We start from the raw sequence: 288,358 nt of genomic DNA on the forward strand, positions 1-288,358 counted from the left end.
TGACAGAGAAAGAACATGAGGAAACTTTCATGAGTGAAAGAAGTGTTACATGTCCTTTCTTCTTCCCCTCGCTCTTTGCCTTCTTTTTTATTGGATTTGACTTTTTCTAATTGTTTCTTTGTGTATTCTGGATACAATCCTTTGTCAGCTATCATGTTGAAAATGTAAAAATATCGTCTCTATGTTAACTAACTAGAATTTATTTATTTATTTTTTAAGGTTTTATTGGAACATCTTTACACTCGTCTGCTTACATCTTGTCTGTGGCTGCTTTTGAGTTACCCTTTTTTAAGATTTTATTTATTTATTTGAGAGGGAGAAAAAGAGCTTGAGCAGGGAGAGGGAGAAGCAGACTCCGCACTGAGCAGGGAGCCTGATGCAGGGCTCAATCCCAGGACCCTGAGATCATGACCTGAGCCAAAGGCAGACACTTAACTGGCTGAGCCACCCAGGTGCCTCACTAACAAGAATTCAAATAAAAATTTGAAGGAAAAAAAATATTGTCTCCTTATTTGTGGCTTATGGTTTCACTTTTTCCTATGTCTTTTGATTAACATTGGGTCTTAGTTTAAGTGTATTCAAATGTGTAAGCTTTTCTTTACAGTTTGTACTTTTTTTCATCTTACTTAAGAATTTCCCACTATCACAAGATCATAAAGACAATTCTCTTACATTATGTCCTAAAAAGTTTTCCAGACGTTTTTTTCTCTGCAGGTATATAATTTGTGTAGTAAGAAAACAGGCTGACATCATGGGTACTGCTTCATGATTTTTAGCAATATATTTTCAACATACTTTCATGTGAATAAATGTATCAGTAGTGTTGTGGGTGGGGTTTCCCAGGAAACAGACTCAGATAGAGATTTGGGTACAGGAAGTTTATTAGGTAAGGCTTTTGGGATCAACATGTATGGGGGAAGGGAGCGAAGCGGGATCAGAGGGAAGAGCAAGGGTGCAGAGGCAACAAGGGCTCCAACTTCATAGTTGAGAGGGCCTCGAAAGTCCCAAATTGAAGAGGGTTGCCCTTTATACTCCCATGTTGTTAGATGTGGCTGCCTCCAGCGAGGCTGTTTTGACAGTGGCTAAGGCAGCTGACTTCAACGGATTACAATTCCTGGAGATGGCTGCCAGATGAGGGCTGTCAGCCGGTAGTATTTCCCATAGCCGGTCCCATCCTGAAGGAGTATCAGAGCAGCACATCACAGAATCCACCATAGCTAGGGACAGTTCTGACTCAGACTAGCAGAAAACCCGGACAACCCTTGCTTAATAAACAGGAGTCTGTCTTGCTTAACAGAAGGTCTCCGGTAGATAATCGCTGCCATCAACAGCATCTGTCCTTTTTATCTGGAAAGCAAAAAACGTTCTCAGAAGTCCCCAGAAGACTTTCCCTGCAAATTAATTAGCCAGAGCTGGATCACAAGTACATCTCTAGGTGCAGGGGAAGTTGGGAAAGTGGGAACAGGATTGTCATGAGTTTGTGCTTGGATCCCTGGACATTGCTGCCCTGAATAGTCTCCAGGTTCTGTTAGCATCAAGGAAAAACGGAAAGGATTTTAGTCTGGCACTTAACAAAGCCTGCCACAAACAGAACTCTACAAAGTTATCTGGAATAACTGTATATGGATATAACTTACTGAAAGTCTCTGTTTTGCTACACATTTGGTTGTTTTCAGCTTTTTGCTATTATTCACTGTGCTGCAGTAAACATCCTTGTAATTTTTCTCTGCCCATATCCTCAATTATCTCTCCGGAATGAAATGCAACGTACGTAACTGTTCGGAGGAGGGAATGTGCTTTTAAAGAATCTTGATGCAGATTACCAAGGTGTACCTTTGAAAGGCCTCCAAGTCTTTCAGAAAGCCATTCGTTGTACCTTTACAATTTTATGTCTTCTGTCAGCAGTGAAGGAAGAGGCCTATCCTTACCGACACTGGATATTAACATTCTCGTTAATTTGCATCAGTTTTATATTTTTAAAAAGTACCTCATTTTAGTTTGCATTTTCTATTGATTTTTATTGTCCATATTTGCTAATTTTTGCATTGTGGTCCAAAAACCGTGCTTTGGGCCTCTTGGGGTTTTTTGGAAAGTATTGAGATGTAATTGGTGTTTGGCTCTTGTGCTGTGGGGGTTAATTCCAGAATGCCTGAGCTTTTTGCTGGTCAAGGCATGAATATACTGATTAAAAGTGTTTCCATTTAACGCTGCTGAGGAAGGATTTCAACCTAGTTTGTTAGAATTATATATTGATAACAATGAGAGTGGTAATTTGCAGGTGGTCTTGGTGTTAGGGACCACCCCCCCCCACCCCGCCCGGGCTCTGCTGCTGAGTCTGGGTACATTTCAGGAAAATGGCTACGTGTTAGGAATAACTAAATATATATTCATAATTAGTATTCACAGCAGCAGCAGAAGAGCTACGCAAGAGTACTTTGTAACATGAATATTTTTATGACCTATAAATTGTACTCTGTATAAATGCCAAAAGTATTTTTAAAATATCACCCAGAAAGGTAAAAGGAGAAAAAAATCATTTTGCTAATTAATCCAATGAAGAATGATGACATATGAATTTAGAAACATATGCCATAGCTATCTTAATGAGAAACATGGCATGGCTGTTTTAAAAACATTTACTGAATATATAGTTCATGAATAATAGATCTCTTACTCCAGTAGATATTTTCTTAGTGAAAAAGGGTTAACAGCTATTTTTATAGCAAAAATAAAACCAGAGTGCTACAGATCCAACAAAATGACTTGAATATTTTATTATCTCTAAATATATAAATATATTGTACTAAAAATTTCTGGGATAATTTTTATTGCATTTTTTATGACTTGTGTAATCATTATTGCACTTTATAATTTTTGCATACATTATAGTTCTTGTATGTAAGTAATAAATATTTACTAGCTCAGAAAAATATCCTGTAAGTCCACATGCACTTCAGGTTAAAGATACAGAAAAATAAATTTAAATCGTCAAAAATGATATTTACTATCACTTCTAAATTAGTAAGAATTGTCTTTGAAATACAAAGTAATGACGTAAGCTAACTTAGTAAGCATTATGTGAAAATACATGGCCACTACAAGAATATACTTAAGTACATCTGTCAAAATAGTACAGATGAAAAAGAATTAGACTACCCAGTTCCGATAAGAATACAGAAAAAACTCTATACTTACTAGGTAGAAATATCATGCAGTGTAGTTCTTTTGTGAACGAATTTAGCAGTACATAAACAGCGCATAAAAATTATTCATAACTTTGACTTAATAAATATGTGAGTCTAGTAGTCTAAGATAATAATCCTACCCCCAGGGGCACCTGGGTAGTGCAGTCTGTTGAGTTTGACTCTGGGTTTTGGCTCAGGTCATGATCTCCCGGTCATGGGATCCAGCCCCGCATCAGGCTCCGTGCTTGGGACTCTGTCTCCTTCTCCCTCTGCCCCTCCCATCCCCCCTATCTCTCTAAAAAACAGTAAAGAAATAAGTCTTCAAAAAAAATCCTACATCAATGGCACCTGGGTGGCTCGGTTAGGTGACTGCCTTCGGCTCAGATCATGATCCCAGGGTCTTGGGATCGAGCCCTGCATCTGGCTTTTTGCTTGGCAGGGAGCCTGCTTCTCCCTCTACCTGCTACTCCACCTGCTTGTGCTCTCTCTCTCTCTGTCAACTAACTAAATAAATAAATCTTTAAAAAAAATCCTACGTCAAGAGAAACCTGTATACACAAAGATATTTGTTGCAGTGTTATTTATAATAATGAAGATGATAAACAATGTAGACATCCAAAAATTGGAGAATTAATAATTAATGAAGCCATTAAAATGTTATTTAAACTATAGTATATGTATATAATGAAGTTTGATGAATCTGTAAAATGGAGTGAGGAAGATCTCTGTGTGTTGCTTTTAGGTGATCTGTACAATATGGTGTTGACTGAAAGAAAGCAAGGTGCAGAAAAGTTGTAGTGTAGGGAATATATTTTGGGACTATAAATATAGGTATGTATTTTCTGATAGTTTTGAAAAGAAAAACAATGGAAAGATAAAGCAAGGACAAATGAAAGTGGTTTCCTAAAGGAGAAGGCAGCGAGTATAGAAAGCACAAAGATGGCAGCTAGACCTCTCTGAATAGATCTTGTTTTATAATTTTGTTTTGAGTAAAAGATGGCCCCCAAAGATTCCCACCTCCTAGTATTTACATTCTTGTGAAGTTCCCTTGCCATTGCAGCAGGGTTGGTCTGTGTGACCAGTAGAATTTGGCAGAAGTGATAGTATGTAACTTCCAAGATTAGACTTTAAAGGACAATGTGGCTTCTGTTTTATTCTTTTTCTCTTGGATCACTTGTTCTGGGGGAAGCCAGTTGCCTGGTTGAGCAGTCCCACATGGTGAGGATCTGAGCTCTGCCAACAGTCACGTGAGTGAACCATCTTGGAAGCAGATGTCCAGTCCCAGTTAAACCCTGAGATGACTGCAACCCTAGCTGACATCTTGACTGTATTTCATGAGAAACCCTGAACTAGAACCACCCAGCTAAAGCCATTCCAGATTTCTGACACTCAGAATCTGTGAGATAATAAATACTTGTTATTTTAAGTTCGATTTTATTTGCCAGGCAGCAACTATAAAATTGTTTAAAATGACCGTAAAGTTGTTTAAAATAATTTAAAAACTGAGTATCATTCTTACAAATTGAAGACAAACTGAAACAAATGAACCCAAGCATATATCAAGTTGGTGGCAAAACTACACAGAGAATAATTATTCCACGGGGCTTGCAAACACAGTATTTTTACAGTACATCCCTAGTGAACTAGCTCCCAAGGACAATAAGAACTGCAAATAAATCTGAAATGGCATTCAATGGTCTAATTGTCAGCAATAACATTGATATTGTTACTCTGACACTCCTCTATACAGTAGAATCAACCGAATAAGTCATCATGTTAATGTCATTAAGAACCAAGATTTTACACATAGGAGAAAAGAGATACAAACACAGAATTAAAGAAATTAAGTAAAACTCCTTTAATCTTTCGTTTGGATTGGAAATAGCAGTATGAATGTATAGTTTATTTTTCTTTTTCTAAGAAATATGTCTTTCCTAGCTCGGTGTACTGAAAAGGCCTAAAAGAAATGACAACATAATAGCAATAAATACCCAGCATCCAGATTATGGTGACTAAATATAATTTAAAACAAACAAACAAACAAACAAAAAAACACAGAGCTTCTTAGGGAAGAGCTAATTTCAGTTCTGAGGCTGGAAATATAGAAAAGATGAACCTAGAATATCCTCACTAGAAATTAAGGACTACAGGGTTGTATTAAAGGATTAGGGAACCAACTTTTTAAGGGGTTCTCACTGGCCCGAGATAGAACACTTTAAGCATGAAAAAGCATAATGACTACAAAGTAGTGCATGTATTTATACATCAAATATTTTAGAACTCCATGAGTTCACCCTGATACTAAAAAATAAAACCTTGGACGGCCTGGGTGATTCAGTCGTGATCCCAGAGTCCTGGGTCAGGCTCCCTGCTCTGGGAGGAGTCTGTTTCTCCCTCACCGTCTGCCCCTCTCCCGCCTTGTGCTCTCTCTCTTTCTCAAAAAATAAATAAAATCTTAAAAAAAAAAAACCAAAACACCTCACTGGTCACTTTTTGGAGGCTGCTAGGACACCAACTTATTAATCATAAAATTGAGAAAGGAAAAAAAATTAAACACCTATTCTGCCTGCCTGTATTTCAGAGCATTCAGAATTGATGAGAAAGTTTAAAAAGTTTTAAAAAAAGTTAAAATTAAAAAAAGAATAAAAAAAAAGAATTCAAGCTCTGTAAGGAAAATCACCATTTATGAAGGAATAGCCCAGGTTATAGAAAGGCTTCAATATGTTGATCTGAGTGGTGGTTACATGGATGCATAATATATAAATATTCCTCAAGCTGTTTACTTAGTTTTTGTGCATTTTATTGTTGGTAAAGTACAGCTCAGTTTAATAATTTTAGCTCAATTTTAAAAAATGACCATAGTGCCTTCCAATGAAGGGTAATAGATGTACACGGCTCACTATGAAATATCCTTGCCAAAAAAATTGAACCTGAATCTAGCCATGGCTCCAGATGTAACTGTGGGCTTCCAGAAAGTAAAGGGAACAGAGGAGCATGTTAAATCATACCAACAGGATTCAACCAGACAAACTGAGAATGTGGGACATTCTACAGGGCAAATGATATTGTTCCTCTGGTGAATAAAAATGATATACAGGAATGGGGAAAGGGGAAGAAAGGATTCTAGATGGAGAGAGAATTAAGAGCTATGTTAACAAAAACAATACTTGGCCATTGTTTGGGTCTTGATTCAGACAAACCACCTGTAAAAAGCAATTTTTGAGACAACCAGGAAAACTTGAACCCAGACTAGGTATTCGATTATATTAAGGAATCAATGTTAATTATATTAGGTGTGATAATGGTACTGTGTTCATAAAGTCTGTATCCTGCTAGACATTTAAGTATTTATGGGTGAAATTATGTCATTTCCTTTAAAATAAGTCCCGGGAGGGGGCGGGGGTAACTACGGAGGGAAATAAATGAAGCAAGAAAGCCAAAGTAGGGCGCCTGGGTGGCTCAGTTGGTTAAGCAACTGCCTTCGGCTCAGTTCATGATCCCAGAGAGCCAGGGCTGAGTCCCCCATTGAGCTCCGAGCTCCATGGGGAGTCTCGTTCTCCCTCTGACCTTCTCCCCTCTCATGCTCTCTCACTGTCTCTATCTCTCAAATAAATAAATAAAATCTTAAAAAAAAAAAAAGAAAGCCAAAGTAGTAGTAACTCTTACAGCTGAGTGACAGATGAACTGGGATTTATTAAACTATTCTCTATTTTTCCGCATGTTATTAAGTTACTGAGCTTCAAACTCACCCTTCTATACTCTGCCCTTTGATGGGCGGGTGGGGGTGGGAAGCGAGTGTTCCCATTTCAGCTTGGCGCACGGCTTCCTGCTAGACTCCGCCTATAGGGGGCGATAGAGGGAGACTGCAAGGCGGGAGGAGGACGTAGCAACTTAAACTCCTTTCTGTTCTTCCTTGTTCCCTCCTGTCAGCTTCCTGCTGCTGTCAGCATTCCCTCAGAACATTTCTTCACCGCCGCCCCAGCAGCGCCTTTCGTTGTCTGCAGCTGAATCCGGTTTGTCGTTTTCCAGGATTCACAGAACCAGACTCATCCCACCCCCATCAGCAACACCAGCATGAGGTGAGTAGCACCCCCTCCTCAGGGGTCTGGGTCCCAGTTCCACAGAGCCCTTCCTCCAAGCTTCAAAGTTGTAACAATTCCATTCTCTCTCCTTTGTACCCCAGCCCTGGGGCTGGTAGCCGCTTTCTGCGCTGACTTTCTTGACGATCCCTCAGACCTTTCATTTCACCGCTCGAGTTAGCTCCTTAACAACTTTAAGCCTAGTTAACGTTTTGTTTGTTCTGCTTTTTAAATAGTAAATCCCGTCTGTTCAAATTAACTAATGCGCTTTCTACCTCCCGACTGGTCCCTGACGAGAGGTACCCGGACTCCCATCAGTCATGGGTTGAGGGCTGCGTTCGGGGGGCTCATCCCCCAGCATTCCTGGTCTGCCACATAGGTAGCAAAGCCAACTTCAGCAGCTGAGCAGGTTCCAGTGGCAAGTAATACAGGCGCCACGAATTGGAAGTTGCGCCAGTGTGCACTAAAGTGATAAAGAAGGTGGGGGCGGCTCGGCGATTTTGCCACACAGCCAGATGCCCTTTATAAAACATTAATTTCTAATTACGGAAGCGTTAATTGTCCTTGAAGGACAGTTAGGAAGAAAAAACTGAAGTCCTCTCGGTCACCAGCCCCAGTTCTGATTCCCTTCTCTTCCCTCCTACCCAGAGGCAGCCAGTGTTACCGCTTATCATTTACATGTGTTTTTCTACATATATATGCTTATTAAAACATATATGGCATTATGTGTAGGTTTGTTTAATTTTTTTTTGTGTAGTAATACGTATCTTTTTGCAAGTTGCTTTATTCACTAAACAATTTGTCTTGTATGTCACTCCATATGATGACGTATAGACCCACCTCATTCTTTTCTTTCTTTTGTTTTTAAGATTTTTATTTATTAGAGCACCTGAGTGGCTCAGCTGGTTAATGGGCTTCCTTCAGCCGAGGTCATGATCTCAGGGCCCTGGGATGGAGCTCTGCATCAGGCTCCCTGCTCAGCAGGAGCCTGCTTCTCCCTCTCCCTGTTTTCTCTCTCTCTACCTGTCTCTGTCAAAAAAAGACATAAAATCTCAAAAAAAAACCCCTCTTATTAAAAAAAAAAAGATTTTTATTTATTTGAGAGGGGGAGGGGCAGAGGGAAAAGCCGACTCCCCTCTGAGCAAGGAGTCTGAGGCAAGGCTCCATCGCAGGATCCAGAAATCATGACCTGAGCCGAAAGTCAGGAGGTTAACTGTCTGAGCCACCCAGGCGCCCCATCTCATTCTTTTCACCTGCTTCGTAATATTCCTTATTAAGGGTGCATATGCCCTTGTTTATTTCCCTCTTGCCCTATGTTCACTCTTACCCACATTCTATGACTAATGTTCATGTCCCTGCATCTTTGTACCTGTTCAGGAGTGTTTATTTCTAGAGTCAAGACAGTAGAAGAAATGTTGGGTCTGACAGAATGCGTATTTGCAACTTGCATTAGATGTTAAAAATATGTCCTCCAAAAGGTAGTTGCAGTTTACAGGCTGTGATATTGTGATTGGTAATAAGAAATATAAATTTGGCCTCCCTTTCGTTTCTCGAATACAGCTCCTAAAACCCTTGGAATTTCCGAAGTGATGAGAGCAACAAAGGTGTCTTTTGTTATGTTAATGAGTGACATTTGGGCTGCACCTAAGGATGGGGGCTGGTTGCCAGGGGAACCAAGTATGAATAAGGGGTTGGAACTTTCAGTCCCACCCCCTGACCTCCCCCGAGGGGAGAGGGGCTGGAGGTTGAATCAATCACCAATGGCCAATGATTAAATCAATCATGACTTTGTAATGAAGCCTCCATAAAACCCCAAAGGACGGGGTTCGTAGAGCTTTCAGGTTGTTGAACACGTGGAGTTTTGGGCACAGTGGCAGGCCTGGAGAGGGCATGGAAGCCCCTCGTCCTTTCCCCATACCTTGCCCTGTGGATCTCTTCCATCTAGCTGTTTCTGGGTTATATCCTTTTATAACAAACCGGTGATCTAGTAAGTAAGATGTTTATCCGAGTTCTGTGAGCCGCTCTAACAAATTAATCGAACCCCAGGAGATGGTCATTGGAACCTCCAGTCTATAGCTGGTCAGTCAGAAGCAGGGGAACAGCCTGCCTTGCGACTGGCATTTGAAGTTGGTGTAGGGTGGCTGGGGGCAGGGGAACAGCCTTGTAGGACTGAACTCTTTAACCTGGGCAGTCTGGTGCCATCTCTGGGTAGGTGGTGTTGGAATTGAGTTGAATTCTTGGGACTCACTGCTGGTGTCAGGAATTGCTTGCTATTGTGTGGAAAGTCCTTCCCCCAGCCTTGGATTTGGGTCCGGGAACCCAAAAGGGTTGGTGTTCAGTGAATTGGGATTTGCTAGACCATCCCTGGCTCACAGAAGCATGTGGTTTGGGAAAAGAAAGGATGAAGGGAAGGAGGGTGGTGGTGAAGCTCTTGATTCCTGGGTGTCCATGTGGTCACCTAAGGAACGGAGCAGCAAGTGTGCTGCGTTCAGTTACTAAACACGGACCCAGCTCCTGGGCAGTTGGAATAAGGAAGTGCATACTAATGAGAAAAAGGCAAAATATTCAATCCCTTGGTCATTGTTATCTGTAATAGCTAAACTAAAAGGGAGCGCTCAGTTGGACTTTGATGTTAGTCCAGATTCCGATTTCAGTGAGTCTGAGCTTTGGCCATTAGCCTCAAAGCCGCCCCCCAAGGTAAAAGTCACTGTGGGGGAAGGGTAAAACCAGGAAACTTTTGAAACTAGGGGGCTGTAGTGTGAAAGAGTTGTTTTCATTTTGTCTGTCAGTATCCTTGGCTTCCTGAGGAAGCTTCACTGAACGGGTTTGGGGGAGTAACTGATTGGGGGCGGTGTCTCTGGTCTGAATTCCTCTGGGTGGAAGAGCGTGTTTGGGTGGCTGTGGGACCCACCGGTCACTATGGAACAATCCCAGGTGTCTGTTAGTGACCAGACATTCCCGAGGTGGTGGACTGCATGAAAGCCACCCTAAACCTTGTTAATCCTTAGAAAGGGGACTGTCCTTAACCTGCATCAATGCCAAGTGGAACCCGGATGAAGCCAGCTGATAGGCTTCCTATGCAAGGCATCTGGGACTGGCTTTATGATGACAGAGATATTAACCCGGCCAGTATGCCCATTACCCAGGTCTGGGTAAATGCTGTGGCTGAGGGCGTCCCTTTCAGAGGAGTGCCCCGTGTAACCTCATTGTTGCAAAACCAAAAAACAGCTCGGGAAGCCTCATCAAATTTCTTGTCTCAGTTTCTCTTCAGGTACCTTACAGATGCTAATAGAAACCGTAGGTTAATTAACAAGCCAATGGGGAAAGTCAGGGGATGCTGCCCAACTAGGTGGAAAATTTTGAAGTTATTAAGAAATATGGTGAATAAAGTGAATATTGATAGGAGCGAAACAAAGAGGAAACATAAAGGGGACTCGTCCCAGCCGGGTGGAAATTTTTAGATGATTAGTAAGAAATGGGTGAACTGGGCTTTTTTTGTTTTTTTGTTTAGTATATATAAATTGCATAAGTTTTTAAAAAAAGAAATAGGATGAATAAAACACTGATGGGATAAAGACAAAGGCTTTAATACAGCACTACCTAATGTTGGTCAGGCCAAATGGACCCCTGTTGCTCCCCCAACATTAAAGGGCCCCAAACAATTCTGCTTTATTTACCCCTGTTTAGAGAAATTTTACAAGCCGGAAGGCAAAAATTACAATCAAGTACCAGACCAGCAAACTGTGTGGGTGAGCAGTTAGGCAGATTAATCAAGATAAATATTGACAAAAGGGTTAGGGTCCCTTGGCTTGACCCTCTCACTGGGGACCCAGAGCCTTTGTAGCACAAGAGTGCGCAAAGTGGTCAGAGAAGAGAAGTTTCCCTGAGTCCTTGATCTGGGAGTCCCATAAACTATGGTACCAAAACCCATTGGTAAAGCCCTGACTCCTGCCACAGTTAGATTGACAGAATGTAAAAACATAGGATTGATAGGATTATGAAAGTTGGAATGCTGAAGCCAATACTCTGTAAAGAAATCATGTTGACTTTACCTGAATGCTTTATGGGGATGGATATTAAATGTGGCTGAGGAACACTTCCCTTACCCTATATAACCTGATGATGAAGTCCTAACAGAGGCTACAGCTAGGAACCCGTGAGTTGATGGAATCATGGTACAAGTTTGTAGGAGGATTTGTATGTTTGAATAGACCTTATGGGAAAGGGTTGCATTTCTTTTACCTGATGGTTAAAAGGCAAAATATTAGGGATTGACAAGGGGTGGACATTGTATCTGATGGGAATCCTTCCCCTACCTAGTAACAGAAGGCATATACATATGCCCTTCGAGCAATAAATATTAAGTAAACCTGCTAAATGGGAACCAGTAAGATGCCTGAGCCCACGCAGTGGAGGGTGTAAACTGGAATGCTGGTCGAGACCAATTCTTGGCGATAGCGCTTCCTAGAGTGTAGATTGGAGCTTATGGCAAGAGCCTGTGAGCGCCTCCCAGTGACCACTACTGGGACTTTGGGGAAGGGAGTTTTTTTGAAAGACATTTGCTACCTTGCTGTGGGGTATTAATTGAAGGTGAGGGACATACGTGATCTTGAAACCTGAAATACCCACAATGTCTAGAGTGATGTTGGAAAAACACCTTAACGGGGCTGGCAGTGCCTGGGGAATGCCAGCAGAAGCTTCCTCAGGAGTAGGGAGCCCCTTTTCCCCTGGGACTGACTCGGGAATGGTGTGGGGAGCTTGCTGGGTTCTCTCATCACTTAGTCAGTACCTATAAACAGCTCCCGACTGACAGATAAAGAGCTGCTTGAAATGTGGACAGAAGTTCCACGGTTGGGGGCAGGGGGTAGAATGGACATCATCTTGCTTGGAAGGCCTCCATTCTGACTGAAAAAGGTAAAAAACCCATCAGCTCAGTGGTCTGAACTGCATGCTGTTTCACTAGCCGTGATGGAAGAACTGAACGGTGATAAAAAGCCTGTATGTTTGACTTTTTACTGACTAATGGGCAGTGGCCAGTGGGCTCGGCTTCTGGTCAGCAGAAGGGCGGCAGAAACGTGGCCCATGAAATAGATGCCCACGCAGGGACTAGCCCTATGGAAATTTCAGGGGTGCATTAAGGTAGGACATGTCAACGTTCATCAGAAGAACTCCCTTTTGGGTTTGGAAGGTGGTTTGAACAAACACATCCCCACGTGATCCCTGGAGGTGGCTGCCTAGGTCCATGAGATGAGTGGACACTGGGGGTCTGTAGTCATGCAGAGATCGGCTGGTTCCAGACCTGTTCCTCTGGCACCTTCTGAGGCACAGAATGTTAGTAAGAATTGTTCTGTTTTGGCAAAGGAGACAGAGACTGCAGATGGCCTTGTGGCAGATTTTTTGGTGGGAGTGACCTTAACATAGCTAGCTAGTGATCCTGATGCTGGCAGCAGGGAGTGGGGGGGCACCATGAATGGGTCCTGACAGCAGGAGTCACTGACTCTAGACTGGCTTTGCTTTCCTGGTGGGAGGGGCGGACACTCCAGTGCTGGGAAAGAACCAGAACTGAGGATAGCGCACTACTTTGTACAGGCCATCCACACTTCTTCAGACCGAGGAATGTACTTTACAGCTGATAATGACCAACACTTGTCAGGGATATCCTCCTCAGAGTACTAGTTAGACAGAGAATGAAGGGGGCAATTAAACAGTGGTTGTCGGGGAGCCTGGGTGGCTCAGTGGGTTAAGCCTCTGCCTTCGGCTCAGGTCATGATCTCGGGGTTCTGGGATCAAGCCCCGCATGGGGCTCTCTGCTCAGCGGGGAGCCTGCTTCCCTCTCTCTCTCTGCCTGCCTCTCTGCCTACTTGTGATCTCTCTCTCTGTGTCAAATAAATAAATAAAAAATCTTGAAGAAAAAAAGAGCAGTGGTTGTCTAAAAGTGGGCGGTCAGGGTGGAGGAGGGGGCTCTCTGCTCAGCGGGGAGCCTGCTTCCCTCTCTCTCTCTGCCTGCCTCTCTGCCTACTTGTGATCTCTCTCTCTGTGTCAAATAAATAAATAAAAAATCTTGAAGAAAAAAAGAGCAGTGGTTGTCTAAAAGTGGGCGGTCAGGGTGGACCAGGGGGAGAGATGCATGAAGGGGACTGGCTTACAGGCCTTCACCAGCGTGTTCCCACACATAGCGCGAACACGAGGAGTCTAACCCACTGGATAGAATCCTCTGTTTTTCTGGTGGATGTGGGGAAGGGGGGGTGTGGAAGGTGCTAGTATTCTTTTCCACGTCGCCTCAACTTTTTTTTTCTTTACTCGATGCAGTTGTCACAGGACTACAGGGCCGAATTGATTCCTAAGCAAGAAACTGCAACTGTGTATTTTTAACCTTTGTGTCCGAATTCCTAAGGGCCCAATGGGGCAGGATGGGCCTTCACCCCTTCTGGTGAAATTAGGGCTAACAGTGAACTCAGCTGGCTGTAAAGATAGCCCACCAGTTCTGCACGTGGGTAACCTCACCTTATCTGACTAGAACTGCACTGAGGGGGAGGGACTTGCTAGACTAGTTTTGCTGCCTGCAGTCTACACCAGCGCAGTGACCAAACCTGATGTCCCTTCCAGAGGTGGGAAGGTTTGGGTATAAATGAAGGGGAAGAAAAATAGTAGCTGAGGGGTAAAGGAATGAATACGGGGGTTATATAATGAGGGAAATCCAATATTACATTGACATCGCCAAAGAGGCTTCGAACAGGTGCTGTTCCTTCTTAGCTTGAGTATACCAGATGCCTGAGAGAGTGAAGCCATGTAGTGCTGAGAGCACTCTTGTTTTTGGAACCTGGCATGGAAGCCTACAAACCTGAGTGGCCAGCCGTCTGCGAGGAGGACTGCTTGTCCTCCATATGATGCTGGACTGGATAGTTATTAATGACTGGATGATATCTCTTTGACTTATATGATTGTTTTGCTATGAGGGATCCATATTCGAAGACCAGGGTGGACTGTGATATTGTGTTTTATAATAAGACATATATTAGGTCTTCCTTTTGGGAGTAAGGAAACTCCTAAAACCTTTGGAATTTCCTCAGTGTTGAGAGCCTTGAAGGTGTCTTTTGTTATGTTCATGAGTGAGTTGGACTGCACCTAAGGAATGGGGCTGGTTGCCTTGGGAACCAACCTTGTGATTAGAAGGTTGGAAATTTCAGTCCCACCCCTCTGATGGGTGTGGGGGGGTTATTGAATCAATCACCGTTGGCCATTGATTTAAACTAAAAGGATGGGGTTCAGAGAGCTTTGGGGTTGGTGAGCAGGTGGAGATGTGGGTAGAGTGGAGATGTGGGTAGAGTGGCGCACCTGGAGAGGGCATGGAAACTTCTCATCCTTTTCCCATACCTCCCCCTGTGCATCTCTTCCGAATGGCTGTTCTGAATTATATCGTTCTATAATAAACCAATGATCTGGTAAGTAAAATGTTTCTCTGAATTCTGTGACCCACTCGAGCAGATGAATTGAACCCAAGGAGTAGGTTGTTGGAACCTAGCTGGTCAGTCCGAAGGACAGGTCAACATAGACTTGCAACTGGTGTTTGAATTGAGTTACCAAGAAGGTGATCATTGGAACCTCCTATCTATCTATAGCCATTGGTCAGAAGCATAAGTAACAACCGGCTTTTGTGACTGGTGTCTGAGGAGAGGTGTGTGTGGGGTTGAGGGCGGAGGAGGGCTGGTGGCAGTCTTGTAGGACTGAATCCTTAACCTGTAGAATCTGATACTCGTTTCCGGGTGTAGTTAGTGCCAGAATTGAGTTGAATTCTCAGGTACCCTGTTGGTGTCTGAGAATCGTTCGTCAGTGTGGGGAACACTGCCCCCCACACATTGGAAATTGTGTTTCAGAATATCTTGAAGACAAGTGACCTAGGAGGGTGCCAGTGCTCTTACTACAGGATGTAACATAGCTGCCTTATCCTACATTTCCCATCTGGCCCTGCTCTCTGCTCCTCTAGCAGAAGATAACATGGGTGAGAGAGCTGTTCGCCCTAACCACGCCACAAAGCAGCAGACACCTTCTGCACCCTACTCCCTAAGGGGCCACCAAGGTGGAACTACGGTCCTCAAGCTGGAGGTACCAATACCCTCAGGGAGTCCGAATTCAGAGTGGCTGCAGTGTCTGCTATCCAGCTGAGAGTAGAGTCTCATGGAGACTATTGGATGGGACTTGTTCCCGAGCCCAAGTGACAACCCCTAGCGACTCTTGGAAATAACTAAGTGCATTTTGTGGGGGCTCTGAGGGCCTTGGATGAGCAAGGTGGGGCGGCAGTAAGGTTATGCCTAGCTTTTCTTTTGTGCAACCAACAGTGGACCTGGTGCCTGTGGGTGTGGGAGTTAGGGAAAGAAAGCTACATAGAATCTCTCTCAGTTATCCGCCTGTATCTAGGGCTGGGATCCCATGATGCGCTTTCTAAAGATGTGAAATCTGCAAATATGAACTACCTCATAGATATCTGAAAAGAAACTTTTTTCAGGGATAGGAAGGAATCAGCAAGGCCAAGGATCTGAGGTGGGAATGTGCTTTATCATGTTCAAGGAACGATAAGGAGGCTGGTTGGTACAGAGAGTGTGAGGGGGGCAAGAAGGAAAGGATGTGAGAGAGATAATGATGGGGACTGGAGACTCGCTCTGCTTTTCCAGATCGCTTCCTGCCCAAGGGTTGTTTTAAACCTCATAGCTTTTTCAGGCCAGGTCTTGATTTCTTTGGTGATTCAGTTCCCTCAAAACCTCAGTAGTCCTCTGATCTTTTTGTTTTAGACGTTGCCCACGTTCTCTTCCTAGACATGGTTGTGGCGTCTACCTTATGTATCTGTCTCCTTGTTCCTGCGCTGCTCCCTTTTGAAACTTAACACAGCAGGCTTAGATGAGAAGGGTACCACCACCTTCTGTCTGATTGTCACTTTAGGGCAGAGTGCCCCTGTTTAAGGAGTTTTATAAGCCTTTGTGTCAAGAGCTCAGGCGGTCCCACAGGGTAACACTGAACATGAGGAACCAAATGACAGACCACCAGAGTGGTCGGTCACTGCTGTGGAAAAGCCACTTTTTTTTTTTTTTAAGATTTTATTTATTTGACGGAGATCACAAGTAGGCAGAGAGGCAGGCAGAGAGAGAGAGGAAGGGAAGCAGGCTCCCCGCTGAGCAGAGAGCGGATGCGGGGCTTGATCCCAGGACCCTGAGATCATGACCTGAGCCGAAGGCAGAGGCTTTAACCCACTGAGCCACCCAGGCGCCCCTGGAAAAGCCACTTCTAAACTACAGGTAAGCAGTTTTAGAGAAAGCCATGGAAGCTGGCGGCTGGATCCTAGCGGGGAAGCTACAAAGGGTCGCCCTCCCCCAGACCATGGAGATGGATAAGAAATGGCCTTGTGGCAGTCTCCCATAAGATAGGGGCAAGAAGCAACACTATAACAGCTCCCTGTGCTTAACTCCCTTTATTCCAGGAGGCATCACAGAGGATTCGGCCATGAGTTGGGTCAGACTGCAGATCCATTGTTTATGGGGCCTAGGTGGAGACATGCAGGGGCACCAGATGTCATGAGGGAGCTGTTCCCCCCTTTGTCACACAAAGCCCTTTTCAGTCTTATCTTATTATTTGGGATACAGAAGCAGCCAGCTCTCCCTGCCTTTCTCCCTTCCTCCCTTTTTTCAAGATACTGAGATAGAGCAGAGGGAAAGAGAGAATCTCAAGTAGACTCCATGCCCAGCAGGGAGCCGGACGTGGGGCTCAATCTCACAAACCTGAAATCACGACCTGAGCCAAAATCAAGAGTCGGAGGCTCAAGAGCCACCCAAGCTCTCTAGCAGTCAGATTTTCTAGTCTTGCATCCCCAAATTTTTTATTTTGTGTCTGCAACTTAACCAGCCCATTCTTGCCTGACCTTTTGTCTTTCTTGTAACACCTTGCTGACTTTAGCAAGTAACCATCAATTCACACTCCTGACATCGCATACCATCCTCCTTTCTAAAAGCTGTAGGCTCTGGAGGCACTTAGTGCGACTTTCTTTTATTACAGGTAACATCTGCTGTTTAACAAGACAAGACTTTCCATCTTTCTATCCTCCAATATCATTTTCCTCCTTGTGCACTGGTGCAAACAACAAAACTTTCGTTATTGCTGATCTTACCCGACTGGGTGGGTGAACAGGTCACTGGGACAGCCTCCCTGCTGTCATTCAGAAACCTGGGCTGACTGAGGCTTTGCTTGCTTCTACATGTGGCTACCAAGGTCATCCTTAGGACTAAGGTGTGGAGCTGTCTCTGTTATAGCTAGCTGCAAGGGGAGAAAAGCATACATTAGTATGTTTGCAAGGTTTATATGGACAGGCTGGAAATGGTATATGAAATTCATGCTCTCATTCTTGCATGTGGCCACACCTGACTGCAAGGGAGGCTGGGAAATGTGTGCCAGGAAGAAGAGGAGAGCATGGAGTAGGTGAGCAGCTAGCAGTCTCTATGGAATAGTTGTATTGGCAGTGTGGGTGGTGAGAAGTGGCTGAGTTCTGGATTTATATAGAATGTAGAGACCTCAGGGTCATCTGGGTGGCTCAGTCAGTTAAGCATCTGCTTTCGGCTCAAGTCAGGGCCCAGGGTCTTGGGATTGAGCCCCACGTCAGGCTCCCTGCTCAGTAGAGAGTCTGCTCTTCCCTCTCCCCCGCCTACCGCTCCCCCTGCTTGTGCTCTCTCTCTGTCACATAAATAAAAATAAAACATTTAAAAAAAAAAAGATAGACACCTCAGAATTTGTTGACACCATGGTTTTGGGCCTGAAACGTTGGAAGAATAGAGTTGCTGTATGCCAGGATGGGAAAGGCTATTGAGAACTCCGTTTTAGACCTGTGATTTTTGAGGTACCCACATGGAGACATTAAATAGGCAGTTGGAGATGCGGGTTTATAGTTCAGAGGAGTAGCCAGGACTGAATATATAAACGTGAGGGGGAGGGCTTGGTACATATATGGTATTTAAAGCTATTAAACAGCACTAACTACAAAACTATATACAGCAATACTGAATTTCATTGATTCTACAAAGTACATTTTTTTACATCTTAAGATCTTTGAAGTTGGAATGCATCTTACAACACTAAATATAGTCTTCAATTATTATGATTGACAGTGTTTTCTTTGTTAGTATCATTTAAAATAATGATGTCTTGCAACTGATGACACCCCAGATTCAATGAAACCACAATAATAAGAGTGAAAACGATGATGCTATTGAATATTTACTGTGCATCAGACACTGTGCTAAGCTACTTCCATGATTATCTTTACATGTAGTTACAGGAATGTTAAGCGCTCAGGTGCTGGGACATGACTGCATGGATCTGTATTCTGGCTCCAAGTTTATAGACCATATGACCTTGTGAAATGCTTACTCTGTGCCCTACTTTCCTCATCTCTAAAATGGGATGATAACAGTACCTAACTTACAGGTTTATTATGAGGATTGAAGGAATTAGTACACGTGTAGTTCTTAGAAGAGTGCTTAACACAGTAACTGCTAAATTGTTCACATTATTAACAAAATTAACATTGTTAAAACTGTGGAAAATATATGTATGTATGTAAAAATTCAAACACGAAATTTTGCCATTTATAACGACATGGATGGAGCTAGAGAGTATTATGCTGAGCGGAATAAGTCAGAGAAAGACAAATACCATATGATTTCACTCGTATGTGTAATTTAAGAAACAAAACAAACGAGCAAAGGGAAAAAGAGAGGCAAACCAAGAAATAGACTCTTAACTATAGAGAACACACTGATGGATACCAGAAGGGAGGGGAAGGGTGACATGGTTATGGGGATTAAGGAGGGCCCTTGTGATGAGCACTGGGTATTGTATGGAAGTATGGGATCACTGTATTGTATACCTGAAAGTAATATAACACCACATTAAGTAACTGGAATTTAAATTAAAAAAAAAAAAAAAAGAAAAGAGGGCGCCTGGGTGGCTCAGTGGATTAAGCCGCTGCCTTTGGCTCAGGTCATGATCTCAGGGTCTTGGGATCGAGTCCCATATCTGGCTCTCTGCTCAGTAGGGAGCCTGCTTCCCCCTCTCTCTCCACCTGCTTCTCTGCCTACTTGTGATCTCTCTCTGTCAAATAAACAAAATCTTTAAAAAAAAAATGTTTCAAGCAAAAAAAAAATTCATCAAGCTATACCCTTTAATGCATTCTACCCACATTACTGTGAATATTGTATACCTCGATAAAAGAAGAAAACAAACCAAAACAGAAGAGTTTGAAGAAAAAGATCATCTGTCTTCTAAATAAGAAAAAAAAGTTACATGTATTCATTGAAGTATTTTTGTCTGAAATTAATATAGTTGCTCTAGCTTTCTTTACATTATTGTCAGCATAGCACATTTTTTATGGTCCCTTTTCTTTTAATTTATTTGTGTCTTTCTATTTAAATTGGGTTTCTTGGGACGCCTGGGTGGCTCAGTTGGTTAAGCGGCTGCCTTTGGCTCAGGTCATGATCCCAGCATCCTGGGATCGAGTCCACATCGGGCTCCTTGTTTGGCGGGGAGCCTGCTTCTCCCTCTGCCTCTGCCTACCACTCTGCCTGTGCTTGCTCGCTCACTCTCTAACAAATAAATAAATTAAAAAAAATTTTTTTTAAATTGGGTTTCTTGGGGCACCTGGGTAGCTCAGTCAGTTGTGTTCGACTCTTGATCTTAGCTCAGTTCTTGATCTCAGGATCGTGAATCCCTAAGTCCTGCTTTGGGCCCCACGCTGGGTGTGGAAGCTACTTTAAAAAAGAAAAAAGGGGGGCACCTGGGTGGCTCAGTGGGTTAAAGCCTCTGCCTTCGGCTCAGGTCATGACCCCAGGGTCCTGGGATCGAGCCCCACACTGGGCTCTCTGCTCAGCGGGGTGCCTGCTTCTCCCTCTCTCTCTGCCTGCCTCTCTGCCTACTTGTGATCTCTGTCTGTCCAAATAAATAAATAAATAAAAAGAAAAAAGGTGGGTTTCTTATAGACTACAAATAGTTGGGTCTTATTTTTTTAGTCCACTCTGACAGTTTCTTTTACTTGGTGTATTTAAACCATTGATAACGATCTAGTTGGATTAATATTTGCCATATTTGTTCCTGTTTTCCATTCATTGTCCTCATTCTTTGGTTTTTGGTTTTTGTCTTCCACTCATTTTCTTTCTTTCTTTCTTTTTTTTTTTTTGGAATGAGCTATAATTGATATACTATATTATTCTCAGGTGTGCAACATGATTTGCTATTTGTGTATATTGTGAAATGATCACCACGATGCATCTAGCCAACATCCATCACTATATATAGTTAATTTTTTCTTGTGATGAGAACTTTTAAGATTTACTCTACCAACCTTCAAATATCCAACATAGTATTATTAACTATAATATCTATGCTGTAAGCTATGTCCCCATGACATTTATTTTATAATTGGAAGTTTATACCTTTTGATACCCTTCACCTATTTTGTCCGGACCCTCCAGCCCCCAACCTCCCAACAGTCACTAATCTATTCTCTATATCTATGGGTTTGTGGGTTTTTTGTTTGTTTTTTAAGATTCTACGTAGAAGTAAGATCATATGGTATTTATCTTTTTCTGTCTGACTTGTTTCATTTATGCCATCAAGGTCCATCCATGATGTTGTCATAAAATGGCAAGATTTCATTTTTTTTTAAGATTTTATTTATTTGAGAGAGAGGGTATGAGAAGAGGGAGAGAGGGAGGAGCAGACTCCCTGCTGAGCAGGGAGCCTGATGCGGACTCTATCCCAGGACCCTAGGATCATGACCTGAACTGAAGGCAGACACTTAACCGACTGAGCTACCCAGGCGCCCCAATTCCATTCTTTTTTTTTTTTTTTTTAAGATTTTATTTATTTATTTGACAGAGATCACAAGTAGGCAGAGAAGCAGGCAGAGAGAGAGAGGAGGAAGCAGGCTCCCTGCTGAGCAGAGAACCCGATGCGGGGCTCGATTCCAGGACCCTGGGATCGTGACCTGAGCTGAAGGCAGAGGCTTTAACCCACTGAGCCATCCAGGCGCCCCCTCCATTCTTTTTTATGGCTGAATAATACTCCTGTGTATGTGTATCACGTTTTCTTTTATTCGTCCATTGATGGATACTTAGGTTGTTTCCATATCTTTGCTTCAGGGAACGTGGGAATGCTGTATTCTCTGGTTTTAAGAGAACATTTTGTGTTAGTCTGTTCTCTTTCCTCTCTTTGCAAATCAGTTATACTTCTTTTTTTAGTGGTTGCCCTAGAGTGTGCAGTATACTTTTGCCACTAGTCCATATCCACTTTCAAGTAATACTCTATCACTTCATGGAGAGTACAAATACCTTTTAACAGAGTATTTCCAGTTCCTCCCTTCTGTTCCTTATAACATTGCTGTCATTTATATCACTTACAGCTTATTAAGTATTGTTATTGCTAACATTGTCGCTGTTGCTATTTTGAACAAACTTATCTGTTAGATCCATTAAGAATAAAAAATAAAATATTTTATTTGACCTTCATTTATTTCTTCTCTAGTGTTCTTCCTTTCTTTGTGTCAGTCTGAGTTTCTGACCTGGGTTATTTTCCTTTTTTCTGAAGCACTTCTTCTAACATTTCTTGCAAGTCAGTCTACTGGCAACAAATCCCCTTGATTTTTGTCTGAGAATGTCCTTCTCTTTGGTAGGATAATTGGCTGGATATAAAATTCTATGTTGGTGGTTTCTCTCAACACTTTAAATATTTCACTCTTCACTCTTTTCTCTTCTTGTTTGCTTGGTTTCTGAAGGGAAATCCAGTGTCATTCTTAACTGTTGCTCCTCTGTAGGTAGGGTGTTTTCTCCCCTCTGGGTTCTTTCAAGATTTTTTTCTTTATCTTTGGTTTTCTACACTTTGAGTAGGCCATGTCTAGTACTATATTTATTGACATTTATCATGCACAGTATTCTCTAAGCTTCCTGGATCTGTGGTTTGTGTCATTAATATTGGAAAATTCTCAGCCATTATTACTTCAAATATTCCTTCTGTTCCCTCCCCCTGCCTTTCTGTTATTCCTATTATGCATATGTTACATCTTTTGTAATTGCCCCACAATTCTTGGATATTCTGTTCTTTTTCATTCTTCTTTTTTTTCTCTTTGGATTTCGGTTTTGGAAGCTTAGGTTAACATATATTCAAGTTCATTTATTCTTTCCTTGGCCATGTCTGATCTACAAATAAGCCTATCAAAGGCATTCTTCATTTCTCTTATAATGTCTTTGTTTCTAGCATTTTCTGTCGATTCTTTATTTCCAGCTCTATGCTTATTATTACTTACCTGTTCTTACATGTCCACTTTTCCCACTAGAGCTCTTAGCATATTAATCATAGACTTTTAAAATTCCTGGTTTTATAATTCCCACATCTCTTCCATATCTGAGTTTGGTTCTGATGCTTGCTCTGTCTCCTCTTTTGGTATGTCTTGTAATTTTTGGTTGAAAGTTGGGCATGGTGTGCTGGGGAAAGGAGCTGTGATAAATGGCCCTTAGTGATATGGTCACATGGTGGGGAGGAGAAACAGTCTGTAGCCCTATGATTGGGTCTCATTCTTTAGTGAGCCTGGGCCCCTGAACTGTAACCTTCACAAGTGCTTCTCATTTCTTTCTTTGCCCTCCAATTTAGGTGAGACAGAAAGGCTAGAGGGGGCTGGGGCTGGAGCTGAGTATTCCCCCCCAAAAGGCTAGAGAGACCCTCCCCCTACCCCCTTAGGCTTACTTTCTCCTACCCCTAATGACAAACAAGAGGGCTATTTCTCTTGAAAACATGGTGGAACTCCTAGAGGTAAAATTGAGCTGGACCTTCCTGAACACATGTGTGTACATGCGTACACACACACACACACATTCATTCATTCCCGGAGTCCTGAACTCTAGCTTGTCCACATGGAGCTTCTGGTGATTCATCATTACAGTTTATGTTTTTTTTTTTTTTACCCAGGACTGGCTCCAGCTTTAGGCTTCCATTCTTTTTTTTTTTTTTTTTTTTTTTTTTTTTTTTTTTTTTAAAGATTTTATTTATTTATTTGACAGAGAGAGATCACAAGTAGGCAGAGAGGCAGGCAGAGAGAGAGGGGGAAGCAGGCTCCCTGCAGCGCAGAGAGCCCGATGTGGGGCTCGATCCCAGGACCCTGGGATCATGACCTGAGCCGAAGGCAGAGGCTTAACCCACTGAGCCACCCAGGCGCCCCTTTAGGCTTCCATTCTAAGGCTTCTGCTATAATAAACTGTGACTGTCTGTATTTACCTGTCTCTTGATTTGGGGGGTCAGCAGTTAGCTCTGTGACCTCAAATTTCTGATTATCTCATAGGAATTATTGATTTTCAATCTGTTCAACTTCCCTTGTAAGGATGGCACTGATGAATTTCAAGAGCCTTACATGTTGGACCAGAACTGGAAGTCAGCATTTTCTTAAAACAACAAAGGCTTTAAAAAAAAAAAAAAATGGCAAATGCACATCATGCATCAGTAAAGGACTGGCTGTTGATTTGTTTATTTATTTTTAAGGTTTATTATTTACTTTAGAGAGAAAAGGCATGAGCAGGAGGGGCACAGGGATAGAGCAAGAGAATTTCAAGCGGACTCCACACCCAGCACAGATCTTGACGTGGGGCTCCATCTCACAACCCTGAGATCATGACCTGAGCTGAAACCAAGAGTTGGATGCTTAACCAACTGCATCACCCAGGTGCCCCAAGGACTGGGTATTTAAATTACACTGCATCCACTCAGCAGAATACTGTGTACTCAAAAAGGTCAGCTCTAAGATGTCCTGATACAGAAAGATTTGCAAGATACATTTTTTAAAGATTTTATTTATTTTAGAGGGAGAGAGAGAGAGCGAGTTGGGGGTCAGAGCGGAGGAAGAGGGACAAGCAGACTCAGTACTAAATGCAGAGCCTGATGCTAGGCTTGATCTCAAGACTTGGAGATCATGACCTCAGCTGAAACCAGGAGTTGGCTACTCACCTAACTGAGCCACCCACATGCCCCATTTGCAAGATATCTTAAGTGACAGAATGCAAGGTACAGAAAATAAATAGCATGAATGAATGTTCTCTGAAGTGATTAAATGTTTGTTTTTAAAAAAGGATATGTATCTATATCTAGTATTCTTCAAAATAAGTAAAGGAAATACAATTTTTAAAGATGAGTGGAAAATATACCAAAATTACAACAGTCACATTTTAGCATTATAAGGGTTGTTTTTGTTTCTCAATTTTCCAAACTTCCTAAATTCGTTTACATTATTTCTCTAAAAATTTTTAAAAGATTTTTATTTATTTATTTGATGTATGATCTGTGTTTTCTTTCTCTTGGTTTTCTCATCTAGAAGGGATTACATTTCAACTAATTTTTTTTTAAAGATTTTATTTATTTATTTGACACAGAGAGAGATCACAAGTAGGCAGAGAGGCAGGCAGAGAGAGAGGGGGAAGCAGGCTCCCAGCCGAGCAGAGGGCCTGATGCGGGGCTTGACCCAGAACCCCGAGATCATGACCTGAGCAAAGGCAGAGGCTTCACCCACTGAGCCACCCAGGTGCCCCTATTTCTCTAATTTTTTGAAGGAGTATTCATATGAAAAAATCTGGAGGGTAATATACCAAAATGATACTGGTCATTGGTTTTGGTAATGGAAGTAAGGAAAATTTTTCCCATTTGCCAGACGTTTTGTAATGTTATATCACATATACAATAATGTTTTCTGTTTGTGATACACATGCAGATTTTATTTTGTTTAAGCATCTGGTGTCCATGTTAGGCTTGAAACAGGCTGATTATACCACCTGTTACATTAGCATTCCTAGCACACATTGAAAAGCTATTATAAATCACTATTTTGATACATAGTCCCATGTTTGTTGAAGGACTTGATAAAGCAGAAAAGAGTGGCTGATTTGGAAACAGTATAGTTTTTCTCCAAGTCCTTGAGCAAACCAAGTGAACAATGCAGCCACAAACAGCACATTCTGTAAACCTCTACTTGAGTCTGCAAACCCAAAAACAGAGCAGGAACAGTGATGTCCTCTGCATTACCTAGATCAACCCAAGAAGAAGCAAGAAGTCCTGAAATGAGCCCAAAAATAAAAAGAAGGGAGAAATTGATGCGATATAGTTGACAAATCATTTGCATTTTTTATTTAAAAAAAAGTAAATTTTATCTAAAAAAATAAAGGATGCAAAATGCATACCTAAGAGCCAAGAAAGAATAGCTGTTTCTAGCAGACAAAAATGCAGTGCTTAGAAGACAAATATAAATGAAAACAAAAAACTGGAAACCTTACCAAATTTGGTTGAAAGAAAGCCTCTTCGTGTTTGTGAAGAGTTTGAATTGCAGAGTATATTTAGAGAAATAACACTTTATTATATCTTACATGTATAAAGTAATTATATGTATAGATTAGATTATATGTATAGAACATATACAGGGGCACCTGGGTGGCTCAGTAGGTTGAGGATCCCACTTGAGATTTCCGCTCAGGTCATGATCTCATGGATGGTGGGGTGGAGCCTTGTGTTGGGCTTCCTGCTCAGTGATTGACCAAGCCTACATTTCTCCTGTCTTTAGTCTTCGTCCAAGGTTCTTGGCTTATAGCTAGCTCCCCAAATCCTTGGAATTTCCTGAGCAGTAGAGCAGTGGGAACATCTTTTGTCATAATATTTGGACTTTGTCCATAGTTCCTGAAACTTTATGACTTCAGACCCATAAAGTGGAATGGGTGTCTTCTTGTGCATAACAAGCTCCTCTTCTGCCACCACTGGGTATATGTTAATGAGGTGACTTCTGGAGAGCACCTAAGGATGGGGGCTGGTTGCCAGGAGAACCAACTGCATGATTGGAGGGTTAGAACTTTCAGTTACTCCCACCCCCTAATCTCCAGGGAGTAGAGATGGACCAGAAATTGAACAGATCACCAGTGGTCATTGATTAAGTTAATCAATCCCATCTGTACAGTGAAGCCTCCATAAAAACCCAAAAGGGAGAGGCTTTAGAGAGCTCCCAGGCTGGTGAACAAATGGAGATATGGGAGGATGGCACACTTAGATATGGCATGGACTCTCCATACCTCTTACCCATACCGGTCCCTATGCATCTCTTCATCTAGCTGTTCTTGAGTTTTTTGTCTTTTTATAATGAGTCAATAATCTAGTAAGTAAAATGTTTCTCTGAGTTTTGCGACTTGCTCTAGCAAATTAATCGAACCCATGGCTGGTGTCATGGAAACCTTTGATTTAAAGCCATTTGGACAGAAGCACCAGTGACATCGTGGATTTGTAGTTGACATCTGAAGTGGGGTGAGGGGGGACAGTCTTGTAGGACTGAGCCCTTAATCTGTAACCCAAGGTGGGGGAGGGGGTCATTGGACCCTCTAGTCTATAGCTGGTTTGTCAGAAGCACAGGTAACAACCTGGAATTGTGATTGCCATCTGAAGCAAAGGGCACTTTTGGTGGGACTGGTCCCTTAACCTGTAGAATGTGATGCTATCTCTGGGTGGATCGTGTCAGAATTAAGTTGAATTGTAGGATACCCAGCTGGTGTCAAAGAATCATTAATTGGTGATGTGGGGGGAAACCACCTCCTTCCCACAAACATGTTGAAATTGGTGATCAGAACCTTGGACTGAATAGTGATTACTTTTTTTCTGGCATAAGCAGTAAATAGTTCCACATTAGAGTGGACTTTGAAGAAACTCTAACAAAAGGAAAAATTGGTTGAAAATTTGCGTTATTACAAAATTTCCAGGCTGGCCAAGAAAAAATAGGGAGAGTGTGCTAAGGCAGAAAGCAAGATGGAACTGAGGTTTTACCAGGCTGCAACCATGTGGAGAGAATGTAGTAAGACTTTGACTTGGTGTTTGAATTACCAAATGGTTGGTCTGGGTGACTGCAGTGCAATTTTTTTTTTTAAGATTTTATTTACTTATTTATTTGTCAGAGAGAGAGAGGAAGAGAGAGCACAAGCAGGCTGAGTGGCAGGCAGAGGCAGAGAGAGAAGCAGGCTCCCCGCCGAGCAAGGAGCCCGATGCGGAACTCCAGGACCCTGGGATCATGACCTGAGCTGAAGGCAACAGCTTAACCCACTGAGTCACCCAGGCATCCCTGCAGTGCAGTTTTGATTATAAAAATGGTTGAAGGGGCGCCTGGGTGGCTCAGTGGGTTGAGCCTCTGCTTTCGGCTCAGGTCATGATCTCAGGGTCCTGGGATCGAGCCCGACATCGGGCTGTCTGCTGAACAGGGAGTCTGCTTCCCCCCCTCTCTCTACCTGTCTCTCTGCCTACTTGTGATCTTTTTCTCTGTTAAGTAAATAAATAAAATTTTAAAAAATGGTTGAGATAATCTGGTGGACTTTGCAGGTTCACATTTTAAATCATGAGGCTTATATTTTAGCTAGGTAAGACCTGGAACATTTGGACTCCTTGGGACAGACACACAGAGCTGAGCTATACCACTCTTAAAGGAGCTCTGAGTTCAAGAGAACTAGCAGTGGGCCATGAGTGAGGCATAATCAGCAGCCCTAGTTCATGCTGAGGTTATTTGCTTATGCCATAAACATAACAGGATGATCCATGCTTCTAAGGAGGCATAGTTGTCATTCTCCAACTGGGAAAGTGAGTATTTCTTAAACCTAGATGACATAAGTCAGACTAGTAGTAAAAATAAAAGGATCAGATTATTTTGTCCCATGGTAGTTTATATAAAATACGTAAAACACAACCCTTCGAATTTTAAATAAAACCTGGGAGATTCTAAAACCCTAGAATAAAAGCAGTGAGAAATCCCCTGGAGTCTGCATACAGGTCCTTGCCTGGGAATAGGTAAGTTTCAGAGAGATTCTCCCACAGCAGGACAGACTACTTTTCTTTTTTTAGAAAGATGTATTTACCCATTTATTTTTTGGAGAGAGAGAGCACATTTTCATGAGTTGGGGAAAGGGCAGAGGAAGAGTGAGAATCTTAAGCAGACTCCCGCTGAGTGGAACGCAGGGCTGGATTTCACATTGCTGTGATCATGACCTGCCGGAAAACAAGTCAGTCTCTTAAACGACTGAGCCACCTAGGCGACCCTTACCACATTTTTATATGAAAGATAGTAAGTCACTGGGGACTTTTCCTCATTCCATTCAAATCACAAAGCCTTCTCTAGGAGACATATAACCAATTTTATATTAGCTTAGCCATTAACCCAGAAGACCTTTTAACAAGTATGAAGTAGTCAATCCCTTGTCTCTAGAATTTGGGAATGTGTGGCCCTGAAAGTATTAACTAGTTATCAGTTTATCCAAGAAGTTCTCTGTTCCTTTTTTGTTCTAATTGAAGTACAGTTGGTATACAGTGTTCTTTTAGTTTCGGGTGTACAACACAGTGATTGGACAACTCTATAGATGTGCTGTGCTCACTACAAGTGTAGCTATAATCCGTCACCATACAACACAATATCGTTGACTGTATTCCCTATGCTGTACCTTTCCTCCCGTACTTTCTACTTTTTCCTTCCATAACTGGAAGCCTGTACCTCTCACTCCCTTTCACCTTTTTTCCCCCCACCCTCAACCCCCTCCCCTCTGGCAACCACCAGTTTGTTCTCCATATTTATGGGTCAGTTTCTGCTTTGTTTTGGTTTTTAGGTAACATATAAGTGAAATCCTATGGCATTTGTCTTTCTCTGACTTATTTTCACTTTGTGTCTGTTCCTTAAGATAAGTGTCCTAGTAAACAATGAGTATACTTATTAAGCATTTCTGGTTGGACAAATAAGAGTGCAGTGGGAAATTTTATGAGGAAATGTAATATGATAAGGCTTTGCTCTACCAAGATAGAACCAGGAAGTAAAACATTACAGTTTTAAAGCTAAAGGAGGACGGGTGTTAGAAACGAGAAACCAAGGGGTGCATGGGTAGCTCAGTCAGTTAAGGGTTGGACTCTTAATGTTTGCTCAGGTCTTGACCTCAGGGTCTTGAGATTGAACCCCACCTGGGGCTCCTCGCTCCGTGGGGACTCTGCTTGGGATTCTCTCTCCCTCTTCCTTAGACCCTCCCCCTGCCCTTGTGCAGGCGCAGTTCTCTCTCAAATAAATAAATCCTTTTTAAAAAGAGTAAGAAACCAAAACGAAGGAAGTAAGAAGGAAGGCCTGGATCATATGGACTTTAAGGAGCTTGCACTATGGCATTGAACCTATTCTTTCAACATGAAACTGTTCAGTGCCTAGCCCATTAACTGAGTGGAAGGTGTCAAAAGTGGGCCGTCCTGTAGGCCACACCCACCTTGGGAGCCACAGTACTCAGGGTAGCTTCACAGAGCATAGGAAAGAGTGAGTTGCTGGTGAGTTTGACCTGATAGATGAATTTCCCCCTAGAACTGCTGGTGGGAGTGTCATTTATAGGCTAAACCATATAAAAGTGAATTTTTTCCCACTCTTTAAAGCTTTATGGTAGAATATATATATAATCTAAAAGTAATCATTTTAACCATTCTTAAGGGTACCGGTCATTGGCTTTGAGCGCATTTCACAGTGTTGTGCAGCCATCAGCAGTTTTCACTTCCAGAACTAAATTTTCATCATCCCCAACAGAAACACTTTACCTTACCCTGTAAATAATGACTCCCCATTCCATCCTCCCCCAGCCCCTGGTAGCCTCTTTTCTGCTGGCTGTCCATGAATTTGTCTGTTTTAGGTACGTTATGAAGTGGAATTATGCAATATGTGACCTTTTGTGTCTGGCTTCTTTCATTTAGCATAATGTTTCAGGGTCCATTCACGTTATAGCCTGTGTTGGAATTTCATTCCTTTTGAAGTCTGAATAATATTCCATTGTGTACTACATCTTATTTTTCCACTCATCTGTTAATGAACATTTCAACTGTTTCCACATTATGGCTGTTGTGAATAGTGCTGCCATGAACGAGGATGAACAAGTATCTGAGTCCCTGCTTTCAATTCTTGTTCTATATTGGGTCTATAGTTAGGAGTGGAATTGCTGGTCCATAGGGTGATTTTATGTTTAGGTTGTGGGGAACTGCCAAACTTTTCTATAGCAGCTGCCTCATTTTACATTCCCACTAGCAGAACACAAGTGTTCAAATTTCTCCATATCCTTGCCAGCACTTTCTATTTTCCCTTTTCTTTTTTTTAATTATAGCCATTCTAATGGGTGTGAAGTGGTATCTCATTGTGGTTTTGATTTGCATTTCCCTCAAGACTGGTGATGTTGAGCATGTTTTCATGTGCTTATTGCAAAAAGAGCCTGCTGGGATTTTGATAGGGATTGGGTTGATTCTGAAGATCAATTTGGGGGGTGTGCTGCTATCTTAACAAAATCAAGTCTTCTAATCCTTGAACATGGGCTGTTTTTCAGTTTACTTTGGTCATCTTTAATTTCTTTTAATGTTGTTTTGTTGTTTTCATTGTACAAATCTTGGATTTCTTTTGTTAAATTCTTTTGTTAAATTCATTCATTACTGTTTTATGCTTTTTGATGTCGTGATGTAATAGAATTGTTTTCTTAACTTCATTTTCAGATTGTTTATTGCTAGTATATAAAAATACATGGGGGCATCTGGGTGGCTCAGTGGGTTCAGCCTCTGCCTTCGGCTCAGGTCATGGTCTCAGGGTCCTGGGATTGAGCCCCACATCGGGCTCTCTGCTCAGCAGGGAGCCTGCTTCTGTCTGCTTCTCTGCCTACTTGTGATTTCTCTTTCTCTGTCAAATAAATAAGTAAAATCTTTAAAAAAATAAAAATCTAATCTTTTTTATTATTGATCTTAAATCCTGCAAACTTTGCCAAACTCATTTATTAGCTCTAATAGTTTTCTATAGTAGATTTCCCAGGAGTTTATATATATAAGACCATGTCATCTGCAAATAGAGGATAGAGGTGATTTAATTGTTTTCTTACCTGTGTGCCTTTTCTTTTTCTTGCTGTGGTTTGAACCACAAGTGCAGTGTTGAACAGAATTGGTGAGGGTGGACATCCTTATTTTTTTTTCTTTAAATATTCTTTATTCATTTATTTGACACAGAGAGAAATCACAAGTAGTCAGATGTAGGCAGAGAGGCAGGCAGAGAAAGAGGGAGAAGCAGGCTCCCCGCCGAGCAGAGAGCCCGATGCAGGGCTCGATCCCATCGGGACCAGGACCTGAGCCGAAGGCAGAGGCTCAACCCACTTAGCCACCCAGGTGCCCCAACATCCTTATTAAAGGTGCACTTTTGATAGGGTTAAAAGACCGGTTGTTCAACACTTTCCAATCCTGTCTGGTGATCATGGGCAAATCACTTATCCTTTCTGTTTATCTAAAATTAGTGATAGCAATATATGTTTTGGCTACCTCACAGGGTTCTGAGGATTAAGTAAAATCATGCGGTTAACAAACCTACAGTGTACACAGATGGTAGTGTCTGCTATTTAGGGGCTCATAAGCTAATGGAGAAGAAAAGCCATTCATGGGAATACTTATAAAAACAAGGTAAAATGTGCTATGAATTATTAGGGCTATGAATTTTTTCTTGGATACCTTATTAGATAATTTGGGGCGAAAACATGAGTTTAGTAACACATAGAGAAATGATTTTAAAATTTAAGATACTAGTAATGTACTGTCATGCCCAATTAGTTTGGATTCCATTTTAACAACTGTTACAGATTAACATAGCATAACTAAATCTAACTCTCTTCCATACAAAATATAACAATCTTATTTTATAAGGGTTTGCTACAATTTTGCATTTAGTGTCCAAAAGCATTTTTTTTAAGTCAAAAGGAAATGTGGTAAATTAGGAACCGCATTTCTTTTCTCATTTGGTCTCAGAAGTAGACTATATAGAATTGATCGAAGCACACCATTTATTTGAAATTAGCCTGATAACCTTCACTTTGGAATATAAACATGTAGAAAATAGTCCATGACACACATGGTGCACGTCGTGGGTTCTTAAGGCCTTTGTCGATTCTAACACTTTTTAAAAAAAATTGTGTTATGTTAGTTGTATTGATTTGGCAAAAGAACCTAATCTTGCTGTTCAGTACTGTTTTGTCGCTGTGCCTTCCATGGCACTTTATAGTACTTTCTTTGCTGTTCAAAGGGTGGTCGGTCACAGTAAGGTTGTGAGGAAGCCCAGGCGCTTTCAGGTTCTGATGCTGCAGGATCAAGTGAATGAATTTCTCAGAGCACTTGTTTTATTGGGGGGGGGAGGTTCCGCCAAACCCCCACGTAACCCCCCCCAAACCCCGCAGGAGATAGCCACACCTTCCCTCTATCGGAAAGGAGCAGGTGGCCAGGCCCTGGAGACCTGGCACTGCTGCCACCCCCAAGGTACCCGCCCAACGGGCCTGGCTGGCTCACGGGCCAAATGACGCGGGTCAGCTCTGCCCCTGGGACCCTCACGCACCGCGGGTGAGACCGCCCAGCGCGTGGTCTCAAGATCTTGTCTTTCCGCTACCCCTCCCCCCACAATCCCGGAAAAGGGGGGAGACTGGTGACGTCATCATCCGGGCACTAGCCGCCGGGGCCACGGTTCACAATGGAACAAAAACAAGCGGCCCAAGTCAAACTCTGAGCGACGCAGCTGCGGTTTGCGCGATTAACCCTTTCCTGGCCACACACTGCCAAATCTCCCAGCTCCTTCTCCGCCGTGGTATGCCAGATCCTTCCGGATCTCCCTTCCCCCACTTTTCCTTGTCCTCGTGTCACCTCTGTTCTCACATCGCTCCTGATATGAGGGGTTTGGAACGTAGCGCGACCCCCGAGGGGCCGACGGAAAGACACCGTACTGCGTGAACAATCTGTACCGCATTGTGTTCCCCTCCCCCACTCCAGTTCTCCGGGTTCGAAGCGCCTTGCGCCTGGCCCGGCTTCCCTGGTAGCACACGCAACTCTCCCTGGCTTGACGGCCCGGGGTGTCGGAGAAGGGAGCAGAAGGAGCAGCTGAGCGAGGAGCGGGGGTAGGGGGGAGGAGGAGACGAAGGAGGAGGGCCAGGGGGCGGGCCCTGTGAGGGGCGGGGCTAGATGGGGGCGGAGGATCCTCACGGCTTTGGGCGGCGCTGGGGTTAGTGGGAGTCTGCGCCGCCGCGCTGCTGCCTTCGCCGCCACCAGTGCTGCTGCCGCCGCCGCTACCGCCGCCGCCAGTGGCCGAGCGTTTTTTTTTCTTTTTTTTTTTTCTTTTCTTTTTTTTTTTTTTTTTTTTTTTTTTTGGTTTGCCGGATCCGCCATATTGGCGAGGACGGGCGTCCGCGGCTGCGGAAGCTAGTCTCCGCCGTTGCCGGAGCCGCAACCTCACAGCACCGGGCCCGTGCGGGCCTCTGCCGCGCGGAGCCCCTCCCCGCGTTGCTCAGCTCACAGGCCTCGCGGGAGCCCGCCGCTGCCGCCTCTCTCCCGGGAGGCGGCCGCCTCAGCACTCGGTGCTCCGGTCGGCGCCGGGAGCGAGGAGCGAGCCGCAGCAAAGCGACCAGGCCCGGAGCGGGGACAGAGGCGGTGACCACGGGAAGGTGAAGCCGCCACTGCAGGAGGAGGAGCGGGAGGAGGTGACGCAGGAGAAACGCACCGCCCGGAGCCCGTCTGAGCTCAGCTAGAGCCCCGGCCCGAGGGGAGAAGAGGGAAGAGGCCGCCGCCGCCGGCTGAGGAGGAGGAGGCGGCCGCGGCCACCGCTGCTGCAGGGCGGGCGCGGCGAGCAGCGAATTCCGGCGCCCCCGTGCAGCTTCCTGGTCTTCACGCCCGCAGCGTCTCGACACACTTTGTCGCCAGTCACCCCCGGGCCTGGGATGCACCCAGGGTCGGCCTTGTCCTGGGACTGAGTCTTGCAGCTGCCTGCTGCCTCCGCGTGCCCTGCTTCTGAGGAGAAAACGCCCGGGTCGTGCGGTGAGTAGCCGGCCGCGCCGGGACGAGGCGCTTCTCCGGGGCCAACAGCTGGATCTGAGGGGAGGAGGGCGAGGGGGGTGTGCGAGCCCACGGTTCCTCTCTCGGCCGGCCGCTGACTAGGCCGGGGGCTCCCCGGCCCCCCTCCCCACCCCACCCCCCGCGGCGGGGTGGGCGAGCGCGCGCGGCGCGGGTGGGGGCGCGGGGCGCCGCTCGGTGTCGAGCCGGCGTCCCGGGAGCGTGGCTGTGTGTTTTGGACTGTAAGGGAAAATGGCTGACGGCTTCGTCCCTCCCCCTCCTCCCCCTTCCAGTCCTGTCTGGGGCCGAGTAGGAGGATGGAGTCTCGGCGCCCGGCGTGCAGCCCCCGCATCGGCGCCCCGGGGCCGGGTCGGTGGCGGGGGCTAGTCGCCCCCGGCCCTCGGCCTTGCAGCGGGGCTCTCGGGGGACTCGAGGCCGCTCTCCTCCCCAGTCTCGTTCCACTTGACACCAAACGCCATTACTGAGGTGGAGTGATTTGGAGCAGCAGAGCTAGGCCTCCGCTCGGCTACGCCTGGCTATCAGGCCCGACGACTTGTCCGCCTCCCCCCCCCCCACCCTCCCGCGATAACCGTCAGCTTCTTCTCGGCCCTCTAGACCGAGAGCCTGAGCCGGGTTATCGGCCCCCTACACCTCCGTCGTCCCCTTTCGTTTGCTGAGGGCCAAAGCCGCGAAAGCTGTTTTGATGCAGAAATCGCCTCCCACCTAGCTTGGACCCACCACCTTTCTATTTTTAACTGTTTATCTGCAAAAATATTAGCCTCTGCGAGCTTGGTGATAATGAACCCTCCAGGTTCCTGTGGTACGAGGCTTCGGGTTCCAGAAATTGTTTATTTTTCATTCATTGTGAAATACTAAGAGTTACGGAGCAGGTGTATACGTTGTTTTGTAATCTTTGTAGGGACTTCTGTGGGGACTAGAACTTAAATGGGAATTTTTAAAGATTTCCAATGGAACCTGCTTAAACTATGCATATTTTTTTGAAAGTTACATAGTTAAAACCTTAATTGGATTTTCCACCGTGCAGTTTACAGGTGTGTGTAATTTCTTCGGATTGTCTTAGAATTGAACTGAGCGAGTTGCGGTTTTAAATATTCGTGCCTCATTTTGGGTGAGGGAAATATTTGTACCCGTCTTTTATACCTGGAAACTAACGAGCCTCCTAAATCTACATAACGTTTGTATACCTTCACTTCTGAGGAAGAATCTGGGCTGTATTTATTGATTAGGAAACTTTTCAGCAGGTACTTAACCCTCTCTTGGAGCTCATTATCTACTCTTAGTGATTATATAGTAAGGACTCGTTGGCTTTCTTAATCCGTACACTTGAATTTAAAAATAGAGACTGCAAACTCTCCTTTAGATCTCCCTGGTCTACTGATTCAGTGGGCTGCCATTTTGGTTTCAGCAAATGCCTCTCAAGTTCTTAAAGATTAAGCTTTATTGTTCCAATGTCTGCATAGAGGGGAAAAATAGAAGTATTTGAAATTGGTGTTCCCAAAGGTGAACTCAAAATGTTTGTTAAGTTTTGTTTTCTTTATTTTAAAAATAAGACATTTGGAGTATACGGATATTTTCCCTCTACCCTTTTTCCTGTATCTTTTTGTACGGACATTTAACTTGGAATTTTTAATGTGTTATTTTAATGTTCTCATGCCATTTCTTCCTTTTGTTTGCTGACCTTGGTAGTTTCTGAGAGGAAAAATTTCTGGAGGGATTGAATAACGGCAAGAACAGTACATGTGAGAATCTAAATTCTTCAGAAAGTTCCTTTGAAGGGCAGAGTTTACCTTTCACCAAATTATTGTAATCCCCTGTTGGTGTTCCATACTTCTCTTGTTTTATTGATGGAATGCGCAAGTAGGATTTACTCTGGATCTTTTTTTCTTCCAGGATCTTGAAATAAGTATTCTGACATCTCAAGAAGATGAGGGATTTCGTCGATGTCTCTTCAAAGATAATTTTTTTTCAGATGGTATTAATAATGCTGTTTATAGCTTTTGAAAATGGATATTTGTCATGAATTTGTTAGTCAAGTTCTTGATTAGTTGGACACAAGCAAGCATTCTTTTAGTTTACTTTTATAAGGTTAACTTTAATGAAGTTTTTATGTTTCATTTCTAGAATTTTTAATATTGAAACCAATCTTTGTTTAAATTAGGTTAAGGAAGGTTGTTCGAAATATATGGGGGATGTGTTACAGATCAGTCTTCTTGTAACTCTTTTGGGCACTTTGGGAAAGGATCTTATTCTGTGGTTCTTGAGCTAGTTGGGTTTGTTTTTTGGTGGGGTTGTTTTGTTTTGTTCTGTTTTGTTTGTTTTGCTTTTGAATTCTAAAATAATGTGATGGTTTTATAATAGCCTGCATTATATATCCCCTCTTGCTGGTACGTTTTCCGAATCTTGATACTTTCTTTTTTCCCCCTAAAAATTGAGGGGGGGGGAGATTTTAGTTTCCCCTCCTTTTTTTGTTTTTGTTTTTGTGTTTTTTTGAGTTGTATTTTTGAAAGCTGCCCTATTTGTTGCTAAGTTCTTGTCTTAGTATAGGGTCTAACGTTAATGTTTGGGACAGGGGTTAATGCGTTGACCCTCAAACCTGACTGCCCGTTAGAATCATTTAAGGGAAATGGCTGGATCTCACTCTCTGATACTGATTAGGTCTGATAGGGGTCCTGGGCAAAGGTTTATGTTAAAACCACTGTGGATGGTTTTCATGCAGTCAGGGTTGAATACCACTGTTAATGCTGTTAGCATGTTCTTATTGAACTTTCAGGCATTTAAATAAGAAGATGGATTTTTTTTCCTCAAATGTTTTCAGTTATCAGCATAAATAATGTTGTCTTCATCATATAGGTGAGAGATTGAGGTCTGTCAACCAGTGGTGTTTCAGCTACGGTGCCACATTAAGGAAATGAGACTGATCACTATTTTTAAAAAACATTTGGAACTTTCGTCTGTTTCCTGAACCAAAGTAGCTTTAGATGAAAATTTTAATAAAAGTATGACAATTGTCTGCAACTTGGGAAATAAGTTAGTTAGCCAGGGAGGTGCTAAAAGCTTTGCAGCAAGTAGGTTCTTTCTCTTCCATATGTCTCCCAACATGTTCTGGTTGATGGGTGTGTTTGGTGGGTGTGTTTATGACTAAAATAATGTTAGGCAACATAACGTTCCTAAAAGATGTAAAATCTAGGCATTTGTCTCCCAGTAATTTATTTAAATCGTCTCATAAATGAACATTTAGTATCATGTGAGCTTCTATTCTCTCAGTTTGAAAATACTGAGTTTTATTTAGCTTGGTTTAAAATCAGTGTAATTTTTACAAAACATTTTCAAAACTAGAGGTCTCATTTTGCGTTTTCATAGTATCAGTTTAATGGAATAAAGGAAATAGCATTAAACGCCTTTATTTGGTGTTTATTTCTCTTAATTCTCTTGGTCCGTTGTGTTAAATTCTGTATTGAGGCTGGGGAGAAAGCCTGCTAATGCGGAATCTAGGAGCTTTCTTAATGCGGCACAAGATCTCAAAGATCTTTCTATTAATGGTCATTGCAATCTTATTTTCTATGGTATAAAGTATGAAAAGGAAAAGAAGACTTTATGGAACTTTTGATATTTACATTTATTGGTGTTTGAATTAATCATTCAATTATTACTGTTGAATATAAAGTAATGACCAATGTAATAACTTTTAAGGAATAAGAATTGAAAAAGTACACTGTTAAGATACTTTTTCTAAATTTATTCTTCATACGTGCATGTTCTGGTCTTGTGGGCTTCGGTATGCATGTACACACTACACGTGTATTCTACAGGGGTTTTTAGTTCTATTTCCAGCTACTGTCTAACAATGATTTTCTACCTCAGCTGTGTATCAGAATCACCTGTAGAGCTTTTCCAAAAATTTTTTCCCAAAAAACAAAGGGTATTTTCCTAGGTCTTACGCTCTGGAAATTATGATTGAGTTATTTTGGGGTAGAAACTAGGCATTTAAAAAACTCAAAAAATATTTCTGATGTCCAGCTGGGGGTTCTTTGCACTTCATTTGAGGAAAAGGGAAGATCTGAGATTTTTTGAGTTTTGTGTCCTATCATTAGGCAGTAATATTCTCACTTGAGTTTAGTTTTGCCACTCACACTGTCAAAAATTCCAGGGGCGCCTGGGTGGCTCAGTCGTTTAAGTGGCTGCTTTCCGCTCAGGTCATGATCCCAGAGTGTCCCCACATCTGGCTCCCTGCTCAGTGGAGAGCCTGCTTCTCCATTTCCCTCTGCCTGCTTCTCTGTCTACTTGTGCTTCTCTTTCTATCTCTGTCAAATAAATAAAAATAAAATAAAAAAATTCCAGACACAAGGTAGCAAAAAGTTTAGAAGCTAGATTAATAGTTGGGAGAGACCAGGATTCCAGAGTTTCATGTATACATACAGACACAAACACCCAAAAATTCATTATCTCTTACTGAGCACCTTCTTGGGAGTCAAAGTTCCAGCTCTAATACTAGCTTATTAATACCTGTTTTAAGACATTAGTTTGCTTTTAATCCTTCAGCAAATATTTATTGGGCATCTGCTATATGCCAGGTCCTTTTCTAGAGATTGCTATTGTATAGAAGCTTATGTTGTATGAAGTGAGGAGCATTGGACTGGCTGATTGTCTAAAGTCTTTCTTAGCTCTGATTTTGTCTTTCTTTAATGCGCCTCATAGATGGGGAGACTGAATTTTGTTATAAAAATATACCTAACTATGGTATAATCCAATGGAATTTTCCTTTTATCTTTCAGTTTCTTTTACATAGAATTTCATTCTGATCTCCAGTCTTCTCCAGTGAATACAAATGTCAAGTACAGTATGCGAATTCTTAGATATTGAGTTTAAGAATAGCTGTACTTGTAATGCTTTTAGTTTTTGGCCAGGAATTACATACTGTGCTGTTCAACCCTTCCTCCTGCCATTCCTTTTTTGTATTGGTGGTCTGTCAGTTACCTCTATGCTATTGGTGTTTTTTGTTTGTTTGTCTCACTTATTTTGTTCAGATGCTTTGGTTTTTGTCCTCCAAACTTTAGATTTGTGGTATTCATCTTATCAGACTCAAGATCCTGTCACTGATATATCTCTAGTACCTAGAAAGTGCCTGGCACATAGGTATTCAGTAATTATTTGTTGGATGAATAGTCATTTCACCATATTACATTCTTCATGAGTATGATTTCTCTATTTTTTTCTTTTTTTCTAATTCTCTTTATTACTTGGAGTTACTTAACTTGACCTGATAATTGTCTTTTATTTTTATTCATTTTATTTATTTATTTATTTTTAAAGATTTTATCTATTTGAGAGAGAGCATGAGCAGGGAGGAGGGGGAGAGGGTGAGGGAGAAGCAGACTCCCCGCTGAGTAGGGAGCCTTATGTGGGACTCCATCCCAGGACCCTAGGATCATGACCTGATCCGAAGGCAGAAGCTTAACTGACTGAGCCACCTAGGCGCCCTGATAGTTGTTTTATGATGAGCAGTCCTGGAGGGAGTCTTAGACCTCAAACTCCTTGTTTTTCAGATGAAGAACATGGCTTAAAAACTGCTGAAGTGGGGCGCCTGGGTGGCTCAGTGGGTTAAAGCCACTGCTTTCGGCTCAGGTCATGATCCCAGGGTCCCAGGATCGAGCCCCGCATCAGGCTCTCTGCTCAGCAGGAGGCCTGCTTCTCTTCCTCTCTCTCTCTCTGCCTGCCTCTCTGCCTACTTGTGATCTCTGTCAAATAAATAAATAAAATCTTTAAAAAAAAAAAAACTGCTGAAGTAACGTGACTAAGGTGGTGTGCATAGACTGCGTTCTGCATGAAGCTCTTTCCATATTTAATAAAGCACAGTAACTCTTCTTTGATTTCTGTTATCTTTGTAGTCACTGTCCTAAAATTCACGCTTAAATTTCTCTCTAATGGATAATGGGTAATAAGGTCAGCAGTTCTGTCCTTTACCTTTGTGTATTACAGAGCGTATAGAATAATACTCTTTACAATAACTGCCTGAATGGCAAAATCTGGAGGAATATCTGACTCCCAATACCTAGAACTGCATACAAAATTGATGTATCATCACGTTTGGGCTTCTTTCAGTTTATCCTTCTGTAACTGATCAATCATAGAAGTTTTGAACACTTTAGACCCATATTGATTGGCCAGCCATTATTAGAGGAATTGTTTTCCTTGGCATGAGTTTGAGCTGGTTGTCTTGGATCCCATCCTTGGTTGCAGAGCCTATGAAGTAGGAAGAGAAGAAAATTTAGATAGAAAAAAAAAAGGAGTAGGAGAAGACGACTCCCTTTCCTATCCTATTTATGCCAATTTCCTTCCTACTGACTTTGGTGTTTTTATTCTGAGTTTAGGTTGTTAGATCTCTCTTGTGGTCTTTTCTCAGTTGGTTACTTCTAAGAACTGAGTATGTCTACTCAGTTAGATAGCAGAAAGCATGGAAAATATTACATGGCATTAGACCCATGTTGTATCTAACAGTATTTTGCCCCTGATCAAGGTAGTGTATAAAGATTTGGTTGTTTTCCTTGATAATACCTCCCGAATTCAAATCAGGGATCAGCAAACTTCTCGGTAAAAAGCCAAATCAGAAATGTTTTAGGTTTTGTGTGCTAAGAGGAGAAATTAAGGATATTGTGTCAATTTTCTGTGGGTGAAATTCAAAATATGATAGCGCAATTATTTGTAATTTGGGTCTAATGAGAATAGAATGGGAGGGCTCATAAATACTTTTTTTTTTTTTTGGCCTAATGGGAGATTTAAAGTTCGTGTTCCCTGTCATTAATTGGTTGTAAATATTCCTGTGTGAAATGCATTCTCAGCTTGTGGGCTATATAAAAACAGGAGGTTGGATTTGGTCTGTGAACATAATTTGCCAGCCCTGGTTTAGGGCAAGGTTCTAAAACCTGGAGGGTTTGTTAAAACAGATTTCTAGGCCCTGCCCCCTGAGTTTGGTTCAGTAAGTATGGGATGGGGCTCAAGAGTGTATATTTCTAACAAGTTCCCAAGTATGGAACTACCTTTGGAGAATTACTGGCTTAGAGATGAATTCCAGCATATTTTACCTTTGTTCGGGCTTATCATTTTGTCTAATTTTACTTGAATCCTTTGTATTTCATACTTGATTTTAAATTCTGCACTTACATGTTAAATGGTTATTATGTTCTAGGTATTTTACCAGATAACAGAGATATAAGGTGGGCAAAACACAATTGTTCCTGTCATATATACTGGTTAGAGTGAGTTTAAAAATCAGTTTCTGGGGCACCTGGGTGACCCAGGTGGTTAAGTGTCTGATTTTGGCTTAGGTCATGATCCCGGGGGGCCTAGAATTGAGCCTTGAGTTGGGCTCCCCACTCAGCGGGGATTTGGCTTGTCCCTCTGCCCCTCCCTCTGCTCACATTCAGACACACATACTCTCTCTCAAATAGATAAATAAAATCTTTTTTTTTTTTTTAAGATTTTATTTGTTTATTTGACAGAGATCACAAATAGGCAGAGAGGCAAGCAGATAGAGAGGGGCAGGGAAGCAGGCTCCCTGCAGAGCAGAGAGCCTGATGTGGGTCTCGATATGGGGCTCGATCCCAGGACCCTGGGATCATGACCTGAGCTGAAGGCAGAGGCTTTAACCCACTGAGCCACCCGGGTGCCCCTAAATAAAATCTTTTTTTAAAAATCAGTTTCCACAAACCCTTTAGAGCTAGAGTCTATGAAACAAAAAGCACCATTTTGAAAGCAGGGCAGTGGTATTTGATACTCATTAAAGGAAAGCTAAATTGGAAGGAAACATTACAAAATATTTCATTAATTTGACGTTTTAGGGGATAATGTTTTGTATAAATGAATTTTTCAGATTATCAAAGCTTATTTGTTTTTTTAAAGATTGTATTTATTTATTTGACAGAGATCACAAGTACGCAGAGAGGCAGGCAGAGAGAGAGAGAGAGAGAGAGGAAGGGAAGCTGGCTCCCTGCTGAGTAGAGAGCCTGATGCGGGTCTCAATCCCAGGACCCTGGGATCATGACTTGAGCCAAAGGCAGAGGCTTTAACCCACTGAGCCACCCAGGCGCCCCAAAGCATATTTTTATTTTTTAAAGATTTTATTTATTTATTTGATGGAGAGAGGGAGAGAGAAAAAGAGAGCACGAGCAGGGGGAGTGGCAGAGGGAAAAGCAGCCACCTTGCTGAGCAGGGAGCCCGATGTGGGGCTCGATCTCAGACCATTGGGATCATGACCTGAGCCAAAGGCAGATGCTTCACTGACTGAGCCACCCAGACACCCCTCCCCCCCCAAGCTTACTTTTAAATACTTAAACCAATTTGTTAGTTTTTGACTTTGAGTGTGTTGAGCTGGGGTGAAAGGGATTGTAAGTCCAGGCTGAGGGTGGGAGGAGGAACCTAATGTATTCCCTGCAGGTATATTCCTTGTCTGACTGGATGTCATTATCTGAGCCATATAAATGTCAGCTGTCTCAAATTGCTCCTACTCAGGCATTACCTGAGTTACTCTCAGTGCATCATGGGAAGAAGAATCATCAGTGAAAGGAGAAATGGCAAGATTCTTTGGCTTCTGTTCATCTACACAGCCACAGGAATCGTGTCCCTCATCTCTTCCAGCTTTCTCCAAATACTCCTCAGAATTGGGGCACCTGACTGGCTCAGTCGTGGAACATGCAACTCTTGATCTCAGGGTCGTTAGTTCAAGCCCCATGTTGCATGTAGAACTTACTTAAAAATTAAAAAATACTGCCCAGAGTATACCATGGAAGCTCTATCCAAACGAGGTCATTCTGACATAATTCCAGGCTGCTTTTCCAAGGTGATTTCTTGTTCTCCCATCTAATCAATCCATACTTGATGTGGATGCCCCAGCCTTTCCTATTCCCATGGTTTTTACTTCTTTGAGCTCCATCTCCCCTTTATGGCTAGCCTCCAGTGTCTAGCTCACAAGCTGTATTCATGAAATATTTTCTTTTCTTTTTTTTTAAGATCTTATTTATTTGACAGAGATCACAAGTAGGCAGAGAGACAGGTGGGTTGAGGGGGAAGCAGGCTCCCCACTGAGCAGAGAGTCCCATGTGGGGCTCCATCCCAGGACCCTGAGATCATGACCTGAGCTGAAGGCAGAGGCTTAACCCACTGAGCCACCCAGGCACCCCTGAAGTACTTTCTTTAGTTGGAAATTGGTCTTTACTTTCTCTGAATTCTGGAAGCATTTTTCCTGTGCTTTTCTTTTGGTCTTAACTTACTTTACTATTTGTTTGTGTTTCTTCAGATAAAGCCCCTGGAAGGTGGCTCTGGAAGTTCCGGAGGCTCAGTTAAGTCTGAACTGTCTTTTGTAGGTGGTCCGAACCTCCCTCAGCCTGACCGAGAGAGTGGTATAGTAGGTAGTAAAGAGCTATAATCTTAGTCAAAGGCGTGGATTACAGTTGTAATTTCTTTACCAACTAGTGAGCAAGTTACTTAACCTCCATGAAATCGTAAAGTGAAGGCTTTGGATTGGGTGATTGCTTTCTTAAAACAATTGAATTCATTAATTTAATACCATACTGGCGCAAGGGATACAAAGGTGATTAATTCTTACTTACAAGCTTTATTGTCTAGCAAGTTAGGCAATTAATTATACATGTGGTAAGTGCTATGTTACATAGAGGTGTGAAAAATGGAATAGTAGAAGAGATGAAGAAATCATTGTAATTTGAGGTTGAGTGAGGTTTGCTGATCTTTAGAAGTGTGCTCTTTTGGTGGCCATGTGAATTAAAGCAGGGACTTCTGGGCAGAGGGAGCAACTTGAGATCAGGGTTGGTTTGTTGGTTTTTGTTTTGTTTTAGGGCATGTATGTGCACACACAGGGAGGGAAAGGGGAATGGGAGTTGGGGGGAAGGGCAGAGAGAAGGGGAGAGAGTATCAAGCAGGCTCTGCAGAGTGTGGAGCCCTATGTGGGGCTCCATCTCAAGACCCTGAGATCACAACCTGAGCTGAAACCGAGAGTCAGATGCTTAATCAGCTGAGCCACCCAGGCGCCCCAAGATCAGGGTTTTTAATCTTAACAGTATTGACACTTGGAGCCAGATGATTCTTTGTGATATGGGGTGCTGTCCTATTCCTTTCTGGCCTCTACCAGCAAGATGCCAGTAGTACCTCCTCCCCTCTCCCCATTTTGATAACTAAAAATATTTCCAGACATTGCCAGCTGTGTCCTGGAAACAAAATTTGAGAACCACTACTTGAAATGGAGGAATGGAAGTGAAACTGCAGTGTTTTAGAGAAAAGTTAGTAGTAGACTATAGAAGGAGCATTGGAGATAATTGGGAGGGAAGGGATTGTGGGAGGTGAGGCTAGATCACAAGGGACGAACTTGGGTGCCACATTAGGGCACTTCTGTTTTGTTTTTAGGGTAATGAGATGGACCTTTAAGTTAAGTGAGAGATGATTGGGTTTGTGTTTTTGAAAGATAATTCTGATGGCACTGTGGCAGACATGTCAGAGGAGAGTTGGGGAGTGGAGAGAATTTGAGGCAGTATTTTTAACAGTGGCTGAGAGAATGTAAGAGAATGGTTAAGGGAATGGAGTAAAGGAAGTGAGCTACCTGGGACTCCCTTGAATGAGGAAGTTCTTGCTAATTTGACTTTGGCTTCCATCACTGAAGGGAGTGTTGAGCTGGAAAGCAAAGCACCTTTATTGTCTTTCCCTTCTTCAGCTCTTCCCCCATTCCCAATTTCATCTCTCCACTTGAGAGCTTCTGACTGTTGATATGTCTTGAAAGGTCATAGAGAGGAATCTGGGTTATAGAATGACTGTTTTCCCAGTGTGGCTCTGTTACTTAAACAGTGGATTATCAGAGCACATGGCTTTCTTACCTCCTCCCTCCCTTAAAATATGGGGGACTAGAATCTGGTATCCAGAGACTGTTAACTGTTGGCTCACCGTGGTTTGTATAGGCATTATTTTACAGCTTTTAAATTAGATTGATACACAAAGGTAGAATAATAATCTTACTGTTTAAATAATTGCATTAATTCCATCCCTCCTAGTTCGGAGGTTTTTTTTGTGTTTCAAAACAGCATTCGTATTTGAATTGAAAATGGTGTAGTCAGTGGAAGGGTACTGGACTTCAATTAGAAGGGCTGTGTTTTAGTTCCAGTTATCCTGCTGTTAATCACTTAATTCTTGGGTCCTCATTACTCTTACCTTTAAAAGAGATGACTTAAGCTACCACTTTTTTTTTGAGTTAATAAATTTTATCTTTATCCCTAGAGATGTATAGATTCCAGAGAAGAAAAATTTTCAAGTAAAGGAAAATGGGAAAGGTAAAAAAAGAGTTAATAGATTTAGGAGTTGTTGGATTTGGGTTGACAAGTAAAGGGAGGGATAAGAAAATAATTTGAATGTTACCTTTAACTTGTTTTTCCTTTCTGTGTCTGTGTGTCTGGATTTTTCTGGAGGGCTTTGTTTTACTTAGATCCTTATGGGCTAATTGTGCTTGGCCGAAAGCTTATAGTGTGAATTTAGGGAGCACAGAGTTGGTAGCCAGGATATAATTTCTTTGCTGGCAGAGCAGCCTAAAGTTTGGTTAAGTTTTCATCTGAAGTCTAGCTTAAGCTTTAAGGACAAACTGCTGTTAAAAAATGATGTAGCCAGCCAGGGAAAATAATATTTGGGAGAAGTTTTTTTTTGAATGGAGAATGAAGTATGCAGATAAATATAGTAGCAGTGGTTTGTCTGGTGCAGATGGTTTCAGAGAAAATGTTGATACCTTATTTTTCATCACTACAAGAGAAGTAGCAAAAGAAATTTATCATTTTTTTAAATTCATTATTTTCATTGTATATCCTAATGATAATTAGGCCAGTCATTCTCAAACTTACTGCTCTTAGGACCCCTTTATAATTATTGAGGCCTCAAAGAGCTTTTGTTTATGTCAGGTTAATGTCCTTTGATGTTTACTATTTTGGAAGGTAAAATGGGAAATTTTTTTTTAAGATTTTATTTATTTATTTGACAGATAGAGATCACAAGTAGGCAGAGAGGCAGGCGGAGAGAGAGGGGAGGAGGAAGCAGGCTCCCTGGCGAGCAGAGAGCCCGATGCAGGGCTTGATGCAGGGCTCGATCCCAGGACCCTGGGATCATGACCTGAGCCGAAGGCAGAGGCTTGAACCCACTGAGCCACCCAGGCGCCCCCAAAATGGGAAAAAATTTTAAACCTGTGTATGTGTTTGAAAGTAAAACTACTTGCATGGTTTTTTTAAAAAAGATTTTACTTATTTGAGAGAAGCAGGTGAGAACAAGAGGTGTGCTGCAGAGGTAGAGAGAAGCAGGCTCTGCACTGAGCAGGGAGCCCAACATGGGGCTCCATCCCAGGACCTCAAGATCATGACCAGAGCTAAAGGCAGATGCTTGACCAACTAGGCCACCCAGGCGCCCCAAACCCATTGTATATTAATGTAAATAATACTTTTATGAAAAATAGCTTTTCCAAGAAAACAAAAATCAGTAAGCAGCATTGCGTTCTCCTACATTTTTGCAAGCATCTCATGTTTGGTGTAATAGAAGGAAGCTAGTTTCTACCTTTAATCTCTTGTGATAGCATACATCATGTAGCCTTTGCCAGAACTCCACTATACGCTGAAGAGAGAATGACCCTAACAGTAGCAAATGAAGTCTTATTATGAAAACAGTTTTTACTTTTTGGATCTCCTGAAAGGGTCTCAGTGGACCACACTTTGAGAACCAGTGCCTTAGACTCCCAAAGGAAGTTTGACATTATTTTTTGAGTGGCTTGCATAGTACAAATTTTTATTTTTTTAAAATTTTATTTATTTATTTATTCGTTCGTTCTTTTTCCCTTTTTTTTTTTTTTTTTAAGATTTTATTTATTTATTTAACAGACACAGAGAGAGGGAACACAGCAGGGGGAGCTGGAGAGGGAGAAGCAGGCTTCCTGCTGGGCAGGGAGTCTGATGCCTTGATCCCAGGACCCTGAGATCATGACCTGAGCTGAAGGTAGCCGCCTAACGACTGAGCCACCCAGGTGTCCTAAATTTATATTTTTTAAATTGAGGTATAGGTTGCATATAGTGAAGACCACAAGTCTTAAATGTGTAGCTTGATAGATTTTTTTTTTTAACAAATGTACACATCTGTGCAACAACCACTTAGATCAGTCTATCATTTTTAGCATCCCAGAAGACTCCTTTATGCCCCTCCCGAAAAGAAACCCCAATACTCTCTCTTTATTTTACTTTATTTTTCATTTTGCGGGGGGTGAACTCACGATGTTGTGGGGCTTGAACTCAACAATGTTGTGATCAAGACCTGAGCTGAGATCAAGTCAGATGCTCAACCAGCTGAGCCACCCAGGTGCCCCCTTATTCTGTCTTTCAGTGAATTAATTATGCCTGTTTCTGAGCTTCATATAAATGGAATAATATAATAAACCCTTTTGTGTTTGGCTTCTTTTGCCCCACATGATTAATTTGTTTTTCATTACTGTATAGTTACTGTGTGAAAGACACCATGATTGACTTATCCATTCTACTGTTTGTGGACATTTAGATTGTTTATAAGGTTTTCCCTGATTATAAAGAAAGTTGTCATGATCCTTTTAATACGTGTCTTTCGGTATACACCCAGAAGTGGAATTGCTAGGTTACGGTATATGCAGATACATATACTATATACATCGGTTTTGGTAGATACTGCCAAACAGATTTCCCAAGTTGTTGGTATACCAGGTTACAATCCCACCACTGTAGTTCCTATTGCTCTAACTTTCTTTCTTTTTTTTTTTTTCTATTGCTCTAACTTAATAACACTTAGTATTGTCAGACCTTTTAATGTTAGCTGGTTTAGTAGAGGTTTAGGAATTTCCAGTTGTCTAAATATTCATTTGCTTTTATCTAATGATGTTTAGAACCTTTTCATATGTGTACTGGTTTTTCGGCTATTTAACTCTTGCTTACCTGTAAAATCTGAAGTTTGGCTAGTAGACAGCTTGAAGCCTCTTGTGGCTCAAAATCACTAGTCAAGTGAATTCTTGAAAATACGAGGTATTTTTTAATGAACTTAATTGATACTGAAAATGAGGTTAAGCATTGCCCTTAATTGAAAGAAAGTTATGCATGTTTGGCTTTAGAGTATGTCTGGAAAGATCTTTGCTTTTAAGAGAGTCAATACTTTAGATTAAAATATGGCCTTTAGAAATACCAAGAAGATAGGAAATAACAGGTATTGGTGAGGACGTGGAGAAAAGGGAACTGTTGTGCACTGTTGGGAATGTAAATTGGTGCAGCCACTATGGAAAACAGTATGGAGTTTCCTCAAAAGATTAAAAATAGAAATGCCATATGACCCAATAAGTCCACTACTGGGTATTAATCTGAGAAAAATGAAAATGCTAACTCAAGTACATTTATGCACCTCCATGTTTCTTGCAGCACTATTTACAATAGCCAAAATACAGAAAGACTCTAAAATGTCCATCAGTGAAGAAATGGATAAAGAAATTGTGTATTACATTGTGTGTGTATATACAATGGGATGTTACTCAGGCATAAGAATGAATCTTGGGGCGCCTAGGTGGCTAAGTGGGTTAAGCTTCTGCCTTCGGCTCAGGTCATGATCTCGGGGTCTTGGGATCGAGCCCTTCATCGGGCTCTCTGCTCAGCAGGGAGCCTGCTTCCCCCACTCTCTCTGCCTGCCTCTCTGCCTACTTGTGATCTCTGTCAAACAAATAAATAAAATCTTAAAAAAAAAAAGAATCTTGCCATTGGTGACCGTGTGTATGGACCTGGAGGGCGTTATGCCAACTGAAATCAGTCAAGGACAAATACTGTATGATCTCATATATGGAATCAGAAAAACAAAAATCAGCCTCAGAGAAATGGAGAAAAGGTTGATGGCTGCCAGAAGTCGGGGGTGGGGAAGAGATTAATGGATGAAATGGGGGTCAAAGAGAAAAAAGTGGGGGGTTCTTGGCTGGCTCAGTCAGTAGAGCATGTGACTCCTGATCTTGGGGTTGTGTGAGTTCAAACCCCACGTTGGGCCTGGAGCCTAGCCCCCCAAAAATAAGTAAATAAAAACAAAATCAAATGTGTTCAATGTCCATAGAGAAAATAATAAACCAGGAAGCTTACTCGATTCTGCATTGGTTCCACTGTTCAGGAATTCTGTGCATTCCAATAAATGTCTAAGCTTAGCTATGGTTCTTTTTTGTGTGAAATTCACACTTGTGAGATGCATTTTAAAGCATTTACTTGCTGTCCTTCTTTGGTAAATTCTGGAAGAGCTAAAACAGTTGTTATGATTCTGTCTTAAGGGTCTGGTAGGGAGTTAGGTATCAGTAATGTCACCAGGGAAAATTGTCTTTTTCATAGATTTTTCCCCCCCATCCTGGTTTTAATAATTTAACCAGATTTCACCTGTATAAACATGTCTTAAGGAATAGGCAAGGATATAGATAATCCTTGAATACCCGTAAGAGTATACGATTTATTTTAACATGATTGCAATTAAAAAAACAAACAAAAAACAAAAACATGATTGCATATGTTTTACTTATCAGTGAGCTTTTTGTATAGGCCAAATTTTCTTTGTCGAAATGTAACACCTAATGCCAGAGATGGGAGAAATGAGGTTATGAAGGCCACTCAGCGGTACTTGAGGTGATTGGTGCTAGTCTTTTGATCCACTTATTCTGAACTACTGTTAACATTGGCTACATTATCCTATTCCATAATGCTACTTTTGCCTTTTCTTCTCTGTCCCTATATACACTTAGTTGACTTGCTACTCATGTTACTCTTCAAGATGCAGATCAAATGTTGTTCTTCTGAGAAGCTTTTGTTGATCTTCTCTGCCCTTGGATACCTTATTTCCCCATTTTCCAAACTTATTTTTTAAATTTTTATTTCTTAAAGATTTTATTTATTTTAGAGAAAGAGAGTGGGTGCACGAATGAAGGGAGGGGCAGAGGGATAGAATCTTCACACGGACCCCAAGATAGGCACGGAGTCCAACATGGGGCTGGATCTCACAACCCTGAGATCATGATCTGAGCCGAAACCAAGAGTCGGATGCTTAACTGACTGAGCCACCCAGGTGCCCCTTAGGTTTTTATTTAAATTCCAGTTGGTGAACATACAGTGTAATATGAGTTCCAGGCGTACAGTATAGTTATTCAGCACTTCCTTATAACACCTGGTGCCCATCACAAGAAATGCACTGCTTAATCCCCATCACCTATTTCACCCATCCCCCTACCCAAACTTTTTATTTAGGAAAATTCAAATATACAAAGATGCAGATAAACTCCCATCACCTGGCTTCATTTTATGGCTATTCTTTTTTGTAAAACTGTCTGTATATTAGGAAACCAAGACACAGATATTAAGGAATTTGTCCAGCTTGGATGTGTAGGTAAGTGGCAGAACAGGAATTCAAACTGAGGTGGTTTATCTTCAGTCTGTGTGCTCTTAACCACTACAGTATATAATGTCTGAGTGAATGAGCTCTGTTATCTGTTAGCACTTGTTCCTTATTAATCTGGCCACCTTTTGACTTGCATTTGCCAACAGCACCCAGGCACTATTTGTTCTTTCATAAAATATAGCCAGAAGGGACCTTAGCATGCAGCTTTCCCATTTTAAAGATGAGGTTCCTTTGCTTGTAGCCCTTCTGCTTTTCATTTCATTTGTAATATGTCAAAAAATAATTGCTGGCCTCTGGCCTCTTTGTTTAATAGTAGTGTCTGAATATAGTAAGGGGGATGAGGGCCAAAATTGAATTGTAATGTTTTATATTCTGTATACTACATTTAAAATGTTTATGTTGAGTTTGCATTTTTGCTTCAACATTATAGACTTAAAATTTTCATTTTCGGTAACTTGGTATTGTGGCTTCCACTTTCGATACTTTCTTTTGATTTGAGTATTGGCCTTCATGGTGTACTGCAGTGCTTCTTTGAACCTTTAAGATTGTACATACAGACTTTAAAGGTTACTTTTCCTGTTAGATATCTTTTAATGGCATCTACATGTATAAAACTATCACAAAAACGCCAGTGTCCATCAATTAATGAATGCATAAATGTGTATTATACAGTGGAATATTTTTCAACAATAAAAGGAAATGGAGTACGGATACATGCTACAACTTAGTTGAACCTTGAAAAACAATTACGGTAACTGAAAGAAGCTAGTCACGAAAGACTCCATATTGTATGGGTACCCTTTATATGAAATGTCAGGAATAGGCACTTCTAGGGACCCCTGGGTGGCTTAGTCAGTTGAATGTCTGCCTTCCGCTCCGATGATGGTCCCGGGGTCCTGGCATCGGGCTCCCTGCTCCGTGGGGAGCCTACTTCTCCTTCTGCCTCTCCACCTGACTTGTGCTCGCTCTCTTTCTCTCTAATAAATGAAATAAATTGTTAGAAAGAAAAGAATAGGCCAGTTCTATAAAGACAAAAAGTAGATTAGCTTGGGGCTGGGGGTGAGGAGAGAATGGGGAATGACTGCTACTAATGGGTATGGGTTTCTTTTTGGGGTGATGAAAGTGTTCTAAAATTGATTGTGGTGATAGGTGTACAGTCTGAATAAACTGAAAAGAATTGAATTGGAACACTTTAGATGGGTGATTTATATGGTATATGTGGATTAGATCTTGTGGCTGTTCTTTAAAAAACCATTCTGTGTAACTTAAAATATAGTGAAGATCATCTGATTGAAAGGAATTCCAAATTCCTTCGTTTCCTTTTCAAATTCTTTATATTTGTGACTTAATCTAGTTGTGCAAGATTCAGACAAAAAGAATACCCACAGGATGCACATTGAATATGGTAATTATTTATAATCTATTTGCCTTTCTTAAAATGTTGACCAAATGAAATGCGGTCCTTACTTCTGATGTGATAGATTAGCATTTCATGATTGAATTAGTAACTTTCAGGTATTAACTAGTTTTGATAAAGATTTGTTAAAAGCTATTAATAGATAACTTTGAGTTGTTGATCTTGTAATTTAACAGAGTAGACTGATAAGTAGTTATACTGTCTGTGACATTTGGTATGTGACTTTGTCTAATATTTCAAGTCAACATTGCTCACTTAGTAATAGGTTGTTGATTTGTTTAGGGACTAGAATTTAATGGGACCTCACACCCTTTTGTGTAAGGATTTAGTAAATAAAAGAGTATGTAAGTAAAAGTATTTCTTCCTCTTGAAAAGCAGTCTGGGTGATAGCACTGTAAGTCTCAGTATTTTGAAGGATTGTAATATTAATTTTCTGTTTTAGTAGGCAGAACCATAACCAGTAGGTAGGTATGAGTGACAAGGGAAATGGAGTTTGATAGAAGGGAGACCTTCCTGCTGACAGCAGTGGGCTTAACAATGTTGTAACAGGAAATCTTCAAGGGCAGATAAGAGGTTGAATTTTCTACATTTGGAGCAGTTAATTTCTGAATCTTAATGGTCTTCCAAGCCACTCCTCCCCTATTCCCTGCAAAGTTCTAGCCTTCAAAGTATGTTTGGTGCCCTTTTTGTGCTCAAGTTAAAACAGATGTTTTCTTGTTAAAGAAAGCAGACTTGTTTTAAAATTAGTACATGTATTTTGAACTGCTTCCTAATTGAAAACTGCCATACCATTTTTTACTTTTTAATTTTTTAAAAGATTTTACTTACTTATGAGAGAGTGTGTGCATGAACCAGGAAGAGAGGCAAGGGAAGGAGGGGGACAAGCAGACTTCCACTGAGCAGGGAGCCCAACCTGGGGGCTCAGTCCCAGGACCCGAGAACATGAATTGAGCCGAAGGCAACCACTTAACCAACCCAACTGAGCCACCCAGGTACCCAAGAACTGTCACACTGTTTCAGTACTTACGTTAGCTTTGTATTTTTCACACATTGTTGCTTAATTGTACCATTTGATTTGTGGGACAGTGAGAACAACAGAAGCCGACTTGTTGGTGCCAAGGACAAATGATGTCATAGCACACCATGTATACACAGTGATGTAATTAAGTAGGAGGGCTGAGTCCCCCACATGGCATATGACGGTGGTAAAATAGCTGTGCAAAGTTCACAAGAACTCATGCCTTAGCAGTCAGTAATATGCTGCCATCTGTCACTTTATATTATTATTAATAGTTTTGTTTGTAGTTTGTTTTGTAGGAGGGCAAGAAGCATAAGGAGTTTAATTCTTAATTTCATATGTAAATATGTTTAAACAGTGCTAAAATAGAAAGTAGTTTTTAAAAATGCTGTTAAGGTAGAACCAAAATTGGCGAACTTGAGCCAGCTTGGTATTGTTGATAGAAATCTAGTGCTTGGAGTCAGGTGACTGGAACTGGGACTCCAATCCATACTTACTAGGTTATTTATTGAATGAAAAATGTGCTTATGTTTCTCCCTAAAAGTGTGGTTCTTTTGTTCATTCTTTCATTCAACAGATAATTTGTAAGTCGTGTAGCACCACATGATTTTGATGTCTTATTACTGGTTTCTTTATTCTCCCTGTTGTAAAATTTTCTTTAGAGCCAGCACAAATTCTGATAGAAATACTGTGCTATGAGTTGTCTTACAAATATTAAGATAATCTTCGATTTGAAACTTTTTGAAAAGTAGGACAAAATTTTCAATATGGTAGGATTCTGTGTTGAAGCAACAGAATAATAAAAGCAGCTGTATTTGTATAAAACAGTTGAGGCTGTCCATTTATTTTAAAAATCAACCTGAGCAATTGTGATACATATATCAGGAGCATAGAATCCTGGTAATTTATAGTTGGGAGAATGCTTTCCCCCTGAACTGATCTAGAGATCATATTTGCCGGGAGTCTGGGAAGGTTCAAAAATAAGAATTGTCAGGGGTACATAATGATCTAGTTGGCATTTCAGGGGAGAAGAGATTGGCACTTGTTAGAACACTTAGTATTTATTGGGTACCTCCTCTTTCGAAGGTACTTCACATACATTCTCCCATTCAAGCTTCCCAATAATCTCTGAAGGTGTTAGCCAATTTGGGGGGGAGTGATAACTTTGAGATTAAACACTACCTGTTACAGGCATGTCTGTTACATTGTAGTTGCTGAAAGACTTCATGGTCTGCAAAATCAGGCACCAAAACTGGATTTATAGGGGAAAAACAGGGCTAAGAGTAAAGGGATCACTCAAAAGCTATGTAACTTTGTAATTAGAGCACTAATAGAAACAATAAAAATTCTAATAAAATAAATAGCACAGTTAAAAACATTTTGAATTCCTGACAAGCTATAGTAAATATAGGACTTATTAAAAACTGGTAACCTAATGGAACCCTTCCATATAGGGAACGGTTGAGGTTATGGAGTTAGCACATGAGGGAAATAAAATGCACAAAGATCAGAGAGAACAGTGTAAGTAGAAGGCAGAGCATGTAGCCAGCCTCAGTCAAGAGGAATATGGGGTATGACCCACCATCATACTGCTGCTGTTCCTTGGTGCAAGGCATCAGTGTATTGAGGGGAAAATTGCTTCTGAATTAACATGACTTGCAAGTGTGTTTGCTGGCATTTGCCAGTGAGCTAAATCCCATTAACATTAGCTGCATGTTTCGTAGCAAAAAAGACCAGGTCTTTTTCACTTCAAAACCCATACTCATGTTCCACCTTCAGTACTGCATTGTAAATAGTTGTCTTTAAAATGTCTTCTCTCCAATGGAATGTTGTTAGGAAAAGGAACTAATTAATACTTCACTGGATACCTTCTGGCATTTAAAGATGATCATTACCTCATTTAATCACCACAACTGTAGCCTTGATGTTTGGGAAGTTTGCTCAAGATCACACAGTAGGTATCAGAGTAGAAATTTAAATTCAGTGTTTCTGCTTATACATTTGCTTTTGTATACTATATTGCTGCTGGCAAAATAATTTTATTTTGGCCTTTAACAAGTTTGTCTAACACAATAGTATTGGTGAAGTCATTCTATTCCTCCCCTCTGGTGTCTTACAGCACTGAAATAGGCACCAATAGTGATGGAGCATAGCAAAGGGATGAGCAGAGGCAATGGTACCAATTTGTCTGGATTTGAAATCCAGATTTGCTAACTTTGTTCTCCCTATTAACTATTTCGAATTAGTAAATGATAACCTGGCTCATGGTAAATGCTTAGTAAATGTTCACTTACTTGTCCATCACCCCTACCCCATTGCTTCTCTAATGTTCTGGTTCTTTTTCTGCTTTTAATCCGCGCTATTCTATTTCTCCCCTTCTTCCTCATCTATTCGTATCATTGATTTGAAATAGATTATAGATTGTATTTAACTAAATATTGATGTTTTTAACGCTTCCTAAGTTTTCATTGATGTTTTGGGAATATTTGTAACTTTTTTTTAAAAAAGATTCTATTTATTTATATGAGAGAGAGTGAGCAAGAGAGAGCACAAGCTCGGGAAGGGGCAGAGGGAGAGGAAAAAGCAGACTTCCCCCTGAGCAGGGAGCTGGGTATGGGTCTAGATCCCAGGACCCTAGGATCATGACCTGAGCTGAAGGCAGACGCTTAACTGACTGAGCCACCCAGGCGTGAGATGTTTTGGGTGTGGGTGGCTTATTGTTTATGCAGGGCTGGACAGTTTTAAAAACTAGGGATGTGTGTGGATTTGTAATGTTTTAGTTTTCAAGGTACAAGCTATGGATCTGAATACTTGGGTTTGCTGTTTTAGTCTCATTTTGTGTGCCTAAGTTTCTTGCATTTATTAATGTGTAAGTATAATGTATAAATATACTCATTAAGAAAAAATGCAAAAAAAAAAAACCCTGTGGTATATTTCAGTGACATGATCGTGCCTTTGTTTTCTTTTTTTTTTTTAAGATTTTATTTATTTATTTGTCAGAGAGAGAGAGCGCGCGCACGCACAGGCAGACAGAGCGGCAGGCAGAGGGAGAAGCAGGCTCCCTGCCGAGCAAGGAGCCCGATATGGGACTCGATCCCAGGACCCTGGGATCATGACCTGAGCTGAAGGCAACCGCTTAACCAACTGAGCCACCCAAGCGTCCCGTTTTATTTTGTCTTTAAGGAGAATTCAGAATTTTTATTATTTGTAGATGACACAATTATATAGGAAAATCATTTGAGGAACTAGTAAATGCTTTGAATATGATCACTATCCCCAAATAAATTAATTTACTTTTGGTTGAGTTCTAGTTTTATTTCTCTGTGTTCTCCTTTAAATTTATTGAGACTTGATTTACAGCCTAGTTAGTATATGGTCCATTCTGGAGAATGTTCATGTGCACTCAAGAAGAGTATGTATTCTATTGTTGGTAGTGTGTTCTACTTATGTCTGTGTTGTGTAGTTGTTTTGTAGTGTTACTAAAATCGTTTCTATCCTTGATCTTTTCTTAGTTCCATCCATTATTGAAAGTGGGGAATTGGAAGTTTTAATTATTGTTGTATTGTCTATTTCCCTCTCCTTTTGTCATTTTTTGCTTCATATATTTTGGGGCTTGTAGTTTGCGTATATGTATTTATAGTTGATAAATCTTGATGAATGGACCCTTTTATTGTAAAATGTTCTTTTTATCTTTAGTAATAATATTTTTGTATGAAAGTCTATTTTTTGTGATAAATGTATAGACACTTCACCTTTCTTATAATTGCTGTCTTGCGTGATACATATTTTTCCATTCTTTTACTTTTTTTTTTTTTAAGATTTTATTTATTTATTTGACAGACAGAGATCACAAGTAGGCAGAGGCAGGCAGAGAGAGAGAGAGAGAGAGAGAGAGAGGAGGAAGCAGGCTCCCCGCTGAGCAGAGAGCCCGATGCGGGGCTCGATCCCAGGACTCTGAGATCATGACCCGAGCCGAAGGCAAAGGCTTGAACCCACTGAGCCACCCAGGCACCCCCATTCTTTTACTTTTTTATTAAAGTAACGTCTCTGCCCAACGTGGGGCTCAAACTCATGATGCCGAGATCAAGAGTTGCACATGCTACCAACTGGCCTAGCCAGGTGCTCCTCCATCCTTTTGCTTTTAACCAATTTGTATCCTTGGATCTAAAATTCTCCTATTGATGATATGTGGTTGGATCTTCCTTTTTAAATCCAGTCTGTCTCTGTGATTTGATTGAATTTTATTTTTATTGAATTTTATGACATTTAATGTCATTGATCTAGCTGGATTTACATCTGCCATTTTGCTTTATTTTCTGTATCTCATGTCTTGTTTTTCTTTTATGATTTCTTTTGCTGTAAGTGGATACTTTCTAATGTATTTTAATTCCTTTTAATGATTTTTTTCACTATATTTTTTTACATTTTCTTTTAGTAGATTTATTGAGATACATATCTTACAGTTCATCCATCTAAAGTATACAATTAAGTGTTTTTGGTGTATCATTTTAAAAAATGTGTTACAATACATCACAAAATTTGCAATTTTAACCCTTTTAAGTGCATAGCTTAGTGGCATCAGTTATAGTCACAGTGGTGTACAACCATCACCACTATCTATTTCCAAAACTTCCAATAATTCTCTATCCTTCCTTTCCTTCTGCTCAACCCCAGGTAACCTCTGCTTTCTGTCACTGAATTTACCTATTCTAAATAGACTAGTGGAATCAGCTTATTTGTCCTTTTGTAACTGCCTTATTTCGCTTAGCATAGTGTTTTCAAGGCTCATCCATATTGTAGCATGCATCAGAACTATATTCTTTTTTATGAAGACAATCTGTTGTATGGGTATAACATTTTGTTACTTTATCTGTTGACAGACATTTGGGTGTTTCCTGCATTTTGGCTAATGCAGCTATAAACATTTGTGTACAAGTTTTTGGTGTGGGCCTGTTTTTTTTCTCATTTATATACCTAGGAGTTAAACTACTGGGTCATGTGTTAATTGTGTATTTAACTTCTTGAGGAACTGCCAGACTTTTTCAAAGACTGTACCATTTTGTATTACTGCTAGCAGTGTGTGAAGTTTCCACTTTCTCCACATTCTCGCCAACACTTTCCTGTACCCCCACCCTTCTTTTGTTGGTAAAATATACATAATGTAAAATTTACCATTTTAACCATTTTTAAGTGTACAGTTCTGTGGTTATAAACGCATGTATGTTGTTGTGCAGCTGTCACCAGCATCCGTCTCCGTTTCATTTGCCCCAACTGAAACTGTGTCCATTAAATACTAACTCCTCAAATTCCTTTCCCCCAAGTTCTTGATAACCACCATCTTACTTTAAATATTTACAAAATATTTACAATATTTGCCCTTTTGTGACAGGCTTATTTCACTCAGTGTAGTGTCTTCAGGGTTCATGCATGTTATAATATGTCTCAACTTCCTTTTTGTTTTTATTATTTTTAAAAATTTATATGAAAGGGAGAATGAGCACAATGGGTAGAGGGGCAGGTGAAGATGGGGAGGGACAGGTGGGCTCCTTGCTGAGTACGGAGCCCGAGATCATGACCTGAGCTAAAGTTGGGGGCTTAATTGACTGGGCCACCCAGGTGCTCCTTGATTTCCTTTTTAAAACTGCATAATACTCCATTGTATATACCACATTTTATTCATCTGTAGATGGGCACTTGAATAACTTCGACCTTTTGGCTGCTGTGAATAGTGCTGCTATGAAAATGTACAAATAATCTGCTTGAACCTCTGCTTTCAACCCTTTCGGGTATATACGCAAAAGTGGAATTGCTGCCTAATATACTAATTCTATGTTTAGTTTTTTGGGAAACTGCCATACTATTTTCCACAGAGCCTGCACCATTTTACACTACCACTAGCAGTGCACAAGGATTCTCCGCCCTCCACATCCTCACCAAAACTTACTATCTTCCATTTTTTTAATTATAATCATCCTAGTCGGTGGGAGGAATCTCTCTCACTGGGGCTTTAATTTGCATTTTCCTGGTGGCTATGATGTGTTGAGCGTCTTTTGCTTACTGGCTGTTTATACATCTTCTTTGGAGAAATGCCTATTCAGATGCTTTTCTCATTTTTAGATTGGTTGTCTTTCTTATTACTGAGTTATAGGGTTTTTTTTTTGGTGTATCCTAAATATAGATCCCTTATTAGATTAATGATTTGGGGATGCCTGGGTGGCTCAGTTGGTTAAGCGGCTGCCTTCGGCTCAGGTCATGATCCCAGCGTCCTGGGATCGAGTCCCATCTCTGGCTCCTTGCTCTGCAGGGAGCCTGCTTCTCCCTCTGCCACTCTGTCTGCCTGTGCTCGCTCTCGCTCGCTCGCTCTCTCTCTGACAAATAAATAAATAAAATCTTTAAAAAATAATTAGATTAATGATTTGTAGTGGGTGTTTTCTCCCCTCTCATTCTCTGGGTTGTCTTTTCACTGTCTTGTATTAAATGCCTTTTGGAGCACAAAAGTTTTTAATTTTGGTGAAGTCCATTTTATCTGTTTGTTGCTCCTGCTGTCATACCTGTTAAGAATCCATTGCTGAAATGCTAGGTCATGAAGATTTATCCCTGTTTCTTTGAAGAGTTTTTAAAGATGTTGATTTTATGTTTAGGTCATTTCATTTTGTGTTAATTCATTCTGTTATAGGGAAATATTTCTGTATACAATAGACCCAATTACGCATTACATACATTTGGTTTTATACAATACTTTTTAAATCAGTTAAGAGCAGAAAGGAGAAAAATGGATTTATACTGTTTTTATAATTATATTTATCAGTTCTCTTTCATTGGGGATTGGGTCTGCCAGCCTCTTTATGCTCTTATGCTGGAAGTGGATCTCTGACTTCAGTTTTGCAACAATTTTGGTTAACAAGTTTTTTTTCTTTCACTACTGTGAATATGTCATCCCACTGCTTTCTGGCCTCCGTATTGTCTGATGAGAAATCAGCCGGCAGTGTTACTGAGGAACCTTTCTATGTGATGATTTGCTTCTTCCTGCTTTCTCATTTCTTTTTGTATTTGGCTTTTGACATTTTGATTATGTTTCTCAATCTGGTCTCTCTGAATTTATCCTATTTGGATTTTGCTGAAATTCTTGGATGTATAGATTAATGTTTTTCATTGAGTTTGGGGGAAGTTTGGGCCATAATTTCTTCAAATATCTTTTCCTTTCTCTTTCTGGACTCCATTATGCATATGTTGGTATGCTTAATTATGTTCCACATGTCTCTGAAACTCATTTTTTTCTCTCTCTGTTCTACAACTTGCTTAATCTATTGATCTTTTAGTTTGCTGATTCTTTTTTCTGATAGCTTGTATCTTCTGCTGAACCACTTCATTTAATTTTTTGATTTCAGTTATTGACTAAAAATTCTGACTCTGGAATTTTCATTTGGTTCTCTTTTTAAAAATTTCTCTTTCATCTCTTTATAGTCTCTTTTTAAGCGTCATCTTTTCCTTTACTTTTTTTGTTTTGGTTTGTTCTAAGATTTTATTTATTTATTTGGGAGAGAGTGCGTGCATACATAGAGCAGAGGGGCAGAGGCAGGGAGAAAGGCAGACTCCCTGCTGAGCAGGGTGCCCAACATGGGGATTGATCCCAGAACCTGGAGATCATGACCTGAGCCGAGCTGAAGGCAGATGCTTAACCGACTAAGCCACGCAGACACTCATTTGGTATTTACTACTTTTATTTATTTACTACTTTTAAGCCCGCTTTTCTTTAGTTCTTTGAACATACTCGTAATAGCTGTTTTGAAGCCTTTGCTAAGTCTGACATGTGGACCCTCTCAAAGCCAGTTTCTTTTGCCTGCCCCTTCCCCTGTGTATAGGCCATAGTCTCCCATCATTGCACATCTTGTAAATTTTGGGGGGATCACTGGATCTTTAATCTACCATAGCAGTTTTGGATACTGATTCCCCACTACCATACCTAGGGACTTGTTAATTGCTTGTCTGTCTAGCAGCTGGCTATAATGGAATCATTTTCCTTGCAACGTGCAGCCTGTGATTTTACTCTTCAGGGGGTAGAGGCTTAGCATAACTGTTAAGCTGTCTCCCTCTGTTGGTATCACATGCAAATGTTAGTCTCTCCTAATTGTTGGCTGATGGCTTGATTGTTTTAGGTGATACCCTGGGATTTAATTGCCACACAGACTGATCCAATTCAGTTTTTCTCCTTTGTAGGGGATAATCCTGGAGTTCAGTCTTTGAGGTCTGTTTTGACCTCCCTCAAGGGAGGCCTTTAGCTGTCTCTTTACCTGATTCTTCTTCTTAGGTAAACTGCTAGCTGGTTTCAAGTTTAGCTTCTTGCTCTCAAGAGATAAACGAGCCTCTTTTTTTTTTTTTTTTTAAGATTTTATTTTTATTTGAGAGAGAGCAAGCATAAGCAGGGAGAGGGGCAGAGAGAGCCCGATGTGTGCTCGATCCCAGGACTCTGGAATCATGGCCTGAGCTGAAGGCAGATGCTTAACCAGCTGAGCCACCCAGGTGCCCAGCCAGGCTCTTGATTGGTTACTGCCTTGGTTTACATTGTTTTTAGTGCACGCTCAGATTTGAACTTTCCTGTACTCTCTTCCAAATGAAGTCAATTCCCTTTGAGAGAAATTTGAAACTTTCTTATGGCCTGCCTCTCCCCCTGGGCAAATCCTTTACAACATTGCTTCAGAATGGGGCTGGAGTGGGTGTGGGAGGGTGAAGCAATGGCTTACTTCTGTCAGTGACACCCTCCCTTCATGAGTAGAGTAGGATGCTAGGTAGGAACAGTGGCCTCTGGTGCTCTCACCTTGTGTCTCCCAGTATGGAACTTCCATCCTATGTGTGACATGGAATGAGGGCTATTAGGAGCCTGCAGAACCTGGGGTCAAACTTCTGCTCCACAAGTACGGCTTGGGTAGAAGAAAGGAGCCCCAGGCATCTCAGCTGCTTGGGCATATGAGAGAGCCCTGCAAGTCAAAGTTGGGGATGATGAGAAATGCTAGCTGCTTTCCCTCTCCTGGGGAGATAACCTTGACTGGGAGGTTGGAGGAGAGAGCCCTGTGTCCTTGGCTGCACCCACCTGGAATGGAGCTTCTGTCCTGCTGAGCTGGCCCAAGATGCCACAGGCTGACTGTTCTTACTGAGATACAGAAGATTTTCTTTTTCCTTTTTCTTTCTTTGGTAGATCTTCTTTAATAAGTGTTTCTTGATTTACTGTATACCCTTAGGACAATTTCTGGGTACTTCAAAAAATTTTTTTAAGTAATTTTCACTGGTTACTGTTGTTTCACTGGAGAGCCTATCCCCAGAGCTTCTGATGCCAGCATTCCAGAAGTCATTTTTAACTTAAAATTGCCTTTTAACTTAAGTTGCCTACAGCCATGTAAAAACTCATGTTTGAGAATGCCTTGGAAAAGATGCTGGAGTTTATTGAAGCTTTAATGTGTGTGTACAAGCTTCCAGTACGCTAATTGTGTACATAGGACTTGACAGACAACTTAGTATGAAGAAGTTTTGAATAAGCGTGTTTAACCAGTTACGGAGCATTTCTAAATGAATACATTTTTGTTGCAATAAAAAAACTTAGAATGCAGGGTCCAGTTCTGTTGTGAAGACCTAATAGGAAATTATCCATTGGAAGAAGTAGTGAGTGTATATGGTGACTTTATTTTAAAAAATTTTCAAAATGTATTTTTATTGAAGTATAGTTGATCCACAGTGTTACATTCGCATATGGTGTTTTAGTGACAAAAATTAAGGCCTGTATGTGTTTAATAGTGGTTGGTAATAGAATATGAGTATTTAGCTATTTGTGTTTTGGATTTAACAAAGATTAATTAGACATCTTTAGTTGCATTAGCCTGAGTTAGTGATTGGCTGTGAAGCTGTCTAGAGCTAGCGTCACATTTGGGGTCTGGGGAACCTGTGCTTAATGTAGCTGCCTTGATGGGTTTTGTGTCTAATGTAACATAATTGTGAGAAGAATGAGCCCTGTGTCAATGATAATGGCAGTGCTGGTGGAGCTAGGAAAAGAAAAGTCCTTTGCTCTTGAGCAAGGACTACATTGTAAAATTGCCTAGGGATATTTAGGTTTGTAGCTGTAGACTCAGCTATTGAAATAACTTAACTGAATTTTAAACTCCTGAAACCTGAAATCTCATGTCACACTGAACAATCGTTTTTTATAATGTGTTTTTTTATTATGCTGTATTTCTTAGGAATATAGTGATAGCATTTTAGAAGTAAATTCTGTGGTATGTAGCTATAAACAATGAAGAATGACATGGGAAATTTTTAAATGAAGCTAAAAAAAACCCAGTTTTATAAAATGTTTTTGGATCGAAAACATTTTGATGGAGTTTATCTTGGAGTTGGGGATATGGTGAGATTAATGGTAGATTTTTTTCCTTATTTTCTAACATTAATACATGGCATGGTTAAAACCGTAGAATCCTGGAGCTTGTGCTACCTGGGGTGGAATCCTGGCTCTCCCATTTTCACTGCCTATTTATTCACTCTGCCCTAGTTTCTTTACTCCTGAAATGGGGCTAATAATAGGCTTGTTCTGAGGATTAAATAAGTTATACGTATAACTTGCTTAGAATAGTGCCTGACACAAAGTAAACACTCAAACGGTAACTCTTATCATCGCTACTAATAAGAGAATTTTTATTTAAAATCTGAGGTATGTCAGCCCGGCTGTAGTAGTGTTGAAGTTGGGAAATTAGAGACGAAAAATAATTAGGGCTGATTGAGAATGACCTTGAATAGTGCTTATGTAAAATGTGGAGAGGAGGAAGCCACTAAAAATTTCAGAGACTGAAAGTGTTGGATTAATTTACCATTGATACACTAAACAGATTGGTATTGTGGAGATCAGCCAGTATGCTGTTAAAATTGGAGTCTCTTAATGTGCAGTGGGAGTGGAAAAGATAATTTGGGACGCATTAGAAAAGAGGAATTGTTGGAGACAAGAAGGGAGAGGGTTTGACTTTGATGTTATTTTTATTGCCCCCCCCACCTCATTTTTGTTTTGAGTACCTACCTGTTGTGTGCCAATGAATCCTTGGGATATAAGGATGACCAGAGTTCATAAAACTTCTACCCTTAGGGAACTTTTGTTTTTGTAGGGAGAGTGATCATCATACAGATGCTTTAAGAAAAGTGCAGCTGGCCCTCAGAGCCTCAGGGTTATTTGATGAGTTCTGAGTCAGGTGAGTTGAGCGCTGGTGAATCAGTATGGGAAAACTAAGCCGACTGCTCTTTCAGAGACTCGACTCCACGTGGAGGAGGAGTACATTCGAAGGAACAAGAAGGCATATTGAACTGAAGTTAGAACGGGGTGGAGTGGGGAGGGTAGTTGCAAGATGAGACTGGAGTTGGGTATTCACGGACCTTGTTAGTATTTTGGTCTTCATCCTGGTCTTTGAAGATTTTTAAGCAGGGCCATGATATGATATAGTTCGCATTTTAATAAGAGTCATAGTGTTCATTTCTAATGCCAAAAAGATAAAACATAATTGGAGGCTTGACAATAACCATGATTTTAGAAGAAAGATCATAATCCCTTATCCTTGTCCCCCCAACCCTTTTTTCCCCCCATCTTAATTCTCCCCCTTCAGAGAAAACATCTTGAAAGCTTTGGAGAACCTTCATGATTTTATGGAGGAGCCCAATGGCTTTAGAGTCTAACACATGTTAGTAACTGCCATGTTGGACAAGCTCAAGTTACTTAATGTTTTAGCTTCTATTCATGTCTGTTAAATTGGATTAATAGTCATATGGAGTAAGTGTCATGGTGATGGCATGAGGTTATACATATAAAGCACCCACTGTTGTGCCTGATACATAAGTACTCATAAGTTTGGTAGAGTAATATAGAAATTAGGATTGAACTGTAAGGGATCCTGTGATATTGTGACTTAAAATATATATTTAGTCTTTATTCCAGTTTCTGGCACAGAGCTCAGAAACCCTAGGAATTAACTAAGTGGTAAGAGCCAAAGGGGACATCTTACATTTTGTTAATGAGGTGACTTTTGGAAAGCCCCTAAGGATGGAGGCTGGTTGCCAGGGGGAACCAAACACGTGATTAGAGTGTTGGAATTTTCAGCCCCTTCCCTTCCCCTTCCTGGGGTGTTTGGAGAGACTAGAGATTGACTTTAACCTTCAGTAGCCAATAATTTAATCAGTCATGCTTATGTAATAAAGCCTCCATAAAACTCCAAAAAGACGGGGTTCTGAGGGCTTCTGGATTGGTAAACACATGGAGATTTGGGGACAATGGTGAGCCCAGAAAGAACATGGAAGCTTCTTGCCCTTTCCCCATATGTTGTCTCATGCATCTCCTCCATCTAGCCGTTTCTGTGTTACATCCTTTAATAATAAACCATAATGTAATAAGTAAAATGATTTTCTGAATTCTGTGAATCACTCTCACAAATTAATCATACCCAAGGCACAGGGGTCATTGGAGCCTCCAGTCTATAGCCAGTTAGTGAGAAGCATAGGTGACAGCTTGGACTGGTGACTGAGGAGGGGGAGAGGGCCATCTTGTAGGACTGGCTGAGCCCTTAACCTGTGGGATCTGGTGGTATCTCCAGGTAGATAATGTCAGAATTCAGAATGTCAGGACACCCAGCTAGAGTCTGAGAATTGCTTGTGAGGGAAAAAACGCATGTTGTAACTGGGTGTAGAACTGTAGAGTCACAGATAAACTTTTAATGGAATGGAATCAAGTCTACAAAAGAAAATATTTCTTGGATCTTATGACTACTGAAACCTATTTTACCTTTACCCACTTGAGTGGTTCTAAGTCTAGTGTCTGAATATAATTGGTTGTGAGGTTGTGTGACAAGAAATAATCATACATAGTTAAATAATTCTTAAAGCAAATAAAATAGCAATGATTGCAAGTAAGGTTACCTAAAAATTAGAATCTGGATTATTCCCAGTAACTATTTTTACTCACATTTCAGTGTTTTCTTAGAAGGGTTATTAAAAATCCTGTAAGTCCAGCTATTAGTGCAGGTAATGAACTCCACATACTGTTTTTCTTTTGTGTCTTTTTTTTTTTTAATAGTTTTTGGGTTTTCCAGTTTCTGTGTGTCCTTGGAAGTGTCTAAAACCTGCAATAGCTGTATGTGTCTCTTCTCCTGTAGTAGGAAAACTTCTATGTAGGACAGGATACTTTTTCTTCCAGATAACAGTGCATAAGAATTTTGCCTTTAAGCATATTGAATCTGTCATAGTGATAGAAATCCCAGTTTAAAATTCAAAAAGGTCAGGGTGCCTGGGTGGCTCAGTGGGTTAAGTGCCGGACTCTTGATCTCTGCTTGGGTTATGATCTCAAGGTTGTGAAGTTGAGCCCTTTGTCAGGCTCCACACTTGGGATCCTGTCTCCCTCTTTCCCCTCCCTACCTCGTGCATGCTCTCTCAAATAAATCTTTTTAAAAAAAAAAAAAAAGGGAAAGATCTTATTAAAATAAAATTCAGGGGGCGCCTGTGTGGCTCAGTTGGTTGGGCATCTGCCTTCCGCTCAGGTTATGATCCCGAGATCTTGTGGTCCCAGGGTCCTGCTCAGCAGGAAGCCTGCTTCTCCCTCTCCCTCTGCCTGCCACTCCCCCTGCTGTGCTATCTCTCTCTGTCAAATAAATAAAATCTTTTTAAAAAAATAAAATTCAGAAAAGTCTAAAATACTCTTGGCCTAAAAAAGAATTATTTTCATACTCTAAAATCTTTAATTAAAAAAATTTTTTTGGAGAAATTCAGTTCTGCAGACTTTAAAGTGAATATAAATGGTTGCCGCTTATGGAATACTGGGTTATTTAAAACAAAACAAAACAAAACACAATGCTAGCCTTTAACCAGGTAAAGGTGATGCTTCTCCCATCTTGGAAGATACTGAGATGCTAAGTTTGAGTACAAAAAATGCTGTCCTCTAAAAAACCATCTAATGTTGCCATTGTGATTACGTGTTGTATTGCAGAAAATCCAACATAATTTCTGGTAAAACCTGAGAGAAAGGGAGAACAGTGACCTGCAGTACCCCCCCCCCCAAAATAAAACTTGATGCTTTTTATGCAAAGCTTAAAACTTCATACAGTAAATTCTCACACTGGATTTGTTGAATTTGAGCATTCCTTTAGGAAATGGTTATTTGTTAAATTTTAAATGATTTGAATAATTTTTTAGTTGAGTATATTGCAGCTTTGACTGGGTAGAAAGCTTGTTCTAGCCTTGCTGAGTATGCCTAAATGTCTCCTGGAAAACAAGCTCTGTAGAGTCTTGAGACTGCTTCTTGAAATCAAGTGAAACAGTGTAATTCCCATCTGTTTCCTCCACTTGAATGGGATTTATTAAGAAAGGTAGCAGTGTTATTCTTGGATAACTTAGTTGTAGCATAACTTTGATAAACTTTTTCCCATTCAAAGCTTTCCAAATTATATCTGAAAACGTTATTTTTCCGATTATTACCTCAGATACTCAAGAACCCTACATAGTACATTATAGAAAGGGAAAAGAAAACATATTCTGAGAATTACTGTGTGTTTGGTATTTGCAAAACACCTTTGTTAAAATAATCCTCATGGGATTTTTGTAGGTGGCATTATCTCAGTTTTAAACACCTGTGAAAATAGAGTGGCCATTAACTGACCTTTAAGAAAGGCAGCTTGTTAAATGGCAGAGGTGGGATTTTGAAATAAAAGTTAAGTTTTAAAAATCCAGGAAGTATTTTTAATTGTTCCATACCTTTTTCTTGCTCTTAATCTTTCAGTCCTAGTGTACCAAGGAAAAGGTATCAGTTCTTATGTGGTGGGAGAGAGACGGCTGTTAAAAATAACAGAATAGAGGGGTACCTGTGTGGCTCAGTGCCTTAAAGCCTTTGCTCAGGTCATGATCCCAGAGTCCTGGGATCGAGCCCCGCATTGGGCTCTCTGCTCAGCAGGGAGCCTGCTTCCTCCTCTCTCTCTGCCTGCTTGTGATCTCTGTCTGTCGAATAAATAAATAAAATCTTAAAAAAAAAAATAACAGAATAGAGCAGACTGTACTATGCTAAGACCTGACATACCTGCTCAGCAGTGCTGGAAATCTTGAAGTGTGGAGAACTTGACAGAGTTAGAAGAAAGCTAGAAACCAAGGGACAGAAAGGTGAGAATCACAGTAAGAGGAGATAGGGATGGCAGGCAGCTTGAGGCCTTGTTAATGGGATATTCTGCAAGAAGCAAAGGATGATTTAGTTCTGTGGTCAGAGTAAAAGGTGTATTGCTTGGCAGAGAGGTTGCTTTTCCATTTACCTTATAGTTATTTTTATTTTTTTTTAAGATTTTGTTTATTCATTTGGCAGAGAGAGATCACAAGCAGGCAGAGAGGCAGGCAGAGAGAGAGGGGCGGGGAAGCAGGCTCCCCACTGAGCAGAGAGCCCGATGCAGGGCTTGATCCCAGGACCCTGAGACCATGACCTGAGCCAAAGGCAGAGGCGCAACCCACTGAGCCACCCAGGTGCCCCTTGAAGTTATTTTGTTTAAAGGGATAGTTCTTAGTAACCTGCAGAATAGTTTCGTTTAGAATAATTTATTTCCAGACTTTTGCCAGATAGTTTTGATTTGTCTATAGATGGAGGGTTTTGGGGGATACATACAGATGGGAGGATGTTGAGTATAAAACAACATGAGGATATAATTTTAAGATATTTTAACTGAAATGGTCTCCAAATGTTAAAGGACTATAAAGCAAGAAAGCAGTCAGTGCTATATATATACAATTTTATTGTGAGAAAATATATACAACCTTAAATTTAATCATTTTAACCATTTTTAAGTGTACAGTTCATCGGCCATTAAGTACATTCACATTTGTGCAACCATCACCGTCATCCATCACCATTCATCTTCAGCACTTTTTTTTATCTTCCCTGGCTGAAACTGTGCCTGTTGTTAACCCCCTATTCTTCCCTCCCTGTAACCTCTATAACCACCTTTCTACTTTCTGTATTAGTGTAGGCACCTCATATTAAGTGTAATCATAGAATATTTGTTTTTTGTGACTGGCTTATTTTACTTAGCGCAGTGTCCTCAAGGTTTATCCATGTTGTAGCATGTGCTACAACACTAGAGAATATCTCATTGTATGTGCGTACCACATTTTGTTTATTCATTCTTTCGTCCTTGGATTGCTTCCTGGAAAGACTTTTTAAAGAGAGATAGTATTGGTGTAGTGGACCAGGTAATTGTTAACTTTCTGCTTGTGCTTTGGTCAAGTTACTTTTTATTTTATTTTTTCTTTAGATTATTTATTTATTTGTCAGAGAGAGAGAGAGATTGAGTGTGCACACAAGCAGGCAGAGTGGCAGGCAGAGGGAGAGAGAGAAGCAGGCTCCCTGCTGACCAGGGAGATGGATGTGGGCTTAAAGCAGCTTAACTGACTGGAGCCACCCAGGTGTCCCTCAAGTTACTTTTTAGATGCTTGGTTTTTAATTTTAGAAAAACACCACATTTTGTGTAAACGGTAAAAATTTACTTAGAAAGAAAAAAAAAACCTGGCTTTAATTTTTTGGTGTGCTACAGGATTTGTCTTCTTTCCTAGATTTTCCCCATACTTGGGAATATATTATGCTACTACTTCTACTGCCCCATAAGATTGTGACTCACTTCCTCTCAGTAGGTGGTAGCCAGGTGGAGGTTGTGTTTAAGGGAGGGTGGGAGGCTCTGAGGTTATACTACTGAGTACATGTCCGTTGACTTCTTTGTGAATAACTGGCTCTAAGTTCAAGATCCGTAAGTTTTGCTTCAATTCCAGACTTGGAGAGTGAACTATTTAGTGGATGTTTTCACCTGTTTCAGTATTCAAAACTAGTCCTCACTGACATCACTACTACCTGCCACCATCCCCTTTGAAAAGAAGTAGAAAGGAAAGGAAACCTGGTGTCATCCAGGATTGTATAAACCAAGGAAGCTCAGAGGTTCAAGTAGTGGTGGCCACTTGTATCTCATGCTGAGAAGAGGGCACACAATAGGGAGAAGCAGTTACTCGATTTGCCATAGTAGAGCTTCAGTGATCTATGAATCAAACATTCTCCCTGCCAAATGTACATATTCACAAAGCTTTGTAGTTTCAGGGGAGTTACTCTTGAAATCCATCCGTAGTCCTCAGTTAAGACCCACTGGCTTAAAGCAATTTTGGTAGCTTAGACCCAGCCAGATGATGAGGGAAAATGGAAAAGGTGAAAGGGGAGGTAGAGATATTCTTCAGATTTTTGGGAAAAGGGAAGGATAGAGATTGGTGGTTTTTCAGTAAGGGAGACTAAAGCATATTTATAGACAAATAACAAGGCATCCAGGAAAAGAGCGAGGGGATCATCCCTTGAGGGGAGCATACAAGTGGATCGTGAACCCAGGTTGGGAAACAAAGGGAAGAAATGGAACTAATTTGAAGTGGAGAAAAATCGGGCTGAATTGATCAGCTGATAAATTTAAGTGGCAGGGAAAGAAAGGTACTCAAATAATTTGCCAACAGACCCAGGATGACTAAAGGAAATTATTAGCTAGTTTCTCCAGGTTTTTAAAATTGTTTACTTCATGTGGATTTTTTTTGTAATGTAGCGTGTATGAAACTGGAAAACAAAAGTGGAAGAGAGGCTGCTCAATCATGTTCTCTTGTGTATTTTCACTTTATGTATTAAACATTTTTCTGTGTGTGTTTTTAGCCTCACCAGTACTTGATATTATCAGTCTTAAACTTTGTTGTTGTTATACAAATCTAATAAGTGAAACAAAATCTTGTTAGGGACCTATTTCGGTTAAGCGATTTTTAAATTTTATTTATTTATTTATTTATTTTTAAAGATGTATTTATTTTAGGGGTGCCTGGGTAGCTCAGTCAGTTAAGTGTCTGACTTCAGCTCAGGGTCTGATCTTAGAGTTGTGGCATCGAGCCCCTTGACCCCGAAATCATGACCTGAGCCAAAGTCAAGAGTCAGACATTTAACTGACTGAGCCACCCAGCTGCCCCAAGTGATTATGTTTAAATTGGAGGTAAACATGGACTGTTCTGGACTAAATGGAAAGTATGCTCGCCTTATAATGAAATACTGTAACTCATCAGCTATGGCTCTCAATCTCATGGCACAATTCTCAATCACCAGGGAGAATTTATGGAAAGTACTGATACCTAGACTTCATGCGCAGATGCAGTAATTTGTTCAGTCTGGAGAGGGGTGTGCACATCAGCATTTTTCCAAGCATCTCAGATGATTTTAGTATGCAGCTAAGGTTGAGAGCCACTGGTAAAATGAATATATAGAATTGAGGGCTTGCTGGCATTCCCCTGTGCACCTTTGCTGGTCCAGGTAACAAAGAATTCCATTGTTAAACAGTTGTGGTCTGTGGCCCTGTCATGCCTCTGGGAATGCCTGTGACCAAAACCTTGCCAAAAGTGAAGAGTCAGGGCCACTTGACAGAATAGGTTGTTTTAAGAATAGTAGTATATAGTTTGAACTTTTTCCAACGAAAAATTCCCCCAAAGATTTAAAGTTTCATTTAAACCTGTTATAAGCTTGTTAAAAAGCGTTTTATAATGCCCTTGTACAGTAGTGATACACATTAGTTGTAAAGTCTTTCCTGAAATGTTTTAAAAAATAATATTTTGTTACCTGGCTTATGTCTTGAATATAATATTTTTACAGTGTATTGAAGGTATTAGCAAATCCAAGACAGTTTTTGCCATTCCATGATTGAATCAAAATGGCTACTATAAATACCTTGATATAATGTCTTTGGAATCCCAAAAGAAAGCTGAAACATAAGGCTCTGGTTTGGTACAAGCTGATCTATGGTTACCAGTTTAAGTTGAATATGGTATTAATGAGGCTTTAGCTTTTCACTTTATGCTCTCATTATATAGCCACCTTCTCTTGACTAGATTCACTGGTACTACTAGGATTGAACAGTTTCTTAATTTAAATCTAAAACAAATGTACTTTTTTTTTTCTTGTAGGTTATGCAATGGTCTCTGCAAGATGGTTTATTCTTGAATTGGAGCTTTTTAAGACTGACAAATGCTGGTACTTCATCTTCTATAAGTGGACTATAATTTCTTTTCTCAAGACAACTACATAAGCAGACAAAATTGCAAAGATCTGCCCTGTGTCGAGTATGACAGCCACGACTCGTGGCTCTCCGGTAGGAGGGAATGACAGCCAGGGCCAGGCTCCTGATGGACAGTCTCAGCCCCCCCTCCAACAGAATCAGGTAGGATGTTTAAGATACTAGTTAAAGCTACGTTGGTATGTCTACTATGATATCAAATAATGGAGCATGTTCTGGGGTGTGCCTGGGTGGCTCTGTCGGTTCGGTGTCTACTTTGGGCTCAGGTTATGATCACAGAGGCCATGGGATCACACCCTGCATCATTGAATTCCCTGCTCAGAGGGGAGCCTGCTTCTCCCTCTCTTTCTGCCTGACATTCTGCCTACTTGTGCTCTCTCTTTCTGACATATAAATAAAATCTTTATTTGTTTAAAGATTTTATTTATTTATTTGACAGATCACAAGTAGGCAGAGAGGCAGGCAGAAGGGGAGAGGGAAGCAGGCTCCCTGCTGAGCAGAGAGCCCGTTGTGGGCCTCCATCCCAGGACCCTGAGATCGTGACCTGAGCCAAAGGCAGAGGCTTAATCCACTGAGCCACCCAGGCGCCCCTTTCACCTACTTTTTAAAAAAAGATTTTATTTATTCATTAGATAGAGCAAGAGAGCACACAAGCAGAGGGAGATGGTCTCGTTCCTAAAACCGAGATCATGTCCTGAGCCAAAGGCAGACGTTCAACTGACTGAGCCACCCAGGTGCCCCTCAGCTACTTTTTCTAATATATACACTTGTATTGGGTAATACCCAAATAAGACAGACACACTTAAATTTGTGATGTGCAGCTCAAACAACATTTAAAGGTGAATTTATAGCTGAGGGGCAGGCACATGAATCACAGACATGCTGCTTACAGTTGGTGCATGTTTATGTGGAACTCCTTATGGATAAGTTTTAGGCAGAAATACTGTTATTGTAGGGTACTTAAGTTTGTCACTTGGGGATAAGTTCTTATTGTCCAGTTACTATAGATTAGACAGTATATTACAGGAATGGTAGAAAAGAGATGTGCATGTGTGCTCTCTCCCCCTTTGCCCTCTCTTCTCCTTCTGCCATTTTAAAGAAGTGAGCAAGTCAGGTTTTAATTTTGTTTTTCCAAATAAATGTGTCACCTTTATTCGTTTTCCTCTCCAGTTCCCACATTTAAGCCATAAAATACTGAAGTAGTAGTCACAAGTACCATACAGAATCATTAAGTCTTAGTGTCATAAATTTGTTACCTAGTATTCAGGTTTCGTTAAACATAGAGATTAGTGTTGGATGCCAAAGAATCTATTTTTAAATCAGGAGCTAGAAGAGTTTCAGTATATTTCATTCTCTATTTATTTTAATTTTTAAAATATTTTTAATTTGAATTCAATTAACATATAATGTAATACTGGTGTCAGAGGTAGAGGCCAGTGATTCATCAGTCTTAAATTTTACTTACTTTTAAGATTCAAGTATAATTAACATACAGTATTATGTTAGTTTCACATGTACAGTATAATTTAACAGTTCTGTACCTTACTCGGTGCTCATCTGTTTCACCTATCCCCTACCTACCTTCTCTCTGGCAGCTACCAGTTTTCTATATTGGAGAGTCCACTGTATGTTAACTATACTGAAATTAAAATTTTTTTAAAGTGTTTTTTGGGGGATGCCTGGGTGGCTCAGTTGGTTAAGCATCTGCCTTTGGCTCAGGTCATGATTCCAGGGTCCTGGGATGGAGTTCCACATTGGGCTTCTTGCTCAGGGGAGAGCCTGCTTCTCTGTCTACCTTGCGCTGCCCCTGCTCGTATTCTCTCTCTAGCAAATAAAAAAAAAGAAAGTGGTTTTTGTTTGTCTCCATTTGTCCTTATTTGTTTCTCAAATTCCACATAGGAGTGAAATCATGGTATTTGTCTTTCTCTAACTTATTTCACTTAGCATTACACCCTCTCGAAACATCCCTGTTGTTGAAAATAGCAAGATTTCATTCTTTTTATGGCTGAATAATATTCCATTGTATTTTCTGTTTTAAACCTGTATTGTGCATGGAGTTCTGAGTTCTTTTTCAGTGTTTTGCTGCTTGCATGGCTTTAAACAAATATTAAACATTTGCTCTAATGTCACTTTTAAGGTACACTTGATAATTTTTAGAGCTCTTGGGTTTGTGATATCCACCTGTTAATGCATCTGCATTACATTCTCTTCCTTCTAATAGCAGTTGAGTGTTTGTTGTTGTTGTTGTTGTTTTTTCTTTTTTTGAGAACACTGATGATTAAAACAAAACAAACTACATTCTTAGCTATCTGTAGAATCCTTCACTTTTGCCTTCTTATTCTCTACTTTTTAAAATTAGGATTTTGGTTACTTCACAAGATTTGACCCTTTGAACCAAGGAGTAATAACCATAACATTAATCATTATCCAATTTATGGATCCATTTTGGAATATACTTTTTACATATTGGCATAAAGGGAATTTCTAAGATCAATATAAAATTTCACTTGATGTATAATTTTTAAAGGAGAAAGGATATATAATTTCCACAGGAGGAAAATTGCCTCTGGTATGTAGTAGAACTTGGTCTTGAATGAAACAGCCTTGGCAAAGGTACTGTGGGCTGAAAACTCTTGGGTGCGGTTGTTAGGAGGGTGTAAACTTCCTGGAATGTATTTTGGCAATATATATGTCAGTACCCCTAAAAGAGTTTATATTGTTTTTGTAATTGTATTTCCAGGAACCTACCCTACAGAAAAACCAAAGTTCAACACAAAGATTTATATATTTTAGAAAAACTTTTTTGGGGTGCCTGGGTGACTCAGTTTTTTGGGCGACTGCTTTCGGCTCAGGTCATGATCCCAGAGTCCCAGGATCAAGCCCCACATCAGGCTCCAAGCTCCATGGGGAGTCTTTTTCTCCCTCCCACCTTCTCCCCTCTCATGCTCTCTCTCTCTCTCTCTCTCTCTCAAATAAATAAAGAAAACCTTAAAAAAAAAAACCCTCTTTACAGCTCTGGGTTTGTTTTGTTTTGTTATCTTTTGTTTTTTTAAGATTTTATTGTCAGAGCACAAGCAGTAGAGGAAGAGGGAACAGCAGACTTCCTGCTGAGCAGGGAGCCTGATGTAGGGCTCAGTCCTAGGACCCTGAGATCATGACCTGAGCCAAAGGCAGAGGCTTAACCCACTGAGCCACCCAGGTGCCCCACAGCTCTGTTTATGTTGGCGATAAAAGTGGCAAAATACTAAATATCCCTTAATTAACTTATTTAATACTATGTGACCATTAGTCAGTTTTTGTTTTTTTTTTTTTTAAAGATTGTATTTATTTATTTGACAGACAGAGATCACAAGTAGGCAGAGAGGCAGGCAGAGAGAGAGGAGGAAGCAGACTCCCTGCTGAGCAGAGAGCCCGATGCCGGGCTTGATCCCAGGACCCTGGGATCATGACCTGAGCCGAAAGCAGAGGCTTTAACCCACTGAGCCACCCAGGCGCCCCTATTAGTCAGTTTTTAAAAAAAGATTCTCAATGATGTGGGAAAATACTCAAATGTTGAATGGAAAAGGGCATAGACTTAAGCAGATATAATCCCAGTTTTAAAATTTCAATGGGATTTTTGGCTCATAGAACAAAGGTTGCAAGAAAATAATTGAAAGTGTCAGCAGTGCTTGTCTGTTGTTGTGGTATTACAGATGTTTTCATTACTGTATCTTTATTATTTCTAAATATATACCAGGGGAAAGGGTTTTTTAAAACCTTACATATTTTTTTAAAGATTTTATTTATTTATTTGATAGATCACAAGTAGGTAGAGAGGCAGGCAGATAGAGGAGGAAGCAGGCTCCCCGCTGAGCAGAGAGCCCTACATGGGACTCGATCCCAGGACCCGGAGATCATGACCTGTGCTGAAGGCAGAGGCTTAACCCACTGAGCCACCCAGGCGCCCCCTGAGTTACATATTTTAAGTGCTAATATTTCTGTTGGGCTTCTAACACTTGAATTCTGTGCTATAGATTTCATTATTTTTCTTGAGACTAGCTCTGTTCTGGATGATGTTCACCATCTTAAATTAAAAGTTCACCATTTGGTTGCAAATTAGCTCTATGAGTTCATGTATAAATTTTGTGAATAGGGGCACCTGGGTGGCTCAGTGGATTAAGCCTCTGCCTTTGGCTCAGGTCATGATCATGGTCCTGGGATCGAGCCCCGAGTCGGGCTCTTGCTCCACAGGGAGCCTGCTTCTCCGTCTCTCTCTGCCTGCCTCTCTGCCTACTTGTGACCTCTCTCTGTCAAATAAATAAATAAAATCTTAAAAAAAAAATTGTGAGTAGAACATATTAATGGTGATATACCCAGCTGTCTTGAGTACAAGCATTTACTGATGCTGAAGTGATAGGAGAGGATCCCTCATCTTCTATAAGGGCCATCAACCTACAATGGGTAGAAAATTCAAGAACACATGAATAAAAATCAGGTTAAAATTTAGGTCAGTTTCAATTTAAAAGAGACAGTACCATCTGCTCTCGAAAGAAGAATGTGAGAATCATAAAGTTCATTTACTTAGTTGCAGAAATATTATGTGCATCTAAAGGGGGAAAGAGAAGGATATGCTAAAAATGAAGAATGAAGTGAAAGTGAGTAAAATTAGACCTATTAGTTGAAAATGACGTGGCTTAGGGGTACCTGTGTGGCTCAGTCAGTTAAATATCTGCCTTTGACTAGGTCATGATCCCAGAGTTCTGGGATTGAGCCCCACATTGGGCTCCCTGCACACTGGGGAGCCTGCTTCTCCCTCTTCCTGCCACTCCCCCTGCTTGTGCCCTCATCTCTCCCTCTTTCTCTGTCAAATAAATAAAATCTTAAAAAAAAAAAAAATGAAGTGGCTTACTTAGAAACCACAACCATGAAGTTTTAATATTTGTTTGGGTAGTGGTTTGAGACAAGGGAAATTGCTGAATAGAATAAAATTTGTTTTTCCCCTTCAAATTAAAAAATGAAAGTTATAATTCAGATCCTTCCATCTGTGAAATGTGAAATGCATTGTTTTATATTTGTACAACAATTCCTATTGTGGCAGGGCTCGTATAATGGGAAACCTGGATTCAGATCCTGACCATAGAGTTGGATCTGTGTGACCTTGGGCTAATTACTGACTGTCTGAATTTGTTTAAATGGCTGTTCAATACTTCTTAGGGTGTTAAAGATTAAATAAAATTATTTTAAAACATAGCACAGAGAATACCTGAAACATTTTAAGTTTACAATGATTTTATCTTTAAAATTTTATTCTTTTACCCTAATCTGTGTTGGTGTTTGAATTATTAGATATTATACATATGTTATAGAAACCTAAATCTGGAATATCTAATTTTTAATTAAGACTTCATCGCCTGATTCTTCCAATGAAAATTCCCCGGCAACTCCCCCAGATGAACAAGGTCAAGGTGATGCCCCACCACAGCTTGAAGATGAGGAACCTGCATTTCCGCATACTGACCTGGCAAAGTTGGATGATATGATCAATAGGTGAGTTTTATTTGTTTTGTTTTCTTAAAGTGTGTAATACACAGGAAATCCAACAATTCTGCAGCATATTAATTAGTAGTAAGAAAAGAGAGTGGGCAGAAATACCAAAGTAGCCACATTGCCTCCTTAAAGCCTTAACATCTTAGTGCTTACTAAGTGCTTTGTAACCCATGATTCTTAATCAGAGAGTAACAGTGTCAATAAAAGTTTTAAGATTAATGATGATGACCCAAGCTGGTGTGTTTCTGAAGTAGAACCATATATGTGATTTCCCTCTTTCAGAGTTTATGAAGATTTCTTTTTCCTTTTTTGGTATGTTGGTTGCTACCGTAGTTGGATGATTTTCTTAATTTTTGCATGGTCTTCAGGTAAGCCAGGTCATTAGAACATTGAGTTCCTCAGAGCCTGCCTCTTGTGAACCCTTGACTACTAGTCTAAGGCATTTAACCATCACAGCCCTTTGTTTTTCTTGATCTCCACCTCAGGGGCAAGTTCAGAGTGTAATTTTTTATACTTGTAGTGGAAGACTCAGAGAGTGAAAGTTTAAGCTTGTGTACAGGGGAAGATAAAGATTTAAAGAAGATAAGGAAAAATTGTGTAGGGGAATCCCCACATGGCTGTGGTCTCCACCAGGCTGTGGGCTCAACAAGTGAGTGCTAGGGAGGTGTGACAAATCCCCTCCCCCACCCTAAAAAGGAAAGTAGGAAAATACACACACATATAAGCATTTGCCTTATTAAATTTTCTTGTTTTTCACTTTCTAAAAATCACTTAACACTGTTAATGTATATAATAGAAGGGAAATAGAAACTCCTTATATTTTTTTCCCAAAGAATTCGATTACGTAAATAATAAAATTATGTACTATTAAACATGGAAATACTATGTTGATAAATTTCTGTAATATCCTTCTTCTGTACACACATCCCAACAAAAAATTACCTACAATAAGAAGTATGCTCTTCACATTATGTTTACTATCATTTGTATTGATTTTTTCTACAGATAGATTTTTACTACATCATTTGTAACTAGCTTTCCTTACTTCATTTATCTTAAAAATTTTCCTGTTATTTTTAACTCACTGTTTTTAATAGTATATTTGAAAGAACATATTAACTGTGATTCCAGTAGATGCCTGTAATAATGGTATACAATGAATTCTGGTAAAAAAAACAGAAATCCTGTAAAGTTAATGTCCCTGACTATTCTTTCTCTATACAGAGACATAGCAAAAGGTTTTACTGTTGCTTTTTCTTTCTGTCTGGTGACTGGAGGTTGTTAGTAAAGGGTACTTCTTATGCAGACTTGAGGACAAAGTTGCATATTAGCAAATTCTCAGGGGAGGAAAAATACAAATTATATTTTAATGTGAATAGAAACAATGACAAAGGTGGTATGCATTTGTTTTTAATAGATTACATAGTCATGGAGCACTTTTTCCTCAAAACCAGAGTTTTGGGAGCAGTGAGGAGGAAGGGATATAGGGAAGGATGGCCTCAGGTGGTTCGGCTGCCATTGGGGCCAGAGAAAGCACCACTTGGGTGCATGTTGCATCCTTGTTAGAGGGAGAAGGGTACCTGTGGAGGCAGAGAGACCTGGAGAGCCGCGTCTCACTTAACTTCCAGGAAAAATTGACAAATTATGAATTGAGGCAGAATTCTGTTATTTTCCACCTAAATTTTTCTCCTTTGTGAGGACATGGAAGACCGCTGAGAGGTTCATTATTATAAATCCTGAAAGAGCACTTTTCTATGAACAATAGGTATCTATTTAATTGATACTTGATTATTATAGTTTTATGTTCTATGATATTAAAATAATTTCCCCCCACCACTATCTTTTGTTTGACAGTTCTTTAAAAGAAAATTGTAGAGATGACAGATGGAGCTTAGTTTCACAAAGCAGCTATTCTGCCAAACTTGTTGTTTTAATATTTTAATGTTTTTAAATACTAATATTTAATATTTTCATGCTGAGGTAATTATAATCGGTAACTCATTTATAGTGCTTTAGAGTACAACCAATAAACAGTTTTTTATATTATTAAAACTCTTAGGCCTCGATGGGTGGTTCCAGTTTTGCCGAAAGGGGAATTAGAAGTGCTTTTAGAAGCTGCTATTGATCTTAGTAAAAAAGGTAAGTTTAGATATTCTTAACGCTTTTCATAATATATGCTACTAATAGAGTTTCACTTCATCCCTGAAGCCTTCGTTCTCTGTCATAAGCACTTACTGGATATTCCTGGACTAGAACACCTCACCAAGTTTTGCTGTGGCTTATCATACATCCCTGGAGCAAGGGTTCATGTTCGTGAACTCGCTGAAGTTCCACATAAAATTTGTGTATATTCATTTTTAAATTAAACTGTCTAGTTTACATGTTGATTAATTTTTTTAATTAAAAAATTTTTTTCCCAAAAGATAAAAAGACTTGAAAGATGAGGTCTAGTGTTTTACCTTGTCTAGAAGTGAAAGCTTGATGTTAGAATTGATCATATTTTCTAATTACTTTGGTCTGCTCTAGGTATAGTTGAATTCTCTTAGCAAAGGACAACTATTATGATATTCTCTTCGTTTTTGAGGCATTGGAGATTAAGATAAATGGCAATAACATTTCAGTTTCTATAATAGGGTAGCCATGGATGTATTCTAACTATCATTAGGATTATCACAGTTGAAGTTGATTATTATAAAAATTAATCTGCTTACGTCTGTCTCACTCCGTGGCAAGGGTGATATTTCCTTTGTCTTAGAATAATTACCTTCCTTCATTTAAAGAAAGTCTCCAGACCTTTTTAATCTTGTAAAAATACATTTCCAGATTGCAATTACTTACCACCAAATTTCTTTTGTTTGTTTGCACATTTTTTTTTGTTTGCACATTTATTGAGCAAATTTTTGAAGACTTTTATACTAGGCATGTTCTAGGTCCTGACTGCATAATGATATGTAAGAACACGTAATGGTATTTCATTTAATATTCATTGACATTCTCTGGACATGTAGCCACCCACCCCCATCTTTCTTTTCTGGGACGGTGGTTTATTTTGGGCAAGGTTCAGATTTTTAAATACAATACTGAGTTTAAAAGTCCTCTCTTCTGCACAGTTCAGAATCACAGAACACTTTATATACAAACTGAATAACTTTTCACTTTGTTCTCAAACGTTAAAGATTTTCAAGGGGCACCTGGGTGGCTCAGTTGGTTTAGCGTCTGACTTTTGATTTTGGCTCAGATCATGATGTCAGGGTGGTGAACTCAAGCCCTGATGAGTTGGGCTCTACACTAAGTGTGGAATCTGCTGAAGATTCTCTTTCTCCCTCTGCACCCCTTGTACAACCCCGTGCTCGCTCACACTCTAAGACCAAAAAATAATACTTATAAAAAAAGTTTTCTCTGTGTTTGGCCAGGGAGGGCATGTGGCTCAGTTGCCTTTCTGAAATCAGATGAAATGAAGCAAATCTATAAAGAAGCATAGATGGCTGGGGCAGTGAAAGACACTGAGACAAAACAATTTATCTTACTCAGTGAAACACTTAGGTAGAATAGTGTAAGGGTATTAGTGTCTAATGGATCATTTACAGCCAAAATAAGATTTTAAAAATACTTGTGAAACATCATTTTCTAAGTTTTTATTTTCAGAGAGTAAAATGCAATGAAGCATTTAGATTCCCTCTCAGTGGTACTGGTAACCATTTTATTACATTTAAGGTCTAGTGTCCTAATATTGAAATGTTTTCAATTCACCTTATTTGGTTTGATGTACTTTTATACAATTAAGTAGTTTTAAAATTCATTTAAGATTTTGTTTCTGAATCAGTTACCTTTTAGACACATAGGAACTTTGATAATACTTGTCTATTTATCTTTTTGCCCTCTTAACAATAGATAATGGTGTAAGTTTTTTCCAAAGCTAGTCTGAACTTCTTAGCTATTAGTGAAAAGTTTATTTTTATCATGTAATTGGGCATTTTGAGACAATCAGAAAAATGCTTTCTTTACATTAATTTTTCTTCCCTTTTCTTAGGCCTTGATGTTAAAAGTGAAGCATGTCAGCGGTTTTTCCGAGATGGGCTAACAATATCATTCACTAAAATCCTTACAGATGAGGCAGTGAGTGGCTGGAAGTTTGAAATTCATGTGAGTCTTGCATTTGACTTTAATCAGATTTTCATAGTAATGCCTGTGAATGTTTTCTCATATATCTGTAAAATATATATTTGGTTGTATATTTGATAAATTAATTGAATTAAAGGGTATAATACTGAGGCACTTTAAATATACTTGTTATAAATAATAATTTCTATCGAAGGAAGCATAATCTTTTGGAGTGTGAGGTTTAGAGTTAGAGCTCTCCTGGATTCTCAAATATCTTGTGACCTTAGCCAAGTCACCACGTTTCATTAATTGTGAGATGCACCACAGACTCATTTTATGTACCAGTAAGGAAGGAGAACACCCAAGATGGGCAATCTAGTATCTGGGACACAAAGGGTCAGTGTAGAGAAATAAACTTAACCATACAGAAAGAGATGTGAAAGAAACCTGTATGTCTCAACCATGGCATCTTAGAGGGGTAAAAAGTCTCCTGAGAATTTAAACAATAGGCCACTATTCAAAGAGTTTTTGGTAATTTGAAATCAAATTATACTTTCAAAACAAAAAAATCCTTAAATGGTCTGAAGTTCATGGTATGCCCAAGTGATTGGCAGAAGCAGACACAGTTTTTCTTTACTACACCTTCAGTTGAAGAAACTACTATGCATTGATTATAAGATAAAATGAAATTTGAGAGAAAAAGTAAAACATGCATCTTAGATTGATGAAATGCTGTAAGTACTCCAAGTCTCTGTTCGCTATTCTACTCTGGAAATCTGGTCATAAGTTGTGAGGCAGATATTTTTGTGCTCTGTGGATTATTTTTCAAATACAACCATAGCACAAAAATCCCGTCATCTTACTAACTTTGTAAGTGAAGAAATGGAAACTTTGGAGATGCTGTCAGACAATAACAAATCTATTCCATCTTGGATAATTAATATATTGTGTAGATTTTAGAATTGCTGCCTCTTGTGTACAAATTCCAAAGAGGGGGAAAAATAGTAATTTGGATCTTGTCTGTAGACACAGGGCAGTGCCTACTTCATTTCATAAGCCGTTGCAAATGGCTTTTTAAAGTAAGTACTGTATAAAGGATAGTAAATGTTAATTTGTCATTGTGGTATATCAGTTTGATCCCAGTATTAAACATTTGATCAGTATAAAAATATGGAGAGATCATAGTTAAAATACAGTTAAGATGGGAAGATACTTCTATTTGGAGTTGCAGTGTTTTGATCTTACAAATGCCCTTTCCTCCTCATGTAACAGAGGTGTATTATCAACAATACTCATCGCCTGGTGGAGCTATGTGTGGCCAAGTTGTCCCAAGACTGGTTTCCACTTCTAGAACTTCTCTCCATGGCCTTAAATCCTCATTGCAAATTCCATATCTACAATGGTACACGTCCCTGTGAATCTGTTTCCTCAAGTGTTCAGTTGCCTGAAGATGAACTCTTTGCTCGTTCTCCAGACCCTCGATCACCAAAAGTGTGTTGGTTTGTTACTTTCATAATTAATACAGTTTTGCTCTGCCACAGAGCAATAAAAGATCTGACATGAAGAAGGGATTTTGCATTATTTTGTGTTTTGGATTCTGTTTTCTTCCCCAGCTTTACTGAAGCATAACTGTGAAAATTGTTTTGAATTGTGTTTTTTTGTTTGTTTGTTTGTTTCTTTCTTTCTTTCTTTTAGCTTTCTCCATGTAGTTAGTTCCTGTTGTCTTCTGCTTAGCCCTTTGGGAAATAGTCATAAATTAGGTTATATGAAGCAGGCCATAATTTTCCTCATTAATAAGAATAGAATAGGAGGTGACTTTGACCCAAGGCCATGATCACTGTGACATTCTAATGTTTTGACTTCAGGATCAAGTATATATCCTTCAAATGCCTGATAATGTGGCATTAAAGTAAAATTATAAAAATTCTAAATGAAAGCAAAATAGTAATGAAATATATATGTGTGTGTATGTGTATATATATGTACACACACACACCAATGTAAAAGTTCTTGAATGTAAATTATCTATATTGGCATAAATAGTATTCAGAATAAAAAACTATCCCTAAACTGTTCATCTTTTAATAAATATTAGATAATATATAGTTTTTAATTTTTAGAATTTAGGGAGAGTTTTTCTTTCAGTTTTTTAAGATTTTTATTTATTTGAGAGGAAGAGTGAGCAAGAGAGAGCACAAGCAGAAAGAGGGAGAAGCAGACTCTGCACTGAGTAGAGAACCCAACCCAGGGCTCAATCCCGGGACTCCAGGTTTGTGACCTGAGCTGAAGGCATACACTTAACCAGCTGAGCCACCCAGGTGCACCTTTAGGGAGACTTTTTAATATTGTGGGCCTTAAAGGAAGGAAAACCCAGCCAGGAAAATTTGAATTTATACATAAAACTTTAGGTTTATTCTGTTAAAAGTGGAAATCCTCAAAATGTGTTAAACGATACATTATAGCTGAAAACATAGGAAGATTAGCTTTAGACTTTTAAAAAAAATTTTGTGCACATATACGTATACATAACTATTGAGTATATTGGGCTGTTAGTCTCACTCCAGTTACTTGAGAAATGGAAATACAGAATTGCTAAATGCCATAAGGGACTGGGAATTTAAATGCTCAGATTTTTAATTGTTTTGAATTAGCTTCTTAAGACCAAAGAAAAATGTAGGAAAATACCATAATGAACTTACATAGAAAAGTGTTGTTCTTTTAGTGGAGAATTTAATTGATTTCGACATAAAATCCTATCAAAACTACCTTTAGCTTACATATTATCTGTTTGAAAACAGTTACCTTATACTTCCATTTTCCCTTTGTCCTAGACATGTTTTATTGTTTTTGTTCTTGAGTAGCTGTAAAAGTTATTTTTGCTTAAGGACTTAGTAGCAAAATTACCTTTTTTTCTCCCCTTGGTTTTCCCTCAGTGGACTCTGAAATGTGGTCTTTTAGAAGAAACCAAGGTATAAAAGGTTGTCTTGGGTACGATACATTTGATTCTAGATCTGTATATAATCTCTTCATTTGTTTTTACATGTAAGCATGCATTAACGCCACACACCATTGGCTATTTCAATTGCATTGTACCATTAGTTACTGCTGTCCCTTAGGGAAGAGTTTGAAAGACGATCCATACTTACTGCATTGTGTTTACCTCTGAGCTGAGAACTGGGGCACTCATGTGAGCCAGCAAAAGCATCAACCAGTAGGTTCTAGTTAAGAGCAACAGATATAATACCAGTGGTTAGCTTTTAATTAATAGTTTGCTCTCAGGCTTTCAGATTATTGTATTTACAGGGAACGTTTAATTATTTACAACATTACAATAAAAAATGAATTCAAGAGGCGCCTGGGTGGCTCAGTGGGTTAAGCGTCTGCCTTCGGCTCAGGTCATGATCCCAGGGTCCTGGGTTGGAGCCCCGTATTGGGCTCCCTGCTCAGCAAAGAACCTGCTTCTCCCTCTCCCTCTGTCTGCTGTTCTGCCTACTTGTGCTCTCTATCTATCTCTCCATCAAATAAATAAATAAAATCTTTTTTTTTTTAAAAATGAATTCAAACATTATCTTAGGTTACCAAATACCCTTTTCTTATTTTTCAAAGAGTTTTTTTTTTAATCCCCCTAAACTTTAAAAAATAACTTTCAGATAATAAGATATTCTATAATGGGATCTCTGAAATAGAAACATGGCTTCTTATTTCTGTTCACCAGCTCTTTTGGTAAAACCAGCTGTGCCCTACTGATCTGATCTGTACTGCTACTTATGCTTTTTTCTCACAGACAGGATTACTGTGAATAATATGTAATATTTTATTTCAAAGATGATTTTACATAATTTTCTTTTATTGAATTTCCTATTTCTAGTTTGTTTCAATCAAGAAATTACTTCAGATGGTGTTTTTTTTCCCTTAAAAGTAGGAAGTCAGTCTTTTTCTTTAACTCTATTACAGGGTTGGCTCGTGGATCTTCTCAATAAGTTCGGCACTTTAAATGGGTTCCAGATTTTGCATGATCGTTTTATTAATGGATCAGCATTAAATGTTCAAATAATCGCAGCCCTTATAAAGTAAGTTATGTTTTCAAATGAATCTTCAGTGTGTTCTAGGAATTGCTACTTAATTCCTTGGTAAAAATTTTCTTTTTTCAAGTACGGTTTCCTCTTTAACTGATAACTTGGATTTTTTAAAAAGTAATGTAAGTAAGTCTGAGTTTAGTCCTAGTTGATTGTAAGAAAGTGAGTATTACAAGAGTTTTTTTTTCTTTCTTCTTTCAGACCATTTGGGCAATGCTATGAGTTTCTCACTCTTCATACAGTGAAAAAGTACTTTCTTCCAGTAATAGAAATGGTTCCACAGTTTTTAGAAAACTTAACTGATGAAGAGCTGAAAAAAGAAGCAAAGAATGAAGCCAAAAATGATGCCCTTTCAATGATTATTAAATCTTTGAAGAATTTGGCTTCAAGGGTTCCAGGACAAGAAGAAACTGTAAAAAATTTAGAAATATTTAGGTTAAAAATGATACTTAGGTAAGATGTTTTCCTCTTGAAATAAACTGTGAATATTTAGAATCCTATTTAACACTGAGTTTCTCTTCTAGATTACTGCAAATTTCGTCTTTCAATGGAAAGATGAATGCACTGAATGAGGTTAATAAGGTGATATCCAGTGTGTCTTACTACACTCATCGACATGGTAACCCTGAGGAGGAGGAGTGGCTCACAGCTGAACGAATGGCAGTAAGTCCTTTGGTTCTTCTTTCATGAATAAAAATCTGCCTAATCAAAAATTAGAATGGCTTTACTTAACGTAGTAATAGTAACATTTTAAAGAAAACCTTGAGACTGGGAGGTGTTGGGATTTATGAGTCTTAATCCTCAGAACTTTTTGTAATAACATAGCTTATTTGGTAGTGATATAGGTAGCTTCGCACATCTTTGATAAACTTACTGCTGAATGTAGGTATTCCAAAGTAATTATAAGCTTGTTGGGAGGGTTTGGTTGAAGTGGAGTAGATAAAGGTGATCTTGGGGATAGATTGGATAGTATCTGGTACCTGATGAATGAAGTGGCCTATTATTCATTTCACTGATGCCACTTACGGATCTTAAAACAGGAAATACAATTACTGGAATAAGGTGTACATGAATTAATGTTTTATTATTTTAAGAACCTCACTTAAGCACTTCTGTTCATACTATTCTAATGTTGAATGTTTAGGAAACTTTACCATAGATCCTGCCTTTTTTTTTTTTTTTTTGAAGATGTCATTTATTTTAGAGTTACACAAGTGGGGGTAGGGGCAGAAGGAGAAAGAGCGAGGGAGAGAGAGAATATCTCCAGCAGACTCCCCAATGAGTGTAGAGCCTGGCATGGGGATCAGTCCCACAATCCATAAGAACATGACCTGAGCCAAGACCCAGCTGAACCACCCATGCGCCCCTTACCAGAGATACTTCTCTATTTTGTAGTTTTAAAATATATAAGTATGCCACTTAAAAAATATTGGAGGACTAACTTAGTGCATAGTGTCTGATGGTACTGAACAGACATCTGTAACTGAACTGACCTTGCTCTCATGGCAGCCTCTGTTTAATAGGGGAAACAACGATTAGGATGTGATAAAGAGTATGTGGAAGATGCATAGATATTGGCCCTGTGTTAGGGGTTAGGTGTTGAACATCCGATTTTGTATATGTGATTTGTGTGTCTAGTTTGTTGGGAGGCTGAACACTGCTTCTCAGAGTATGGTCTGTGGTCGACTTCTGGTCCTTGAACCATTACCAGTGCTAGAGGAGTACAGAAAATGGCATCAAGTGTTTAGAAACTTCTGTAGCAATTGACATTGCCACATACTTCCTGTGTTTTACAAACGTACCTGTAACAGATTAGAAATAAAAATGGACCTTTACCACCTGAGAAGTGTGCTTATCCAGCACATTTGGGGGCTTAATACTTTATTATTCTCATTAAGTTGAATACTGTAAAATTACACAATATGGGCTGTTACCTTTTTGTATCATGAGTCAGTTTTCTTCTATTGGTATAGAAAATAAATGCCAGTCAGCAACATAGCGTAGTGTTACAGAAACACAGGCTCGGGAAGCATGTAGCCTTATTTTCAATTCTACTTCTAACACTTCTGAGCCTGTTTACTCTTCCATAATAGGATAATATTTCCCTCATTGGGATTGTTTGAAAGATTAAAGTGCTACTGGATAAGCAATAGTAGCATAATTGGTTAATAAATAAAGCAAAAAATTAAAAGGGCGTGTTTTCACCAAAATCACAACCAGTGTAAGGAAACCAAAAATCTTGAAATGGATCTTGTTGCCCACTCTGCCTAAACCATGGTGCTTGCTGTACTTAAATAACACTTTTCTGTGTAAGTGCTGGAGTAGAATCTTTTTTTTTTAAGATTCTATTTATTTGACAGAGAGACAGTGAGAGAGGAACTCAAGCAAGGAGAGTGGGGGAGGGAGAAGCGGGAACCCAATGTGGGGCTCAATCCCAGGACCTAGGGATCATAACCTGAGCCAAAGGCAGATGCTTAATGACTGAGCTGCCCAGGCACCCCTGGAGTAGAATCTTTTTAATAATTGCACTATTTCTGTATGTGCAAAATTAAGTTCTGTGAAATTATTGGTTTTTTTCATAGTTTGAATTAAAACAGCACATAAACCTATTACATTAGTCTATTTGTTTTTTTTAAATTCCTACTGTTTATAGTGTGAATGATATTTCATACATATTTTTTAAAAAGCTCCTGTGTTTCAGTTTCTTCTTTAAAAGAAGTTTTTGAATTATGTTTAGGAATGGATACAGCAGAACAATATCTTATCCATAGTATTGCGAGATAGTCTGCATCAACCACAGTATGTAGAAAAGCTAGAGAAGATTCTTCGTTTTGTCATTAAAGAAAAAGCTCTGACTTTACAAGATCTTGATAATATCTGGGCAGCACAGGTAAGAAGTTTCAGATGGTGACTCTTTGCTTTTTTACAAGAAAGATACTAAAAACTAAATATAGTAGTTGTGAAACAGGATGAAAGCTTATATTGTTCGACTTCTGGTACATTTAAATGCTCATGATTTATGGAAATCTTATCAAGAATCTTTTTAAAATAGCCAGTAATACATATTTTTAAAGATTTGTGAAAGAAAAAAGATCTATGTAGTTATTTTAGAGAGAGCATGGGGAGGGACAGCAAGAGGAAAAGAGAGTCTTCAGCAGACTCCATGCTGAGTGCAGAGCCCGACACAGGGCTCAACCTCACAACCTGAGCCGAAACCAGCAGTCGGATGCTTAACTGACTGTGCCATCTAGGCACCCCAAAACAGCTAATAATATTTTAAATATATTCATCAGTTGTGTATGTTTGGTACAGGTTAGCAATTTATAGATGTCTTTTTTGTTGTTGCTTTTTAGTATTCATTACAAATTTTTGACCGAAGTATTTTATTCACACAGTGTTTTATTAGTTTCTTCATAAACTTAATTCGAAAAAAAAACTTCAGTTCCAGTAGAGTTAAATCACTAGATTTATTTATGTAGACTTGTAATAATCCAAAGGATTTATAGCTTTTCTGAAAGAAAAGTAAAATTTTTGGTTTCAGAGCTAGAAGCTAGGTGATTCCTTTGATAACCTCAATGATAGGTTTCTGCTGGGATCACTTGGAAGTATTATTGAGTTTTAGATTACAAAGCTCCGTGTTTTGAGTCTGTAGAAACCAAGCAAACATTCAGTTTTCCTTTTGAGTGCTTAAGGTTCCAGTTTTGGAACAGTACCATTGGTGTGCCTTATTGTTCTCCTACTTGCAATGTTAAAATTGGCCCGTTTAAATTCAGTAAATTCGGATAAAGGCTCACATGAATTCCCAAGTACACATTAACCATGTATATCAAGGAATTAATTTGTCAGGTTTTAAAGGCCAGTTCTAAAGCATTTTTTAAATGTATGAATTTTGTTATGTTCTACCCTTAGATGAAGCTGGTGGGAATAGTTTAATTAATAGCTGTCAGCAGTCAATATACACAACTTTATCTGCTGTTCAAATTCTAATATGCTATGTTTTCTTTGGTTTTTCAATAGGCAGGGAAGCATGAAGCCATTGTGAAGAATGTACATGATCTGCTGGCAAAGTTAGCATGGGATTTTTCTCCTGAACAACTTGATCATCTTTTTGATTGCTTCAAGGTAATAGCATAGTAAAGTAGTGCCACTTCGTTTTAATAAAATTACCAAAGTTACCTTATTAGATCTATGAGTTGCTCTTAGTCAATAAATACTTCAGTGGAAATTATTGAACAATTCCTGGTGTGAAGGAATTGGGTCTTTTTTATTTATTTGACAGACACAGCCAGAGAGGGAACACAAGCAGGCGGCAGTGAAAGAGAGAGAAGCAGGCTCCCTGCTGATCAGGGAGCCCGATACGGGGCTCAGTCACAGAACCCTGGGATCATGACCCAAACTGAAGGCAGCCACCTAATGACGGAGCATCCAGGCTCCTTCCAATGAGAACTTAATGTTCATTTTTATAAAAGCCCTCATAAATACAGAATATTTTAAACTCAGGTTGTGAGTTTGGATTCCTTTCCCCTAGCAGTTTGAATTTGTATTAATAGGTTCAGGTGCTCTGTAGGACTTCAGGGAAGGACGATTGGTTGCAATAAAAAACAAAGTGTCAATAACGGGATTACCAATAGCTTGGTATCCTGGGGTGATGTGCATAGGCAAATGGAAGTGTAATTTATAAGGTAGCCCAAGAGTGCCCCTATAGCGATACCTGCATTGGTATCATTTTAAGGCCATATTGTGTTGTGGTCTCTCTACGGTTGCTAGTATTGGGTTTGTAAAAACCGTATGATTGGTGAATATGTGGATTAAGAACATAAGACTTTATGGCAATAGCAGTGTTCACAAGGGTTAAGGGGTGTTGTATTAACAACTGGCATTGGATGATAAAGGTATCTTGTTTAAAATAACAGTTATACTGACTTCTGGTGGGAACATAAGTTGCCAAAACCATCTTGGAAATAGACTGGTATTTCTTGAAAAGTATAGAATTCTCATGACTCATCAGTTTGACTTCTCAATATATCCTCTAGAGAAACTCATGCATATGTGTGCCAGGATAACACTTTAACATTTGCAGCAGAATTATTTGTAATAGCAAGCAAGAAAATGGCTATATAGAATGGATAAATTGTGAAATGTTCCTACAGTGAAATAGTTCACAACAGTGAGAAGGAGCAGATTTGAGCAATTCAACCACATGGCTGAGTCTAATAAAATTGAAGAAAGGAATAAAATCACAATTCATATACCTTGATTGCATTAACATAAACTTCAGATTAAGACCCCAGCTAGCTTCTGGAATGTTGCTTACCATGTTATTTTTTGACCTGGGTAATTGTTACACAGGTGTTTACATTATGTAGTGTAGTAATGGTATATATTTATACCTTTCTTGATGGGTATTTCCCAGTAGAAGAAAAAAATGTGAATTACTGGCTTATACCTCAGACCAGTTAAATCTGCATTGCTTGGTATGGGGCCTGGGAGTCTGTATTTTAAGCAACATTCTCAGATGAATCTCAAGTATATTAAAGTTGTAAATAATTGCCTTATGGAAAAATTCAGTTTGAAATCTATCAAAGGCAGCTTAGGAAATAATAGAATCCATTATCATGGGTACTCTAAAGTTAATTGCCATTCGGTTTTAATCTTGAGATGACTTCTAAATTGGCACAGTACATGATCAAGATGGCCATGATAGAAATAGAAAAGAAGAAGGAGGTCAATTGCTGTTAGAGCCCCCGAACCCTCCTCTTCTAAGGATACTTTAAATATAATAACAGTCTAAGTACAAACATGGACTGCATTCTTTTTTTTTCCCTTCCTTTGGCTAAGCAGGTGTTTACTAAGCACTTGTTATTTGGTAACAAGCACTGTTTTCTGAAATACTGAAACTTTCTCCTAAAGATGATTCAGAGGAAGCATGAAGTCCAGGTCACTTTGTAGTTCTTTATGGACTGGAACCAAATGATTTCAGACATGTTGATTAGTTTTTATACAGGTATTTGCATAGTCTAGTTTTAAGTAAGTCTTTGTTCTTCAAAGTAGTTATACCATTGTACAGTCCCATCAAGGTTTTCACATCCTTGCAGCAGTTGTTTTTGTCAGAATTTTGGATTTGTGACAACCTGCTTGGCGTGAAATGTCTCATTGTGGTATTGGTTCTTAGATCCTTGATCACTAATGAGGTTGAACACGTTTTTGTATGTTGCTTTTCTTTATTTTTTTGTGAAAACCCTAATGAAGTTTTGTTCCTAATTTTTCCCTATTGGCTTGTTTTTTTCTTAGTGGTTTGTAGGAGTTCTTGGCATTCTCAGTGGTAGTCCTTATCAGTTCAAGTGTTGCAAAGAATTTCCTCCAGTCTGTCTTTGGTCTTTTTCACTCTCCGTGTGGTGGCTTTGGTTGAATAGGTGTTCTTAACTGATTTTTTCCTTAGTCGATTTTGTGTGTAATTATTTTAGTATATATCCCTTAGAGATGAGTACATGAAGAAAAAAGTTGTATTATCATTATCGTACCTAAAAAAACCTAATAGTTCTGTAGTACTGTCAAATAGTGTTAAACTTCAGTTGTCTCAGATCATTATTTTTGACGTTTGTTTGAATCAGGATCCATACTTTGTAATTGGTTGTATCCGTCATTTAACTCTCTTTGCATCTACAGTTTCCCCCTTTTTCTTTTTCATTCTCCCTGCAATCTATTTGTTGAAGAAGCTGTAATTAATGATTGTTATGTTGTTTTATATCAATAGTATAAAATACAGGCTTGTGGAGTTTTTTTTCCCTTTTGCGAGAATACATCATAGGTGGTCATGTGCTCTTAATTCAGGAGGCATGTAATGCCTAGTTACTTTTCAGTTACCTTTCTTAAGATCTTTTTTTTTTTTTTAAGATTTTATTTATTTACTTGACAGAGATCACAAGTAGGCAGAGAGGCAGGCAGAGAGAGAGAGGAGGAAGCTGGCTCCCTGCTGAGCAGAGAGCCCGATGCGGGGCTCGATCCCAGGGCCCTGAGATCATGACCTGAGCCGAAGGCAGAGGCTTTAACCCACTGAGACACCCAGCAGCCCCACTTAAGATCTTCTTAATTGTAATATCTAATATTTCAGTTTTTTCCTGTATCCTTAAATGTTTTTATATTTTTCGTAATTTTGAGGGGTCTATGAGGAATTATAAGTATGCACTAAAGTTGTCTTCCAAGATAGCCCTTATTTATCAAATTGTAAATGTGTAATAAATCCCATTGAAAGGATCTCCTGTAATTAACATAGTCATCCTTCTTTTGTTTGCTATTAGGTTGATTTCACTTTATTTTCTAATAAACACTCATTAGCAGCTTTATACCTACATTTCTCATATTGTTTAGCAAAACATCCCTGGCCTTTACCCGTTGCATGCCACCATCAGACACAGCCCACCCCAGGTGCATTGTATAAACTGGACATTTGTAAAAATAGCATTTTCAGAGGTTTTTTTCCCCATTGTGGAGATTTTAAATGAGTGTTGTATCTTTTTCTAAATTGAAATGTAATAGCACCATATCATTTCTGCATATTAGAAATTATTTTTATTGGTTAAGAACAGACTTTGTTAGACTATCTTGTTTTCATATGATTAGTGCACAGTGTTCTCTCATCAGCTTTTTAAATTTATTATGAAAATCTTTGTATATATCAGGTTGTCATTGCCATCTTTTAATATAATTTTTCTTTTTCTTTTTTTTTTTTTTAAGATTTTATTGATTTGAGAGAGATCACAAGAGCAGGGTGGGGTAGGGGCAGAGGGACATTGGGGCTGGATGCCATGACCCTGGGATCATGACCTGAGTAGAAGTCAGATGCTTAACTGACTGAGCCACCTAGGCACCCCTTAGTATAATTTTAAAGTCACAAATAACAGACTGAATCTCAGGCAGTGGTTTTCAGCAAGTCAGTTCTGCACCTCTCACCGCCACTGTCAGAGATAATTTGGCAGGAAATGGACATAGTTTTTGTTGTCAGAGCTGGGAGGAAGAGTTGCTACTAGCTTCTACTGGGTAGGGGCTAGGGATGCCGCTAAACATCCTACTGTGCATGGGACAGCCCCAACAACAAAAATTTCTCCATCCTAAAATGTCAGTACCAAGGTTGAAAAACCCTGATGTTACGTATTTAACTATAAAATACAGAGGGTTTTTTGTTTTGTTTTGTTTTGGTTTTGGTCCTCATGTTTAATTCTGCCCTATCTTATCTCTCAGTTATCACTAGAATAATTCTGTGCTCAGGTGTGTTTTTCCCATGAATATCGTTAATTCCATGATGCCTGATTTAATCACTGATGGGTAAATTTGTTGTTTTCATGTCATTTTAATTTTTTTTCTAGGCCAGTTGGACAAATGCAAGTAAAAAGCAGCGTGAAAAGCTACTTGAGCTTATACGTCGCCTTGCAGAAGATGATAAAGATGGTGTGATGGCACACAAAGTGTTGAACCTACTGTGGAATCTGGCCCACAGTGATGATGTACCTGTAGACATCATGGACCTGGCTCTCAGTGCCCACATAAAAATACTAGATTATAGTTGCTCACAGGTAGGGTTAACCTTCATTCTTAGGATGGCTTAAATCTAGAATAGTTCTACATCTTTTGATGTTAGTTTTGAAATGATCTTCGAGAATTGACTCACTTCCTTCGTGTAAGTCTGCCTTCCTCATGTTAGGTCTCTATGTCAAAATTTTGTGTATCATCTGAAAAGCATTTTAGTCTCCTTGGGAGAAAGACAGTATTAAAAAAAAGAAAACCAGGTTATATAGTAATAATATTGTCAAATGCGTGGTGCTAAAATTACCAGTTTCAAATAGATCATAAGATACTAAAGCTGATGAGGGGCTTAAGAGGTAAGAGATTTGAGTTTTCTTTGCTCACAGGGAAATTAAGAAAAATTAATAGAATTTTCTAAATAGTAAAACATTTTGAGCCTTGCCTGTGAGCAAATCACACAACAGCTTCCCTGCATTCTAACTTGTATCATGTTAACTATTAACTTATGGTAAAATGAAAATTGTTGACTAAATAATTTTCCACTTGTTAAAACTGTTTGCTACACTGATGAACTGAAATTTAGGTGAGAGCTAATAAGCTCAAGTAGGTGTATGTGATTCAGATCCCATTCAGATTTTTTTTAAACTACATTTGCTTGTGACAGACAATTCATTAAATATTTAGTATATCAAATACTAATAAGAACCTTCAGTTTAAATTATTTCATTAAACAGAGACATACACACACACAAAAAGTAATCCAAACTTAAAACTTCTTAGGTGCAGAAACCTGCATTTCTGATTACTGTTGATTTAGGGGATGGAGTAAATAAGGTATGAGGAGTGATCATATTTGAAATAATTTTGAGTTTGTAATACTTCTGTGTCCATCTTTTTGTGTATATGTCCATATGTCCTTAGTTTTATTTTCAGTGAAACTCTTTTTAGCTTAGTTGCCATACCATTATTTTCTTGGTTAAATAGAAATTTTGGTATCCCTCACTATGCTAAAACAGTCCCATGTAGAATAACAGTTGGGGTTTTGTGTTATTGCTGAATTTTATTATATGATAAAATTCTTTAAAACATTGGATAGTGCTGTTTTACTTTTTGTCGTTTTTGGCAGTAAATGTGAAATAAAAATGTATTCACTGCTTTTTAACACTGCTAAGCTCTTTTCTGCCATTATTACATGCTTGTGATAATCTTATAAGAAGCCCTATTTTATCATTGGAGATGGAGTTTTCCTGTGTATGACCTATCTAAAACATTTTTTTTGTTTAAGGACCGTGACACACAGAAGATCCAGTGGATAGATCGCTTTATAGAAGAACTTCGTACAAATGACAAATGGGTAATTCCTGCACTGAAACAAATTAGAGAAATTTGTAGTTTGTTCGGTGAAGCCCCTCAAAATTTGAGGTAAGGCTTTTAACAGAAAGTTTGAATATTTCTGTTTTTACATTTTATGGGAAAAAAAATAGCATTGTAACTTGGTAAAAGCAGATTTTTCAAAAGAAAGTGGCAAGTTGATAGGCTAAGAGAAAGGTTAATTTAGAACAAAAGACATATCCACATCCTTGATTTTATTGATGAGAAAGTAAGCCACAATTAAGTGATAAATACCAGAATCAGCAATATTCTGTATTACTCATGAAAGATGGTATGATATGATTTAAAATATTTGATTGATTTTAGTTAAATTTCTGTTAGTGGTATGTATGTATATATTTATAAATAGTGGTCTTTAAATATAATCATCTTACATGCCAAATTCTGGTTACTAGGATAATTTGTCCTGGTATTTTCTAAGAGTTGGAATAGTTAATGTGGAAAGTTAAAAATAATGTTCAGAGAGAGAGAGCAAGAGAGCGCTAGGTGTAGTACCAAGAATATTTATAGTGCAGTCAGGATTCCTGGGTATGACCATTGTGTCTAAATAGTCGTATCTTGTAAAGATTTACTAATTGAAAGAAACATGTTTTTCTTATGTGTAAAATTAGATGGTTGACAAAGATCCTTTGCAGCTCTAGATTATTGTGATTATGCCTAAGACAGAAAAGGCCATACATATTTTGGTTTCAGTGGTTGAACTTTGTCTCAGTTTTTTCCAAAGGCTTGAAAAAATATGAAATTAGAAAAGCTATAGGGATAAACAGTGGAGAAAATCCAGACACATATCTTACTAATAGTAACATTTATTTGAGAGACATATTTTTATTTTTGGGCCACTGTACATAATGCCTTTTTGCCTTTCTCAAATGAATTAATTTGTCTCTTGTAGAAAGAGTAGTTTACTTACTCTTTCACAGTGCAGTGGCCTCATCTCCACTAGAATAGTAATGGCTCTGAGAGGTTAATTGCTTTCAGTGAAGGTAGCAGAACAGGTTGGAAAGGAACTAGATGTCTTTCTGGTGATACCTGTTGGCAAATACATGTACAAACCAAGTGTCCCAGAATGTACCTTGAAAGGCTAATAAATAAAATTTTACAGGAAGCATTTTCTTTGATCAAATTCTTCACTATTATGGCATAATGTTTGTGATGCTAGTCGTGTAAGAGAATTATGTTCCTGTTTTATAATTCTGGACGTAATCATGTTAACATACACAAGTGCTTTAGTATTTCTGTGGTATAGGAGTAGAGATTAGTCATTGAAGTAGATGCCCAAGTTGAGATTGGGGAATATTAATGTATAGTTTCCATGTAAATAAGAATAATGGAATAAATGTCTGATTTTTGAGGTATTATTTTCTTTTAAATTACTTGATATTGTTATTAAAGTAATGGCCAAGAGTATAATTCTATCATGAGGAAAACCATTTAAACATTTTAAGTAATAGCTAAGAATTTAGATTGTATAGGCTCTTTTGAATGCAACGGAGTTTAATTGCCTAATTATATTGTTAAGTTCTTCTCGTTTCAGTCAAACTCAGCGAAGTCCCCATGTATTTTACCGTCATGACTTAATCAATCAACTTCAGCACAATCATGCCCTAGTTACTTTGGTAGCAGAAAACCTTGCAACCTATATGGAAAGCATGAGGCTGTATGCTAGAGGTATGTATTATAAGCTCACATGAAATAAGGGAAATAACAGCAACTTCCCAGCATTTTTTTCATCAGTTACCTCACAATGGACACCACAAGTATTTGAAAGATGGACGATAATGGGTCTTATTAACTGCATCTTTGTGAGTTTATGTTCCATTTTTTACTCTGAATTTTTACCCACCGTAAATTCCAAGCCAGCATTTCACAGCTCTTTAGTGCTTGCCTTCCCCACTCTCCTAGTTAAATTGATTTCTTTTTCTTCTCTGGGAGTTCTGCCTGCCTATACTGTGTCGTTGCTTGTTACCTTCTTTGGAATGTACTTGATTTATTCTCAACCTTTGCTTCCTTACTACCATCGTCTTTTTTTTTTTTTTTTTTTTTCATGAAAACTTGTGTTGTCTAAGTCTGTTCTTGTTTATGTTATAGTCCCTTTATAATCCTAAATCCTTATTTCATAAGTCTTTGAGACTTTGTGTATTAGAAAATTCACATGAACAATGATGTGAAACTACAAGAATCCATATGTTTATGTTGGTTTTCAAAGTGTGAATTTGTTTAAACATGTTAGGGTAGAGTTTCCTGAGGTTTCAGCAGGCAGTTTTTAAGTTCCTACTGTATGTAGAGCTCTGTTTCAATACTCCTTTTTGCCCTCTGGCATTTGAGTTTATCTGTGCCTAGGGTAAGGATGGGTTTTCAGTGCAGATTTCATCTTGTAGGCCCAGCTTTGTTGCTATAGCCATAGAAAGAAAACTTTCTACTACCACTGCTAGAAATAGAATTGAACATAATGGTTCCTGAACATATACTACTCATTTTAACATTTTATAGTAGGTAAGAATGTGGAGGAGCCAATAGTTATAGATTTAAAATAGTATTTCTAACACTCATTATTTGAAGAGTAGATTAGGCTCCTGGCATTCTTGAATAAAATCCCGAGATGCTTATAAATCATAGGATTTGTTTAACACAGGGATAAATAGCTATCTTTATATATAGATATATCTCTGTATATATATATTCCCATCTAAAATTTACATAAACATAAAGGAAAAATTAAGCAGCTCTTCAGATATGCCTCCTAATTGTATTGACTCCTTGGTTCTTCCATTTACCACCTCTGGGCCAGCTGAGTCCTCCAGATTGTAGAGCTAGGTAAGCAGTCTAAGCATCAGGTGGCTGATAAGCACCAGGCAGTGGTCTTGTACTGTTTCAGGCCTGAGTTCCTTCTGAGCAGCATGACAAGACAATTGGAGCAATACAGGAACATAATCATGTAATTTATGTTCTGTACCAAATGCAACCAAAATCTAAGAGAAGTATAGGAGGTTTCTGTGTAATACACCAAGTCATTCCAGCATCGGGGCTCAGTTTAACATAATGCAGATTCTTTGTTATGGTCTCATCTCTTGCTGATACAAAGTCCTTACAAATGCCATTGCAGGCCTTCCCCCCAAAATGGGGCCATATAAATCATATGTGCTGCATTGCTGATTTTTATTTACTTCATTTGTATGTGATGTTTCAATTCTTTTCATTGCCAGAAATTGAGTACTATGCTGTTGGGGTGGTTGGGAGTTGATGGTGCATGTGCAGTTCAGCCTCACTAGGGTCAGAAGCTTTGTTTTAGTCCAATTCTACATGGATCATTCCCTCCTCTCAATTTTACTGTCAAAAGAAGTCTTCAGGTTTCCCTCCTTAACATCTGAGCCACCCAGGCAGCCCCAGTTTTCCCTCCTTAAATTTTCTGTAGCTCCAAAAAGTGAGAGGTACGACTCTCCATACAAGTAAGATTGTCTAGATTTGAAAATGACTACGAAGGTATTAGGTCAAGTTAACATATGCTGGGACAATGCCTGGCACATAGTAGTAAGCTCTTGGATTTTTGGTACTGATGGTTCCCTAAATTCGTTGACACACCTTCTTTTTCTCCCAACTTTGCTAACTTTTCCTCCTTTAATACAGTACTCTTCAGATTAATACCAAACGGTCAGTCCTCAGATCCTTAAATATGGGGAGAGGGGGTTGAGTACTTTTTAAGACTATTAAAATCCTTCTGTTATAATGAACTTTCCGGAGTATTAAGTCACTTCTGTGGTAACATCAGCCACCAGTTTCTGAACTTGAAATTCTAAAGTAAATTACAGCTTTTGTCTCTGTATAATAGAAATAGTTCATAGATCTCATTAGGTATGAGACATTTGCAGGATGACATCAAGCTTTCATAATTTTCCGATACTCTTAATTTCTGTTAACTATTCTATCAGTATTACATATTTGTCCTGCCCATATTTCATCTCCACCAGCATCTTTAGTTTTGTAATAAAACGTTTTTACAGTAGTGTGGTCAGCTGATTTACCTCCTCTTTTAATATTACTTAGATAAAGTAATGAATTTATTAAAATTCTCTCTAATATTTATTCATATGTTCATACTAGTAGTGCTTTCAGGTACTAGTGCATACAGGGATCCTTTAAAAGTTTCTTCATGCATACAACAAAGTAGAAGACCACTTTTAATTTTCACTCACATTTGCCTTATTGGTAGGGTAGTCATTGTATTATTGACTTGAACACTTATTGATAGCTTTATTTACCATTTTTCCTGGTTTCTGAATAGAGTTGTAGGACTCATTTTCATTATATATCATATGTTTGCATTCTGTTCTCTAAGGACTACCACTTCCAGTGACCTCTTCCCAATCTCTTAGATCCAATACTGGACATTTTTAGGAACATTTTTTCACATAAAAGATTTCTTCCTGAGCATCATTAACCAACAGTGCTGTCTGTGTTAGGATCAAATCCTGGTCTGACTTTCTCAGCTTTGAGTCATTCCTACATATCAGTCATGAAAAACAGTTAAATCTGTGTGGGCTCTTTGTGATTTAAAAAAAATTTGAGTATTCATTTTATAAATAGCTTACAGTTCTCTAGAGTAATGGTTATTTTCTAAGGCCTGGTGTAAGGAAAGTACATAAGATGGTACTCCAACATCTTATTTTAGAAAGTTAGAAAGGGCTTAAGGAATTTTGTTAAGGGGTGCCTGGATGGCTTAGTTGGATGAGTATCCGAATCCTGATTTCGACTCAGATCATTATCTCAGGGTCATGAGATAAAGCCCCAAATCAGGCTCTGCACTCAGCAGGGAGTCTGCTTGCCATTCTCTTATCTTTGCCACACACACCCCCTCCTCGCCCTGCCAAAGGTGTGCTTATTCTCTCTCTCTCTCTCTCTCTCTCTCTCTCTCGGATCTTTAAAAAAAAAAAGAATCTTGTTGACATGTCAAAACTAAACAGGAGTTGGCTCTCACTGGCCAAAATTAGGTCAAAATAAATAAAAATAACTAAACCCATTGAATAAAATACAGACCCCTTAGTCCATGCTGAAAGAAAGGGAAGTGTACCAACTAATACATGCAGAACATGTGATGATAATTTAAAAAAAAAAATGGGATGAGGGGTTTAATTTTTTGAATGGTGGGAGTAAGATGCTCAGTTGACCTTATTTATTTTTTTTAAGACTTTTTTTTTTTTAAAAATTATTTGTTTTAGAGAGAGGGTCCAAGGGGGTGGTGGGAGAGAGCAAGAATCTCAAGCAGACTGTCCTGAATCTCAGAACCCTGAGATCATGACCTGAACCGAATTCAAGTTGGACACTTGTCCAACTGGGCCACCCAAGTGCCCCTCAGTGGACCTTTTCCTTAACAAAACCATTTCACTGAAATTTTAAATAATCATTGAAAGTACCTGGGAATTATTCTACAGGATACAGGAAATAGGGAAACAATTATTCAAGAAAATCTCTTGAGAAGAGCAGCAGGAGTTTGTAGCAGTGGAGCCACAACTTTTACTCCCTTCCCACAGCTGCCAGTCTAGGTCTGTGGTTACACTATATGGCATTTCTTATCTTGCCCAGTTAAGTTTTGCAGAAGTTCTCTTCTAAGGCAGTCATGGCAAAACAGAGACTCCGTTATCCTGAAGTATCTACTCATAGGGCTGAAGCTTTACTTCAGGCATGGTAGGCTGAGAATACTGAAGCTCCTATTACTTCCTTTGCAGCTAGCTATGTCATAAGATGGAAATTCTGTGCCTAGAGGGACAAACTGAGAAAATCAGGGGCTATTACTGTTTCCCACACACTAATACCACTCATAGAGGCAGAGGTATCACGCTGGGAGAAGCTGCTTGCTATGTTGTTACCGGGTCCTGTGCAGTGGCATAGAAGTTCTGCCCAGAGGGAGAGACAGGCTGTGAGGACAAAGAGCCCAGCAGTTAGGCTTGAAGGGGTTGACCTTATTTGGACCAGAGCATACCATTCCTAAGAGTATTATTAAAAGCAGTGGAAGTTTTGGTGAAGAGCAATTAAGAGGAAGCTTGTAGTTCTCTGCACTCATATTAACCCACGAAACAACCGAGCAACCAAAAGTTGAAGAGAGAGATCTGGATAAAGAGAGCCAAGATGAGCCCTCCTAGGAACACAGTCAACCCTAGGGGTCACAAATGTTCTGTACATGCATTAGATTGCTCCCACTCAGAAGCAATCAGAGCAAGACATGGACAAGTTGAAAACATTCTTCAGTCCACACACCAATCCATCAACAAAGGTTGTAAGCTTCACTGGCTCAAGGACTTAAATTTAGCTTCTGACCAAACACTGGATGAATTACAAGCAACATGACCCAAGGGCAACTATTAAGAAGCCAGGCTTAAAAGTAAAATATAAAATATATTCTTTATAGTCAACAAGACTGTGTTTCATAGCTAAGACTACCCTTGTGAGTGTTGAGGAAGAAAAAAACATCTCCGGTACTACTACTCCTTGACTGAATGTGGGACAAAAACTACTTGAACTGTGATGGTAGCCTCCAAGCCACACTCATACCCAGTGGTAACAGGTAATCTAACTAGTCAAGGGGACTTAATTAACAGCCTTTGACCAGTAAGGGGCTAATGCTGAACCAGTAACAATCTGCAGGTAGCAAGGCTGAAAGGTAAAAACAAGGAAGAAAAATACTGTGGGTGAAATAGACTTGACTGAGTTAGTTCAGCCTAGTCCATAAACAACCCAACAAATACCACCAACCCAGGGAGTGAGTGGGTGGTATCAGTATTCAGGTTGCTACAATACATTTAAATACTGAGATTTCAAACCCCCCCCCCCGCAAAAAGTGTCATCCATACGTACACAGACCACAGAAACTGCCTCTGAAAGGGCCCAGATTGTAGACTTTGTAGACAAAAACTTGAAAGCAGTTACTACAAATACACTCAAGGTCCTGTTGGAAATTTTGTCTGAAGAACTAAAAGGTAGTATTGTGACAGTTGTAGTTGATAATGGCAATAACAAGATAGAGTTTTTTCTAAAAAAGAGAATCAAATGGAAATTCTCAAGTTGAAAAATGCAGTACCTAAAATGAAAAATTTGCCACGGGGGCTGAACAGTAGATTTGAGCTGGTGGAAGAATCACTCTGTGAAGATTGATCAGTAGAAATTATGTAACCTGAAGAACAATGAAGAAGGGATGAAGAAAAACAAAGAGAATCTTAGGGAAATATAGGACACCATTAAGATTACCAACTTACATGTAATAGGAGTACTGGAAGGATATGTGGGGGAGAGAAGGGAGCAGAAAAAGACATAATCACTGAAGACTTCTAGATTTCATTGAGAGACATTAACCTATACAAGAAGCTTAAAGAACTCCAAGTAAGTTAAAGTTAGACCTAGATGCAGGCACATCGTAGTTGTAAGAAAATTTGAAGGATGTAAAAAAAACAAAAAACAAAAAACTTCACAAGGAAACAAGAGTAAAATTAACAATTGTGTCTTAGAACTTCAGAGACCAGAAGGCATTAAGATAATGTATGCAAAGTGCTGGGGCAGTGGAGGGACCTAACAGCTAAGAATCTTATATTCAGCAGAACTATTTTTTAAAAATCAAGGCAAAATAAAGACCTTCCCAGATAAATACTGAGAATTTATTGCAAGCAGATTTGCCATGCAAGACATACTGAAGAACATAATTAGGCTGACAGTAAGTGACATGAGATAGTAATTCAAAACTTCAGGGGAGGAATAAAAGAACTACAGGCATACCTTGTTTTATTACTCTCTGAAGATAATTGCATATTTTACAAATTGAAAGTTTGTGACAAGTCTGCATCAAGCAGTTCTATCAGTGCTATTTTTCCAGTAACATTTGCTCACTTCACATCTCTGTCACATCTTGGTAATTCTCACAGTATTTCAAATTCTTTCGTTGTACTTGTTAAGGTGATCTATGATTGGTGATTATGACTTGACGAATGCTCGGATGATCAGCATTTTTTTTGAAAGATCTTATTTATTTGAGAGAGAGAGAGAGATCGCAAGCTAGGGGGAGGGGGATAGAGGAAGAATCAGACTCCCCACTGAGCGGGGAACCTGATAAGGGACTCAATCCAAGGGCCTTAGGATCATGACCTGAGCTGAAGGCAGAGGCTTAACTGCCAGCCAGGTGCCCTGATTAGCATTCTTTAGCAATAAAGTATTTTTAAATTAAGGTATTACATTGTTTTTTAAGACATAATACTATTTCCTGCTTAGTAGAATATGATACAATGTAAATCTAAGTTTCATGTGCACTATAAAGCCAAAGACTTCATTTGACTCACTTTATTGCAATACTTGTTTTGTTTTGGGGTCCTGGACCCAAACTTGCAGTATCTCCAAGGTATCCCTATGGAAGTTTTGAACACTATAAACCCATAGTGCATACCTAACAGGTTTCTATGGAATACTCCAACCAGCAACAGCAGAGTGTACATTCTTAAGTGTAAATAGAATATTCTGCAGGACAGACCATATTCTAGGTCATCAGCAGACCTCATTAACCTAAAATACTGAAATCCTATAAGGTAGTGGTTTTATCCATAATTGAATTAAATTATAAATCAAAAGGGAAATTTGGGGATTTCACAAGTATATGTTAGGTATATGCTTCTGGCTACCCAATGGGTCAAAGAAGAAATGACAACTGTGAAATGAGAGTAAACTGAGATGAGTAAAAACAAAATACCAAAACTTACGGAGAGTTGCTAAGTCAGTGCTCAGGGAAATTTATACCTCCAAATGTTTATTGTAAAGAAGAAAGCAGATCAGTAACCTTCAGAAACTAGAAAAGAGCAAACTAAATGCAAAGTAGGGAGGAAGGAAATAATGAATGTTGGAAGTGTAATCAAGTAAGTTAAGGGAGGAAAAAGAGTATCAATGAAACTGAAAGGTTTTTTTGTTTACTTTCTTTTCTTTTTTTTTTTTAAGATCGGCAAAATTGACAAACCTTTAGCTAGGCTAAGAAAATGACTCAATTATGAAAATCAGAAGTGAGAGGGCACCACTACTGATCTTACGAAAAAGTACGAGAATACCAAATTACGGAAATTGGAGAAGCAATAAAAAAGTTGTATAGACTTATATCAAGTAAAAAGATTGAATTAGTAACCAAGAAACTTACTACAGAGAAGTTCCAGGACCAAATGGTTTCATTAGTGAATTTTGCTAAACATTTAAAGAATTATCACCAGTCTTTCAGAAATTGTTTCAAAAAAAATTAAGGAATGCTCCTATGAAGTTGTTAACTACCCTGATAGCAAAATAATACGACATCAGAAGAAAACTGTAGATCAATATTCCTTATGAGTATAGATTCAGAATCATCAAAAATAAACCAAATTGGTGGGGCGCCTGGGTGGCTCAGTGGGTTAAAGCCTCTGCCTTCGGCTCAGGTCATGATCCCAGGGTCTTGGGATCGAGCCCCATGTCGGGCTCTCTGCTCAGCAGGGAGCCTGCTTCCTCCTCTCTCTCTCTGCCTGCTTCTCTGCCTGCTTGTGATTTCTGACTGTCAAATAAATAAATAAAATCTTAAAAAAATAAAAATAAAAATAAAAAAATAAACCAAATTGGGCAACATAAAAAGTATTGTGGGGTACCTGGCTGGCTCAGTCAAAAGAGCATGCAACTCTTGATCTTGGGGTTGTGAGTTCAACCCCCACATTGGGCGTGGAGATTACTTAAAATCTTAGAAAAAAGGATTATGTATTGTTACTAATTGGAATGTATCTCTGGAACACAAAGTTGATTTGACACCTCAAAGTCCATTGTGATGCACCATATTAATCCAGTAAAGGAACAAAACTATGTGATCTTCTCAGTAGGTGAAAGGTATTTGACAAAATCTAACACCTTTCATTTTAAAATCATTCAACAAACTAGGAATAGAATGTAATTTTATCAACCTGATAAAGGGCATCTCAAAGATCTCACAGCTAAGAACCTCGTACTTAATGGTGAAAGTGGCTGCTTTCCCCTTTGAAACAGGTATAAGACAAGGATGTCCATCCTAGTCACTTCTAATTTAATCTTCTGTTGTAGGTGCTAGCCTGAGCAACTAGGCAAGAAAAATCCTCATTGGAAAAGAAGCAAAACTATTACCACAGAAAACAACATCTGTATATAGAAGTCCCTAAAATCTATTAAACCTAATAAATGAGTTGAGCTAGATTGCAGGAATTAAGATTACAATGTCAGTTGTATTTCTGTATGCTCAGCAATGTGCAACCTTAAAAATTTTATAATTTTATTTACAGTAGCTTTATAAAGAATAAAATGCTTAGGAATGAATTGAACAAAAGGAGTATCAAACATAAACTTCTTTCTGCTTTTTTAAAGATCTTATTTTTTTGAGTACTCGCTATACCCAGTGCGGGCCTCAAACACAAAACCCTGAGATCAAGAGTCTCAGGCCCCACTGACTAAGCCAGCCAGGCACCACCAAAACTTGTACATTTTAAACTACAGGACAATATTGTTGAGAGAAGTTAAAGATCTAAATAAAGGGAAAGACATTCCATATCCACTGAATGGAACACTTAATATTGTTAAGGTCATAGTACTCTGCAAGTTGATCTACAGATTCAACACAATCCCTATAAAAATCCAAACTTCTTTCTCTTTATGGAAATTGACAAGCAGATCCTAAGAATTATGGAAATGCAAGGGACCCTAGGACCCTAATAGCCAAAACAGTCTTGATGGTAAAAACCAAAATTGGCTGGCCTGTAATACTTCCTGATTTCAAAACTTAATGCAAAATAACCATAATCAAGACAGTATGGTACTTACGTAAGAATAGATGTGTGTATCAGTGAAATATTGATAATCTAGAAATAAATTGTAAAATTTGTGCTTGACTTTTTTAAAGATTTTATTTATGACAGAGAGCAAGAGAGGGAATACAACAAGCACAGGGGAGCTGAAAAGGGAGAAGCAAGGGAGCCCGGTATGGCACTCCATCCCAGGACGCTGGGATCATTACCTGATCTGAAGGCAGATGCTTAACGACTGAGCCACCCAGGCACCCCTAAATTTTTTTAAGGTTTTATTTATTTATTTGACAGAGAAATCACAAGCAGGCAGAGGGGGAGGGGGAAACAGGCTCCCTGCTGAGTAGAGAGCCCAGTGTGGGGCCCCAGGACCCTGAGATCATGACCTGAGCCGAAGGTAGAGGCTTAACCCACTGAGCCACCCAGGCGCCCTTAAATTTATGCTTGATTTCTTAAAAGGGTGTCAGGAATGTTCAGTGGAAAGAAGTCTTTTTGGTAAGTGTTGCTGAAAAATTTGTGTATGTACATCTGAAAGAATAGTTTGATCCCCTGCCTCTTACCATCCACTAAAACATATCATAGACCTAAAAGTATGAAACTGTTAGAAAAAAAATAGAAATAAATTTTTGTGGTTTTGGTTTAGGGGAAAATAACATTCTAAGAAGGGGAAAAAGTAATATTTTGGACTTACCTACTTGCAAATGGTACAACCAAGAAAGTAAAATGACAAAAGAACAGGACAAAATAACTGTAAATCATATCTGATACAAAGGACTTAAATCCAGAATATATAAGAACTCTTTCAACTCAAAAGACAGCCCAGTTAGGAAATGGACAGAGGATCTGTATAAACATTTATCCTGAGATAACAAATGGCTAAGGCACACAAGAAGACACTCAGTATCATTAGTTATTAAGTTAATGGAAATCAAAAGTACATTGAGATCCTATTTCACACCTAAGGATGACCCAAAAAATTGACAAAAATGTTTACATGGCCTTGCCTATACTAAAAACCATTGAATTGTACATTTTAAATGTGTGAATTTTAGGGTATTTGAATCTCAAATAGGGTATTTAGGGTATTTGAGTCTCAAGATAGATGCTTTTTCAAATGTGAACTTTTTCCCCATAATGGGTTACAAAATAGACTCTAAACAACTTGCATTCTATAATGACAGGAACCAGTTTGTTAGCCTTAGCCATAGACACTTGAATTTAATTTACTCTCATCTCAGATTTCTTACTAATTGAGGGTTTGTTTTTTTTCTTAAGATTTTATTTATTTGACACAGAGCGAAAGGGAGGGAGAGAGCACAAGCAGGGGTAGTGGCAGGCAGAGGGAGAAGCAGACTCCCCATTGAGCAAGGAGCCCATTGCAGGCTCATGACCCTGGGATCACTGTAAGCAGAAGGCAGACAGTCAACCGACTGAGCCATCCAGGTGTCCCTGAAGAATTGTTTTTGGCAGCACATTTAACAGATCGCTTTTTTTTTTTTTTTGGTTAAGTAGAAGAAAAGTTTTTGTTTTTGTTTTTTGAAGATTTTATTTATTTATTTGACAGAGAGAGCTCACAAGTAGGCAGAGAGGCTGAGCAGAGAGCCCGATGCGGGACTCGATCCCAAGACCCTGAGATCATGACCTGAGCCGAAGGCAGCGGCTTAACACACTGAGCCACCCAGGCGCCCCGAAAAGTTTGTTTTTGTAGGGAAAATAAGAGATAGGTAGAAACGGTGAATAAACTTTAGGTTGCCTTTTAATAAAGAATTAATGACTTTTTGACTGACTTAATTTCCTTTGGTTAAAGTCAGCAGTGTTGCAGATATCCATGTGTATAATGCATGATTTTTCTTAATTTGCAGATCATGAAGACTATGACCCCCAAACTGTGAGGCTGGGAAGTAGATACAGTCATGTTCAAGAAGTCCAAGAACGGCTTAACTTCCTTAGGTTTGTTTTAAATCATCAGTGTTGTTCTCTTTACGACAGATAAAGAATGCTTAGTTAATGTGCTGTATAGTTAGGTCCTGTTTGCCTGCCACCTTTTATATTCCCACATGGAAATGATTACCTAAAATTCGAAGGACATTTCCCTAACTGTTTATGATTAAATACTTTTAAATTATTGGTTGAGTTTTTTCTTCTTTGCAGTATTTGAAGAGAGCACATTTTAAGATTTTGGAGAGACTTCTGTCCTCCTTCATACTTGTTTTCGCTAAAAATAAGTTTATTTTTGAAGAATAAATTCCCATATTTTGATAAAACCAGCTGGAGAACTATACTCACCTTAATGGTATTCTAGTCAATAAGGAAATGGAGAGAAGGGGCTGCTGGCTCAACACTTAAAGAGTGGTTTTTGTCCACTGCTGCCTTGTTTATCCTTGCAGTGTCTGACAAAGGTGGTCCTGAATGTGTCAATAACATTGTTCTGCTGGTGATGAGGCAAAGAGGCTTATCCCCTTGAGCCATAGCTAAATGTAGTCCAAGGCTAAATTTGAATTTCCTCAGTGATAATTAGCCTTTAATGATTATACACTTAAAGATTTGAAATTGTTTAAGAATTTTTGATGAGCGGTTTCATGTAAATTTAGAAACCACATACTGCAGAAATGCTTATTCAGTTCGTAAGTGTGCTAAGAGAAATGCTCAGATTGTCAGTGCTTTGGGAAATCTGTTCCATTTATTATTTTGACATATTGGGGGATTTTTTTCTCCTGAGCTAAGTTAATTATGGACTTGTTTATTATTACTAAACTATGTGTTTATCTACTGGAAAACATTTATGTAAATAGTTACATGATTTTAACTTTGGGAAAAACTCTCACCACCAGATTTTAAGAAATTCGGCATTTGTTGAAAATGAAATTTTTTTTCTGTGTGTGTTTTGATTTTCAAGCACCCAAATAGAAGGACTTGCCTGTCTAGATAAAAAAATCACTGCCATAGTGAGCCACTGTTATTGATTGGTATGTGTTGTATCCCTTAGGTTACATAGAACAGAAAAATGGTTACGATTCCTACTATCTTTAAGTTTGGAGTCGCAGGACCTATTTTACTCCATGGCCTGTTAAACCTGTTTACATGACCTGTAGCAACACACTCAAGGGGAAAACACCTGACTTACTGCATTACTTGTCCTGTATTAAATGGTTTACATTTAATCCTCATAGCCATGCAGAAGGCAGGTATTCTCCCCCATTTGATTAAAAAGCAAGTGGAGGGAGCGCCTGGGTGGCTCGGGGTTAAAGCCTCTGTCTTCGGCTCAGGTCATGATCTCAGGGTCCTGGGATTGAGCCCCGCATAGGGCTCTCTGCTCCCTGCTCCGCGGGGAGCCTGCTTCCCTCTCACTCTCTGCCTGCCTCTCTGCCTACTTGTTTATTTCTTTGACAGAGATCACAAGTAGGCAGAGAGGCAGGCAGAGAGTGAGAGGGAAGCAGGCTCCCCGCTGAGCAAGGAGCCTGATGCGGGGCTCGATCCCAGGACATTGAGATCATGACCTGAGCTGAAGGCAGAGGCTTTAACCCACTGAGCCACCCAGGCTCCCCATCTCTCTGCCTACTTGTGATCTCTGTCTGTCAAATAAATAAATAAACTCTTAAAAAAAAAAAAAAAGTGGAGATCAGCATGGTTTAAACCAGCTTCTTTGAAATTTGGCAGCCAATATGGACACCAGTTGTACCGCTCAACTAGATCTATCTGACTCAAGGTCTATGCTTTTTATAGTAGACAGTGATTTTTGCAAATCTGTTTTGGAGCCTTAAGGCTTCTAAGGAGCTTCCTCTGAGATTTCTAAAGAAGCAGTGGAGATTTGATTTCTCATTTCTTCTTTCTTTCCTCCTCCTCCCAACACTGGGACAGCCCCACTTGTATTTTATACATTGGACTTCCAAATGGAATTTTTGCTTGAAGAAAGTTTTTTGCCATTTTATTAAAAAACAACAACAAGACTTTGAAAAACAAATGTATGTCACCACAGAGGACATTTCATATTGTATCTCTAAATGAGAGGTAGCAGGGTTAGGTGGGACTAGGTGCTAGAAAGCCTCCCATAGCTCCACAGTTCTATTAAAATATCAAAAACCCTAGGATTGAGATCCCAAAATGCTTGGAAGTAATGAGGGAACCCATTGACATGAAATACATGCACCTTACTCCATAACTGGGCGTGGAGCCATCGTTATGTTAGCTAGAAGTTCTGTGCTAATTCCGAATAAAGTGAGGTGTTCTCTTTTCCTGTCATTCGCAGATAGGTAGGTGGAGGAATGCTAAAAGAAATACAGAGTTAACAGAAGAGATAGCTGTAATGAAATTCACCTTCATTGTCTTAATAACCAACATTCACAAAACTAAAAAGAGCATCACTGAATAATTGATAAGCATCCTGCTAAATATGAACAGAAAAAGTTTAAGTCATATAGCAGTTACTCTGTTTAATGTGTCCAGGTACTGAGTGATGTGTATTTGACCATCAGAAAGCATTAAACTTAAGGAATTTTGACTTAAATTAGTTAATGAAATGTTTATGTGTGAAAGTCACTTGGAAACTACCTCATTTTCCAATGATGCCGTAGAAGCAGAATGGTAAAACTCAACCCATTAAACAGTAGTTTTGCAGTGGCTGGTTTCAAAGACCAAACTGTTTAAGTTCAGTAAACAAATCTTTTATTCAGTTTAGGCCCAGTTCCTGTCACATTGTAGGCATCCAATATATGCTTGTTAAATGAATGAATTAGTACCTAGTTGATTTTTCTTATTATTATTACTATTTTTAATTTTTACTACAACATAAAAATTAAGTTTGGTAAGATATTAATAAGCACTGACATCTTTTTAACTGTAGTTAAAATACAGTTGTGATAGATGGATTACTATTACATATATTGATAGATTACCTTTCACCATAAAAATTAGGTAGATCTAATTGCTCATTTTTTGTTTTTCCAAGATTTTTATTGAAGGATGGCCAACTGTGGCTATGTGCTCCTCAGGCAAAACAAATATGGAAATGCTTAGCAGAGAATGCAGTTTACCTTTGTGATCGTGAAGCCTGCTTTAAGTGGTATTCCAAGTTGATGGGGGATGAACCAGACTTGGATCCCGATATAAATAAAGACTTCTTTGAAAGTAATGTGCTTCAGCTTGATCCATCCCTATTAACTGAGAATGGAATGAAATGTTTTGAGCGATTCTTCAAAGCTGTGAATTGTCGAGAAGGAAAACTAGTAGCCAAAAGGAGAGCATATATGATGGATGATTTGGAGTTAATAGGATTAGACTATCTTTGGAGGGTAAGTGAAAAGTAGGAACTTGATAAACATTCTTTCCGATGAAATTTTTCAAATAGCAAAAGGGTTACAATTTTGCATCTAAATTATGTGTGTATGCTGCTCTGACGCTTGTCCCAGAAGGTAGTGATAGTTCATCTTATTGGGTCATTCGTCATTGGGTTTGTTTTTCTTCTCTCCCTTCCCTTCCCCCTCTGTCACTGATGATCCTTTTGTCTTGGCTTAGAATATGTCCTTGTGGGTGTGTTTAGAAATACACTGACCGTACACATTTTTCATGCCTCTCCATGGAAGTTACTGTTCTTCTCTTTATTCATTTAGTGTAGATCCATTCTCCTTCCGTGTTAATGTTGTTACACATGCAATGCTAAAACAGAACAGGAGAAGACTATTTAGAATGAACTACAAATGTATATTTCATTGGCAGTGTTTCAACTTGGGATGTTTTTAAACACCTGAGGGAGCGAAATACCATCTGTTTATTTTTTCACCTTTTTAGTTTCAATATATATGTTTTTTAATTGAGATAAAATTGACACATTGTATTAGTTTCAGGTGCACAACATAATGATTGTTATTTGTATCTGTTGTAAAATGATCGCCCCATCCATCACCACATGCCGTTACAAATTTTCTTTTTTCTTGTGATGAAAACTTTGAAGATTAACCGATGGCAACTTCCAAGCATGTAGTATAGTATTATTAACTATAATTACCGTGGTGTACTTTACATCCTCTGTATTTAACTTATTTTATAAATGGCAAGTTTGTGCCTTTTAATCACCCTCACCCATTTTGTCCATCCCCTGCCTCTGGTAACCACCAGTCTGTTCTCTGTACCTATGAGATCAGTTTTTTAATTTGTTTGTTTTTTAGATACCACATACAAATGAAATCATACAGTATTTGTCTTTCCCTAAATTTATTTCACTTAGCATAGTGCCCTCCGGGCCTGTCCATGTTGTGGCAATATAGTATCAGTATATTGTTTCTGTCTTCAAAAGTCTGACCTGTTCACAGCAGTTCATATTTTTTTAATATATTTTTCTGCTGACCATGGACCGTTTACTGTGTCATTCAGTTATTCAGACTTTTTCATTAAGTACTCCAAAATGTAAAAGTAGTTGGAGGAGAGAGAGCCTGTTGTTTTTTTCTTTGGGTTTTTGTGTTTTCTGCTCATTCCCCCTATGCTTCACAGCCTTCCCTCTTCCCAGGCCTACAGAGGGTTTAGCCTTAAAACATTTCCTCAACCCCCTAGAGTTCTGCACATAGTTTGAAAACCACCAGTATAATTATAGATAAGTGATAAAGATCTATAGAACTGGAGGGGAGTGTAGTGTAGCTCTTTGTCCTAAACTGTATTTCATGCATATTTTGTTTCTTTTTAAGTAATTTGAATTCCTCCTTCAGTGTCTTACAGCTTGGTTCCAAGGTGTTGGTTTGCAGGGTTAATACTGGTCAAAGCATATTTTGTTCTTAGTAGTATGTGCCTTCCGTTCTTAAATTACTTTATTCAAAGACTTGAGTTTTATATTTTACTACTTTCTGTGGTCTTTTTTTTTCACTTAATTTTACTTGATTTACTTGAATATCAAATATAGTCTCAGATTATTACCGAGTAATACATTGAAAATAGCCAAGGGTGTGGTTTGAGTTGAAGTGTCCAGCTAAAATATTTCATGAAAGTTGTTTATACTTGAATCTTTTGAACCTAGGTTGTGATTCAAAGTAATGACGATATTGCCAGCAGAGCTATAGATCTTCTTAAAGAAATATATACCAACCTTGGTCCTAGGCTACAGGTCAATCAGGTGAGGATTGACATTCACTAAAACTTCCACAAATTAGAATTCTGATTAAATAACTCTTCACTGATGAGAATTTTTTCTTCATTTCTGAATTAACTTAAATTGTTCTGTTTCAACTCCTGTTAAAAATACACCTAAAAGAGGAATACCTGGGTGGCTCAGTCAGTTGAGCATCTGACTCTTAATTTCAGGTCAGATCTTGACTTCAGGGTTGTGACTTTTAAAAATATATCTATCGGGGCGCCTGGGTGGCTCAGTGGGTTAAAGCCTCTGCCTTTGGCTGAGGTCATGATCCCAGGGTCCTGGAATCTAGCCCCATATCGGGCTCTTTGCTCAGCAGGTAGCCTGCTCCCTCCCCCCCCCGCCCCCCCCCCGCCCCAACCTCTGCCTGCCTCTGCCTCCTTGTGATCTCTGCCTGTCAAATAAATAAATAAAATCTTTAAAAATATATATATATATATCTGTCAAAAATATTTAGTGTCTCTATTATGCTATCTAAATTAATCTTGTCTTGATAATTATGTGAGGTGATTATTTTGAGTATAATTGTGGCATGAATTTTAAATGAATTTCTTCTCTTGATTCTGCCACCTACTCCAAAGTCCATTTTTTAAATATCTAGTTCATACTTCTTAACATACATAACTCTAGCTTCCTTTGACAAAACATAGTATGTTTTATTATCAGTATAGACTTTGGTTAAATAACTTGGCTGTCTTTTTTTTTTTTTTAACTTTTTTTTTTTTTTTAAAGATTTTATTTATTTACTTGTCAGAGAGAGAGAGAGAGAGAGAGTGAGCACAGGCAGACAGAGTGGCAGAGGGAGAAGCAGGCTCCCTGCAGAGCAAGGAGCCCGATGTGGGACTCGATCCCAGGACGCCGGGATCATGACCTGAGCCAGAGGCAGCCGCTTAACCAACTGAGCCACCCAGGCGTCCCTTGGCTGTCTTTAAATAATTAGTTGTTGCCATCTTTAATTGAATTGATGTTTTTATATGTATTTTTTTGTTTTTGTTTTTACATTTTAAAGCATCTTTTGACTGTCTTTATTTGGCCCATTATTTGTAGGTGGTAATCCATGAAGACTTCATTCAGTCTTGCTTTGATCGTTTGAAAGCCTCTTACGACACACTATGTGTTTTGGATGGTGACAAAGACAGTATTAATTGTGCAAGGCAGGAGGCTGTTCGAATGGTTCGTGTATTAACTGTGTTAAGGGAGTACATAAATGAATGTGACAGTGATTATCACGAGGAAAGAACAATTCTACCTATGTCAAGGTTTGTGAATAACAGATCTTCTAATTAACTATTTGGTATTTTCCTAGACCTTTTTTTCCAGGATCTAGTTTTTGTTTGTTTGTTGTTGTTTTGATAGGGCCTTAAGTCTAGTTTCCTCTTTGTATTTTTTGTTGTTGCTCTTGCCATGACTTCAGTACCTGTTAAGTGTTGCTAAGGGTAATATGGAGTTGAAGTATTTTGATGCCATTCATTTATACAGTTAATTGCATAGTAAGATTGGAGAATAATTGGAAAAACTCTTAAAGACTGCTTTTGACAGGTAGCTGATACAGCAGGAAATACTTCGAAATTGTCTACTAACATTTCTTTTAAGGTCTCACCATTGAGTAATTCAAGAATATAATTTAGATATGTTTGTAGACTGAATGCAATCAGTATTTTAAAAGAGTTCTCGTTGCTAACCATGAAATTATATAAAGTTGCTTCTTGAATATATTTTTATTTGTTGTATCTTACCTGTGAGAAGATGTTATCAGGGGCGCCTGGGTGGCTCAGTCAGTTAAGCATCTGCCTGTGGCTCAGGTCATGATCTCCGGGTCCTGAGATAAAGCCCCATGTTGAGCTCCCTGCTCAACTGGGAGTCTGCTTCTCCCTTTGGCCCTCTCCCCACCCCCCCACTCTGGCTCTCTCTCACTCGCTTGCTTGCTCTCATCTCAAATAAATAAACTTTTTTTTAAAAAAAGATACTATCAATATAAATATTATTTGGTTGTGAACTTTGATACTAATATTTTTTCAGAAAAAATTTACATATTTGGATTTTTGTTAATATTCTCAAGCTATTTTTTTTTTCCACATTTAAAAATAGTCATAGTGGGACACCTGGGTGGCTCAGTCGGTTAAGTGGCTGCCTTTGGCTCAGGTCATGATCTAAAATAAGTCTCATTTTCTTCATGCATCGGTACAAAAATAACAGTGGAAAATGATTGTTGTATTTTCAAGATCACTTAAAATATTTTTAATTTAAAGGCAATAAATTTATTTTCAAGATCCTAAAAATAACAAGTATCCTTAGCTCATTTTTCTCTTGTTAAATAAGAAAATATTCAATATTAAGTTCATAGAAGATAAGAAATTCTGCTGACTAGAATGTTTTTTCCTTTTTCTTTTTTTTCCCCCAGAGCTTTCCGTGGTAAACACCTCTCTTTTATAGTTCGATTTCCAAACCAGGGCAGACAAGTTGATGACTTGGACGTATGGTCTCATACAAATGATACGATCGGTTCAGTAAGACGATATATTCTCAACCGTATTAAAGCCAATGTAGCTCATACAAAAATTGAGCTCTTTGTGGGCGGTGAACTGATAGATCCTGCAGATGACAGAAAGTTGATTGGACAATTAAACTTGAAAGATAAATCAGTAAGTATCTGTAATTACTAAACTTTTCAAGGTCAAACCTGCGGCACCTGGGTGGTTCAGTGTGTTAAGCTGTCAAATAAATGAATAAAATGTTGGTGCCTTTTTTTTTTTTTTTTTTTTTTTTTTTTAAGGAATAAAAGTCAAACCTGAGATTATTTTTCATTTCACTAGTTAACATTTTATTCAGTAAATGTTAATTGAGCATTTGTTATTTGTGAGGCTCTTTATTAGGTATCTGGGTTGTAACAGTAAGACGGGCATTATGGTACTTAAAATATAGTAGAAGTTTTGTGAAAACAACTATTTGGTTGTTAGGCAGCACCTACAAATGGTATTTCTGGAAGTATTGCCTCTAGTTTGTTTTTTGGTATGTTACTAACTTCTGTTTTGAATATTTTTTCTTGTCTTTGATACTAACTTAGTATATTATTTTCAGCTAATTACAGCCAAACTTACACAGATAAGTTCCAATATGCCTTCAAGCCCTGATAGTTCTTCTGATTCCTCAACTGGGTCTCCTGGAAACCATGGTAATCATTATAGTGATGGTCCCAATCCAGAAGTGGAAAGCTGTTTACCTGGAGTGGTAAGTAGATGGTTTGAGCTACTATATGCAAGGCATTAAGAGACTATACAGTTTGAGAATAAAGAATAAGAAATCGAGTTTGACCTCATATTGACCACCTGCCCTTCATTCCTCCCACCCAGCCCCCGGATGAAGTAGAAAGTTCATGTATATATTTTAACTCCCCCAAAACTTAACTACTTATAGCTTAGTGTTGACCAGAAGCCTTACTAATAACACAAGTTGATGAACACATATTTTTATGTTATATATATACTTATATTTTTACTGTATTATATAGTATGTATAATATACTGTATTTTTATAATAAAGCTACAGAAAAGAAAATGTTAAAATCATAAGGAAGAGAAAATACATTTATAGTACTGTCTTGTATTTGTGGGAAAAATGTGTGTAAGTGAATCTGTGCAGTTCAAACTCCTGTTGTTGAAGGGCCGGCTATATATAATAGGTTTTGTTGTTGTTGTTAATATTAAACTTCTCAAGGAAAAACTTCTCAAGGAAAAACAAATGAGAAGTTTACATTTAATATGGCAAAATATCATAACTATATAGTTAACCATCAACTTCAGAATAGATCTGAAAGGTGATCGTATTTTGGTTGAAATTTAAAACATTTCCCTCTAGATACAGTATGGTTAGGTTTATATAAAATGAATCTGTTATGCAGCTGAATTAAAACTCCTGACTATATAAACTTAGAAAAACAGCACCGTATCTTGATTCATACCACAGAAGTGAATCCTTTCTTCACAGCTGTTTCTGTAGGATGTACAGTCTTTCTCAAGTTGTCCTTAACATATCTTGTACCTAAAGGAACAGTGATTCCTCCCCTCCTTACCCTCTCCTTCCACCCCTCCCCAAAAGAATTTTAATGGCTATGATAATAACCAGCCACTCCAGTGTCAGAAGAACTGGCTCCTTACAACAGTTGGATTAGGAATTTAACTGTTAGCAGGCATGACAGCTTTTGGCATATATGGAGTCTAACTTATATGTATGAGAGAAATAATTAAACAAAATAATAAAAGAGCTGCCTCAGAAATTACTGGAGATAGCTTGGGTAATATATTTGGTCTGTATCATGAAGGCTTTCTACAGGTGGGATGATGGGTAAGGGAGGCCATTTTAGAGAGAGTAGCAATGACAGAAGCAGAAGTGTAGAAATTACTTATTTAGCTGTTTTGGCGGGGGGAGGGGCATGTAATTTATAGTTAAGTATGTTGTATATTTTGTATTCTAGATAATGTCACTGCATCCCAGATACATCTCTTTCCTTTGGCAAGTTGCAGACTTAGGCAGCAGCCTAAATATGCCTCCTCTTAGAGATGGAGCAAGAGTACTTATGAAGCTTATGCCACCAGGTAAGTTTTTTATATCTCTAATGTTCATTAAATACACGCTGGACCATAAAAGGGTATATTAACAAATTCTGTGTCTAGATGGAATATGCTTTGTTATGTAGACCACATCAGGAGTTGGCAAACTACAGCTCACCGGCCAAATTCAGCCCACTGCCTGATTTTGTATAGCCCAGGAGCCAAGGATGGCTTTTACATTCTTAAATGGGGAGAGGGGGCAAATCGAGAGAATATTTTGTGCCTCATGAAAATTACATGAATATTTTTTTAAAGTTTTATTTATTTATTTGACAGATCACAAGTAGGCAGAGAGGAAGGGAAACAGGCTCCCTGCAGAGCAGGGAGCCCGATGCGGGGCTCGATCCCAGAACCCTGGGATCATGACCTGAGCCGAAGGCAGAGGCTTTAACCCACTGAGCCACCCAGGCACCCCTGAAATTTTTATTTTAGTGTCCTAAACTTTTATTAGTGTGCAGACATGCTCATTCACTTACATACTAACTGTGGCTGGTTTTGTTTTAAAATAGCAGAGCTCAGTGGTTGTGGCCGACACCCTATGGCCCGCAAAGCCTTAAATATTTACTGTCTGACCTCTCTGCACTGTATTATGGGCCATGTGTCATCTGTGGCACTGTTCCTCTTTTATTCCTTAGAAACAACCACTTCAACGTTCAGCTTTTTTCTTATATGTGTCTATACCATTATATCTGTAAATAAACCTTGTCCAGCTGTGTCTGTCAATTTTAGATACCTACTGAGTTTCTATCATGGGATGAAAACTTAAGTCTTATTCTCAAATTCTCCCCATTTTTGCTTCAATTCTTATCTAAAATTGACACTAAAATGTAAATTTACATTTCAGGAGTGTGAAAAGTAGTTTGCCTGGATTACTGACAACTTTTTTTTACTGGATATAATAATGTCTCCTTTTCATTCTCTTAGTTTTCTGTACACCTAACAGATTCATCCCATGTATCTTCTAATAACTTCTCAAAATAATTTCCCACTGTTATTTGTATTATATAATCTGTCAGATTTCACTGTTTTCTGAAGCTTTTCTTCTTTCTCTCATCTGTTTGTTCTTTGCCTTCTGTACAGCTACTGTTGTAGGACTTCTTTCTTCACCTTTTCCGTAGCAGAGTCCCTGTTCTCGGGTTCTTACGTCTTGGGCCTTTCTTGACATTTTTTCTCCCCTCCTCCCACAAGGATGTCCTCCTTACCCTGCTTGGGCTGTAATACCCTAGTCTAGGCAGCCCTTTCACATAGAGTTTAAACAGCACTAATAAAAATAATTGGACTCTTCAGAAAGAGCTTGAACAGCCCACCAGGTAGTTGAGTGTGGCTGAAGGCTGCCTTAGCAGATAATGAAAAGGCATGAGACCAATAGAAAATGCTGACTTGGTAGTGCTGGGATAACACAGGGAGAAGTGGAGCTCTGAGACAAGATGGGCTGCCATGAAAGTGGGCCCAGAACAAACACCCGCCAAGAGTCCTAAAAGGCTGGGAGTGCACCTCTCAGGATGAGCTCTGCATGCAGGTGCTCACTTTTCATTTTCCTAAGAAGTTAAAAGGGCCCCTTGCTGTACAGCTGCCAGGCCAAGGGGTTTTCGTTAGGTTGGTTTTGGTTTTGGTTTTCGAAAGTTGCACATCTGCTGCTGTACTGGCACTTTCTACATTATACTGACACTCTCTTATTTGCCACTTGAATATGAGCTAATTGGGGTTTTAGAAACGTGTAACAGCTTAATAGACTTTACTTATTTCCCTGAAGGTTAATACTGATAGGTGCTTTATTTTCTTCTGTTTCCTGCTTGGTCTCTTATTTTTGAAGAGTACCTTTTTTCCTGTTAAAAACTTAATTTCTGGACACCTGAGTGGCTCAGTCAGTTGGGTGTCTGCCTCTGGCTTAGGTCATGATCCCCGGGGTCCTGGAATCGAGTTGCACATCAGGCTTCCCGCTCTGTGGGCAGTCTCCCTCTCCCTCTGCCTGCCACTTACCCTGCTTGTGCTCTCACTTTTTCTCTGTCAAAATAAATAAACTCTTATGAAAAATAGATAAAATAAAAACTTAATTTCTTATGAAATAATTTGAAACTTAGAGCAGTACAATCTCATTTACCCTTCCCCATATTCACTAGTTGTTAACATTTTGCTATATTTGTTATGTCATTCTGTGGTAAGATTTTTTTTCTGACCTTTGGAGAACAAGTTGTAGGTACCCTATCTTTTTATCCCTAAATACCTATTGCTTTATAGGAACAAGGACATTCTCTTCAAATTGCCACAGTATTAATCAAAATCAGAAAATACAGCATTGGGCACCTGGGTGGCTCAGTTGGTTAAGCAACTGCCTTCAGCTCAGGTCATGATCCCCAGAGACCTGGGATAGAGTCCCACATTGGGCTTCCAGCTCCGTGGGCAGTCTGCTTCTCCCTCTGACCTCCCCTCTCATGCTCTCTCTCTCTCTCTCTCTCTCTCTCAAATAAATAAATAAATTTTTTTAAAAAGAAAATATAGCATTGATAATTTATAGACCTTATACATAATTACTAATTTTCCCCATAATAAACCTTAAAACAATGTTTTCTGGTTGAGAATCCAGTTCCACTTCTTATATTGCATGATTCATGTGGTGTCTTTAATCTGGAACAGTTCCTCAGTCTTTCACTGTTATGAGTTTGATGGTTTTGAAAAGCACGGATCAGTTGTGGTGTGAATGTGTCTCCTTGGGTTTTGTCTGTTCCTGATGTTACATACAGATGGTACATTTCTCTCAGAATACCACTTACATGATGCTCTTTCTCAGCATTATACCAGGAGGCATACGTCCATTTGTCCTTCATTGGTGACATTATCCCAGATCACTTAACTGATGTCTGCAGGTTTCTCCTCTGTAAAGTTACTTTTCCTTTTTTGGAGAGATGTTTTGAGACTCTAACTTTTTTCTCATCAGACTTTTACTTACTGGTTTAACCATTCCTTGTGATTATTGCTTGAATCAGTTTTTCCTATAATGGTTGCAAAATGGTGATTTTACTTAACTTAATCATTCTTTCTACATTTACTGGTTGGCAACCTTATTTGTGATGTGTTTTATATATATATAGCCCAAGATGTTTAAAGCTCATCTAGTACTTTAATCCTAGCCCTGGAATCAGCCATTACTCCTTTCTGTGAGAGAGAGGGTATTTAGAAACCAGAAACTTAGTACTACTGGGGTGTCTTGTTTCCAGGCCTTTTCATTAAACTGAGGAAGTAATACACATCTATATATATATGTATTTTTAAGATTTTATTTATTTAAGAGAGAGCAGGACCAGGGGAGAGGGAGAAGCAGACTCCCTGCTGAGCAGGGAGCCTCATGGAAGGTTTAATCCCAGGACCCTGGGATCATGACCTGAGTCAAAAGCCCAACCGACTAAGCCACCCAGGTGTCCCTACTTAGAATATTTTTTAAATTCAGCAAGACATTCTCAGATACAGCCTATGAATAGGTTTATTTTTAGAGACTAATTTGGTTTATATGTTAGAAGTTAGAACCTTAGTGGTTCTTTCTGCTTGCGGGATTTTTTTCCTGATGAAATAAATAATTGTGAAGATTTACCTGCTAGAATTCTCAGTGTTAAAAAAAAAAATACTGGGAAGAAACCTAAATGCCCAATAATAGAGATTAAACTCATAAAGTGACATAATGTTATTTTAACCACAAAAATAATACAGGGGATGAATATTTAATGACCTGAGAAGCTATTCACAAATGTTTGATTATGAGAAATTTATATTTTATTTAGTTACATTATGTGTCACTATCCCTTCAGAATAGGGAAAACCAATAGTTTTAATATAAACTGAAATTTTTTTTTTAAGATTTTTTTCATTTTGTTTTTCAGTAATCTCTATACTCAGCGTTGCTGCTCGAACTAATAACCCTAAGGTAAAGAGCCACATGCTCCACTGAGTCAGTCAGACAGCCCACAAACTAAAGATTTTTTGATAAGATAGTTCTAGGCTGTTTCCAGGCCTATATAATTAGCTTGCCATATGGCAATTACAGTAATTTTCAGTTACCTTTATTCTTCAAAAAAAAGCTTTTAATTTTTTTTAAAGCCATCTTATTTATCAAGTGGTATTTTAATCATAGCACATTTACCTTGGAAATAATTTGATGGTAATAAAGTACTTTCTAAAGTTGATTGACTATTCTTAAGTTCGAGTGTTTGGTAACACTGAATTGTATCATGTGGTTTTCATTTTCAAATTATTTATTTTCACTGTGATTTAAAAGGAAGATGGGGGTGCCTGGGTGACTCAGTCAGTTAAGCATCCAGCTCTTGGTTTTGGCTCCGGTCATGAGATTGAGTTCCTGAGTTCCACATGGGCTCTACATTCAGCATGGTGTCTGCTTGAGATTCTCCCTCTACCTCCCCCTCTCCATATAAATAAAATCTTTAAAGAAAGAAACTGGGTGGGGCACCTGGGTGGCTCAGTGGGTTAAAGCCTCTGCCTTCGGCTCAGGTCATGATCCCAAGGTCCTGGGATCAAGCCCTGCATCGGGCTCTCTGCTCAGCAGGGAGCCTGCTTCCCTGCTTCGTCTCTCTCTGCCTGCCTCTCTGCCTACTTGTGATCTCTCTGTCAAATAAATAAATAAAAATCTTTTTAAAAAGAAAAGAAAGAAAGAAAGAAACTGGTGTTTTAATACTGGGGGGGGGATAAAAAGGAAAAAACCCTGTGCTTACTTTGAGGTAAACATTAATGACTGTAGGTTTCTCCTACTCAAAACTAGAGTGTTCTTATGAAAACTTTTGTAAGCCAAAATGGTGTAAAACCTTTAAAGAAGCAGTTACCACTAGTTTATGTGGAAATTTTTTTAGAGTGTTCCCACACTCAGAAAGTAACCTCTTAGGCTTTTCTGGTACCTTAGGACACATCTTATTCTAATGGATGCACAAAATAAGAAAAAGCACAGAAACTCACAGAGGCAGCCCGAAGCTCTGGTGGCTTGATGCTGAATGTCATTCCCAGGGAAGGAGCTTCACAGGACCACTTTCTCTGCTTGGGGGTGCACACTGCCTCTTGAACAGCTTTCTGCAAAACAAACACTGAATGCTATTTTTGCTTTTTGCCTCTTTTCATAAAAGCAAGAATCCTCTTTGGATTTCTTGTGGCTAATGGAAAACAGGTGCTATTATAGGTCTTTCATAATGGTGAAGTGGTGTTAGGCGAGGTGTCTGTATTCCTTCTTTTTTTTTCCGTCTGCGTCTTTCCTTTTACAATTCAGTTTCTAAGGTACCACTAAGCTCCTTTCAATAAAATAGAGCAGTTAATGCGTAGTGTCATGAGGGTGAACAATAGAGAAGTTGGAAGGAAGAGCTTCTGATTTTTTATCTTTTGTTATCTCCATAAGGATGACTTCCTTTTGAAGTGTACTGTATTTTTTAGGTTTCCAGTGGTCGTGGAGGCATGTTGATTTGAGGTCTCTGACTGGGTGAAGACCGCCTCCTTCATGTTTGGGTTGACTGATAAGAAAGTCCTAGTTCGTAGTGATTTTTTTTTTTTTTTTTTTAAATCCAGATCCAGCTATTTCTTGTGAGGTATGAGCCTATAACTCAAATGAATTGATGGTTATGCCATACTGAAGTAATCTTCAAAATACCAAAAGTGAAATTCTATGAATGCATGGATTATGTTGTGTTTTAGACTGTGTCTCCTGTTTTCTTACAGATAGCACAACAATAGAAAAGTTAAGAGCTATTTGTTTAGATCACGCCAAACTTGGAGAAAGCAGCCTTAGTCCATCTCTTGACTCGCTTTTCTTTGGTCCTTCAGCCTCACAAGTGCTATACCTAACAGAGGTTGGTTTTTTCCCTTTTGAATGTATTTCATGTTCTTTGACTTGACCTTTTTATGTGGTAATCTGAAGAACATGGATAACACTTACAATTATAATGAAATATTTTTTAAATGGTCAAGAATTTCTTAGCAATGATGATAGGGAAAATGGAAGTTAACTTTTTAAACCCTTTTAATACAGTCCTTTTCTTCTTCCAGGTAGTCTATGCCTTGTTAATGCCTGCTGGTGCACCTCTGGCTGATGATTCCTCTGATTTTCAATTTCACTTCTTGAAAAGTGGTGGCCTGCCCCTCGTCCTGAGCATGCTAACCAGAAATAACTTCCTACCAAATGCAGATATGGAAACTCGAAGGGGTGCTTACCTCAATGCTCTTAAAATAGCCAAACTGTTGCTAACTGCCATTGGCTATGGCCACGTTCGAGCTGTGGCAGAAGCTTGTCAGCCAGGTGTAGAAGGCGTGAATCCCATGACATCGGTAATACACTTTATGGTAATTTTTTAAAGTTTGAGTTCACAGTTGATGCAGAATGTTTCGAGTGCCTTTCCAGTGGTATCTTATTTTAGAGGTTTCTGTCTCTTAAATTTGTATCAAAAGTCAAAATGCTTTTTACTGGCTATACTCTTAATTTAAGAGGACAATTCCTCCCTACACCTTTAAACCCTGTTTGGCTTTCGATTACTTTAAACCTGATAAAAACTCTGTATGCATCTCTTACTAACTTGTACCTGACAGATATATGAAGATACAGGTGGTAATAAGAAAGTTGTAATTGACTTAGCCTGTTGCCACTCTCTTCCCACCTTGATAGGCCTAACCTCCAGTTCTGAGCTTATTCCAACTCTGGACTCTGTCTTTGCCTTGGTGGCATCCTTGATCCATCTCACCAAAAGTTCTCAAGACATGCCATAATTCAGTGTCTACTTATGAGAGGTCAAACTATGCACTTAATTCTGACTAAAATTTGAGGTCTTCTGTATTCATCACAAGTGATGGTTTACTAAGTTTACAGATAGAAGAGAAGAGCTCTAGGAATTCTGTTTTTTATAAATAGCTTAGGTCTTAATCTGGAAATTGGAATGTTGATTAGATACATAATGTTATATTAAATATGTGATATGGAATAATACCGCATATAGTCATAATAGCAAATGTCAGTAGCTGTGACTGAAATTCCTTAACGTTTCTCCCTTTCAAAGAAGAAAATGATGAGCAGGGGAAATGGGAACAGGGTCTGCCCAGAAGCACGCATGTAAGAGGTGTGGAGTAATTTATTGAGTCTTTAGGTAGGGATTGGTGTCATCACTTCAGTTTATCACTTATGTCCACAAGTTATACTGTGCCCACATGTAGAGACACAAGTTGAATTAATCTAGAATGGGTATTTGCAGAGGGACGTGTAGCACCTTGTTGCATAAGAAAAAGTGGAGGCCCACAATGTTGGCAATATGGGCTGCTTTTTGTTTAAGTCACTGCAGTTCTACCATGTGTATATATGGAAGGGAGGTCATTTGGAGGGAGTGGCGATGGGTGGGGAGCATGTGGTTGGGTCTGGTTCTGTACAAATTACTTACTTCAAGCAAAATGGTTGTTTTTTCAGGTCAACCAAGTTACTCATGATCAAGCCGTGGTGCTACAAAGTGCCCTTCAGAGCATTCCTAATCCATCATCTGAATGCATGCTTAGAAATGTGTCCATTCGTCTTGCTCAGCAAATATCTGATGAGGTTAGTATTAAACTTTCTAAGCTGTGAAATCCTGCTGTGTCTATTTCTATGTTTGACCCTCTGTTTAATTAAGAAATAACCCTTATCACAGCTCAAGGCTGAATTTTCCTAGGCCTACTCACTCTAATAAATGTCTCAGTCTAGAGTTCCCTTAACACGAATTTTGCCTGATACTAACGTTAGTACTTTCCGGTTTGAATCCTCTATGTACAGTAAACAACATCCTCTAAAAGTATATAATTCAGTCTTCACAAATGCAGGTATTTGTGAAACCACCATCATAATCAAGACACAGAACATTTCCATCATTCTGTATGTCCCTTTGCAGTCCCTTCCCTCTACCCCCAGGTAACCAGTGATCTTTTGCCACTGTAGAATAGTTTTCATTTTCTAGAATTTTATACAGGTGGAATTCTACCGTGTGTGTTCCTATATGTCTAGTTTCTCCCACTCTGAATAGCGATGTTGAGAATTATCTGTGTTTTGTAAACCATTAGTCCATTCCTTTTTGCTGCCGAGTATCCTATTATGAATACTCCACATTGTACACTTGGCAAAGGACATGTGGATTGTTTTCTTCTTCTGACTGTGAATGAAGCTGCTGTGACTTCTGTACAAGTGTTTGTGTGGACTTGGTTTTCATTTTTTATGGGTTAAAAAAATGAGTAGAATGATGGTGGGATCATCTTTGTAGTCTTTTTAAGATGCTTCTGAAAGTAATACAGGGCCAGATAATAACTTGGAGAGCATGCTTTGTGGTATTGCTGTTAAATGAAAAAAAAGGGACAAAAGCAGTTTTACAAGGAGAAACATTTTTTCTTTTCCAGTTATTATTTTACTCTTATACGCTATCATATCATTTTTATTATGCATTGTCTTGCAGGCTTCAAGATATATGCCTGATATCTGTGTAATTAGAGCTATTCAGAAAATCATCTGGGCATCAGGATGTGGGGCATTACAGCTAGTATTTAGCCCAAATGAAGAAATCACTAAAATTTATGAGAAGGTAAGAGTTACCTTAAAAATATTTTCCTTTTAAATTAATGTTAATTGTGTGTGAGGCTGAATCATTACATCTGCTATCTTTACCAATCATTTGCATCTTCATGGCTGACAATTAAATGGTAGCTATAGGTAAGATGAGAATACAGTAAAATTTTACTTTTGAAATAAAATACTTCAGAATCCTGCCGTAAAGCTGCTTTTTAAAATATGAAACGATGTTTTTCTACTTCTCACTAGACTCAAATATGATCTCCTATTGAATTTGCTTTTTCCTATTCTCTCCATTTTTCTTCTTTCATTATCTTTCTGTCATATGTAAATTTTAGTTTAGTTAACTGTCAGCTGTGGTGTCCTAACATTTTAAATATTTTTGTCTGTTAAAGCAGTCAAAGTAGGGGCGCCTGGGTGGCTCAGTGGGTTAAAGCCTCTGCCTTCAGCTCAGGTCATGATCTCGGGGTCCTGGGATCGAGCCTCACCTCAGACTCTCTGCTCAGCGGAGAACCTGCTTCCTCCTCTCTCTCCCTCCCTCCCTCTCTCTCTCTCTCTCTCTCTGCCTGCCTCTCTGCCTACTTGTGATCTCTGTCTGTCAAATAAATAAATAAAATCTTTTAAAAAAAATAAAAAATAAAGCAGTCAAAGGTAGAAAGAGTGTGAGCCAGTTAGGTATCAACTCTGACCTTCCCTTAGATGAAGCAAATTATTTACAGAAGTGAGGCTGTGTTTGACTCCTTCATTTCCTATTACATGTACTTACCCCTCATAATCACTGCTGAATATTTAGAAGAGGAAATTAAATTTATAGGAACTTTTGGGCTTGGTAGACCTTCCTTTTTATGGCCAACATAACCCTGTTTTTCCTTGGATACATTTTAGAATCTGTCTGGTACAGTTCCTGGGCATTCAACTAAGTTTTTTTGTTTGTTTGTTTGTTTTAAGATTTTATTTATTAGAGAGCATGAGTTGGGGGAGGGATAGAGGGAGGGGGAGAAGTAGGCTCCCCGCCAAGCACGGAGCTTGATACAGGGCTTAATCCCAGGAGCCGAAAATCTTGACCTGAGCTGAAATCAGACACTTAACTGAGCCACCCAGGTGCCCCCATTCAGCTAGTATTTGAATGCTTCTTGTTTTTTAGGCATGTATTGTAATCATCACTTTTTTATAAAGTCAGATCATAATTTATTAGCTACCTACCCAAGCATATTTTAGGTTGTAAAACCTTCCTGAACAATTGTCTAAGAAATTTGCTTTAGAATACAATGGCACTGTAGGTACACTACCTTGTGGAACTAGTCATAAGTTCCTAACTCTGCAGTGCTAGAGTGTGCCTTAAGAAAGGAGTGATTGGGACGCCTGGGTGGCTCAGTTGGTTAAGCAGCTGCCTTCGGCTCAGGTCATGATCCCGGCGTCCTGGGATCGAGTCCCATATCGGGCTCCTTGCTCAGCAGGGAGCCTGCTTCTCCCTCTGCCTCTGCCTACCTCTCTGTCTGCCTGTGCTCACTCTCTCCGACAAATAAATAAAAATAAAATCTTTAAAAAAAAAAGAAAAGGAGTGATTGTTAGTTTCAGAAGATCGCTAGGAGCCTGAAGGATAGAGAAACAAGTGATATTCTCAGTGTGTTCCTTCATTGTTCCTTGGGATATAGCAAAATACTGGAATTAGACATCACTATTCATTTCCATACTATCTCCGTACTATAATCATTTCCATACTATTCTTAAATGGGTCTCAAGTTGCAGGTAGAGAGGCTGAGGCCAAATGGTTTAAGTGAGTCTGTAAGTTTTAACTTACAACTTGAAGTTGTGTGAGATTTTTCTTAAATGCAACTCTAGGTAACTTGCCTCTGACCATAATTTTACAGACCAACGCGGGCAATGAGCCAGACTTGGAAGATGAACAGGTTTGCTGTGAAGCATTGGAAGTGATGACGTTGTGTTTTGCCTTGATTCCGACAGCCTTGGATGCTCTTAGTAAAGAAAAGGCTTGGCAGACATTCATTATTGACTTACTATTACACTGTCACAGCAAGTAAGTATCTTTATAATTGTAAGAAACTTGATCTTTGTTACACAGAAATGAATTTATGCTGGCAGAATTTGTCCCAGAAATCAAGTGGTTTTTGTCTCTATAGCATGATAGTGTTTAAGAAGATTTTTTTTAACCACATTTTGCATAGACCTGACTTTGGTTTTAGTCTCTGCAAAATGGCAACATCAAATCTCAAAGTAAAATTAATTTTTTTCCCTAATTTCAGAACTTAGTTTCACTCAAGAGATATATATTTTAGCCCATTTTAAAAATTTGGTTGGTAAGATTTCACTTAAACAGGACATTCACCTCCTGTCTTGGATATGTAGATGCCAGGTTTTTTGGTTTGTTTGCTTCGAGAGAAATTGTTAATTCACTATGAAATTCACAAGTCAGGGTTATGGTAAGAACTTGTTGCATTTTATAATGAGACCAAAGAGCAAGTAATTAAAGCCCTTGTTTTCAATTCAAGATCATTTAATCAGTGGCATAAGCTTTGTTTTGGACTTTTTTGTGCAAGTCAATCAGATTTGTAGAAAATGTTGGTTTCCATCCTCATGTCATTCTAATCCTGACCTTCATGGGCTAACTCTTTAAACTGGAGCTCTAATTAGTGTCACTGTTACATGTAATTAATCTGTCTTCCATATATCATGTGAAAAGAAAGAAGGTGTTCACTTTGGTTATTTTTTCAGATGCCATTCAGCAATGACAGAAATCACTGATGAAATTAATGTAACGTCAAAATAAAGTTTGCTGAAATAAAACCTAGTGATAAAGCCTTTTTTAAAAAAAAAAAGTACATTGATGGAATAGGTATAACATGCTCATTCCAGAGGATGCTGTAAAGTGACATAGTGGGAATGTCTACTATTTTAGAAGTTCCTTGGTAATTTCCTTGAAATTCAGAAAGTCCTTTGACAGGATTCCCCTCCCCCAGTAGGTTGTGCTTGTTACCTCCTTGAAAAGACGTGATCATCATGAGATAACCCAGTATGTGAAGATAAATAAACAGGTTGAGTGAGTCTGGTTCTATTTGATAACAAGTCAGGGGGAAGGAGGACAGGAAAGATGATTATCCGAAGAGTTTTAGTGAAGTCAAACCCAGAGGTAGCAAATGTTTTATTCTATATTGATTCTCAAATCTTAAATTAGGAACTTACTTCACTTTCTTGGCTGCACTTGGTTTTACGGGTTTTCTGCCCTCTAAAGACCTTTATGAACATTCCCCCTACAGGAAATTAGACCCAGTTCCCTCCTCCTTCCCCTGAAACTTCACACAATGAAGTAAAGATCTGTAGACAGTACTTTATCTCAGTATGCCTCTGTTCCCTTGTAGTCAACAACAGATAGAGTCTTCTAAGAGCAAGATCTTTTTGAGTTTTAGGTAGTTTTAGGTGACTGGCCGTCACCCTGCCCTGCAGGTTCAAAGGCCCTTATTTCCAGGTTGTAAGAATTTGACAGCAAACCTGACTTGAACATAATTTGTTGGCATTACCTTTCTGAAGTCTGAGTCCCCAAACACATCCAGCCCCAACAGTTTCAGGTGCAGGATTGTGGCCCTGTGTACATGAGGCTGTCCCTCAGGTAGAGTTTATACTTGCATAATATTACTAACCAGTATACCTATGTACAGTGCATATCCCGTGTTTGCTTTCTCCCTTAATTCTGTAGCAACTCAGTAGACCGCTGCTGGCCGAACTAAGGCTGAAGTTACAGGACAGTGTCCTACCTCTTGAGTTCTGACTTTCTGCCACATGATTATACTCTGTGTAATTATACTCTATGAGCAAATTAATGTGAGTCTCTACCATGTGCTTGACAAAGTCCAAAGTCAAATAAGATAGTTCTTGCACTCAAAGAGCTTGGAGAGAGAAATCTGTGTCATAAGAGGCAAAGTACTCTAGGAATTAGAAGAGGAATAAGTTACTTTCTACCCAGAAAGAGCAGAAGTGAAGGTACTTTGCCGAATGTAACATGAGCTCAGGTTCCGGTAAGATTTATATGTGCATACAAGTGGAAGGTGGGCATTGGCGATGCTCCCCCTCAACCTCAGTTCCTATTATGGTATTTTTACTTCTGTGTTGTTGGACTCCGTTCTTCCTCCTCCATACTGCTACCCTCGTCTAAACAACCAGCATCCATTGCCCAGACAACTGCAGTATCCTTAATCTTCCCACCCCAGTGCTTCACCACTAAGGTATTTTACTCTCATCCTGTGACCACACTGCAGACAGCATGATCTTTGCCAAGCATGATCCCATTGTTTTCCTGGTAACAAGTCTTTACATGCCTTCCCATTGCCTTTGAGTTAAGTCTAAACATTTAAATTTGGTTTATAAACACTCCACAATTTGACACTTGCTGCTGCTTACAAGTTTCAACTTCAGTGCCACATTTTCTGTTAAGTTTTCTGAAAAGTCTCCCAGACCTTTGTTTAGGTGAGGTCTGTTTCCATATCGTATCACTAAACTTACTATAATCACTCACAGTTTGATCGAAATTCCTTTAGGTGGCTGTGTTTTTTTTCCAGCCCGTCTAGCACCTTTTGCCTTATACTCTACCTAGTTATTCAACTCCTTTATGTTACCTGACATTGATGAAGACATTTGAGTTTGCCACCCCTGGCATAGTGCTTTCAGGGAAAAGCTGAGTAGTCTGGTTTCATGTGTGAAAGAGGAGTACAGGATAATACTGTAAAGGAGATTAGTGGGAGTCAGTTTGCAGAAGGCTTTTGATGCTCAGACCTAAGTACTCGATTTTAATATGGTAGTCAGTCTTGGCAAATAATTTAGCGAGTACCTATTATGTATCAGCAGGCACTATCCCAGCTACTAGGAATATAGCAGTAAACAAAAAAGAAAGTCAGCCTTCTTGGAGTCTACAAACTAAAGGAGATGGGAGTATGAAGGAGCAAACGTGGGAAAATACATAGGATGTTAGTGATAAATGCTATAGAGAGAAATGGAGGTGATAAGGAATAGTGGGGAGTCATTAGAGTTTGATTTTGACTTTAAACAAACCTCTGAAAGAGGAGGGTAGTAATCCATGTAGATAATGGAGGAAGCATGTTTTAAGCAGAAGGAACAACAGATGTAAATGTCCTGAGGCATGAACATGCCTGATGTGTTAACAGCAAGGAGACGAGTGTGGCTGGAGCAGTGAGTGCAGGATAGGCAGCTGTAGGAGATGAGGTCAGAAAGTTAATAGGCAGCCTGCTTGGATTTTATGGATCATTCTAACAACATGGATTGTTTTTTTACCGGGAGATGGGCATCCCATTGTAGGGTTTTGAGCAGAGGAATGGTGTGCTCTGAGTTACATTTTGAGTTTATTCTGGTTGTTTTGTTGAGAATAAGTTCTAGAGTGTCAGGAAAAACTGACAGTCCAAATAAAAGATGACAGTGGCTGGAAGTATGGTAGTATTAGAAGTGGTAAGAAGTGAGATTTTGAGTATGTCATAAAGATACAGGCCATACGATTTGTTGATGATAGGCACGTGTTTCTTTGAAAGCATTACGGAAGTCTACATTTATGAGAGAGATTTCATCAGGAAATGACAAATACTAACTTTTTATAGATCCCTACTTTATTTGAGCTGCATACCTGAGTTTTAAAAAAATAAACCAGGACAATGTGAATGACATATACCTATGAAAATCTAATTAAAGTTACAGACTTTCTCCCCAAGAAACTTAGGTACTCCTGACTTCAGTTTACTTGGGTTCCTTCAGATTTTACCCACCAGCTTCTAAAGTCCTGGTTTATAAGACCATGTATGGGTTTCCAGAAACCTACACAAAATGTAGCCTGTCGAGTCCTTTATACTGAGCCAGAAATTTGGTTCTAAGCTCTCTGTCAGCTAGCACAAAGACAGAAACATAGTAGTTTCCCATGAAATGTAGTTTGCAATGTCCGTAAGATACACAGGTGCTTAACAGGTACTTGTTAAGCATCTCCCCGTATGTCAGGCATTGTTCCAGGTGTCAGAAACCCTGGCGTCACCAAGGCCCTGCCCTGAAAGAGTTTACTTTCTAATGGAGTCGTAGATCACTGTTTATGAACAAACAGCATCTGTGCATGTGGTAACGGAACTGATTGTTAGCACCTGTTATACGTGGGTCACTATTCTAGGTTCTTGAGGCACAGCAGTAAATAGGTGATCTCTCTACCCTCTTGGACATTTGTTCTGGTCACATGTATATAGTATATAATTTTTTTTAAAGGGTTCATAGTCATCAGGTAAAGTTCTCACTACTGGACCAGAGATAAGTTCTTCCCGTGGGTCATCATAGAATATTGTATAATACAGTGGTTTTCAATCTTTAGTGCACGTTCAAGTCACCTGAAGGATTCATTAAAACCCAGGTTGCTGGGTAGCACTCCCAGTATTTCTAATTCAGTAGGTCCAGAATGGGGCCTGATAATTTGCATTTTTAACAAGTTCCCAAATGATGCTAATGCTACTGATCTGGGGACCATGCTTTGGGAGCCACTAGAATAATAAAAGGGACATTGCAGCATTATCCTTACTATAATTGCAACAGAATTCCTACAGAGTTGTGTGCTCCAAAACACAGTGAGTAAAAATTCTGTGGACAGCCCAAAAGATGTGTAAGGCTCACTGTAAGGCATCTTGTATTCAATAGAGCATTTCCAGCCTGTTCCAAGAAAGGGATGTTACAGGGTATCCCTCAAACTCTTCTAGGACAATTTGAGGTTCCTGCTGTACAGCCTATATTCATGCGTTCCAGGTTGTGGGCTTCAGGGGGCGTTACCTTATATCCTTGTGTTTTTACTTTTAATTCACCTTTATTCCACCCCATCCCTCCCCCCCCCAAAGACAGGCTGGTGTTGGAATATTTATGGGTTTTGTTTTTGGGGGGTTTTTTTGTTTTGTTTTGTTTTTGTTTTTTCTTTTCTTTTTTTTTTACTTCGTGCAAATAATATGTTAAATGTGAAACGCTTTTATTTCAGAACTGTTCGCCAGGTCGCACAAGAGCAGTTCTTTTTGATGTGCACCAGATGTTGCATGGGACACAGGCCTCTACTTTTCTTCATTACTCTGCTCTTCACCGTGTTGGGGGTGAGACATTTTTTAATGTGCTTCTCAATGTGATTAATTCTTTAAACAAGGCATTCAGGAATGTATGGATTTAGCTTATATTTAAGTTAGAACAGCCCGCATTTATTAAGTAAATATTCTTAACTTCCCATGTTATTTTAGTTCTCTGCTCTAGTTATCTCTAGGTTTTTAAAAAGTGGCTTCTGTGCATGGCCATGTGAATTCATATTATTTTACTTTATTGTTTCAGAGCACAGCCAGAGAGAGAGCTAAGCATTCAGGCGACTACTTCACCCTTTTAAGACACCTTCTTAATTACGCTTACAATAGTAATATTAACATACCCAATGCTGAAGTTCTTCTCAATAATGAAATTGATTGGCTTAAGAGAATTAGGGTAAGTTACCTTTAATACTATGTTTATTGTATCGATAAATAGAGTGTTTTATTAATTATAGTTTGTAGTTTTGAGCATTTTGGTTAAGTGAAAAACACCAAAGAGTAATAAAAAGGACCAAAGAATATACTCTGTGATGGTGGGTCTTAGTAACTCATGATTCACGGAATGAATGCAAAACAAAATGCTTTGTTCTACTTGGAGCTTGAAATACTGATTTTTCAGCCTCTTCCATTTTAGAATCTTGGGACTTTTTGCAAATTTTCATCTTGTAAAACCTTTGAATTGTTCTCATCAAAAATCAGTGTGTATGGGTCACCTGGGTGGCTCAGTGGATTGAGCCTCTGCCTTTGGCTCAGGTCATGATCTCAGGGTCCTTGGACCAAGTTCGGCATCTGGCTCTCTGGTCAGTGGGGATCCTGCTTCCCCTCCCTTCCTCCACCCCGCCCCACCCGCCTCTGCCTGCTTGTGGTCTCTCTCTGTCAAATAAATAAGTAAAATCTTTAACCAAAAAAAAAAAAAAAAGTGTGTACAGACTAGCACTTAAGTCTTGATGTTAACACCGAATACTCTTTACTTAGAATTGTATGAGAATTTATTTCTGAAGAGATACGTAGCTTCTGTAGCCCTAAAAGTTCTGAAGATGATTTCATCTTGCTTAGAAGGGAAAGCTTTGGCAAGAAAAAGAGTCTTAACGATAGAGAACTAACAGATGGTTACCAGAGGGGAGGTGGGGGGAATAGGTGATGGGGGTAGTAAAGAGGGCCCTTGTCATGACAAGCATTGCATGATGTACGGAAGTGGTGAATCACTATATTGTACACCTGGAACTAATACTACAGTGTATGTTAACTATACTGGATGATTAATTGATTGATTTTTTAAAATAAAATTTTAAAAAAGAATGGAAAGGTTTGGGGGAATTACTTCATGTGTTTCTAGTTCTATCATTGTGGCTTCTCTCTCCCTCCTTACCTCCCTTCCATAAATTAGACATTTGTTATTTTTTCTTTGGCAGGATGATGTTAAAAGAACAGGTGAAACAGGTGTTGAAGAGACAATCTTAGAAGGTCACCTTGGGGTAACAAAAGAATTACTGGCCTTTCAAACCCCTGAGAAAAAGTATCATATTGGTTGTGAAAAAGGAGGTGCTAATCTCATTAAAGTAAGTTTTGTCCAAAACTAGATATCCTGACCTCCTCGATGTTTGTTACCAAATCTGTCTGGCTGGTTTATAACACCATGTCTTTGGTGTATTATCTTGACCTTTTCTGCCTTCTTTTTAAGAATCTTCATAGAGGTTACAGTGATTTTTTTTAAATATACTTTGTGAATTTTGTATGTAAATAAAATATACCATGTATTTAATAAAGTAAATACACACTTGAATTTTTTTTTTTTAGAAAATCTGAATTTTTCACTTCAGTCTTTTTTAAACAACACATATTTGTGAGATTGCATCATGTTTATCCTATTTCTTTAATGACTTTATTCACATGTGTGGTAACTCAAAGAAACAAAAAGTATCATTTTAGTACATGTTATTTTTATTCAAAATTAGTTTTGGCACACATATGATTAAAGGAGTAAACATGGGGCACCTGGGTGCCCAGTCAACTGAGCATCTGCCTTCAGCTCAGCTCATGATCTCAGGGTCCTAGGATCGAGCCAAGCCCCGTATCAGGCTCCCTGCTCAGCCAGGATCCTGCTTCTCCTTCTCCCTCTGCCCCGCCTCCCCACTTGTACTTTCTCTCCTGCTCTGCTCTCTTTCAAATAAATAAAATCTCTAAAGAAAACAAAAGAGTAAACTTACTTAAAATGTTAAGTGCTATAGTCAACTTGCTCTTAATACTTAATCAGAGAAACTTGGTATATTTGTTAGTTGTAGTAAATAGTGTTTTGAAGTAGAATTTTTTTATTAGAGAATCCAAGTAAGTTTTCTCAGATGTAATGATAGCTTTAATTCTGACAAGTAATTTAACGTTATTTCCTTCCAAGAGACGTTTCTTTCTTTCCTTAAAAAAGATAAATGTATACACACAACTTTGTCATAAACATTATAGAAATAGAACTATATATAACATATACATATGTAATTGCTAATACGTAATCTTTTTTTCAACTTTTGTAGGAATTAATTGATGATTTCATCTTCCCTGCATCCAATGTTTACCTGCAATATATGAGAAATGGAGAGCTGCCCGCTGAACAGGCAATTCCAGTCTGTAGCTCCCCAGCTACCATTAACGCTGGTTTTGAGTTACTTGTAGCATTAGCTGTTGGCTGCGTGAGGAATCTCAAACAGATAGTAGATTCTTTGACTGAAATGTATTATATTGGCACAGCAATAACTAGTAAGTATACGAAAATGCAGTGTTTTGATGACAGATAATTCTCTAATTTCAAATTCTATTTTCCTAATTTTTTTTAAGTAAACATCTTCAGCTCGTGTTTTTCTTTCAGCAACTACTTAACATTTGTAGGAGATAGATATATAATTTCACACCATTACAAGCAAAGAGTCTTGATGCAGAAAAATTTTCAAGTGTTTTTTAAATGTCTTCTGTAAGGGGTCTGAGTATTTAGCAAAATAAATTTCTTCTCCATCAAACCTGGAATAAAACCCAAACCACAGTAATAAGTAGTCAAAATAAATGCCAGAGTTCAAATTTAAAACTCAAGTTGCATTCCTTGGAATACCTTTCAGGCCCTTACTTAGAAGCTCTTTAATATTATTTTCATATGAGCCCAAAGAAAATCTGGTTTTAAAAGATGAGAATGTGAGAAGATAACATTCTAATGCAGTTTAAGTCCTCAGGTAATGCTCACACAAAAGCCCTTGAGATAGACTGTAGACTCCAGATCGTAGAGATCTGGAACTGAAGCTCCAAAAGGATGGGGGGGCGGTATTAAATGACTGGAAAAGCAGAAATAAGGAATCTAACAAATAATTAAAGAGAAAACCATGTTTATCCTCAAAGCTTAAGGATATAATTGATTACAGTAAACATTTAAAAACATGAAATTTTTTGATATGTTGTATTTCAGAAGATAAGGACATTTTTAATAACATTTTAGGAGATTCTGATTAAACTGCTTAAAAGTTTAGACCATTAAAAAAAAAAAGGTTTTACCATTAGCTATTTATTCTACCAAATCTGTGTATAATAAGGTGGAGGTTAAAAAGAGTCTTTTGTTTGTTCAGCGTTCTTTGTTTTGTTTGTTTTTTAACAAATCCACACATTTATTCATTTAATTTTCAATAAGCTTAACCACTCTCCAGGGGTATGGTATCACACAGATTCTGTGTCCCTTGGCCTTGCAGGAAGCTTGCTTTGAAATTTGGCATGAACCATGCCACTGCTTCCATGGACATGGGTAACCTCTCCCCAGATTCATCCAGTTTTGTTCAGTCTGCCACCAGGAGTCACCGTGTTGTCCTTTGCTTTGTATATGGGAGCACATCTCTTGCCTATATAGAATTGTTTTATCTTGGGCAGTCATCACCTTCAATTTTAAGATGAGTTGTGTGCTCTGGTTTTGGAGGACCCTGCTACTAGCCAGCAAAAAGTGGCCTTGGACCACAGCCCTCTAGATATATTTGCTGTTTCAGAAGTCTTATTCTGAGTATGCCTTTATAGGCTTGAAGATGGCAGAAACAGGCTGCTTGTTTTTGAGTAGAACATGGTAAAAATTTGAAGTACCAAAGAAGCTACATACTAGAAACGTTTCCTGCCCATTTTAGTCCGCGGCTCCCCTTTAATAGCTGTAATAACTATTATTGTCAGTTTGTGTCTGTCCTTTGAGCATTACTATATGGAAAATCCACATGCAAAGTCTTTTTTGGTATAGTTTTTATTTTTAACCACAGATTGGCATATGGTATACACAGTGTCTTCACTTTGTTTTCCCCTTAATATATCTGCAGTTGTTCCCTATCGACACATACATATCTGCCTAATTCCATTTTTTGGCTATATACTTTTTAATTCAGTATACTATAATTTATTTAACCAGCCCTGTAGACAGTGATAATATTTACACTGTTTCCTGGTTTATACTACCAGGTAGAGGGAGGCATACGGTGATTTACAATTCTAAAAGACTTCTCAAATCCACTATTTCATCAGCTCCTCAAAATAACATTGCAGTTATAGGCAGAGCAAGTGTCACTGTTATTACATTTATTACAAAGGAAACAGAAGCTTACCTGAAGGTGAAAAGAGTTGGTAAACAACAGAACCTGGATAAGAACCCAGGTGGGCCTAGGATGCTTTAAAACTGAGCAAGCTATATAATACATCGGTGTATTTATATTAACATTACATGTCAGAATGAATTTGAAGACACTTTAAGAAACCTACAAAAGTTGAAAAAAATTAAAGTTCATAATGACTAAACAGTAAAACTAAAAGTAAAAGGAGCACATAGAGGGGCGTCTGGGTGGCTTAGTAGGTTAAGTGTCTGCCTTCAGCTCAGGTCAGAATCCCAGAGTCCCAGGATTGAGTCCACTATCAGGCTCCCTGCTTCTCACTCCTCATCACCCCCCCAACTTGTGCTCGCTCGCTTGCCCTCTAATAAAATCTTTAAAGAGTAAAAATTAAAAAAATAAAGTGAGCGCATAAAAATTAGCATTATTAGCATAGAAATTAGCAAGGAGATTGCTTCTGACATTTCCATAGAAGCAGTGCTAGGTAAGACACGGGGTTTCAAATGGTGGGGTAAGAAACCCTATAGTGGTACAAGTTGCTGCATCCCTTCAGTTTGTTGAGGGGTAAACTTGTACTCAATGTACTGCTTCATCTGGCTGGGAAAGTAGTGGAATTGTTGGTAATGTTCACTTACCAGCTTACTAGAGCTAAAAGTGGACAAAATGGTTATGTTTGTACTACAAGAACCTTTTCCCTTCTCTCAGCTTGTGAAGCACTTACAGAGTGGGAATATCTGCCACCTGTTGGACCCCGCCCACCTAAAGGATTTGTGGGCCTGAAAAATGCTGGTGCTACTTGCTACATGAATTCTGTGATTCAGCAACTCTACATGATTCCCTCCATCAGGAACGGTATTCTTGCAATTGAAGGCACAGGTAGTGATGTAGATGATGATATGTCTGGGGATGAGAAGCAGGACAATGAGGTAAATTTTATTTAGCATTTCTGTTTTCTGTTTGAAATTCTGCTACCAGATACTATCATTCTCTCTTACAGAGTCTTGTACTTTTGCTGGACTTGTTGATACATATTTGAAAATAAAGCTGGAGTCTCCCAGCGTGGACTGCTGTGTCTTGACATAATCTGGTGCTCACTAGCTGCCAGACTTTACACTGCAGTTCATTTTCATGGTGGTATATATGTTTGAAAGCAGCAGTTCACATACTCAGTTTTTTTGTGTTAAGTGTTTAATATAATTTGGAGTTTGCATAATCATAAGGATCTTCATTTTTATAATTTAAATTATATTTTCACTTTTCTACCTGATATTTTTAAATATATCTCCATTAATTTATGCTGTTATACTCTGTGCCAGTTTCATTATCTGTGCTTGCTTTTAGGTTACTTTTACATTTGCCTCAGATCAAAGCTCTTCTTGCTTAAGCAACAAACCTCTCTCTACCTCAGACATCATGTAGTCTTTTGACAAAATTTAGGCTCCTTACTGAGTATGCATTGCACAGTAAAGCTATGGAAAAGTTTGGTTATAGTGGCGGACCAGATTTGACATAATTATGGCACAGCTCTTTCAAGAAGAGAATATTGCAAGACTTAGTCGTGGTCATGTTTATATCCATCCTGTATTTCTTTGTTTTTATTTTATCTTTTCCTGTTTATGGTGTTGGTGAGAACTGCAGAGAAAAGCCAGAATGTGTTCTAATTGTAAATATCTTCAGTGGTTCTTTCCTCCTTCCCTCTCTTCAGTCACCACAGCGATTTGCTCTGAGGTAGTTTAATACTTACAGGGCTTCTGAAACATACCTGTCCCAGTTCTTCCCCAGATCTACTGAACCACATCATCACAGGGGTTAGGGTCTGAGCATTGTTTACCTTGTTAAAAGCTTCATAGTGGGGATGCTTTGCACCTATACCCGGTTAAGAATCCCTCTTTGGAGTGGAAATTGAAATGCTAGTCCTATAGCCCATCACATCTCTGGGATGTTGAGAGTAAGCACAAGGAGAGATAGCTAATTGTACTGCAAGGCAGACCAAATATGATGTAATTTCAAATAAGGTGTCTCATCTTCGCTTTCATGGTACCTTCTGCTCTGTGTTGTTTTGGCATGCCACTGCACTTGCAGGGTTTTGTTGGTTCTTTGCTTTTGCCTGTGTTCTTGTTTCCATCCCTGGACAGAGTTTCTCATGGACAGGGACTAGATATTCTCTGTTTCTGTATCAAAGGCCCTGGTACCGCAATTCTCTTTCCATCTCTATGAATTTGACTCTTCTAGGTACCTCATATAAGTGGAATCATCCCATATTTGTCTTTCTGTGACTGGCTTATTTCACTCAACATAATGTCCGTGGTTTAGCCATGTTGTAGCATATGTCCGAATTTTCTTCCTTTTTAAGGCTGAGTAATATTCCACTGTGTGGACAGACCATGTTTTGTTCATTGATCATCAGTGGGCACTTGGGTGGCTGCCACATTTTGGCGATTGTGAATAGTACTCCTATGAAGGTGGGTATACAAACCTCTCTCTTCAAGACCTTTCTTTCATTTCTTGGCATATATCCAGAAATGGAATTGCTGGATCATATGGTTTTTAATTTTTAAGGAACTGATCCACAGTGATTGCACTGTTTCACATTTCTACCAACAGTGTGCAGGGGTTCCAGTTTCCATTTTCCTGAGGTCCATTATGTCTCATTTTTCTTTTGTTAGCTGTGCCTTTGCTGTCCTAGCCAACAAATTACCACCTAATTCAATGTTGTGACATTTTTACCCTATGTTCTCTTCTAAGAATGTCATAATTTTACCTCTTGCTTTCAGGTGTTTGATCAGTATTGAGTTAATTTTTGTATATGGTGTTAGGGAGGAGTCCAACTTTATTCTTTTGCATGAGGATATCTAGTTTTTCCAGCATCATTTTTTGAAGAGTACTACTCTTAATATGCATATTTTATTGACTATTCGAAGTTCTGAGCACCTCCTAATCCTCCCCACAGCCACACATCCCCATGAGGAAACACTGAAGCTTAGAAACATGAAGGTTAAGCCTGGGTGGCTCAGTTAGCTCTGAGGTAGTTTAATGCTTACAGGGCTTCTGAAACCTTAAAAAGGTTAAGCATCTGGGGCGCCTGGGTGGCTCAGAGGGTTAAAGCCTCTGCCTTCGGCTCAGGTCATGATCCCGGGGTCCTGGATCTAGTCCCGCATCAGGCTCCCTGCTCAGCTGGGAGTCTGCTTTTCCCCCTGCTTGTGTGTGTGCGTGCTCTCTCTCTAGCTCACTCTCTCTCTGACTGAAATAAATAAGTAAATCTTGAAAAAAAAGAAAGAAAGAAAAAGAAACATAAAGTAGCTGACCTGCTCAAGGTTAGCCAGCTTCTCAGTGGCAGCACCTGCCCTGGGGTCCAGTTCAGTCTGCGTTAAATACCTCAACTCTACTATGTTGCCTTAATTACCTACCTTTCTAGTATACAGGCAGGGTTATTTCTTTATGACAACTCTTCTGTGAAATGGTGGGGATAAACACTTATATTGTAAATTAAAATTTATAAATTGGAAGTTAAGTGCTTTGGAAATAAGAAATAGAAGTACAAACGATAAATCATTTGTTCACTAACTGGCGTTTGTCTCAAAATACTTTCTTGTACTTTAAAGTTGGATTAACTTATTAATATTTTTTCATATCTAGAGCAATGTTGATCCCAGAGATGATGTGTTTGGATATCCTCAACAATTTGAAGACAAACCAGCATTAAGTAAAACAGAAGATAGGAAGGAGTATAATATCGGTGTCCTAAGACACCTTCAAGTCATCTTTGGTCATTTAGCTGCTTCTCGTCTACAGTACTATGTGCCCAGAGGATTTTGGAAACAGTTCAGGTAATTTGGGAATAGACGGTAATAGGGATACTGCTTAAACCTTTATGAACATCTCCATACACTAATATTAAACTTCTATAATACATGTTGGAGAGCATCTTTATGTTTAATGTTTAAACAGTAGTAAAAAAAAAAAAAAGTAAAAACAGTAGTACAGTTGACCCTGAAGAAAACATGGGTTTGAATTGCTTGAGTCCACTTGTACACGGAATTTCTTTTTCCCCGATGAATACAGTAAAGTACTTTAAATGGATTTTTTTCCCCCTGTGGTTTCTTAATAACATTTCCTTTTCCCCAGCTTACTTTATTGTGAGGATACAGAATATAATACATAACACATACAAAATATGTGTTAATTGCTTGTTTATAGGTAAAACCTGCAGCCAACAGTAGGCTCCTAGTAGTTAAGTTTTGGAGCGCCAGAAGTTATAGGCAGGTTTTCTACCGCATGGGGGTCAGCACCCCTCATTATTCAGGAGTCTGCTGTAATAAACTTTACTTCTTAGTGTTTTACTCTCATTGTCCTCAGAGTCAGAGGTAGAAAGTGTTGTAATTTGGAGATGCAGCATTCTTTAGTTTTTTAAGATGTTAATAATTTTTTGTTTTGGGGCACCTCGGTGGTTCCGTCAGTTAAATGTCTGCCTTCAGCTCAGGTCACAATCCCGGGGTCCTGGGATCCAGCCCTGCATTGGGCTCCCTGCTCTGAGGGGAGTCTACTTCTCCCTCTCCCACTCCCATGCCCCCTGCTTGTGCTCTCTCACTGCCTATCACATAAATTTTTAAAAAATAATTTTTATTTTGAAAATTTCTCAAATTCAGAGAAGTAGGGAGAACCATGTATATTCATCCCCCAGCCTCAGCAGTTGTTGACTCTTGCCCAGTCTTGTTTAATCTACATTCCCATCTACTTTCCAGTTGTTTTGAATCAAATCTCACACATTGTCATCTATAAATATTGTAGTGTGTATCTTTGGTGCCTTTTTTTTTTTTTTTTAACCTAACCATGGTACTATTACAGTGTCTTTTAAAAATTCTTAATATCCTGGGGCACCTGGGTGGCTCAGTGGGTTAAAGCCTCTGCCTTCGGCTCAGGTCATGATCCCAGGGTCCTGGGATCGAGCCCCGCATCGGGCTTTCTGCTCGGCGGGGAACCTGCTTCCCTTCCTCTCTCTCTCTGCGTGCCTCTCTGCCTACTTGTGATCTCTGTCTCTCAAATAAATAAATAAAATCTTTTTAAAATTAAAAAAAAAATAAAAATCCTTAATATCCTTATTAGTGTTCATATTTACTCAGTTTTCTCACAGTTGATTTTTACTATGTACTTTTTTGAAATCAGGATCCAAATGAAGTCCATATACCTCAAATGTTGCTATGACTCTCCTTGTAGTCTCCTCATTTTTCTTGATGGGGCCTACCATTAAAAACAACATTCTTGCTGTTTTTTGGGGAAAAGTAGGTAGTTTACAATGTAAAGTTTCCAACCATCTGGATTTTATTGATAGGATCCCTGTGGTATTTTTGTATTTTCTGTTTTCCTCAGTCTGCTGTATTTCCTATAAATAAGGAGTGAGATCTAGAGACTTGATGAGATTGAGGTGTTTTTCTTTTTTCTTTTTTTGAAATGATAGGCAAAGCTACTTTATAGACGGTAATGTTTACATCAGTGGGGAGAAGTATGTAATGTCTGTATCCCATGACCACAGCCATTGATCATCACTGGCTAGAGTATTTCATCAGGATTACAGAATGGTGGTAGTCTCATTTTTTTTTTTTCCTTAAATCATTCTTGCATTTACTAGCCAGAATAGATTTTACCTACAACTTTGCTATCCTAATATATAATTTTCTAGGAAAGATGGGATAAATAACCTTTTTTTTTTTTTTTTTTTTTTTAATTTGACAGAGATCACAAGTAGACAGAGAGGCAGGCAGAGAGAGAGAGGGAAGCAGGCTCCCTGCTGAGCAGAGAGCCCGATGTGGGACTCGATCCCAGGACCCTGAGATCATGACCCGAGCTGAAGGCAGAGGCTTAACCCACTGAGCCACCCAGGCGCCCCTAACCTTTTTTTTTTAATTAAAATTCTCAATTATATCTTGATCTTGTTTTTTATTTTACCTTTTTTTTTTTTTAAGATTTTATTTATTTATTTGACAGAGAGGGACACAGCAAGAGAGGGAACACAAGCAAGGGGAGTGGGAGAGGGAGAAGCAGGCTTCCCGCCGAGCAGGGAGCTCGATGCGGGGCTCAATCTCAGGACCCCAGGATCATGACCTGAGCCGAAGGCAGATGCTTAACAACTGAGCCACCCAGGCGCCCCTCTTTTACTTTTTTAAATCATTGCCTGTTACGTGTCATGCACTAAATACCACAGTACAACCACTTAACTCTTTTTACTGTGTATGAAAAAGGCTCTAATCCTTCATAGCCGCGGGTTTTTAAATAAAACTCCGGGGAATTTCAAGGCCTCACCCTGTCAGCTGAGAGTTGGGGAAGCAGACACTGCCACCTGGGGCTACCTTCCCTGCTTCTGTCAGAGCAGCTTTCCTTTTCCCTACAAGGATACTATTTAGATTGCTTTTGAAACCACTGTTTTATAGTATAATGGCATTCCTGTGACTCACCATATAAATTCCTCTGATTCCCCTAACCAGGCCCCTGCTTAATCCATACTACTGGCTTGCATGCACCACCCTCCTTCCCAGCTCTGCTTTTTACTCTTGCTATCCCATCACCTGACACACCCGTCACTCTCCTCTCTGTTGCAGTTCTTTCTTTCCCCAGTTTGTCACATCTCTGCCATAAGGCTTTTATAACATTTCTGTTCTTCCTCTTCCAAATTACTCTCATACTTTTTGTGTTTCTAGCTTAAAATTTGTTATTCAGTTATAGTTTTCTCTCACGATACATTCGGGTTTTTTATTTCAAAATGACTTCCTATGCTACTGGAGCTTCTAGTTTATCTAGACTAGCACCTCTGGATGATTCTCACTTTAGACACACAATATACTCCTGATATGTGTGGGTTAGTTGACCACATTCCCTACCACATGTCCAATTTTTTATTTTGATAAATTTGAAACCAGCGGAAAAGGTGACAAATTAGTACAGTGTGATCACCTTTTATGTTATACTCTAAAAAGTTTTAACAGTTAACATTTTGCCAGTCTTGCTTATATGTATATAGTTGGCCCTTGAACAGTGTGGGGGTTAAGGGCATTGATTCCCCTCACAGTTGAAAATCCATGTGTAACTTTTGTTGCCCTCGAAACTGAGGAGCCTGCTACTCTTGACTGGAAGCCTTACCAATAACATAACAGTTAACATTTTGTATGTTATATGTATTATATGCATATATTATATGTAAGAATATGTTCTTAAAATCAGGTAAACTGGAGAAAAGAAAATGTTATAAAAATCTTAAGAAGGGCACCTGGGTGGATCAGTCGTTAAGTGTTTGCCTTCAGCTCAGGTCATGATCCCAGCGTCCTGGGATCAAGCCCCATCTTGGGCTCCCTGCTCAGTTGGAAGCCTGCTTCTCCCTCTCCCAGTCTCCCTGCTTGTGTTCCCTCTCTTGCTGTCTCTCTCTCTCTGTGTCAAATAAATAAAGATCTTGGAAAAAAAATAAAAATCATAAGAGAAAATACATTTACGGTACTGTACTGTATGGCGGGAATATCCATGTGTAAGTGGATCCATATAGTTCAAACCTGTGTTCAATTGTCAACTGTACTTTTTTTTTTTAATTTTTTTTTATTCTTCTAAACCAGTTGATTATAAGTTATAAACATGATATTTTACCCCCACACACCTACATGTGCTTCAGTATGTATCCTCTAAGAATAAAGACACTTTCCTACTTACATATAATACCATTATCACACTCAGTGAAATTTAATGGTGATTTAATGCCTAATATGGGGGCACCTGGCTGCCTCAGTAGAGCATGCGACTCTTGATTTCAGGGTCCTGAGTTTGAGCCCCCACATTGGGTGTACAGATTACTTAGAAAAGGAGCGGAAAATAAATTATCTATCTTTGAATATTTTTTAAAAATAATAATGTCTAATACTCATCAGTGTATATTCTGATTTCCCAAAAATATTCTTTGTGACTTTTTTTTCCAATCCCAGACTGGTATCCTGAAAGGAATCAAAATAATTTGGTTGTTACCTCTTTAGTTTTCTTTAAAATAATCTCCCTAACTTGTCATGACTTATATGGCACTGAAATTTAAGAGTCTAGATTGGTTGTCTTGCAGAACGTCTCTCATTTTGATTTGTCTGGTTATTTCCTCATGATAAGATTCAGGTTAAATGTTTTCAGCAAGAAAGCCCACAGTAGGTGATGTTACATGCTTCTCATTGCATTGCATTGGGAAAATACACTCTATCAGTTTGTCTGATATTGGTGATATTAACTTGGTGTCTTACAGATCTGTTCATCTTTTCTCTTTTGTAATTAATGGTTGACTCCATGTTTGAAAGTATGGGGAATCAACCATAATTTGAAAATTAATAGAATGGATTGGTGTCATTTCCAGTAATGAACCAACATTGTTAACAAACAAGGACATGTGTTTTATTTTTAACTCACTATATCAAGTTAAGTTTGAAATATAATTGGAGGAGCACCTGGATGGCTCAGTCCGTTAAGTGTCTGAGTCTTGATCTCAGCTCAGGTCTTGATCCCAGGGTCATGAGTTGAAGCCCCACATTGGTCACCCCGCTATTTATGGAGCCTACTTAAAAAAACAAGTTAAAAAATATTATATGATTGGAATGAGATTATTTCCTACATAGAAAAAGTGTTTTAAAAATTGATGTATGTCACTGTAAATACAAAATTAGATGTCATTGATAGTTTCCAGGAGTGCCTAGGATTTTAGTAGTCAGTCCTCATTTTTGTGGTATACACAATTGAAAGTTTATTTTCTAGAGATTTGTCTAACTTAAGTCCTCAGATTACTGAAAAGAGATCAACTCTAAAACAAGTCATAGCTTTTTCCTTTCACTTGGAAAAAGCGATTAAATTAAGAGTAAATAAATCATTGCACTGTAGCTGTAACCTGAAATTTAAGCAACACGAAACAAAAAGTGATTATAACATTTACGTAAGAGTAAGATCCACTATATAAAGCAGGCGCAGGTGCTGGAGCCATAGTATCCATCAACCACACCAGCAGTTTCATAGTGACTCATGGCACGGAGCTCCACTTGCACTATGAGCCTCACTGTGTCTCTCACCACGCTCTACACATAAAGAGCATTTGCTTTTTTTCTACTAAAAAAAAAAACTCAGTTTATATATGGCCATTTGTGGTTGTATTGCTTTATTTCCTGAGAAAATACTGTATTTTTTCCCATTCATTTCTTAGGCTTTGGGGTGAGCCAGTTAATCTGCGTGAACAGCATGATGCTTTAGAATTTTTTAATTCACTGGTGGATAGTTTAGATGAAGCTTTGAAAGCCTTGGGACATCCAGCTATGCTAAGTAAAGTCTTAGGAGGTTCCTTTGCTGATCAGAAGATTTGCCAGGGCTGCCCACATAGGTAAGTGCTGATTATATATTTAAAGTTATATTGTTTATTTACTAAAAAAAAATACTTATTAGTAGTTATGTACTAAAGTGGAGTATACCACCAATTTAACTATATACCTGAGACTAGATGAATTATATACTGTGTACCTTACTGTTGTGGGTTTGGGTTTTGTGTGTGGTGGTGGTGGTGATGGTTGGTGGTGTTTTCAAGGAGGTTTTGTTTTCTGGTTTGGGGGGTTTGATTTGGTCACATAACCTTTGGCTCCTTCTCTTTCTTTTATGTATGATCATTACTGGGGAAATGAAGTGGCATTTTGCATATATAACTTATAGGTGTTACTCATAAATTTGCCCTTTATCTTAGAGCTAAAGTAATTAAAATATTAAAAATACATTAAGCTTAGAAGATGATAGACATGGAATACAATTTCCTTATATAAGAGAAATACTAATTTTTAAAACAGCATTAATTGTCATTATCCTTAAAGTATGTTTTCAACACAAAACATAGCAAGAGTTGACTGAACAAATTGTTTTTTACTTAAAAGAGAAATTGTTTGATTAAGAACTCTTAATTGAAAATAGTTAAGTGACTATTAAATTTCAATACTAGTAGATAACATGTTTATGCCTAGTACATGGAAGTTTTACTTTGGAACTTCTCTTGCATGTTACTGATGACTGTTGGTTTGAAATCACTTTTCGCCAAAATATCACAGTATGATGCTATTTTCTATAAGCCCAAACAGTATTACATAGTCATGAGGTTTGTGGCTGGTGGGAGTGCTTCATTTTTGATCAAAGGGAAATGATTGACAGAGAGATAATGCTATATAAATGAGAAATTACCGTGAGGTTAAACCATTCATTCAGAACAAGACCATGAAATTATTCATGTAGCCTGTACAGTAACTTTTGGTTGTTTTAAAAGACCCTTTGCATTAGGTGGACAATTAAACTGTCATTTTAACCTTTTGATTTTAATTACTGATAAAATAAGCCAACTTTTTGGTCATTTATTCTAATCAGTCCTTCTTGGTTTGTTTTAGACAATTTTCAGTCATTTGGAAATTACTGCTTTTCTTTGCTAATAAGTGAAAATGTCTGGAGAGCATGATTATAATTAAGATCCCAGAAGTTCAAATACTTTCTCCACAACTAAACGAGGCCTGTTCTCATTACATGCCAGAAGGTTACATAGAGTCCCAAGTCTGTGTGTTCTACAGGATTATTTGCTAGATCAGGAGTTCGCAAACAATGCAGCACAGGTCAAATCCAGCCACATATTGGTTTTTATTTAAAAAAAAAAAAAAAAAAAGTGTTACTGAAACATACTCTGGCTGCTTTCCCTATAACAGCAGAGTCACAGAGACATCATGGCCCACAAAAAAGCTTGCAGTAGGTACTATCTGGCTTTTTATAGAAAAAATTTTGCTGACTTGCTCTCATCTTCGAATGTCCTATTTTTTTCTTTTTTTAGGCGAAGTCATAAGTTCTGACTTCTTTTTTCTCTTTTATGGGTTGTTCCCAGATCATAGTAGCAATAGTCTTAATACCTACTTCATATTCCATTCATACCACTTACAAATACCTTTGTATACCTTTTTTTCCCATAACTAAACTGAAAAGCCCCAAATACAAGGAACTTGTCTTCAACATTGACTATCCCAGAGTACTTTCACACATGGAAGGCCCTCCGAATGTATTTGTTGAATGAATAAATTTGATGGTTGAGAGTATATTCCCCACATCCCATGTTCTGAGTTTACGCATGTGTCTCATAAGAAATCTGAAATTTCCCTTGGTAGAAAATTGCCACAAGGTGGGATTCTGGCTCCTACTCAAATTGGTTATCTCCTGTTGACTGGTTGTTCAAACTTGTGCTATACTGAGGTTTCCTTACAGAAAAGAATGACCATTTAAAAATTCAGCCTATTAATAGTTTAAAATACCATTTTCAGAAGTTGATGAATTCATGCTTTGGCCTTGGCATGAATTAGCCTAACTATATGACAATGGAAGCAGCACAGTAGATGGTAAAGAGCTTAAGCCATGAAGCAAGACAGACCTGGCTTCAAAATGTGATTGTGCCTAGTAATCTTGACCAAATTAACCTTTCCAAGTCCCAGTTCCCTTATCTCTGAAGTGGAGGTGGTGCTAGTTCTCTAGCAGGTTTGTCATGAAGACAGAGAAACTGGTATATATATGGGCGTAAACAGCCTAATGTAGTGCCCAGCACTAGGTAAGTGGCCAAATAAATGTGTCAGAATTTATTGGTGACATTCTGTTTCTTACAGGTTTCATGTCATATTATAAATATTGCAGATATAGCTTTCATTAAGTCTATAAAAATGTTGCAAAAACTAAGAAATCCTTTTTGATGATTTCTTAATATCTTTAGATATGAGTGTGAAGAATCTTTTACGACTTTGAATGTAGACATTAGAAATCACCAAAATCTTCTTGATTCTTTGGAACAATATGTCAAAGGAGATTTATTAGAAGGTGCAAATGCATATCATTGTGAAAAATGCAATAAAAAGGTATGAATTATCCAGGTTTTTTTAATAACTATAGTTACATTTAATGGGTTTGAAAGTTCATTGCTTTTGTTTATGTGTTTATCTATTTTTATTCCCTACCCTGCTTTGTTACAGTGGTAGCAGAAGGTAGTTAAGGTAACTGGTACAAAGGTTTCTCAGGGCAAGAAGATTGAGAGAAAGTAGTGACAGCAGGGCTAGGGAAACCCGTAAATAAGAGCAAACATCTTAGAAGTCACAATAGTTCACTATCACCTTCTGTTGTCTGAGCTCCACAGTCACTTGCCATCCATGCCCAACCAAACTGCTGTTGAACCCCAAAGCTATAGTGCTGACAAGAAAATGTTTTCTCCTGTCCTTTTAAGGACCAAGAAGTTTACTGAAACCTGCATTACTCAGTTTGGTGCCATAAGATTTCTTCTACCACCGTGTTTTTAAACTAATGGGATCAGGTTTTTAGGCCCACTTGATAAAGTTTTATCTCTGGGCACTTAACAGCTCTTAGGGAGAGACCGTCTACATAGACAATAAATAACATCTGTCTTCCTGGGCTCCCAAATTCTCTCACCTCCAAGTCACCTGTATCGTTTTGACATTCACACACCACCTGAAGAGGTATTAAAGTCTAGAGACTGAGATGTGAGCTGTAAAGCTGGACTGCCCCCCCCCAGCCCCGCCACCAGCTCTGAGACTTGAGGCAAGTGACTCAGTCTCTCTGCTGCTCCTGCTTCTCCTCATTACTCCTCAGGCAGTACTTCGCATATTACTTGGCACCTAATGGCCCAATAAATATTAGCTGCTATTGTATTTCTTCAGCTTGCTCCAAACAGAGCATACCTTCTTTAGCCTAACAGTAAATGTCAAACAAGTAACAGTGGTGAGATAGCAATGACGATACAGAATCCAGGAAGTGAGTAATGTCAGTGTCACTAATATTCGCAATTTGTAACAAATGTCATCCGCTTTTTCCATATTGTTAGTTTTAGTTAGCATTTTTTGAAATGCCCACTGTGACAGAATTACCTTGATTATATTCATTGCGGTGTGTTTGTTTACACTTAGAACCTCCAATTAGTCTTCATGAGAATTTAATAATACAGGTTTATAGTTTGTTTTGTGCAGTGGATTATAGAAGAACATCTAGTAACTTGCTCTGTTTATTTTAGGTTGATACCGTAAAGCGCTTGCTAATTAAAAAATTACCTCCCGTTCTTGCTATCCAACTGAAAAGATTCGATTATGACTGGGAAAGAGAATGTGCGATCAAATTCAATGATTATTTTGAATTTCCTCGAGAGCTGGACATGGAACCTTACACAGTCGCAGGTGTTGCAAAGCTGGAAGGAGATAACGTAAACCCAGAGAGTCAGTTGATACAGCAGAATGAGCAGTCTGAAAGTGAGACGGCAGGAAGCACGAAATACAGACTCGTGGGCGTGCTGGTACACAGTGGCCAAGCAAGTGGTGGACATTATTATTCTTACATCATTCAAAGGAATGGTGGAGATGGTGAGAGAAATCGCTGGTATAAATTTGACGATGGAGATGTAACAGAGTGTAAAATGGATGACGACGAAGAAATGAAAAACCAGTGTTTTGGCGGAGAGTATATGGGAGAGGTATTTGATCACATGATGAAGCGCATGTCCTACAGGCGCCAGAAAAGGTGGTGGAATGCTTACATACTTTTTTATGAACGATTGGATACTATAGACCAGGGTGATGAGTTGATAAGATACATATCTGAGCTTGCTATCACCACAAGACCCCATCAGATTATTATGCCATCAGCCATCGAGAGAAGTGTACGGAAGCAGAATGTGCAATTCATGCATAACCGAATGCAGTACAGTCTGGAATATTTTCAGTTCATGAAAAAACTGCTTACGTGTAACGGTGTTTACTTAAATCCTCCACCAGGTAAGTATCAAGAATTTAGCTTCTTAGTAAAAGCGTAACTCTTAGTTTACTTGCAAGATTTCTTAGAAGCATCAACATATTTGCATTTTTACTTTGGGCTTTTTTTTTTTTTTAAGATTTTATTTATTTATTTGACAGACAGAGATCACAAGTAGGCAGAGAGGCAGGCAGGGTGGGAGGGAAGCAGGCTCCCTGCCGAGCAGAGAACCCAATGTGGGGCTCAATCCCAGGACCCCGAGACCATGACCTGAGCTGGAGGCAGAGGCTTTAACCCACTGAACCACCCAGGCGCCCCTACTTTGGGCTGTTTCAGAGCCATATTTCAGATAACTGTTACTGTTGAGCAGTATATATTGTCTTGCTGTTTGGAAACAGAGGAGCTTTTGTTTATTATAACTGTTTTTGACTCACGCATTAGTTTGAAACATGCTTTACTGAACTAAGAATTATTTCATAAGTAGCTGGTCGGGGAGGTAGTTAGCAAGTTAGGACTTCTAGAAATCAGTGGAAATGTAGACTTGTTTGAAAATGGAGCTTAGACATAGAAAAAAAAATTTTTTTAATGTATCTGCCTTTTTTTTATAGGGCAAGATCACCTGTTGCCTGAAGCAGAAGAAATCACTATGATTAGTATTCAGCTTGCTGCTAGGTTCCTTTTTACCACAGGATTTCACACCAAGAAAATCGTCCGTGGCTCTGCCAGTGATTGGTACATTGCTTTGGGTTTTCATTCCTGTTATCCTAGCATTTAGTTTGATTCTTTAATATATTGCTTTATTTTTTTCCAACTCAATGACCATCTTGTTTCGGATCTGGAATGCAGAAAACAAAAACTTTGTTTTGTTTTGTTTTTAAGATTTTATTTATTTATTTATTTATTTGAGAGAAAGAGCATGAGAGGAGAAAAGTCAGCAGAAGAAGCAGACTCCCTGCCAAGCAGGGAGCCTTATGGGGTACTTGATCCTGGGACTCTAGGATCATGACCTGAAGGTGGTCACTTAACCAATTGAGCCACCCAGGCATCCCCAAAAACTCTTGATAGTAATAGTGAGAGAGATCATATTAAAATAATTAACATAGGTTAAACATGACCTTTCATTGTTCTGAAGCTGGCTTCTGTTTCTCTTACCTTGTATCCTATCTTTGATATCCCTGTACAAAAGATTATAGGATAATACTTTAAAAGTCTGAGCTACTTAATCCAGAAATTAGTAGTTTTAACTTCCCTAGATTAAATTTTGCCATAGATTTAAAAATGTGACAGATAAAATGAGTGTCTTAAATTTCAGACTGTGAGAATATAGAGACCATTATAATACCTTGATTGAACAATTTTTATGTACTCATCCAGTGGTAAGATGTTCAAGGAAGGTTAGGGGAGGGATTGTCTTGTCATTGAATCTAGAAAGAGTTCAGTAATGAGTTTGTAGAGGATTAGACAAGCTATCATCTCTGTGTTGTCAGTCTTTGAGAAGAGCCCCAAGTTGTAGTCATCTGTCCTTTTAATGTTGGTACTAGAAGCAACCATTGGTGGTTCTTTCCCTCCAGAAGTAAAAGAAGGTCTTTGATTTTTATTTGGTTCATAGAGGCTCATATTTGTTTTACATACAAAACACAATAAATTGACATTCGAAAATTTTTTTTGTTTTGTCTTAGGTATGATGCATTGTGTATTCTCCTTCGTCACAGCAAGAATGTCCGTTTTTGGTTTGCTCACAATGTCCTTTTTAATGTTTCAAATCGCTTTTCTGAATACCTTCTGGAGTGCCCCAGTGCAGAAGTAAGGGGTGCATTTGCAAAACTTATAGTTTTTATTGCACATTTTTCCTTGCAAGATGGGCCATGTCCTTCACCTTTTGCATCTCCCGGACCTTCTAGTCAGGTAATTGCCTGGTTCTTTTTAGTGATTAAATGCTTACAGATCTCTTCCCTGGAAGTTGAAGTCACAAATACATGTACATCTGTTTGATATGTTTATTGAACAAATGTTTGTGCACACACACCCACACCATCTGTTATCTAGGAGTTCGGTAAAAGTACTTCGCAGCAATGAATAGCAATTATTAGCTCTTTAAGAACCACAGAATTTTCTGTGTTCATTCAGTTACAAGCAGTGGCTTAATTGTACATATGATTATATAGATTATTTGTAAAGGTTTTTTTTTTAAATGGGCTTCCATTTATTAAGAATTAAAACATCATAATGAAGTCTCTAGATGAAATCTACCTCAGATCTTCATTCCCTTTTCTAAAAAGCAACCCTTTTAATTGTTCATTGTGTGATTAGTCCTTCCAAAAATTTCCGCCTTATATTTATCGTGGGTGTGTGTCCCCTTTTTATGTATTATACTGTACCTATATCTTGTCACTGGAAAATAGCCAATGTTTTATCCTTTACAGGCTTATGACAACTTAAGCCTAAGCGATCACCTACTAAGGGCAGTTCTCAATCTCCTGAGAAGGGAAGTTTCAGAGCATGGGCGTCATTTGCAGCAGTATTTCAATCTGTTTGTAATGTATGCCAATTTAGGTAAGAATTTAAATCGCTAAAATTCTGTTTTAATGTATTAAGTGGCAAAGTCTTTTTTTTTTTTTTTAAGATTTTATTTATTTATTTGACAGAGAGCACAAGTAGGCAGAGAGGCAGGCAGAGAGAGAGGAGGAAGCAGGCTCCCTGCGGAGCAGAGAGCCTGATGGGGGGCTCAATCCCAGGACCCTGAGATCATGACCTGAGCCGAAGGCAGAGGCTTTCACCCACTGAGCCACCCAGGCGCCCATGGCAAAGTCTTCTAAGTCGAATGATGAAATATTTTTTACTGCACTTTTCACCTTGTACTTTATGCATATCTTTGCAGTACATAGAGGCCAGAATCTGTCTAAGAGAGAGAGGAAGTAGGGGAAAGGGCAGAAGGAGAGAGAGACCCATGAGATCACCACCTGAGCCACAATCAAAGAGTTGGACATTTAACAGAGCCGCCCAGTCACCCCCAGAATCTGTGTCTTAATCATGTTTTTTTATCTCCTAAAACAATAGTGCCAAATCTGTCTGGATTTGGAAATACTGACTCTTAGGCCCCATCCCACACCAACTGAATCAGAATTCTCAGAGCTAGCACAAGGAATCCACATTTTCAAAAAGTCCCTGAGTGATTGTGATACTCACCCAAGTTTGAGTTAAGGACTTGGTCTGAACTAAGTTTTTATTGAAGTCAACTAAGTTAAAATTACAGATAATATACATACTCAGTTACCCTATTATTATTACCTCTGTTTAACATGTTCCTTCTCTAACCTTTCTAACATCATCTGATCAGTGATCCCAGAATACTTAAAAATACGTTGTCTTCTACTTCTGTTGTTTTGTATTATGTTCACATTTTTGTGTTGCTACCCAATGAGATTGCAGAGATCAGAGTTTTTTGCACAGTGACACTCAATAAATGTTTGTCGAATGAAAAGATGGTATTATCAAAAATCCTTCCATTGTCATTTGGTGTCTGTTCATTGGCTTTGTATGGGGTGGTAAATTTCCTATGGTTACAATTATTAAATTTCTTTTTCTGTTTTTTTTTTTCTTTATGTTTTATTTAAGTAATCTCTGTGTCCAGTGTAGGACTACGAACTCATAACCCTGAGATAAGGGTTGCATGCTCTTCCAACTGAGCCAACCAAGCACCCCTCAAATTATAAAAATTTCTTACTAATCAGGTATCAGTGCACTGTTCCCAAAATGATTAATTTATTGAGGCATTCCATTTAAAATCTTAAGTGCTAATGAGTATTTGGCCAGATTTGAGTAACTTCTTTAAAAGTTTAAAAGAGGGGCACCTTGGGCACCTGGGTGGCTCAGTTGTTAAGCATCTGCCTTTGGCTCAGGTCATTATCCCCAGCGTCCTGGGATCGAGCCACATATTGGGCTCCCTGCTCAGCGGGGAGCCTGCTTCTCCCTCTCCAGCTCCCCCGTGCTTGTGTTCCTTCTCTCGCTGTCTCTGTTATAAATAAATATTTTTTTTCTTTTAAGATTTTATTTATTTGACAGAGAGACACAGAGAGAGAGGGAACAGAAGCAGGGGGAGGGGGAGAGGGAGAAGCAGGCCCTCTGCCGAGCAGGGAGCCAGATGGGGAGTTTGATTCCAGGACCCTGGGATCACTACCTGAGCCGAAGGCAGACACCCAATGACTGAGCCACCCAGGCGTCCCCAGAGCCATATACTTTAGTATGAAATTCTTAATACCACATATGCTTTGGGGTTCAGGATTGTGTGGATTTAAGAAAGGTAAGGCAGTGTATATACCATGTGTTGTGCAACATCCCTATAACAGGGTCCAAGACAACACCTTATAATCATACACGTTAATATTTCTACAGTAAAGCATGAGTAGTCACCCTGAGAGGGGATAAATGAAGACTATAAATAGCCTCTTACCAGTTCAGGCCAGCTTTTCCCACCAAACACGTTTTGACACCAACTTTATGAAAGAATTCTGTTTATATTTATAAGAGCTTTTTGAATCTCAGGATTTCAGATAAGGGATTGCGGGCCTATATTTATTATACTTCTTGGAATATGACACTAAAAAGGACAGTCTGTTGTCTAATGAGGTAGAGAAGCAAATAAAAAGATAACTTCCATAAAGTGTGTTAATGGCTATAATAGGGAAAAATACAAAGTGGTGCATGGTAGTATGTAGTAGGGATACCAGACCAGAATTGGGGCATACAGGGGACTTAATACGGAAGTTGATGTGGGAATTGGTTGTTAGGGGTTTCTATCCAGAGTGAACAGCAGATGCAAAGACTTGGAGTAAACTCAGTGTGTGGAGGAAGTGAAAGTTACTCAGACTAGAAATGATTTCTGATCATGCTATCTGGCAACCCTCATGAGGGATTCTAGACTTTATCCTAAGGTCAGTGATGAGCCACTGTAGAGTTTTTAATAGACACACCTCTAGAAAGATCACTCGGACTACAATGTAGAGTGGATTGCAGGGAAATAAGACTAGATATTATTAAAATGATTTATAGCAGAAGACCATTATGGCCAGTACTGGGGAACTGGCAATGAGGGGGATACAAGTGGACAGATTCTGATGCTCTTTATTAGAGGTAAAGTCAGTAGGATTTAGTGATTGGGTATTAAGAGGAGGGAACCCAGAAGAGATGTGAAGTAATGCCCAGTAGATAGTAGATAGCGGTGCCATATACTGAGAGAGGAGAACACAGGAGGAAGAACATGGATAGGGGGGTAAAGTGATGAGTCAGGTTTGGACAAATTGAGTTTGAGCCTGTCGGATACCCAAATAGTGATGTTTAGTATTTGGTAGAACACTTAAGATGCTTGTCTGGGAAATACCTTAATATCATCTGAACAAAAAGAGCTAGAACTTGACGCCATTAGAATGAGTTTGATCATGCAGGAAAAGCATACAGCACGAGACAATGGCCTGGTGTGGGAACTTTGCAGCAACCATTTCTCAGAGACAGAGAAAGGATGACTTAGAAATGAGACCAAGGAGAAGAGGCTGAAAGAAAAGAGAGGAATCCAAGAGGGAGAGGAAGCAATTACGGTTTAGAACTATTCCTTAGCTTTATCCTGGGAAAGGGGGCAGAAACCAAACTGGCATGGTTGAGGAGAAAATAAGAAAATAGAGATGACACCAAGTTTAGGCATGGTTTTCAAGTTGCTCAGCTGTGGAAGAAAGTAGAGAGGCAATATATAAGAGAATTTTTATTTCTCACTGAGTTTTCATCATCCTCCCTTATGATGAGGATTGCAGTCTAGGCCAGTGCCCCACACTCTCAGGCCATAGAAAGCGTTCATTTTCTTTATACCTGGTTTGACTGGAATGTCATTGAGTCTTTGACCGTTTTAAAACTTAAATCCAATTATACCACGGAGATTTTTGATCTGGTTAAATCATTCTCTGAATGTTAAATAAGAGTGTCTTCTGGTTATAAAAATTACAGAACAGTATTTTAGATAACTGCTTTATTATGAAGTCCTTACCATCCTAATTCTTTTCTCTTTTGTAATTCTTCTCCCCCTTTTCCCTCTTCTTCCTTCTTCGTTGTAGGTGTGGCAGAGAAGACACAACTTCTGAAATTGAATGTACCTGCCACCTTTATGCTTGTGTCTTTAGATGAAGGTCCAGGTCCTCCAATCAAATATCAGTATGCTGAATTAGGCAAATTGTACTCCGTTGTGTCACAGCTGATCCGCTGTTGCAATGTCTCTTCAAGAATGCAGTCTTCAATCAATGGTAAAGTCAAATGCTCCATTCTTTACATTGGTTTTAAAATACTGTTGACCATACATAGTACCCAGTTAAAAGTGATTCTGAAGATGTTTAAATATAAAACCCAGAGTCTGACAATCTATAATATTTTGGGTTCTTCATCTTTTCACATGTTTAAAGGGGATTTTTTCGTTCTGCTTGCTCCTGAGGTTGAAACTTTATGAAGTAGTTTAAGAATTAACTTTTCACCAAACTGAGGGTTGCTGGAGGGAGGGGTAGAAGGGAGGGAGTGGCTGGGTGATGGACATTGGGGAGGGTATGTGCTATGTTGAGTGCTGTGAATTGTGTAAGACTGATGATTCACAGACCTGTACCCCTGAAACAAATAATACATTATATGTTAATAAAAAATAAATAAGGTTAGATATTCCCAAAACAAACCAAAAAAAAAAAAAAAAGATCAACTTTTCATATAGGTTATATACCAGTGTTGGCGTTTAAAGTTTGCATTTTATCATCTTAGTCTATCCGATCATTGTAATGCCTAAAACTACTTTCTTCATGGTACTTAGGAATATTGATTTAAAATGTTATTTTTCTAAAATACAAAATTCATACACTGTTTTCTATGGTGAAAGCTAAATTATTTTATTATGGAGAAGCCTATTAGTTTTTCATTGATGACAAATCTGTATTCTAGGTAATCCTCCTCTTCCCAATCCTTTTGGTGATCCTAATTTATCACAGCCTATAATGCCAATTCAGCAGAATGTGGCAGACATTTTATTTGTGAGAACAAGTTATGTGAAGAAAATCATTGAGGACTGCAGTAACTCAGAGGAAACTGTCAAATTGCTTCGTTTTTGCTGCTGGGAGAATCCTCAGTTCTCATCTACTGTCCTCAGTGAACTTCTCTGGCAGGTTAATAGGACAATAAACATTCATATGTCTCTCTAATTTGATTCATTATTCCTTTAAATAAGTTATTCATGGTGTCTTTTCCTGTTTTTAGGTTGCGTATTCCTACACTTATGAACTCCGGCCCTATTTGGATCTGCTTTTGCAAATCTTACTGATTGAGGACTCCTGGCAGACTCACAGGTAGATCCTCTTTTTTACTTGCCCAACTTTTAAACTAACTGATACTGCCAGCCAGCACCCCCCCCTTTTTTTCATTTTTACCTCTCAGAGATCTAATAAAGGTTTTACCTTAAAAACTTAAACATTAGTAGAAAGTTCCTCCTTCCCTCATTTGATTTCACTTTTTTTCATTACCCATGTTGCATACTTACTCCTAGGTATCAATTATTTTTTTAATTAAGAAAAACTAGCATAGGCTTTTGGTAAATATCTTAATTTCATTAATGATGTGCTAGGGTTATTTTAGGATTAAATTGCATTCATTTAAGAGCGAGTCATATAAGGTCACATTTGGTTATCTAAAAATCGTCCTTAGGTAAGTAAGTACAGTCAGTTCCCATTATTCATGTTAGCTATATTCTCTAAAGTCACTGTGAACACTGAATGAGGGAATGTGAAGCCATTGCTCCTGGGGAAGTAACAGGGTTAGGTTCCTTTAAGCCTCTGGTTGCATCTTTGTCAGCCAGTCTATACATAACCTTTTTCTAAATGTATGTTTCTTTAACAGTGAACTCAGAATAACTTGTGTCTGAATAAAGCTTCTTTTTTTTTAAAGATTTTATTTATTTATTTGACAGAGATCACAAGTAGGCAGAGAGGCAGGCAGAGAGAGAGAAAGGGAAGCAGGCTCCCCGCTGAGCAGAGAGCCCGATGTGGGGCTCAATCCCAGGACCCTGAGATCATGACCCGAGCCGAAGGCAGCGGCTTAACCCACTGAGCCACCCAGGCGCCCCTGAATAAAGCTTCTTTAATGCAATATTTTCTCTGCAAAGCCTTTTGGCACTGAAGAATACTAGGTAGCACTTCACTACACATTTGGGGGCCATTTTAAACCATGAAGTCAACAAAAAGCACGAACAGTGTACGAAGGGTTTCACTAAATAGCAAAAAGGACACTCCTTTACAATGCAAGCTGAAAAAAGGCAAAGTGTCACTTTGTTCCACTTCAGCTGTGAACATACATGTTGGTCCAGATTTTTCAAAAGCAGCATGGTGGTTTTCTGCCATTACAAATAAAGTTTAGTAAGTATGCAAAATCACAAATACAGAATCTTTGAATAATAAACATCGACTTTAGTTTTTCATTATATGAGAATTTGAATGCGATGTGTTGTGTTTTTTTTAACTGAGGTTATCCAGCATAACTGTCCTACTCAAGCTTCCTCCAGAATTCCTCCATCTTGTTTTTTGCCATAAAGTTTAATAAATGATCTTCGATCCCAAGAATTATAGATGATGGTGAAATACGGAATTCATTGACAACTCTGCCCGATTTTATAACTTCCCTCCCCATGTGGATGATAGTACAATACTTGATTTTCAGAAATAGTTCAAAATTTATATATGTTATGTCTGTCAATATAACTAAAACAGCAACTTGAGAACAAGTTCTGTAGTGACAAAATGCTTAAAACATAATTTTGATTGCAAATGTCAGAATTCATGAATTAATATTTCCAAATTATCTCCAGTTACCATCATAGATTTAACATTAATTTTAACATTAATAATGTTGCAAAAATAGCATCAAGCCAAAAATCAATTTTCATGACAAAAAATGTAGTAGTTCCAAAACTGTAAGCATGTATTTTGAGCACTGTCCAGTACCCTTCTCAGTATGATTATAGGATTTGAAACTTTTCTTAAGTTTTGTTTTTAGGGGGGCGCCTGGGTGGCTCAGATGGTTAAGCCTCTGCCCTCAGCTCAGATCAAGATCTCAGTCCTGGGATGGAGCCCCACATGGGGCTCCCTGCTTAGCAGGAATCCTGCTTCTCCCTTTCCCACTCCCCCTGCTTGTGTTCCCTCTCTTGCTGTCTCCCTCTCCCATTCTCTCTCTCTCTCTCAAATAAACAAAATCCTCAAAAGGAAAAAAAAGTTGTTTTTAGGGGGCGCCTGGGTGGCTCAGTTGGTTAAATGTCTGATTTTTTTTTTTTAAGATTTTATTTATTTGACAGAGATTACAAGTAGGCAGAGAGAGAGGGGAAGGAGGCTCCCCGCCAAGCTGAGAGCCCGATGCAGGGCTCGATCCCAGGACCCTGAGATCATGACCAGAGCCAAAGGCAGAGGCTTAACCTACTGAGCCACCTAGGTGCCCCCAAACATCTGATTCTTGATTTTGGCTCAGGTCATGATCCCAGGGTTGTGAGATTGAGCCCTGCATCAGGCTCTGTGCTGGGAATGGAGCCTGCTTAAGATTCATTCTTTCCCTCTCCCTTGGCCCTTCCCCTCCCCAAAAAAAGAAAAGTTGTTTTTAATGGAGTCTAACTTCTACTCTTTTCACTTAAAAAATATTTAAGGACTTACAGCATTAAAACAGTTGGTTACATTGTAGCTCTCTTCATTCATTATATAGCAAGCTGTAATGGTCAAGGCACATGTGCTAGATTAAATATGGACAATTGACTTTTTTGTAAAGGGATTAGTAAAGTATTATTACTATGAGTCACTCGCCCAAGCTTGAAAAAACTTTCTCATAATGAGCTTTTTGCTTCATTCGGTAAGTTTGAATATTTATGGGGTATCTACCATGGTGCCTGGCATTACCAGGCATTGGGGAATAAGGCAGACAAAGATGATGATATAGATAAAAATGGTATTTGAAAGCAGTTAAAACTAATGGGAAGAAAATGTGGTGTGGCAGAAAGAATGGCTTAATACTTCATTATCACTTGACAAAACTAAAGGCAAAAACAATATACACTGAAGTGTCAGATTAAACAGCAAGAAGCCTGTATGATTCATTAGGCTGAAATTAGTAAACCTTCCAAAATTGCTGGAGTTGTGATTTCCAGACAGATTTTATGAATGCGTGTAATGCCAAAAAACAAACTCGCATTTTGATTTGGAACATTCTAATAAGTAAAATTTATGGTATATAAGGTTTTTTAATTTGTTTTCTAATTCCACACTACACAGGTAATGTTTCTTTGTGGAGATAAAACTCACTTACAAAATTCACCATTTTAATCACTTTAAAGTATACATAGAGGGGCGCCTGGGTGGCTCAGAGGTTTAAGCCTCTACCTTCAGCTCCGGTCACGATCTCAGGGTCCTGGGATCGAGCCCTGCATTGGACTCTCTGCTCAGCAGGGAGCCTGCTCCCGCCCCCCCCCCCGCCCCTGCCTGCTTGTGATCTCTCTCTCTCTGTCAAATAAATAAATAAAATCTTATAAAAATAAATAAAGTATACATATAGTTCAGTGGCTTTTAGTACATTCACAGTATAAAACCATTACCACTATCTTAATTCCAGAACATTTTCATCACTCCAAAAGGAAACCACATAACCAATTAAGTAGTCACTCCTTATTACCTCCCATCCCCCAGAACCACTAATTTGCTACTGCCTCTGTGGATTTACCTGACCGTAGGCAAAATGTCCAGGATTTGCCTGGGCACTTCAGATACATGGAATCATACAAAGAGTCCTTTTGTGTTAGACATTTGGGTTGTTTCTACCATTTGGCTATTGTGAATAAGTTGCTGTGAACATTCATATACATGTCTTTTTTTTTTAAGATTTTTTTTATTTATTTGACAGGGAAATCACAAGTAGGCAGAGAGGCGGCGGGGGGGGGGGTGGGCGGGGGGCAGGCATGCCCCCTGCTGAGCAGAGAGCCTGATGCAGGGCTCAATCCCAGGACCTTGAGATCATGACCGGAGCCAAAGGCAGAGGCTTAACCCACTGAGCCACCCAGGTGCCCCATGTCTTTTGTTTCTAAACATCTGTTTTCTGTTCTCTTGGATATACCTCAGTAGAATTACAGGCAGGTAAATTTTTTATTTTGTTATTTTTTGTAGTCAAATTATAAACTATTCATAATTTACCATTTTATCCATTTTAAGTGTACAATTCAGTACCATTAAGCATATTCATAATACTGTGTTACTGTCACCACCATCCATTTCCAGAGCTTTTTCATTATCCCAAACTGAAATACTATACCCATTAAACCATAACTCCCCATTCCTCTGCTCCCCCACTCCTGGTAACTATTTTCTTTGATTTTGCCTATTTTAAGTAACTCATTTAAGTTGAATGATACAGTATTTGTCGTCCTCTTTCATCTGGCTAATTTTCATGCCTTTTAAGACTCACAGGTTGGAAAGGTGCCTGGGTATCTCAGTCGGTTAAGTGTCCAGTTCTTAGTTTCTGTTTAGGTCATGATATCTCGGGGCATGAGATCCAGACCCGTGTAGGGCTCTGTGCGCAGCAGGGAGTTTCCTGGAGATTCTCTCCCTCTCACTTGGCCCCCGCCTTCCCGTGCTCACTTGCTGCATACGTGTTGTAGAATGTGTCTCAATTTCATTCCTTTTTAAGGCCGAATAATATTCCACTGTATGTATATACCACATATTGTCTACTGGCAGGTGATGCTTTTAACACAGAGGAAACAGGTGCAATCTGCCCCTACACTCCTTTTTTTAAATTGCTTTTGGGGGAGAACAAAAAATCATTGATTATATATTATTGTTAGGCTTGGCAAGAACTGAAATGAAATCATTAATCATTGGCAAATCAACTAAATTGTAGTAATGGTGAAAATTGCTTTGCCGTATGGCTCATTATTAGAATTCAAGTTCGTTTTGTACTTCCAAATTATATCACCATTTCATAGTCGCTGATTACTTACAGAAATGCAGTTTTATAAAAGGAACTGACTTGAAGGAAACTCCAAGTACAGCAGTCAGAAACTAGTTGTTCGTTAACTTTAAGTCTGTATTCCTCTTGGTGTCCTAAAATCACTTCTGGTAATGTCTTTGAATTACATACATAGCAAAATCATTTTGGATTGGTAACAAGTTGGTAAGAACACAGACTTCTAGGTGGCTGTATGACTGTGGGCAAGCTGTTTAACCTGTCTGTACCCTTCTTCTCATGTGTTCAGAGGCTCAGTAACAGTACCTGCTGTCCAGCATTAGATGACATGATACATCAGAGATCTTTATTGAGTGGCACATAGTAGGCACTCAATAAATGTTGGCTTCTATTTGATTTTACAAGTTTTTTATATATTTGGTTCTTTTTCAGAATTCATAATGCACTTAAAGGAATCCCAGATGACCGAGATGGGCTGTTTGACACAATCCAGCGCTCTAAGAATCACTATCAAAAAAGAGCATACCAGTGTATAAAATGTATGGTCGCTCTTTTTAGCAATTGTCCTGTTGCTTACCAGATTCTGCAGGTGAGGGTTTTTTCTTACAATTTTGTAAAAATCTGAATCAGAATTAGGGATTCCATTTTAAAGACAAATATAATGAGAATTTGGAGTTGTTATTTTAAGTTAACTTTAAGAAATATTCCAAAACCTTTTCCATACATGGTTTTATTTTCTTTTGAAGGGCAATGGAGATCTTAAAAGAAAGTGGACCTGGGCAGTGGAATGGCTTGGAGATGAACTTGAAAGACGACCATACACTGGCAACCCTCAGTACACTTACAACAACTGGTCTCCTCCAGTGCAGAGCAATGAAACATCAAATGGTTATTTCTTGGAGAGATCACATAGTGCTAGGATGACACTTGCAAAAGCTTGTGAACTCTGTCCAGAGGAGGTAAAAAAAAAAAAAAAAAAGAAGAAGAAGAAGAAAGCACTTTGTTACTTCATAGGCCAGTGTTTATTAATGATAATATCAAGGCATTTTGTCTAGGTTTTGTTTGCTTTAGTATTTACTATATGTAATCTTAAGTTAATGAGAGAGCCTTCTTTTATAGAGAAATTTCTGAAATTGCCTGACATGTAGTCTTTCTGAAGAGACCCAAATCAGGTTTTTTCATCTGTTTCAGTTTATCTCAGTAAAAGGAAACTTGAGTCAGTTTTGTAGGTTTTTAAATTTTTATTTCAGATACAAAAAACTTCAATATGAATTTGCCTACATAATTCTTTGAATATTTTAAATTAGGAGCCAGATGACCAAGATGCCCCAGATGAGCATGAGTCACCTCCACCTGAAGATGCCCCATTATACCCCCATTCACCTGGATCTCAGTATCAACAGGTAAATCGGGTTGGTTTATGTTTTTACCCTCTAGACAATTCTTATGCTTTATTTAAAGAATGGCTGAATTTTTTGTTGTGACTGCAAAGTAATAAAGGGATTATTTGGACTACCTTTAGAGCATGAACAAAAGAGGAATAGCTGGGGCAGCTTCACAGTGCGATGTGTTTGAACTTCCCCTTTGGTGTCTTCCTAGTCAAATAGGTGCCTGTCTTTGTACTCACACTCAGTAAAACTATGTGGCAATTGATGTCAACATTAAATGATAATATTTAGTACAAAGGATTAGGACATTTCCTGTTAGGCTGAGTCTGCAGATGGATTCCAAAGACATTTTAGATGTGGCAATGAAGGAAATTGTTCTTGGTTACATAACCTAACCAAGACTTCAGTGACACTCAAGATTGTTGAAAAATATCAAGGATTTGGTAGATTTCCATAAAATTTCCTGTATGATCAGTAAATTTTAAAAATTTAGATAAAGAAACTTTCTAAAATAACTTTTCATTCTAAAACCCAGAGGTGACTAATTCAGGTCTTTTGAGGCAATGGTGCTCAAATTTGAACAAGCGTCAGAATTCCCCAGTTGGGCTTGTTCCAACACAGATTGCTGGGCCCCAGGCCAAGCTTCCGATTCTTTTAGGTTGGGGGTGGAACCAGAAAATCTGCATTTCTGACATGTTGCCAGGTGATTGATGCTGCTGCTAGTCTGGAAGCCATACTTTCAGGACCACTATTTAAGGCATTCTCACCTGGCTGGCTCAGTTGGTTAATAGTCCTACTCTTGATCTCAGCACAGGTCTTGATCTCAGGATTGTGAGTGCAAGCCCCAAGTTGGGCTCCAGGTTGGGCGTGGAGCCTACATAAGAAAGGGGCGGGATGGAAATAGAAGCATACTCAGTAATTAGAAAATGCCCATTCAGCATATTTATTTTCATAATACAAATAATAGAAAGACCTAAAATCTTCTTGAGTGGTGGGAACGTACAGAAAAATGAGGGTTCACAGGTTTAAAAGGTTAAGAAATCAAATTCATAAGGAAGAAAGTTACTTTCCTCAACCCTGAGAAAGCTCATGTATCAATCATGCCTGGCTCGTCCATGTTTCTTTAACGTTGTCATTTCCATTAACACTGTTCTGTGTTCAAGGTTGTTGCTAATGCAGATCTCCTGTGACTGGTCAGTCATATTTGTCATTACCGTATAGAAGCTTCCAGGTGCTTGGAAGAGTCAGAATAGATGGGTTCTAGCTCACAGATCATTTTGTGAGTGTTTTTGACAATAGACAATAACAAACTGTAATCCCTTATTTGTTGGACTTACGTCTGAATAATTTGAGGCACTAAAAATCACTTTGGCTGAAGATTTATACAGCTCTACACTGGTTTTGTTTAGGGTTTGGGCCTAGGCTAGCTTTTCTCTTTTCTTTTAGATTTTATTTATTTTTTCAGAGCACAAGCAGGGGGCGCAGTAGAGGAAGAGGGAATAGCAGGCTTCCTGCTGAGCAGGGAGCCTGATGTAGGGCTCAGTCCCAGGACCCTGAGATCATGACCTGAGCCAAAGGCAAACACTTAACCCAATGAGCCTCCCAGGTAGCTTTTCTCTTTGAAACGATTTTTGTTTCCTTTCTCAGCATTAGCCCAAGGATATTTACTCTTTGTAAGTCCCGGGAATAAAAGAAATGTTTGCGTGTCCACAGATTTCAGCCCATGATTTTAAAGTTTGCTATATGAAAACTTTTAACATTGATCTCTTTTCCCTTCCCAGAATAACCATGTGCATGGACAGCCATATACAGGCCCAGCAGCACATCACATGAACAACCCTCAGAGAACTGGCCAACGAGCACAAGAAAATTACGAAGGCAGTGAAGAAGTGTCCCCACCTCAGACAAAGGATCAGTGAAATGCACATAATTAACTAGTTCCATCAAGACTGTGCACCCAGGCCTTACAGTCCAACCTTTTTCTGTGTCTGGCTAATAATTTAAAACTAGAAAAACTATTCCTAATCAACATGGAGTGGAGAGTTTATTCACTGTCTTATCTGCAGAAATTTGCTGTCAATATATAACCCGCCTGCAGTGGAAAGTGTATAGTGTTTTGTAATAAATGGCCTGATGCTAATGTGTAAATGGCAAAGGTGTATATAGTATATTAATGTTTGACTGTTAATTCTTAAGCAAGAAACTTTTCTTGAGGAGACTCACAGATCTACAAAAACTACAAAAGTTAATTTTCTTGTTCTTCCCACTGCACTCTGCAACCAGTGTTGACTGCCTCATGGCAGTTGGATCTGCTCCTTTACAAAAACAAAAAAATAAACCAACAGCAACAAAACAGCCCATCCATGTCAACCACACCAATAGTTTCATGTTAATTCTTTGCCACGGGAGTCAGTTTTACTATGAGCAATGATATAAGGCTGGTAACCTTTAAATTATTTGGTTGATGTGGAAAATTGGTGATGTAATATTGTTTCTAGATCTTTTTCATTGCCTTTTTAATTCTGATGTTAGGTTAATCACTTTGAAGCTATAGTTATGCTGTAACATTTAGCATGGCTTCACACCAGGTTAGTGTAGCCAGTGAGGAAAAAATTACCCTAATGACAGCAGTTGTCCCAATGTGACAGCTGTATTGCTCAGAGCTTTTCCTTCTTACACCTAGAATATAGTATAAAACAAGGGGAGAAATGTGAGAAACAGGCGGTTTTCAGTTACACATACGTTGCTTATGTCTAATGTTTGACAGTTCAATCTCTGGGTGGGATAAAGAAATTTAAATAACAGTAATGGGAATTTTTAAAGATTTAAAACAAATATGCAAAAATTTGCTATGCCAGGATGCTTGGAGCATAATAGAAGACTGTATTTGGTGTGCTTGTTTTGTTTCTTTGGTAGAGCTTATTAGATGAATCTTCTAGAACTTTCCTTCCGCTGGACCCCAGTGAAGTGGAAGTCACCAGAATCCCTCAGTACTTGGAGCGCCACTGCACCAAGCTTGTCTGGCTGAGTTTCTGCTCAGGCACAGTTTTACTTGAAAGCAAGAATTGTCCTAGCTCCTTTTCCATTATTCCAAAACTTTGAATGTTCGAAGCAGGGTCTTGATTAAAAAGGAAACTACTGGTTAGTTAATCTAATTGAGGTAACATAATTTCAGCATAAACATTTAATTAAAGCTAAGGAACTCATCAGTTAATACTGTATTTAAAAGAGAATTGGTAACTTGAATGTGTGTAATTTTTGGAACCTGTCTAAAAACCAAATACCCCTGCAAACAGATACAGTCCACCCTATTCTATTTAAATATTTTGCTGTTTTATTTTATAGAAATTATTTTGCTGAATTCACAAATAGAATTTGATTTATGAAGAACTTTTTGTCCTGTGGTGTGTTTTTGTTTTTGTTTTTTTTGGGTTGGTTTTCTATTTTTTGGTTGATTTGTTCTGCACCCCCCCTTTTTTTTTGGTTACTTTTTTTGTCCATTTTTGGTTTTTTGGGTTTTGTTTTGTTTTAGTTGTTTTTTTGTTTTGTTTTGGTTTGGTTTTTTTTGAAGGACTGCATAATAAATTAATTCTGTGCATAGCATGCTTAGGCATGACACTGAATTCAGGAGTTCAGTCACATTGAGTTTTTGTGCACAGAAAGATTTGACCTTTGGCCCTTGACTAAAGATTTAGAGAAAACAGGATGTTGACACTGTAAAAGTTTCCTAACATAATCAATCTTGTACTTTTTGTATGTTTTTTATATACATGTATATTTAATGAGCACAAGCTTGGTTGTATTTTTTACAATTTAGTTAATAGGAAAATGTTTTGTCAAAAAGGCTATAGTTGGAACTGAACAAAGCAGAAACAAAATTGAGAATTGCTTTATTTTGTGATTAAAAGGGGCAGGTATTTAAGATAAAGCTTTGGGTATCTTATTTGCAGTACTCTATAGTCCATCTGTGCTTCTAGGTTTTCTGTAATACTAGGAAATTTTGACACCAGACAGATCCTGTTTTTACCTTAAGTATGTTACATCTGAGTTTAAGTTGGAGCAAAATCCTACACACTGTTTGCAATTCCAGTTGATAGTTTTCAATTAAAAGTTCCTCAATTCCAGGCTTCCTTAGCAATAAGCAAAATAGGTTAACTGTATTTGGACAATTTGCTATCCTTAAATACACCTTTTCACCAGATGAGAGGTGATTTTTGTATTTCCCGCTCCTTAACAAAATATGTGATGTACTTAATTTAAAAACTTTTTAATGACTTCCTAGACACAAAAAACTTGACATTTGAAAAGGCTGTGAATTTTTCTCCTTGGAGGGAGATCCCATCTTGGTTGCTTTGAATTGACAATTCCCCTTGTGCCAGGTGAGAGCTTCTGAATCCTTTTCCCCTCCATTCGAGGAAGAGCTGTCTATGTTGTGCTCAGGATCAAGGGAAAGTGAACAGGGAGATTTATTTTTGTTTGTGTGAGTTATTTTCTTTATTTAACTTCTTAAGCAAGCATTAACATATAAGTGGAAATTTTAAGGCGCATGTTACTGTAAGAGCAACATGGTGGTGTCGAGGTCTTTTTCTGAACATCAATGGCACGTTTAAACTTCCAAGTCTTCAAAGTGCCTAAAGATAATTTAATTCTCCCTCAACTGATTTCTTGAGCCATATATATAATTCCTACTTTAAACCTTTGTTTCAGAATCACTAGTCTTCCTTTGAAAGAAGCACCCCCAGGATTCTAAATGGCATGAATACTTCATAGAAGACAGATTCTACTGTTAACATAAAAACTAAAGCTATTTTCGTTGTTAAATCTGTGAACAAGGGCTTTGCCCTGTTGGATCTAAGTATTTCCGTGCACAACTTGGTACAAACCATATTGCTGCTGTTTCTAAGCCCCCCACCAACTAAATTTTCACGCTCAGCATTGTAGAGGCAGAAATAACATAAATCATACTTGGGGTTTTTTGTCTTTCCTTGATTTTTCTCTCTGATAATTTCCCAACCTTGTGTCTTTTAGCTGTTATATATACAAATTTAGAATTATTAAAATGTTTTATATTTTTTTCATGATTAACTTTTATTAGTGAATGATAAGTATTTAATCCTAGTAGTGGTTAAAAAGATGAGGAGCCTTTTTTATTGAAATTACATTTGTAAATGAAAGCAACAGTCTGTGAATTTTCAGATGACTACTCCAACAAAACGGTTCCTTTCACTTTTTCTTGGTATTTTTCCAGCTTATGTTCTCCCATGAACTCTTACTTTGCTGAATTTTGTGGTTAATTTGGTGGATATATCCTGCCTTATTTAGAATTCTAACTGGATAAGAAAATTGCCTTTTCCTTATTAAGTGCCCAACTTTGGTCTCTAGCTGGAAGGTACTACATACTGCAAAGAAAAGAAAACAACCTCCTTCCCGCCCCACCCCACCCTGTTTTTGTGTTAACTGAGGAAAAAAAGCAAAAAAAAAAAAAAAAAAATTTCAGTACTGGTTTTATAGTAGTGCTCAACCAAAATTGGTCCTGCACCTACATGAGTGTTTAGTGTTTGAAAATAAGGTTTTGGGTGTCATACATCACTACAAAAAGTGCTAAATGTATTAAGAACTTGCTGCCGACTGTATTTATTTATAACAATTATTTTACATTTGCAGAAATGTAGCGCTTTTCCTCCAAATTCATAGGTGTAAGAAAAAAGGGGGGAAAGGTGCACCATGTTTTAAACTTGGAAATGAGTGATTTTTTTTTTTTAAATCCAGATTCCCCAAAGGAAATTTACCACCCAGATCACACACTTCTCAGCCTTTTACAAGCCAACAGACTGACTGAAGATTGTCCACAGTTCCTAAGATTTAGCACATATACAAAAATAAAACTTTATAAATTAAATTTCGGCTTTCCCTTTTATTTATTAAAATAAGATGTCTAAATGGAGGTAAATTAGAGGTGTAATAATAGATTTTATGGGAACTTAAAAAAGTGTTTACAGATAGAGGAATTTGGCCCTCTGTATCTCCAAAGTATATTCACATCTAAACAGTTCAAAAATTGAATTGTGATCTAATTGCTGACTTAACAGTCTAAAATGGAGATTTGGCAAACACTGTGGTGTTTCAAAGTTCATTTAAATATCAAGTGCAGGGGCGCCTGGGTGGCTCAGTGGGTTAAAGCCTCTGCCTTCGGCTCAGGTCATGATCCCACCGTTCTGCAATCGAGAGCCCCAGAGCCCTGCATCGGGGAGCCTGCTTCCTCCAATCTCTCTCTCTGCCTGCCTCTCTGCCTGCTTGTGATCTGTCAAATAAATAAAAATCTTTTAAAAAAAAACCTTTCCCCCCCCAAAAAATAAATATCAAGTGCAGCAGGTCACATGTTTTGAGGGGAGTTATAGAAGTGAAAATTAAGTTAATTAACTCCAGCAGATTTCATCTATTCTGCTTTTTTAGTATCTGAAAAGCAATTCTTTGTTGCAGTGTTCAAAAGAAATAGGATTTCCACAAAAGCCTGTTGGTTTGTCCTTTGAGTTGGGGTACTGCTAAAGACCTACGTAGCCCAGATTTTCTACATTTCTGAAAAACAAAACTGATACTTCACTATTGTTCTATATTTTGGAAAACTCCACTTGGATTAAACCATTTGAACTTTTAAGTATTCTTAGCTACATGAATACAGCCGCCGATATTGTTTGAATTGAAATCTGACAATTTACAGGTCAGTAAACAATTTAAGTTAAATCTTTACTATCTATATACCTAAAACTTTAAAGCCGGGGGTTACATAAAAGGTTTTCATAGCTCATTTTCTTTAGGGATACAAAGTCTCAAAGGAAACTTCTTCAACCACACTTAAACTTTTGTCCATAAAACAAATGTCAGACCCATATAAAAATGACTTATTTGAAAGGCAATCATATTTAAATGTGTAAGACTCCAGAGTATAGTAGGAATGCTTTTAACTATCCCCTGGAGGTCATTCCTTGTGCTCCATCAACATTAAAGCGAATATACCACATTTCATCCAACGATGACATCTTGCTGCATGGTACCCCAGTAAGCAAAACTATGGACTGAAATTTCAGGGATATCAAAATGCAGGGAATCCCATTTTGTGGTAATCCATGTCAAATACCTTTGTTTTAATATCTGGAAATGTAAGTTTTTAATTGTGTTGGGCTTTTCTCATGTGGCTTATTTTTCCATTAACCTAAGCAGAATAGAGAAATCCTGTTTTTTATGTGTAATTAGTAATAAAGCTGGCCAACTTAGAAGTTTATGAAGAAAAAGTCTGATGGAACTGAACCTTTGAGGAGTCTTCAAACTATTCACGGAGTGCCCTGTATAAGCGATTCTCTTGACACAGTTCTGTGTCCTTGACTCCAGTTTTCTTGCCACGCACACTGTAGTTAAAAGGCCAAGCAGACTTTCTGGCTCCACCTGTAGCCTCCATCTGCCTGGCCTCATTTTGTGTCTGTCCAAGCACTTCCTGTGTGAGAACAAGCATAACAGTTGCTTTCCTTACCCTTGCTCACTATTCCTCCCCGAAAGTAGCTTGGTGGGGGGGGGTCACCTGCAAGATAACAAGAATCACATTCATTTTCTATTTTCAACTGTATAATGTTAAAATACTCAAAATGGATGCTTTGGATGCTGGAAGAGTTTCCAGGAGTCCTTTGGAGGGATTCCCTTGCGTAAGGATTTGGAAATGTATTCTTGAGGGTGTGGCTGTACATGACCTGCCAATCTGTCAAGTTCTATTATTTCCCCACTCACTAAAACATGGGGTACACCTTTGGAATTCAGAAGTAAAGATTACTTGGGGGTCTTAAATCTGGTGTCTCAGTGAAGGAAGGATTGCAACATGAAGGTTCAGAATCCCCTTGCCTTCGGACCTAACTGCTGCTTGCACCATGGCTATTGGCAGGAGAAAGCGTTTATGCGGGGCACCATGGAAACAGGTGGACACTCAGGGCTTGGTGTGTATTGAGGAAAAGCCCATGTATAATCCATTTTCCTAAGATTTCTAGATGTTTAGGATATGTCCCTGACCTAGTTTTTTTATGTTAATCAGTGTGTTCTGTTGGGTGAATAGGAAAAGAGCTTTTTCAAGCTGTGTGTTTAAAATCAGAAATCTAGGGGCACCTGGGTGGCTCAGTCATTAATTGTCTACCTCCGTCTCAGGTCATGATCCCAGGGTCCTGGGATTGAGTCCCACGTCAGGCTTCCCGCTCAGCAGGAAGCCGGCTTCTCCCTCTCCTCCTGCTTGTGTTCCCTCTCACTGTCTCTATCAAATAAAATCTTAAAAAAAAAAAAAAATCAGAAATCTAGACGGTGACTGCTCAAATTTGATGAGTATCTTTCCTTACTGAAAATATTCATCGGTAGGACTATTTTTTTTTAAGATTTTATTTATTGGACAGATCACAAGTAGGCAGAGAGGCGGGCGGGGTGGGGGGGCCTCGGGGCAGGTTCCCAGCTGAGCAGAGAGCCCAATGAGCCACCCAGGTCCTCCCCCGAGTCAGTTTTTATTTTTTTATTTTTATTTTTTAAAGATTTTATTTATTTATTTGACAGAGATTACAACTAGACAGAGAGGCAGGCAGAGAGAGAAAGGGAAGCATGCTCCCTGCTGAGCAGAGAGTCCGATGTGGGGCTCGATCCCAGAACCCTGGGATCACGACCTGAGCCGAAGGCAAAGGCTTTAACCCACTGAGCCACCCAGGCGCCTCCTGAGTCAGTTTTTAAATAGCAAGTTCTTACCGTCTCTCATGACGGACTTTGACTTAAAATACACATACCAACCTCTTAGGTTGCAGTTAGCCTTCTCCTTTGCCCCAGGGTTGGGCTTTTTAAAATTAAAAAGCAAAACCTAAAACTTTAGATTTGCAATAAAATGTGAACAGACTTGCCTTTCTTTTTCTTTTCTTTTCTTTTTTTTTTTTTTTAAGATTTTATCTATTCACTTGACAGATCACAAGTAGGCAGAGAGGCAGGCAGAGAGAGAGAGAAGGAAGCAGGCTCCCTGCTGAGCAGAGAGCCTGACGCGGACCCCATCCCAGGAGCCTGGGATCATGACTGAGCCGAAGGCAGAGGCTTTAAACTTGCCTTTCTAATATAGCCACCGAAGCACAGTTTAGTAGTTGTTGCTAGAAAAGCAAGTGCTGGATAAATTAGATGTTGAGTTATTGTTTAGCACATATTGACACAGCATTAAACACTTGAAATGGGCTTTTTTTTTAATATTTCATTTATTTTCTTTTTTTTTTAAAGGACTTTATTTATTTATTTGACAGACAGAGATCACAAGTAGGCAGAGAGGCAGGCAGAGAGAGAGGAGGAAGCAGACTCCCTGCTGAGCAGAGAGCCCGATGCGGGGCTCAATCCCAGGACCCTGGGATCATGACCTGAGCTGAGGGCAGACGCTTAACGACTGAGCCACCCAGGCGCCTCTTGAAACAGGCTTCTTACGCTGAGGTTAGCAGGGAAAAGAATCCAATATACTGTTTCAGAAGGCGTGCAGGCTGGAGAAGAATGTAAGGTTGCAAACACCTTACCACCCGTGATAAACTAGAAATGGCTATAGGATGTCCCCCTGCTCGTTGTGTTTTTTGTCTCTAGAAAAGCACAGTGCCAGGTAACCAAGAGTAACAATTCGAGTGCTTTGGAGCGGTAATAATTTATCAATATTCAAATTACATTTAAGCTTTTAACTGCTGTTCTGCTATGAAGTATGATAGGCAATAGTCATTACAAAAATCAATGTGAGGCTGAAGAGTAATAATTTATATTTATATCCTAGGGAAACTGGTTTAACTCTAAAATGTTTATATTGAAATTTTTTCTTTTTAAAGTCAGGAATGAACTGGAAATATAAACCTAGGACCAAAGGAAGATATAACTAAATGTCATGCCTGTATCTCCAACTAAATGCTGAAGTTTAAATGCAGTTGTTAAAACTTGGCCTTCTAAATTTGACTAATGAGGGACACCTGGGTAGCTCCATCAGTTAAGCAACCGCCTTCCGCTCAGGTCATGATCCCAGGACCCTGGGATCAAGCCCCAGATTCAGCTCACTGCTCAGGGGAAAGCCTCCTCCCTCTGCTTGCTGCTCTCCTTGCTTGTGCTCGCTTTCTCTCTTTCAAATAAATAAAATCTTTAAAAATAAATAAATAAATAAATTTGACTCCCGGGAAAATAGTCAAGTAAGGCTGGGTTTTTTTGTGTTCTGAATTTGTTCACCAACGCATATATTAAGTCTGACATGCAGTGTTACATTTTGTGTCTCACGTGCGCTGCCATCAAGGAACAGCTTTTGCCGTGAATCTGATGCGGGATTACAATTTTGAAAACTGAAACACGCCTTTTACTTTTTCTTAGCTCTGATTTGAGAATAAGTACACTGAAAAGTTAAACACCGGTAGCTCAGATGAGGCTCTCTTGGAGACACTGCTTGCAATGAGAAGAAGAACAATGCTAACACTTAAGTCTTACTTTGTGTTTGGTTCTTAACTTTGATCTCCACTAGGAATGTTTTCTCTCATTAAAAAAAAAAAAGCTTGTTTATTCATATTAACGCCCATCCCGGCCATTCTGATTAAAGACATACCTCCTTGTGAAGCTTTCTGAAAAGGTCTGAATTTAAACCACCCACCACTAGCCTCAGAGTGGGAATTAGGCTCCTGTGCATTTCCCTCTGCTCCGTTAAGATAAGTTTCCAGCAGGAGTGCCTGGGTAGTTCAGTGGGTTAAAGCTCTGCCTTCGGCCCAGGTTATGATCTTAGGGTCTTAGGATCGAGCCCCGCATCCAGCTCTCTGCTCAGCAGGGAGACTGCTTCCCTTCCCCTCTCTCTGCCTGCCTCTCTGCCTACTTGTGATCTCTCTATCAAATAAATAAATAAATCTTTAAAAGCACACACACACCAAAAAGATGAGTTTCCATCAGACATGAGTTCTGCTGTAACACTCACTCGGGAATAATACTTAATGGGGAGACATGTTATAGGTGCTGAAGAAACTGGCCCTAAAGAAAAGAGGGGAGGGTGGGTATCAGAGCCAAAGCATGAATTCTATGTGTGAAGAGCACTTCTCACATTTTTTTTTAAGGTTTAAAGAAAGAGAAAGAGAAAGGGAGCACGAGCAGGGTGAGGGACAGAGGCAGAGGAAGAAGTGGACTTGGCATCAAGCAGGGAGCCCGATGCGGTGCTCGATCCCAGGACCCCAGGATCATGTCCTGAGCCGAAGGCAGACGCTTCACCAACTGAGCCACCCAGGCAGCCCTCAAACTCATATTCTTCTGATAATGACTTCAACTGTGGTCTGTTACGGTTCCTCTCAATTTGAGTATGGGGCATTGGGTCCCAACCTGGTCTCTGGAAAGCTCTGGAAGCTGGTCGCCAAGTGCAGAGCCATTCATCTTGTATAAAGTCACTTGTATTCAGTCTGGAGAAATCCTAGTGTCAGGCATGTCTTCGCTGGGCTTTTTCAGATGTGCTCATGTCTTTTCTTATAAAAAAGCCAACTTTCTTGACAGTCGGTGCCAATTTCGCATTTAAAGAAAGGCAACTAATAAAATCTCTCTGCTTAGAATTAAACGGAGGGGCTCCTGGGTGGTTTAGTAGGCTCAGGAATCAGCCTGCATCAGGCTCCTGGCTCCCTGCTTAGCGGGGGGTCTACTTCTCCTTCTTCCTCTGTCCCCGCTGCTGGCCTGCAGTCACGCATGCACTGTCTCTCTCTCAAATAAATTTTTTTTTAAGATTTATTTATTTATTTGACAGAGAGATCACATGTAGACAGGCAGACAGAGAGAGAGGGGGAAGCGGGCTCCCTGCTGAGCAGAGAGCCCGGGGGCTTGATCTTAGGACCCTGGGATCAAGACCTGAGCCAAAGGCAGAGGCTTAACCCCTGAGCCACCCAGGCGCCCCAATAAATAAATCTTTTAAAAACCCCAATAATATTAAATAAGAAGCAAGCACAAAGGGACAAAGTGTGCAGACCGGGTCAGCACTCCCAAGGAGTGACTGTGTGCTGGTACAGGTAAGGACTCCTGGCGGGTTTCAGTTGGTTTCCTTCAAAACACAGAAAGGATCACTCTGGGTGCCCATGAGAGAAGAAAATTCCAGCTAACAGGGGGACAATCAGAAGAAACTCTGGCCTACAACCTATAACATCCAATGCTACGGTGAAAAAGATACTATTGTCAAGTTGAATTGCCCCCGGGCTGGCAGAATCAGAGCTCCAGATTGTCTGTGAAGGAAATGCATTTATATTGAAAAGCCGTTCACAGACTGTGTGGTAATCTAAACTAGGAAAGTTTCAAACTTTGGCTTTAAAACTGCACGAGGATCACAGTCTATATGTTGTCAGATGAGTTTTGACCCACTTTTCACATCTAGAGACTTTAAAAAAAGACCTTTTTTGGTGTTCTTATTATAGCAATGATTTCTGCTAGACTGAAAGGGTTGAATCCCCATATGGACAGATACGCTGTTAGTTTTTTTGGTTTTTAAGCGAGTTAACGTGGTTTTGGGCGCTGTATAGGGTGAATCATAAATATACACAGTATAAATTTTGCCTGGCAGTGGTGCTTCTAAACTGGTCCAGGGGCTGGCGCTGGACTGGCTGAATGAGGAACATCTGGGGAGCTTTTTTAAAAACCCAATTTTCAGGGGCGCCTGGGTGGCTCAGTCCGTTAAGCCTCTGCCTTTAGCTCCAGTCGTGATCCTGGGGTCCTGGGATCAAGCCCCGCGTTAGGCTCCCTGCTCAGCAGGGAGTCTGCTTCTCCCTCTCCCTCTGCCCACCTCCACTCGTGTTCTCTCTTGCTCTGCTCCCTCTCTCACTCTCAAATAAATAAATAATCTTTTTAAAAAAAATCTATGAACAAAACAAAAACAATTTCTGGGTCCCACTCCTGGAAACTGAGCATAGATGCGGTGTGTCCAGGAATCTGTAGCATTTTTTTTAGGACATGCAGTGGAGTCTGACAACCATTTCCATAGGGCACTGTTGTTCTTTTAAAAATGGAGGGTGGGGTTGCCAAACTTTAAAACTACAGATGAGCCAACAAATAGGACACCCACGAATCTCTTAGCTGGAACTGGCATGTCTGTCAAAAGCAACCAGGTATGATAACCAAGTACCCATCTCGGCTCAGTGTGTATCCTTGGGGCACAGCCTGGAGCGGAGCCCAGGTGCGCTGACGGGTGGCCAGCCGAGGCGGCAGCCGCCTGAGGCTGGCAGTTCCACTGGGACAACTGGAAGCCATACTTCTCCAGAGAAGGACCAGGAGGATCTTAAAGAATTCTAAGGGGAAAAAAAAAGTAAATTTGGGAACACTGATCATGCATTGTGTGAGCAAAATGACCAGAGTGTAGAATTTCCTGGCTAAGGTGTCTGGGGCCAAAGGAATGTGTGGTGTTTCTCCGGGAGTGACGATGGGGGTCTGAGTGAGAAACAGTGTTTTTTTTTTGTTTGTTTTGTTTTTTAAAATTTTATTTGACAGAGACACAGCGAGAGAGGGAACACAAGCAGGGGGATTGGGAGAGGGAGCAGCAGGCTTCCTTTCCCGCTGAGCAAGGAGCCCGATGCAGGGCTCGATCCCAGGACCCGGAGATCATGACCCAAGCTGAAGGCGGACGCCTAACGACTGAGCCACCCAGGTGCCCCTAGAAACAGTGTTCTGCACAGATGTGGGGGTAGGACTACCCTCCACCATTCGTGAAAACAAGAGTCCTAGTCCTCTGTTTTGTCTCCCCTGTGATTCAAGTCCCATGAGCAAGAGGAGGTTGGTTTCTATTGAATTTTCCTTTCTGAAAAAGGAAGTGCTGAGCCCCAGCTCTGCAACTAGGGAGCTCTGATTCCTCCAGCTTTCAGCCTGCAGTCCCAGCGGCCCAACTCTGCAATATTCCCCGAACAAATAATGACAAATGAAATAGCACTTCGAGCCATCTGCTCGAGTTGATGCGTTTTGCCTCTGGTGTTTATAAACCTGCTTCAGTAAGAAGCAAAAACAAAGCCCTGAGTTTAGCAAAAAAGCATGGCTGGCTGAGCAGCCAGAAGCAATTTCCAACTCAGAAACACGACTTAATTTATTTTTATCCAGGATGTTTTGGGGCCGTGTGATTTGCTTTAGAGCAACGAATGCCGTCTGCTCTGTACTGCTGGCCTCTGCTTTCTGAAGAAGAGCCAAGAAAATGTGGGGGTGTCACAACTTTGGGGTCGTGTTCTTACGTCTCGGTGTGCCTTTGTTGCTGAAATGGGCAAGAAGAATCTTCGGGAACCTGTGCCTAACTAGTTCACCCGGTGGTTCCAGGCGGTGCTTGGGAGGGGACTTTCCTGGATGACCCCTGGCGGTCCGCTCTGGTGCTTTGTTTCCTTTGGAAAATTCCAGTGCGGATCTTCCTCTATTGACGTGCTCAGCGCTCTCACGAGATAGCATTATCCGTAGGGTGTCTGCTGTCGAATAGGACGACGCGAAGACTGGATTATCCAGTTCTCCGCGGGCAGAAGGGCTCCAAGCCTCATCACCCTGCGAGGAAGGTAGAATGTCCTCGTCCTGCGGCGAAAGCTTGAAAAGGCTTTCCCGGAGTGGCTCGGCAGGGAGTGGGAACCCCAAAATCTGTTTTCTTTGTCTTACGCTGGGGGTCAAACGAGTCAGGCCCACGGGGGCCCGAAGTTCAAAAGCACTGGGCGGCGCGTGGGGGCTCTCCCGGCGGCGGGTCCACTGTCACCGGGCATCGGGGAGCCGGGGGAGGTGGCCCCGCGCCGCCCGGGGAGGAACCTATACGGTCTTCTGTCCCAGAAGAGATCGACGGCCTGTCACAGCTGCGCGGGGACTGTTTTGTAAACGGTCCTACCCTCCTCCCTTCCCCAGGACAACTGCTGCGCCCCCAGGGGAGCGGCAGAGAGCAGATTAAAGATGTTTTTTGTCCACAAACCGGTTCCTCTCTGTCGGAGAAAACCCAAGGCTGGGCTTTGGGTTTGCACGGTGGGGGGTGCGGGACCGAGTTCAACAACAACAAAAAAGGGTTTGAAAGCCATTCATTCATAGAATAAACTCTTGGTAAGTGTTGGATTTTTTTTCCCCCCAATAGGTGATCTTCTTTTCTTCTGCATTCTTCGTTTACTACCAAAGCACAAAATCGAATGAACTGCCCTAAATAAGAAAAGCACAGCTTCTGGAGCTTTGGGGCCTTTACTAAATGTCAAGGGCAGCAATGCTGCTGCTTCTAGGGAAGGGCCTACTCCCAGGAGTTTTTCGGGTTTTAATTTTTTTTTTAACTTACTTTATTATTATTTTTTTAAAGTAGGCTCCATTCGCAAGGTGGGGCTTGAACTCACCACCCGGAGAGCAACAGTCACAAGCTCTACCACCTTAGTCAGCCAGGCGCACCCCACCCCCCACTCGGGGTTTTTTAAATCATTTTCTTAACGATGAAAACCCATTTGAGAATTGCGGCCTGGCAGACAATTCTGTTGAGTCCTCCTCGGTCAAAGCACACTCTTGCCTGAAAGGGCAGGCAGAAGGAAATGAGTATGGAAGCATGTCCTCGATCATGTGATCTCTCCAAGTTTTTGTTTTTTGTTTTTTTAAGATTTTATTTATTTATTTGACAGAGAGAGACCACAAGGAGGGACAGAGAGGCAGGTGGAGGGGTGGGGTGGGGGGGAAGTAGGCTCCCCGCTGAGCAGAGAGCCTGATGCGGGGCTGATCCCAGGACCCTGAGATCATGACAGGAGCCGAAGGCAGAGGCTTAACCCAATGAGCCACCCAGGTGCCCGTCTCCAAGTTTTCTGTACCCTGTCTGTTCTTCCTCCGCTGGCTCATTAATAACAGTTCCCAGCTTTGACGTCTCGCTAACCACGTCACACTCCACTGGCCCTGCTGGGAAGTCCCTTAGCCGGAGCCGCAACGCAGGGGTAACGACATGAGTTCACAGTGCTCCCTCTAGGAATCGAACCCACACAGTTGGACTCCAGGGCATAAAGGCCACACCTCAGCATTAATCAGATCAAATTCTCTTTAAAGGTTTTTTTTTAAGATTTTATTTATTTATTAGAGAGAGAGTAGGAACGGGCACGAGAGAGAGAGAGAATGTGTACACGCAGGGGCAGGGCCACAGGGCCCACTGAGCAGGGACCTGAGCCCAAGACAGATGCTTCACCAACTGAGCCACCGAGATGCCCCTGATCAAATTCTTTGTCATGGTTGTGGTCAGCTAGGGCTGACTGGAATGATTTAGTAAAAACAGATGTCTCAGCGGCACAATAATTTGACTTACAACCTGGCTGTAAAATCTGCCTGGTAACACAGAAGCCCTTATTTTTGTAGTTTTCTTAAGGCCTTCATAAACAGCGATTCCAGTAGGTTCACTCTGGGCTTCCTTAAGGACCTCTTGGGAAACCTGAGCGCCCCGTAGACAGCAGCTGTTTCGAGCAGCGGCTGTTAACTCCACCTCAGAAAGCACCCCTGCTCCGACTGAAGTGTACGGTTTACAGTGTCCTAAGGACAGGCAGAAGTCTTCACAGGTTGGTCTCCTGTAAGGGATCGAAACAAGTCAGATGGATCAAGTGGGAAGCAATGAAGCCTCCTGCTGGTAGTAGATGGTTTGTGCCCTTCTCTTTACCTATACCCTCAGCCTGTCAATGAACTTTATTTATTTTTTAAGATTTTATTTATTTGACAGAGACACAGCGAGGGAGGGAACACAAGCAGGGCAAGCGGGAGGGAGAGGCAGACTCCCCGATGAGCAGGGAGCCCGGTGCGGGGCTCGATCCCAGGATAGGACCTGAGCCCAAGGCAGAGGCTTAACGACTGAACCACCCAGGCGCCCCTGTCAATGAATTTTCGGATAAGGAATTAGAAAGCTGCCTCTAGGGAACCAGTTCTCAACTATGCCAGATATTACCATTTTAGTAACTGGAAAGCAGCACCAGTCTCTCATTGGCATGAATCTCCTTGATTGCCCGAGCATTCTACTCTGGAAGAAAATACATTTTCCCCATGGGACTCAAAGCTGTTTTCACTGGGATTGAAAATAAATGCAACCCACAAGCATCATTTTCACCCTGATACTGGCTCTTGTGGGGGAAGATAAATGTTGCTCACCACTAAGAGATTTCTGCTACAAGAGGTTCTGATTTGACCAGTGATTAGCCAAAGACCCCAGGAATGCCTGATTAAGAAAACCTACATGGGCTGAAGTACATCAAAGGGCACAAATCTTCAGTTTTAAGAAGAGTAAGGTCGGGGGGCTTGGCTGGCTCAGTTGGTAGAGCATGTGACTCCTGATCTCAGGGTTGTGAGCTCGAGCCCCTAGTTGGGTGTGGAGATTACTTAAAAATAAATTTAAAAACAAAGGGGGGCACCTGGGTGGCTCAGTGGGTTAAGCCTCTGCCTTCGGCTCAGGTCATGATCTCAGGGTCCTGGGATCGAGCCCAGCATCGGGCTCTCTGCTCAGCAGGGAGCCTGCTTCCCCCCACCCCCCGCCTCTCTGCCTACTTGTGATCTCTGTCAAATAAATAAATAAAATCTTTAAAAAATAATAATTAAAAAAAAGAAGGTCGAAGGATCTAATATATGGCATGGTAACTATAATTAATATATTATTGTAGACTTGAAAGTTGTTGAGAATAGATCTTAAACATGCTCACCACACACACACACACAGAGCCAACTATGTTTTAACTATGCGAGGCGATGGATGTGCCAACTATTTTGATCTTGGCAATCATTCTACAATATATATGTATATCAAATAATGTTGTGCACTTTATATACAATTATAATTGGTCAATTATTACTCAATAAAATTTTAAAGTTTATTTTTAAGTAAATAAAACGACTGAGGGGATAACTGAGCCAGCCAGGTGTCCCCAAAGATTCTTTTTTTTTTTAAATTTTTAGTTTTTTTCTATTAATATATAATGTATTGTTTGTTTCAAGGGTACAGGTCTGTGATTCATCAGTCTTAACAAAATTCACAGCACTCCCCATAGCACATACCCTCCCCAATGTTTAATTTTTAATTTTTTAAGTAATCAATAAAGTTTTAAAAAAGCAAACTGGTAAGAATAACTAAAGAAGGAAACAAGATAACCAGATGGGAAGCTCCCAGGGGTCTTAAGGAAGGGATCCAGGGAGGGTGGGTTTCTAAACACTGGGCCCCTCTCCAAACCTCGTACTCTGAGGATCTGTCTGGTCAACATGAGACAGAAGAGAGAAATCAAAACACCACAGTAAGATGCTCATAAAACTGAAATTGCTCCATTTAAAACAGTCCTAGGAGATTATAGGATCATTGGATCTTTTAAAATTCGAATGTCCATTCTTTTATGATGATGATACTAGTGGGTTGTTGTGATTTTTTTAATTCTCTAACTTGCCAAAACACAAAGTTGGCAAACCAATGTTGGTCTCCTTAAAAAAAAAAAAGAAAAAAAGTGATTCAGATCTAAACATACAAGCAGATTGGAAGTGAAGGAATGGAAAAACATTTATCATGCAAATGGAAGTGAAAAGAAAGCTGGGATAGCCATACTTACATATCAGACAAAATTGACTTTACTTATTTATGACAGAGAGAGATAGTGAGAGAGGAAACACAAACACAGGGAAGCTGGAGAGGGAGAAGCAGGCTCCCCACGGAGCAGGCAGCTGGACGTGAGACTTGATCCCAGGACCCTGGGATCATGACCTGAGCCAAAAGCAGACGCTTAATGACAGAGCCACCCAGGTGCCCCAGACAAAATAGACTCTAAAATAAAGACTGTAGGGGTGCCTGGGTGGCTCAGTAGGTTAAAGCCTCTGCCTTTGGCTCAGGTCATGATCCCAGGGTCCTGGGATGGAGCCCCACATTGGGCTCTCTGCTCAGCGGGGAGCCTGCTTCCCCTCCCCCTCTCTCTGCCTGCCTCTCTGTCTACTTGTGATCTCTGTCCATCAAATAAATACATAAAATCTAAAAAATAAAATAAAGACTGTAGGGGTACCTGGGTGGCTCGGTCAGTAAACTGTCTGACTCTTGATCTCAGCTCTGGTCTTGATCTCAGGGTCCTGAGCTCAAGTTCCATGTTGGGTTCCATGCTGAGAATGGAGCCCACTTAACAAAAAATAAAATAAATAAAGACTGTAATGAGACAAAGAAGGACACTACATAAGCATAAAGGGGATAACCCTATAAGAAGGTACAACAATTATAAATATTTATGCACCCGACATGGAAGCACCCAAATTCCATAAAGCAGCAATTATAAACATAAAGGAAGAAACCAATCGTAATACAATAATAATAGGGGACTTTAATACCCCACTTACATCAATGGATAGAACACCCAAACAGAAAATCAACAAGGAAAGAGTGGCTTTGAATGAGACATTGGACAAGATGGGTCTAGCAGATATATTCAGAACATTCCATCTTAAAACAGCAGAAAACACATTCAAGTGCACATGAAATATTCTCCAGAAAAGATCACATTAAACCACAAAACAAGTCTCAACAAATTCAAAAAGACGTAAATCAAATCATGCACCTTTTCCAAAGACTATGTGAAACCAGAAAGAAACCACAGGGAAAAAACCTGGACAGAACACAAATATGTGGAGGTTAAATAACATGCTACTAAACAATGAATGGGTCAACAAAAACCTCAATGAGGAAACCAAAAAATATATAAAGATGAATAAAAATGAAAACACAGTGGTCCACAATCCATGGGATGCAGCGAAAGCTGTTTGAAGACAGATTACAGCAATCCTACCTTAAGAAGCAAGAAAAATTTAACAAAAACGACCTAACCTTACAATAAGAGTCGGGGGAAAAAAAAAAAGAACAAAAGCCAAAACAAGTAGGACAAAGGAAATAATAAACATTAGAGCAGAAATAAATGAAATAGAAACTAAAAAACAATGGAACAGATCAATGAAACCAGGAGGTGGTTCTTTGAGAAGATCAACAAAGTTGACAAACCTTTAGCCATGCTGATTAAAAAAAAAGAGAGAAGGGGGGACTCAAACAAAATCAGAAATGAACAGGAGAAATGACAACCAACATCACAGAAATACAAAGGATTATTAGAGTATATTATGAAAAATTATATGCAAACAAATTGGACAACCTAGAAGAAATGGATAAATTCCTAGAAATATAACCTCCCAAAACTGAATCGGGAAGAAATAGAAAATATGAACAGACCAGTTACCAGCCATGAAGCTGAATCAGTGATCAAAAAACTCCCATCAAACAAAAGTCCAGGACCAGATGGCTTCACAGGGGAATTCTACCAAAATTTTATTTTTATTTTATTTTTATTGACTTATTTGACAGAGAGAGAGTAGGAGAGCACAGGCAGGGGGAGCAGCAGAGGGAGAGGGAGAAGCAGACTCCCCACTGAGCAGGGAGCCTGATGTGGGGCTCCCTGGGATCGGGACCTGAGCCAAAGGCCAACACTTAATGGACTGAGATACCCAGACACCCCTCTACCAAACTTGTAAAGAACAGTTAACACCTATTCTTCAAAAACTATGCCAAAAAACAGATGAGGAAGAAGAGCTTCCAAATTCATTCTATGAGGCCAATATTACCCTGACTCCAAAACCAGACAAAGACCACAAAAGAGGTGCCTGGGTGGCTCAGTCGTTAAGTGTCTGCCTTGGCTTGGGGTCCTGGGATTGAGCCCTGCATGGGGCTCCCTGCTCAGCGGGAAGCCTGCTTCTCCCCCTCCCTCTCCCCCTGCTTGTGTTCCCTCTTTTGCTGTGTCTCTGTCAAATAAATAAAATCTTGGGGAAAAAAAAAAGACACCACAAAAAAAAAGAAGAGAGAGAGAGAGAGAGAACAGGCCAATGTTGCTGAGGAACACAAATGAAAAAATTCTCAACAAAATATCAGCAAACTAAATCCAACAGTACATTTTAAAAAATCCTTCTTGGGAACCTGGGTGGCTTAGTGGGTTAAAGCCTCTGCTTTCGGCTCAGGTCATGATCCCAGGGTCCTGGGATCGAGCCCCGCATCGGGCTCTCTGCTCGGTGGGGAGCCTGCTTCCTCCTCTCTCTCTGCCTGCCTCTCTGCCTACTTGTGATGTCTGTCAAATAAATAAATAAAATCTTTAAAAAAAATTTTTTTTTCTAAAAAATCCTTCTCCACAATCAAGTGGATTTATTCCAGGGTTCCTTATGCAAGGGTTGTTCAATATTCACAAATCAATCACCGTGATCCATCCCATCAACAAGAGAAACAATAAAAGCCACATGATCATTTCAGTAGATGCAGAAAAAGCGTTTGACAAAGTACTACAGCCATTCGTGATAAAAAACTCTCAACAAAGCAGGGGTAGTAGGGGGGCGCCTGGGTGGCTCAGTGGGTTAAAGCCTCTGCCTTCGGCTCAGGTCATGATCCCAGAGTCCTGGGATCGAGCCCCGCATAGGGCTCTCTGCTCAGTGGGGAGCCTGCTTCCCCCGCCCCCCCGCCTGCCTCTGTGCCTACTTGTGACCTCTGCCTGATAAATAAATAAAATCTTAAAAAAAAAAAAAGTAGGGGTAGTAGGAACACACCTAAACATAATAAAGGCCGTCTATGAAAAATCCACAGCTAACATCATCCTTAATAGTGAAAAATTGAGAGCTTTTCCCCTAATGTCAGGAACAAGACAAGGATGTCCACTCTCACCACTTTCATTCAACATATTCCTGAAGTCCTAGCCTCAGCAGTCAGACAACAAAAAGAAATAAAAGGCATCTAAATTGGTAAGGAAAAAATAAAGCTTTCAGTATTTGCAGATGACATGATACTATATACAGAAAACCTTAAAGACTCCACCAAAAATCTACCAGAACTAATCAATGAATTCAGTTAAGTCGCAGAATACAAAATCAATATACAAAAATCTATTGCATTTCTATACGCTCATGATGAAGTAGCAGAAAGAGAGATGAAGAAAACAACCTCATTTGCAATTGCACCAAAAAGAATAAAATGTCTACAAATAAACTTTTTTTTTTTTAAGGATTTTATTTATTTGAGAGAGAGAGACACAGTGAGAGAGGGAACACCCGCAAGGGGAGTGGGAGAGGGAGAAGCAGGCTTCCTGCTGAGCAGGGAGCCCCATGAGGGGCTTGATGCGGGGCTCAATCCCAGGACTCTGGGATCATGACCCAAGCTGAAGGCAGATGCCTAATGACTGAGCCACGCAGGTGCCTCTAAAATACCTACGAATAAACTTAACCAAGGAGGTGAAAGATCTGTACTCTGAAAACCATAAAACACTGATGAAAGAAATTGAAGAGGACATGACAAACAGATATTCCATGCTCATGGACTGGGAAAGCCAATACTGTTAAAATGTCCATACCACTCAAAGCAACGTACGTACTTAATGCAATCCCTGCCCAAACGCCAAGAGCATTTTTCACAGAACGAGAACTAATCATCGGAATATTTGTATGGAACCACAAAAGACCCAGAAGGGCCAAACCAATCTTGAAAAAGAACAAAACTAAAGATATCACAATCCCAGATTTCAAGATATATTACAAAGAGGTAGTGATCAAAACAGTGCAATACTGGCACAGAAACAGACACATAGATCAAAGGAACAGAACAGAGAGCCCAGAAATAAACCCAAGATTACATGGTCAATTAATCTACAACAAAGGAGGCAAGAATATGCAATGAGAAAAAGACAGTCTCTTCAACAAATGGTGTTGGGAAAACTTGACCGCAGCATGCAAAAGAATGAAATTGGACCACTTTCTAACACTACAGACAAAAACAAACTCACAAGTGACTACACACTTAACAGTGAGACCTGAAACCATAACAATCCTAGAAGAAAGTACAGGCAGGAGTCTCTCTGACATTGGCTATAGCAACATTTGTCTACATGTGTCTCCTCGAGCAAAGGAAACAAAAGCAAAAACAAACTACTGGGACTACATCAAAATAAAAGGCTTCTTCACAGTGAAGGAAACAGTCAACAAAAAGGCAAAAAACAAAACAAAAGCAAAACAAACAAAAACAAAAAACCAAAAAGGCAACCTACTGAATGGGAGAAGATATTTGCAAATGACATATCTGATAAAGGGTTAGTATCCAAAATATATAAAGAACTTCCACAACTTAAAGACCATTATTTATACTAAACCACCATTTTGGTAAGAAAACTATACATTCACATACACACATATGCACATACACACATACATATGTGTTTCTTTTGTATAATTTTTTTTAAAGAGTTTATTTATTTATTTGACAGACAGAGATCACAAGTAGGCAGAAAGGCAGGCAGAGAGGGAGGAGGAAATAGGCCCCTTGCTGAGCAGAGAGCCCAATGCGGGGCTCGATCCTAGGACCCTGAGACCATGACCTGAGCTGAAGGCAGAGGCTTTAACCCACTGAGCCACCCAGGCGCCCCACATAAGTGTGTCTTATTCCTATAACATCTTTGGAATAATTTTTAAAACACTGGGGGCGCCCGGGTGGCCCAGTTGGTTAAATGTCTGAGTCTTGGTTTCGGCTTAGGTCACGATCTCAGGGTCATGGCACGAGTCCCAAGTAGGGCCCACAGCGTGGGGAATCTGCTTGAGACTCTCTCTCTCTCCCTCTCCCCCAACTCTGCTCATGTTCTCTCTTGCCAATAAATAAATAAATCTTTAAAAAAATTTTTTTTTCAAAAACTGGTAAAATTGGTGACCTCTGAGGGGAAAAAATGTATGCACATGAACTAACAACAGAAGCAACACATTTTTCAATATAAAGCCTTCATACCTTTTGCTTTTGCAACATGTCTATATCATTAACACAATAAGATTTAGAAACAAATTACTGTCACTGAAATGATAAAATTATTAAAAATAACAGAATTATACAGCATCAAGAAAAATCCAAATAATCCAATTTAAACATGGCCAGAAGCCATGAACAGACATTTCTCCAAAGACAGACATCCAGATGGCCAACAGACACATGAAAAGATCCTCAAGATCACTCGTGGCATCAGGGAAACATGAATCAAAACTATAATGAGCTATATCACCTCACACCTGTCAGAATGGCTAAAATCAACACCACAAGAAACAACAGGTGCTGGCAAGGCTGTGGAGAGAAAGATCACTTGTACACTGTTGCTGGGAATGCAAACTGGTGCAGCCACTGTGGAAAACAGTATCATCGAGTCTCCTCTAAACCTTAAAAAGGTTGGGGCACCTGGGTGGCTTAGTGGGTTAAAGCCTCTGCTTTCGACTCAGGTCATGATCCCGGGGTCCTGGGATTGAGCCCCACATCAGGCTCTCTGCTCAGCGGGGAGCCTACTTCCTCCTCTCTCTCTGCCTGCCTCTCTGCCTACTTGTGATCTCTGTCAAATAAATAAATAAATAAATCTTCAAAAAAAAAAAAAAAAGGTGGGGCGCCTGGGTGGCTCAGGGGGTTAAGCATCTGCCTTCAGCTCAGGTCATGATCCCAGGGTCCGTCCTGTAGGGGGTCTGCTTCTCCCTCTGCCTCTCCTTCCACTTGTTTTCTCAATCTCTCTCTCAAATAAATAAAAAGTCTTTTAAAATAAATTAAAATATATATATATATATAAAATAATAATTACCATAGGATCCACTAATTCCACTACTGGGTATTTACCCAAGGAAAACCAAAACACTAATTTGAAAGGATATATTCTTTTTTTTTTTTTTTTTTACAGATTTTTAAAAAAGATTTTATTTATTTATTTGAGAGAGAGAGCGCACACAAGTGGAGGGGCAAGGGTTAGAGGGAGAGGGAGAAGCAGGGAGCCCGATGTAGGGCTCGATCCCAGGACCCTGAGATCATGACCCGAGCCGAAGGCAGACGCTTGACCCACTGAGCCACCCAGGCACCCCAAGATATACGCACCTTTATGTGTACTGCAGCATTATTTACCATAGCCAAGATATAAAAGCAACCTACGTGTCCATCAACGGACGAATGGATAGGAAAGTTGTGTAGTATGTACACACGATAGACTACAACTCAGCCATAACAAAGAAGGAAATCTTGCCATTTGCAACAACAGGGATGAATCTAGAGGGTATTATGCTAAGTGAAATCAGTCAGTGAGATAAAGACAAATACCATCGGATCTCACTCATGTGGAATTTAAGAAATAAATGAACAAAGAACAAAGAGAGACAAACCAAAAAACAGACTCCTAACTCGAGAGAACTAACAGATGGCCGCCAGAGGGTAGGTGGGTGGGGAGGATGGATGAAATCGGTGATGGGCATGAAGGAGGGCACTTGTTGTAACGAGCGCTGAGTAATGGATCCAATTGTTCCATCACTATCCCGTGCACCAACAACTAATGCAACACTGTATGTTAATTCTACTAGAATTGAAAAATAAAACTAAATTGTTTTTCAAACAGAACCTGGAAATCTGAGAGCAGCTCACCATGCTAAGTCAGTTAGGAAATGACGGATTCAAAGTGACCTGAGTTGGAATGGGGTTGCGATTTATAGTCAAGAGCAGGGTGGAACAGAGAGGACGAAGGTGGGTTTAATTTTCTGTAACTAGAAGACTTGACAGGTCAAAGGACCCCGGGCCAGTAAAATCTTACCTTGACCTGGTTTGTTCACGGATCCACAGGCCCTGGGAAGATGCCCTGCACGTGGATTTGGAGACAGAGCCCCCCACCCAGAGATTTCTGGGTGGGTTAAGGGGAGATTGGCATGTGCCCCTCTCCCTTGGCAAAGGACCACGTTGGTCTGCTCGTCCAGGCGGGGTCTCTCCAGGCTCCCTACACCCTCCCCTGCCCCACAGACAGCCAGTCTCCCCTCTTCTTGCTTTATATCAAGGCCTGAGCCCTGATGAGCCCGGAGGTTCCCTGGGGAAGGGTGGGGAGCCATGCTGGAAGAACTGCTCCCATCCAAGCATCAGCAGGGAGCACTGGACACAGAGGAACCCCCAGATAGGGGCAAGACACAGAGGAAAGGTACATGTGTCTTCATTCAGAATCGCCAAAATGTGGAAACAGATCGAGCGCCCATTCACAGCGGAATGGATAAACAGAATGCAGCACCACCATGTCCACGTGATGGAGTATTTCCCGGCCACAAAAAGGGATGAGTTACCCGCGCGCACTAGGACGCGGATAAACCTTGGAAACATCACGCTATGGGACAGAAGCCAACGACCAGACATTCTAGGATTCCAGTTGTATGAAATATCCAGAATAAGTGAATCTATAGGGAAAGAGTAGTGGTTGCCTGGGGCTGGGAGAGGGGTGGGGCTAGGGAGTGACTGCAAACCGTACGGGGTTTCCTTTTGCGGTGATCAAAATGTTCTGGAACTAGATGAAGTGGATGGTTGCACGACCCTGGGACTGTAAGGAAGCCGAGTGAACTGTCTGCTTTAAGGTGATTAAAACAGTGACTTCTGTGTTATGCTTATTTACACACACACACACTCACTCACACGTGTGCCTTTCCTATCCGTCTACAAGTAAGTCTGGCACCCCTCCCCCACGGGTTCCACAGATACCCCCCTGTACCTTCTCCTTTGGCCAACCCTTCCCGCCACCTCCCCCACCCCCAAGCCCCAGTCAGTAGCTATTGTGAATGTGCCGCGTCCACAAGGGGGCGGGGGCAACAGCCTCCCACACCTGAACCGGGGCTAGCCCAGGGGTCAGCTGTGGGGACGGATGGTCGTCATATTCATCACAGTGATTCTTCTCACCTGAATCCTTTGCTTCTGCCTCCTCACCCCAACCCTGTACTCAGACCTGGTAGGGGAGCTCTGGACAATCTCCTGGGGACCCCCGGGGCCCTGAGGCCCAGCGGTTAAAGACAACACTTTGCTGAAAACCTGAGCTACTGCCAAGGCTCCCAGATCCAAGCCAGCCAGTCTCCGGGTTGGGGGGGCAGGTGGAGGGCTGCCCCACGGGGTGGGCCCTCCTCCCAGGGTATAGCCTAGCCTCCAAATAGGGGTGGTATGGACCCCATTGGGTGCCACCAACACAGGCCCTCCAGAGGCCCGGCCTTCTTCTCTAGCTGGTGTGCCCACCCTGGCTCGCGGTCCTGCCCTGGCACAAACACCCCGGGATCACCTACTAAGCCCCCCCCCAAGTCCCAGACACCCTAAATCAAAAGCAGGGGTGTCCTGTACGCTTTAGGAGCCTGACAGGTGGCCAAGTCCCCAAAAGAGGCCTAGTGCTAGGGAAGCTACCTCCCCCCCCCCCCCCCCCCGCAGACCTCAGCAGGGGTCCCGCCCTTTGCCCCAGGGAGGGAGCTCACGGGTAAGGAAAACTCTTCGGTTCACCTGAAAGAGTTCCCCAAACTTCAGTGAGGAAGCCGGCCCGCTCCTTGAGGCTCCTGCCCCATCACGAGCAGTGGTTCAAAGCCGACCGGGGTCAGCGCCAGGCCCTGCGGCCTTGACCTGGGTTCCGCCGGCGTGGGCCCGCGGTCCAGAGCACTTGCGCGCAGAGCACCGGAAGTGCCCGGGAGCCGGTCCAGCCGCGGGACGCCGCGGTCCCCTTGGCAACGGAGCGCACGCGGCCGGTGCTCCGGGATGAGGGTGTGGTGCCCTCTAGAGGGCACGGGGCCGCACGGCCGGGGACGGGGTCGACGCTAGGGGGCTCCTGCGCGCGCCGGAGGCAGGCAGGTGCGGGACCTAGGTGGACGCAGTGGCTAGCCGCTTGTTCAAGGTCACAGGGAGAGGCAGATCCGAGCCTTCCCCAGTCGGCCCTTTGGTACTCCGCGGCCGCTCGTAAAAGAAAGAAAACAAAAAGCCCTCGCACACTCACACTCGCCCGGAGCTAATGAAGCTGAAATGAGGGGGCACCTGATTTGTTGAAGACCCTCGGCGGGGCCCCAGAAATGTATTCACCTGGTCCTGTGTGTTGGTACAATTTGCAGAAGTGAACAATTTGACCCTTAATTGGTTAAGGTCGCTCTCTTCTCGCTCTGTCAAACTTCCCCTCTGGTCCAGGAGGGACCGAGGGCCCTTGGGGGCTGGCTAAGGGGAAGTGGAGTTGGGAATACACTGAGTGTGCCTTTAATGAGAACTGTTTACATATGCAGTTATTACTGGCCCTCCCAGGGTAGGAATGACTTCCGGGAATAATCCCACTGCCCACCTGGCATCATGACACCAGAGCACTACAGCAGCTGGGGCGTGGGAGGAGGAGAAATGAGGTTTGAAATGTGCAGAGCCGGAAGCTGGTCTATGGGAAATTCTTCCAATCACCAAACGCCTAAACTTGTGAGCAGAGCAAAACAGAAATTTGTCCTCCCAAGAATATCATCAATAATGCAGTGAATAGGGTGCCATAGGGCTCAGTGGGTTAAGCCTCTGCCTTCGGCTCAGGTCATGATCTCAGGGTCCTGGGATGGAGCCCCGCATCGGGCTCTCTGCTCAGCAGGGAGCCTGCTCCTCCATACCCCCCCCCCCCCGCCTCTCTGCCTACTTGTGATCTCTGTCAAATAAATAAATAAAATCTTTTTTTTTTAAAGATTTTATTTATTTATTTGACAGACAGGGATCACAAGTAGGCAAAGAGACAGGCAGAGAGAGAGGAGGAAGCAGGCTCCCTGTTGAGCAGAGAGCCCAATGTGGGGCTCGATCCCAGGACCCTGAGATCATGACCAGAGCCAAAGGCAGAGGCTTAACCCACTGAGCCACCCAGGTGCCCCAAATAAATAAAATCTTAAAAAAAAAAAATGTTAAAAAAAGAAAGAAAAATAAAATAAAAAATTTAAAAAAATAATGCAGTGAATATAACTGCAAACTCCCTAGAAAATGAAATTATTTTTCAGGTATGTCCATATGTAACCAATCGAAACGATTCTGACATGGGAAAATAAACTGTAACAAAATGTTTTTTCAAATCATACCAAAGGAGGAAGGGATACATTTTGAATAGAGGTAATGTACAGGTTCTTGATTTGTTCAATCATCTATTTAATGAAAAGAAGTGAAGTATATGAACACAATGGGAAAATATTTAAATTTCTTGCTCATTTGACCAAAATACTGACATTGACAAAGATAACAGAAATCTTGTAACACCTTGACAAGGCACTGAGGTCAAGTTGGCTGATGAGTATTGTCAATTCAGGGTATTTAATATTGGTCCCTGAACTTGAATCCTTCTTATGCCCTGAAAATGCACAGCTTTTATATAAAAGAAACATGATAGAGGTTTCCCCATATTTGACAGCAGTCCCCCAAATGTATACAGCATTACTAATAACAAATTGAGAAGCCAAAATTTTCTAAACTACCAATAATGAAAACCAAATTTCCATCAACTACGCCAGAAGAAAAACAGAATAAGTTATCTTCCTATCCTCTTGCTAGAAAATGATATCACAAAATTGTCATACAAAAAGGTGCTCAAAGAGTCTGCAGCCAAAAATTATAGCAGAAAAGCTTGTAGGGGGTTGTCAGGCAGTTAACAAAACTTTATGTCAGTTTTCTGATTCATGTGACATTTGAGGTGTTTCCCAGGCTTTAAAATGCTATTTGTTGGGGCGCCTGGGTGGCTCAGTGGGTTAAAGCCTCTGCCGTCAGCTCAGGTCATGATCCCAGGGTCCTGGGATTGAGCCCCCGCATTGGGCTCTCTGCTCAGCAGGGAGCCTGCTTTCCCCTCTCTCTCTGCCTGCCTCTGCCTGCTTGTGATCTCTGTCAAATAAGTAAATAAAATCTTTAAACAAAATATAAAAATAAATTTTAAAAAATGCTATTTGTTAGGCACCTGGCTGGCTCAGCCAGTAGAGCATGTGACTCTTGATCTCAGGGTCGTGAGTTCCAGCCCCACGTTGGGTGTAGAGATTACTTTTTTAAAAATTGCTATGTAGGGGGTGCCCAGGTGGCTCAGTGGGTTAAAGCCTCTGCCTTCAGCTCAGGTCATGATCCCATGGTCCTGGGATCGAGCTCCACATCGGACTCTCTGCTCAGGAGGGCGACTGCTTCCTCCTCTGTCTCTCTGCCTGCCTCTCTGCCTACTTGTGATCTCTCTCTCTGTCAAATAAATAAATAAAATAAAATAAAATTGCTATGTAGGGTGCCTGGGTGGCTCAGTTGGTTCAGCATCTGCCTTCTGCTCAGATCATGATCCCAGGGTCCTGGAATCGGGCCCCACATCAGGCTCCCTGCTCAGTGGGGAGCCTGCATCCCTGCTTGTGTTCTCTCTTACTATCTCTGTCCCTATCTGTCGCTCTCTCTCAAACAAATAAATAAAATCTTTTAAAAAAACGCTACGTATTGTGTTTTCTTTCTGATGCTAAATGACATCCCTCTCCTACCTAATTCTGTATCCATTCTGTTCTTTTTTCTCTTCAAGGGCTCCCCCAAATCATAAACTCTTCAAACAACCACAAACCTGGACCCGCCCTCCCACGCATGTGCACGCATGCTCACATGCACACACAGGCACACTCATCTCACATACACAAGAACCAAGACGAACCACAGGCTCACGGAATGAAAAGAGGCACAAGACCCCTTCCCTAGAGACATTTGTGTGCTTTGGAGAGTTCTTATCGCTATACGGGTGCTGGTGAACATAAGTCTGACATCAGACTTCTGCTCCAGAAAATAAGTAGAATCATAAAATGCCCATTGGTTTGTTAAAAGCTAGATCCGATGAGAACTATTTTTACTCATTAAGCTAATTTTACTAACAAAGCTAATTTTCCTGGGGCGCCTGGCTGGCTTCAGTCGGTAGAGCATGGAACTCTTGATTTCGGGGTTGTGAGTTCAAGCCCCATGCTAGGTGTAGAGATTGTTGAAAAATAAAAACCTTTTTTTTTTTTTTAAAGCTAATGTTCCCATTGGTCTCCCCAGTGCCTTCCATTCCTTTAATGTCACCCCCAAAGGAATTGCCGAGGACAGCTTTGGGCCATTATTTCGCCATTCCCCTCAAACAGAAGGAGTGGGGTTTTTTTCCTTCCTCGTTAGCCTCCTGCGTATTTTTAGATTGTCATCATCTGTTATGAAAAAAAAATCAAACTTATTTTTTATCTAATATTTCACGAGCCAAACTTCTTTTGTTCTATTGACATTTGTAGAAAGAGGTTTCTTAAAATTCTGCTGCTCGGAGTAAAGCAGCTGTAACCTGCAGAGAAGTACCTTGTCCACTGGAATGTCCAGTAATATCCTCCTTGGTAGGGAGCTTCTAGTCCCATGATGGTTTTTTCCTGTCAGGCGGTACTAGAAGGAAAAACATAAGAGGCATAAGGGTATGCCAGATGGTGAAAAATAGGTTTACGGCACCAAAATAGTGTTGTCTTTATTAAAAACTAGGCTAGTATTGAATGCCAGAAGGTGTGAAACCCAGCTCTGAGTAAGAATCTCCACATTTAGCATTAATCTTGGCCCATCTGAGCCTCCCACCAGGGGAAGCAGAGTGGGCCCACCAGCCTGCCTAGGGGCCTTGCTGCCGGGCTGCCCGCATGGTATGCTGGAGACTCAAAGGAGAGCAGGTGGGCCTGCTTCCTGGGAGGGCCAGCTTGGGCCTCCACCCCTTCCTATCCTCACGCCCACCGCCATCTTGCCGGAAGTTCTCAGCTGGGTCCTCTCTGACTCACCCACTTTCTTTCATATTGGATTCTGAAATACAAGAACCCACAGGCTTGAACCTTGACCTACAAGAAGGTCTAGGCTTCTTCAGCATCAACAAAGGTAACAGCTATCTCCAAAAGTGTTCCCAGAACCCTTAGCAGGCCATGTCCCTCAAACACTCCATCTGAAGGGAAACCAACATCCCAGAGGGTTGGCTCCTCACCAGGAAAGTCCTTATTTACCTCCAACACCATACACTGAGACAGTTAGCTTTTGCTACAAAACAATCCACCACCAAGCTTAGTGCCTTAAGACACCAACTTTTTTTTTTTTTTTTAAGAGAGAGAGCGATAGAGTGCACAAGCGAGTGGGGAGGGGCAGAAAGAGAGAGCACGAGAATCTTAAGCAGACTCCTCACTGAACACGGAGCCTGGCGCAGGGGGCTTGATCCCAGGACTCTGAGATCACGACCTGAGCCAAAATCAAGAGTCGGATGCCTCACTGACTGAGCCAGCTCTCGATTTAGCTCTTGAGTCTGTGGACTGGCAATCTGGGCTTGGCTTCACTGATGTCTGTGGTTCATGCCCACATCTACAGTCTCCACCCCAGGGTGGCTGGGGCAGACTGGTGTGGGATGGCCTCAGCCGGTCAGATCGTCTTTCTCCCACATGGTCTCAGCATCCCCCAGCAGGAGAGCCGGGGTCTGTTCATAGGGAGCTGGCTGGGTTGCAGGAGAGCAAACAGAAACAGCAAAAACGCCCAAGGCTTCTTGAGAGATCTGGACCGTGTATGACGTTTGGTATTCGGATTGGTCGGAGCAAGTCCCAAGACCAAGTTCTAGGACTACACTTCTTGATGGGAGCAGCTGTTCTGCATTGAGGAGGGTACAGGTAGAGGGAGGGTAATAATTGTGGCCATATGTTTTCCTTAAATATTTTATATGGCAGGGTGCCTGGCTGGCTCAGTCAGTAGCGCATGCAACTCTTCATCTCGGGATTGTGAGTTCAAGCCCCACATTGGGCATGGCGCTTACTTAAAAAAAACTTTTTTTTTCGTATTGTGGTAATATATACATAACATCAAAATTGCCCTTTTACAGGGGCACCTGGGTGGCTCAGTGGGTTAAAGCCTCTGCCTTCGGCTCAGTCATGATCCCGGGGTCCTGGGATCGGCCCCGCATCGGGCTCTCTGCTCAGCGGGGAGCCTGCTTCCTCCTCTCTCTCTCTGCCTGCCTCTCTGCCTACTTGTGATCTCTGCCTGTCAAATGAACAAATAAAATCTTTTTTTTAAAAGATTTTATTTGTTCATTTGACAGGCAGAGATCACAAGTAGGCAGAGAGGCAGGCAGAGAGAGAGGAGGAAGCAGGCTCCCGGCTGAGCAGAGAGCCCGATGCGGGGCCGATCCCAGGACCCCGGGATCATGACCTGAGCCGAAGGCAGAGGCCCAACCCACTGAGCCACCCAGGCGCCCCAAAATAAAATCTTTTTAAAAAATTGCCCTTTTACCCATTTTTAGGTATGCGTTCAGTGGCATGAAATACATTCACATCGTGCAACCATCACCACCATCCGTTTCCAGAACTTTTAAAAAATAGACTTAAAAAATGCTATCTCTTATTCATTTAGCACTTTTACAGTTAGTGTAGGACCATTTCCTTCCACCGCTTCAAAAAAAATCCTATGTTCTGCCTGTTAATCCCTCCCTCTCCCCCAGCCTCCTGCAACCACCATCTTTTCACTGTCTCCATAGTTTTGCTTTTTCCAAAATGTCATATAGTTGGAAGTATACAGTACATAGCCTTTTCAGATTGGCTTCTTTCACTCAGGAACATGCATCTAAGTTTCCTCCATGTCTTTACATGGCTTGACAGCTCATTTCTTTTTAGTGCTGAATCACGTTTTACTGTTGTGGATGTACCACTGTTTATCCACTCACCTACGGAAAACATCTCGCTTGCCTCCAAGTTTTGGCAATTATGAACAAACTGCTATAAAACATCTGCGTGCAGGTTTTTGTGCGGACATAAGCTTTCAACACCTTTGGGTAAATACCGAGGAACACATTTGCTCGATTATATGGTAAGCCTATGTTTTGTGGTTTTTTGGTGGGTTTTTTTTTCTTAACATTTTTTTAAAAGTAGGGGCACCTGGGTGGCTCAGTCGGTTAAGTGTCTGCCTTTAGCTCAGGTCATGATTCTAAGGTCTTGGAATCGAGCCCTGCTTCGGGCTCCCTGCTGCTCGGGGAGACTGTTTCTCCCTCTCCCTTGCCTGCTGCTCCCTCTGCTTGTGCTCTCTCTCTCTCTCTGTCAAATAAATAAAATCTTAAAGAAAAACATTGGTTTAAAAGTAATCTCTATACCCAATGTGCAGCTTGAACTCACGACCCCAGGATGGAGAGTCGCACGCTCCACCATTGAGCCAGCCAGGCCCCCTGCCTATGTTCAGTTTCGTAAGAAACTGTCAAAGTACTTTCCAAAGTAGCTGCACCATTTTGCATTCCCACCAGCAATGAATGAGCGTTTCTATTGCTCCACATTCTCCACATTCTCACCAGCTTTAGGGGTTGTTTGAGTCATCCCAAACTCAAACTCTGCTCAGTGACCGCTCCTTTCCCCCTTCCTCAGCCCCTGGCACCTCTAGTCTACTGTCTGTTTCTATGAGTTCAACTATTCTAGATACTTCCTACAACTGGAATTGTGGCTTTTTTTTTTTTTTAATTGTTGTGGCCATTTTGGAAAACAATCTTTCACCTACTCTTAGAATGGGAAGATGGACAGGGTTCCAAATTCTTCATCATCTACTTCCGTGGCACATGCAGGTGAGGCCATCTTTCCCAGAGTCATGCGTCCATGTGATCTCCAAGATGCCTGGTCTCCTAGGCTGTGGTGGTGGAAGATCTTATTCTGCCTGAAGCTCAGGTTTCAACTTGGACTTGGGACTGGTGGTCAGTGCCCCAGGCAACTTAGCACAGATTTGCTCAGGTCCCTCTGTCTGTCCTCCCCCATTTTAAAAAGATTTTATTCATTTATTTGACAGAGAGAGAGAGAGCACAAGCAGGGGGAGCAGCAGGCAGAGGGGGAAGCAGGCTCCCCAGCTGAGCAGGGAGCCCAATGCGGGGCTCGATCCCAGAACCCTGGGATCATGACCTGAGCTGAAGGCAGACGCTTAACCGACTGAGCCACCCAGGTACCTCCCCAGTCTGTCCCTTTTGTGTCAGTTCTCTCACACTCCAATGAGTAGGCATGATGCTTCTGACAGACCCCAGCTGGCTGGGTTGTGGGGAGAATCAAGAGCCCCTCTAGAGGCCCAGACCAACTGCACTTTCCACATCCATGTGCCTGCTCCCTGAGCTCAGCTAGCGGGCAGCAATGTGGCTGGCCTCCGCCACCCGGCGCCCTGGGCACAAAGGGGTGGACACCCCCAGGGAGGGAGCTACTAAGATGCCCCTCCTTTTCATTGACCTTCAAACCCCCTATGGTAACACTGTAAAACCCCCAGCATAGGACAGGTGAGGTGGAAGGGAAAAGGGATGTGGGGAAAGGGAGAGAGAGGAAAAGCAGAACGATGAGTGTAGAGTGAGGAATGAACCTTGCTCAGAGAAAGGGGTAGCCTTTGCCTTCAGCTCCTGGGAGGTGATCTCAGCCTGTGGAATGAATGTCTTGTCTGGTAAGAGTGTCTTTGGTTCCAAGGGGGCCTTGGACCACACTAGAGAGTGTAATGATGTGATTTACCTTGGGGCTTTGGGTCACGCAGTCTCAGCTCTGTCCCCGGGGGTAAGGGGGTGGGGAATCAAGCATGTATATGTGACTGAGCTCCAGGAAACACTCTGGACACCGAGGCTCAGGTGAGCTTCCCTGGTTGGTGATACTCCTATGTATTGTCATACATAGTTTCTGGGAGGAGTTAATGCTGTCCATAATGTCACCAGGAGATGACAATTGGAAGCTCTATGCTTGGACCTTTCTGGACTGTTCCCATATCTCTTCCCTTAACTTATTTGAATCCGTATCCTCTCGCTGTAATATACTAAAACTGTGAGTATAACAACTTTCAGTGAGTTCTGTGAGTCTTCCTAGCAAATAATCAAACCTGAGGGTGGTCTTGGGGACCCCTGAACTCTGCAGTTGGTATGAGAAGTGAGGATGGTCTTGTAGACTGTTGCCTGGTTTTACAAGATGGAGAACGCTATCATGTTAATACTAGAAACAAAAACAATGGTTGTAACACCCTCAGTCAGATGGGGCACCGGGATGCTTCTGGAAGCTGACCAAGGAGAATCACAAGTTCAGTTCAAACTCGTATTGGTTGGTGACGATGATGCTGGACAAACGACATTCGTGAAACGTCATTTGACTGGTGAATTGGAGACGTATGGGACACTGTTGGCGGTTGAGGCCAATCGCCTTGTGTTCCACACCAGCAGAGGACCGTTAAGTTCAATGTAGGGAATACAGGGGGTCAGGAGAAATTTGGTGGACCAAGAGATGGCTGTTATATATGAACTCCGTGTGCCGTCGTGATGTCTGATGTAGCATCGAGCGTTACTTCCAAGGGTGTGCCTCACTGGCAGAGAGATTTGGTACAAGTGTGTGAAAACGTCCCCATCACATCAGGTGACGTCGAAGTGGGTGTTAAGGACAGGAAAGTTAAAGCAAAATCCAACATCTTCCATCGAAAGAAGAATCTTCAGTACTGTGAAGTTTCTGCTAAAAGTAACCACAAACTTTGAAAAGCTCTTCCTTTGGCTTGCTTGAAGACTAATTGGAGACTCTCACTTGAAGTTCAGAGTCTTGGTCGTTCTTGCCCCACCAGAGGTGAGCACGGACACAGTTCTGGTAGTGCGGTATGAGGCTGGTAGAGGGGCCCCCCACAGCATGCCCAGAAACACCATCTCTCCATGTGCCGGAGAGCTCCATGCTTCTGTGGCTGGTGTACCATGTCATGGTGCCCACGCCAACCACAAGCGGGCTGCTCTCTACACATATGCTTTCCGCTAATGAGACCATCTTTAAGCACCTAATAGGAAGAACATTTGATTTCAAAATCCATTTGCATCATAATAAGAAATGTCAACATTTCATCTGTCCACCAAAGGAAGAGCTGCCAGATTCTTTAAACAGAATTCCAACTGTTGCACAATTTTGAACGGATGATTAAAAAAAATGTCAATTGCCTACCTATGCTAACAAAGTTTCTCCTTGATGGTGACCATCCAGCTTTCAAGTGTTAATCACCCAAAAGTCTAGATCGGGGATTACGTGTGGCTGCTTCGAGCATTAAACCTCATATAAAAAGTTGCGCTGATGAAAGCAAACTGCGGTAGACTGATGAAAGGCCACCAGTCCCTCCCATGTTCCTTTGCACTGCTCAGTAGGTCCTCCCACATCTTCCTCCCATTCAGGGGCCTGTTGTTTCTTCACCCACCCGAGAGTCAGGGCTGGCCTTGTAACCTGCTTCGACCAATAGAAAGAGGTGGAAGTGACGGGACGCCTGCAGTTAAGGCAGGAAGCTTGAGGCTTCTGCCTTGATTCCCTTGGAAGGTTTGGGTTGCCATGTAAGAGTCCATCTAGCCTACTAGAACATGAGAAGCCATGGAGGAGAGGAGACCTGAGGTGTCCTGGTCCACAGACATGCGAGCGCAGCCATCTTGGATCTTCTAGCTTAGCTGACCCTCCCTCTTGAACGAGTCCAGTCGAAACCCTCAGAGGAAGTGTCCGGCCAAACCAGCACAATCATGACAAAGCATGGCTCCTCGTTACACGGCAAAAGCTAACTAAAACACAAGCTCAATTCATCATTAAAAAAATGAAAGAATAGGAGCGCCTGGGTGGGTGGCTTAGTCTATTAAGCCTCCGACTCTTGATTTTGGCTCAGGCCATAATCTCAGGGTGGTGGAATCGAGCCCCGCCTCGGGCTCTGCATGCAGCCTGGAATCCGCTTGAGATTCCCCTCTCCCTTTCTTTAGGCCCCTCCCCCTGCTCTCTCTCTAAATACATAAATAAATCTTTAAAAAAAAAAAGAAATTATAAGAACAGAAGGGGTAAGTGGGTAGGGAAAGAAATGAAACAAAATTGACCCTACCTTGATAATTGTTGTTGAAGCTGAGGATTTATTACCGACTCATCTTTTTTTTTTTTTTTTATATGTGTGAAATTTTCCAGGGTATAAAGGAGAAAATGAAGGAGGAGGGCTGTGACGACTGTATTAGGAAACTGTATATGCACACTGGACATTTAACACCATTTATAACAGTTTACATTTCATTTTCTTTACATGATTACATAATCACACAATGAAATCATTTTTTTCCCCCACCAGGCCCCATTTGGACTCTCCAAGTACTCTCCAGTTCACCCCTGAAAGTCATTGGGATATTATATAATATAGATTTTTTGGGTGTCTCATGAGGTGAACAAGGATGAGGAGCCTGGTCTGACCCCATATCCAACAACCTCGCGGAAGGCAGCTGGCATCCCCAACAGGGCTCCAACAAGGCAGGCGCTCCAGCAGGGCGGGGTTCCAACAGGGCAGGTGCCCCCGGCACCCCCCCGCCCCCCCGCCCCCCACCCCCGCATCCTTCCCGGAGTGGGAGGAGCCGATGAGGGAGGCCCGCCTCCCGGCCCGCCCGCTCGGCTCTCCGGCCCGCCCTCCTGCCCAGGGTCTGGCTCGGGTAGTGGCTGCCCGGGCCCGCCTGCCCATTGGCGCGCGCCCCGTCCTCGGGGTGGGGGTGAGGGTGCTGGGAGGGGCCGGAAAAGGCGGGCCACCCTGAATTACGAACCGCTCCAAACCATCCGGGGAGGAGCCAAAAGCTTTTCTTAGACCGATGCGGCAGTCCTCCCATCCCCTCCCGCATCCTTCCGAGGGGACGGGTGGCGGGCGCGCCGCTCTGGGCTTCCAGTCGCCCTGGGAGTCCCCGGCTTTGGGGAGCAGGGGAACTCTGCCCCTCTGAGTCACACTCTCCGGGCGACCCTCGACGGCTGTACACGCGCGCGCAGCCCCGAAGTGAAGGGGTGACGGGGCGCGGCGTCGAGGGCCGGGGGCGGCACCAGTGCTGTCCCCAGCAAGGCGCCGGGCGGCCGGGGAGGTGAGGGGCCCGGCTTGGGTCCGGCCGTGAGCGCCCCCCCGAGGCCGTCTGGAACCCAACTTTCCACCGCCTTTTGGATCCCGTCCCGCTTCCGAACGACGTTTGGAATGACTGATGCGGGCTCTCGGGCCTCGAAGCCACGGTCCCAGGAAGTCCTCTTTCCTTGCAAGGGCGCCCAGACCCCGCGGCGCGAGCGGGGAGGGAAGAAAGGAGGGAGGCGGGAGAAACGGGGTGCGGGGTGGAGGGGAGGCAGGCAGCGGGGAAGGAGGGAGAGGAATGAATTGCATTGGCCGGTCACATCCGCAGCGGATGATGGGGTGGGGGGGGAGCCTCCCCCGGGACCCAGCGCTCAGCTTCCCCACGCCAGGCTGCAGACCAATGAGCCCACAGCACGCGGACCAGAACATAAACAAGGCTGTTTTATTACTTCCTTTTTATTTATTTACTTATTTTTTTGCTCACTAATTAATAAATAAACTCCTGCACCGGGAAAAAAAATGCAAGCAGGCAGAATCCAGACATCCTCTTGGTTACCATTTGGTTATGTAAGAAGGAAGAATTAAGGCTATTTGGCGGTAAAGAATTCCTCCAATGCCACACTCCAAATCAGAGCCCCTGCAAGGCCTTAAACCAAAGGGGAAAGCGGGCACCAGCAGCAAGCAGGGAAAGTGGGGCAGAGTTCTGCCGGCAGCACATGTAATGTTCCTGCTCCTAAGGGGACGATTGTCACATGTCGCAGAATCAGGCCCAGCTGAAAGCGACCAGTCCTCCGCACCACCTCCTAGTACCACCCCCGCCTCCCCATTCACTTTCTGAGCAGTGCCAGGGCTCCCAGGCCCCAACCCCCATCCACCGTGGCCAGGGTGCTGGAGGGCAGGAATACAAGCCTACCGGAGTCCCCTCATCCAGGGGTTTAGGATTGGGAGGGAGAAAGTGTCTATGTAGAGCCAGAGGCCATGGGTGTAAACAGGGGAGCTGTGGGAGGGAGCAGCCTTCCAGAAGAAAAGGCCAAGGGAAGGAGGGAGAGAGGGCAAGGGAGGAAGGGGGAGATAGAGCATAAAATGCAGCTAGCACTGAGAGGGGCAGGCTGCAGGAATTCTGCTTATGCTCCCTGCTGCCTTCTCGGCCTCTCTGAGGCCCACTGCAGCAGCACAACCCCCCACCCCCCAAACACACACCGTCTTTGGTAACAATAATCCCTGTCTTCTGGTTCACCAGGCACCTGTAAATTATAACCTTCTGAAATTCATTGAGCTCGAAACTTCTGTTGCTTGGACTCAGTGGGCTTCTAAATAATACGCCTTCCAATCAAAGCTTCCTTTCTCATTTTACTTTAAAAACATATATTTTTTTAAGATTTTATTTATTTATTTGACAGAGGGAGAGAGAGAGACTACTCGAGTAGGGGGAGCAGCAGGCAGAGGGAGAGGGAGAAGCAGGCTCCCCACTGAGCTGGGACACTGACATGGGGATCCAGGGGATAAACTCACCGCAAGAGAAGTCAGTAAGTAACTCCAGAGATGAGGGAGTTTGGAAGAGAGAAAGGGAGAAATTTATTTCGGTTGCTGGCAACTGGGGGGCTGGAGGCAGGCTCAAGTGACCTCCCCACCTGCAAGATGGAAACCTCGTTTTATAAAGAGAGGTCTGGGGGGTAAGTTCGAGACAGCGGGCAGGGAGCGCGTGATCCCGTGTGGGGGTCGGCCAGGAAGGGGACGTGTGGGGTGTGGCCTTCTAGGCATTCCGTTGGTATCAGGACTTTTCTGGTCTGGTGGTTGGAATGTTCCAGTCATTGCAAAACATCTTCGTCAATGCCTCAAGAAAGTGCGATAAGAAATAAGCACAATGGGTTTTAGTTAGAGCCTGAGTTAAGTGGCTTGTCTATTTCTGGTTTAATTGTTGGGGTCTATAGTTGAGCCACAGGGCTCCCTGACAAAACGGCATGTACCCACCATTATAGTATCACACAGACTAGCTGCGGTGCCCAAAACCTCCTCTGCACTCTGCCTATTTTTCCTTCCCCCCTAAGCTCTGGCAACCACCGATCCTTTCACTGTCTCCATAGTTTCGTCTTTTCCAGAATGTCATAGAGTTGGACTCATGCCGAATGTAGCCTTCTCAGGCTGGCTTCCTTCACTTAGTAATTCAATTTTTTTTTTTTATGAGTTTCAGAGGTAGAATTTAGTGATTCATCTGTTGTATAGACCAGCCAGTGCTCATTTCGTCAGTGATGCCCATCCCCCAGGGACCCCATCCTCCCCAACCACCCCCCCCAATCCGCTTCAATGGTAGACATTTCCTGTTTACATTTTCCCACCCTTTCTCTCCTTTAGTGGACACGCTACATCATACCTTCCAACTGAGGGAAAAAGCTTATTTGGGGCCTCTCAATAAATTGGAATCAAATGTTTTTGCTTTGGGAAAAGGGAAAATGACAGCGACTAAATCCTGGAACCTAGAAATCCCAGCATTTCTCGTTGGAGTCACGGTCCACCTGGTCTAAAGCGTTCTCTGACTTCATTTTCCAGAGCAGGGATGTTTAAAGCCTGGGGAACACATGTTCTTTTTTTTTTTTTTTTAAAGATTTTATTTTATTTATTTGACAGAGAGAGAGATAGAATCACAAGTAGGCAGAGCAGCAGGCAGAGAGAGAGGGAGAAGCAGGCTCCCTGCTGAGCAGAGAGCCCGATGTGGGGCTCGATCCCAGGACCCTGAGATCATGACCTGAGCCGAAGGCAGAGGCTTAACCCACTGAGCCACCCAGGTGCCCCCGGAACACATGTTCTGAATGGCGCCTGCTTCACCCAAGGACCGGGCATGCCCACGAGCCTGGCATCCATGGAACCATCCCTAAGGGCTGCCTCTCCTCACTCTGGGTGGCATGGTCCCGTCCGCAGTAAGCAGAAGCCAATCATGTTCTGCTTTGAGGCAAAACCATGAGGGCCTGTTTCAGGAGCACTTGCAAAGACTCCCTTGCCCTCTTTCCCTGGAAGTCGAGAGCAAGGTCAAGACTCTGTACCATTCTCCCATCACCTATAATAATGGCAGCAATAGCAGTGGCCATTTACGGAGTGCTAATTATATACCAGGCGCCTTGCTAAGTGCTTCATACGCATTTATTTAATCCTCCCAACCTAATGAGGTCGTATCCCCCATTTTACAACCGAAGAAGCTGAGTCACAGGAAAATTGTTACATGCTCAAGGTCACACAGCTTAGAAGTGGTCTACCCAGGATTTGAGTCCAGAAAGTCTAGTTGCAGAGTTCAACTGTGAACCACTGCACAGTGATGGGGGAAGATATTAGTTATATGTTGCTGTGTAACAAATGACTCCAAAACTCAGTGGCTTAAAATAATTGGACAGTTATCATGGCACGCAATTCCTGAGGGTCAGGGATCTGGGTGTTCTGGCTCAGAGGATCTTGGGGGGAAGGCTGCTCTCAAACTATACCCTCCCAAGACTTGACTGAACATAGAGGATCTGCTTCTAAGCTCATTCGTGTGGCTGGTGGCCGGGGGCCTGTGTTCCTTGCCACATTGGCTTCTCCATAGGGCTGCCCTGGACGAGGCTTCCCCAGTGTTACGTACGGAGGTGGAGAAAGAGACAGATACTGATAGATGAGCCACTCTACCTTTTATGACCTAGTCTTCCAATCACACATCATCACTTCTGCCTTCTTCTATTTATTAATCCAACCCACACCCAACGAGAGGATTACACAAAGGCTCGAATACCAGGAAGCAGAGATTACTGGATGCCATCTTGGAGGCTGGCTACCACAGCTAAGCAGGAAAAGGACCTTGCTCTCAGAAAATTCTAAAGCCTGCTTTAGAGGTGATACTGTGCAAATGTTTGTCACCACTCAACACACCCTCACCCTGTGTCCAACACATTTCACCAGGCACTATGGAAAGAGGTAGACTCATCTAGAACATGAGCTCTGTGGGGTCAGGTTCTCCATCTCAGGCAACATAAGGTTGTCAGGCTTCCATGAATATTTTTAATTGACACTAAAGAAGTCAAAGATGCACTCACTGCCTCGGGAAGTTCACAACCTAGATTTAGAGCAATCTTAATTACATTTTATTTGCATACCTTTTGTGGTAAAATATACATCACGTAAAATTTCCACTTGAACCATTTTTCGAATGTACCATTTAGTAGCATTAAGTCCATTCACGATGTTGAGCGACCATCACTGCCACCCACCTCCAGAACTTTCTCACCATCCCAAATTGAAAAATCTGTGTCCATTAAACAATAATTCCCCATTTCTCACTCCCACCCCACCCCTGGCAACCACCTTTCTGCTTTCTATGAGTCTGGTAAGCTCCGGGTTCCTGATACAAGGGGAATCCTACAATATTTATCCTTTTGTGTCTGGCTTACTTTAGCCTAAAGTCTTCAACGTTCATCCATATTGTAGAACGTGTAGGAATTTCCTTCCTTTCTTATTTATTTATTTATTTATTTATTTTTATTATTTGTTTTAATTTCCTTCCTTTCTAAGGCTGAATAATATTCCATTGGATGCGTATGCCATATTTTGTGTATCCATTCATCCCATCACTGGACATTTCGGTGGTTTCCACCTTTGGGCCACTGTGATCAATGCTGCTACTAACATGGGTGTGCAAATCTGTTTGAGTCCCAGCTTGCAATTCTTTTGGGGACATACCCTGAAATGGAATTATTGGATCATATGGTAAGCCTATGCTTCTTTTTTTTTTTTTAATGACTAATTGCTTGAGGAACCACCATATTGTGTTCTTAACGACCTAGTGCTAATACACACTATTGTTTTGGGGCCCCCGTACTAAATCCTTTACACACATTATCTGAAACTCGAGCCGCGAGGAAGTGTTACTACTCTCACTTTTCAACCGATGAGTTCATTTGCTCAATATCACACAACCAGTTCGAAGACAAAGTCAACACCGGTGGATCGTCGAGCAAGGCAAATGGCTCCAAACCCAGCTGAAGAAAACACAGATTCAGTGCAAGAAACTCGAGGCCACAGAGTGTGGTTGTCTATGGGAAGTTTCCTAAAAGTAAGCAGTGAACCAAAATTTTGAGGATGTTCCGTGATCAGGCGTCCTGCTGCAGATCAGGGCACAAGCTTGCTTCAAACCCTGAAGGTCTGTGTGTGTTTCTTCTCTGCACTTGCCAGGTGCTCTGTACAGCATCTCCATCCAGAGGGATTTTTGAGAACATCAGAACGGAGAGGCTGGTACTAGAGCCTTAACCTCGGCTGAGCTGTCTCTTGTTCTGGGTCCGCTCGGAGTGGCTGTCTCGGCTAGAATGTGTGTGTTGCTTCTAGAATCCAAAACGACACTTTGGGCGGCATCATTTGCCACCCCAAAATATGTCTCTTTGGCATAAGGAATCCTGATAGGCGGATTATTTTCAAGGAACTGCCAACAAGTGCCGCTCAGGCACTCTGGGAGTTTGTCACTGGGACAGGGGTCATGGTTCAGGACAGTGGAGGTGTATCCTGGCATATCCTGCAGCGATCAGAAGCAATGGATCTGGTAACAGGAACGGATCTGAAAAACTTAATCATTAGTGGAAAAAAAAAGGTAAGAACCAAGATGATATATACAAGCCAACACCATTAATGTGAATTCAAAATACATACAGGCACAGTTCATATAAATTTCAAAATAGGAAATGTAACCTGGGAAGTTAGAAGTCTGGATACAAATTACCCTCGGAGAGGTAGTGACTGGAAATGGGTACGAGGCGTTCCCAGAGCACTGGTCAGATTGTCTCTCTCTCCAGCTGGGAACCAGTTATAAAGGTATGTTCATTTTGTGAAAATTGAGCCAGCTGGGCCCTTGGGATTTGTGCATTTTTCCATGTGTTACATGGCTATACAGTTCACATTAAAACAAAAAACACTTTGGGACGCCTGGGTGGTTCAGTCGGTTAAGCATCTGCCTTTGACTCGGGTCACGATTCTGGGGTTCTGGGATGGAGCCCCATGTCACAGGGCTCCCAGCTCAGGGGGGAGCCTGCATCTCCCTCTCCCTCTGCCCTCCCCCCCCCCATTCGTGCTTGCTCTCTCTAGAGCTCTCTGTCTTTCTCTCTCTGAAATAAATAAAATGTTAAAAAAAATGTTTATGGAAAAGATCCCATACAAAGGAAAAGATCTACATTAAAATGAATGTCTCTGCGGAAAGGGAGGGGGGCAGGACCAGAGAGAAGATGAATACACACACGCATGCATGCACACATGCACACAACAGGCTTTATGGGGATCAGTGTTGTTAATCTGACACAAACAGAAGAGGATTGTTAATTCGCCCCCCTGCACCTGGAGTTAAAAAAAAAAAAAAGATCCTAAAAAGCTTGCCTTGTGAGCTCACTGTTTGGAGGGCTCAATTTCTTGGCAGTGTTTATGAGCCCATCTCTGTCTACCCAGTTTCCTAAGAGATTAGGGACCCCCACCCCAACATCGTCTCCAACGTGGAAGAGCTCTAGGGGTTACCTAGCTGTGCTGAGATCCCAGAGGGCCACAGAGGCTGCTCTGGTCAAGGCTACCCTTGCTGAGTGACTTTACAGCTAAGAGGAAAGATGCATTCCGTGGGTTGCCTCTTTGTTTTGTTGACTGTTTCCTTTGCTGTGCAGAAGCTTTTGATCTTGATGAAGTCCCAAAAGTTCATTTTCGCTTTTGTTTCCTTTGCCTTTGGAGACATATCTTGAAAGAAGTTGCTGTGGCTGATATCGAAGAGGTTACTGCCTATGTTCTCCTCTAGGATTCTGATGGATTCCTGTCTCACGTTGAGGTCTTTCATCCATTTTGAGTTTGTCTTTGTGTATGGTGTAAGAGAATGGTCGAGTTTCATTCTTCTACATATAGCTGTCCAGTTTTCCCAGCACCATTTATTGAAGAGACTGTCTTTTCTCCACTGGATATTTTTTCCTGTTTCGTCGAAGATTATTTGACCATAGAGTTGAGGGTCCATATCTGGGCTCTCTACTCTGTTCCACTGGTCCATGTGTCTGTTTTTATGCCAGTACCATGCTGTCTTGGTGATCACAGCTTTGTAGTAAAGCTTGAAATCAGGTAACGTGATGCCGCCAGTTTTATTTTTGTTTTTCAACATTTCCTTAGCAATTCGGGGTCTCTTCTGATTCCATACAAATTTTAGGATTATTTGCTCCAGCTCAACAAAAACAAAGAGGCAACCCACGGAATGGGAGAAGATACTTGCAAATGACAGTACAGACAAAAGGTTGATATCCAGGATCTATAAAGAACTCCTCAAACTCAACATGCACAAAACAGATAATCATATCAAAAAATGGGCAGAAGATATGAACAGACACTTCTCCAATGAAGACATACAAATGGCTATCAGATACATGAAAAAATGTTCATCATCACTAGCCATCAGGGAGATTCAAAACCACATTGAGATACCACCTTACACCAGTTAGAATGGCCAAAATTAGCTGGACAGGAAACAACATGTGTTGGAGAGGATGTGGAGAAAGGGGAACCCTCTTACACTGTTGGTGGGAATGCAAGTTGGTGCAGCCACTTTGGAGAACAGTGTGGAGATTCCTCAAGAAATTAAAAATAGAGCTTCCCTATGACCCTGCAATTGCACTACTGGGTATTTACCCCAAAGATACAGATGGAGTGAAAAGAAGGACCATCTGTACCCCAATGTTTATAGCAGCCATGGCCACGGTCGCCAAACTGTGGAAAGAACCAAGATGCCCTTCAACGGATGAATGGATAAGGAAGATGTGGTCCGTATACACTATGGAGTATTATGCCTCCATCAGAAAGGACGAATACCCAACTTTTGTAGCAACATGGACGGGACTGGAAGAGATTATGCTGAGTGAAATAAGTCAAGCAGAGAGAGTCAATTATCATATGGTTTCACTTATTTGTGGGGCATAACAAATAACATGGAGGACATGGGGAGATGGAGAGGAGAAGGGAGTTGAGGGAAATTGGAAGGGGAGGTGAACCATGAGAGACTATGGACTCTGAAAAACAACCTGAGGGTTTTGAAGGGGCAGGGGGTGGGAGGTCGGAGGAACCAGGTGGTGGGTATTAGGGAGGGCACGTATTGCATGGAGCACTGGGTGTGGTGCAAAAACAATGAATACTGTTACGCTGAAAAGAAATAAAAATAAAATAAAATAAAAATTAAAAACATGCATGGCAAAAAAAAAAAAAAAGAGGAAAGATGCATTCTCATCAAATCCCCGGAAAGACTTAAGAGAGCTTTGCAAGTTCTCCCAGGAGCAGCGTCCGAATACCCTGGAGGGCTCATTAAAGGCCAAGGTGCTGGGCCCCACCCCCAGAGTTCTGATTCAATTGGGCTAAGGGGGAGGCCAGGAGAATTTGTATTTCTTTTTCTTTTTCTTTTTTTTTTTTTTTAAAGATTTATTTATTTATTTATTTGACAGACAGAGATCACAAGTAGGCAGAGAGGCAGGCAGAGAGAGAGGAGGAAGCAGGCTCCCTGCTGAGCAGAGAGTCCGATGTGGGGCTCGATCCCAGGACTCTGGGATCATGACCTGAGCTGAAGGCAGAGGCTTTAACCCACTGAGCCACCCAGGCGCCCCTCTTTTTCTTTTTTTTATTAAAGATTTTTATTTATTTATTTGACAGAGAGACACAGATTGTGAGAGGGAACACAAGCAGGGCCAGTGGGAGCGCTAGAGGCAGGCTTCCCGCCGAGCAGGGAGCCTGATGCGGGGCTCAATCCCAGGACCCCCTCCCCACCGAAGGTAGATGTTCAACAATTGAGTCACCCAGGCGCCCCAGAATTTGTATTTCTAACAAGGTCGCAAGTGCTGCTGTTGCTGGTGGTCCTGGAACCTCACTTTGCGAACCACAGATGCTACAGAGGAGGAAGAAACAGCTACCAGCCATTTCTGATTAGCAAGCTTTCCTCCCCCAGGGCTTCCCCAGGCTACACAAGAAACCTCAGCCCGGACTGCGCTCTAACCAGATGGTGTGACCCTGAGAAGTGGAGCTGATTGCATAGACAATGCGAGAAACTGGAGAAGCGAGGATTTGTAGTCTTGGAGACATCAACGGGCCACCTCGGCAACCAGCGCAACCAACCCTCCATCCGAAACAAGAGGTGGTAGTCTGAGCGTTCGGCTGAGCAATGTGGGCCCTGGCCAAGTCCACCAGAGTGGTAGTTTCAGGGAAATGTGAGTACATGTCCAGGAAGGTCAGGGCGTGATGACCCCGCTGGAGGACAGAACACGTTTTGAAAGAGAATGATCAGCAGGGAGTGTAGACCAGGGCTTCCTAACCTCGTCACACACAGAAAACGATAACATTTGCATCATTCATTTCAGAGGGTCAGTAAAAGGTTTGGTTAAAAAAAAAGATAAACGATTCCATTTCCTTTACAGTATATAATTGTGGTAATAAAAAAGGATTTGGTGATGATAGAAAACATAGAATTTGTATAAAATGCAAATAAAACTATAAGGAAGTGGGGTGCCTGGGTGGCTCAGTCGGTTAAGCACCTGCCTTTAGCTCAGGTCATGATCCCAGGGTCCTGGGATCAAGCCCCACATTGAGCTCTCTGCTCAGCAGGTAGCCTGCTTCTCCCTCTCCCTCTGCTCCTCCCCCTGGCTCGTTCTTTCTCTCTCACTTGCAAATAAATAAAATCTTTAAAAAATAAAATAAAAAAAAAATAAGGAAGTGTGCAACCATCAGTTCCTGGGGGGGGACTTGCAACGCAGTCTCAGCACCTAGGGAGCCATGGCACCCTCACCAGGAAGCTCTGCTCCTAGTGTTCCACCTGCCAGAGGCAAAAGCCAAGCTGACCGAGGGGTCCCCGCGTGCTGGGGTATGGGTTCCTTACAGCTGTGTAACAAAACTCAGCTGCTTAAAACAACACTGAACACTCTACCATCTTCCAGTGTCTGTGGGTCCAGAGGCTGGGAGATCCTCCCAGGGTGGTTCTGACTCGGGGTCTCCCATGAGGTTGCAGTTAAGGCAGTTAAGACTGGACTGCTGTCTCTGAGGACTCCACTGGCCAGAGCATCCACTTCCAAGATGGCTGACTCACATAACTGGCAAGTCAACACTGGCTGTTGGCAGGAGACTTCAGTTCCTCACCACGTGGGCCTCTCTTTAGGGCTGTGGGAGTGTCTTCACAACATGGCAGCTGGCTCTCCCCAGAAAAAAAAAAAATGACCCATGGGGCACCTGGGTGGCTCAGTGGGTTGAGCCAGCCTCTGCCTTTGGCTCAGGTCATGATCTCAGGGTCCTGGGATCGAGCCCCACATCGGGCTCTCTGCTCAGTGGGGAGCCTGTTTCCCCGCCCCCCCGCCTACTTGTGATCTCTCTGTCAAATAAATAAATAAATAAATGAATCTTAAAAAAAAAAAAAAGAAAGAAAGGAAGGAAAGAAAAAAACGACCCAAGAGAGAACAGGGTAGAAGCTACAGTTTCTCTTATGGCTTAACATCAGAAGTCACGCATCAGAAGTCACGCACTATCACTTCTGCAGCGTCCTATTAGCTACACTGCCAGCCCTATTCATTGAGGGAGGGTTGTATACAAGAGAAGGGATACCCCAGGCCAACATCTGGGGCCATCTTTGAGGCTCCTGCCACAGGCGGCCTCTGGGGGGTGCGCTAGGGCTCTGCACACAGACGCCGGCCGGCAAGAAGGATTCCTCTGGGCGACCCTCCTTCCCGCACTCTGATTTTGGGCTCGCTTTATCAGTTAGGATTAGGTGTGGCTGTTAAACAGAACACAGAGTGCTTTAAACAAGATAGAAGTTTCTCTTTCATTTAAAAGCAGTCCAGAGATAAGCAAACCAAGGCCACCTGGGTGGCTCCACAGGCCTCTGGGAGCGGGTTCTTTCTTTCTTTCTACGCTGTCATCCTCACCGCAGGGCTTCCCTCCCTCAGCTCATGAGGCTGCTGGGAGTCCCACACCCACATTCTAGGCGGGAAGTGGGGGAATGGCAAAGGACCACCAAAGAGCTTTCCTAGAAACCCCACCCACCAGCTGACCACCTCAGCGGCCATCCCTAGCTGCAAGGGAGTCTGGGAACGTCATTTTCTATCTGGCTTATCAGGGTGCTGTTGGCGAGGGGGAAGAGGAGAAAGGGGATTGGGTAGGCATGTTTGCAGCCGGGGCTCACCGGCACAAGAGCACAAGGCTCCAGGGGGCCCAGACAGACCAGGTTTGGCCACTTGGCCGCTGACAAAACCGAAAGGCAGAGAAACAAATGAAGGTGAAACAAGAAAGGACTTTATTTCAGTGAGGCCACCACCGGGCAGACTAGTGTCTCAAAGACTGTCTCCGAAGTGCCAAACATACTTCCAGGTTTATCTAAGGAAACGGTGGGGTGGAGGGGTGGGGGAGGCGCCTGGCTGTTTCAGTCAGAAGAGCTCATGACTCTTCGTTCCAGGGTCGTGGGTTTGAGCTCCACATAGGGTGTAAAGATTACTAAAAAAATAAACTAAAAAAAAAAAAAAAAAGACCAAAAAATGCAGGTCAAAGGTGGGTGGGTATGGGCCGGCAGGCAGTGAGGTCAAATGGACCACTGTCTTGGAGTCAGCCAGGGGCAGATCTTGCTGGCTCAGGGCAGTCCTTGTTGCTTGAGGGGGTAGTTTCATTTCCCATCAGAGAATGCTTTGCCCTGGGGTCTTCCACCCAAGCCAAGAGACAGGCTGGAAAGAACCCAACCAGAGTCTGAGGTCAAAACGGCGGCAGCTGGGGCACCTGGCTGGCTCGGTCCGTTAAAGCTTCTGACTTGATTTTGGCTCAGGTCATGATCTCAGTACAGGTCAGGCTCTGTACTGAGTCTGCTTGAGATTCTCGCTCTTCCTCTGCACAACGCGCCCCACCCCCCGCGCCCTGGGGTGGTTGTGTGCACTTGTGAGCTCTCTCTCTAAAAATAAATAAATATGGGGTGTCTGGGTGGCTCAGTCCATTAAGCACCTGCCTTCGGCTCAGGTCATGATCCCAGGGTCCTGGAATCGAGCCCTGCATTGGGAGGGAGGGGTCCCTGCTCAGCGGGACCCTGCTTCTCCCTCCACCTGCCGCTCCCCCTGCTTGTGCTCTCTCTCTCTCTCTGTCAAATAATAAATAAAATCTTTTTAAAAAGTAAATAAATAACAATAAATAAATAAATAAATAAAATAAAATGGAGGCAGCTGAAGTCCTCTTTCATGCCCACAACTTTTGCTAAGCAAACTTCCCACAAAATAATTTGGCCTCCCTGTTTCCTTAATTCAGAGTGGGGGGGATGGCTCTCAATGGGAAAAAATGGGTATTTCTGGACCATGAAAATTTATGTTCAGTGTACACAAACCTGTACTTCTTAAAGTTCATAGACTGGAATCCAGCCTACGTATCTGCCTGGGAGCCTTCGGCTATCCTGGGGTCTAGCAATCTTTTTCAGGCTGGAAGTCCCGGGGCTTGGAGTCCCCCAGCCCTTCAGGTGCACCATCTCGCCAGCTCTCTTGGGTCAGGCCACTTTTCCCAGGGCACTGCCAGGGAGCAGAGCAACCCCATGGCTTGCAGAGTGGCTGACCTCTGTCCCTGCCTCTGCCCTGGGGAGTCCCTGTCCCCTCCCATCCACTCTGGGGGATGCCCCTCCCTCCAGGGCACCCATCATGACCTCTCCAGTCAGCCCAGGCTTTCCCTAAACACCTGAAGCAGGACTTAATCCACCCAGTGTTTGCCACTCCTGCCAATGCCCTGAGGCGAGGGCCTACAGAGTCCTGGGCTGAGAGGAAAATACTGAGAGAGCTATACAATCATAGTCCAGTACATTCTCCTGCCTCAAGTGAGACGTGGGGGCCGACCCGGGAATGCTAAGGAGCTTAGCCTTTATTCTGCAGGCACCCGAAGCTACTGGAATTTTTTTCCAGAAGGAAGCAACATGACCAGATGTGCATTTTAGGAAAACGATTCTGGGGGCAGTGGGGAGACTAAACCAGAGTGGGGAGATGGGAAAGCAAGGGCATGAGTTGGGAGTGCCTGCCAGGTTCTCAGAGAGAAACAGTCAGGCAGTCCAGAAGATATCTTTAAAAGGATTCGGGTGAGGGGTGCCTGGGTGGCTCCATCAGTTAAGCCCTCCGATTCTTTTTTTTTTTTTTTTAAAGATTTTTATTTTATTTTTTTGACAGAGATCACAAGTAGGCAGAGAGGCAGGCAGAGAGAGAGAGAAGCAGACGCCCCGCTGAGCAGAGAGCCGGACGCGGGGCTCGATCCCAGGACCCTGAGATCATGACCTGAGCCGAAGGCAGAGGCTTAACCCACCGAGCCACTCAGGCGCCCCATGCCCCCCGATTCTTGGTTTCACCATTCCCATTTGACAGATAAGGGAAATGAGGTCCCAAGAAGTTAGTTTGCTCCAGGACGCATGGCTGGGAAGTGAAGGAGCTGGGATACAGACTGAGGCAGTTTAGCTTCAGGCACTGGGCTCTGAATCATTATTACACTCTGCCACAGCTATGTGACGGTCCTAGAGGTGTCACTCGTGAGGTTGGCCAGTCCTCGGCACCAAACTGTCCGACCCACAGCTTCTGGAAGGTGTTTTGCAGTGAAAACACCCGACTGTACCCTACCCACCCCTTGGCAATAGCTGACCAGACGGGGGGGAGCCCCGGACCTGAGAAAAATAAATCCACAGGTGGAATGGCAGCGTCCCAGAGAAGATGACCCCAGAGAAGGAGGTTTTCTCGCACTTGGTGATTGAAACCAGGGCATGCTGGGGGATTCATCAGTTAATCACGGGAGCAGAAGCTAAAAGGTCATGATGTGGGTAGGCCATGAGTAAGCAGAAGTTAGGAGGGAACAGAAAGGATGAATGAAATGAGTAAGCAGATGTAGTCATCAGGGAAATGTAGTCATCAGGGAAAGAAGAAAGACAGCAGATTGCCCAGGAGCAAGGGAGAAGCCACGAGAGGGGTCTCAGGCTCTTGCTGCCTGGGCTCCTTTCTGCCTCTCGTAGCCCAGCAAGACCCCAAGGCCTGTCTCTCTGATTGCCCCCCATGGGACTTATAGTTGACTTCGCTGATGAGTAACTGTTTCCTATCACCTAAAAAGTCCCAATTCAGCTGAAGGTGTTGTCAGCAGAGACAGGGACAAGAAGAGGAGGGGCTACGGAAAAGATCTGACATATTCTCAGAAATCTAGAAGGCCATCTGTATGCATAGAGCTGTGCCCTTGCCCAGGAAAGGCCTGAGGGAGCCCTAATCTCTCAGCTCGAGCTGACCTTGAGACTCCGTGCAAGCAGGAAACAAAAGCTAAGGCAGAACTGTCAGCTACTGGGTAGGGTGTTGAAAGTGTGTCTTAATATACCCACAGAACCCACTGGCAATGACTGGGGGACCTCCTGCTTCCAGACACTTGAGGAAATCTCTGTCCATTCATAAGCTGACCACAAAGCTAGCGAGCAGAGACGTCAGTGGCCACCCATGACAAAGAACATACCCTGTAGAATCAGTTCAGAAACAAGCAACGAGGATAAAGAGCAGCAACAACCAACCCTGGATGGAGGAAGACTCCGACTTCCGGGATTGTCACATTACATTACTTGAAGTGTCCAGGGCCCCTGGGTGGCTCAGTCGGTAAAGCGTCTGCCTTCAGCTCAGGTCATGGTCCTGGAGTCCCGGGATCTTAATATTTCACGTGCTGAAAATATCTCATGAGAACAAGCTAAAGGAAAACAGAATGCTACTACACACCAATGAGAATGGCCAAAACGAAAAAGACTGACAATGCCAAGTGCCAGCAAGAATATGGAGACACTGGCGCACGCATATGTCACCAGTGGGGATGTCAAATGTTTTAGCAACTCTGGAAAACGGTCTGGCACTTCCTTAGCCATGTAAACATAGAATTACCATACGACTCAGCTACTCTGCTATTATTTACCCAAGAGCAATGGGTAAATGAGAAAGGAGGCCACTCAAAGACACGTATACAAATGTTCACCGCAGCTGTATTCCTAATAGCTTAAAAAAAAAAGTGGAAACGACAGAAATACCCATTAATAGGTGAATGGATAAAGGAGTTGTGGTATATCAATACAATGGAATACTAGTCATCAATAAAAAAGAATGAACTATTCATGCACACAACAGCATTGATAATCTCAAAATACACACTGAAAGGGGCACCTGGGTGGCTCAGCCGTTAAGTGTCTGTCTTTCTCAGGTCATGATCTCAGGGTCCTGAGATCGAGCCCTACATCAGGCTCCCTGCTCAGTGGGAAGCCTGCTTCTCCCTCTCCCACTCTCCCTGCTTGTGTTCCCTCTCTGGCTGTCTCTGTCAAATAAACAAATAAAATCTTAAAAAAAAAATGCTGAACCAAAAACCAAGACACAAAAGGGTCCACACTGTAGGATTCCATTGATATGGAACTATAGAAAGACAGATCTATTCTCCAGTGACAGCAGGCAGATCAGTGGTTGTCTGGAAATGGGGGTGGCATTGGGAAGGTACACAACTGAACTTTTTTAGGGTAATAAAATCTTCTATACCTTGACTGTGATAGTGGTTACACTTCTGCATACATTTGTCAAAGCTCATCAATATGGTACACTTAAAACTGGCTCACTTGATTGTATGTAGCATCTACTTTAATAAAACTAGTTTATTTTTAATTTTTAAAATTTTTTATTTTTTAAAAGATTTTATTTATTCCTTTGACAGGGAGAGAGAGAGAGAGAGAGAGAGCGCTCAAGTACAAGCAGGGGGAGCAGCAGAAGGAGAGAAAGAAGCAGGCTCTCTGCCAACCAGGGAGCCCGATGTGGGGCTCGATCCCAGGACCCCAGAATCATGACCTGAGCTGAAGGCAGACCATTAACCAACTGAGCCACCCAGGTACCCCAATAAAACTAGTTTTTATAAAACTAGTTTTTAAAAATGAACACAGGGGCACCAGGGTGGCTCAGTCGGTTTAGCGGTTTAGTGTCTGACTAGTGATTTCGGCTTAGGTCATAACCTCAGGGGTTGAGGGATGCAGCCCCATGTAGGGGTCCCCACTCAGCTGGGGGACGCTGGGGATTTTCTCTCTCTCTCTCCCTCTCCATCCGCCCCTCCCCCTGCCTACAGGCACCTAAGGGCGGGCTGCTCTCTCGCTCACTAAAATAAATAAATATTAAAAATTTTTTAAAAAGAATGCAGAGGGGCACCTGGCTGGCTTAGTAGGTAAAACAGGTGACACTTGATCTCAGGTAATTGACAGTTCAAACCCCACCGTGGGTGTAGAGATTGTTTTAAAAAAAAAGTATTGTGGGGCGCCTGGGTGGCTCAGTGGGTTAAAGCCTCTGCCTTCAGCTCAGGTCATGATCCCAGGGTTCTGGGATCGAGCCCCGCATCAGGCTCTCTGCTCAGCAGGGAGCCTGCTTCCTCCTCTCTCTCTCTGCCTGCCTCTCTGCCTACTTGTGATCTCTAACTGTCAAAAAAATAAATAAAATCTTTAAAAAAAAAAAAGTATTGAAAAAAAGGGAAGGAAATTACGAAATACCTCAGAGATGGCTGACGAGGATGGGTTCAAAGGCACAGGTGCTGGATCAGGCTCGGGAAGGGGCACTGCCACCCCCATCCCCCGGCCTCCGAATCAGAAAGCACCGGACAGGCAGATGAAGACACGCGAGTTGAGCAGAGTTCACCAGGCCTCGGTGGAGGAGGCCAGGGTTCGTGATCCTTCCATCGGACTGTGCTGTGGGAACCTGGGGCCAGGGGAGAAGCAGGCAGCTTTGAACATGCTGTTAGGAAAGGCAGGAAGCCAGCCACCTGGTTCGAGTCCAAGGCTTGTCAGACACAAAGCGGGAGCTCATTAATCAGTAATGAGGCCCATCGGTGTGTTTATGGATTTTACCCTAGCAACCTGGGGGCAATGCGGGGGAGAAACATTTCAAATGCCAGTGCCCTCCCAGCCTCCTGGGACGCTGCTCAGCCGCTGAGGTCTGGCCTGTGTCCCCCGCCGACCCCCCCCCACCCCCCCCAGCCGGGTGCTGTTTCTTGGGGCCTCTGCTCATGTGTCTCTCAGCTGCTGGGCACTTGGCCACCTCAGCCCCCCCATCCCCCATCTCTCCATCTCCCATCCCTTTCCTTCCCCCCATCCCTCTTTTCTTCCCCTCCCCCCACCCCCACCCCAGCCAAGGCCCAGGCTGCGGGTGTGCGTTGCCTCTGCCAGTCCTCTCTGTTCAGGGAGGAGAAGCATCGCCAGGACCTCTGGAGGCCTAGGCCTCTGTCTGCTCCCCGCCTCTCAGTCATCTCCAGGGGTTTCCGGGTAAGCGGACCTCCTCCCTCCTCTCAAGAAGGGAAACCCTCCCCCGAGGTGACTTTCAGCGGAGCACAGGCCCTTTTCCTGGTAATCCATTACCTTACATCCTGCTCTGCTGGAGTTTTTTCATCTTTAATTATCTTGTGATGACAAAATTACATGCTCTCTGGAAGACAAACAAGGTGGAAATGTATAATTCTCTGTGCTTCCACCTTCCAGAAATAACCCGTGCTCGCTCTGGTTTATATTCCTCAGGATGGATGCATGTATTCTTACCTATGAGAATGCATTAATTTTCTTTTTTGTATTTTAGTTTTTATTGTACTGAAATATACATAATACCAAACGTTTTTAGAATGTAAAAATGTAAACATTTAAATTTTATACAATTTAAAAATTGAAATTTACCCTTTAAACCATTTTTTTAAATTAAAAAAATTTCAAGATTTTTGTTATTTATTTGAGAGAGAGCTTGAGTAGGGGAAGGAGCAGAGGGAGAGGGACAAGCACAGGGAGCTGGATGTGGGGCTTGATCCCAGGACCCTGAGATCAGGACCCGAACTGAAGTTAGAAGCTTAACTGACAGAGCCACCCAGGTGCCCCCATTTTGGCCATTTTTAAAAAAGATTTAATTTAGTTATTTGACAGAGCGAGAGAGTGAGCACAAGCAGGAGAGCAGCAGAGGGAGAGGGAGAAGCAGGTTCCCTGTTGAGCAGGAGCCTGATGTGGGTGAGACTCCATCCCAGGACTCCAGAATCATGACCTGAGCCCAAGGCAGACGCTTAACTGACTGAGCCACCTAGGTGCCCCCCATTTTGGCCATATCTAAGCATACAGTTCAGTGGCATTAAGCACATTCACATTGTTGTGGAACCATCACCACCACCTATCTCCAGAACTTTCTTATCTTCCCGAACTGAAACTCTGTCCAATGAAACACTAACTCTCCATTCTCCCCTCCCCCCAGGCCCTAGCACCCAGAGATTTCATGTCTCTGCGACTTTGGCTACTCCAAGGAATTCATCTAAGTAGAATCATACAATATTTGTCTTTTTTTTTTAAGTTTTTATTTATTTAAGTTATCTCTCTGCCCAGTGTGGGGCTTGAACTCAAGATGCTGAGATCAAGAGTTGCAAGCTCCTTTGACTGAGCCAGCCGGGCTCCCCATATTTGTCCTTTTATGTCTGGTTTATTTCACTTGGCATATTTCAAATTTTTTTTTTTAAGATTTTACTTATTTATTTGACAGACAGAGATCACAAGTAGGCAGAGAAGCGCAGAGAGTGAGGAGGAGGCAGGCTCCGTGCTCAGCAGGGAGCCCGATGCAGAACTCGATCCCGGGAGCCTGGGATCATGACCTGAGCTGAAGGCAGACGCTTAACCAACTGAGCCACCCAGGCGTTCCCCAAGAATATATTCTTGGGGTGCCTGGCTGGCTCAGTGGAGCATGTGACTTTTGATCTCAGGGTCCTGAGTTTGAACCCCACCTTGGGTGTAGAGATTACCTAAAACAAAGAAAGTTAAAATAAAGAAAAGAAGAAAAAAAAAAGAATATATTCTTATTTGAAAGAATGTCAATTAATCCTGTCGATTCTCTCTCTCAGCCCAATTTAGTTTTTATACAGAAGAGATCAGTGGGCATGCCTTCTCTCTTTCCGTGCCCATAATCTTTTTTTTTTTTTTAAGATTATTTGAGAGAGAGAGAGAGAGAGAGAGCATGTGTATAAGTGTGCATGTAAGCAGCGGGGAGAGGGGCAGAGGGAGAGGAAGAAGCAGGCTCTCCACTGAGTTGGGAACCCAATGTCAATCCCAGGTCAATCCCAGGACCCCGGGATCATGACCTGAGCCAAAGGCAGACGCTTAACCAACTGAGCCACCCAGGCCTCCCTGCATGTCCTTAATCTATAATCAGATGCTCTCCTACGCCAAGCCCCTCTGATACTCTGAACCCTTTAGTGCTTTTGCCTCTGTGCCTTCGTCCACTGATTTTGCCTTTCTTCTAGCAGTTTCTATTGCCTAAAACTCTTTCTGTGCTTCTCTGCTTCGCCAATCCCTTCTTGGCCTTCCCCAACTAATCCAACTCTCTCCTTGCCCAGGGATTCCTGCTGGTTTTTCCACAACAGCTCTTTATTTACATAATTTACTTGATTTTTGTATATTATGACTTCCACGCCTTGAAGATGTGGTTATTGTCTCTGCATTCTCCTTACTCTAAGTTCAGTACTGGGCACACTGAGTTATGGAGGATCCTGAGAACCTGGCAAACAAGTTAGACTCAGTGTTAAAGGGGCTTCTGTAAGCGTGACAGTGACAAAACCAAGACATATTTTATGCAAATCTGTGTTTCCCATGGTCGGGGTGGGGAGAAAACTAAAGTAAATGTCCTTCGATGTAAGCCATAAGAACTGTGGTTTTCTTTCCACATTTGGTTAACACTCCCCATCTCATCAATATACGGACAATATATACTTACTGCACATCTGGGGTTGGCATTCAGAGTTGGGACTACAAAGTCATTATATGGGGCCTTGCGGCACAGGACTTGGACAGGAGCCAGGAGGGCAAGAGGGGGAGGTGCTGGAAGAGATTTAAAAATCATTGGCGATTGTTAGGAACAACTTCATGCCAATAAATTTGGAAAATTAAGTGAAAGAGACAATCTTGCAGATGTAAAGTAACAAAATCAATTCAAAAAGAAATGGAACATCAGAATAAATCAATAGCCTCTTAAAGAGATGAAAGGGAAAGTAAAAATTCTCTCCCAGGGCCCACTCTACCCTCCACAAAAGAAAGAAAGAGAAGGAGAAAGGGAGGGAGGGAGGGTGGGTGGGAGGGGACCACCAGCTTCAGATACTTTTCATGGATGTGTTTTACACCATTTTCAGAAAATAGGAAATCATATAAACTGTTACATCAAATAAAAGGGGAAATTGCCCAGCTCATTTTATGGGGCTATTAGAATCTTAATCTTCAGGCCCCTGGGTGGCTCAGTTGTTAAGTGTCTGCCTTCGGCTCAGGTCATGATCCCAGGGTCCTGGGATCAAGCCCTGCATCGAGCTCCTTGCTCTGTGGGAAGCCTGCTTCTCCCTCTCCCACTCCCCCTGCTTGTGTTCCCTCTCTCGCTCTTCTCTCTGTGTCAAATAAATAAATAAAAATCTTAAAAAAAAAAAAGAATCTTAACTCCAAACCAGATAAATACAATAACAAGACAAGACAGAAATGGACTAAACTCATTTATGAACACAAATTCCAAACTTTTGAATAAAATATTAGCAAGTTGAATGCAGCAGTGTACAGGATACTAAAACATCATGGCCAAGCAGAGTTATTGCAGGCATGCAAGGATGGTTCAACATCAGAAATCTATTATGGAATTCATTGTTGATAGAAGAGAGAAGAGAGTGTGGTCATCAAAAGACAGAGTTAAGTTCCATCTCTGTTCTGCCACTAACCAGCTGTACAACCTTTCACCTGTCTCTAGCCCACTTCTGATGGGCCTCTCAGGAGGGGCTCTTCACTGAGAGGGGGAGCACAGCTTTGAGAAGCCGCCTATTCCTCTCCCTGTGCCGCTTTATTCACCTGTGAAATGAAGAAATAGTCTATCATTGTATAAGCTTCATGAAAGGCACATGATAGAGTCCAACAAAACAGAAAGGGAAAAATTGCCGCATAGTTGGGTACTGGTTGAGCAATTGAGTCCAAGGTGCTGGTGGGCTCCTAGGAGGAGATCAGGCCCACAGTGCCACCCTGTGGCTTGTTGGGAAATGCATAAAAGGCATAGGTACCTCTGGGGCTGGCTGATTACAGACAAGAAGAAACAAATTTGGACTAAATACAGTGGTGGATGATGGAAGAACATGCTACCATCTGAAATAGTTTTCTTTCTTTCTTTTTAACTGTTGGTTTTTTTTTTTTTAACTTTATTTGTTTACTTTAATAATCTCTACACCCAGCATGGGGCTCGAACTCATGACCCTGATATCAAGAGTCACATGCTCTTCTGACTGAGCCAGCCAGACGTCCCTAAAGTTGGTTTTCAAAACAAAACAAAACTGAATCAGGGGCTTCTGGCTGGCTCAGTCTGTTGAGCATCTGCCTTCGGCTCAGGTCATGATCCCAGGGTCCTGGAATCGAGCCCCTCGTCAGACTCTCTGCTCAGTGTGCTCTCCCCCTGCTTGTACTCCGTGTCAAATAAATAAGTAAAATCTTAAAAAAAAAACAACAAAACAAAAACCTGAATCTGATCAAGCCTCTAGATCTGTGTTATCCAAATACAGTAGTCAGTCATATATGGCTACTCATATTTAAATGAATTAAAATTAAATAAAATTAAAAATCTAATTCCTCAGTTTTATGTTTTAAAACTAGCTAGCCACATCTGAAGTGCTCAGTACTCCCATGTGGTGAGTGGCTACCATACTGGACAGTATAGATATAAAACATTTCTCATTATAGAAAGTTCTGCTGGATAGCACTGGTCTAGCTCTACCTACCAATTTATAGGGAATACAGAGGACAAAGGAACATGTCAAATCACACCATGAGAATGAACTAAGCAACCTTCAGACAATGGGAAATTTTTTAAAGATTTATTTATTTATTTATTTATTTGAGAGAGAGCGAGTGAGAGAGAGTATGAGCGGGGGGAGGGGCAGAGGGAGAAGCAGACTCCCCGCTGAGCAGGGAGCCCTATGTGGGGCTCGATCCTGGGACTCCAGGATCATGACCCAAGCCAAAGGCAGATGCCTAACTGACTAAGCCACCCAGGTGCCCCACAGACTATGGAAAATTCTTACGGGCAAATTTTTTTTTTTTAAGATTTTATTTATTTATTTGACAGACAGAGATCACAAGTAGGCAAAGAGGCAGGCAGAGAGAGAGGAGGAAGCAGGCTCCCTGTTGAGCAGAGAGCCCGATGCGGGGCTCGATCCCAGGACCCTGGGATCATGACCTGAGCCGAAGGCAGAGGCTTAACCCATTGAGCCACCCAGGTGCCCCTCTTACGGGCAAATTATCCAGTTTCTTCAACAACAACAATAAGTTATGAGACAAAAATGAAATGGAGGGTAAATGTAGAGACTAACAGACTTAAGAAACATGCCATCAATCGGACTTGTTTACATCTTGATTCAAACGAACTCTTGATTTTGTATAAATCCAGTTGGGGAAATATGAGCACTGAGTAAATGGTTGATGGTATGAACTAACTATTGTTATGGGGGGTGATAATGGTATTGTAGTTATGTTCTTTTATAAAAGTCTTTAACTCTTGGGACACCTGGGTGGCTCAGTCAGTTGAGTGTCTGCCTTTGACTCAGGTCATGATCTTAGAGTCCTAGGATCAAGTCCCACATGGGGCTCCCTGCTCAGCAGGGGGTCTGCTTCTCCCTCCGCCTGCTCTGCTTGCTGTTCCCTCTGCTTGTGCTCTCTCTCTCTGATCACAAATAAATTAATTAATTAATCTGAGCATAAATAAATAAATAAATAAATCTCTCTGAGCATAAATAAATAAAATCTTTTTTAAAAAGTCTTTAACTCTTAGGGGTACCGGCTAGCTCAGTTGGTGGAATATGTGACTCTTGATCTTGGGGTTATGAGTTCGAGCCCCATGTTGGGTGTAGAGATACCTTAAAAAAATAAAGTCTTGGGGCACCTGGGTGGCTCAGTGGGTTAAGCCTCTGCCTTCATCTCAGGTCATGATCTCAGGGTCCTGGGATTGAACCCTGCATCAGGCTCCCTGCTCAGCGGGGAGCTTGCTTCCCCCCCACCTCTCTGCCTGCCTCTCTGCCTACTTGTGATCTCTGTCAAATAAATAAGTAAAATCTTAAAAAAAAATAAAGTCTTTAAAAAAAGTCTTTTAGGGGCACCTGGGTGGCTCAGTTGTTGAACATCTGCCTTGGCTCAGGTCATGATCATAGGGTCCTGGGATCGAGCCCTGCATTGGGCTCTCTGCTTAGTGGGAGGCTGGCTTCTCCCTCTCCTACTCCCCCTGTTTGTGTTCCTTCTCTCGTTGTGTCTCTCTCTGTCAAATAAATAAAATCTTTCAAAAAAAATAAGTCTTTAACTTTTAGAGATACATTTTGAAAAATCTGGCCATGAAATGATATGCTGAGATTTGTTTCAAAGCATTCTAGGGGTGGCAAAGGGAGTAAAGGAATAGAGGAGACGAGATTGGCCATGAATAGATAACTTCTATTTTTCTTTCTTTATTTTTTAAAAAAGATTCTATTTATTTATTTGAGAGAGAGAGAAATCACAAGTAGGCAAAGAGGCAGGCAGAGAAGGAGGGGGGAAGCAGGCTCCCCGCTGAGCAGAGAGCCCGATGCGGGGGTCGATCCCAGGACCCTGAGACCATGACCTGAGCTGAAGGCAGAGGCTTAACTCACTGAGCCAGTCAGGTGCCCCAATAGATGACTTTTAAATTTGGGTGATAAGTACTAAGGGTACCCAGATATCTGGTCAAACATTATTCTGGGTGTGTCTGTGAATGTTTTGGATGAGATTAACACTTACATTGGTAGACTGAGAAAAGGAAATTGCCCACCCCAATGTGGGTGGGCCTCATCCAATCAGTTGAAAGCCTGAGCAGAACAAAAAGGCTGAAAGAGGGAACTCCTCCTGCCTGATGGCCTTAAAACTGGGACATTGTTTTTCTCCCGATCTTTGGAATGGTAGCTAAAATATCAGCTGTTCCTGGGTCTCAGGGCTGCTGTCATTCAGACTGAAACCACACTATCAGTTCTCTGGGTCTCCAGCTTGTTGACTGCAGACCTTGGGACTTATCAGCCTCTATAATTGCATGAGCCAATTCTTTGTAATGAATCTCTTTATATACACACATCCCATTGGTTGTTTCCCTGGAGAACCCCGACAAATACACTCAATAAATAAACCCCATTACTGGATAAATACTCCTGTGGGCGCTGTGATGTTTCAGCACAGCCTGAGGCAATATATAGACTTTCGCCCCTCCAAGTCACAAGTACGGCCTCTCTTCTATAATTAGAATATCCGGTCCAAGATAATCATACCTCCTCATCCCCCCTGGCTCAAGCCTGCTTCTGGTTGGAATCTTCTAGCAGTAAGTAGGCGTGCCTGGCTTCCTGACTGTTTCTCCACCTTATACTTCCCCTCCCCTCCCCCCCACCTCTAGCTTCTCAGAGGTAAGATTGAGCAGAGCGAGGAGGGGTGGTGTCTCTCTAGACTTGTCACTCTCTCTGAGTCTGGCCAGTGTCTAAGGCTGATTCTTTCTCCCCTGAAAGTTTTTGTGGGCTTTTCAAAGATTCTCACTCCTGTCAAGGTTGTGGATACAGAGGTGGGCCTCCCTCAGCCCTGGGCATTGGGAACTACCCTCCAGCTTTTTTATGTGTTCTCACCTCCCATCACCACCCCCCACCCCAGAAGTCCTCTTGGGCCGTCTCTAAGACAACCCCAAGGAGGCTATCTCCTTTGGGGCCAAGAAAACACCCAGACAACCTTTCTCCCAACAGGCTCTGGAAGGGTGGGCTGATGCAGTGTGACAGTGCTCCTTCTCTTGGCCACCATGGCAGTGAGCTTGCTGTCATTTGCCCTTTAGAAGTCTTGGGTACCCGAGAGACACCTAGGTGGCTCAGTCGGCCAAGCATCCAACTCTTGATTTTGGCTCAGGTCATGATCTCAGGGTTGTGAGATGGAGCCCCACCTCAGACTCTCCCTCTGCTCCTCCCTCTGCTCTTGCTCTTTCTCTCAAAATAAACAAATCTTAAAAACAAACAAACAAGACAAAAAGAAAAGAAGTTTGGGTGGGAGCAAACCCTGGTCCAGAGCCTACGAGAGTGTTCTTGAGTATGGAGCTGACACCACTCACTCTGGCCCTAGGCTTCTTAGTGGCTGGGTGGGGAATGAGTGCTGGGGGAACTCACGGTGGCATTCTGACATGTGTGCAAATGCCCTGGGGCCAACCCTTGACCGGTTTGGAACTTGGAGTCCGTGCATAAATTCAGTTTTTCTCCATCCCTCCTAGGCAGACAATTCTGAGGTACCCATTATGTGGATCATCCAAAAGTCCCCGGTGATATCAGGGCCCAGTTAACCTATAGCACTGGTGAACCTTCCTTGGTTCACTCTTTCCTGCCAAGACCCTGCCTGCCCCCCTCCCCTGACCCCTGTCACTCCCATTCACTGGGACCTCTCCACAAAATAAACTATAAAGAAGCCCCTTTCTTAGGCTTTGCTTTTGAGGGGTGGTGAGGAGAAAGGCTCAGATGGACCCCTCATTCAGCTTTGGGTTAAAAGTCATCACCTCCCCCACATATCTCCTTCCTCACATAACCTGTCATTTTTGGGGGTAGATGGGATCTTAGACACAGCAAGTAATACCTACCTCTCCCTCAAATCTATTCAACTATTTCCCCCTTCCCATTCTCAGACCTTTGCTATCCTTGACTCCCAGAGCGGCTGGACCGGTCTGAGGACCATTTCCTTTGTAAATCTGTAGGGGTATATGCTAATTCGGCCCCTCACCCCAAAGTTCATATCTCCTGTCCCTTAGTAGCTGTGCAGAAGTTTCCATTTTCATATTCTGTTACACACCAAACATTCAGCCCAGCATTCCTTTTCTGGGAAACAATGGCATCTAGTTTTTTCTCTCAGGTCTGCAACATGATTTCCAGTTCTCCTACCATCCTGGTCGCAAATCACCACTCCCCCATCCCCAGGTCCTGCTCTTTTTTTTTTTTTTTAATTTTATTTATTTATTTGACAGAGAGAAACAGTGAGAGAGCGAACACAAGCAGGGGGAGTGGGAGAGGGAGAAGCAGGTTTCCTACCAAGCAAGGAGCCTGATGCGGGGCTCGATCCCAGGACCCTGAGATCATGACCTGAGCCCAAGGCAGACGCTTAAAGACTGAGCCACCTAGGCACCACCGTCCCCCCCTGCCCCCCCCCCCCGCCCCACTGCAAGGTCCTGTTCTGACTGGCTTACTCACGTCGATCTGAAACTAGGCCCACTCCCTGCCCACCACTAGTGACAACAATGAGGCCTACACACTATGTAGCTATAAATGCAGCCCTGATGTGTTCATGTTAGCAGCCATGTCCTCTGGCTACTTCGGCAGTAACTCCCCACTCCCATCTCTTAATGCCTTCTGGACATTTCCAGAAGGTGCCTTGGGTGCCTGCAAACTCCTCAGATGAGCAAATCCGCAGCGGCTGGTTATGTCCTCCCACTGGCTGTCTCGTATCTGTGATCTTGGGCATGAAGTCATCCAACAGTGTCATGGGCAAGTCACTCAGAGACTTTCCTAAGGCCTCTGATTCTCCTCTCCTGCCCTTCCCATCCGCCTGTCCCCAGATCCTGTGCAGACCCTCTGTGTTCTAAGGCTTGAACATCTCTCCGCCCTGCTGCCTTCTCTGACCTCCCTCCCATCTCTAGTTCGTTTTCTCTAAGTCAAGTCAGATCTCACCCCTTTTCTGGGTTAGAAACTCTTCTGGCCTTTTTGGTGGACATGTGATCATCATTTTTTTAAAGATTTTTTTTTGTTTTTAATAGAGAGCATACACGCGTGCATGCATGAGCAGGGAAGGGCAGAGGGAGACAGAGTCTTAAGCAGGCTCTGCACTGGGCATAGAGATCATGTGGGGCTCAATCTCATGACCCTGACCTGAACCAAAATCCAGAGTCAGATGCTGGGGCACCTGGGTGGCTCAGTGGGTTAAGCCTCTGCCTTCAGCTCAGGTCATGATGTCAGGGTCCTGGGATCGAGCCTCGTGTTGGGCTGTCTGCTCGGTGGGGAGCCTGCTTCCCCCTCTCTCTCTGTCTGCCTCTCTGCCTACTTGTGATCTGTCTCTCTCTCTCTCTCTGTCAAATAAATAAATAAATAAAATCTTAAAAAAAAAAAAAAGAGTCAGATGCTTAACTGACTGAGCTACCCAGGTGCCCTGTAAAACTAAAATTTTTACGGGGCACCTGGATGGCTCAGTCAGTTAGGCATCTACCTTTGGCTCGGGTCATGATTCCTGGGGTCCTGGGATTGAGTCCCGCATCGGGCTTCCTGCTCGGCAGGGAGTCTGCTTCTCCCTCTGCCCCTCACTCACTCTCTCTCTCAAATAAATAAATAAAATCTTTAAAAAAATTTAAAAAAATTTTTAATGAATCTCTATACCCAACGTGGGGCTCGAACTTATCACCCTGAGGTGAAGAGTTATGTGCTCCACAGACTGAACCAGCCTGGCACCCCTTGATCGGTAGCTTTAGATTCATGAGCAAGAGATACAGGTCTTCACAAACTGACCTTAATAACCTTCCTCAGGCTCTGTCCGTGCCCACACATGAAGCCCATGCCTGAGGCCTTCCTCCCAGGTCAATGCCTCGGGTCTAGTGGGACCGTGGTTTGAACCTCTGGGTCCCTCTTTAATTCTGCCACCAAGTCCCTGGATTCCAGTCTCTGACAGTGACCTGGTGACTGAGGTTTTCCAGTCCTTTCCCGTTAGTTACACTTTCTGCTCTCCTCGTTTTATTCTCATAGTGAGTCAGATTGCTCAACGATGACTGTGTAAGTCTCGTGATCATGCTGGTTACAGTCATGTGAGTATGTGCTCCCCGATGCCCTGGGAGCATCGAGGGGCCATGGCCCTTTACAAGGCTGCACAGTGGCCTCCACGCTTCACTCTCAGTACCCGGCGTTGAGGGCAGGATTCTGGAACACTGCGATCTTCTCCACCCACACTTCTCAGTTGATGTCATCCTGAGACACTAACCTTGGGGCCTTTTCAAAGTGCCTGTGTGGGTCCATGGATCTGCAGAGGCCCATGGACAGCCCTAGCCTATTCTTGGGGTGATCGAGGGGACCTTGGCGCCACTGGAGTCATAATGGCCAAGTCCACAGGGTGGATGTCACCCAGACTGTGAATGGATCATCCCCCCCACTTTTTAAAAATTAATCTCTGTGCCCAATGTGGGGTTTGAACTCATGACCTCCAGATCAAGAGTTGCATGCTCTTCTGACTGAGCCAGCCAGGTGCCCCATGGATGGACAGCTCTTAACTCTGGACCCTATGGACCTCTAAGTGGCGAATCCCCAGAAATTCTTGTAAAATCTGATGATGGGTATTTGTAGTTCTGGGAAGAAGGTTCACAATTGTCAGCAGATTTCCAAAGGGATTTGTGGCACAACTGCCGTTCATAAAAGGAGAACAAGGGGGCCTTACAGAACCAGCATTTTGTTAAAATATGGTTCTTGCTGATTATAGTAGTAATCATAAAATTGGAAAATAAGAAGACCCCAAAGAGGGGTGCCTGGGTGGCTCAGTTGGTTAAACATCTGCTTTTGGCTCAGGTCATGATCCTGGGGTCCTGGGATTGAGCCCCACATGGGGCTCCCTGCTCAGCGGGAAGCCTGCTTCCTCCTCTCCCTCTTCCTCCCCCTGCTTGTGTCCCTTCTCTCGCTGTCTCTCTCTCTCTCTCTTTCAAATACATACATAAAATCTTTAAAAAAAAAGAAAGGCCACAAAGAAGACTCTAAAATCACCCTTGATTCTAGCATCCAGAGATAACCATGTTGGCATTTGGGTGTGTATCCCTCCAGCCCTTTCTCTGTGCAAACAGAAGCACGTATCATCCCTCTAAATCTAGGCAAGAGGCTCCTTCGTGACCTGCTTTGTTCTACTTAAGAGGACGTTTTCCCAACTTACTGAATCCTTCTAGAACTTTAAGGACTTAAGCGACATTATAATATCCAATCACTTGGGTGCCTTGTTTATTTTTCATTGCTTTCTGGGTTTTGCGGTTTTTTTGTTTTTGCTATGAATAATGTTGTGATAAACATCCTCTTACATACATTAAAAAATTTTTTTTGTTCTCTTTCAATACAATTCTAGAAGTGGAATTTTTTTTCCTCTTTTATTGATTTTTTTAAAAATTTAACTTCAAGGTGCCTGGGTGGCTCAGTGGGTTAAAGCCTCTGCCTTCAATCAGGTCATGATCTCAGGGTCCTGGGATTGAGCCCCGCATTGGACTCTCTGCTTGGCAGGGAGCTTGCTTCCCTTCCTCTCTCTCTGCCTGCCTCTTTGCCTACTTGTGATCTCTGTCTGTCAAATAAATAAATAAAATCTTTTAAAAAATTTAACTTCAATTAATTAACATATAGTATATTCTTAGTTTCGGTGGTGGAGGTCAGTGATTCATCAGTCTTATATAATACCCAGCGCTCATTACATCACGTGCTCTTCTTAACGTCCATCATCTGGTTTCCCCATCCCCCCACTCCCCTCCACCAACCCTCAGTTTGTTCCCTATGATTAAGAGTCTCTTATGGCTTGTCTCCCTCTGATTTTGTCTTGTTTTGTTTTCCCCCCCTTTCACTATGATCTTCTGTTTTGTTTCTTAAATTCCACATATGAATGAGATCATATGATAATTGTCTTTCTCTGCAGAAGTGGAATTTTTAAGAGTTTATTTATTTAAGTAATCTCTACACCCAACGTGGGGCTCAAACTCATGACCCCAAGACCAAGAGTCACAGGTTCTTTCGACTGAGCCATCCAGGCACCCCTTAGAAGTGGAATTTTTATTTATTTATTTTTAAGATTTTATTTATTTATTTGACAGACAGAGATCACAAGTAGGCTGAGAGGCAGGCAGAGAAAGAGAGAGAGGGAAGCTGGCTCCCCGCTGAGCAGAGTGCCAGATGTGGGGCTCAATCCCAGGACCCTGAGATCATGACCTGAGCCAAAAGCAGTGGTTTAACCCACTGAGCCACTCAGGCACCCATAAACACTTTTATATAAGGATTTTGAATATTGACACATTATTCTCCATAAAGGTTGGTCGCAATTTATCCTTCCACAGCAGATTGTGAGAACACTTATTCCCTTGCATCCTCTTGTGATCAGTACTCATTGGGTGTTATCTTTGGGGGAGACTAGGAGGGGGATATTTGCGATTTGCTAGATGGAATACTGCATCTCAGGCTTTCCCGGGTCTCACGCGGAAGCTGGTCTGTGCTCTAGCTATGGGTTGCTGTCAACATTGCCTGAGAATTTTCTCCAGATTTTGGCAACCCTCTGACAGGTGCTATTCGACAGAAGATGACTCTGCTCTTTGCCTGTTTAGGAGACCTGACACATGGTGACAGCTTAATTTCCAGGCAGTGATGAGAGTCCGTGCAGCTGAATGACAGCAGGATAAAATATTTGGTGGCTCTTTCCAAAGATTCTGTCTCATCCCCAGCTTAAGTCAAAATTTCAATGTCCTGTGAACATTTAAGAATTGTAGCTCATCCCAAAGTCCGCCCCCACCCCCAGCATCCCCCAATTTTCTGGATAATTTGAGGAGAAAATGAGCATGTCTGAATGAAAACCATTCGTAATTAACAAACATCGGCATAAAGGTGTTTCTGGTTTTATGTAACGGACATGTTAGGGATTCCAGAAAGTTGTGAGTAACTGAAACCCTATTTCTAATTTCTCTAGGATTAACCCGAGGTGATTCTGTTTGTAAAGGAAGTAACATCTGTTGCAAATCTCCGTTTTGGTCCAGCTGGAGCACTGGCAGTCACTTAGTTGGCTTCCTGGGAGCCTAATGTGCGAACATTGTACTCGGAGCTGTGGGAGGGATGGGTTTTAGTCTTGGGTCTCAGTCCTGTCCCTTGGGGCTTTACTGAGGAGCATGGCAGAGTCCCCGACAGGCTGGGTCTACAACTGTCCCTCCTTCCTGCTGGGGGCCCCATTGCTGTCACAACTGTCCCCACTATCTCCTCAGCCTTTGGATACCAGCAGCTGGAAGGGCACAGCTGAGGAAAAGCAGATAAATATGGAAAATGACCCCAGAGATCACCAACCCCCACAGTAGTGTCCCCGAACTGGCCACTAATGTTAACTGGCATTTTCTGTTTATTTTTTTTTAAATTTTTTAAGTTTTTGGGATGCCTGGGTGGCTCAGTTGGTTAAGCAACTGCCTTCAGCTCAGTTCGTGATGCCAGGGTCCTGGGATCGAGTCCTGCATCTGGCTGCTTGCTCAGCCGGGCGCCTGCTTCTCTCTCTGCCTCTGCCTGCCACTCTGCCTGCTTGTGCTCTCTCTCTCTCTCTCTCTCTCTCTGACAAATAAATAAATAAAATCTTTAAAAAATTTTTTTTAAGGTTGTATTTATTTATTTTGAGAGAGAAAGTGAGAGAGAGCACAAGCGGGGGGAGCGGCAGAGAGAGAGGGAGAAGCAGAATTCCTGCTGAGCAGGGAGCTTGCCCCTGGGGCTTGATCCCAGGACCCTGAGATCTTGACCTGAGCCGAAGGCAGATGCTTAACTGACTGAGCCACCCACGTGCCCCAGCAGTTTCTTTTTAAATTGAAAATTGTTCCTCCAGGGAAATTCCTGCCCTTCTCTGGTTTACAGTAAGGCTAAAGGTTTTGACAGATAGAGATAGCATGGAATGGACACAAGCAACTTGGTCCTGAACCAACACAGGATGTTCCTTAAATCCCCCATCAACTTTGCTTTTCTTTCTTTTTTTTTTTTTTAAAGATTTTATTTATTTATTTAATTTATTTATTTGACAGACAGAGATCACAAGTAGGCAGAGAGGCAGGCAGAGAGAGAGGAAGGGAAGCAGGCTCCCTGCTGAGCAGAGAGTCCAATGCGGGGCTCTATCCCAGGGCCCCGAGATCATGACCGTAGCCGAAGGCAGAGGCTTTAACCCACTGAGCCACCCAGGTGCCCCTCAACTTTGCTTTTCAATACCTTAATGCAATGCAACCAACTCCAAGTTCATGATATAACTCCGTGAAAGAAAGAAGCAAATGAGCAGGAGTTAGATACAAATGAGACGTGTCCACAAAATGCCATTTTGAAGTTTGTGGTCTGGAGTTTGGAATGCTTTTTCCCAGCGAAAACTAGGGCAGTGTTTAAAGTGGTCATTAGAATCCTAGGCTAGACCTCAAAATTCTATATAATTCATACTATGGCTGAAAATACCCGTCCCTTGTCATTAAAAATTAGTAGGAAACAAAATGTGATTTTGCAATAATATTTTAAAAACACAAATTGGGGGGCGCCTGTGTGGCTCAGTCGTTAAGTGTCTTGCCTTTGGCTCAGGTCATGATCCCAGGGTTCTGGGATCCAGCCCCGCATAGGGTTCCCTGCTCAGCGGGAAGCCTGCTTCTCCCTCTCCCACTCCCCCCTGCTTGTACTTCCTCTCTCGCTGTGTCTCTCTCTGTAAAATAAATAAAATCTTAAAAAAGAAGTAAATGGATAAACAAATAAATAAATAAATAACAACACAAAGTGGGGGCGCCTAGGTGGCTCAGTTGGTTAAGCATCTACTGCCTTTGGCTCAGGTCACTATCTCCAGGTTCTGGGACTGAGCCCTGCTTTGGGCCCCCTGCTCAGTGGGGAGCCTGCTTCTTCCTCTTCCTCTGCCCCTCTCCCTGCCTTCTCTTTCTCTCTCTAAAATAAATAAATAAATCTTTTTAAAAAGTAAAAAATAAAAACATGAAGGAAAAACAATTTCAGAAACAGAAAATAAGGCAGGTTTTGTTCATCTGAAGCACTAGCCCTTAAAAAAAAAAAACGACACAGACTTACTAGAAAGTAGGGAAACAGCAGTTCACTTCGGAGAAGATTTTAACAGGTACTTCTGGGAACTTTCAAAGGGCTTCGGACTTGAAGTTGCAGGTTCTTATCACTAATTTTACCTCACAACTGAAAGCTTTTCTTTCTTTCTTTTCTTTCTTTCTTTTTTTTTTTTTTTAAATACAGTCATAGCACTAAAACCACTCTGGATTAACAACAGCCGTGCCTGGTGGGGAGAGGGGGTCTGAGCTTGAAAGTGGAATTAAAAGGGGGAGAGATTTTACTGAAGTTATTTGTGTGCTAGAGAGAGGCTCTAGGAGATAAGGGTACAAGGTGAAAGAGGACAGAACTGAACTTTGCCCGGCAAGGTGACAGATGGCCGTGAGGGAAAAGAATGGTGAGGGTAGAGAAGACGCGGTTCACCAGTGTCCTGGGCCTGCAGAGTGGCTCGGTCAGCACTGGAGAGCCTGGGGGCTTGTATCTGGAGTGTTGGATATGGATGGAAGGCACCATGTGTGTCCAGCCATCTACTTACGAGACCTGTTTTGATACCCGCCGTTTGAAACGAAGAGCACGCCTGCTCTGCAGTGCCGGGCTCTTGGAGCTCATTGCCAAAGGTGGCCCCCCCCCCCAGGGCACTGCTGTTCATGCCCTTGGATCCTGGCTGACCCTGAGACTTGCTTTTTGGCTAATAGAAAATGGTGGAATGGGGCGCCTGGGTGGCTCAGTGGGTTAAAGCCTCTGCCTTCAGCTCGGGTCATGATCTCAGGGTCCTGGGATCGAGCCCCGCATCGGGCTCTCTGCTCAGCGGGGGAGCCTGCTTCCCCCCACCCCCACCTTCTCTGCCTGCCTTTCTGCCTACTTGTGATCTCTGTCTGTCAATTAAATAAATAAAATCTTAAAAAAAAAAAAAAAGAAAGAAAGAAAGAAAGAAAGAAAGAAAATGGTGGAATGACCCTGTGTGACTTCCAGGGCAAGATCCTAATAAGTCTAGTAGCTACCACCTGGGACTCCTGGAACATGTGCTCTGGGGGAAGCCAGATGCGCTGCTGGCTTCGAGAAGCCCACATGCTCCCACTGCTACTGCGTTGTAAGGAGGCCCACAGCTGCTTTCCAGCCACTCCAGCCCAGGTGCAGACATGCGAGTGAGGAAGATTCAGCCAAGTGCAGCCTTATCCACCATCTGACTGCAACCAAACTCAGAACCTCAAAAAAGAACTGTACCTCTGAGTCTGTTACCTCCCAGAACTCTGAGGAATAATAAATGCACGGTTGTTTTTTTTTCCTTTAAGATTTTATTTATTTATTTATTTTGAGAGAGAGGGAGAGGGAGGGAGGGAGCTTGAGCATGAAGAGGACAGAGGGAGGGACGCCTGGGTGGCTCAGTTATGAGGTGTCTGCTTTCGGCTTGGGTCATGGTCCTGGGGTCCTGGGATCGAGCCCCACAGCAGGCTCCCTGCTTGGCGGGAAGCCTGCTTCTCCCTCTCCCACTTCCCCTCCTTGTGTTCCTGCTCTTGCTGTGTCTCTCTGTCAAATAAATAAATAAAATCTTCAAAATAATAATTGGTATTATTATTATTTCCCAGCATGCTCAGCTTTTAGACCTCAATTCATTTCTTCCTCAGTCTCACTCATGGGCCCTTTGTTAGGTTAGAAGTCTACCGACTACAATTAAGGAAAAGAAACTAACTTCTTGAATGAATGAAGGTAACATTAGCTCTCTGTAGCATTCTGGTGGGCGGTCTTGGTGGAACCTCAGAAGTATCTCTGGGCCAGTGTCCCACAGCTTACTGGAAAAGCAGCTCCGCATCTCTACAATTTCACTGCTATACGTTAAATCTCTTACGGATTTCTCTACTCTCTCAAAGATCCGGGTCCTTCTGGAGACAGAGAAGAGTGCGGGTGTTTTGCCGAGACTGGCTTAGGGAATTGAGTAAAGGCAGACCATTTGCGCACACTGCTTGAGATTCCTTGTGCTGTTGAAATGACTTTAACAGAGCACTCACTTTCCTGGTGAGTTTTCCCTGGGTGGTTGTTTATGATGAGGCCGGGGACTCTTCGTTGAACAATTACACAGATTAAGGCAATCAGGATGACAGAGTCGTCATCGAGCTGGCTTTGAGATCCCAGTTTCACCAGTTCCTTCCCCTCCCAAGGACAAAGTATGTGGTCACGTTGGAGGAGCTGATACGACGTAGAGAATTGGTCCGAGGGCTCAGTTCCCCTTCCAAGGCAGAAAATCAATAGGACTTGCTTCCCTCCTCCTACCTGGAATGCTGTTTTGAAACAGATGACACTCGAAAACGTCTGCCCGATGAATGAATCTATGACTTAGAAGTCCTGAAACGGAGTAGCTTGGAGTCAGGTAGCCCACAGGGGATGCTATAAATACCCAGACTGAAAACAGCCCCATTCATGCTGTAATTGAGTTACACCCTTGCTAACTATACAAGGTATTCGTCCAGGCTGGAAACAGGCCAAACTATAGAATGTCATCAAGGACAGCTTCAGGGAGGGAAAAAAAGAGTACCTAGGTTTCTAGACTTCATGGACACCGGGTATGTTAACATCAAACATTTCTGATCTTTTACCAGTTAAATCCCAGAGGATGTAACAAGACTTTCTTGTTTTGGAAGGCTTTGGTTGGAACCCTGTGTGGCACAAGCCCTGTTGTCAGCACTGCCAAGGGGCCTCGCGCGGGGGAGGGGGTGTCAGAAGGGACAAAGGTGCCTGTGAGCTGGGCTATGGCAGCTGGTTTCTCTTGGGCTCCTGAAGGGCATCGAGAAGACATAAGAGAAGGCGAAAAAAGGCAACAGTGGTTTGCCTCACTCCAGTCCTTCCCCAGCAGTGCCCAACTGGAGAACCAGTTGGAAGCAATAACGGTGACAGTGACCGTGGGGAAGGCAGGAGCAGAAGGAGAAGGGGCCTGATCCCATTTTCAGAGCTACCAACTCTTTGGTCTTTCTTCAGAAACATTTCTACTAAAGCGACTTGCCTTTATTTTCGCTCTGCTTTCCCAGCCAATTGGGGTTGGGTCCCCTCAAACTGGCGGATATAGGAGAAATGTTTTTACTGTATATTGAAACCCTGCTCTCCTGTTTGGTGACGCTAGGAGGCATGGCCTTTGGAAGGTGGTTGGGTCATGAGGGTGGTTAGGTCACTGAGCCCTGGGACCTCATGACGGGACTAGTGACCTTATAAAAGAGACTCCAGAGAGGTCCCCAGCCCCCTTCCACTCTGTGAGGACACACCAAGATGATCATCTAGGAACCAGAAAGTGCAACCTCACCAGACACTGAATCTGCCAGAGCCTCGACCTTGCGTGGCCAGCCTCCAGCACCGTGGGAAATACATTTATGTTATTCATAAGCCACCCATCTGTGGCAGCCTGAATGGACTAAGACGGCTCTCCAGTTGTCCCTGTGATGAGGTCATGATATAGTACAAGGAGGTTGTGATGGTTAATTAACTGCCAAGGAAAGATCCCTGCCTGCTATTAAAGTTAGGTTAATTGAAAAGCATAATTATCCAATAAACCTTTGGGGGAAAGGACAAAAGGAAAGTTCAGCGTGTACGCTGCGGACTAGTTTACATTTCTGGACACTAAATCTTCCAGGATTCTCCGAAAGTACTTCATTCAACATTCGTCAGAAGAATTTACCAAAGAAGGCGGCGATGACAGGGAGAGAAGATGATGCTAACAGGGAGGAAAGGAAGTGAGACTGGGCCTTTAGGCGAAATCTGCCCCTGCTGTTAGCACCACAAAACAGTAACCAGAGAACTGTGACTTTAAAGACACCTTCGAAGGCTCAGGGATATGTTTTAATGGCCTCAAGTTCTCACAGATCAGGATGTAAGAAGCAGGTATAGATTTCTTTATTTGTCTCTAAAAAGATTTTACTTATTTATTTGACAGAGAGAGAGACGCACAGCAAGAGAGGGAACACAAGCAGGGGGAGTGGGAGAGGGAGAAGCAGCCCCCCCCTCCGCCCCCACTGAGCAGGGAGCCCACCACAGCCTGGGATCCTGACCTGAGCAAAGCCCGAAGCCAGAGGCCTAACAACTGAGCCACCCAGGCGCCCCAAGAAGCAGGCACTTCAAAGAGAGGGCTCACAGATAGAAAAACACCACGCTGCAAGTCAGAAGTGCTGACTGGTTTCTGTTTAAAAAAACACTTCTAATTTTGAAATATTATAGATTCACAGGGGTTGCATAACTCTAGTACAAAATGAAAGCGAGGAAGTGTGCAATGCACAGATCTCACTCAGATTTTACCAGTTTTGCAAGCACTCAGTCGTGTGTGTCTCTGTGTGTAGCTCCACGTAATGCTATCACATCTGTAGCTTTATGTAACCACTGAGACACTGAGCTCTCCCATCTCCACGATGGTCCTTTGGATTATCCCTTTATAGCCATACCCACTCCCTTCCCCTTCCCCTGGCAATAGTACATTGTTCTCCACCTCCAGAATCATGTTATTTTGTGAATGTCATACAAACGAGACCATGTAGTGTATAAACTGTTGAGGTTGGCTTTTTTAAAATAAGGGTTTTTTTTTTTTGAAGATTTTATTTATTTACTTGAGAGAGAAAGAGTATGTGGGGAGGGGAAGAAGGGGAGGGAGATGGGAAGAATCTCAAGCAGACTCCCCGCTCAGTGTGGAGCCCGACATGGGGCTCGATCTCATGACCCTGAGATCATGACCTGAACCAAAATCAGGAGTTGGACCCTTAACCAACTGAGCCACCTAAGCGCTCCAAGATTAGCTTTTTCTTTTTTTTTTTTTTAAGATTTTATTTATTTCTTTGACAGAGACAGACAGAGAGAGAGATCACAAGTAGGCAGAGAGGCAGGCGGTGGGGGTGGGAAGCAGGCTCCCTGCTGAGCAGAGAGCCCAATGTGGGGCTTGATCCCACGACCTTAAGATCATGACCTGAGCTGAAGGCAGAGGCTTAACCCACTGAGCCACCCAGGCGCCCCCAAGATTGGCTTTTTAAAACAAGTTTACTTACTTGTTTTTTAGTAATCGCTATATCTAGCATGGGACTCGAACTCAAGACTTGGGTGATATACTGACTGAGCCAGTCAGGCACCCCTGGTGTCTCTTCTTATTAAGGACACCAATGCCATTATCAGGGCCCCACCCTCATAACCTCCTCTAAACCCAATGACCTCCCAAGGGCCCCCCATCTCCAAATACCATCACATTGGGGGTTAAGGCTTCAACACATGAACTTTGGGGGGGTCACAGATGTTCAGTGCATAACAATTGTTCATTCCTTTTTTATTTTTATTTATTTATTTAAAGATTTTATTTTTTTATTTATTTGACAGATGGAGATCACAAGTAGGCAGAGAAGCAGGCAGAGAGAGAGGAGGAAGCAGGCTCCCCGCTGAGCAGAGAGCCTGATGCGGGGCTCGATCCAGGACTCTGGGATCATGACCTGAGCCGAAGGCAGAGGCTTTAACTCACTGAGCCACCCAGGCGCCCCATTCATTCCTTTTTTAATTAAAAAAGAAAGGTTTTAAGTAATTTCTATGCCCAATATGGGGCTTGAACTCGCAACTCTGAGATCAAGAGTCACATGCTCTGCTGACTCAGCCAGCCAGGTGTCTCTCATTCCTTTTTCTTGTTGAGTCCTATTCCATGGTACGGATGTGCCATAGGTTAGCCAGTTACCCACTGAAGGACATTTTGGATAGCTTTCAATCTTTGCTATTACAAATAAAGTTGCTATGAACGTTTGTGTAGAAGTTTACACGAGAAAATAAATTTTCATTTCTCTGGGATAAATGGCCTGAGTGCAAGTGCTGGGTCATATAGTAAATCCATTTTTAGTTTTAAAAGGACTTGCCCAGGGACACCTGGGTGGCTCAGTCGGTTAAGCATCTGCCTTTGGCTCACGTCATGATCTCAGGGTCCTGGGATGGAGCCCCTGCGTTGGGCTCCCCTCTCAGTGGGGAGTTTGCTACTTCCTCTGTATGTCCTCTTCCGCTTGTTTTCTCTCTCTCAAATAAATAAATAAAATCTTTAAAAAAAATAAAAAATAAAATAAAAGGACCTGCCCAACGGTTTGCTAGAGTGGCTATATAATTTTACATTCCCATCAGCAATGCATGACAGATCTAATGTCTCTACATCCTCTCCAGCATTTGGTACTATTGGTATTTTTTATTTTGGCCATTGTGACAGGTGTGTGGTGTTTTCTTTCTTTCTTTTTTTTTTTTAAGATTTTATTTATTTATTTGACAGACAGAGATCACAAGTAGACAGAGAGGCAGGCAGAGAGAGAAGAGGAAGCAGGCTCCCTGCTGAGCAGAGAGCCCGATGTGATGCGATGCGATGCAGGGCTCGATCCCAGAACCCTGGGATCATGACCTGAGCTGAAGGCAGAGGCTTTAACCCACTGAGCCACCCAGGCACCCTGTGTGGTGTTTTCTCATTGTGGTTTCAGTTTGTATCTCTGTAATGACTGATGACATTGAAATTCTTTCATGTGCTTGTTGGCCATCTGTATATCTTGCTGATATCTTTTGCCCATTTTCTAACTGGATCATTACCATTGAGTTTTGAAAGTTTTCTTCATGTATTTTAGTTATAAGTCCTTTGTTAGATGTGCGATTTGCAAATATTTTTTCTCAGTCATTCGCAGGGTCTTTGGCAGGGCAAAGTTTTTAACTTTGATGTGGTTTTATTTTATTTTATTCTTTAAAGATTTTATTTATTTATTTGACACAGAGAGAGAGATCACAAGTAGGCAGAGAGGAAGGCAGAGAGAGAGAAGGGGAAGCAGACTCCCTGTGGAGTGGAGAGCCCGATGCGGGGCTCGATCTCAGGACTCTGAGATCATGAAGGCAGAGGCCTAACCCGCTGAGCCACCCAGGTGCCCCATCATGTGGTTTTATTTTAAAGTTAAAAAAAAAAAATAAGAGTGATCTCCTAGCCTGCCCTGTATTCCATGCCAAATAAGGGCAAATACATAGTTCATACAGCCATCTGTCCATCCAGACAATGTCTATTGAGCACCTACTATGTTTCAGGTACTAGTGATCTGAAAAGGAATAAAATATGGTTGCCTCCAAGGGTTCATATTTTCATGGGAAGGCATGAGTTCCACCAGAGTGTGGTAAGGGATGTAAAGTAGGCTGTGGGAGCACAGGACAGAGCATTTGCTCTGGCCTGGGGAGGTGGGGAAGGCTGCTCCTTGCTTTTCTCCTCCACACAGCTTCTGAGGGACTGTCAGTTAGGAACCAGTTGAAATCCTAGCATTTTTCTAGCTCTATATAGGTCATAGTATATCATGGAAAAACATTTCCATCCATTCTTTTCATCAAAATTACTGCTGGTTCATTTTCTAGAACATTCTTTCCACATCCCCGGATGACTAATACCAAAACTGAGATCCTGTGAGATTAGCTGAGAATTCACCCCTGACTGTGTTCATTTTACAAAAATAAAATGACACCTGTTAGTTTAATGGGTGGTCTTCGCCATGAAGCACAAGCATCAAGGGAAGGTGTAGTTGGGACTTGTTGCATAACAGTCCTTGATCCTAATATAGCAACATTCATCTGAGAAGCTTAAAGGACTTGACTCACATGACAAGCTGCCTCATTTTGCACTGACTCTTTGAGGAAGACAAGACAAGATTTATTACACAGTGGCCTATATTTCAAATAGAGTATGATGTTCTCTACCCAGGTAAATGGAAAAGTATGTCCTGTGACTCATTCAGGAGGAACCTAGAGATACTTCCATGAGAAGAGAGAATCGAACCATTGGTTTAGGCCATGGTTCTGCTCCAAGAATTTTTTTTAAAGTGTAAGGCCTGATCTTGCTTATACAGAACTGAACAAATTATAACAAATGACTGAGGCTCAAAACCTGAGTGTTGTTTGTATTCATGTCTAGCCAATATTCGTCTTGTCAGTTCTCCCTGGGTGATGCGCCCCTCCCCTCCTTCCATTCTCCTTCCTAGTTCTTCTACAGTTTGGCCCAGAGACAGTTGACATTCAGCTGTCCAGCCTCAGTTTCTTTGTGTCCCAACCCATAACTGAACATAACTGTTATAGATAAAATGTTTGTGCCCCCCTCCCATTCATATGTTGAACCCTAATCCCCAATGTGATGGTATTTGGAGGAGGTAAGTAGGTCCCGAGGGTAGCGCTCTCATGAATTGGGCCAGTGCCCTTATAAAAGAGGCCCAAATAACACTCTAGCTGGTTCCCACATGTGAAGACACAGCAAGAGGCCATCGTCTAGGAACCAGGAAGTGGGCTCTCACCAGACACCAAATCGGCCAGCATCTTGATCTTAGATTTCCAGCCTCGCAATACTGTGAGAAATATATGCCTGTTTTTTATAAGCTCTCCAGTCCATGGTATTCTGATATAGTAGCCTGAGCTAAGACAGCAGCAAGGACAGATTTATATCCCAAATATAGCGTTTCCTCTTGTCACTTCCCTGCTAAGAAATCTTTAGTTGCTCCTCAGTGCTTACAAAATAAAGTCCAAATGTTTCATTCTCCAAGATCGGTCTCAATAGACCTTTTCCACTATTGTTTTTATTGTCCACTACTTTTCTTTCTTTCTTTCCTTCTTCTTCTTCTTCTTTTTTTTTTTTTTTTTTTTTTTTTTTTTTTTTTACTTTTTAAAGACTTTATTTATTTGAGAGAGAGAGTGAGAGTGAGAGAAATCACAGAGGGAGAGGAAGAAGCAGATTTACTGCTAAGCGGAGAGCCTGATGTGGGGCTTGACCCCAGGACCCTGAGATCATGAGCCTAGCTGAAGGCAGATGCTTAACCAACTAAGCCACCCAGGTGCCCCACTCTACTTTTCTTTTTTCTTAAGATTTTATTTATTTATTTGACAAAGAGAGAGCTCACAAGTAGGCAGAAAGAGAGGAGGAAGCAGGCTCCCCGCTGAGCAGAGAGCCCGATACAGGGCTCGATCCCAGGACCCTGGGATCATGACCTGAGCTGAAGGCAGAGGCTCAACCCACTGAGCCACCCAGGCCCCCCTCCACAACTTTTTTTTTTTTTAACATATTATTTATTTATTTGAGAGAGAGACAGTGAGAGAGAGCATGAACGAGGAGAAGGTCAGAGGGAGAAGCAGACTCCCCGTGCTGGGAGCCCAATGTGGGACTCGATCCCGGGATTCCAGGATCATGACCTGAGCTGAAGGCAGTCGCCCAACCAACTGAGCCACCCAGGCGCCCCCTCCACTACTTTTCTAAACACACATTTAAACACCATGGTCAACAGACCGGCAGTCCCGTGACATCAAGTTCTGGTGTCTTGCTCATTCACCATTGTATCTCTGTGTTGTGGGCTTTCCTGAATGAAAAAATGAACCATCCTTTCCAACCACTGTTTCCCAAATTCACTGCTTCCAAAAGCTCCGTGGCCATTCCTACCCCTTAGCCCCTATGTATCCACATACTAGGTGTCTTCTCCCTCATTCCCACAGCCAAAAACAGCCTTTCCCCTCTTCTCTGATTATCGGACTCCTATCCATGTCTCCAGGTTTGACTCAAGTTCCAAATTTAAAGGCTTCCAGAACTTTCTAGTCCACCATATCTTCCTCCTTAGGAGAGCTACTGCACTTTTGGTAGCACTCATTCATTTACTCCAGATTTACTAAGAGGGACAGAAGGCAGGCCATATAGTAGAGGAGCTCATAGTCTCATAGTCTCAATTTAATACATATTACCTCATGTTGGATTAATGATCTCCTTTTGTGTGTATGTCTAATCTCCCCAGTTCTGTGATGGTGGAAGCCATGTTTTAAACTTATCTGTCTCCTCCCCGCCCCCCCCAGCCCTAAGCATGGTGTTCACTAAACATCTTTTTTTTTTTTTTTTAAAGATTTATCTATTTTGAGAGAGAGAGAGAGCATGCGTGCGTGTAAGTTGGGGGAGGGCAGAGGAAGGGGGAGTGGGAGAGAAGCAGACTACCATTGAGCATGGAGCCAGATGTGGTGCTTGATCTCACAACCCTGAGACCATGACCTGAGCCGAAGTCAAGAGTCAGACACTTAACCGACTGAGCCACTCAGGTGCCCCTCAATGGACATCTTCTGAATGACTGAAATAATGATCTGACTTGCTATTTTCCTCCTCTATCGTTTTCTTGTGTCGCCCAGAGAAAATAATGTCCTATTACCCATTCGCAGTACTTAGGGGATGGCTCTCATTACCCTTATTTTATCAATGAGGAAACTGAAACACAGAATGGTGAAGTTAACTGCTCCAGACTGCAAGTGAGTCATGGTTGCTTCATTCAAAATAGAGGTTGAACAATTTTGGAACCAAAGACAGCTCTATTTCTATGGTGCCAGTATGTAGCTTTCTCTCTTAGATGCTGAGTATAAATTGTGCCCTATTCCACACACAGAGACTTCACCAAAAATCACAAAGAGGAACATGTGTATGCTTGAAGTCAGAGTTTGGTTTGTGCAGAATAATGAATATATATATTTTTTCAGAATAATGACTACTCTTACATTCAAGATCAAGTTGTACGAAAGGTAACATATGATAGATTCCAAGACATTCCAGAGAGGAAAGAGTGGGTGGCAGCTGGTGAGCGGCAACATTTTTCTTTTCATAGAACAATTCTGGTGGAAGAAACAGCATTGCTGCCTTTTTCTATTTTCAGCGCAAAGTAACACTTAACTGATCTAATTATTATTCAAGTGAAGGTGTATAGCTAGCTGCAAACCTTCATCGGCAAGTTTTACAAAACTGATATACAGTAGAGGATGCAAACGGGTGGTCTGCTGCAAGCCTGAATTCACATAAAAGGTTTACAGTTGGGATTTGGACTAGTATACAAGGATATTTACCACCTATCTATGAGGCAACAAACCCTCATGTACCCGTCAACCCAGCTTAACAACCAGAACAGTACCAACAGCCCTGAAGCATTCAAGTCACACTCAGTGCCTAGAAATAATAGGGATGAGCTGCCAACCATTAAAAAATCAGGACATTACACGTAAACACCCGGATATCTCTTGAAAAACTTGGTGCGTCTGGGGGCCTGCATTCCTGTTGGGAAATATTGGGTTGGGTCACCCTCCAGCTCAGCACATCCCACCCTGTGTCTGCTATCTGGCTACCTTCCTTCATCCCCATGACCTGTCTGGCCCCGAGGTATCTGAGTTCGCACCCCCTGGCATGTGTGTTTCCTCTGTGGGTTGGCTTTCTCTCTTCTGACCTGGTTCAAGACATCCATTTCCCTAGTTCTCCTGCTTCTGCTTCGGGGCACCTCTTTTCTGGGTTGTGTGGGACCTTTCAGAGGCACTAGGCTCCACGGAGATGCACAGATGAGAAGAAACTGTCTCAACCCTCAGTGGATGTGAGCCGCGTACGTCCTAGTGACCTGTGTACGATCACATATTATATAAGACAGGCAACAATGGGAATGGAGAAAGGATGTAGGAACACAAAGCAGGCAGAAACTGTGTTAGTAAGGGTTCTCCAGAGAAATAGAACCAAGGGGACTGATCGACCCATCAGTCCATCCGGAGACTGATTTTAAGAAATGGGCTCACGTGACTGTGGGGCTGGCAAGTCTGCAATCTGCAGGTGAGGCTGATAGGCTAGAGCCCCAGGGAAGAGTTGATGTTGAAGCTTGTGTCCAAAGTCTGTCAGCTAACAGAATCCCCTCTTCCCTGGGGAGACTCAGTCTTTCTCCTCTTAAGGCCTTCAACTGCTTGGATATGACTCACCTACACTAGGGTGGGTCATCTGTTTTATTCAAACTCTACTGACTTGAATTTTTTTTTTAAGATTTTATTTATTTATTTGACAGACAGAGATCACAGGTAGGCAGAGAGGCAGGCAGAGAGAGAGGAAGTAGAGAGCCCGACTTGGGGCTCGATCCCGGGACCCTGGATCATGACCTGAGCCGAAGGCAGAGGCTTTAACCCACTGAGCCACCCAGGCGCCCTACTGACTTAAATGTTAATCTTATCTGAAAAAACCTTCACAGCAACACCTAGAGTGAGTTTGGCCAAATATTTGGGTACCGTGGTCTGGCCAAGCTGGCATATTAAAATTTACCCTCACAGAGGGCATGGGTGCATGTGTGTGTGTGTGGGTGCGTGTGGTGGGGAGGATGCGCACACACGCAAGGTTCAGGTAGGAATTTAAGAGGCGGGAATGGGAGGGAAGAACATTTTGTGTGGAGGGAACGTTGTGAACCAAGGAACAGAGGCGGGGTTAGTGCTGAGTACATTCAGAGAACAACGAGCAGTGCAGTGGAGGAGCACTAAGTGCGAGGATGGCCCTGGGGGTGTGGTGGGAGGCAAGGTGGACAAAGAGGGGTTGGCGACAGGAGGGTTGGGGGACAGGAGAAATGGGATTGGGTCTTGGATGCAATCAGTGGGAGGTGTCGAAGTGTTTTGAGCAGGGAAGTGGCACCATAGGACTGTTTTAAGAAAACGTTGGACATGAAGCATCTGGGTGGCTCAGTTGGTTAAGCGTCTGCCACCTTGTGCTCAGGTCATGATCTCTGGGTCCTCGGGTGGAGCCCTGTGTTGGGTTCCCTGTTCAGTGGGGGGTCTGCTTCTCCCTCTGCTTCTGCCCCTGCTCCCCTGCTTGAAATGAAATCTTTAAAAACCTTGGACAGACCTGTACAGGGTTGAGTAGAGGGGAAGGAGTGAGGCAGGAAAAGCAGTGAGGACGTTTCTGGAATAATCAACAGCAGGCTTGAGCAAAGCCTGAACTATCGGGGAGAATTCTTGTAAACATGCATATTGCTTTTAAAGTGGCACTCATGCAAGAGAGAGATTGCTCACTACTGATGTGAAGGTAAATAAAGGCCTGAACAAGGCAGTGGGACAAGGAGACCAGTTGGAGAGGCATAAGGTGGGAAGGAAGAGGGAGGGTCTGTTCATGGGTGGCAGGTAGGCTAGGCTAGAGAAATGGAGTCCAAAAAAATCGCTGAGGTTTTAAGTCTGGGTGTGCGAAACGATGATGCTAGTATGTGAGATAAAGACCAGAGACACAGTGGTTTGAGAGGCGATGGGGAATCGTGTGTAGGCCTTGCTGAGTTTGAGGTGTGGGGGGGGGGGGCCTGGTTAATGGGCCCCGGCTTCAAGGGTGCGGTTTGACCTCTGGTGGTGTCCACCAATCACCAGGTCTGCCAATGACAGCGAGTCCTTGTGCCTTCAGTCTGTGTCCTGGAGTGTGTGTGTTGGGGGGGGAGGGGCAGTTCATCCCTTCTAGGGCTGCTGTGAGGATTAGAAGAGCTAGTAATGCCTGTGAAGCATTTAGAACAGTGCTTCTGAACAGACACAGAGAACCAGACCATGGAAAATGCAGCTCCATCTTCCCAGAAGACGTGAGAGAAGAGTTCCAAAGCACTTTCCCTGGTCTCTGCATTCCAGGAGGGCTCATCTGCCCTGTGTGGGTGGCCACACAGACGGTCTGTAATTAAACTGAATTTCCATGACGAAGCTTTCCTGCCTTTTGGTTCATAACATGAGGATGGCCAACATGAGGGAGGACTCCACAGAAGAGGGTCCGGAGTTCTGCCTAAGTGCACAATTCTGCGTTCATAGAGTACAAAGGGTTGGACAGTAGGATTTTGATTCCACTTACAATGTGTATTTTTTTCTATACCACCAAGCAATTCTGACACCAGCTGGGAGCCCTACATTCAAATCTTTTCTGATGCTCTCTCCTGGTAGATGCCATAGAGTAACGGCTCAGGCCTACAAGATTGCCCCCTTCCCCCACTCCAGATGCCACAAATTCAGATTATCACCTGTGCTTCTGACCAACCAGCTACAGATCAGAGATTCCAACAACCCCCACGTCTGGTTCGATTAATTTGCGGGAGCGGCTCACAGAAGTCAGAGAAGGATTTCACTTAACAGATCGCCGGTTTATTATAAAAGGACATAACTCAGAATAGCCAGATGGAAGAGATGCACAGGACAAGGTAGGGGAGAAAGGGCAGGGAGCTTCCACACCCCCTCCAGGCCCCACCACTCTCCCCGCATCTCCATGTGCTCACCAACCCGGAAGCTCTCTGAACCAGTCTTTCTGGGTGTTTACGGAAGCTTGTTACTCAGGCACGATGAAATCATTGGCCATTGGGATTGAATTTAACCTCCAGCTCCCCGCCCCCTCCCTGGTCGCCGGGGAGGGACTGAAAGGTCCAACCCGCCAACCAGCCCCCATCCTTAGGCACTTTCCAAAAGTCACCTCATTAACGTAACAAAAGACCTTTATCACACACTCCCTTCCCAGGAAATTCCTAGGGTTTTAAGAGCTCAGAGCCTGGAATGGGGGTCAAAGACCAAGTATTTATTTCTTATTCTAAATCACAATCTCATAGATCGCCCTAGTAAGAGGTCTTTAAACGAAATCAAAATTCAAATGTTGAAAAGGTCTAAAACACTTTAAAAATGATTAAACCCAGCACCCACCAAGGTCCGTAAGACAACGACAGCAATAATAACCAAGTAGGAAGGGGTATGGGAAAGAATTAATGAGTTTTACAATGCACTTAGTGTGTATTTCCAACACAGGACTGCTGACTGAGAGATTATGGCCAAATTCTGGATCACCCGAGAGAGCAAGACTGCTAAAAATGCCACCACCTAAGACGTGGGGTGGAATCTCGAAGGCATGTGACCCCTTTCGTTTATTTCCGAGTCCTCTTCTCTCCCAAGGCAAGGCCACCTTGTTGCCCGCCCCGCCCTCCACCCCCAATCCCGTTCCCTCGGGCTCAGAGCCTCTACCCAAGGTTTCCCTATTATTTACCCCTTTTACTGCCTAGTCACCTTGCATGAATGAAGGCGGGAGTGCACTGAGTTTTTCTGTTTGAAAATATTTTTAGCAATGTTAGCAGTAGCAAAGATACCCTCCACTGTAACTTGGTTTTTCATCTTGCCATCTTTGTGGGAGGAAAGTGGATTCCAGGCCAGGTTAGCTATTTGGGAATATAGCAATTGCCTAAAACATACCTGGTTTTGAATGTACCAGCTCTCACCCTTGCAGAATAAGGGTGTACAGAAATTTCCCAAAGTCTAAGACTCCTTCCTTCTAGAACTTTTATCAACCTCCATAGTAACATCTTCCTAATCACAGTTGACCCTGGAACAATGTGGGGATTAGTGACGCCGATTCCTGACCAGCTGAAAATCCACGTGCAACTTTCAACTCCCCCAAAACTTGACTACTAATAGCTTACTTTTGACTGGAGTCCTTTTCAATAACATACAGTTGATTAACACATTTTACAAGTTTTATGTATTACATATGGTATTCTTACAATAAAGCAAGCTAGAGAAAAGAAAATGTTATTAAGAAAATCATAAGAAAGGGGCGCCTGGCTGGCTCAGTCAGTAGAGCATGTGACTCGATCTCGGGGTTGTGAGGTTCAGCCCCATGCTGGGCATAGAGCTTACTTAAAAAAAAATTTATAAGGAAAAGAAAATACGTTTACGGTACTGTACAGTAAAAATCCCATGAATAAATGGCCCGTGCAGTTCAGACCCCTGTTGTTCAAGGGTTAACTGTACTGTAAATTAGCTGGCAGGGGAAGCTAACCTGCTTTATTGGGAGACCGAAACAAACAGAAACTCAAAAAGGCTATTACACTTTCAAACATAAAAGGAGACTCTGTGGGCACTGCTTTTACCTCCACACCTGGTAATTATCCTGATTACAGGGGAGTCCCGCCCTCTTCGAACTTTATTCCCTGTCCACACTAAAGGGAAGTGTGGGTCAGTTGGACCCGGCAGACCTTTCCTCTGGACTTTGCAGAAAAACTACTGGGAATTATAAGGTTCACCAAAGGCTCTGAGGTTTCTAGCTCTTAGCACCCCTTTCCCTACTGCTTTTCTTCAAGCTGCAAAATAGTCTGATTATCTTTCTGCAAGGTTTTAGGTTACTTGGCCACATTGTTTCTTTGCACCACAATAAATGTGATTTCAGTTTATCTCCGTCTTTGAGAATGGTGATGAAATTTACTTAAAACGATTTGCGGAAGCAAAATAATGGATTTAGACCCCTTAACGTGCACCACATTACAACTTGCCCAAGGCGGGCATTTGCACTAATTACTCATCATCAAACATCTATGGGGCAGTCCTAGGGTGTGACGAGTTCCCTCCTGTCTGTGGGTTCAGACGCAACCTCGGTGAATGTAACTGGCTTAAGCAGCCGGGTGCTACAGGAACTCTCTAAGGAGCTGAGACAATGGGGAGAGAGCCAAGTGTATGTGGACACGAATTTACCATGTACTAATCTCTCCCTCCTTGCAAAGCATTTTCACGTACCAGCCCTTGAATCCCAACCACCTTTTTTTTTTTTTTTAAAGATTTATTTATTTATTTAGACCACAAGTAGGCAGAGAGTCAGGCAGAGATAGAGAAGGAAGCAGACTCCCCGCTGCGCAGAGAGCCGGATGCGGGGCTCGATTCCAGGACCCTGAGATCATGACCTGAGCTGCAGGCAGAGGCTTTAACCCACTGAGCCACCCAGGTGCCCGCAACCACCTTTTGAGACAGAAACTATTGTTTTAAATTTATTTATTTATTTAGTAATCACTACACCCAACATGGGGCTCAAAGCCATGAGCCCAAGATCAAGAGTCGCACGCTCTCCCGACTGAGCCAGCCAGGTGCCTCGAGACATGAACTATTTTCATTCTATCCTTACAGACAAGGAAACTGAGGCCCTGAGCTGTCAAGTATGTTGCCTCCAGTCTGAACTGCTGATTCCAGGAGCTGCAGTTCCTAGGGTTTTGTCTCCTTGGCTGCCTCCAGGGATTGGGGGATGGGGTGGTGCAAAAGGTGTATTTGCTTCAATAGGGGCCATCCGCTTAAGATTGTCTGGGAATGTAAGGAAGTGAGAATGCAAAAAAGTTTCCCTGGTTTCAGCTTTTCCTAACCCTTTTTAGGTCACTTCAGATAAAATTTGCAAATGACTGCCCTGTGGAGAAGATATGCAAATGACTGCTTAGTGGAAAAGTCCTTCGGAATGCTGAGAAAGTTGGCTCTTTTAGCTACCCCAAGTGTGCACATCATTCTTTTTCAGAGGGAATGTGTTTGAAGACCGAGCTTTGTATGTTTCCCTGCTTCCTTTCCAATTTGATATTCCAATTATAACATATTGATTAACAAAAACCCCTGGTGGTTTGAACTGAGTATGCCTATGAGCAGGGGTTAATTGAAAGTAGGAAAGTGCTGTATATTTTAATTCTTTTAGGTACTCCCAGGGTAGTAGCCTGTACCCTGGTGCTACTGGAAAGTAAAATAAAGCCCGGAGCCAGGGATATCAGTACATCCTATTGTTGCTACATGCAGTTTGAACTCTCAGAACCAGTACTTTCGAATGTTTAGCCTGTTGTATATTAAAAGGAAACTGAGGGGCACCTGGGTGGCTCAATTAGTTAAGCGTCTGCCTTTGGCTTAGGTCATGATCCCAGCGTCCTGGGAGTCTGCCTCTCCCTCTCCAACTGCCTCTCCCCCAGCTCATGCACTCTCTTGCGGGCGCGCTCTCTCTCTCTCAAAAATAAATAAACGAAACCTTAAAAAATAATAAGAATAAATAAAAGGAAACTGAAGCCAAATCAAGCAGAAACACCTCACCAATGCTCTGTGAGAATTCATGAATCTGAGGGCTGAAAGGGACCCTAATGGTCATTAAGCTTAATGGCTCATAAGGGGGCATTGTGGTTATCTGTATTTTTGGATGTCACAATGACCAGCATGGCTACTGGCATTTTAGTGAGCCGGGCAAGCTAGATGTTTTACAATGTTGGTCAGTCCTATACTGCTAGGAATTGATCCCCTGGACACTCATATAAGTGAAAAATGAGTTCATCATGATATAAAGCCTGGAACACTACATATAAACAAGAGTATTTTTGCCAGTTTTTTTTTTTTTTTTTTTTTTTTTTTTTTAGATTTTATTTGACAGAGAGAGGGAGAGAGTGAGAGAGGGGACACAAGCAGGGGGAGTGGGAGAGGGGGAAGCAGGGTTCCCACTGAGCAGGGAACCTGATGTGGGGCTCCATGCCGGGCTGGATCCCAGAACCCCAGGATCATGATCTGAGCTGAAGGCAGACGCTTAACTACTGAGCCACCCAGGCACCTCTTTTGCCCAGTTTCGATGTACACTGAATTTTCCACGAATGGTAATACCGCAACAATTGAGAGAAGATAATATAGTGCTTTGTTTCAAACATTACCAAGAGTTCATCATTTTAGAAAAGGTCACTGATGGCAACACTGCTGTTAGAACCCCTTACTTGAGTTGATTTGTTGACTGCACTGGGCAGGTGTCTATCACCACTTAGTGTCCTTGTGCGGGAGTATCACATATTAAAGTACATTGTTTTATTATAATTGTTTTGTTTTTATCCTACAGTTAAGTCACGTTTTTGGAAATTGTGTGTTGTCGGATTTAGGTTATATTAGCTATGATTTGTTATTTCAGCACGGTTAAAGGGGGCGTTAACAAACGGTTGTCATAAAAAGGAACTGAGTCTTTTTACAGGGTTATGTAGTCCACTCAACTCCTTCTATAGATGAGGAAATGGAGAACCAAAGCAGTTAAGCAACTTGCCTGGACACAAGTGTTATATTATCTCCCATCTCAGAATTTCGGTTTCAATTTTAAGAATCGGATAGGGAGAGAAGCAACGTGGTAATTTATGCGATGAATACCAGCTATTTGAATTCTGGCTGCAGAAGACCTTTTGAGGGATGGTGGAAAACCCTTTGTGTTATTTGTTAGTCTGAAGGTTAGACGGGCGGGGGGGGGGAAGCCTTTGTAAGAACGACGTTTGCGTGGCTGCTCACTTAAAGCCAGGGATCTACCAGTCAATACATTTTCTTCTATTTAAGGGCCTGTGGCACAGAAGCACGAACCTAGGGGTGGCCTGCTTCGGAGGGGGCCACAAGTAGGGGTTCCTCCAACGGCAAAAACCCATTTCCTCCCACTCCTCATCCACTGCAGTGGCCTGAGGGTCACCCCCACCCCATGCCGATAACGCCGTAGCACTCTCTTCGGCAGGCCCTGACTGCGCCTAGCCGCAAACACTGTCGACTCTCTAGGAGAGCCCTTTGCAAGCCCCAGGGGTCCCTGGCTTTGAGAGAAGCAGCAGAGCCACCGGAGGCCACCGGCCCTGAGTCGCTGAGCGCCCCGAGGGAGGAAACTAAGGGCCCAATGTGGTCGTTGCTTCCACGGAGGGCCGGGATCCCGGGAGGACCCACAAACACCTGCTCAGCTTCAGCGCTTGATGGTCTCATTGTTTCCTCACCGCGGGGGGCGGGGGTGCGCGCATTAGCGCGCTGGCGTCGCTGGATGAAACAGAAGGGGGTTATTGCGTTTCTAGGCGGCGCCCCCGCCGCCTAGGCAACCGCGCAGTTAAAGTGTCCGGCCACCAGCACTTGTCCCCAGATCCCCTCCGCTACCCACCCCTCCCCGGTCACCATTCCTCCCTCCTTCCTCCTCCTTTCCCCCCCCCTCCTCCTCCCTTTCTTCCCTCCTCTGCCTCTCTTCCCTCTCCAGTCCCCTCTTCCACCAACCCCCTGCCTTCCGAGCACTCAATTAAGGCCAAGGTTTCCAGCTCCACAAAATGGCCACCGCGATAAACACCTGCGGTCACGTGACCCGCCGTCCTCCAGGCTTCGGGCTTTTTTCCGCCTAACTCCGTTTTCGGGGAGGCTGCCCGCGGAAAAACAAGGGCTGATTAGTTCGAAGAAATCTACCGACATTCCCAAGTCGGAGGACTGACAGAAACAACGAGTGCTCGGCTGAAAAGATCAGCAAAAAACTGAGAGCGTAGGGAGAAAAAGAAGAGGCCTAGGTTAAATTTTAAAGACCTCCTCGGAGGCGGAAAACGGGACACGAGTTATCGCGAGATTTCAAGAACTCAAAGACAAGCTAGGGTATTAGCGGAGAACAGGGCAACTGAAGCTCAAGCGAACTAGGACAGCATTTGGCGCTCGGAGGTCCAAGGTAGGACACCAAGCCAGGGACGGGACTGATTAGAAAATCACGCGAGGTTTGGACTAAACGAGCTCGCAGTAGCTAGGCAGAAGTCACAGCGGCAGGAGGAGTGCGGGTGTGAGAGGGAGGGCCTACGTCTTACGTGCTGACGTACAGCCTTTCGAGTGAGTATATTAGGTCCGTGGCCGCGCCGTGAGCTCCAGAGCCGCAGTTCTCCCGTGAGAGGGCCTTCGCGGTGAATCAAACACAGTCGCTCAGCAGAGGAAGACTCCGAGTTCTCGGTACTCTTCAGGGATGAGTCATGTGGCGGTGGAAAATGCGCTCGGGCTGGACCAGCAGGTGAGCTGCAAGGAGTCTACCGGGATGGTTGCTGACCTGACTTGGCTTATGGCGCAGCGCTAACTGGCACTCTTAGTTCCCATTTCCTGGGTTCCTCGAGCTGGCCAGTGTCAGTGCCTCGGGGCTGTGAAAGAACGGGGAGCGGGCAGGAATGCTGGTTATGGCCGTCGCTCGGGCCGGGGCCCCGGCTTGGCCCGCGGTATTGTCCCCCGGCCGAGCACAATGGCGGCTTTTGTGTGTGCGTGCGCAGGCGGGAGGAGGGGGAGGGGGTGCGAGCGCCTTCACGGGGACGCGCACGCGCGAACCCCGACTGGTTAGTGACCCGTGGGTGGTGGTGGTGGGGTGGTGCGCGGCGCGGCAGTGTGCGATTGGGGACCCCTTTGGCCTCTAGGGCTTTTGACTCTTTGCGCGCGCGGCCTGGATTCCTGTCCCAGAGACCCGGCGGCGTTGGGATGTGTGTGTGCGCGCACCCGCGCAGCGGCATTTGTGTGTGTGAGTGTGAGAGAGCAGGAGGGACGCAGCCCTGGAATGTGGGAGGGGGCGGCGCGGGGGGTGGCCTTCGCTCGGGGTAATGGCGGCGGCCTTCTTTGTGTGGGGCTGGGCGGTGCTGGGGCCCACTAGCGGGAGAGAGCGGGCCGCGGGCAGGCGAGGGGCCTGGAAAGGAGGATGGAATGGACATCTTGTTCCTCCCGGGCTTCCTTCCGTAGGCTTTTTCGCTCCAGCCAGGTTTCCGCAGGGGCCATCGGACGGAGGGTGCCGCGGCCGCCGAGGCCGCGTTTCCGGAGTGGAAAGTTTTGTGACGCAGAAGATTCGGGGAGGAGTGGGGGGAAGGGGAGGGAGTAATGGGTCCCTGCGTGCGCGGCGGCGCTGGGCTCTAGATAGAGACTGAACACGGCGGGGAGACCTCAGGGAGGTTAGGGACCTGGAGTGGCCCCTTTTTCTTACTCGCTCCAGATAGTCTGTGCGTGGCAATTTAGCGAGGGCCGGGCATTGTTTTGGGTGGTACCGTGGGTTGTATGACCATTCCCGTGTTAGTGACGTTTGATCCAGGAATCGGCCGGAGGAAAAATACCCGGAATGTAGCTTGAGGGAAATAAACACTTCTTGTTGACTTGTTGCTGCCTGTGCAGTGAAATTGTGAAATAGGTCAGATCTCCGGGTTTGTCATCTTAACCGGAATCTCCTCTTCTAAGGCTTTGGGGATAGATTAGAGGAGGACGTGTGATCTGAGCGAGGAGGAGGGGTTATGGGCTTCGGTGGCAGGAAGTCTGCATCCGTCTGCAACAGAAGCACCGTGCTTCCGATAAGCTTTTAGGTGGGATGTTTGGATCCTTTAAGTAAACTGTTTACCTACGAACGCCAGAGAAATCCTGAAACGAAGTTTAGTGACACAAATTGATAGTGGGTTTTAATGTAGTGTGTAATATTTTTAGAGATTTAATGCTGTTTCTTTGGGAGCATTTTCCCCCATTAATGAATCAGTTACATTCTCCAAATTGCTGACACGTCCTTTGTTGAGTGAAGCACATAGAATATCTTGTCAAGAGCACAGGCTATCCCCAATTTTAACATTTTCTATATCGGTGGTGCCGTTTTAAAATGATTAGAGGCAGGAATGAAGCAGTGTAATCCTGAGAGTTTGTAGTAGTCTAACGTGATCTTTATCGTTCCTGTTGCCCAGTGTAAAATGAACATAACTTGTAACACAGGTGCAGAAGGACTTCCTGTTCCTGTTGCTCAGTGTAAAATTAAAACTTGTAACACAAGTGCAAAAAGACTTTCTCTTCTTTTGGACTTTAAAGTATCTGTTAACAGAAAGCATGTCAGCGTTTTTGCTGATGCAAACTATGGAAGGCAGGTGCCTAAAAGTCTTACCATACTTAGTTTCTTTTTAAGATTTAGCATCTGCTGGGACGCCTGGATGGGTTCAGTGGGTTAAGCCTCTGCCTTTGCTCAGGTTGTGATCTCAGGGTCTTGCGCTCTGCTCAGGAGGGAGCTGCCCCCCCCCACTTTGATCTCCCTCCGTGTCTGTCAAATAAAATCTTAAAAAAAAATAGCATCTGCTTCCAATTTTCAATGACTCCATTGATAATGCTTGCAGTTTGACAGTATCAATCTGGAACTTTTAACAGGAGACTTACGTCACCTTTGCAAACAGGTGGCGTCAGTACTGTGTGATTTGGTCTTTGTGGCTTTCTTAAATTAAGCTGTTCCTTTTGACACATGTAGTCCTGTCCCCCCCCCCCCCCAAGTTGCTTGTATGTAGTTTCTGTTGAGTCGTAAAAGGGCGAAAACATAGCAGGTCTTTTTGTAGAATGTTGAGGTTTTACCTTCCAGTGTAAGGGGATGAGTAGAAGTGGAGATTAAATGTAGTGAAATGTGTTCTCTTAAAAAAAAAAGTGTTGGATGTCACTTCTGCTATTTATGTTCAAAGTCTTCTGAACTTAATCTAGATCTTGAAAATGGGAAAATAAATAGGTAGAACCTACCTCAGTGTTTTTTTTTTTAAGAATTTTTTTTGGGGGGTGGGTGCAGAGGGACAGTGAGAGAGGGAACACAAGCAGGAGGGGTGGGAGAGGGAGAAGCAGGCTTCTGGCTGAGCAGGGAGCCCAATGAGGAGCTCTGTGGCAGGGCCACGGAATCATGACCTGAGTGGAAGGTGACACCCGATGAACCACTGAGCCACCCAGGAGTGCTACCCTAATTAAAAACAATTGTGCAACATTTACGGATAAAAGAACTAAGAAATAGTTAAAATTTTAGTTTATTTTTCAGGTGTGCTCTGTAGGCTTAAAATAATTTCAGGTAGGAAGTTGGTGGCATTGGAAACATTTGTCAATGATTGGAGTAAAGATGAATCCATTGCCTATTTGACATTTTAAAATAATTTCTGGGGGCTTTTACTATGGAAGATGATACAGGGGGAAATCCATTTTTAATTGAATGACTTAACTTTGGACCCAGTTTCTACCGGATAACACCAGCCTCCTAGTGTGCTGCTTTCTGTAGTATAAACAGTGTTATTTTGGGTTTGCTTAGAATTTTACAGTCTTCGGGACGCCTGGGTGGCTCAGTTGGTTGGGCAGCTGCCTTCTGCTCAGGTCATGGTCCCGGTGTCCTGGGATCGAGTCCCACATCGGGCTCCTTGCTCCGAGGGGAGCCTGCTTCTCCCTCTGCCACTCTGTCTGCCTGTGCGCGCTCTCTCTCTCTCTCTCTGACAAATAAATAAATAAAATCTTTAAAAAAAAAGAATTTTACAATCTTCAAAGCGCATTCTTAGTTCATATTCTCATTAAGAGCTTCCCATGAGCCCCACGAAGCAGGCGGGGCAGCTAGTGCTACTTAGTGCTGGAGGGCAGGACTAGTTTTTTCTTAGTGTAGTATTTTAACACACGGGCTGCTAACCATTTAACTCTTTTCCTAGTTTGCTGGCCTAGACCTGAATTCTTCCGATAATCAGAGTGGAGGAAGTACAGCAAGCAGTAAGTAAACCGTTTTATGAATTTCTTGAATATTAGAGCATTAATAACTTAATGTTTCCTTGGACTTATTTAAAGCTTAAGAATTTCCCCTCCACTTTTTGCTGTGGAAAGAATTATATAGTCAGTGTTCGTAGAATTATGTAGTGTAATTAATAATCATAACATTGTGGCCTTTTGATTGTGTTCATTATGAATCTTGAGCCAAGCTTAGAGGTGGTGGGAATGTGTTTATCCCTATTTACCAGAATTAAATTCAGTAAAGGGAACATTCACATTCATCAGCTACAGTTAACCCTTTCCTGTGAAGAACATGAGACTTAACAGGCTAGAACAATCTTGAGTGGTGGTTAGGATTTTAAATGCTGAATTGCATCATTTGTTTGAAAAGAAGTTAGCTGTAAAAGCTTTATTTCATTTTTTCAGAGTTTTTGTTTTTGCTTTTTTGAGACTTGTTACAGATTAGTATTAAGGTGTAGGTGGTTTATTATTGGCTTATTATTTGGCGCTAGGACAGCTTCAGGTTCCTTCTGGTCAGGTCTCTTCCTCTTAACTCCCCTGCCCCCCAAAAGGAGGGGGGAAATGAGTATAGGCTGTAGGGTGTGAAAGCATTATTTTATTTTTTTTCAAGCACTATGTTAGGTGGTAAAGGATGTGGCCTCATTTTTAGGCAAGAAGGGCCTTGCTGAGCACAAAGTTACTTGGTATTTTTTATATTTTACTTTATTTGCCAAGGTAAAGATCTTTAGAGAGTTGATCATCCTATCTAATAGAGATACTTAATATTTAATTCAACCCAAAAGTAGAAAGGGAAGTTAAGTTGCAGGTTCTTTAGAAATAAAGCAGGTTAATTTTCCTTTACGTGGTAGGTATACATTATTTGCTTTTCCTTCTCATCTATTGTCTAGGCTGTAGTCTTGCCTGCCTACAGAACAAATAGACTATAGACTTAGCAAGCCCCAAGTTAAAACTCCAGTTCTTGAAATCCTTTTTGCCTTTGCTGTTTTTCCTTAACGTATATTGTCCATTTTTTGGAATTTAACCAGGATGGAAATAAAAATGTTTCAGTGTCTAATTGCACGATTTATTACATAGTAGTCTGTGAGGTTGTAATACTTACATGTTGTTAACTGTGTCTGTTTATGACCTTTCTCTGAAATAATAGCAGGCCCTTAAAAAAAGTTGTGTTATGTTAACCACTAGAGACAAATTATGTTTATTTTTGGATTTCAGTGATTAGGTTCCAAGTCAAATTTTTATTTACCAAACTCCCCCCCCCCAAATTCTTAAAAAGCAGTATGCATTTAAAGTAAAAGCAGATTCATTTTCTCCCCTCTCAATTTCCAAATAAGAGACTGGGTGGCTGGATACTAAAAAAATTTGTTCCAGGACCATTTTTTAGTTGCACAAATTTTCGTAAAAAGTTTTAACTAGAAGTTTTGGCATTTAAATTTATATTCTTTCTTTTAGAGGGACGCTATATTCCTCCGCACTTAAGGAACAGAGAAGCTACTAAAGGTAAGTCGAGCAACTTGGGTAGACCTAATTGTTTTTAAGAAGTCAGAGCCTAGGGAAAAATGAGGCACTTTGAGAAGTCTGTAAACATGGTGCTTGGATCAAATATCAGGACTTAACACTCTTTGGGAAAACTCATCTAAAGTCATGCAGTGGAAAATTCTATTTCCTATGTCATATTCTTCTGTGGCCAAGGACATGGTTTTGTTTGTACAACCTTACTAGTGTTGTACTTGTGATTTGTGTTTGTAATCATTCACATCATGATTTCAATTTGAAAAGGGTGAGTAGGCACCCTACTATGTAAAACAAATTGCATAGTGATAACCCAGTTATTTCTGGTTTGCAGAGCTGTCAAAAAAGATAGATGGGTTATTGCAGAATAGGTAACAGATTATAAACAGATCATAGCACTGGGCATGCTCGCAGTAAGTTGGGAGTGATCCTCTGGTTTCATTCATCTCCTTGCCCTTAACTGCTTCGTTTGAAAGGTTTTGTCTAATGTATCAACAACACCTGGTCTTTTTTGATTGTGTTTGTTAATATAGTGATAGACTGATACTTTATTATGGGACAGTTGTCTGGGTCTGTATATTCCATAAAATAGGTGATCTGAGATTCAGAGGAAGAGTGAAGGTTTGGAAAACTAAAGGTTAAGAAGAAGGAAGATGATGAAGGCGGAATCAGAAGCGTGAAGTCCACAGAAACCTGTGGTTTACTGTCATTCTTCCATATGCATGTGCAGTCTTTATTAGCTGCACTGTCCCTGCAATACATGGATATAAAATCCATATTAAAATCTCTTAATTAGCATATCATTGTTCTAGTTACTGTACGTTGTGTCTTTATTGTCATGGGTTCTCTCATTCTTAAGAGTGTTCTAGTTGGAATTGGCCTCGTGTATATTCAGTGCTTTTCCCTCTTCATCCCAGTGACGGAGATCAAAGGGAGGGGGTAGTATAGAGGTTTTAGAACTGAGAGAGATCTTAGAAACGTAAAATTCTTCATTGCTAGTTAAGTCTGTTGATCACCTGGCTGGCTAAGGGGTAGAGGCACTAGTCTGAAGGATAGTAACTTGTAAATGATCTCTATTTAATAAAGTGCTGCTGAAACTAGTTTAAATCCTCTACTGCTTGTCTTTAAAGCCTCTGCCTGTTGGGCTAATTTATACCTTTCTCATTCCCTGTTTTGAATGGTTATAGTTGTACCTAAGAATTTGTCCACACTAACAGTGTGCAGGGATGGGGATTTTCCTTTTTTCTAGATATTCTTGATTCTTGTCTGATAGTATGTATTTCATGTGAACAGAGCATTGTTCTACTTTCTACTCTTGAATCTGGAAAATAACGTATTAGTAATCTGACACGTTTAGGAATGTCTTAAATAAAGAGCACCTCTAGGAAACATTGAAACAAAGGCACCTGTTTTAGTAAACTGGGTTCACACGTGTAAAATGGAAATTAAATTGTGCCTGTGCCGGTCATACAACAATTGTTTTATAGGCAATGCGATTGACCTTTTTAGCGGTGGTATTTTATTCACTTAGAACACTTTTTTAGACTGCTTGATTTAGTGCACAGTGTTGTATAGTATTAAAAATATTCAAAAACTTGGTGTGCCGATTATAAACCAGCTCTGAATCTTGGTTCACTTCTAGTACCACAATAGGAATATTTCCATTGTCCTTCCAGTTCACAGAGATAAAGTTAGAGGGCTTCAAATTCAGAGACCTAGGTATTGTAAATTTCTAATTAATAAAATAAAATGGGTTTGCTTCTTTTTTTTTGTATTGAAGGATTCTACGACAAAGACAGTTCAGGGTGGAGTTCTAGTAAAGATAAGGATGCATACAGCAGTTTTGGATCTCGTAGTGATTCGAGAGGGAAATCTAGTTTCTTTAGTGATCGTGGAAGTGGATCAAGGGGAAGGTAAGTGATTTTTTACTGATCTTCTTGTCTTATGTGTATGCAATTCAAGAATTGGTCTTTAATTTGATAAGTACTCATTCTTGTACTCTGATCATTAAGCATGTTTTTTCCCCCTATTAGATCACCTATTTGGATGTTAAGCATTAAGTTTGTGTAATCTTATTTTTCTAGATGTAAGAGGTCTTAACTAAATTGAACTACTTGTATAGAAACTGGATGAGAATAAGAATGTGCCCCTGGACATACTGAAATCAATTACTTTTATATTTCTTTAGTTTTTTTAATATGTAAAGGAGTAAAGTTTGTCTAGTGAATGGCCTAATATGGTTGAGATTTTTTGTGGATATTTTATATGACAATTTTTAAATACCTTATATTTTTGATTACACAAGTGGTGAACTGACCTCATGCGCCTAATAGCTGTGGTTAGTCCTGTGTGTCCTGATTTTTCGCAAACAGGCCTAAAACTAAAAACATCTTAATTCAGGTAAGGATTATTTTCTACCTTTTATCCAAAGTCTGTCACACAGGTGAATTGATTGTCCTTTTAAGTGGCATCCTAATATAACTGGGACAATTGAGGTTTGGTGTGCTATTTTCTTCTTTTTCCTACCACTAAAATATATTTGGATGAGAAGTTTAAATAAAAGTGTAAGTTACGTGCTGATACCAAATATTTAAGACTCGGTTCTTAATTTCAGCATGTATGAGGCCTGTGTAGGCTGTATAATATTACAGAACTCAAGAAGGATACATAATGTATGTAAATGACACAATCTGATTAGTTTAAAGGCCTTATTTGTCAAGTAAGAGTAAGCAAAATTGACATCATTGAAGTTAGCATAATGAGGAGTTCAGTTTCTCTCTAGGTATGATTCTAGAGTAGTTCTAGGAATCTGATAGTGGTTAAATGATACAATTCTGATTAGTTGCTTATGCTGTTCAGGTTTGATGATCGTGGACGGAGTGACTATGATGGCATCGGCAGCCGTGGTGACAGAAGTGGTTTTGGCAAATTTGAACGTGGTGGAAATAGTCGTTGGTGTGACAAATCAGATGAAGATGATTGGTCAAAACCACTCCCACCAAGTGAACGCTTGGAACAGTAAGTTTTTGAAATGTGTGTTAATTGTGATAAAGCTGTATTAGCTAGGATAACAAGTAGACTTGCCAATCTTTTGATTTCAGGGAACTCTTTTCTGGAGGAAACACTGGGATTAACTTTGAGAAATATGACGACATTCCAGTTGAGGCAACAGGCAACAACTGTCCTCCACATATTGAAAGTGTAAGTATTTGTGTTTGACCTTTTAAGACACAGAGGGAAGTGTAAACTTTTTCACAGCACCTCAAAATGAGGTGGGCTTCCTAAAAGCAAATGCCAATTGTACCTACTTCAGGAAGTCTTTAGTTACATTAAAAACCCGCCTCATTGGTTTGTGGAAAGATTGAGTTCAGTGTCTCCGTTACTAATAATTGGAAATAGAAAATGGGTCAAATATAGGAAGAACCCAGATTTCTCCAATGTATATTAAACCTGGGAGTTGATTTTTCTCAAAATGTAATGTCATTTCACGTAAAGCAGCTGTATAGTACAAATTAGCTATTAGGGTTCCCCCCCACCCCCGATTACTGTATTAATGTAAAGCAAAAATGGCTCCAGATAGCATTTCTAGCTATTTAACCCTGTTGAATTTCTTTGACAGTTCAGTGATGTTGAGATGGGAGAAATTATTATGGGAAACATTGAGCTTACTCGTTATACTCGCCCAACTCCAGTGCAAAAGCATGCTATTCCTATTATCAAAGAGAAAAGAGACTTGATGGCTTGTGCTCAAACAGGTAAGTTTACTTGATAAAAGTAAAAAATTATCAAGAATACTGTATCTGGGTTTGCTCTTATGAAACTAGTACCAAAAAACCACAGTGGGGTATATAAGTTTCATGGGGAAGCTTGAGTCCCAGATGTATACTGGGACTCATCAGTATACAGTATACTTTGACACAGGTGTGCAGTAGCCAGCTGGTGTATTTGTTTTAGATCTTTGGATTTTGTTATCTCCAGTGTTCACCTTAGGGCCTGTAGAAAGTCCTCAGCCCGATACTGCTCCAAGAGGAATAGATTATTGTCCATGCATTGGTGGGAAATGAGCACTGTAACATTATATGTGGAATAAGGAGAATAAGATTAGAATAGTCTGTGATCCATAGGAATATGACCAAGGGGAAGGTGGCTTCATGGAAAAGGAGCACCTCCCATCTTTTGGGAATGGGGGTAGAGTAGAGCCTCTGAATTGAGTACAAGCTTTGTTATATTGGTGAGTTTGACCAATATGAAAGAGGGTGGCAAATCCCCTCCCCATTAAAAATATATTAATCATTTGGTATTTTTTCTTCACTATAGAAGAGTGAGAATGTCATCCTTTATATACCATCAATATCTATAGTACCTATAAGGAAGTGTTAGAAATTGAAATTGACATCACTTCTGAGTGAAAATTGCTGTTCTCTTTACATAAATGCAAAGAAGTGAATACTACTTTGTTACTGATGTTTGTGGTGTACTTCCTCTGTAAGGGAACAAAATAAACATTTTTGGTTTTATGGGCCACATGGTCTTCATTGCCAATCAACTCATTTTTGCTATGTAGTGTGAAAGCACTTATAGACGTTATGTAAATTTCGTGTGGCTGTGTTCCAGTATTTACAAAGATAGATAGGCTGGGTCTTTTGCTGACTCCTGTTACAGATGGCTCAAAGAAGTCACTTCTTGGTATTTTTAACTTAGGTGTTAATTTTTAGGAAATTCATTTGGGCATAAAGTAAAACTACTAATTAACTAGTAATAGGGCTGTTAAACTCAGGGACCAATATTAAAAAATAATCAGGTTTTTCTGTGGTTGAATCAGAATATGCTTTCCCTTAAACAGGGTCTGGAAAAACTGCAGCGTTTCTCTTACCCATCTTGAGTCAGATTTATGCAGATGGTCCAGGCGAGGCTTTGAGGGCCATGAAGGTAAATATTTATTAAATGGGACTTTATTTTAAAGTAAGCTCTGCCCAGTGTGGGGCTTGAACTCACCACCCTAAGATCAAGAATTGTGTGCTCTACCAAGCCAGCCAGGTGCCCCTAAATGGGACATCATCATTACTATTTTTTAAGATTTTATATATTTGAGAGACAGCTAGAGAGCACAAGCTGGGAAGGAGGAGAAGCAGGCTCACCACTGAGCCCTACCCAGGGCTCGATTCTAGGACCCAGGATCATGACCTGAGCAGAAGGCAGCCCCAATGGGACATTACTATTAGAACTTTTGTAGGTAGATGTTGAGAGAACTTTCTGTATGAGAGCTCTTTATAAAAAAACTTCCTAGTTACTCCAAATTATTGAATGAAAAAGAGTTTTCAGGGCGCCTGGGTGGCTCAGTGGGTTAAGCCTCTGCCTTCGGCTCAGGTCATGATCTCAGGGTCCTGGGATCGAGTCCCGCATCGGGCTCTCTGCTCCGCAGGGAGCCTGCTTCCTCCTCTCTCTATCTGCCTGCCTCTCTGCCTACTTGTGATCTCTCTCTGTCAAATAAATAAATAAAAATCTTTAAATAAATTAAAAAAAAATTTAAAAAAAAAAAAAAAGAAAAAGAGTTTTCAAGTGTAATCTATAAATTACTGAAGGGAATTATGTTGTAATGGGTCTTCAGAAAGGATGTTAAGAGTTTAACTTAAATTATTTCTTAGGAAAATGGAAGGTATGGGCGTCGCAAGCAATACCCAATCTCCTTGGTATTAGCACCAACTAGAGAATTGGCAGTACAGATATATGAGGAAGCCAGGAAAGTAAGTATGCATTGAGGGATTATTGGCTTTCCTGTTGATTCTATTGAAATGTTTTAAGACCATGTAAAAGTGTTGGCCTTGAAGTTGATAAAATTTCTTTGCTTACAGTTTTCATACCGATCCAGAGTTCGACCTTGCGTGGTTTATGGTGGTGCTGATATTGGTCAACAGATCCGAGACTTAGAGCGTGGATGCCACTTGTTAGTAGCTACTCCAGGTCGTCTAGTGGATATGATGGAAAGAGGAAAGATTGGATTAGACTTTTGCAAGTATGTTGATTTTTAAGTGCATAAGATATAATAATTTTTTAAATTATGGGCCATTGGTTTTGTAGAAGTAATAAGTAGTAATTGTTGACATTTTAAGATTGAGAAATGGTTTTTAGTCCTCTAACTTTTATAAGCAGTTGGCTATTTTTAATTTTAATGTTGAAAAATCAAGGACCTTTTTTTAGTAGAGGCTGAGAAAAACCAGATTGGGGGAGAGTGAAAAGTAGTAAGAGCTAGTTTTGCTGTATGCTTGTGAATGATGGCACAAATCCTGGGCCTAGGTCTCATGTACACGTGTCAGATCATGCAGTGTGAGGAATTTGTATCAAACTCTATTATGATAACAGCTATACTAAAACTGTCTTTTTTCAAATTCTAAACTGAATGTTTTTTTTGGCAGATACTTGGTGTTAGATGAAGCTGATAGGATGTTGGATATGGGTTTTGAACCTCAGATACGTAGGATAGTTGAACAAGATACTATGCCACCAAAGGGTGTCCGCCACACTATGATGTTTAGTGCTACTTTCCCTAAGGAAATACAGGTACTGTTTGATGCTGCTGCTTTTCCTACTTGGGAATTTGTACTTCTTGGGAATCTCGGTAGATAATAAACATTTTTTTTTTCTTTCAGATGCTGGCCCGTGATTTCTTGGATGAGTATATCTTTTTAGCTGTAGGAAGAGTTGGCTCTACCTCTGAGAATATTACACAGAAAGTCGTTTGGGTGGAAGAGTCCGACAAACGGTCATTTTTGCTTGATCTCCTAAATGCAACAGGTAAAATGACAATGTTAGCATCACGTTGGTGGCTTAGGTGATGAGAGTCCATTTGGATTGCCTTTACTGCTTTTCCTCCCCATTCAGAACATTGGTTAAAAGTCTGTTTCTTATTTGCCTGTCTTTGCATGTTTACTAAATGTAAAGAGAACTAAGTCACTGTTAGTGACAAAAACCCTGTAATTTTTCACAATCAGGCAAGGATTCACTGACTTTAGTGTTTGTGGAGACCAAAAAGGGTGCAGATTCTCTGGAAGATTTCTTGTACCATGAAGGATACGCTTGTACCAGTATCCATGGAGACCGATCTCAGAGAGATAGAGAAGAGGCCCTTCACCAGTTCCGCTCAGGAAAAAGCCCAATTCTAGTGGCTACAGCAGTATGTATAAGACAGTTCTTATTTTCAAGTTCAGCACGTTCAGTGTTTGGCTTGAAGTGCACCATATATAACAAAAGTTATTTTCCAGGTAGCAGCAAGAGGACTGGATATTTCAAATGTGAAACATGTTATCAATTTTGACTTGCCAAGTGATATTGAAGAATATGTACATCGCATTGGCCGTACCGGACGTGTAGGGAACCTTGGTAAGTGTTCAGTTACTTGTTGGTCAGGTGGTGGTTTTTCAGTGGGATACGTGCAGCCAAGAACTCTCTAGGACCTTAGATCTAAGAAATCTGTTTCTAAGGAATGTGGTTAAAATCTGTCTCTGCAATACAAATGACTTGTTCTCTCTTTTCATGGAATTCTACTTAAGATACTGTATAGGAAAGTAAGAATACTATGCTTTAGTGGATGACCTTAATTTATGTACTTTTTGGAACTGGTTTAGGCCTTGCCACCTCGTTCTTTAACGAGAGGAATATAAACATTACCAAGGATTTGTTGGATCTTCTTGTTGAAGCTAAACAAGAAGTGCCATCTTGGTTAGAAAACATGGCTTATGAACACCACTACAAGGGAAGCAGTCGTGGACGATCGAAGAGGTAAGGCGTATGGGTGGTGCATAAAGAAAGGGATGGTGCTGTATCCACAGTTCACTTTTCCAGTGTTCAGTTGAGTGGGCTTCATGTTTCTTAGGTTGCCTGGATCCTTCGGGTGAGGGGTGTTAGAAGAGATGACATTGAGTTAAAGCCAGCCATTTGTGGCTACAGCGTTTACGATCACTATTAGGGAAAAGAGAGCTGGATAGGGAAACTTCGGTATTGCAGAGTCAGAAATTGACCATGGGAAAGTGTTAACAAGAACTGGGTTATTTGGTGGAATTGCATCTTCCCGAGAACCACCAACACACCTTGTTGTTGCAGTAGCAGATTCAGTGGAGGATTTGGTGCCCGAGACTATCGACAAAGCAGCGGTGCCAGCAGTTCCAGCTTCAGCAGCAGCCGCGCAAGCAGCAGCCGCAGTGGAGGCGGCGGCCACGGCAGCAGCAGAGGGTTTGGTGGAGGTAATGTGACTTTTTTAACCTGTCTTTGGGAAGGGGTTCTTCCTTGTAGTCCTCTTTTTCAGAGCATAATTAAAAACACTGGGGGAAGTTCTGCCCTATAGATTACTTTTAGTAATGTGACATCAAAGTATTTAAAGAAGGGAAAGATTTAACGGTGGCTGACTTAATTAATTTGTCTCTCTCTCTCTCTCTCTTTTTTTTTTTTTTTAAATCTCTCATTAGGTGGCTATGGAGGCTTTTACAACAGTGATGGATATGGAGGAAATTATAACTCCCAGGGGGTTGACTGGTGGGGTAACTGAACCTGCTTTGCAGTAGGTCACCCTGCCAAACAAGCTAATATGGAAACCACATGTAACTTAGCCAGACTATACCTTGTGTAGCTTCAAGAACTCGCAGTACATTACCAGCTGTGATTCTCCACTGAAATTTTTTTTTTAAGGGAGCTCAAGGTCACATGAAGAATTGAAAGGAACAATCAGCAGCCCTGTTCAGAAGGTGGTTCGAAGACTTCATTGCTGTAGTTTGGATTAACTCCCCTCCCGCCAACCCCCATCCCAAACTGCATTTATAATTTTGTGACTGAGGATCATTTGTTTGTTAATGTACTGTGCCTTTAACTTTAGACAACTTTTTATTTTGATGTCCTGTTGGCTCAGTAATGCTCAAGATATCAATTGTTTTGACAAAATAAATTTACTGAACTTGGGCTAAAATCAAACCTTGGCACACAGGTGTGATACAACTTAACAGGAATCATCGATTCATCCATAAATATTATAAGGAAAAAACTTATGCGGTAGCCTGCATTAGGGCTTTTTGATACTTGCAGATTGGGGGAAAACAACAAACGTCTTGAAGCATAATAATGGAATTAGTTTCTAATGTGGCAAACTGTATTAAGTTAAAGTTCTGATTTGCTCACTCTATCCTGGATAGGTATTTAGAACCTGATAGTCTTTAAACAAGCCATTCCAGTCATGATGAGGTGATGTATGAATACATGCATACATTCAAAGCACTGTTTTCAAAGTTAATGCAAGTAAATACAGCAATTCCTCTTTCAATGTTTAGGCAGATCATTAACTATGAGCTAGCCAAATGTGGGCATATTATTACAGGGAAAGTTTAAAGGTCTGATAACTTGAAATAGGTTTTTAGGAGAATTCATCTACTTAGACTTTTTAAATGCCTGCCATAAATGAAATTGAAATGGTAGAATGGCTGACCACAGCAATGACCAGCCCTCCTTGGGGCCCTGGGTGATTTTTGGTCTAATAACGCATGCTAGTGTTGATGTTTTTTGGTCAAGAGGGTATGAACAGGAAGAATTAATGCAGCAGGCTTTATTTTAAATGCCGATTCACATTACTCTGTTCAAGCTGCGTTGAGATGTTAAACTGGCTTACTATAGACTTTGTAAAAATGGCTCCAGAAGAGTAACAAACTGAAATCTTTTGAGATCACACAGGTTGGAAATATGTACATAACTGCACAAGGTGTCGATTCTGCTCTACAGTGCAGTTGTAGTCAGTTTTAGTTGCATAGGTTTCCATTGTATTTATAGTCTGTTTATGCTAAATCTGGCCAAAGATGAGCATTGTCCACCACTAAAATGCCTCTGCCACTTTGAATTCTGTGCTAATTTTGTGGCCAGAATGCGGTGATCAAAACGCTCAATCTTTTTACAGTGGCATAGGAAGACGGCAAAAATTTCCTAAAGTGCAATAGATTTTCAAGTGTATTGTGCCTTGTTCTAAAACTTTTATTAAGTAGGTGCACTTGACAGTATTGAGGTCATTTGTTATGGTGCTATTTCAATTAGTCTAGGTTTAGGCCCTTGTACATTTTGCCCATAACTTTTTACAAAGTACTTCTTTTATTGCACATTCAGAGAATTTTATATATATGTCTTGTGTGCGTGTCCTTAAACTTCCAATCTTATTTTGTCTCTTGGAGATTGTTGAACGCAGCTTGTCTAGGAAGGGGATGGGACTAGATTCTAAAATTTATTTGGGACCACGGGAATAATAGTCGGGAAGAAAACTATTTGCACACGACAGATTTCTAGATACTTTTTGCTGCTAGTTTTATGTAATATTTATTGAACATTTTGACAAATATTTATTTTTGTAAGCCTAAAAGTGATTCTTTGAAAGTTTAAAGAAACTTGACCAAAAGACAGTACAAAAACACTGGCACTTGAATGTTGAATGTCACCGTATGCGTGAAATTATATATTTCGGGGTAGTGTGAGCTTTTAATGTTAAGTCATATTAAACTCTTAAGTCAAATTAAGCAGACCCGGCATTGGCAGTGTAGCCATAACTTTCTGATGTTAGTAAAAACAAAATTGGCGACTTGAAATTAAATCATGCCAAGGTTTTGATACACTTGTCTTAAGATATTAATGATACACTTCAAAACACTGGTAAGAAGTGTCCAGATTCTCAGATGTTTGTTGCGTGAGTTTTGTTTAGTTGTGTGTATTTTTTTTTTTTCAGTGAATGTCTGGCACATTGCAATCCTCAAACATGTGGTTATCTTTGTTGTATTGGCATATTCAGTGACTTGTACATTCAGCGGTAGCGTTTGAGCAAGTTTTATCAGCAAGCAATATTTTCAGTTAATAAGGTTTCAAAAATCACATAAGAATGGATTTAAACTTGCTGAATGTAAAGATTGAACTTCAAGTCACTGTAGCTTTAGTAATTGCTTACTGTATTAGTTTAGATGCTAGCACTGCATGTGCTGTGCATATTCTGATTTTATTAAAATAAAAAGTTGAACTGCACAGTCTCCTTTGTTGTTGTCAATTGTGGTTTATTATTATAGGTGAAAATAAACTTGTGCTCTTGCCTGAAGAATTGTAAGGTGTAATTTTTTATTTTTTATTTTTTTAAATATTTTTTGGTTTGCTGTCCAGTGCTAATTTGGAGATGCCTTTTGGAGACAGAATTATTCTGATACAAGTATTTGTCATAAACGATGAAGTTGGCCCCAAAAAGAGTTGTTGGACTAGATGGGAATCTAAGAGGTCCTTAGTGATGTACAGTGTGTATTACAAATTGGTTTGTGCTTTGAGCAGCTTAATATGGGTGGGAATCTCTTTGTTCTTTGAAGCATTTAATGAGAAGGTCATTTGAACAGTGGAGGAAGTTGGGTTAGAAGCAAATGTACTAGTAATCCAAGTGATGGTGAACACTTGGGGATCAAGAATGTATTTGGTGCGTGGGGGAGCAAGGGGAACTCCTGGGCGGTTCAGTCAGTAGATCACGTGTTTCGGTCTCAGTTGTGAGTTCAAGCCCCATGTCAGGCATGGAGCCCACTTCTAAATGTATTTGGGGTCAGGGTGATAGAGATGGCATAGGCACCCTTCCTCTGCATTCTTTGCTGACGTCCATTACTCCACATAGCTGCAGGCCCCTCAACTACCAAGGAATGGATGGTCTGGATAAGCCCCATTCTGAGAAGTGAGGTTGAACCATACAAAAGGAGTATTCTGTTTGGGGGGTCAAACATGGTAAAGTGTTGGCAATCAGATACGATTAAACCTAGGGAAAATATTTAATTCAGCTTGTTTCTCTCGGAGTTCTTTGCAGTATGATTGAGAATAATTTTTCATGGGCATTGTAAAGAAGTACTTGCCTCTGGATAGTTATTTTCAGAGTTCGTCATGATGTCAAAGCAGCAAACCTGTTTTTAGGGCAGAATTTTGAAGCATACCATATTGGTTTTAGAGGTGGGAAAGAGGAAGGGGAGCCTGAGTTTAGTCAAAAGTGTGGAAAGAGGTTATGTTAGGATGGCTGCATTGACAAGACAGTGACTGAAGGTGACAAATAGAGTGAAATTGGATTCTAACAATGGTTCTGGTTTGCGTTTGTGAATGAACACAAGCTATCTGGGGGGACTATAGTTCTGAATTGAGAATTACTTCTAGTCTAGCAGGGCTAAGATTATAATAACTCAGGTTTACTTGCATACTATGTTAATTTTTGTAGTTTAATTTTTATAATTTTAAATGATACGTTTAAATATAAAATACTAGTCATTCTCCCCCTCTACCCAGTGTTACAGTTTCCTGGGTTTTTTCTTAACCATCTCGGCTGAATTTCAAAACCAGATACTTTTTTTTCTAAAATGACTTACAGGGACCGTGTTTGAAAATGTTTCCAGTGTCTTTGCTTAAAGTTATATAAATGTTTTTTCTATTCTGGGTAGCTGTTTCCCTTGCCCCAGTGCTCCTAAGTGACCTGGTTGAATGGTCGTAGGCTTGTTCTTGAAGCTCAGTAACTAAGCTATCTAGGTGTTGATACGGGTCTTAACGTGCCTTCCCACTGGAATGCAGAGGTTCCAAACGTTCAGTGCATTTTAGGAATATCTCGGGGTTTTTTTTCTTTTCTGTTCTCATTGGACATGATTCCAGATACATTTAAACCTGCTTTGCTTCAGATCTTGTCCTCACTTCAGTTGATCCACTTTCCAGCATGTTCAGTCTGGTTGTAATGTGGTTTCCTCTATAATGACTATTCTCCCCTTCCATTTTCATTGTCCATCCCCCACACCACCCCCACCCCCCAGGTTTTTCCTATCTCTACCTGACTGGGTTGTCTTCAGGGTAATTCTGAAATAGGAATATTTTGACACAAGGCACTAGGTTTAATTATAATGTGGAAGAATATTTCGTGACCTGCAAAGATGCTTATTATGGGAGAAAACACCATAAAACAGATGAACACATTTACTGTAAGAGGAGCAGCAGTCTCAAAACAGGTGTTAAGCATAGAATTACATTATGACTCAGCAATTTTACTCCCAGGAGAATTCTACCCAGGAGAAACGAAAACAAGCTTACAGCTTATGTTTGCATGCGAATGTTCATAGCATTCAAAATAATCAAAAAGTGGAAACCACCCAAATGCCAATCAGCTGGCGGATGGACAAACAAAATGTGTATACATGGAATGGAATGCTGTTTGGCCTTAAAAAGAAGGAAGTACTGATGCTATCTCTATCCTCTAGGGACATGACCACATCCCTAATTTCCTTTCCCTTCAAAGGATCATTAAGAGGGCCTGTTAGTATGTGACACATGTCTGTATTCTGACTTAAGGTTTTCTGTGGATGTCTGGTTTCAGTCCTGATTTTATTGTGTTAGCAGATCTAGTCATGGTTTATAATTTGAGGGTTCCTGTTTTCCTTGTTACACTGAGGATGACATTTTACTTTTTTTTTAAGTAGGACCTTGAACTTAGGGTTAGGGTTACCTAACCCTAATCCTGAGATCAAGTGTGGCACCATGACATTTTCCTTTTGAGCTTAAGTGAAGTAAAAATGCCTCCCATCTTTGGAAGAAAGTGGAAATCCTCATTCTCCCTTTTCTTCTTAACTCTATTCCACACTCACCTAAATTTTCAACAACCTGTCTCATTTACCTGACATCGGTTGGTTAGTTGGATGCGGAATGGTCTCTGAACCTCCACTCCTGACCCAGTCACCTGGTAGGATCCTAATGGGTTATCTAGGAAACATTTGGATGGCCAATGTTGATTTAGGGCTCATTCAAAAGCTGATTTGTGGTCTGCTGAGTGTTAGGGAATGTGTAGTGTTGATTTCGAATGTAGTCCGTGTCCTCTTAGAACCTAGTTTTTCTTATGTGGTTCCCCAACTTGATGTTGCAACAAGGGAATCTGGGAAATGATTCTATGGCAACTCCTAATAAAATCTATCCCTGGGGATTCACTCCATAATCTCTTTTGCTTTTTGCTTCTGCTTTTAATTTCCCCAGGCAATTCTGATGCAGCAAACTTAGGTATGGAGTCTGCTGTTCTCTACCCTTTATCATGTGTTCCAAAACTTCCAATGACCATGATCATGTTTCAGGTACTTCATGGCAGGAGATCTCTATATTCCAAATTATAGGAGATACTGCAACCAAATTAATGGCGCTCTATTAAGTTGGTCCAACGGTGTGGCACCAGTCTCCCTTGGTAGCTCTTAAGTTCCCCTGCCTTATATTGTAGCTGAGTATGATGCTCTTGTGCAGACAATTCTGCACTCGGCCAGAGTTTTTGTTCACCCTGTTCCTTTGACTGGAATTTGAGCTGAATGTTTAATTTTATATATTGTCCTAGGAATATTAAGCCGCCATTTACAATTATTAGCGATGTAGAAAAAATAATTGCTCTGGGTTGAGGGAGGGTTGAGGAAGGAGTAGGTTTCAACTGGAGTGTGTAGAACGAGCTCAACTCTTTGGAGAGTATGTAGAAAACTAGAAGGAAATCTGCCAAAATAGAGACTGTTCCTGCTTCTTGTTGAAACAGAAAGATTTTCTGCTGCTTCACACTTTCCCTGTACTAAACAGGTTTTATACAATTATATTTTCGATAAAACTTAAGTTTATGTTTTTTAGTCTGAAATGATAAATTCACAGGAAGTTGTGAAGCAGTACGAAGAGGTCATTTGGGTCATTTGTACCTTTCACAGTTTCCCCTGTTGGTAACATCTGGCATAACTAATACATCAAAACCAGGAAATTGACGTTGGTACAATCCACAGACCTCCTTCATTTCTCACCAGTTTTATGTGTGTGCGTGTGTGTGCGTGTGTGTAGTCCTATGCAGTTTTATCACATGTTGATTCGTATAACCACCTCCACAGAACTGTTCAACCACCAAGATCTCCCTAGTGCTACCCCTTTAGAGCCACACCTGCCTCCCTTCCTGCTTCCCCACCCTGTCAACCCTGGCAACCACTTGTTTGTTTTCCATCTCTAAAATGTCATCTCAGAATTGTTAACATAAATGGATTTGTGCAGTGTGTGACCTTTTGAGATTGGCTTTTCTGTCACTCCGCACAATGTCCTCGAGAGCCATTCAAGTTGTCGCAAAGAGTTGGTTTCTTTATTGCTGAGTGGTATGGACGTTCCCTGGTTTGTTTATCCAGCCTGTGAAGGGTATTTGGCTTGTTGCCAGTTTGTGACGATGACAGATCAAGGTTGCTACAAACATTAAACGCTTGTGTACAGCTTTTGTGTGGACATGGATTTTTGTTTTTCTGGCAGAAACGCAATAGTTGGATCATATGGTAAGTGTATGTTTAGTTTAAGAACCTGCCAAACCATTTTCCAGATGCCCATCAGCAATGCATGAGAGATCCGGTTTCTCTGCATCCTCACAGCGTTTGGTATTGGCACATTTTGTTCTGGCTGTTCTGATTGGCGCGAGATGGTGTCTCCTCGGGGTCTTCATTTGCATTCCCTAATGGCTAGTGATGTTGAACATCTTTTCAGGTGCTTATTTGCCATCTCTGTAGTCTCTGGTAAAACATATGTGTGCATCTTTTGCTCATTTTAAAATAGTTGATAGTTTGCAATGCTGAGGTTTAAAAAAAAATATTGAAGTATAGTTAACAGATGATGTTACATTAGTTTCAGGGATTTGATAATCTATACATGACATGGGGCTTACCATGATAAGTGTAGCCACCATCTGTCACCATACAAAGTTATTGAAACATTATTGGCTATATTCCCTATGCTGTACTTTTCATCCCCATGATTTATTTCATAGCTGTAAATTTGTATCTCTTAATCCCCATCACCTATTGCCACCCCCCCCCACCAAACTCCCTCCCCTCTGGAAACTACCAGTTTGTTCTCTGTATGTATGAGTGAGTCTGTTTCTGTTTATTCATTGGTTTTGTACTCTTGAGTTTTGAGAGTTCTTTATATATTCTAGGTACTAGTCCTTTGTCAGATATATGATTTACAAATATCTTTTCCCAGTCTATAGCTTGTCTTTTTATTATTATTTTAATTCCAGTATAGTTAACACACAGTGTTCTATTAGTTTCAGGTGTATAATATGGCAATTCAACAATTCCAGTGCTCAATAAGATAAGTATACTCTTAGGGAGCCTGGCTGGTTCAGTAAAAAGGTCCTGTGACTCTTGATCTCAGGGTTTTGAGTTTGAGCTCCATGTTGTATGTAGAGATTACTTAAAACAAAAAGATAAGTGTATTCTTTTTTTAAAAAATTTATTTATTTGAGAGAGAGCGCAGAGCTAGAATGCGAGAAACAAGCAGGGCCAGGGCGGAGGGAGAAGCAGATTCCCCACTGAGTGGGGAGTCTGACACGGAGCTCGATTCCACCATGACCTGGGCCAAAGGCAAATGCTTAACTGCTTGGGCCACCCAGGTGCCCCAAGATAAGTGTACTCTTAATCCCCATCACCTATTTCACCCATCCCCCTACCCACCTCCTCTCTGGCAATCCTCTGTTCTCCATAGTTAAGAGTCTCTTATTTGAGGGGTACCTGCGTGGCTCAGTCAGTTGGGTGGCTGACTCTTAATCTCAGCTCAGGTCTTGATTTCAGAGTTGTAAGTTCAAGCCCTATGTTGGGCTCCATGCTGGGTGTGGGGCCTTCTTAAAAAAAAAAAAAAAGAGTTTGTTATTTGGTTTGTGTCTCTCTCTCTCTTTTTCATTTGTTTTTTTTTGTTTGTTTGTTTTTTAAATTCCACATATAAATGAAGTCATATGGTATTTGTCTTTGGATCTCTCATCCATCAATGGACATGAAGGCTGCTTATTTTTCTTCTTAGCAGGGTCTTTTGCAGAGCAAACATTTTTAGTTTTTTAAAAACATTTCCAATTTTTTAAAAAAGATTTTATTTATTTATTTGACAGAGATCACAAGTAGGCAGACAGGCAGGCAGAGAGAGATGGGGAAGCAGGCTCCCTGCTGAGCAGAGAGCCTGATGCGGGGCTAGATCCCAGGACCCTGAGATCGTGACCTGAGCCGAAGGCAGAGGCTTTAACCCACTGAGCCACCCAGGTGCCCCAAAACATTTCCAATTTTGATGCAACCCAATTAGTATTTCCTTTTGCGGATTGTGCTTTTGGCATCACATCTAAGAACGCTTCACCTAGCCGTAGGTCCTAAAGATTTCCTATTTTTTCTAATTTATAATTTTACATTTAAGTACATGATCCATTTTGAGCCCATTTTTAAGGTAGGAGGTTTAATCTATGGATATTCATCTATGGATTTTTAAAAATCTTTAATCTTTTTAATCTATGGATGTTCAACTGCTCTAGCACTGTTTGTTGAAAAGCCCCTCCTTCCTCTGTTGAAATGCCTGTGCAACTTTGTCAAAGCTCAGTTGACCATCCTTGTGTGGGCCTATTTTGGGTTGTCTTCTCTTTCATTGATCTATGTGTCTATCCCTTCCCTGACACCACACTGTTTCCATTACTTCTAGCTACATGTGAGTCTGAAAACTGGGTAGAATGATTCTTCCCACTTTGTTCTTTTTCAAATTTGTTTCAGCTATTCTAGTTCCTTTGTCTTTTCGCATACATTTTATTTTATTTTATTTTTTAAGGATTTATTTATTTATTTATTAAGTAGGCAGAGAGAGACGGGGGAAGCAGGTTCTCCGCTGAGCAGAGAGCCCGATGTGGGGCTCGATCCCAGGACCCTGGGATCATGACCTGAGCCGAAAGCAGAGGCCTTAACCCACTGAACCACCCAGGCACTGCCACATACATTTTAGAAAAAGTTTCCTTCCTTCCTTTCTCCCTCCCTTTTTTTTTTTTTTTTTTTTTTTTTTTTTTTTTTTTTAAGTAATCTCTGCCCAACGTGGGGCTTGATCTCATGATGCCAAGATCAAGAGTTGAACGCTCTACTGACTGAGCCAGCTAGGCAGCCCTAGAATGTAAGCTTTTCCTTACTAAAAAAAATCTTGCTGGGATTTTGATGGTAATTGTGCTGAACCTATAGATCAATTTGGAGGAGAATTGACATCTTTATTACGTTAAATCTAAAACACATTTTTAAATTGTGAACTCAGAATATCCAGCCAACAGGGAAAATCATCTGCTACTTCCTATCTGGAGCGCTTCTATTTATTCATGCTCCTGGAGCACAAGATCATGCTCTTGGTTTGGAGCACGTCCATGGAGCAGGAGTCTCCATGAAATGCCACATTTTGTGAAGGAAGTTTACGTAGGAATATACAGATGGAGGAGTCCAGCTGGTTCTCGTAGCAGCCTAGATATTTAAGAGCAACACTCCTGCTGAAGGCAACCATAAAAATGGACGTAAATTTAATGCAGACATTCCCCTTCTTATCCAGTAAGCACCTTCTGGAAGGGTTCCTGTTAGGAACAGAGAGGCTTCCCGAAAGTCAAGTTAGGAACTGCCTGTGCAGAAAGTGTGCAATATTCAGTTTATCTGAAACTTGTAAGAAACCTTACACCCTGGGGCGCCTGGGTGGCTCAGTTGTTAAGGGTCTGCCTTTGGCTCAGGTGACGATCCCAGAGTCCTGGGATCAAGCCCTGCATCAGGCTTTTTGCTGAGGAGCCTGATTCTCCCTCCCCCACTCTGCCTGATTGTGTTCCCTCTCTCACTCTCTCTCTCTCTCTCTCTGTCAAATAAATAAATAAAATCTAAAAAAAAGAAAAGAAACCTTACATCTTTTCAGTTTCATCTCCTTAAAACTCATCATCAGGAGAGTACTTGGGAGTCTTACTTTCATATTAATTCTCAGCAGGCACTGAACCTAATGACCATAATGTCCCAGAATTTTAATAACAAAATTTTAATGTCAGTTTTCATCAGGGAACTGTGTCCTTGGATTGTCCTGTGGTGACTTCCTATAGAAGCTTCTTTAATTGGCATACACTTAGGCAAAGCCGTCTTTCCCACAAGGGGCACGGAAACTGCTGTGTGCAGTTTGTGAGTCTGTTTATTCTGTGGATTTCTAAGAGATCTACAATGTTAACAGTATTCCTTGTGATAGGACCTGTGGGGTAGATTTATTTTGGATATCAGTGTCACAGACAGGCTTTGGTTCTAAGGACGTGTTCTTACTTGGGTTCACTCCTAGGAATGAGGTCTGGGGCATTTATTAATGACACCCCTGGTTGAATCTCAGCCTACTCATTTCTCTTTCTCGACTTCTTTCATTTTCTTGCGCAGACATCTGAAACTTGCCTATATGTTTTGGAGATAAGGTATAAATACATAAAGTGAAACTTAACACTTTTTTAAGTCTGTTGTTTTGGTGTGTTACCACAGGAAGGGATATCTGGAGATGGGAATTCAGCTTTAACAATGATAATTAAAAAAGGGGGGGCATGATTCAATTTTGACAGCACAGCAGCCTGGGTAATCCTATTGATTTCCAGCTTTGGAGTTGGGTGGGATACAGCTCAGGTTTTATCTAATTCTATAGGGAAGTTGGGTTTCTATTCCCGTCTGTGGCTTTCCAAAAACTAGCTTAAAAAACACTGGATGGCCCTTATAATTGTGTTCTCTACTGGGACAGAGTCAACTCTGTTGTGAATGGTAGTGTCAGTAGGTGGTCACAGCCATAGCTTACATGTTATAGTGATCAAGTAGCCAAAGGAAAGGCGTTTTTTAAAGGCATTTAGTTCCAGAAGATCAGGATGTATTTGCTAACAGCTCTGTTGAAAACCCTAAGTAAAGAGAGGAACCGGCATCACCCCTGGCCAGATTCATACTTTGTGTTCCCTTCGATGCTTTCTTCCATTAACTCCTTGTGGAGGAAGTATGGTGTGCTCTTGTTTAGACCATCTAGCTGTGCTTTTCTCAACCACTTAGTTCTGTGGTGGCCTCTCACCTATGAATGTATTGTCTGTATTTCCCTCTCTTCTGGATCATTCCCTTAATGTCACCGATCTCAAAGGCCTGGCTTGATCTCATGTCTTTCTCCAGCTTGCGCTTCCATCTGTGTTCATAGCTTTCAGTACCATGTCTTTTTTTTTTTTTTCTGGTACCATGTCTTTTAATTAATATTTTACCTAGAGAATACATTGACTTATTTTAGAATCACACGATATGTGAAGTTATGCAATGAAGTCTTATTCCCACCTTGCCCCCATCCCAACCAGTAACCACATATTACTTACTTGTCTATCCTTCTAGAGAGTCTTTATGCAAAGGGAAGCATCTACGAATATATTTTCTCCTAATTTTTCTTTTTTTTTTTTTAAAGATTTTATTTATTTATTTGACAGACAGAAATCACAAGTAGGCAGAGAGGCAGGCAGAGAGAGGAAGGGAAGCAGGCTCCCTGCCGAGCAGAGAGCCCGATGCAGGGCTCGATCCCAAGACCCTGGGATCATGACCCGAGCCGAAGGCAGAGGCTTTAACCCACTGAGCCACCCAGGCGCCCCATCTCCTAATTTTTCATAAAAGGTAGCGTGCTACAAGGCGCCTGGCTGGCTCAGTGGGTTAAAGCCAGTTGGCAGAGCGTGTGACTCATGATCTCAGGGTTGTGAGTTCAAGCCCCACGCTGGGCGTAGAGCTCGCTTAGGAAAAAATAGATAGCACAGTATATGGTTCCGTACCTTTTTTCTACTCAACAATATATAATGGAAAATTTTGCATGTCACTACATAGAGTCCATTCCTTTTTACAGTTGCGTACTCAGAATAGTCTTATTGTGTGGCTATACCGTAATTATGCAACTATCCTATTGATAGATTGTTTTCTGTCATTTGTTATTTCCAGTAATAACTGCAATGAATGATTAACTTCGTACACATAAGTATATTCATTGAAATTTGGGCACATGTGGTCAAGTTCCCCACAGGAGTTGTATCAATTTGCACTGCCATCAACAAGGTACAAAAGTGTTTCTTTTTCCGTAGCTTTTTATTTGAGTGTGTTGGCAAACTTGTATGTTGGCTAATGTAATTGATCCTGTTTTGTTTTGTTTTTTAACCCGGATAGTTTTATAGTTCTCTTCTGAGTGAGCTCAAACACCTTCCCAGTATTTAAAAGACTATTTGTATTTCTTTTTCTGTTAACTGTCCATTCCCAATGATCTTTGGGCGATTTTTCTTTTGCGTTATTGGTCTATTTCTTGTGTTTGATTTGTAGAAGCTCTATATGAGGAAGATTAGGTCTTTGTTATAGTAGTAGCCAAATAGTTTTTGTTTTACATTTGGCCATTTGTGTTTTCATGTTGCTTATGGTGTTTTGGTTTTTGACAATACAGAGGAGTTTTTAAAAAATTTTTTATTAATTTATTTGACAGAGAGAAAGACCGCGAGAGAGGGAACACAAGCAGGTGGACTGGGAGAGGGAGAAGCAGGCTTCCCGCTGAGCAGGGAGCCTGATGCAGGGCTCGATCCCAGGACCCTGGGATCATGACCTGAGCTGAGGGCAGATGCTTAATGACTGAGCCACCCAGGCGCCCCAATACAGAGGGTTTTTAAAAATTGTTTTTTATTAGGTAACCTCTATGACCAGTGTTGGGGTTGAACTCATAACCCCCAGATCAAGAGTCGAATGCTGCACTGATTGAGCCCGCCAGGCACCCCTGACTTGTTTATTTCTTGAAAACAACATTTACATCTGTTTAGCTCTAAAAATTTTTCAGTTTCTTTTGGAATGGTGTTGATTTACAAAGTGACTTAGGGATAATTGACATATATGATGACTCTGGTCAGGTTGTCTTTTTGTAACTCAGTAATGTTTTTACAGTTTTCTTTGTATAATTTTTGCACACTTCATGTGAAATTTATTCCTATGTGTTTTATGTTATTTGTTGCTATTATAAATGAGGTATCTTCTTTCATTAGATTTTCTAGCTGGTAATTATATATAGGAAAGCTGTTGATTTTTGCATATTTTATTTTTTGCTACCTTACTGAATTCTGACATTTTTTATAGTAGTTTCTTGGTTGAGTCTCCTGGTTTTTCGAGGTATACATGTACAAATAATAATAGTTTTACTTTCTCCTTTCCAATTATTAGACCTCAAATTGGGGGAGGGCAGCACTAGCCAGGTTATGTTTATTTTCTTTTTTTCATTGCAGAAATGGTACTACTATTTATGAAAGACAAACTATATTATATACTATAAAAAAGATACACTATATTAAAGATATACCCTATTAAAGATATACTGAAATCACTCAAATAATACATAAAGTAATTTTATCTGTTCCTTAAAACTATACTATTAGACCTAATCCATTTTTCTTGCCCAGTTGCCTCAGTTAGTGTCTCCAGTAGAATGTTAAAATAAGAATTGTGAATTCTTCGGGTGTTTGCCATTAAGCATGATGCTAGAATAATATTAACTAAGGGTATCAGTCTGTTCAAATTTTTGGATTTTTATTGAGAATGGGTGTTGAGCTTGTCACATGCCTTTCCAGCCTCTGCAGAAATGATTACTTGTATTTTTCTCCCTAGATTCATTAATATACTTAATATATTAATATACTTAAGCATACTCCCTAGATTTATTAATCTCCTTAGCTCTATTAATGTATCTAAATTTATATTAAAATATAAATTACTATAAATATACATAAATTTTAAGAGATTTTATAATATTCAAATAATGGGGTACTCGCCACCATCTGAACTAGAGAACTGAAAGGTGGTGGATAACAGTAGATACTTGTATCTTCTCCTTCCCTTTCCCTGACCTCTTCTAGGTCCTTTCCCCATTTCCTTAAATGGCTAGATCGTTCACCCACTCACTCAGGTCAAAGGCTTGGAAGTCCTTCTTTTTTTTCTCTTTTTCTCATTCCCTTCATCTGCAAATCTCAGATGCTCTACTTCCAAACCTGGCCACTTCACCAACCCCCGGTGCTAAAGTCCAAGTTAACTTCCTTTCTTTCTCGAACTACTCTAACAGTCTCCTCACCTGACCTTCCTGCCTCCATTATGCCTTATAAGAGCACTTGACTTGGTTCCTCCCTGCAGCCACGTGCCCCTCCCATATCAATCTCCTTTCCCTCCCTTAGCCGTAGCCGTGCGAAGTTCTTCCTTTCTGCTACAACTTCCTTTCTCCTCACAGCCGTCTCCTGCTCATTCAGCTCTCACCCAAATGTCGCCTCTTCAGAGAGGCCCTCCCTGACATTCTTAGCTAAGGGCTCTAATTAAAGTACCAGGGAAGCCCTCAGGGAAAGACAGGCCACTTCTGACAGGGCCCCGAGCCAGTCTCTTGCCTATGAAAGGGGGAACAGGAGCTGCTGAGGCTGATGACTCTTCCAGCTTCCAGAGGGCTGGGTTTCCCCTCTCTCCCGCCCACTAGATGTGGTTCCCTTGATGCTCCTGTACCAAGGGCCGTCCTCCCCTACTGTCTTCCTGCCGTGGAAGGATCTGTAACACCAAACCACATTTACTCCCTGAAAGTAAGATGCTGTCTATTTTTTTTTTTAAAGATTTTATTTATTTGACAGAGAGAGAGATCACAAGTAGGCAGAGAGAGACAGGGGGAAGCAGGCTCCCTGCTGAGCAGGGAGCCGGATGCGGGGCTCTATCCCAGGACCCCGGGATGATGACCCGAGCCGAAGGCAGAGGCTTTAACCCGCTGAGCCACCCAGGCACCCCAGATGCTGTCTATTTAAAGGGCCATTGTATGATTCCATGGTTTCACTGGACATATCACTGATAGTAAACTGTCATGACAGGCACGAAAAATAACGCCCTGGCCCTCCCTCCCAATCCTTCCACTTGTTTACCAGGGCAGGAAGCTCAGCACCACCCTGACGGCTCATTGTAACATCTCTCCTACCGTGATCTGAGATTGGCTCGTTGTTTCTGAACATGGCTCCTGTCTGCTCTTCCTTCCCTTCCTGCTGCCTTCCGCCTGGACCCCAGACGTGGCTGCCTCCCTGCCTTTACTGTCTCCCTGTCTGTGACATATACTCCTTTCCGGTCTCCGTTCCTAACAGAACCCCACTTGGGTTCAGGATGGACATGCTTCTCTAAGAGTCCTCGGCTCCTTAACCCCCCTTCCTCTAGGGCAGGCTTGTATTTCAATTCTGGTCAATGAGGACTAGGTGGAAATCCCTGGGATGGATGGGTGGCCCTTTCCAAGGGAAACCTCATAAAAACCTTTCAGATCTGCTATTTTTTGTTCTCTCCTAGAACTTGGAGCCTCACACCCAAGGGTGCAAGAAGTGTTCTGTGACCAGAAAGACTAAAACCATATGCTGACCATAGTGGAGTAGAAAGATTGAGCAAACCTACATCACGGATGACCCTGTGATGCCAGTACCCAGCCTGATCTGTCTTCCCTGATGCCTCTCCTTCCATAAGAAAAATAAATCCCTGTGCATCTCACTTTCCTTCCTTTGGGCTGTTTATTCTTATAACTCTTTGGCAGGTTTAAATTTTTTTCTAGATAAAATATTGGGCAGCAAATGAACCTATAAAACTAGAGGGAAAGGGCAGCTCCAATCAATCATGATACATAAATATTTTTACATATATTTTCCATCATATGAGGGATCTGCATGACCCCTTGGCAAATACAAAATTTCTTGTTTTACAACTGTAACTGTATATTTTATTTTTACTGTTAAAAAAGACAACACACACACACACACACACACACACACACACACACACACACTCTCTCTCTCTCTCTCTCAGGAATATGGAGAGCATGTGGCTGAGGTGACACTGTGTTGTCATAGCGTCACTATGATGGAGGTGAGCCCGTTGCACAGAAACACCGAGAACTAGTGACTCACCAGTAACTACCACTGCTCTTGATTTTGTTTTCTCTGTGAGTCAGACATTGGTCTCATGAGTTCTCACAAGCATCCGGACGTTGAGGAATTGTGGGAGTTTTTTTTCCTGAGGTGTGATAATGGTAGTGCAATTACTTTTTGTGAGGGGGCTTCTGACCTTTCAGAGATACATGTTTATCAGTGAAAGGAAACAATGTCTGGCATCTGCTTCCGAATAATCCAAGGGGCAGAAGTGGGGCAGGGTACAGACAAAACGAGATCACCCAATCAGTTGACAGTTGTGAAGTTGGATGGTGGGTAAGTCTTTTAAAAAATATTCCCTGAGGGGACGCCTGGGTGGCTCAGTGGGTTAAAGCCTCTGCCTTTGGCTTGGGTCATGATCCCAGAGTCCTGGAATCAAGGCCCACATTGGGCTCTCGGCTCAGCAGGGAGCCTGCTCCCCGCTCCCCCCCCGCCCCCCGCCTCTCTGCCTACTTGTGATCTCTGACTGTCAAATAAATGAAATATTTAAAAAAAATATATTCCCTTAGGATAAATTCCCAGGACTGGGGTTAGGGGTCAGAGGATGAGCTCATTTATGAGTTGTTTTTTTTTTTTTTTTTTTACCATTTTATTTATTTATTTGACAGAGAACACAAGCAGAGGGAGAGGGTGAAGAAGACTCCTCACTGAGCAAGGAGCCCAGCACCGGGCTTAATCCCAGGACCCCAGGATCATGACCTGAGCTGAAGGCAGATGCTTAATTGACTGAAACACCCAGGCACCCCTTAAATATTGGTTTTGCCTGGTTTTGAGCTTTCTTTGCTCTGTAATATTCATGAATAGCACAATGTACTGAATTCTGTCATTGCTGACATTTGGGCCATTTTCTAGTATTTGGCTCTTGAAAACAATTGCCGAGCAAGCTTTGGGGTTCTAGCATTTTCGAAAGAACACAAAAGTAGAGAAAGAGTGATATGATGAACCCCCGTGGAGTCACAAGAAGCTTCAACTATTACCAGCACTGCAATGCACATCTTTTTAATGCAACATTAGAATCTCTGGGGGCGGGGCACCTGGGTGGCTCAGTGGG

The 288,358-nt window shown here is 41.4% G+C and overlaps 2 protein-coding genes and 1 pseudogene across 4 annotated transcripts; all 3 read left to right on the forward strand.

The window, feature by feature from the left end:
- The first annotated feature begins 33,521 nt into the window (after positions 1–33,521).
- On the forward strand, positions 33,522–169,177 carry USP9X (ubiquitin specific peptidase 9 X-linked). The gene is made up of 45 exons (XM_080794822.1): positions 33,522–34,168; positions 72,085–72,338; positions 77,575–77,720; positions 79,780–79,859; positions 81,751–81,863; positions 83,094–83,312; positions 85,776–85,891; positions 86,099–86,350; positions 86,422–86,560; positions 88,635–88,787; positions 89,915–90,019; positions 94,261–94,467; positions 95,703–95,839; positions 97,344–97,477; positions 108,474–108,561; positions 111,557–111,899; positions 113,612–113,707; positions 114,773–114,984; positions 116,127–116,367; positions 116,804–116,953; positions 118,197–118,317; positions 124,036–124,166; positions 124,363–124,641; positions 125,765–125,890; positions 126,774–126,899; positions 128,758–128,924; positions 133,902–134,010; positions 134,240–134,386; positions 135,405–135,551; positions 136,518–136,740; positions 139,302–139,522; positions 142,233–142,423; positions 147,799–147,972; positions 150,364–150,505; positions 151,669–152,422; positions 153,008–153,131; positions 154,079–154,304; positions 154,823–154,952; positions 158,498–158,683; positions 159,360–159,580; positions 159,672–159,760; positions 164,832–164,988; positions 165,146–165,358; positions 165,707–165,802; positions 167,569–169,177. The coding sequence occupies exons 2-45, from the start codon at positions 72,243–72,245 to the stop codon at positions 167,704–167,706; spliced, it is 7,665 nt and encodes a 2,554-aa protein (XP_080650948.1). The 5' UTR covers positions 33,522–34,168; positions 72,085–72,242; the 3' UTR covers positions 167,707–169,177.
- Positions 169,178–201,559: 32,382 nt separating this feature from the next.
- Positions 201,560–202,063, forward strand: LOC308337335 (GTP-binding nuclear protein Ran-like; annotated as a pseudogene). The gene has a single exon. The product of its transcript is annotated as a GTP-binding nuclear protein Ran-like (transcript).
- A 55,308-nt stretch (positions 202,064–257,371) lies between these two features.
- DDX3X (DEAD-box helicase 3 X-linked) lies at positions 257,372–273,556 on the forward strand. Of its 2 annotated transcripts, none has more exons than XM_080795227.1 (17): positions 257,372–257,511; positions 260,936–260,993; positions 262,461–262,508; positions 264,301–264,433; positions 265,380–265,538; positions 265,622–265,721; positions 266,140–266,275; positions 267,364–267,449; positions 268,166–268,264; positions 268,373–268,533; positions 268,934–269,078; positions 269,168–269,312; positions 269,510–269,691; positions 269,780–269,897; positions 270,143–270,296; positions 270,618–270,757; positions 270,980–273,556. In XM_080795227.1, exons 1-17 carry the CDS (start codon positions 257,467–257,469, stop codon positions 271,057–271,059), a joined length of 1,989 nt encoding a protein of 662 aa, XP_080651353.1. In that variant the 5' UTR covers positions 257,372–257,466; the 3' UTR covers positions 271,060–273,556. The 2 variants fall into 2 exon arrangements, with proteins under 2 accessions (XP_080651353.1, XP_080651354.1); XM_080795228.1 differs by having other exon boundaries at positions 257,374–257,511; positions 270,621–270,757.
- Positions 273,557–288,358: the final 14,802 nt, after the last annotated feature.

Source organism: Martes martes (genome assembly GCF_963455335.1).
Source record: "Martes martes genome assembly, chromosome: X".
In the NCBI taxonomy this organism is placed as follows: domain Eukaryota; kingdom Metazoa; phylum Chordata; class Mammalia; order Carnivora; family Mustelidae; genus Martes; species Martes martes.

Coding starts and splice junctions, on each gene's coding strand:
- USP9X (XM_080794822.1), top strand. CDS start 72,243: ATGACAGCCACGACTCGTGGCTCTCCGGTAGGAGGGAATGACAGCCAG. Junction 95,840..97,343: donor GAAGCCCCTCAAAATTTGAG/GTAAGGCTTTTA, acceptor TTCTCGTTTCAG/TCAAACTCAGCGAAGTCCCC. Junction 97,478..108,473: donor CATGAGGCTGTATGCTAGAG/GTATGTATTATA, acceptor CTTAATTTGCAG/ATCATGAAGACTATGACCCC.
- DDX3X (XM_080795227.1), top strand. CDS start 257,467: ATGAGTCATGTGGCGGTGGAAAATGCGCTCGGGCTGGACCAGCAG. Junction 264,434..265,379: donor GGAAGTGGATCAAGGGGAAG/GTAAGTGATTTT, acceptor TATGCTGTTCAG/GTTTGATGATCGTGGACGGA. Junction 269,079..269,167: donor CTTTCCCTAAGGAAATACAG/GTACTGTTTGAT, acceptor TTTTTCTTTCAG/ATGCTGGCCCGTGATTTCTT.